Raw genomic sequence first — 215,937 nt, 5'->3', positions numbered from 1 at the left:
GAAAAACAACAGGGAAAAATGAAACCAAAAGTTGGTACTTTGAAAAAACCAGCAAAATTAACAAACCTCTAACCAGATGGACTAAAAGAAGACTCAAATTACTAAAAATCAGAAATGAAAGTGGAGATATGTTTGCTTATTCTATAGAAATAAAACATAAGAGCACTGTGAACATGTTTGCCCAAAAAAAAAAAAAAAAAAAGTTGGGTAGTCTAGATAAAATGATTCAATCACCATGAAATAGAAAATCTGAATAGACTTATAATTAGAGGATTGCATTGGTAATCAAAAATCTCCCAACAAAAATCGTGGCCCAGGTGGCTTCACTAATGAATTCTACCAAACATTTAAAAAAGAATTAATACCAATGCCTCCCAAATGTTTTCAAGAAATCAAAGAGGAGGGAACACTTCCTAACCCATTCCTATCAGGTCAGTATAAACCTGATGCCAAAAACAGATACTATCAGAAAGTAAAACTAGACATTGATACAAAAATGTCCAGCAAGTTGCTAGCAAACAGATTCAGCAGCATATTAAAAGCATTATTCTCCATAACTAGATGGGATTTATTCCTGGAATGCAAGGATGGTTCAACATACAAAAAGGAGTCAATGTAGTGTATCACATCATCAAAATGAAGGGAAAAAACCCCAACGTAGTCATCTCAACTTAGGCAGAAGAAGCATTTCAGAAAATTCAACACCCTTTCATGATAAACACTTAACAAAATAGAAATAGAAGGAAATTATCTCAACGTTGTAAAAGCCACATGTGAAAAATCCATAACAAACATTGTATTCAATGGTGAAAGACTGAAAGCTTTCTAAGATCAGGAAGAAGGTGAGGATGTCCACTTTTTCACTACTTATATTCAACATAGTGCTGGAAGTTCTATTCAGAGCAATTAGGCAAGGAAAAGAAAAAGCATCCAAATTGGAAATGAAGAAGCTAATTTGTTTGCAGGTGGTATGATGTTACATGTAGAAAACTCTAAATAGACTCCACAAAAAGTTGTTGCAACTAATAAAGTAGCAGAATACTAAGTCAACACACCAAAATCAGTTTCATCTCTGTACAATGAACAAACTGAAAAGGAAATTGCAAAAACAATTCCATATACTATTAGCATTGAAAAGAATAAAATCCTTAGTAATTAATGGTGAAAGACTTGTACAATGAAAAATACAAAACATTGCTGAAAGAAATTAAGACATAAATGGGAACATATTCCATGTTTATTGATTGGATTACTTATTACTGGCAAAATGTCCATACTGCTGAAGTTTACAGATAGAATGTAATCATTATCAAAATCCCAATTGATAATGATTGATTGATAAAAAGATTTTTTGCAGAAATTAAAAAATCCATTCTAAAATTTATATGGAATCTCAAGGGAGCATGAATTGTCAAAACGATTTTGAAAAAGAACAAAACTGGAGGACACACTCTGATTTTAAAACTTACTATAAAGCTACATTAGTCAAAACAGTGTGGTGGTTTTGCATAAAGCTATATAGGTCAATGGGATAAAATAAAGAACCCAGAAGAAACATATATGGTCAAAAGATTTTTGACAAGGTTGCCAAGACCATTTGATGAGGAAAGGAAAGTGTTTTCAAAGAACAGTGCTGTGAAAACTGGATATCCACACTTTGAAGAATGAAGTTGGATCCTTATCTAACACTATATACAAAAATAACCTCAAAATGAATCAAGGACCTAAATGTAAGACCCAAAATAATAAAACTCTTGGAAAGAAACATAGGACAAAAGTTTCATTGTACAACATTGTACAATATTTGACATGACTTCTTGGACATAACATCAAAGGCACAGGTAACAAAAAATAGACAAATTAGACTTCATGAAATTTAAAAAATTTATGCATCCTAAGATACTATCCACAGAGTAAAAAGGCAACTCATGAATAGGAGAGAATATTTGCACATCATATATCTGTAAAAGGTTTAACATCAAGAATATATGGAGAACTTTAAAACACTCAATGACAAAAAAACAGCCCAATTCAAAAATGGGCAAGGATTTAAATAGATGTTTCTCCAAAGAAGATAATAACTGGCCAACAAGCACATAAAAAGATACTCAACATCACTGATCATTAGGAACCTGCAAATCAAAACTTTAATGAGGTATACCTCCTCATACCGATAAGGATGGCTACTATCGAAAAACCAGAAAACAAGAAGAGCTGGCAAGGATGTGGAGAAACTGGGTCATTTGTGCACTATTGATGGGAATGTAAAATGATAACAACTGCTGTGGAAACAGTTTGGAAGTTCCTCAAAATATTAAAAATATCATATGATCTGGCAATTGCCCTTCTGAGTATATACCCAAAAGAAATGAAAGCAGGGCCTCAAAAAGTTATATTTACACCCATCATTATTCACAGTAGCTGAAATGTGGAAGCAACTCAAGTGTCCACCAGCAGATGGCTGGATGAGCAAAATGTGGCATACACATGGAATATTATTCAGCCTCAAAAAGGAAGGAAATTCTGAAAGATGATACATCATAGATGAACCTTGAGAACATTATAGTAAATGAAAATAAGCTGGTCACACGAAGGCAAATAGTGTTTGATTCCACTTAAATGACGTACTTAGATGAGTCAAAACCATAAAGACAGAAAGTGTAATGGTTGTTGCCAGCAGCTGAGAGGAGGAAAGAATGGGGTTATCTTCTAATAAGTAGAGTTCCAGCATTAAAAGATGAAAAGAGTTAAGAGGATGGGTGGTGGTGATGGTTGCACACTAAAGTGTACAAATGACCTGTACATGTGAAAATGATCAAAATGGTAGATTTAATTTTATGTGTATTTTACCTCAATAATAAGAAATGCTACTAAACCGTTTTCCACCGTGGATATGACATTTCACACTCTGAACAACAAGGTATGAGAATTCCAGTTGCACCACATTTTGGCCAACATTTAGTGGGGTCACTTTAAATAGTTTTAGCCATTCTGGTGAATGCATATAAAGATATTTTATTGAGGTTCTCATTTGTATTCTCCTGATGACTAATTATATTATTATTATAATTACTAATTATATTAAACTAGTTATATATAATTAATATATATTATATATATTAATTATATATAAACTATATTAAACTAATTATAAAAACTAAAACTAAATTAGTATTATTATAATTACTAATTATATTAAACACCTTTTTCATGTGTTTTTGGCAATTTGTATATCTTCTTTTGTGAAGTGTCTGTTCAAATATTTGCCCATTTTGCTTTATTGTTGACCTTTTTATTATTGAATTGTAGGGTATTTTTATGTTTCTTGGATAATAATTCTTAGTCAGATATATGTTTTGTGAATATTTTCTCCATACCTAATGAGCAAAAGGTTTAAATTTTGATGAGATATAATTTAACTTTTTTTCTTTTATGATTATTGTTTCTTGTGTCCTATGAAATCTTTCTCTTTTCCTGCTTCCTTTCCTCCCTCCCTGCCAGTCCAAATTATACTTTTTTATATATATCCCCTTTGAAAGCTTTATAATTATTGCTTTTATGTTTAGGCTCATGATTCATCTTGGACTATTTTTTTGTGCTCATCTCTGGCTATTTTCAAAATTTTCTTTATCTTTTGTTTTCTGTTTGCTTCTGATGTGCCTCATGTTTTGCTTCATATTTATCATGCTTGGAGATCACTGAGCTGCTTAAATCTCTACATATTTGCCTATTACCAGACTTGGTAAATATTTTGATCATTATTTTTCAGATATTTTTTTCTGTCCTGTTCTCTTTCTTTCTTCTGGAACACTAATTACATGTACTTAAATCTTTGTTATAGTATCATATACCACAGGCACTGTTCATTTTTTATTAATAAATTATCTTTTTATTGAGATAGAATTCACATAAAATTAATCATTTTATTTACTTTTAAAAATTGGCCATTTAAAAATATACTAGTCACTGACATTTTGTACATTAAAGATATTGTACAGCTTTCTTTTCTGTATCATTCCAAATATTTTCAGCATCCCAAAAGAAAACCCCATAGTCTTCAGGTAACCACTTCCCATTCCTCCCTCCCAACACCTGTCAACCACAAGTTAGCCTTCAGTCTTTATGCATTTACCTAGTCTGGATATTTCACATAAATGGAATCATATAATGTGTAACCTTTTTGTCTGGCTTCTCTCACTTGGCATATTCCTTTTGAAGTTCATATTGTAATGTATCAGTACTTCTTTCCTTTTTATTGCATATTTCATTGTATGATATACCACATTTTATTTATCTGTTATTAATTTATTGATATTTAGGTTGTTTTCACCTTTTGGCTATTGTGAATAGTGCTGTCATGAGTGATCATTATGAGTTTTTGTTTAAATACATGTTTTCAGTCCTTTCAGTAAATAAGGTTGGAGTGAAATTTCTGGGTCATATGGTAATGCTATGATTAATTTTCTGAGGAACTGTCAGACTTTTTTTCTACAGCAGCTGCACTAATTTACACTCCTTGAGCAACGCATGGGGGTTCTGATTTCTTTACCTCATTGTTAAAGCTAGTTGTTTTCTGCTGGGAGCCGGCATATTGCATATTGAGTGAGGATCTGGAATAGCTCAACTGGAATTCTATCACTTCCGGGAGCCAGCGTGAGGCACTCCGCCCATGACAAAGGTCATGAGGAAGGAGGCTCGGCATACGCAAAGGCGGGATCGAGCCTCAGGAGTCCCCCTGGAAATTCTCGAGCATCTACCCCCAAAACCAGAGTCTGCCTACTTTCTGCTTTGTGCTTTCACCTACACCTCTGACTTTACGGGGGGCTGTCCCCCACTACCTCTCTCTGAAAAAAGAGTTAGCTCACAGCTCCAGTTAATAATTCCTGGATGTGACAGTGTTTCAACCTACAAACTCCTTTGGAAATCCTCTAGCCTGCCTGAATGGGTTTTTCCGGCCACATGTGATTGTTCAGAGCCTCCCAACTGTGAGAGGCAAGAGATGTTCTAAACTGCCTAAACACAGATTCCTTTGAGTAGTTAAAAGATTGATTAGAAATTGTATTGGTGAAGGGTTTTTCACTTGTTGGGCCAATGTTTGCTGCTAAGTCTCCATACTCCTTACCTACTGTGTCCTTGGCAGTGTATTGATTGATATAATGGGTGTATAGAAATGTAAAATGCCGCTTTGTCCAATGCTTTTTGGAAGGCTGGCGCCTGACTTTGGAATAATCACCTTTAGAGAAAGATAAGTTTCTTAAAATGTTAACAGGCCTCCGGGCCAGAAGATGATGTCAATCACCTGAACTTTTGCATATGATAAGTTTGCAGGAAGAAAGCCTGGCTTGCTGCATGACTCTACCCCTTCCCCCATTATCCTCTATGCATACCTTAAGGTATAAAAACTACTTTGGAAAATAAAGTGCGGGCCTTGTTCACTGAAACTTGGTCTCCCCATGTCACTCTCTCTCCCAAATTCCAGCTGAGCGTCCATCTGGAGCGCGGATGTCCTCTGCGACCATTTATTTGCCTGGGCTTCTAAGACCCACTCGAGAAGGTGTCTAAGGTGGGGCACCTTCCGCTATTCGAGAGGGCGCCTGCGGCCTCCGTGGTCAGAGCTAACCTGGTGTCACGGGTTATATTGATTTTCCGCGTAAACCAAGCCACTCAGCTTCTTTTCTCCACTGAATTTTCCTACTGAGCTATCCTTATTTCAGCCGCTTTTTTCCACTGAATTTCCTCACTGAGCTATCCTTATTCTATTACTCTTTGTATATTTAATTAAAGTGTAATTAAGCAGTTATTCCCTGACCCTCGCCTAGCCGTCTCTCCTTCGAATACCCTGGATCAGCCGGGGCTGGTCCCCGGCAGTTTTCTGTTGTTTTTATCTATAGTAATCCTAGTGGATGTTCTGTTCATTTTTTAAAAAAATCTTTTTTCAGTGCTTTTTAAATTGATAGTATATTGATCTTCCTCGAGTTCTTTTTCCTCTGTCATCTCTATTAACTGTTATGCTCATATAACAAATATTTTTATTTTAGATACTACATTTTTTAGTTTTAGAATTTTCTCATGGTTCATTTTCTTGGGTCTATTCCTTTGTTGAGATGTTTATCTTTTCATTCATTGTATGTCTTTCTTAATATCATTCTGTATAATTATCATAGCTATCATAAGATTCTTTTTCAAATTCTAGTATCTGGGACTTGTCTCTCTTAATGGTCTTTTTTCTTGAGAATTTGTCACATTTTTCTGGTCCTTTGTATATTGAGTAAATTTGAATTTTTTCTTGGATACTTTAAATTTTATGTTATGGGAACTCTGGATTGTGTAATATTTCTCTGAAGAGTATTAATTAGTTGTAACAAAAACTAATTTGGTGGGACTCTACAAAATCCATCTCTTGGTAAGTAGCTCATATCATCGTTCAGTTGTTTTATCCTTCTCTGGAGTTTGTTCCATGCGTGTGAGGGTCGGGTGGTGTCATAGATTTGGGTTAGGTTATGCACACAAAATTTTGGTTTTTCCTCCCTAGTGCTGTCCGTTCTGTGATATTACCCTCAGTTTCCAATGGCTGTGGCTGCCCTGCACTCTGTGGTTCTTTAGGGCAGAAAAACAGTTTTTCTGTTGTGTTCTACTTGTGTTCTCCTGCTTCACCTAGCATTGACCCTCACGCTAAAACTTATAAAAATGGAAGATTTACCCAGTGTCATCCTTTTTCCCCAAGTGTTGACTTTCCTATAGAATATGCCTTTTAGTGCTTTCCAATTGTTTTTCCTTTCTCCTCTGTGTGTATGTCTCTGTGTTTTTGCTACATTTCCCCATTTTTATCTGCATGAAGAGGTCTAGCAGAATTCTGATTGTATATTCTTAAAGCAGATTTTCCCTCAAGAGCTATAATTTGGAGACATGTGATTCTCTCCCTCCTCCTATCCCAACACATTCTACGTATCAGGCACGGTACTAAGCCAGGTAAGTATTTCGCACACATCAGTAATTTATATATCACTGCCATTAATTTTGCCACTTTAATATTACACTTGTAATGTGTTAGCTTATTTTTAAAAGAATCATATTTTCATTCCATTTTATTTATTTGCTTTTAAAACTTTTTATTTTGAGACAAATTTAGACTTATACAAGAGTTGAAAAATATTACCGTGAATTCCTGGATAACCTTCTTCCAGCTTCCTCTTATGTTACCATCTTCTATAAGCAAAGATTTATCCTTGGCACAAGTATCGTTATACTTGTGACAGCAGTTACAATGCTGTCAACTAAAATACAGAATGTATTCAGATTTTACCAGTTTTCCCATTAATGTCCCTTTTCTCGTCTAGCATCGAATTCAGGACTCCACGTTATAAGTAGCTGGCACGTCTCCTTAGTCTCTTCAACTTGGTGACACTTCCCCAGTCTTTCTTGATCTTTCATTCCTGATGCTTTTGAACAGCACTGGTAAGTTATGTTTTAGAATGTCCCTCAGTTTGGCGTTTCAGATGGTTCCTTATGAGGAGATTGAAGTTAGAGGCATTATTTCAGGATATTGATAGGATGCTTCAGAGATGATGCTCCTCCCTCAGTGCATGATATCAGGGAGCACATGGTGTCAGTTTATTATTAGGCTAGAGAGAATATTTACATACTCATATTAATGCAGTCCCTGATTACTGACTTAATTAAAAGAATGATATATTGGGAGGATGGGAGAGGGGAGACACGGGTTGTGCAAAATTAAGCTGAATCTTTGACAATGTTTGTAGAATTTCTAAATCAAGAAATAACGACATAAGCAATTGGACATGTGGAAGCAACTGCTGATAGCGTGCAGACATAATATAGGTAATATTAGCTAAAGGTATTCAAGAGGAGAGAGATCATGAAAAAAAGGCTTAGTTGTCTTTTATCAAAGTCTCAATGTTTGAGAAATAGGTCAAATAAATAGTGTGCGTTCTTTTTTCAAAAACTCAGTGGAGCAGACCTATAACAACCTCCAACGCAAGTTGAGACATGCCTGTTGGTATAAAAGGGGCTTTCTTCAGACCAAAGTGATTACATATTGTATGGATAGAGCACATCCCGGTCAAGAATTAGGATGTAACAGGTTGAGTTGATATCCCTCAAGATGCATAATTCTTTTTCTGAGATTCTGAGAATGGAGGGGGTCAGGAATTGACCTCTGCCACTGATTAGAAAGAAATCTGGCACAGATAACCTTCTAGTTTGCTTGAATGAGGAAATTTGAACATCAGATAGTGTTAATTAGGTGTTTACAGGCTATTTCACTGACACAAAAAGGATATTATTGTTGTTCTCCCTTGCACTTCAGCACCTGGAGTGTCTCAGACAATAGCAAATTCACATAATGAGCAATGTGAAATGGCAAGTGATTATGACTGAACAAATTGAGCTTGTGGAATCTCACAGGCACGCTCATTTCCTCCTTACAACTCTGGAATAGCCCTGTCTCTTTGGAAAGCCTGCTGCTTGTTCCAGGAGCTTCAGCAATCCAGGAAGGACCACCTGGAGAAGCCCAAGAGGGGCCAGTCAGGAGAGAGAGGAGAACTTTCATTATTTCTTCTGCAGACTCTGAAAATCCAAAGGTCAGGAGGCATCCTTGTGGGGGTGGAGTCCTGTACTCTTCTTATGGCTAATTTGATGAGGAATCATCACAGGGAGAAACCTCTGAAGATACATAATACACCGCATGAATGGTTCAGCTAAATTACAGCAGTGGGAGAGGGAAGGGAAGGGAAGTGCTGGGGAAAATCATTTTAAAAGCTCATGAATAAAAAGTATATCAATTTTGCAGGCTTTATTTTCATTATGAAATTATATGTACCCTTTCATTTTTACTGCTTCTTGAGGTATAATATGGGGTTTCCCAGGTGGTGCTAGTTTTAAAGAACCCACCTGCCAATTCAGGAGACATAAGAGGCATGGATTTGATCCTGGGTCAGGAAGATCCCCTGGAGAAGGGCATGGCAACCCACTCCGGTATTCTTGCCTGGAGAATCCCATGGACAGAGGAGACTGGTGGGCTGAAGTCCACTGGGTTGCAAAGAGTCTGACATGACTGAAGCAACTTAACACGTATGCACATCCTTGCAGAAAAGAGTACATATGCTACATGAACAACTCACTGCATTTTTTACTGTTTTCTTTAGAGAGATAAAAACAAGAAACCAAAGTGAGACATAGAAGATTGGGAGAGACTGCTTTCTGCTGTTACCATCTGGGGACAAACGGCTCGATGCTTTGATGTACACCTGATAACCATGTATGGCTGCATCTCCTTGAAATTGTCTCCACGCCGCTAAGGACCAACCAGGATCACCTCAGGCTGACCTCCTTTGAAGATACCCATAGCAATGGAAGTCCTGCCAAATTTGGCGCTGCACCCAGCAACACCTGGGAAGACAGTAAGTCTTCAGGTACAGGCTATAAAAGAAATAGGACTATGAGAGATTAAAGGAATCATTACAAAGTCTCTCCTATGGTTTCTCCATGAGCCTCATGGTTTGTTTCCATCCCATGACACATCACTGATTCAGATAAATGAAAGAAAGCCTGAAGAAAAGGCAGTGGATTGCTCTGAATATCAGATCATGTCAACATTCTTCCAAAAACCCTGTCCGTGATTACTTGATATACTAGGAATAAAGACTAGACTCCCAAGCGTGGTGTACAAGGTGCCAAGTTATCTGGCACCACCCGGCTCTCTGATCTTGCCTGCTATTCTCTTCCCTTACTCGTTGATCCGAGCTCCCTTGGTTGCCATCTTCTTCCTTGGCTCTGCCTCAGGAAGAAGGCAGAGCATTTGCTTGCATTTGCTGTTTCCTCTGCCCTCGGTACTTTGTGTTGTTGGCTGCTTCTCACTTTTTAGTTCTCTGCTTAGATGTCAGTGGATTCCCATGACTGGTCTACCTAAATAAACAAGTCCCTTTTTCTGAGTCACTCCTGTCTCATAGTCCTCTTTATTTACTGAATTTAGCTTCTCATAGCCTGAAACCACCTTTTATTTGTTAACTTTTTTTAACTTATTTTTACCTTCCCTTTCTAGAAGGTCAGTTCAATAGGGGAGACTTTATCTGCCTCACCGATGCCTATAAACTAGCCCTGAGGATAACAGTGCCTGGCAGGTATTTGGTGCTCAGTGAGTCTGTGTTGACTGAATGAGTAAATGAATAGTGAACAATATGCATAATAAACGTATCCATTACGCTAAGGTTTCTGTGAGGAATGAGCCTATGCTCTTCTTCTTTGGAAGGCCCCTGGGGTCTTGCATATATAGATCTGAGCACTGTGCTCTACATGTAGGCTTCTGCAAAGCCCAGGCTAGCTTACTGAGCTCTGTATTAGTTATTGCTGTGTGACAATTTACCATAAACTTAGAAACTTTAGAGACTTAAGTCACATGTATTAGCTCCTAGTTTTTCTGGATGAGGAGTCTGGGCATGGCTTAGCTGGGATTTTGCATCAGGCTGCCATCAGGGTGTAGGCTAGGGTTGTGGTCTGTTTGTTCTCAAGGATTGATGGGGGAAGGAACTGCTTCCAAGCTCACCTGGCTGTTGGCAGAATCCTGTGCTTTGCAATTTTAGGGCTAAAGGCCTCAGTTTCTGGCTGGCTATTGGCAGGGTGCTGTCCTCAGTTTCTAGTTGATTGTTGACCAGAGACTATCCTCAGCTCCTTGTTATGAGGGTCTCCCCAGTCTGCCTGCTCACTACAGTGAAGACAGCAAGGGAGAGAATCTGCTACAAGGTGGATGTTCTGATCTTATGTCATGTGGTCACAGAAGTGACATCTCATTTCTGTTGCCATATTCTAGCCTAAAGCAAGTCACAGGTCCAGGCTGTACTCTAGGGGAGGAGATGATGTGGAACAGGAGTGCCAGGAAGCAGGGCTCCCTGGATCATCTTAGAATCTGCTTGTCACTGTCCATAATATAGCTCCCAATGGTTTACGTCCTCTTGGTGTCTTCCCTGCCCCCCAAAATACATCCACCTCCTTCCAAGAGGAGCCACGAGTCTCATCACATTTCTCATTACAGCCTCTGTTCGGAGTCCAGCATCTTGTTATCCAAATCAGAAAGTGCACTTTGGGTAAAATTCCTCTACATTGATGGATTTTTAAAACTAGAGAGACAACTTATCCACCCCTTGTCCCTGCAACCTACAACTGTGGAATATAGGCAGAGAATGAAGGCTATAGATAGTTCTGTTCAAAAAGGGTGAAATGGGAGGTACAAAGGGGTGTTAGGAATCATTCTCATTGGCCCTGTTCTTTGAACTCTTGGTTTCATACCCTGAATGATCCTTTTTTTTTTTTTTTTTTTTTTTTTTAGTGAAAGATGGTACTCTTTGTAGCTTAATAGTCCTATTAGCCTACTTTTTGTGAGTAGGATTTTGTGAGATCAAATGCCTCTTTTCACTTAGTGGTCGTGATTTAGTCACTAAGTCATGTCCCACTCTTTGTGACCCCATGGACTGTAGCCTGCCAGCCTCCTCTTTCCATGGGGAGTCTCCAGGCAAGAATACTGGTGTGGGTTGCCATTTCCTCCTCCAGGGGATCTTCCCAATCTAGGGATCGAACCCAGGTCTTCTACGCTGCAGGCAGTCTCCTGCATTGCAGGCAGATTCTTTCCCGACTGAGCCACTAGGGATTTATCTCTACTTCCTTCAGTCCAATCTGGCAGGACTTTTGCTAAAATAACTTTTTTGAAAACGTAATGGGTCTTCCTTGGATTCCACTAGGACTGGGGTTCCTTTCATTGAATGAATCCACACTCGCAGATCTTTGTGAGGTAGCCCTTTTCTACCTGTGCCCCTGGTGCGATGGCTGAGATAGGAGGCTCCTAAGATCCCCACTGAGCCTCCTTGGTGGCTCAGCTGATAAGAATCTGCCTGCAATGTGGGAGACCTGGGTTTAATCCCTGGGTTGGATTCTTGGTTTCGTTCAATGACTATTTGGTGTGATTAAGAGAATCTGGGAGACACAGCCTTGGTGTCTTGAGAGTACATTTTGTGTGACTGAATACTATTCTGCAACTCTGATCTGTCTTGAGATTTTAACAAAAGGTGTATAGTCACGTCCTTGGCTTTTTTTTTTTTCCATGCCACATTTTCCTGGCAGTGCAAGCAAGCCATTTCTTAATGTTAGCATCTTTCAACATACAAAAAGTCTAATAATTTAAAAAAGTCATTAAGTCCTGGTTCTTGATTTAACAGTTCCACCCCCCGCCTCCAATTCACTGGTCTCCCAGTGCATTTTACTATTGTACAAATGGCAAGAAGAAGCCAGGTGGTACCTTCTTTATTTTGCTTGGAAATCTCTTTGGCTAAATAACCAAGGTCAATCCTTACATTTTTTTTTTTTTTTTTTTTCCACGTAACTGCAGGAGACAACTTTGCGAAGCTTTCTGCCACTGCAAGCATCTCCCTTTCTCCAGTTTCCGGTAACTTGCTCCTCACTTCCTTCAGAGCCTTAACAGTGTCTTCAAGTCTCTTCTACTAACAGTCTATTGGAGTCAATTTAGGTTTTCTCTCTCATGTGCCTCAAAAGTCTTCCAGGCTCCAAGACCATGCTCATATTTGTTATGGCAGGACCCTACTTCTACATACCCAAATCCATCTTAATAGAGTTTCTGTATGCCTTCCACCAAGCTAAGGGAAGTTAACAGTTGACTCACTTTGATTCCCTAAGTGCTGAGTAAAACCTCTCATACTCCCAACAGTATGTTAGGGGCACAGAAAACTATTTGATGACAGTTACCTTTTAGGACAAGTTTGTTGGTGTTGTTCTGACGCTGTTGTTCCATCATCATGGATAGGTTTCTTTTCTCTTCATATTTATATGCTTGTGGGGTTCTGTCCCTCTGCTGAGCAAATAGAGCAAATTGAAGCCAAGCCACTGGGTGAACATTTGGGCTTGGGGTTTCTGGAAAGTATTAGCAGCAAGGAGGACATAACTTGGTGTGAGTGGCCTAGAGGGGTATTAGGGATGGATCATTTGGTGTTGGGTTTGTGCTTTGTGATTGTCAACCCATTTGAAAACATGTTTTCCCCAGCCTGCTGTTGGGCCACTGCCTGTGTGTTCCCTCCAGCAGTCTGACCTTTGAGAGGATGATGATGATGATGATGGTTGTCCCCTAGGGTGGCAGCCAGGCTGTCCAAGCATCCTGACACATAATAAAGATGCTTCAGGCTAGAAGGCCTTCATGACAACCCTGTTCTGCTGCCAACGCGTCAAGCTGGCCATGGGATTCCATCTGGGGACACACCCTGAAGGTGAGCCTTGGGGTCCCAGGTTGGGGTCCTCCCAAGGCTCAAGAGTGCTGCTTGGCATTCATGTTTGGTCTCTACTAATCTGGAATGTTTCTCTATGGCAAATGCCAGGATGAAAAATCTATAGACATTTGAGTGCCCTAAGGATCATGCCTGTCTAACTTGGTATGTATCTCATGAGCTTAATTCAGTATGATTTTCTGGATGCTACAGGCACGTCCTTATATCTTAGTGTCCTAACATCTCAGTTGACCGAATGACTCATTCTTCTGCTTGGGAAATTGCTATTGCATTTGCAGCATCCATCCTTACACATGTTTCCATTTCATCTAGGTCAATACATTCCTCAGTTTCAGCTAGGCTCCTATTCTCCACTGTCAGGCAAATATATTCTTTGTCTTTTGAAAGATTCACTTTTTACCTTTTTATTAGGAAAGTGCCCTCAATCGTGAGTGGTCTTGCCTTGTAGTTATTCCTAAGAGCCTTTGTCCAAATTTCTGATCAACTTTAGTTAAAATTGTGTTTTAATTTTTTGGGTGGATAGGAGGCAGGGCTTCCAGGGACAAGATTATATGGTTAACAGTAATTTCAGCTGATGTGGGAAAGAGGCAGTCTTAGAGTCTCTTGCTGAGTAGAAATTGCCAATTCTTAAGAAAAAAAAAGACAAAGGTAATTTTTATTTTATTAGCTCCATTGGAGTAGGTTCCTATTCAGGTCAAGTTATATCACATTATTTTTGATCATCAAGCCTTCACTGTCACTAGTCCAGAGGCAAAGGATATATCCAGCCAGAACTTGTGAATGTGACCCTACATGGAATGGATCTTTGCAGAGGGAGTTAAGTTGAGGATCTTGAGTGAGATCACCCTGGATTTAGGTTGGATCCTAAAACGAATGTCAGGTGCCCTTAGAAGAGACAGACAAAGGGAGACAGAGACACAAATTGGTCTCCTTAAAAACTAGGATGAAACATTGGAAGCTAAAGGGATCAAGTTGTTGGCTATGGGATCAGAATACAAGCATGCTTATACTTTCCTCCTGATCAGGAGGTAAAAGTCTAGGTTTAAGAGGCAGCCACTATGAAGAACAGTATTAAGGTTCCTTAAAAAAGTAAAAATAGAGCTTTCATATATCCCACTCCTAGGCATATATCTGGAGAAAACCATAATTTTAAAGGATGTACAGGGAACTCTACTCAATGATCTGTGGTGACCTAATTGGAAAGGAAATCTAAAAAAGAGATGATGTCTGTATATATATAACTGATTCACCTAGCTCTACAGCAGACACTAACACAATATTGTAAAGCAACTATACTCAAATAAAAATTGGTAAAAAAAATCACACACCCAAAAGATGCTATTTTTAAATTCTGTGCACATGAATGTAAATAAGTACTAAAAGCAAAACTTAAATGCTAACTACACAGCTGAAATACAAATGAAATAAACCACACGTGAAACCCTTAAAAAAAGAAACATTCATGTATGTGTTCAGTTATTCATGAAAATGTAGTTTGTGGCAGCAGAAGATTGGAGACATTGAAGCAATAGGGGAATAAAGGATGATACTATGGCATGACATGCAGCTGGTAATAAAGGATGAGGGGGATCTCTATGAAATGATAAGGTGAGATCTCTAGGGCATACTATTGGATGGAAAAAGCAATACTGGAAAGAGTTTATACAGTAGGCTTACTTAAAAAAAAAAACAGGAGAAAATAAGATTTTGGGCGGCATTTCTCAATATTTGCCTAATGAAATACTGTAAGGATAAGTAAGACATTAGTATAAATGGTTCCCTGTAGTGGGTGAGGGCAGAATTGTGTGAGTAGTTCTGGTGGACAGGGTGGGAGTTAGACTTCTAATGTTGATTTGCTTTTAAAATAATGTAAATATGTTATTTTTTCAAGAAAAGGAAAAAATTAATAAGACTGACCCTGCCAGGCTTCTCTGTCCATGGAATCCTCCAAGCAAAAATACTGCAGTGAATAGCCAGTCCCTTCTCCAGGGGATCTTCCTGAACCAGTGATCAAACGCTGCATTACAGACAGATTCATTACCATCTGAGCCACCAGGGAAGTCCAATAAGATTGAGGTTCTCTTTTTTTCAAATATATAAAATCTATGATATATAATAATATAGTGTTGTTGTTGTTCAGTTGCTCAGTCGTGTCCAACTCCTTGCTACCTCACGGACTGCAGCATGCCAGGTTTCCCTGTCCTTCACCATCTCCCAGAGCTTGCTCAAACTTGTCCACTGAGTCAGTGATGCCATCCAACCATCTCATCCTCTGTCATCCCCTTGTCTTCCTGCCTTCAATCTTTCCCAGCATCAGGATCTTTTCTAATGAATTGGCTCTTCATATTAGGTGGCCAAAGTATTGGAGTTTCAGCTGCAGCATTAGTCCTTCCAATCAACATTCAAGGTTGATTTCCTTTAGTATTGACTGGTTTGATCTCCTTGCAGTTCAAGGGACTCTCAAGAGTCTTCTCCAACACCACAGTTCAAAAGCATCAATTCTTTGGTTCTCAGCCTTCTTTATGGTCCAACTCTCATATCCATACATGACTACTGGAAAAATCATAGCTTATACTACATGGATATTTGTTGGCAAAGTAATGTCTCTGCTTTTTAATATGCTGTCTACGTTGGTCATACCTTTTCTTCCTAGGAGCAAGCAAATTTCATGGCTGCAGTCACCATCTGCAGTGATGTTGGAGCCCAAGAAAATAAAGTCTCTCACTGTTTCCATTGTTTCTCCATCTATTTGCCATTAAGTGATTGGATTGGATGCCATGATCTTAGTCTTTTGAATGTTGAGTTTTAAGAATATATATAAAGCTATATATAGTCTATCATTTATGTATCTAGAATTTTAAAATTCAGCCTGACAATCTAGGTTTTTACTTAGAGTAAAACCTTGAGAATATGGATGTCTAGAGAGAAGAGAGAGCAGGGGGTGAGGCTGGTGAGGAAGGTGAGGGAGTTATGGGCTAGATAACACACAGCTTTTCATGTTGCAATAAAGCATTTGGATTTTATCCCCCAAACTATCCAAAGTTACTGAATGAATTTAAGAAGAGGAAGGACTGAATATAATTTCTGTATACCACTTTGGCTGCTCAATTTTCTGGCCATCTCACTGATAGAGTAAACTGAAGTTCTTTGCAACTCCCAATACCGTATCACAAATCATTATGAACTGACCATATTGCAGGGCAAAACATTTTTGAAACTTAAATAAAAGCCAACACCATTCAGTTCAGTTCAGTTCAGTCGCTCAGTCGTGTCTGACTCTGTGACCCTATGAACTGCAGCACTCCAGGACTCCCTGTCCATCACCAACACCATTAACAGATTAATAATCTAATATGTAGGCAATACATTCAATTAAAACAGCTTTGCCTGAAAGCTTTAAGAATTTGATTTTGAGATTCAGGGAGAAATCTTGGTAATTGGTGCCAGTCAATATGTTACTGCGGAGAAGGCAATGGCACCCCACTCCAGTACTCTTGCCTGGAAAATCCCATGGATGGAGGAGCCTGGTAGGCTCCATGGGGTTGCTAAGAGTCAGACACGACTGAACGGCTTCACTTGCACTTTTTCTCTTTCATGCATTGGAGAAGGAAGTGGCAACCCACTCCAGTGTTCTTGCCTGGAGAATCCCAGGGATGGTGGAGCTCGCACAGAGTTGGACACGACTGAAGCGACTTAGCAGCAGCAGCAATATGTTACTGACTTCATAAACATGAATGCAAGTTGGTGCTTACCCCATTAAAAAGATATCGAGATGTGTTTCATTAATAGTTCTACTATTAATAAGTTTAGGTGAAAAATGATAGTGATTTCTAGTAATTAACCAAAAATCAAATTTCTCTCTTTCTTTCTCCCTTATCCCCATCTTTCTAGTCCAGCTTTAGTCTATTGTTTTTGTAGGGCGGTGCTTCTCAAAGACTGTAGGGCAGTGTCTCTTGGACACTGAGACCCTTTTAGGAATCTGCAAAGTAAAAACTATTTTCAGAATAATATTCAGATGTTATTCACTCTTTTTCTCTGTGTTGACATTTCCACTGGTAGTGTAAAATCAATGGAAGATAAAAGTGCTGAATTAAGGCAGTGTACATCAAACCATAATAGTAGTAATTGAAATTTTCACTCAGTTTAAAAAAGAATGCTAGTTTCAATTAAGAATGTCATTCATAAAGCAGTAAAAATGGCAAATTTTACTAAAATTCTCATTCCTTGAACAATTTTAATATTTGTATGATGATATGGAAAGTGTATATACAGCACTTCTGTTACATATTGAAATATGATTATCTTCAGAAGTAGCACTTGTTTGAGTTGGGAGTTGAATTAGCTGATTTTTCATGGGGCATCATTTTTACTTGAAAGAGTGAAAGACCAGTTGTGGTTACTTAGCATTGGGTATTTTGCATATATTTTCTACCAAAAATTTCAAGTGAACCTATCACTTCAAGGAAAATAACTGATAGTGTTGGTTGGCAAAATGAAATTTGAGATTTTAAGGGGAAATTAGAATTTTGGAAAACATCTCCACTACTGTGACCTTGTCAGCTTCTAAGAAATTTAAAGACTTTTCTGATCAGAGTTCTGGTGGAATTAATGAATGTGATTTTATTTTTATGTTGTATGATGAAATTTATGAACACTCAGAACATTTGCAAATTTAGTTAACTGTTTTCTAAATCACCAATGCAGTATGTGACGATATCATGCCTGGGTAAACTAAAGTGCAAGAGAGACAAATGGATTTTAATGTAACTCACTACAAAAAGTTCATTGATGTAGTTTCAGATTCTACGTTACAAACCAACCTTAAAGAAACTACCACTTGCTGAGCTTTGGTTTAGTATCAAAGAATATGCTTTATCATCACAGTAACATTTTCTTTTTTTGGATCTGTCTTCTAGGGTAATGGAAATAAAAACTAAAATCAACAACTGAGACCTAATTAAACTTAGAATCATTAGAGAATACAAATTAAAACTATAGTAATGTATCTCCTCACACCAGTCAGAATGGTATAATTAAAAGGTCTATAAATTATAATTGCTGAGTAGGATGTGGAGAAAAAGGAACCCTCCTACACTGTTGGTGGGAATGTAAATTGATATGGCCACTATAGAGAAGAATATGGAGGCTGTTTTAAAAAACTAAAGATAGAGCTAACGTATGACCCTGCAATCCCACTCCTGGGCATATATCTGGAGAAAACCCTAATTAGAAAAGATAAATGGACCCCAGTGTTCACAGCGCAATATTTATAATAGCCAAGGCATGGAAGCAACCGAAATATCCATCAACAGATGAATGGATAAAAAATGATGCATATATTGTATATGTATGAATATATATATATATGCACATACATAACGGACTATTACTCAGCCATAAAAAGAATGAAATAATGCCATTTGCAGCAAACTGGATGGTCCTAGAGATTATCATTATTAACTGAAGTAAGTCATACTGAGGAAGACAAATATCATATGGTATCACTTATATGGAATCTAAAAAATTAATACAAATGAACTTCTTTACAAAATAGAAATAGACTAACAGACATAGAAAACAAACTTTTAGTTACCTAAGGAGGATAGCAAAGAGGGGTACGGGGGAGGGGAGGGATAAATTAAGAATTTGGGATTAACATACACACACTACCATATATGGAATCGATAAATGATCAAAGACCCTGTGTATAGCACAGGGAATTATATTCGATATCTTGTAATAACATATAATGGAAAAGAATCTGAAAGAGAGTAGCTGTATACACACATGTATAACTGGATCACTTGGGTGTACACCTGAAACTAACACGGCATTATAAATTAACTATAACTTTAAAAATGTTAAAAATAAACATCTGAAGAGTATGAAAATATTTCTCTCATTCCCAACTATGTATCAGTATGAGGCTAGCTTGTCTTCATATATGTCAACATAAACAATGTGTTACAACAGATTGAATATAAAAGTACCTTTAAGAATCCAGACGTTTTTATATGCCAGCTCTTATAGCAACTTGTAAATGAGTGAAACAGAGCAGTTTTTCTTACTATTTTTTTTGAAAATATATTTTTTCCACAAAATGTGTTATTTATGTTAACATGTAATGAGCTTTTTATTGTTATTTTAGAACTGATTAGTAGTTGAACATAAGAGTATATCTATGGATATGTGCCATGAATGAGAATGAAAGGATGAAACGAGGGTGAAAGGTAGAAATGAAAGGATTTAATAGTTAGAACATACATAAACAAAAGCTCTGGGAGTCTTCAATAATTTTTAGAGAATAAAGGGATCCTGAGATGAGAGTTTGAGAATCTGTGGTCTAGAAAAAAGTCTGTGTTCCTCATGTGCATTCCAGTATTACTCTTGTTCTCAATGATTTCATGTGAGAAAGTCTTTAATTTCAAAATTCTCATCTGAAGCAGAGTACAAACTAATATATACGTAGGATAGACAATGATTGAGATATTTAAAATTTTAAGTACTCTTGGTAGTTTATTATTCTCTCTTCCTGTAAAAAGGGGTTAACGTCACCAATTTTATGGGGCTGTTGTTGGGACAGATGATGAATGTAAAATGGATGATATGATTCCACTTGTCTCTCAGTGTTCTTGATTATCATTTTTTCAAGTATATGTGTGTGTGTGTGTGTGTGTGTGTGTGTATTAGTTGCTCATTCATGTCCGACTCTTTGCGACCTCATCAACTGTAGCCTGCCAGGCTCCTCTGTCCATGAAATTCTCCAAGCAAGAATGGTTGAGTGGGTTGCTGTTCCCTTCTCCAAGGGATCTTCCAAACCCAGGGATCGAACCCTGGTCTCCCACATCACAGGCAGATTCTTTACCAGCTAGATGCAATAATTTTTTATGCTTAAATGAGTTTATCTGGGTCTTAAATTCCTCTCTGATGTCTTTGCTGGCACGTTTCTGTGTGGCATCTGTAGTCCTGCAGTTCTTCCTCTCATCATCAAATGAAACTTCCATATAAGGAGTTTCTTGTATATATTTCTTCATGTCCCATAAGGAGAATGAGTCCAAGAGGCCACCTCTAAGCAACAATCATTGCTTTTCTAAACAGACTAAGTGATGAGGACTTCTATAGAATATTCCTCACAGGGAACTGGAAAACTTACTAGGATACCACATTATCCTAAAGCCATCTTGGAACCTTAGTGAATTTGAGTGACGAGTTCTAAGAGGAGAGATTATGCAATTCTATTACTGCCCTGAAAAATCCCTACTTACAACCTTTTCTTTTCCCCTCCACTTGACAAATTGTTCCTAAAAACCATTGCCCATTACTATTATTTTCTGATTTTCCTGACTCATTTACAACCCCTCTCAAAAATCCTTGGCTGTGATGTCTGAGATTTCAGAACAGTCAGGCTTATTATTGTGTAACTAGAAACCAGGTAATGAAATTTCTGTTTGGCTTAACTACCAGGGAAAAGATTGTGGAGAAATAAGCCACATGTAGTCCTAGTATTTTCCTTTGATCAAATGTCATAGTCATGAATAATAGGAATTCTGATTTAGTTGGGAAGTTGACTAGTTAGCACAGAGTTACTATGTTTTCCTAAAGTAAACGAACATGTCTTTTGTTGTCTTTTTACAGATGGGCTTTTAAAAGTTTTATATTTTAATGATATGGATTTCATTACTATTGATGACATCTGATTGGCAGCTTATGAACATGAATTAGAAGAAGATTAATTCTCTAGGGGAAACTTTGGAAATGACTGGAAATTTTTTTTGTTAATAGGTAGGTATCCTTTCTAAGGAAACCTTCTCAGTATCTAGTCATGGAAGAGGTGAGATAGAAACCCACTCAGAGCCTGTTGGACAGAAACTGAATAATGGAGTTGGAAGAAACTTATGTAAAGTGGATTTTTCCGTATTAGCTTATTCTAAGTTCTGAACATGTTGGCTTTGTTTGCCAAAGCACTGACTAACTTATTCTAAGATTGGGTTATTGAAGTCTTTTGCTTTTCTGTCTTCTTTCTCTTGCATTCTGATATTTGTGTATTTCATTACTCATTAACATTTATATCAAAGGATGAGATTATAATAGAGAAGAAATTTATGGCAAGATGGAAGTCTGATGGTCCCTTTCAGCTTGCCTTTCCTCATTTATAAAATGAAAATGATAATATTCCCTACTTCATAGGGTTGTTCTGAGGATCAAAGAGATAATATATGGAGAGTGCTTAACATAGTGGCTGGTACAAGGTAAGATCAACAAATACAAATTTCAAACCATTTTATGCGGGCTTCCCTGGTGGCTCAGACAGTAAAGAGTTTGCCTGCAATGCAGGAGACCCAGGCTCATTCCATGGGTCTGGAAGATCCCCTGGAGAAGGAAATGGCAACCCACTTCAGTATTCTTGCCTAGAGAGTTCCATGGATAGAGGAGCCTGGTGGGCTACAGTCCATGGGGTCCCAAAGAGTCGGACATGACTGAGTGACTAACACTTCCCCTTTTCACTTTACATGAATTAGTTTTATTGATTTCTCAATAAAAAAGAAGCAGGGGTCAGATTATTGGCTGAAATGAGGCTTAGATTTTATCTCTGTTTACATCAGGTCCTCCTAAATTAGCTGGTCAGAAATATTGTCAACAATATACTTACGAACGCACCTAAGTTATTGTGCTTCGGAACTTCCTGACCTAAATACATGACTATTTCAATTTAAGTGAATTCAGTGCTACCTCCTTTTGCAACAACATTGTGTGAGTTACAGCTGGCAGGTGAGGGATCCCACTCTGTTGGTCTCATTGTAACAGGTGGAATAGGGCGGCAACTAACAGAAAATTGGACTAACAATGGCTTAAATACTGAAAATATTTATAAATTCACATAATAAGAAGTCTGCAAGTTGGATGCAATGACTTTGATCTTATCACACCACTGTCCTTAACACGCTGTATTTCCTTCACAAACTTTTCTCCTGCTTACTAGATGGCTGCCTCAGTTCCAGGCGTCATGTCTTCATGTTACTGCATCCAGAAGAAGAAAGAACAATTTCTCTTTATAGGTCTCTTTCCACTAGAGAGGAGATTCTTTTCTAGAAGCCTCCCAGGAGACTTACCTGCTCTTGCTTGGGTTCCCCAGAAAGCAGAGTTTGAGCGTCAAAGTCTTAGATTTTAAAGGGTCAGAGCAAAGGAAGCAAAGAAGTATCCATCTGAGACAACAAGAATTAACAAGGATGAATAATAATGGTGAGATTTGTCTAACGATGATCCTAGTGTTCTAGTGTATAAGCCCCCCACCCCATTCTGTGTGTGTGTGTATGCACATGTGTGTGTGTACATTCATGGTATATATGAGTTCATTCATCCATTTCTTTCATACATCATAAATTCAGTATGTACTGATGAGCATTGAACTATGCTGGAAGCTGGGATTCAGAGACAAATGTGACCTGGCCCTTGCTGCAAGGACTCCATGGCCTGTTAGCTCTCCCTTGTCCGCATTCTCTCATCCAGTTCAGACTCCCGCTTCATTTCCCAACTCACTTTGTCTATAACCTCTCAAGCCCCTTGCCTTAGAGCAGTCCTGAAAGTGAAAAGTGAAAGTCGCTCAGCAGTGTCCGACTCTTTGTGACCCCATGGACTACACCGTCCATGGAATTCTCCAGGCCAGAATACTGGAGTGGGTAGCCTTTCCTTCTCTAGAGGACCTTCCCAACCCAGGGATCAAACCTAAGTCTCCTGCATTGCAGGTGGATTCTTTACCAACTGAGCCACAAGGGAAGCCCAGAGCAGTCTTGGAAACTTCCTAATCTTGCCTCAGTCTGAACTCTCTGCTTTCTACAATTTGGCTGACCTTGGTCCCTGATTTCTGCCGAATAAAATCAAGTAGACCTAGAGATTAGTTTCTCTACTAATGTGTAGTTCCAGTCCTATCGGAACTAGGAAAAGCTGTGATTCTTTTGAACAACTTTAGGTTGGATGTATCTATATATATCCTCATGGGATATATACATATATCTCCTTATGGATGTTTAAATCTTCACTAGGAGTTCGCTTTGGATGAAAGAAAACTTAGAGTGAATTTGTGCCTTGCTGTAGCACATGAGCAGAAGCCCACTATGTGTACAGAAGGGTACACCAGAAAGGGACGAGGCTGCCTGGCTGAGGGGCGAGCCTTCCTGTGGTGGGAGCCCTGTTACAGAGGATGAAGACCTGGGCTGGATTCTCCAGCTCTGTCCCTTGCTGGCTGTGTTCTGGGGCAACTTGTATCAAATTTTCTGGCTAGTAAATTTTCTGGCAATGTTGAATGTCTTCAAATCTTCTCCAATTCCCTCTCATTTATTACAAAATTAGTGGATGTTTTTTCATGAAATAGCTTACAAATGTTGGATAATATTTAGACCCATGTCATGTGAGTAAACAGTAGCCCTTTTGAAGAAGATACCCTTTCAAGATAATTAGAAAGAAGCAAGAAAGTTTTACTCAGAGCCTTACTCTTTTTTGTGTTAGAAACAAAATATGTGCCTTTGCTATGGTTGTTTGTAGCCTCCAGTGCCAAGGCCTGAGAAGGAGGCCAACTTACAATAGTTTGGATGTATCGGATGTTGAGAAAATAGCATTTTCAAGGCATGTGAAATATTCACCCCAAAATGGCTTAATATAGTTAGTGACAACTCAACAGCTAATCAAAAAGAAAATAATTATATGAGATTTAAAGCATCTCACTGTAAAAGGAGCCACTGTAAAAAATGATCAAATATTTTCTAGGGAGGCTACATTAGAAGTTGATTTGTGCTTTTGCAGCAGGTTACATTGGATGTTGTAACATTGTTCAAATGGTAGACAATACTTCAGATGTTTTTCAATGTCTCTTTGGGGCTCTTTTTGCTAAGAAATCACATTAATGTCAGAGTTGTGACCAAAGCAACTTTTAGTGGAACTATTGGTTTACGAGGGTAGGTATCTGCCTGGTGATATAGTTTCAGTAACTTACAGCATGGCTGATTTTGCTGACAAAATATTTTCTCCTGTGTTGAAATGCTGCCTTTCTTCATACTGCGTGAATAGGAAGTAAATGACCTTTAATTACTGTGGAGGAATATGTTATTCTGTAGATGCTTCATGTTTTGATACTGATTTGTGAAAAATGCTCTCTGGTGAAATGTGTTCTGTACTGCTGTTTCTGTCTCCTTCCCTCAAGAAAGGATTATTTGAAAGAAATTTGACTCTCTTTCCCGCAGTGCTCAGTCTTTCCCAGGAGGAAAGGTTTTGAGATAGCTCTCCTGTCTAAGAGTGGTACTTTACTCAAGACATCAGTTCAGTTCAGTTGCTCAGACATGTCTGACTCTTTGCGACCCCATGGACTGCAGCACGCCAGGCTTTCCTGTCCATCATCAACTCCTGAAGCTTACTCAAACTCATGTCCATTGAGTCAGTGATGCCATCCAACTATCTTATCCTCTGTCTTCCCCTTCTCCTCCTGCCTTTAATCTTTCCCAGCATCAGGGTCTTTTCCAATGATTCAGTTCTTCACATCAGGTGGCCAAAGTATTGGAGTTTCAGTTTCAGTATCAGTCCTTCCAATGGATATTCAGGACTGATTTCCTTTAGGATAGATTGGTTGGATCTCCTTACAGCCCAAGGGGCTCTCAAGAGTCTTCTCCAACACCACAGTTCAAAAGCATCAATTCTTCAGTACTCAGCTTTCTTTATGGTCCAACTCTTACATGCATACCTGGCTACTGGAAAAACCATAGCTTTGACTAGATGGACCTTTGTTGGTAAAGTAATGTCTCTGCTTTTTAATATGCTGTCTAGGTTGGTCATAGCTTTACTTCCAAGGAGCAAGCATCTTTTAATTCTTTTAATTTCATGGCTGCAGTCACCATCTGCAGTGATTTTGGAACCCAAGAAAATAAAGTCTATCACTGTTTCCATTGTTTCCCCATCTATTTGCCATAAAATGATGGGACTGGAGGCCATGATTTTCATTTTCTGAATGTTCAGTTTTAAGCCAACTTTTTCACTCTCTTCTTTCACTTTCATCAAGAGAGACTTTTTAGTTCTCCTTTGCTTTCTGCCATGAGGGTGGTGTCATCTGCATATCTGAGGTTATTGATATTTCTCCCAGCAATCTTGATTCCAGCTTGTGCTTCATCCAGCCCAGCATTTCGCATGATGTACTCTGCATAGAAGTTAAATAAGCAGGGTGACAATATACAGCCTTGACGTACTCCTTTTCCCATTTGGAACCAGTCTGTTGTTCCATGTACAGTTCTAACCGTGTTTCAAGATCCCAAGAGGCTGGTTACTGTGTCAGAAAGGGTTTCCTGGGCTTAAGAGTTCTCTGAAGTCAGAGATTATAGTTCATGGTCGGTTGTCTGTTTAGGACAAGGATTCACCTACTTCTTCCTTCTGAAACTCCTCCATTGTGAGACAGTAGAGGCTGACTCTAGCCCTTCTCCAGGGATGGGTCCTCATTCATGTGAGCCAAAATTGGAATTTGATCCTCTTTTTCAGTGGTTGGTCAGGGGTGGGCATGTGAACACAGGGAGTTCAAACAGATGGAAGGGAAGGACTTTAATTTCACAATGGGTGAGGAATAATGGTTAATTTTATGTGTCCACATGAGAGAACTCTGACTGGTATAAAGGGAGAGTCTTGCTCTCTCTCAAATGGACATGAAAGAGAAAGCATGTTGCTCTAGGTGCTCCTGCAGCCATCTTGTGACCATGAGGGCAGCCTCTTTCTAAGGATAAAGCAGGCATGCTAAAGGGGGAAGACATAGAGAATTTCAGAGAAAGAGAAAAAAAGCTTTACTATTTCCTGGACCTAGTCCTACCTTGGGGATTTAGCTTTGTGAGATAACAAGTTCCTTAATTGTTTAAATATGTGTGAGTCATATTTTCCTCTTTATTTCAACAATTCACTTAACCTATTGCCTACTTAGCAGCTACTATGTGCCAGGCATTGTCCTAAACAATGTGGTCAAAGTGCCTATCCTCATGAAACATAATTTCTGTTAACAGAAAAAAACAGTACACACATGAATATATAAAATGATATCAGGTAATCCAGCGGGGTAAGAAGACAGGAAGTGTTGATTGGGGGTCATATATCTGAGAGGCTTGCTGTTTGGTCAGGCAAGTGAATAAAGTGAGGGAGTGGGCCATTAAAACATTTGAGGAAAACTTTCTAGACAGGGGAAACAGCACGTTCAAAGGTCCCAAGGCAGGAATGTGCTTGGTATGTCTTTAGGAAAAACCCAGATTACTGGTACAGGTGAATGAGATGGAGACTGGTGGTAAGAAGGAGGCAATGGTGAGAACATGTGGGTTGATAGACTTGGAATTGCTTATCTGCATAAAGCAAAGCTATTGGAAAATATTGAGAATGGGAATAATTTGCAGCTCAAAGCATTCTAATGAGTATAGAGGTAAAGTAACTTGGATTTAAAGGTATAATCTGCAAAGATCAGGACAGGATTTGCCTTTGAACCTTTGAATAGTCATTGCACTCAGTCTTTAAGAACTCATCAGTTCATCTGTTGCTGCATTCTTATAGTTCTAAATAACCAAAGCTCAATATAGCTACATACATATGTGTAGATATACAGATAATTGAGAAAATACCTATTTTTCCTATTTTACTAAGAATTTAAATATTTTCAATTGGGAATAACTGTTGGATTTATTTTATTACATGCTTTTGCAGCCTATGTTGAGATGACATCATGTGTTTTTCCTCCTTTGATCTATTAATATGGAGAATTATATGAACAGATTATTTCCTGTTACTGAATCATCCTTGTATTTCTAGAGTAAACCCAACTTGGCCATGGTATATTATTTGTTTAGTATGTTGCTGGATTCAATTTGCTCAGTTTATTTATTATTTTTATATCAGTATTCATAATAAAAATGAGATTATGGCTTTCTTTTCTGGTGCTCTCTTGTCCTGGTTTTGTATTAGGGCCTTTGTAAGGGCACTTTATGCTGGCAGAAAGAGCCGCAGTATCGTGCAATGTTGCAGCCACGGCAGTTTCACTGGCTTTGCGGCCACAGTTCCAGCAGCTCTTCGTTGACTCTTCCTGCTTGTTTATGAGGAGAAAGGCATCCTCTGCAGCCTGCCGTTTGACGTCCGCTATTGTCTGCTTCATTCGAGCTCTCTCAGTTGCAGTTACTTCGAAGGCTTTTTGCTCTGCCTCAGCAACAGCTTTCTGTACTTCTGACATGGCCTGAATTTTCACCTTATTGACAGCTTCAGTCTTTTCCCAAAACTCCACAGGTACATATCCTGTTCCAGCCTACTGTTGAATTCCCGCTGAGAATCATTGCTGAGAGAATCTGCGCTCCCAGGACTGTGCTACCTGGAGACCAACTCACTCCTTGTTTTCCTCATTTCTGTGTTTTTGTTGAATCGTCTTTTCCAGTAGTTGAGTTCTTCACGGTCTGCTTCTTGACAGTGCCGCAGGACTGCCATGGAGCGCCTTGTTTTCTCTGCCATTTCCATAGTGCAGTCGAGGGCACGGTCAAGATGTTTCCATTCATCAGCCCATTCCCTTTCTGTCAAACGGTGGTCTACCAACTCATCTTGATAGCCTCCATTTAGACTAAGATTGTGGTGTCTATCACGAACTTCTCGATGTTCTATCATCTTGCTAGGCTCACGATATAGGTGGGAAGTTGTGATATCATCTAAGCTGTAGTGCTGAAGAGGTGGAGGAGTAGGATGGAACTGGCCCCCAGCATTCATGAAGGGTACAGTGAGGGCAAGACTGTGCCGGGGAGCAGGGCTAATGGTACACGCTCTCTTGGCAGGAGGTTCAGGAGCAATTGCATCTCTTTCAAAACTGCTCTCTTCCTGCCTCTCTGGACTGGGCCTTTTTCCATTTCCATGCACTTCCATGAGCAGCTCAGAAGAATCAGCGGGGGACGCAATACTTGTGTTGAGCAGACGGTGTTCGCGTTGAGCCAGGTACTGGGATGGGGTCTGCTTGGCAGCCCGAGCGCAGTGCAGCAGTTTTTGCTGCAACAGAGGCAGGTTGGCCTTGAGGAATGGAATAAAAAAAGGACGAAGAGGAAAGTGTGTAGTCTCCTGGAGCTTGCAAGGAATTCTTCAATTGTTACTGTTGAGTTCACCGGTGCTAGAACAAGAGTCCGCACCTTCTCCCCAATCTCAGGTGAGATGTCATTGCCAAACTGCTGCAGAGTGGCGAGGAAGCGTTTCAACTTGCTGAGTTGCCAAGCACCACAAGTGGCTGGCAACTGTTGGTTAGTGCAGATGATGTGAAAGAGGCAGGACCATTGTTGAATCTTCATGGTGGTGATGGGGTGCCATTAAGGGTAGGAGGAGAATGGTTGATGCCATTGATCAATGCTGTAGGAGTGAATGACACGGGCCTGGGTCCTCCAGGATTTATTGGTGGAAGGGGTGGCATGGTGGGAGGTGAGGAGCTTGACTGTACCTTCACATCCACAGGAGATCCAGGCATCGCTGGCACCCTTTTGTCAGCACCAAGCTGGAAGGCGGCCGCTCCAGGGACGCCCACCATTGCCCAGTGCTGCTGCTGTGCACTTCCGCCTCCACTCGTGGCCTGGGTCCCCTGCAGGCACTTTGTAAGTGCTTTCCCACATGCTACAGTCTTTATAATAATTTTAATTGATAAATACTTTTCCATTGTGTGGCTGAGACTAGGACCCCAGCTCTTGCCTGCATTGTATTGACTGGAGCCAAAGCCCAGTACTCAGATTTGGTCACCTTTTTGTTTTTATTTTTCTTTTTAGGTAACATTGATCGGGCTCTTATCCCAAATACAAACTCTTAGCTGCATCTGTTTATTACCAAGAGGGCCCATGGCTGGGGAATATGAGGACTTCTATGGGCAGATAGGGCAGAAGCCTGCCTCTGATGGCCTCTTTTCAAAGACAGATGCCTTCCAGCTTGATTTTCTCTTCAGTTCAATTTAGTGACTATAAACACGTATCACTATCTTCTGAGCAGGCTGGCTCAGGGAGGGGAGAGAAATCTTGGCGCTTTAACACTGAACTTGTGGTTCTTCCCCAGTTAATCTGTATTAAACAAAACAGCACTTGCCACCTCAGCAGAGAAGACCTCTTATTTTTGTGAAATCAAAGTGCTCTGTAACCATGACAAACTTCCAGTGTCAGTAAACTATCCCCAGAGAGAGGTTCTGATTACAAAAGCCTCATAGAATAACCATGCTGCTGGAATTGCCACACAGGTGCCTGCCCCAGGAGGGGTCTGATCTCCCTCTCCAAGCTGGGGCCTGAGACAAGGATTAACTGAAGAGCAGAAACCAATCAGGACCCTTTCTATGGTATTTAAATTTAGTTGTAAAAGTGAGCGCAACGAGAAGCTACTGCATAGTTCAGGGAACCCTACCCAGTGCTCTTTGGTGACCTAAATGGGAAGGAAATTCACAAAAGAAGGGTTATATGTATATGTTTATATGGGCTTCCCTGGTGGCTCAGCTATGTGTATAGCTATATGTATAGCTGATTCACTTCGCTATACAGTGGAAATGAATACAACATTGTAAAGCAATTATGTGTGTGTGTGTGTGTGTGTGTGTGTGTGTGTGTGTGTGCTCAGTCATGTCTGACTCTTTGCAACCTCGTGCACTGTAGCCCACCAGGCTCTTCTATCCATGGAATTTTCGAGGCAAGAATACTGGAGCGGGTTGCCATTTCCTACTCTAGAGGATCTTCCCCACCCAGGGATTGATCCCACATCTCTTAAACCTCGTGGACTGGCAGGTGGATTCTTTACCACTGTGTCACTTGGGAAGCCTACTCTACTCCAAGAAAAATTAAAAAAAAAATTTTTTTAAAGTAACCACATGCAGTTCAAAGAAAGAATACCCTTGTGTTCATGATGATGGAGAACAACAAGCGGCAGAATCTAGAAACCAAATTTCTGTTCTTAAGTGACTAAAGAGAAAGAGGGGGCACAGGGAAGAGGTGTGTTCCTAGATTAAAATTTATCTTGAGTGACATGCTAAAGCCTTATACCTCCCTGAATTTGAAACACATCAGACTTGCTGTTTTTGTCTCTTCCATGAACTATAAGTTTACAATCAATATTTAATAAACATGTGTTGAACATGTAGAATATTGTAGAATATTCTGAATTGTGTATTTAATCCTACAGACGTGAATAAACTAAGATTTTGTCCTTACCTTCAAGCTCACTGTGTCTCAGGCAGGAAAAAACTGTACACAGACATAGAGATGGATGTTAGGTCAATGCGCTGTGGGAACCCTAAGGAGATAAATACCTTGGTTCAATGAACTAAGTACTAAGCTCTGAGGCTCTTCATATGACTTCTTGCCCCTTCAGTTCAGTCCCTCAGTTGTGTCCGACTCTTTGCGACCCCATGGACTGCAGCACGGCAGACTTCCCTGTCCATCACCAACTCCCAGAGTTTACTCAAATTCACATCCATTGAGTCGATGATGCCATCCACCTATCTCATCCTCTGTCATCCCCTTCTCCTCTCTCCTCCCACCTTCAGTCTTTCCCAACATCAGGGTCTTTTCCAATGAGTCAGTTCTTCACATCAGGTGGCCAAAGTATTGGAGTTTCAGCTTCAGCATCAGTCCTTCCAATGAATATTCTGGACTGACTTCCTTTAGGATTGATTAGTTTGATCTTGCAGTCCAAGGGACTCTCAAGAGTCTTCTCCAAAACCACAGTTCAAAGGCATCAATTCTTTGGCGCTCAGCTTTCTTTATAGGCCACTATCACATCCATACATGACTACTGAAAAAACCATAGCTTTGACTAGATGGACCTTTGTTGGAAAAGTAATGTCTCTGCTTTTTTTTTTTAATTTAAATTTATTTATTTTAATTAGAGGCTAATTACTTTACAATATTGTATTGGTTTTGCCATACATCAACATGAATCCACCAGGGGAGTACACGTGTCCCCAATCCTGAACTCCCCCGCCCACCTCCCTCCCCATACTATCCCTCTGGGTCATCCCAGTGCACCAGCCCCAAGCATTCTGTATCCTGCATCAAACCTGGACTGGCAACTCATTTCTTATATGATATTACACATGTACCTGCTTTGTAATATGCTGTTCAGGTTGTCAAGTATTTAGGACCAAGTAAATGACATTCTAATAGATCTTACAGAACTAACAGCAGAACTATTGCTGGTAAACTTTTAGAAGTATGAAGGGTAGCAAAAGAGCCAAGAAATGGACAAACGTTGCCTACAAAAACTAAAGGTGAATTATTGAAATTAGACAGGTAAGACTGATAGCTGTACCAGCACTTTGGGAGGCAATACTTATGGGTGATCGCCAAGACAGTCATGTCAAACTAGATAAAGAGCACATAGAGCACACTGATTTCAGAAAAATGCCTAAAATGTTTTATTTTTAATTTTTTTGGGGGCAAGATGAAGGAGAGGCAGACATGGGTGGTGGTCACTAGTGAAATTTCAGGGGCTGTGTTCATGGCCCCATCTGTTTTCCCCTCTTCCCTTGAACCTACTCAGGAAGATGGGACCATTCAGTTCAGTTCAGTTCAATTGCTCAGTCGTGTCCGACTCTCTGCGACCCCATGAATCACAGCACGCCAGGCCTCCCTGTCCATCACCAACTCCCGGAGTTCACCCAGACACACGTCCATCGAGTCAGTGATGCCATCCAGCCATCTCATCCTTTGTTGTCCCCTTCTCCTCCTGCCCCCAATCCCTCCCAGCATCAAAGTCTTTTCCAATGAGTCAACTCTTCTCATGAGGTGGCCAAAGTATTGGAGTATCAGTTTTAGCATCAGTCCTTCCAATGAACACCCAGGGCTGATCTCCTTTAGAATGGACTGGTTGGATCTCCTTGCAGTCCAAGGGACTCTCAAGAGTCTTCTCCAACACCACAGTTCAAAAGCATCAATTCTTTGGCGCTCAGCCTTCTTCACAGTCCAACTCTCACATCCATACATGACCACAGGAAAAACAATAGTCTTGACTAGACGGACCTTTGTTAGCAAAGTAATATCTCTGCTTTTTCAATATACTATCTAGGTTGATCGTAACTTTCCTTCCAAGGAGTAAGCATCTTTTAATTTCATGGCTGCGGTCACCATCTGCAGTGATTTTGGAGCCCCCAAAAATGAAGTCTGACACTGTTTCCACTGTTTCCCCATCTATTTCCCATGAAGTGATGGGACCAGATGCCATGATCTTCGTTTTCTGAATGTTGAGCTTTAAGCCAACTTTTTCACTCTCCACTTTCACTTTCATCAAGAGGCTTTTGAGTTCCTCTTCACTTTCTGCCATAAGGGTGATGTCATCTGCATATCTGAGGTTATTGATTTTTCTCCCGGCAATCTTGATTCCAGCTTGTGCTTCTTCCAGACCAGCGTTTCTCATGATGTACTCTGCATAGAAGTTAAATAAGCAGGGTGACAATATACAGCCTTGAAGTACTCCTTTTCCTGTTTGGAACCAGTCTGTTGTTCCATGACCCGTTCTGACTCTTGCTTCCTGACCTGCATATAGGTTTCTCAAGAGGCAGGTCAGGTGGTCTGGTATTCCCATCTCTTTCAGAATTTTCCACAGTTTATTGTGATCCACACAGTCAAAGGCTTTGGCATAGTCAATAAAGCAGAAATAGATATTTTTTGGAAACTCTCTTGCTTTCTCCATGATCCAGCAGATGTTAGCAATTTGATGGGACCATTGGCCAGTGTTTTTTTTTGAAGAATTGAAAGAACTGGATGAAAGTGAAAATACTCTGTTTGGAGTTCAAACAAGATGTCATATTAATAAACATTTACCCTGTCTTGTTCTTCCTTCTTTGACATTTGAGGCCATAATAAGGTCCTTGGGGGGGAGCTTTGGGTAGGATGAAGGAAAAAATTATGAAAACTTCTTTATCTCTTTTTCCTGTTTATTTAAAAAATATGTAAAATTTTAGCCAAGAAATACATTACATGGTTAAATACTCAAATACTCTACCAAGAGCTAGAATGACAAATGGCATCCTCTGACAGTATCCCACCCTATTTCCAAGTTCAGCTCACCCTACTTCCAAGTTCAACTATCCTAGAGCAACACTTTTCAACTCTTTTTAACTGTTCCATTTGTCATTTACTTCTCTGTTTCTAAGTAATATGCCTATATTGAAATTTCTAGATTTATAAATTTGTGATGTTGTTTATTGACTTTTTGTAATGAAGATGAGGGAGCAGGGTGGTATGTCATCCATTTATATACCAGCCCCCTTCCCTTTTCCCCATCTTCAAATGTGGTCCCCTTATACCCTCTGCTCAAGTTTGGGTTTGCTGTTCTCTGGGCCATTTTTTGACTATTCTGGATTCTCTTCAACTCTCTCCTGCCTTGGATTGCTCATTCCTGAATTTGATATTTTCTTCTTCCTTTATTGACTTCCTTGTTTATATTTCTTGGTTGCTTCCTGAGAACAGGCACATTTAAGATATTGCATGCCTGAGCATTTCTTTATCCTACTTTTATGCTTGACTGAAAATGTGTCTAGGTGTAGAATTTGCTAAGATGAAGATACTATTCAATAGAATTTTGAAGGTATTTTTCCATATTACTGTGAAGGAGCTCTGGTGAAAAGAATATTATATGTTCATCAAATTTATTTCATCTTCTTCGTGGGCAAGACTGCCTCATTTCTCAGCCTTGTTTGCAGTTAGGTCAGAGCCATGAGATTGAGTTATGGTGGAGTGTCGGGGGGAGTGATGTGCCTACTTCAGGCTCGCCCTGTCTTCCAGGCTGTCTCTTTCCCATCCATGGTGGTCTTCCAGGCCACACCTCAAGATGATGTTGTCACAAGATGGACCCTCTGTCCCTCAATGATAGGAGAGCCCTGCCCTCAGCTTCTGCTGATGGTGAGTGATTTTATTGTGTTCAGCCATTGAGACCTGGGGACTTTTGTTAGTTAATCTGATTAATATGCAAATCCTGTGTCATTCTGATTCTAGTTCCTTCTTATGTGACTTGTTTTCCATGTGACCTATTTTTCTCTTTGGAAGATGGATGGAAAGAACACAGCAAGGATACAACATCTGAGCACATGCCTAAAGGATTAGTAGGAGTCTGCTGGGCACAGGGAGCTGTATAAGGTGGGGCACAGCAGCGTGGTGATGTAATAGAGTCTGTTTGAAGAACATTGAAAAGTCTGCACAGGAAGTCATTTGTTCATTCATTCATCCATTCTTTAAGTATTTATTGAGTGTCTATTTGCTGTTTCTATTCACACATGAATACTGCATGTGTGTGTGCTCAGTTGCTTTAGTCCAACTCTTTGTGACCCCATGGACTGTAGCCTGCCAGGCTCCTCTGTCTATGGGATTTTCTGGGCAAGAATGCTGGACTGGGTTGCCATGCCCTCCTCCAGGATATTGTCCCAATGCAGGGATTGAACCCTTATCTCCTGCATCGCAGATTCTTTACCACTAACACCACCAGGGAAGCCCCAGATACAGTACTGCTGCTGCTGCTGCTGCTGCTAAGTCGCTTCAGTGGGTAGAAAAACAATGACCCCTATGGATTAGTGGTAGAAGTAGAAATGTAAAGAAAAGTTTAAAAAATATTTAGATACTGTCAGAGAAATATAACATAGTGGTTAAGGGCATGGGCTCTGGACACAGACTGCCTAAATTCAAATCCTAACTCCATTACATTTCTCTATGTGACCTTGGGCAAGTTACTTAACTCCAGTTTTTTCACATGTAAAATGGAGATATTAACATTATAGCCATATTCTTGTTGTGAGGGTTAAAGGAGACAATGACAAGAAAGTGTTTAATATGTATTGAACAGGGAGTAAGACTAAAAACATTAGCTGTTATTATTATGTGTGAATAGAGGCTGATGCTAGGAACTTTTATAAGCTATATCAAGCCTGTCAGGATACAGGGTGTATCCTGTAGACTTAGAGATTATTTCAAAGCAGAGATGAACGAGAGACTCATTTTTAGTGCCTTGTCATTCTTCTTGTCTGACAAAACTCAGTTTCAAGCGAATAACAATTTTCCTAAACTCTTGTCAGCCCATTACATGGCTACAGTGAACAACAGGCTTGGGGCATAGTCACAAGTTCCTATTTTTATTAAACTGACACTGGCATCAAAGTTCATCCTTATTTACTAGTTTTGATTCCTCAAGGCCAGAGTAAGTCAACGTGAGTCAAATTGTTTCCTTTCATAACATTTCTTAGGCTACTTGTGATTTGATTCACTGCTTGGAGACATTTGAATGCATAGTCATAGAACCACAGAACGTCAGGGCTGGAAGGGGCTTCAGGACGCTCATGCAAACCCCTCACTTTGCAGATAAAGAAACTGAGGGTACTGGTTTATTTTCCTACTGTCAACAGTGTTCCTGGCAGTAACTGTTAGTGTTTGAGGGTGATAAGCAATTGTGACTTTCTCCTTGCTCTGAGCTTGGGACTAACAGAAAGATAACACACAGGAATCTGACAGGAGGAGGTACAGATGCTGACTTTCCTACTGAAAGGGGTTAAATTAGAGAGCAGGCCTTGACCTGGCCTTTGCTCTGACTCCAACCAACACATGGGACAGGCACTGATGGTTGTCTACCCAACACCAGTAGGTGCCCTCTCTCTTCAGCAGAGCTGGTCTTCCACTGTAGAGGCTGGAAGTGCCATGCACTCCCATTCCCAGCCTTCCTTACAGTGAGGACATGATCATGTGGCCTGATTCTGGCCAATGTGATTAAAGAGGACCAGCAGGAAGTGTTGGTAAGACCTTTCCTCTCTTAAAAGAGAAATGCTGTGACAAGGTACTTTCTTCTTCTTATTCCTCCCCAGCCTGATTTTTTGTTTTTGGACACTGTTGCCTAAGGACACTAAGTTTGGAGCTGGGGCAGGTCATGAGCGCAGGCAGGTCAGCATGCTGGGGATGGCAGACCAGGCAGATGGGCAGCACCCAGGTCCTTGATGACAATGTTAAGCAGCAACACCAATGCTGGATCACCCTGACTCTGGGCTTCTCGTTACTTAAGCTCAAGTATGCTTATGACACCTTCAGTGGCTTGTTATTTGCAGCCAAAACCATCCAAATTGATAAATCTACCTGAACTCTAAACCTCCAAGATGTTGAGTCACCATATTTATTTTCCAATCTCATCAGTCGATCAGAAAAGAAACACAGGTGGGATGTAGAGTAGAGAGACAGAGGCATGAAGCGGTCTACCCATCCTTTTCCCTCTTGCCCACTGCAGACAAGTGAGAATGGGAGATAAGCATCTCTCCCCACCTTGATCTTAACATTGGAAATTAGAGTCTAAAATACAAGGGTCTTCTAATTTTTGAAGAGTTAGATTCATGATTTTACATGATGAGCAGGGCTGAATTGAGAGTGAGTGTATTCTGATAGCAGTTCTAAAGCTTCACACTTCCGAGTCAGTCTTCTACAGGCCTCACCGGTCTTCGAGGCAGTGCAAAAAACCAGCACCGAGAGCAGTGTTAGGCATGCCTGAAATACGCATCTTGTTTCCAGAGACTTGGAGATGAACAATGCAGAAAGGATGAATCTAACGACCACATCTTTGAGGCACAGTAATTTCATTATGAAGTTTTCTTCTTTACTTTTGCCCCTGAGGGGAGAGGATTATTAAAATTATGTCATTACCCATCAGGCTGTCAGAAAAGCCCAAACTCCTTTGTCCAAAGAGAGCTGCAGAACAGCAGAAGGGATCGGAGCAAAGAGCTGGCTGCCAATCAAATCTGGTTTCCATAGTCTCCACATTTCTTTGATGAGATATTTCAAGCTGCAAAGAAGGAAAATGTTTTTTTCCTTTCCAAGTAATTGAAGTTAGTCATAAAACTCAGCCAAACAGACCACGGTGCCAAGGAGTTCCAAGAAGCAGATATGTGTGCCCTGCCTGACCACTCACATGGAGGACTCTGTTCCAATTGGTGGGGGGTGGAAGCCGTCAGGTTACTGTCCTGTTATGGGAAAGAAGATAATGGGAAGGGCCCTGCTACCAGGGCCTAATCCTTCTAGAACTTCTTGTTGCCTGTGTAAGTTCACAGCCCCTCATGTGGACCCCACTCTGTACTAACTCAAAGCTCATGACATTTCATGACAACATCTGCACTCGTCCACGGAGCTCTCACGTAGAAACTGAAAGGCAGATCTTATTGGATTGACTGCTTGCTTTTCCAGAGATACTTGCCAAACTTTAATGGAAGCTAAGTTTTGAGTTGGGGAAAAGTGGGAATAAGTGATATTTGGTGTTCTCCACAAACATTCAGTTCTCATTCCGTTCAGCAGTTATTGCTTACTCTGTAAGGCACTGGGGTTGGAAGATTGAACAGGAGAGTGATGGGGAGCTACTTGTAGGGGTTGGAGACAAGTGAACTGTTCATGAAAGGAGCTGCAATAGGGGAGGCATGAGGAATGATGAAATCACATGTCTTGGGTGCCCATCTCAGACTTTGAGGATCAGGGAAGGCTTCCTGAAAGAAGCTAGCAGTGAAGCCAAGTCCTAAAGGATGAACAGGGGGTGAGGCAGAGATAGGGGTTGGGGAGAGGAAAGGGCAAGTGTGATGGCCACATGGGAGAGAGGGTGGTCCTTGGCTCATGCAGAGAGACCCGAACTTGAAATGAGAATGGGGAGGGGCTAAGGAGAGAGCTTTGTTAAAGAGCTTGTATTTTGTCTTGGGTGGCATGAGAAGCAGTGATGAGTTTAAACCAGAATGAATAAGTCGTATTTAGACTGACATTTAGAAAAGATCTTCCCAGGTACAGTGAACAGAGAATCAGAGGCATTAGTAAGAAGGGTCTTCAAAGGTTTTGAATTAGGAAACTGAGTCACAAGGTATTTAGGAGATAAAACTAATAGAATTGTGCATGTTGGGAGGTAGGGGTGCAGGGGGTGGGATTGGGAGATACTTAGAATGAATCTTAAAGGTTTCTTTTCAGAGATGGGAAATGACAGACGAAGTGGGTGGGAAAGACCCTAGGGAGAAAGATAAAGAACTTTGTTTGAGACATAATGAAGTTAGGATGTTTCTGTGACATCAAAAGGGCTTCCCAAGTGGCACCAGTGGTAAAGAATCCACCTGCCAATGCAGGAGACATAAGAGATATGGGTTCCATCCCTGGGTTGTGAAGATCCCTTGGAGGAGGTCATGGCAACCCACTCCAGTATTCTTGCCTGGAGAATCCCATGGACAGAGGAACCTGGGGGGCTCTGGTTCATAGGGTCACAAAGAGTTGGACATAGCTAAAGTGACTTAGAACGCACTCATGCATGTGACATCAAATAGAGAGATCATGTAGATAGTAAGGAAATCAACAAATGGTATTAGGTGTTAATATACTGAATAATTTGAGCTTCCCTGATGGCTCAGTCAGTAAAGAATCCACCTGCAATGCAGGAGACCCAAGTGCGATCCCTGGGTCAGGAAGATTCCCTGGACAAGGGAATACACTTAATATTCAGGTTGTTTCAGCTTCATATTTGGGGCATTAGTTTGCTTTATATCCATGGCTTGTTAACTCAGAATCATGGGTTTGAGACTCTTTATTCAGCTCTTAAAAATCTCAAACTGCTTCTCTAATCCTTGGTCAGCATTTTGCAAAGGTGGGTCCCTGGTTCCAAGAGACATCTAGGACCCAGGCCCACAGCTACAGAGAGAATTGGGTCTCAGGTCTGCCTTTGATATACTGCTATTCACTCTACCCATAGCCACCATGGCCTCAAGATCTTATATTGTACTTTCCTTCTCCTCAGGCTTTGCCTGTCCAGCTTATCTTTTAGACTGGTGATTTTGCTTTTTCAAAGCCAATTCTTTATTATTAAATTCTTCTATTCCCTTGATAATTTTAGCTTCCCATCTCTGGACTTGATTGTTCACTAAATGTCAGGGCCATCTCTACTTAGAAAAAATTTCTCCCCATAATTTATTTTGATGTGAGCTCTTCAGCGAGGTTAAGGTAATAAGCAGTGATTCAGTCAGGCACATTAGTACATTTCTAAAGACTGAGACTCTCAAATCAAGTAATTAGGCTCAGCAGATCAGAAATCAGGTTCTAGATAAATAAGCGTTTTGATAAATTCTGAAAAAAAAATCATCTCTTTAATGGACTCCTTGCTGCTTTAAGCTTTGAAATTTCACATGCATCAGCTGCATGGGCTCAGCTGGCAAGGCCTCAGATGTTGCCATAAAATTGATCTAATGATCCCTCACTGTAGGCCCAGGTTTCTCACTGGAACAGCCTAAAAAGGTGGCTAAAGCAGGCGGATATAGGAAAAGGTGGTCAGAGCTGAATTTGAATCCCAGCTCCATCACTGACTAGCTGGAAGGCCACGGTCAATTTAACTTCTTTGGGCCTCAGTTTCCTCATCATAAAGGTACATAATAATACTTCACAGGATTGTTGTTGCTGTTGTGAGAATTAATAGTCATGCCACATGAAAGGAGTTCAGATAATTTTTTCTTGCCACTGGGTATCACCATCTATGCTTTAGACCTGTGCCGTTCATTATGGTGTAAGTAATTCTTCAGCACTTGAAACGTGGCTGCTTTGAATTGAATGTTCTGTCAATTATGCATATCAATACAGATTAGACCAAAGACTTAGCATAAGAAAAGGATGTAAAAGAGTATGGAGTATTTCATGAATAATGTTTTATAGTGTTTGAAGTGAAGTGAAAGTCGCTCAGTCATGTCCGACTCTTTGCGACCCCATGGACTATACAATCCATGGAATTCTTCAGACCAGAATTCTGGAGTGGATAGCCTTTCCCTTCTCCAGAGGATCTTCTCAACCTAGGGATTGAACCCAGGTCTCCCACATTGCAGGCAGATTCTTTACAAGCTGAGCCACCGGAGAAGCTCTTCATGTTGATTATATGATAATATCTGGTTCAATTTTATTTCTAGCACTTAACACACTGGAATTAATTATTATAATTAATTTCACCTTTTCCTTTTGTTTTCTTAATATGGCTACTAGAAATTTAAAATTGCATATGTGGCTTGAATTCTCCTGCTATTGGACACCTCTGTTTTGGACATAGGACTTATCCTTAAAGGACTTCTAACATAGCAAAGCTGGTGTCTCTCTTCCAGTCTATCTCCTCACTATGCCCACAGGATCTTTCTGAAGCACAGATGTTTCTTTCTGAAACTCCTCTTTTATGTTGGAAAAAAGATTGAGCCTTTCAGAGTGCCTGATCTGCTACCATCCTCATTCCTGTCTATCCTCCTGAGCACTCTGCTCAACCATGATGACTCCTTGTAGCTTCTTGAACTCACCACATCCTCTTCCGCATCTTTGTGATTCATTCAATGAATAGTTTTCAATAATTAGCTGTGAGCCAGGTAGTGTTTTAGGCCTTGGATAAATTGCAGTGAACAAGACAGATGAAAAGTCTGCTCTTTTAAAAAGTTTAAAAAGTTGAAATATAGTTGATTTACAATATGTTAATTTCTGATGTACAGCAAAGTGATTCAGTTATACATATACATGAATTCCTTTTGATATTCTTTCCTATTATGATTTTTCACAGGATATTGAATATGGTTCCCTGTGCTATACAGTAGGACCTTGCTGTTTATCATTTCTATGTTCACTACTTTGCATCTTCTGACCCCAAATTCCTACTCCATCTCTTCCCCCACCCCCTCGGGAGTCATACATCTGTTCTCTATATCTGTGAGTCTGTTCTGTTTCACAGATAATTTCATTTGTGTCATATTTTAGGTTCTACAAGTAAGTGATATATGGTATTTGTCTTTCTCTTTCTTTGTATGACAATCTCTAGTTGAATCCATGTTGCTGCAAATTGCAATATTTCATTCTTTTTTATGGCTGAGTAACATTCCACTGTATATACATACTATATTTTCTATTCATTTATCTGTTAATGGACACTTTGGTTGTTTCTGTTTCTTGGCTTTTATGAATACTGCATCTATGAACATAGGGGTCCATGTATCTTTGTGAATTATAGTTTTGTTCCAATATCTGCCCAGGAGTGGGATGCTGGATCATATGGCAACTCTAGTTTTTTGAGGAAGCTGTATGTTGTTTTCCATAGTGGCTGTACCAGCTTACATTCCTACCAATGGTGTAGAGGTTTCCTTTTCTCTATGCCCTCTGTAGTAGTTGTTATTTGTAGACTTAAATGATGGCCATTCTGATCAGTGTAAGGTGATATCTCATGGTAATTTTGATTTGCATTTCTCTAATTATTAGTGACGTTGAGAATCTGTTCATGTGCCCTTGGCTATCTGTATGTGTTCTTTGGAGAAATGTCTATTTAGGTCTTTTGTCCATTTTTTTGATTGGGTTGTTGAGTTGTATGAGCTGTTTTTATATTTTAGAAATTATTATTTTTGAAATTGTTGGTCACATTTGTTTGCAAATATTTTTTCCCATTCTGTAGGTTTTTTCATTTTGTCTATAGTTTCTTTTGCTGTGGAAAAGGTTATAAGTTTGATTAGGTCCCTTTTGTTTATTTTTGCTTTTATTTTGATTGCCTTGGGAGACTGACCTAAGAAAGCATTGATACGATTTATGTTAGAGAATGTTTTGCCTATGTTCTCTTCTAGGAGTTTTATGGTGTTATGTCTTATATATATATATGTCTTTAAGCCATTTTGAGTTTATTTTTGTGTATGGTGTGAGGGAGTATTCTAACTTCATTGATTTATATGTGGCTGTCCAACTTTCCCTACATCACTTGCTGAAGAGACATTTTCCTATTGCATATTCTTGCCTCCTTTGTCAGATTAATTGGCTGAAGGTGTGTGGGTTTATTTCTGGATTCTATTCTGTTTCATTGATCTGTATGTCAGTTTTTATGCCAATACTGTACTGTTTTGATTACTGTAGCTTTGTAGTATTGTCTGAAGTCTGGGAGAGTTATGTCTCCTGCTTTGTTCTGTTTCCTCAGGATTGCTTTGGCAGTCCTGGGTCTTTTTGGTTCTATAAACTATTAGAATTATTTTTTCTAGTTCTGTGAAAAATGCCGTGAGTAATTTGATAGGGATTTCATTAAATCTTTAGATTGCTTTGGGTCGTATGGTCACTTGAACAAAATTAATTCTTTCAATCCAAGAGCATGGGATATCTTTCTGTTTCTTTGACTCATCTTCAGTTTCCCTTATTAATCTTACATAGTTCTCAGCAAACTCTTCAGAGTATTTTACTTTTTTTCTGATGTGTTTTTAAAAGGTACTTAAAAAAAGATTCTCTTTTTGATATTTCATTGTTAGTGTAAAGAAAATGCAATAGATTTCTGTATGTTCATCTTGTATCCTGCCTGCTACCTTGCTGAATTTGATTATCAGTTCTAGAAGTTTTTGTGTGAAATCTCTAGGTTTTTCTCTATATAATTTCATGTCCAAAGAGACTGCTGTTAACTCCAATGGTGGAGTCAATGTGTGATTTCCTCTGCTGAAATGAATTCTCTCTCAACTCACTGGAGTCACCTCAACAGGAAGTCTAAGGTCACACAGGATCCTTTCTCCATTTTTATCACTGCACTTACCCCATTTAATGGTATTTTTTATGCTTCTGGTTCTTTTGATTTCCTAGCAGTAATACTTAAAATTAACTTCTTTATTTTTTCTTGATGCAGAGTACTTTTTCATTAAAAAATGGACATATAATTGACATATGCCTTGTATTTGTTTTAGTGGTATGTAATGATGGCCTGATATATATGTGTATTGTGAAATGATTACCACATTCGGTTAGCATCCATCATTACACATAGTTACAAAATTTTTTTCTTGTGATTAGAACTTCAAACTTCTACTCTCACACCAACTTTCAAATATACAATAGTGTTGTTAACTATAGGTCATCATTATGAGCATTATAGCCACAGGATTCATTTATTCATCTTATAACTGGAAGTTTGTAACTTTTGACTACCTGCATCCATTTGCCTATCCTGTAAATAAAATGTTGATTTATTTTTTAATCAAACTTTTAATTTTTATATATTTGTAGATTCATTTGCAATTGTAAGAAATGATACAGAGATATTCTGTGTCCCATTCATCCAGTTTCCCTCAGTATTTTTTATACTTAAAACTGTAGTACAATAGTATATTGTCAGGGTATTCAGTTCAATTCAGTTCAGTTCAGTCGCTTATTAACATTGATATAATTACCCACCTTGCTTACATTTACCCAGTTTTACTTAGATTTCCCAGGTGGTGGCAGCGGTAAAGAACCCGCCTGCGGATGCAGGAGGTGCAAGAGACAAGGGTTTGATCTCTGGTTGGGAAGATCCTCTGGAGTAGGAAATGACAACCCATTCCAGTATTATTGCCTGGAAAATTCCACAGGCGGAGGAGCCTAGTGGGATACAGTCCATGGTGTTGCCAAAAGCTGGACATGACTGAGCACATGCCTCAACTTATATTTGTGTATATGGGTGTATTGATATTTAGTTCTGTGCAACTTTATTACATGTTTTGTTCATTTATTTACCACCACAGTGAAGAGAGGAGACGGCAATGGCACCCCACTCCAGTACTCTTGCCTGGAAAATCCCATGGACGGAGGAGCCTGGTGGGCTGCAGTCCATGGGGTTGCGAAGAGTCGGACACGACTGAGTGACTTCACTTTCATGCATTGGAGAAGGAAATGGCAACCCACTCCAGTGTTCTTGCCTGGAGAATCCCAGGGACGGGGGAGCCTGGTTGGGCTGCCGTCCGTGGGGTCGCACAGAGTCGGACACGACTGAAGCGACTTAGCAGCAACTTAGCAGCAACAGTGAAGAGAAGAACATTTTCACCATCACAAAACATCCTACATTTGCCCTTCGTAATCACATCCATCTCCTTCCTGTCTCTGAGTCTCCTTAGTAAAAAGTGAAAGTGTTAGTTGCTCAGTAATGTATGACTCTTTGCAACCCCATAGACTGTAGCCTGCCAAACTCCTCTGTCTATGGGATTCTCCAGGCAAGAATACTAGAGAGGGTTTTCATTCCCTTCTCCAGGGGATCGTCCCAATCCAGGAATTGAACCTCGGTCTCCCACATTGCCAGCAGATTCTCTACCATCTGAGTTACCAGGGAAGCCTTGACCACTAGCAACTCAGTCTGTTCTCTGTCTCTAGAATCTTATCATTTCAGGAATGGTATATAAATGGAACCATATGATAAATATCTCTTTAGGATTGGCTTTTTTCACTCAACATGATTCTCCAGAGATTCATGAGTTGTTGTGTGTTTGTTCCCTTTTATTGAGGTATGATTCCCTGACATGGATAGACCATAATTTAACTATTTACCTAGTGAAGGAAACCTGAGCTGTTTCCAGTTTGGGGCTATTATAGATTAAGCTGCCATGAACATGTATGAAAGGTTTTTTTGTGAATATAAATGTCCATGACTCTGGGATAAATGCCCTAAAGTACAACTTATGGATCATATATCTGTTGGTTTATTTATTGCCCTTGCTAGATTTTGACTCTTTGGGGAAGGTTCTTAGCTCTGTTCATATTTGCATCACATTTACTTAGCATGTGTTTGACACATGGTAACAGTCAATAAAATATGGAAGGACAGAAAGAAGGAAAGAAGGGATAAAGTAAAGAAAGGGAAGGAAGAAGGAAATCTACTACTCTCAGCTGTTAGCTATTCCACTTTCCCAACATCGTCTTATTATTTTTAAATGAACCCAGTGACTCCAGGGCTGGACAGTGCCTGGCACATAGTAGTTGCTTGATAAATATGTGTAAAGTTATGTAACGAGAACTCTGGAGAGTAGAGCAGTTCTCCACGTCTTCACTCTCCCATCACCCCGCTCCATCACTCAAGCACGAGCATGGGTGCACACAGACATATGCCCGTACTCTGGGGCTGTGATCCTAGGAACCTTTTTCTGGAACAAAGCCAAATAGCTAACAAATGAGGTGCTGTTGCTTCAAAACTTAACTAACAACAACCTTGGCCCTGTGCGACGGCCTAGGGAATCACAAATGAAGGATTTGGGGACCCAGCCGCTTTGTGGACTCATTCCAATGAGAATACAGGATACACTGGAAATAAAGAATGCTTCTTTGTGACTCATTAAGCTCCTTTCTGTTCCTCTCTATTAGGCATGTGTCTGCCATGCCCTGCAAAGCTATGACATTCAAAAGTGGAAGAGTCAGGTGGAAATAAAAACATTCCGCTTCAGCTCCTAAACCATGTGCCCCTTAATCTGAAATAAATCTGTGACAACTGACAGATACTTCTTTCAGACAGTTGTGGAGAAAGGCTTGACTTGTCCTAGTAAATCACACACAGGCTTCATTATTTTTAGTCTCGTTAAAAAAAATAGTTGCCATGGCAACTGCGCCATCATCTAGGGCAAATGTTATCTCTCTAAATCAATGAAATGAAGAGTCCCACAAATACCCAGTGCTTTGAAAGGAAGAAATGACTTTTCAATAAGACTCATTTCTTCAAGACTTTGCCATTCATCTACATTTGTAATCCAAGATCTTCTTCTCCATCTAAATAAGGGATATTAAAAGCAACATCAAACTTTGAAAAGTCCAAGGCTGACCTTGCTTGTATCGGTTTACAGAAAATTGTGAATTCTATCACTTCCTTGAAACACATAGCTTCATTTGTGGCTTTTTTTTACCCATCCTCAGGAGGCATCATGATAATTAATTTGGCCCTTGGACACAGCACTGTGTATTCTGAGAGGACAATGAGGAGAAACGTATCAGAGCTTGCATGTCTTTTCTCAACTCTTAACAGATCATTGTAATCGATGAAGCAGACAGCTGAGTTCCTGGGGGTTCTCACTGAGTTACCTGTGGGAATGCTGTATGCACTGGTTGGCTTAGTTACTTTGGCTCTATTCTTGGTCAGAACTGAAATTGTTTCAGAGTATTCATGAAGATTTCTTAATACATTAAAACTTGTTACTGTGGTACACATGAAGTATGAGATTTGAATCTTATAAATTAAATCTAATATGTCAGACTTTTTTCCTGATTGCTCACTCAGTCGTGTCCAATTCTTTGCAACCCCATGGACTATAGCCTGCCAGGCTCCTCTGCCCATGGAATTTTCCTGGCAAGAATACTGGAGTGGGGTGCCATTTCCTACTCCAGGGGATCTTCCCAACCCAGGGATTGAACCCACATCTCTTGTATCTCCTGAAATGGCAAGCAGATACTTTACCAGTAGTGCCAACTGGGAAGCCCTTTTCCTACTTAAAAAGCGTTAACTTTAACGTCAGATCACAGCACTATAGGCTGTGGGAAAGCACAGTTGGTACCCATCTGTGTCTCCTGGTTTCAGGATGCTGAGAAGGTCTTCTAACCCCCAAAGACTTTGCTTCCTCTATTTTCAGACATGTATTTTTTCCACATTTAATACCTTTGAAATCAGAATATGCCTAATAATGAACAGACATAATTTTTTATTGGCAGCTTCTTTTTTCTTAGGGGTACACACAATGGGAAAAAAGAATAAAACATTTATTGCCTGCTCATGAGGTATCAAGCACCAAGATAAACAATTTCTAGACATCATTTTGTTGAATGCTAACATACACCCTTTGAAAAAGGCATTTTCAGTTTTGTGGAAAACTTAGATTCAGTGGGCTATGAGACTTTTCCAAGATCACAAGCTGGCAAGTATCACAGTCAGATGAACACAAACCTAGATGTCTTTATTATAATATGAACCTTCAGATTCTCTACCTGACTTGCCCTCAGCTTGTTATATTCATAAATAATTTGCAAATCTTTAAGTTCTGGTGCTAGAAAGTGCCTCATGAGTCATCAGGTCCGACCTATTCATGTTGCAGATGAGGAAGCTGAGGCTGAGAGAAGTGACTTGGCCAAGGCAGTCACAAAAGAAGTTGTGCCACTGAGAATCAGCATGGCCGAACCAGGGAAGAGAGTTACCAGGCTCTTGCAGTGTTTCCATCTCCTGCACAGATTGTACACTGCTGGTCCTTCCTTGTCTGGGACTGCCCACTCTGGACCAGGCCTCAACCCTTCAAGGTGCTGACACTCAGCTCCTCCCTCCTCTGTTGTCATGCTCCCCTAGACCTCAAGATGACTGCTCTCCTACCCCCCTGCTCCCTACTCCTTACCCCCAGGAAACCTACATCTTGTGACTCATCCTCCAAGGTAACAATGAATGCAGTGAAGATAATGTGACAAGATGAGAGAAGATTCTCTTGGACCTGTGCTTGGAGATATTGCCCACATCTTTGCTGTATCAAAAGAATGACTTTAAAGGTGGGAACGTCAATGAAAATGGAAGGGAAGCCTGCAGATACAGATTCTAAGATGTTTTGTGGGTATCAGGGCCTTAAGTAATCCTTGAAATCACACAGCAACCCTCTCACTGCCTCTAGAGAGGCAGGTTGCATGGCACAGTGCATGGATGGCAAAAAAGTGGCAGCCATATGCCATCCCCTTTTCCTACACTCATGATGAAGTTGGTGAGACACAGCCTTCTGTACTAGGAATGGATTCAGAGGCCTTTCTTTTCTTATTCATTTATTTAGTTTATTTTTTGGTGGTGGTGGATCTTCGTTGCTGCAGGTGGGCTTTCTCTGGTTGCAGTGGGTAGCCACATTGCTGTGGCTTCTCTTGTTGTGGAGCACAGCAAGCTTCAGTAATTGCAGCATGTGGGCTCAGAAGTTGCAGCTCATGGGCTCTAGAGTACAAGCTCAGTAGTTGTGGCACATGGGCTTAGTTGCTCAGTGGCATGTGGGATCCTCCCAGGGCAAGGATCAAACTGGTGTCCCTTGCATTGCAAGGCAAATTCTTATCCACTGGACCACCAGGGAAGCCTGAGGCCTTTCTTACCAGAGTGTTCCAGCTGGTACCTTCGATTGACTGCAGTTGATTAGAGGGATGAAACAAACTGATTTGCCATCTCAGTGTTTCTGAAGGCTTTGGAGACCTGGAGATTATAAAATAATGGAGCCTCCATTTCTCCCAATGGAAAAAGAAGACAATATAGTTTGATTTACATAACTGACATAAGATTTAGAGGTAACATATGCAAGAGCACATCAGGTGCCATGGAGTCTGGTACATACCAGGCGCTCAGTGACTATAAGTGGTCATTCTTATAAGGTCACTGCTGATGGGGAGCAAGCAGAATGCCACAGCCCAGCTGGAGAAGAAAGGCACTTCTTGGCCTCTCTTTGTTGTCTTTCCTTGTCTTGTGACATCGCAGACACAGGTATGTATGTTTCAGGTCTCCTCCAAAAGGGTTGAACAGTCTCAGGTCAGGCTGGCAGCTCACCACCGATTGGCTCAGCGAGTTAGGACAATCACGTCAGGTGAGCAGTCTGTCCCTATAGTACCCCAGGTCTGCTTATGCTACTCACAGTCTGAAGGGCTGAAGAAAGTCCTTTTTTCCAAGCCTAGTTCAATTTCTATAAAATATATATGATAATCTGACTCTAGAGATAGGTATATTGATGATATAGTGATGGATTCACTAAGAGTCGTTATATATTTTGAAAAAAAAAAAAAAAATCAAACCCTTAATGAGTAGCAAGTCTATTTAAAGAACACCTTTCTTTGTTGAAAATAGAAATGTTTCAACTTTATTTGGAATCATATTTATTTAATGTGCATCTTAAATGTCTTGAAATATGTCATTATTAGCTATGATATGTAAACTCCTAAAGGCTAAAAAGATGTCTGCTTCATTAATTTTTTTAGCTCACCCACAATAATGCCATGAACAATGAGATTTTTAATCCATTTACACGCTACAATTGCAGATTGGAGTATAAACTGTGTCTCATACTCATAAAGAATACTATTTCATTCTTCGTTTAAACTTTAAGAACCAGAAATCGAATGAAGCAGTTCTATTACAACAGCATTGAATATCCTTACATGCAGCACAAATGGAGAATTATTGGTTTATTTTAATTTTTAAAGTATCAATATTAACCAACTTTCTATGAGAGAAGCCTGCCCAAATGGAAAATGTGAAAGATGCTGAAAACTACATGGAAAAAATAAAAAGTCATTTTAAGTCCCATGATGGAAGATAATTGTGTTGAATACCTTAATATTTGTTTCCTGTGTGATTCATTTTAAGGTGTTATTAATATGCTCTAATACTTAATGCATTTTAAGACATTCGAATGTTTCTTACCATGATTTCCATCCTTTCAGTTAGTGATCCCATGTTCTTCCCAGGAAGAATTATTGTTTTGTTATCTTTCAATGCATTGAAATGTGTTGTGAGCTAAAGGAAAGAGTGCTGTGAGCAGCTGGTGACTGCCTCCTGTTGAGAAGGAAAGTTGTGATTACTGCAAAGGAAAATCTAATCCATCTTGCCCCAGTGCACTTGGTCTTCCAGAGCCAGGTGAACTACCTTTGACTGTTTCCCCAGGATTATGTCACCCACCAAGGTAACTTTCTTTTTCAGTAGGCGATGTTAAGAAACAAAACAACACCCTTTAAGTTAATCACTTTTGGAAAATAGAGAATGGCTTTATATTCCAAGGCTTTGATGTGTTTAGTGGTTCCTGTAAGGCTCTGCCTCCCTTTTCATTTTGATTGACAAGACCTTTCCTATATATTTGAGCAATTAAGCAGCCCAGTCACAGAGGGTAGAGGCATTTACCCAGAGCAAACTTGTACCATTCACTCACTGCGACTTTCCAAAATCTTGAGTACAAGTTTCAGCTTTACAGGCGAGTCAGCTCCAGTAAGATCAGGTAAGTGCTTCTCCATACAGGAACTTCATTCTGCCTGAGGGTAAGTCCAGAGAGCCTTGTTAAGGTGACAGGTCAGAAGTAGGAACTGGGAGATAAGTTTGGGAATAAATAACTCTGCAGTCTAAATCATAATGAATTGAGGGTGTTCTGTAAGTGGAGAGTCCACCCTCATTTCAGCATTCAGGTATGTCTGTCTGGTGGGCCAACCATGAAAGAAGTGATTCTGGCTCCTGAAAAAGCACAAGGAATGATCAAGACCCAGGAAAGACCCTGATGCTGGGAAAGGTTGAGGGCAGGAGGAGAAGGGGGCAACAGAGGATGAGATGGTTGGATGGCATCATCAACTCAGTGGACATGAGTTTGAGCAAACTCAGGTGGATAGTGAAGGACAGGGAAGCCTGGCATACTGCAGTCAATGGGGTCGCCGATTGAGTCACTGAACAACAATAACAAAGAGGATAGACAGTGGATTGGTATTTGAGTGGGGTTGTGTTTTAAATACCCCTGATGCTTTCCATCATTCAGATTTAAATTTAGTCACAACAAGATGCCTATTACAGTGGAGGCTTAGATCAAAGGGAATTTGTAGCAACTAGGACACATTTTTATCAATGGCCACCAAGCCAGATGTGAGGGCTGTTCTGCATATCCAAGTTTTATGGTTTTGTGCTGGGCTGGGTTAGTAACAATACATATGGGGCATGCAATTATTATTTGTCTACCCCTCTCCATTTCTCATCCATGACATTGGAAATATAATTTCGAGTGAAGCATGTAGCATGATACCAAATACCTTGGATCTGAATAAAAATAATTTGTGTGTGTTCATGTATTATGTTAGGATATGCATTACTTTTGGTGTTATTCATATTCTGTATCCATTTCTGAAGAGATTATTGAAACAAACTTCTTTAATGCACAAATCCAGCAGTTGGGATACCATAAGGAAAAGCCTTAGGATACCCTTGGAGGGTTGGGTGTCTAGTGACCTGAAATTCTAAGGGCAATGTCCCTTTTATAGTGACCAACACATTATCCATGGAGGTTGTTATTGTTGTTCAGTTGCCTGGTCGTGTCTGACTATTCGCGACCCCATGGACTGCAGCACACTAGGCCTCCCTGTCTCTCACCATCTCCTGAAGTTTGCCCAAGTTCATGTCCCTTGCATCGATGGAGGTGGCTAGCTCTATTAATAAATTCTCCTTCCTTTCCCTCTCGGAGGAAACAGCATGAGGCTTGTGTACCTTTTCCTTGGCCCCATGGCCCTCCTGCTCCTGGCTGGCTGTGGCTCTGTCATCAGCACCTCCAGTGAGAACCTGCGCACATTTGTGGGCTGTGCAGTGAGGGAGTTTACTTTCCTGGCCAAGAAGCCAGGCTGCAGGGGCCTTCGGATCACCACGGATGCCTGCTGGGGCCGCTGTGAAACCTGGGAGGTGAGTCCCAAAAGAGGCTCTGGTGGCAATGCCTTCATGTCGCTTAGACTGATTCTAAAGTACTCAAAAAAAAATTATTTCTTTATTTTTATTTTTGGTTGTGCTGAGTCTTCATTGCTGTGTGTGGGCTCTCCCTACTTGTGGAGAGAAGGGACCACTCTAGTTGTTGTATGGGGGCTTCATTGCGGGGGCTTCTCTTGTTGAGGACTAGGGGCCCTACGGTGCATGCTTAGTAGCTGTGGCGCTCGGGCTAGTTGCCCTGAAGCATGTGGGATCTTTCCAGACCTGAGATAAAACCTGTGTCCCATGCATTGCAAGGCAGATTCTTAACCACTGCACCACCAGGGAAGCCGAAGTATTAAAGTTCTTAATGAAATGAGATAGAGCTGGGGTATCTATACTTTGTTATGGGTTAAACAAACAAAAAACAACTTCCAAAAATAATCTGAAAGAAATATGATATTGCCCTTCTAATGAAGCATTGATGAAATTAATAATTTGATTGACATGTGTCTGTCTATTTGGGAATCATCTCTGGGAGGCCAAGATGTGCTGTTTTGCTGCCCATTTTACAGATGACATGCAAGAATTCAATTGGTAGCTGACTGCAGAGTCATGCAAGGAGTCACTGGAAAGTTCAGAATAAACTCTTGGTTCACTCTTATAACCCAAACTCTTCCCTGTGTTCCTCCCTCTTTAAAATGCCAGCCAGTTACCAAGTAAGGCCCTAAGCTAAGCAGCAGGTGAGGATGTGTCCTCAGCCCCTCCTTCAGTGCCTTACCTTCAGCCCTGCTCTCTTCTGTTCCCCTAGAGTCATTCCTGGGTCCTTCAGGGATCATCATTGACAGATGTATTAAGGCTCTTCATATACAATTATATCCAGCTTTTTTAGAGACTGTACATTTAAAGTGGGATAAAAATCTCAATCAAAGTTAGAATGCTTTAAGGTTGAGAGGAGGAGATGTTTGAGGGGTGAGGAGATAGAGCGCCTTTCAGTACCCCGTAGGATCACACCATACAGTGACTGCTGCCTCTGCCCACTAGGGCCTGAATTGGCTCCTAATGAAGTACTAGCTCTGATTTTGTCACCGTGGCTCCAAAAACCTTTAATGATCACCCACTGCTGCAAATTCAGTAACTACCTTTTAAGGTCCTCAGCAATATGTCATCTGCCTATTTTCCCAGGCACTGCGCATATTATTAGCTCTGCCTGAGAGACTAGATTTTAAAGGTTTTATTCAGTATTCCTCATGAAATCTTACTTTTGGTCCTTTTCTCCTATTCCTGCTCACATTTATTCCTTGGTGCCTGTCTCCAGAACCAACTCCTCTAAGCCTTTTCTGACTCTTTGGTCAGCCCATGACCATCATCTACCTTTTTTGTCTTATTTCCTTCTCCACCACACATTAGGTTTTAAGTTTTTTGAGTGGAGAGGTTCATTCTTGTGCTTTTCATGGCTCTTGTCAAAAGATGTGTATAAGCAAGGCATTCAATAAATGTTGAATTAAAAGGGATGAATCCCTTCCTGGAGTTATACATCTTCTCATCAAATTGAGCCCATTTAGAAGCCTGGTGGCTCAGATGGAAGAATCTACCTGTAATGCAGGAGACCTGGGTTCGAGCCCTGTGTTGGGAAGATCCCCTGGAGAACAGAATGGCTACCCACTCCAATATTCTTGCCTGGAGAATTCCATGGACAAAGGAGTCTGGTGGGCTACAGTCCATGGGGTCATAAAGAATTAGACACAATTGAGTGAAGAACACTAAACTAGAAGCCCATGAGCACTATGAAAGGACACTGCTATTAGGAAAAATATACTTCTATTCAGGGACTCAGACAGCAACCTGTTATCATTTGGATAAAATTATGGCCCTATGATTGGAATTGAATTATGGTAATGAAACCTGTAACTTAAATGAAACAACTCCACCAAGTTAGCTTCATTTCCCCATCATTAGGGGGCTTGAGACATAATAACAAATGAAAATTCAGTTGTTGCAGATACTGTGGCTGTCACATGACATCAAAGTTATGTGAGAAACTTGCTTGTGTTCAGGGCGTGGCCTGGCAGTGCCCTCCCCTGCTCACAGCCTTGTCGAGGCTATTTGGAGCTCTTTCTGGGCTAAAATCTCAAACTACAGTTTCCCTTTAATTGAACGCATCTTCTTTTCCCTTTATAAATCAACGAATGGCTTTAACTGGGTAGCAGTCACCCATAGGAGGTCAGGGACTGTGCTCTCACTGGAGAAATGAAACTATTAAAGAGCAGGACTCTCCTTAATGTCAATCAGCTTTTATGATGCCTTTATTGTGGTATGAAAATGGAGGCTATGTCTAGAAAGTAAATAAAAGAATGAGGTTTACTTTCCCCACAATCTGAAAGTTTCTGATTGATAAAGCACTTATTTTTGGTAACTTAACTGGGGAGCATGTCTGAAAATAAGGATATTCATGACGACACAGTGGCTGGATTTACTTTGAAGGTGGAACTATTGCTGAAATTAGCCTTTGCTCTGGCCTAGGTTTAGGGTAGCTAGAGTTAGCAAATAACCAAACCAATCTAGCCAGGATGCCAGTTACATTTGAATGTCACATAAACAACCTTTTTTTTTTTTTCAGTTTGGTATAAGTCTATCCCATGCAATATTTGGGATATACTTATACTAAAATTTGCTGTTTATTTGAAATTCAGATTTTACTGGGTATCCTGTATTTTATTTGGCAATGTTGCCTGGGATTCCAGGTTACTGAAGATAAGAGGACATGAAGCAAACTGAGAAAGGATAAAACATTATCTGAGAAATAGTAGGAAGAAGTTGATATTGAATTTAACTCTTCTACATGGTCCTCATTGAAGGCAAAGCCATATTCCCATGACATGCATGTAAGATCTGCATCCTGGACCTCCATTAAACATATTTCATTTGCCTGGGACAAATGAAAGTGCTGTCCTCTGAAGGCTTGCTAGTTATTATGTTTATATTACTTTCTTACTCTTGTAACTGCTCTGATAAGAACAATAGACTACACTTACTGAATGCTTACTTGGTGCTAGTCATCTACCATCTTACCTTATCTCCACAACAATGCTGGGAAGTGGGTATTTTGTTTTACAGATGAGGAAACTGATTTTCCAAGGTCTCCAACAAGTGGCAGATCAGGGATTCAAGCTTAATAGGTTTGACTGCAGGGTTTGAGATGCACATAGGGCACTAAGGAATCTGCCTTGCTCTGTTTTCTTTTATTGATTCAACAGGTGGTTGTTGAATTTGCTTTCTACTGGAAGGGAAACAAGTAAAGAAATTAACAAGTAAAGAAATGAATAACAAGTTAATCTCTTATAGTGATGAGTGGTACCAAGAAAATGAAACAGGATGGTATGTTCTAATGGGTTTTCTGTTTTCTGCCTGTGGGGACAGAAGCCCATTTTGGAACCCCCCTACATCGAAGCCCATCATCGAGTCTGTACCTACAATGAGACCAAACAGGTGACGGTCAAGCTGCCCAACTGTGCCCCTGGAGTCGACCCCTTCTACAGCTACCCCGTGGCGGTCCGCTGTGACTGCGGGGCCTGCTCCACTGCCACCACGGAGTGTGAGACCATCTGAAGCTGGTGTGACCTGCAGACACAGCTGGAGGGCGCCAGGCTCACAGACACACCTTCATGGGCAGCATGAGCAGCTACACCCCCTGAATTCAAGGACTGTTTAATTTTGACCCCACCTATGCAGGAGGCTATACATCTCCCTTCTGCCCAGCTCAGGCACAAGGCTGAGGCAGCATACTTATGCTAAAAATGCAAAACAGCATTTGTGCCTTCTCTGACAAAATTTCTCTAGTTCATCCACTACAAATTAAATTTTCTTTACCTTGAGTCTCAGAACATAACTTGTATATCATAACCCGTCTCCAACATGGATTTATAGTAAGCCAATATTTTAAATGCTTTGGGCATAATTAGGAAATGGGGGTAGAAAAGCCTTTAAATTCTCATGTCTTATTTAATGACTGGTCTCCAACTAGATTTATGATCAAAGTGCCAAGAATTAATAAAAACCAACGCTTTAGTTCTCATGCCCTCCAAGAAAATCCAATTGCAAGCTCCCTTAGAACTTACTTTTCCTTTTAACTGAGGGATTACCAACACAAGATATAGAGACTGCTCAGATTAAAAAAGGGAGGGCAACAGTAGCTCAAATTGAAAGGTGTCTGGATTTAGGGGATTCTTTTCCCAAGAAAAATTCCCGAAGTCCCTTTTAGATCCTTGATAAAGAGACTACTTTGTGATTAAAAACAAACAAACAAACAACTCAGAAAAAATATGTAATCAGAGCTATCACTTGATCTTAAAAATTTATGAAATTAAACTTATGCATTTAGACTCAAATGATACTCCCCCAAAGCTATGTCCCAGATTATCCGAGTCACAAATATTCTTTACCACTGAGCATATTTTAAATTGCAGTTTTTTAAACTCACAAGTGTTCTGTGTTTGGAGGGGTAAAACTGCACTGCTGATGCAGGGGAAAGTCTGTGATTGTCTAGCTCTTGCCCTCTCTAAATCTTACAGCAGCTGCTTCTCTGTGACTTTTTTTTTTAAAAAACACTCTAATGTTATGCAGGTGTCTTTAGTTCTGACGTTTTGGGGGTTGAAATGAACCTCGTTCCTTTTTCACATTGCACCAGGAAAATCTATGTTAATGACAATAAAGCATTTTCTCTGTCTTCTGAATTCACAAAAACTTTCAAAAGTCTCTTTTGTCTTTAATACACTTGGAATTATAACAACAATCACACTTAAAATGAATTGCAAGGTTATTTTTATTTGCACATTTAGGATGTCATATTCGGTAAGGAATACAGACAGATGACAGGATACCATAAGTCCCAAAGGTGGCTCAATCTGTATTCTCATCCCTGGCATTTCATCACTAGGAACCAGGGGTCCTCCTTGAATGAGGAATCAATGAGTCTCCATGAAAACAGGAAAGCAAATGCTAGGATTGATGGTCTAGGATTGGGATGCTGAGGTGGACATCCCAGAACAAAGGGCATGAGCAAAATCCACCCAGCCTTCAGATCTGTTGGTAGATAAGAGGGTCACTCTAAGGTGAAAGGTACGTAAATGCCTGCCGTTGCCACTGGGGTGGAGGAAGGGGATTAGGGATAAGACTGGATGGTTTTCAACCAATCCCTCAGAACTTCCATCAGGAGTTTCTGGGAGAAAGAGTTGCTTCTAAAACAAACTTAGAGGAAAAAAGCGGAAGCAGTCAGGGCTTGCCAGAATTTGAGAAAAAGTGACTGTAGCAGGTGGCATAGTGGTAAAGAATCCATCTGCCAGTGCAGGAGATGCAAGATACTTGGGTTCAATCCCTGGGTTGGGAAGATCCCCTGGAGAAGGAAATGGCAACCCTTTCTTGCCTGGAAAATCCCATGGACAAAGGAGCCTGGTAGACTACAGTCCATGGGGTGGCAGAGAGTTGGACATGACTGAGCATGCAGCATCTGTAAGGGTCCTGGTGGGAAACAAATACTATACTGCAGTGGGATATTGAGGAGAATTAAATGAAGAGGCTGTTTACAAACATGAAGACAGAATTAAGGAAACCAACTAGGGGGTGGTAAGACACTCTCAAACACTTGTGTGAAGCTGTGGGCAGCGTAGGCTGAAGGACCAGGAGAAAGTGATTTTCAGATCTCAAAGAGAACTGTAGGAGAGGAATTCTTTGACAGGGGTTGTGATTTTTCATCGGAGGATGTGGCCGCTACCAATATGAGGCCTGGGAGGGAGGAAGGTGGTTAGCAAATACTCCAACCTCACTCTGCTCCTGTGCCCTGATCTGCAAAAGGGAAGGCAGAGAATTGGGGAGCCCATTGGTTCAGCTCATAAATGGTGGCCACCCAAGAAGCAGGTTGGAGAAAGGTGGGGAGAGAACCTAAGGGGGCCAATGGATAAAATCCCCAGAGGTATCTCTGGGAAACTTAGCCAGAATGCCATAGGTAGTAATGCTGGCCTCCAGAGCTGTAGGAGGTGCTATAGTAACACAGTTACTAAGACTCTGCTGTGTTGAATTGGGATGGGGTGCGTGTGGAAAGGTATGTACGGGTTAATACAACATTGACAACATCTGAGAGATGTGGGAAGCATGGTAATGATCAGGACTGTAGGGATTGATTGGTTGTTAAGTGCAATCAAAGTACTTGGGGCTTGGCATGAAAGACACATTTGAAGAGATTCTCTTCTCCTGAAGATGGAGGGCAGAAGGTGCTGAAAACCAGGCCTCAGGCCTAATTGGATAAGTTGAACTGATGAGTTGAATCATCAGAAAGGTTGAGTTTCTCACCCTGGCAATCTCCTGTCCTTAAGTTCCTCACAGGGAAGTAGTGGGTCACAGAGACTGCAGTGGGGACCACCCCTGGATGAGCTTGAGGTTCCCTCACCAAAAAGGCTGTTCCTTCTTCCTAGAAGAGGCCAACCTCCTGGTGCTCGGAGACCAGGCCGAGGCCTTGTCCGAGGAGGCTGCTTTACACACCACTCACAACTCCTCATTTATTCTACGTGGATAATTAGGGTCAAGACTCAGGGTGACCCAGCTGGGGAAGGACATTCCCTCTGGTGGGAGGAATGAGATTTTCCATTGAAGGAACCTCAGGACTTGACTAAAGCAGACAGGGATCAGGGAAATGTGCTTGGGAATGGATCTTGAGAGTGTCAGATGGGATGAAGGAGAGGGTGGCAGAATATAAGCCTGTATATCCCTGGTGGCTCAGTGGTAAAGAGTGCACCTGCAATGCAGGAGACCTGGGTTCGATCCTTGGGTCAGGAAGATCCCCTGGAGAAGGGAATGACTGCCCACTCCAGTGCTCCTGCTGGGGGAATTCCATGGACAGAAGAGTCTGGTGGGCTAAAGTCCATGGGGTCACAAAGATTTGGACACAACCGAGCAACTAACACTTTCTCACTTCAAGAAGAGCTTCTTGGGCATTCTCCCATGACTCAGGACTAGCATCCTCACTACGGCACCTGGATTTCATTCCAGTGTGTGTTTGGGCTGGCTCCCTAAATCGTGGGGGAAATGGTGGCTCACATGAATGAAGAGAAGACGCCAGACTGTCCTAGCAGAGTATTTGAGGACTAAAGCCTCAGAGAGGGGCCCTGATATGTTCACCTGGAGAGTTCAGAGGATCCTCCCTTCATTAAAGCGATGAGGAAGGCGCTACTGAGGGCTTCTGCAACACAGAAAAGCTCAATAGTGGCTGTCTTTGTAGACCAGGGTTGATGGGCAGGAGAAACTGGGCTTCCTGGTTTCAGCAGAGGTGAGAGGGGTCTGGAACAGCAGAGACCTAGTGGTGACATGTAGCTGCCAGAGGCGAGGTGGACGTGGTTGCTGTAACAGGAGGAGGGTTCTGATCCGCAGGATCTGCAGTGCTGGAGAGGGGTCCACCGTGTTCCTAGTCCGTGGTGTTCCAACAGCTTCTACGGTAAATATTTATTATAATCAGAAATGTTATTAATGAAAAGGAGGAAAATGTCTGTCTGTGGTAAACTTGATTTTTTTTTCAAATCTCCTCTTCCCTTTTCTTGTGTCCCTCTTTGTCATTCTCTTTTTCTCTCTCCTTTGCTTCCACAGTATTTATGAATTCTAATTTCGTGCAAAGCATTATGTTTGGAAGTGCAGATATAAAGATTGCTACCATTTATGGATTTCTTATTATAAACAGGACCCTTTATATATATATATTTAAACTTTTAATTTTTATTGGGGTATAGCTGATAAGGAAACAATGTAATAGTTGCAGATGAACAGTGAAGGAACTTAGCCATGCCTACACATGTATCTATTCTCCTCCAAACTCCTCTTCCATTTAGCCTTCCACATAACATTGAGCAGAGTTCCACACGCTATACAGTAGGGCAGGACCCTTTATATTAATTCTTTGTAATCTTGTGTCAATTGTGGCATTGTTATTGCTGAAGCATTGTTAATGCCATTGCCATTTTACAGATGATGAAACCAAAGCTCAGAGAGGTCAAGTAACCTCCCCAAGATCAGACAGCTGATTGGCAGCACGTGCCAGGTTTCTCTGACCCAGAACCAAATTCTTTCCATTGGAGCACGATGGCTTTTTGGAATGTTCCTTCTGAGTTGTTCTCGCTTGGAGAAGTCTTTGAGTTTATTGATGTCAGACTCTCTCTCACCATCGATTAGCATGTCTGCTGTCTCTCCTGGAGGTAGCTCAGTGCAAGCTTGGGTTGTTTTATGGAGACTGTAGTTCTTCCCTAGTTTCCTTTATTAACCTCAACAAGATAGTGCTTTGCTATAACTCAAACCAAAGTTTATAACAGAAGAGACAGACAGAAAAGGAGCAGAGCCTCAGAGGGAAATTCAAAGAGACTGATGTAGAGATGAAGGTGGTATGCCCTCGGCTCGTCTCCCAGGCAGTGTAAATGCTGGCAGAGATGGTGGTCCATGCCTATTGGTTGGGGAGGGGCTCTAGACAAAACCGACTCCCAGCAACTCCTTACTCTTGGAGACACGTTTATTTTGCAACTAACAAAAGGTAAGGAGAAGGGGAATTTTCTAGATTTCCTCCCCCCCCCCCATAAGAGTGTTTTTCAATGGAAAATGTAAATACACACATTCTACTTCTGGGCTTATTAGTTGTGCTGATTGAATTCACATTTTCCTTCTTCCCCTGATCAGGAAATGAATGAGCCACCACAAAAGCACCAAATTCTGCTGTAGTGACTCAACTCTTCAAATTAATTAGGTTTTTAATATAATAAAAACATTTCTGAGATAGTAAATAAACTGTACATCTAATCAAAAATAATGTGGCATTGATAAAAAATAAATTGCATTTCATCAAGTTTTCCAAGAGAACTGATTATCTTTTTCATTCAGGAGACATTTTCTTAAAAATAATATGTACCTTTTTGGTTTTCTTCAACATGTTAAAGCAACTTATGAAGAAGTAACTTTAAAAGGATTCTTTGGAAAATTCTAAAAATTTTATTTGCTGCTGGAAATTTCTACTAGAGAAACAGTTTGCTTCTTATTGGTGAAATGAATCGTCTGGCATTTTCTTTTATAATGATCTCCCTTTGTTTTAATGAACAGGGTTGTTTGAAATTGTGTACAGGGAGATCTAAAAGGCTCAGTGGCTGGTTGTTGTGGTCCTGGAGTATCTGAAGGGGATGTTAAAGACCTCTGAGGAGGTAGGTGATGTCTAACAACAGAGGAAAGAAATAGAAAAAGGATGAGAGAAAGCAGAGCAGGTGTGCAGCGCTATAACGGGTGGTGTAAGTAGAGACTTGTTCCAATGTTAAGGAGTTTAGAGGGATTATTCCAGTCTCTGTTCCAGGTCCTCATTAGCAGGAGAAAAGTAAACATTTCCTAAGCTCTTTGGCTTTATTTTTGACTCTAAGTTCCTCTGACTGTAGTTCTTTAGCATACTGAATAATAGAGTTAAAAAAAAAAAGGCTTCCTGATACACAAGATCAATTATATGCTTTGACCTTGACTGTGGGCCATCAGGGTTTCTGGAAAGTCATTCAAACCCCCAAAGACACACACACCCTTCTTCAAAAGAGAAAAAAAACATTTTGCTTTAACAAAGAATATCAATGAGGGCTTGATCTCTGGGTATGAAGATCCCCTGGAGGAGGGCATGGCAACCCACTTCAGTATTCTTGCCTGGAGAATCCCAGGGACAGAGGAGCCTTGTGGGCTACAGTTCATAGGGTCACGAAGTGTTGGACACCACTGAAGCGACTTAGTATGCACTCACGCATCAATACATTACCAAGACGATAATTGTCATTTTTTTTGGTGATGCTCAAGGTATGATTATCAGCAAGGAATAACTATAATATCCCTAAGTCATAAATAATGAATGACTTAACTTGAAAGAACATTTATTCACAAACTCTTGTTGTTTAGTTACTAAGTTGTGTCCAACTCTTTTCTAATTCCAAGGACTGTAGCTTGCCAGGCTCCTCTGTCCAAGGGATTTTCCAGGCAAGAATACTGGCATTGGTTGTTATTTCCTCCTTCAGGAGATCTTCCTGACCCAGGGATCAAGTTTGCATCCCCTGCTTGGGGGGTGGATTCTTCACCACAGAGCTTACCTGGGAAGCCTACAATAAACTCCCTATGTATACAATAAAGGATACTGATGAATTATTAATAGTCATTATCTCTATGAAGTACACATACAGAATTATACAATTGAAGTGGAAATTTAATCCTGTGAGGTTCCCAGTTCTTTGCATAGGAAATGCACGAACAGATCACACTTCCTTGACCTCATTTTGTTGCTCATGCAGAGGTTATCAATACATGGAGAGGTGCACCCTTGAAGGAAGGTACTCTAAGCTTCTAGGCTGTTCTGAACCCCCATCTTCCATTACCCTCTTGGCATCTGCATATCAAAACTAACATATTTGGAGGGACCGATTTTACTGAGTGGAATGACGACATCCAGCATTTTCAACTATGTTGGAAATGGCTTTAAAAGGAAGATTTTGCTCAGCTTTTAGCTCCTGTTTGAGCAAGCTGAGGATGCTAATGCTAAAATATCTCCCCACTGAAACATAAACATTAGTTAATGAGAAAGTCCAGCTGAAATCGGTGGCAAATTTCAGCATGAACAAAATCTGAGCCACCTTCGAGACAAACCAAAAGGAACTAATGTACCGTAATTTCACTCAGGCCTCTCTCTACGCTGCAGGCTGCTGGCCAGCGGAGTACAAGCAAGTGGGTTGTGACCAGAGGCTTCTCTCCTTCGGCACTTGATTATTTCAATGTGCTTAATTCAGTAGAGGACTTTCCAATTTCTTGGACTGGGATTTTGTTTTGCAGTTGCAATAAAGGGAGTGAGAATCAGACATTTAAAAATTATGATAAGTAAATGGATTCTTAAAGAGAGATTGATTGTTGTTGCCAGTGTCATTGCCCTATTAGTTTCTTATGAGGAAGAGAAAACAGGCTCTATTTTGTGGCCTGGGGAAGGGAGTGAATGGGTGGGGGTGCGGGGCCCTAGGAGGATACACAACCCCTTTTGTAAGAAGTGGTTTTTGGCAGCTTGCACCAGTGGTTATGAGTAAGAGGCTGCAATAATGAAAATCATCTTTAGTAAGATTCTGTTTTTGGATTTGGCTAAACTCTTCCAAGAAAGCTAGCTGCTTTGGGTAGCCAAGCTGCTTCCAGATGTAAAAACTGTCCCAATTTAAAAGCTGTACCCAATTTAAGGATATCTTGGGACACAGGTGGTTCTTGCAGCCTTGAACGTGAAGGAATAGCTGACTGATAGGACCAGAATCAGAGCCGCAGTGGGCAGAAGATGGTCCTTTCCAGAGGAGATGGTCCCTTAGTGATGGGATCTGCATAATAGCATCAGTTTCTTATTCTGGGATAGAATCACTGATATTATAGCTGGGAAATTAGTAGGCCATTTGTAGGTACAAAAGAAGTGGTGATCCTTGTGCACTTTCTTTGTTTGAAAGTAGGTATGACTTGCCTTCAGGTCTTCTGGAACAACAATGGAATGTGAATAAGATAAGAGGCTTAAGCATGTGTGTGTACAATTTTGAATTTTTAAAGGGCTCTTGTACACGAGGTGGGATATGGGCGGAGTTAACAAAGCATGGTCCCCTGTGACGTTTAGTAAAAATGTGTTGAATAAGTGATGACAATTCTGGTCTGTGCTTAGAGCAATAAACATGTAAATCAGGGGGATGCCCTTCATATAGGTCAAGTTGTAGAATATTATCTTAAACAGTGAAGAATGAAATTTTATGCCTCAGAAACTTGTTTTATCTTCATTTTATAAGTTTATAATGTTACATGATATAAATCTTTCTTATTTCTTGATGGAAAATCATTTTGGAGGTTTTTTTCTCTCCCTTATAAATGCCAGAAAGACTTTCGGAAAAGAAGTTCTTGAGATTTATCAGATCTTTCAAACCAGATGCTGCTTTTCTGCTCTGGATTCCAAAACATGCTGTTTCTTTTACTGCAGCTGGGAAGCACATGAAAAGCAAAAGAAAGGACTTCTGAAAGTCTTTTTTTTCCATCAAGTAAATGTGGACAACTCAAATATTAGCCTAAGAGAGCATCAGAGAGACAGGTGAAGCCGATGGTTTCATCATCTGGCAGCTATATGTTTGGGTGTTAAGACTAATGATAAACTTGGTTGTCTCATAGGCCAGTCTTCTCAAATTTTAAAGTGCACATAAGTCACCTGGGGTCTTATTAAAATACAGCTTCAGATTCAGTAGGTCTGGCCCAGGACTGAGCTTCTATAGTCCTAACTAGCTCACAGGTTGTGCCCATTCTGTTAGTCCCTGGACCACACTTTGAGTACTAAATTTCCCATTCTAACAAAGGCTAGAGAAGGCAGTTTTCTTGAGTGGCTGGCGAGGTCACCCTCAGATAACCCAGAAATGAGAGTAGGAAAAAAGACAGTATAATGAATTAAAGTCAAAATACGGCACAAGATAAACTTCAAGGTTATAGTACAGGAAATGGCATTTTGTTAATTACCAAAAGTGTACACAGAATAGCCATTACAAATAAGCAGATGGTAAGAAAGCCACTCTGCAAGCAGCTCAGCCATGCTTCCCATGTCTATCATTTTCTCTGTTGAGATTACCTGAGGAAGAATGTGGACTGTTTCCATCGGGATAAAATTCTCCTGAGATGTACTTACACAGCAATTACTGTGTACTCAGAGCAAACAAAACAATTTAAGCCAGGTAATGAGAAGAATGCAGAATTCATTAACTGTCTGCCCACAGCCCCTCTGTGAGAAAAAAATTCGATTGCTTACAAAAATTGATTTAAAAAAATAGCAGGTGGTGGCACTTTCGGGTGTGTCCCAAACATACCACCTGCTATGAAAGAGTTTCTGTTTTTTCTTTAAAGAATTAACATGTTGATGTATGGCAAAACCAATACAATATTGTAAAGTAATTAACCTCCAATTAAAATAAATAAATTTATATTAAAAAAATAAAGAAGGCTTCTGGAAAAAAAACATAAAATATTCAGCAGGATATTACTTTTAAATAAACAAATCTTTTAAAAGGTTTTTTTTTAAAAAAGAATTAACATAAAATAAAAAAGACTGATTTGTTCAGGGTCTCTGGGAGGCGAAACAGGCTTCCAGGCGAGACTTGGCTCTGGGTCTTAGGGACCCTATCCTCAAATTACTCCCGACATCACATCCCTAAAACACTGATCAGCCCCTGTTCATCCATGATAACTGCATATACCGAGAGTCTTGGAGGACATGGCTGAAAATACAACAAAATTATACCAGCTACATATCATAAAGTTTTTGAGTCACTGCAGAACTCAGAACAAAATGAAATTTCCATGGTAGAACATGTTTAAAACACGCACAAAATGACTCTAGATTTTAACAGAATATTCCCTAAGGAGGGAAAAAAAAAAACATAGATTGTGACCGAGATTAATCATGCAGCTTTTCCTCTAATTTCTTGTAGTGGAAGTTAAAAGCCAAGAACTTTTACTGAACTTGCATCCCACAAATTCACAGATGAACCAATCCCAAGGAGGAAAAAAAAAAAGCATAGATTGTGACCAAGATTAATCATGCAGCTTTTCCTCTAATTTCTTGTAGTGGAAGTTAAAAGCCAAGAACTGTTACTCAACTCGCATCCCACAAATTCACAGATGAACAAATCCCTCCTTGACTCATTCCTGTCCTAACCCCAAGAGATCTCCCAAGAGCAGCGCTGAGCCTCTAATGCTCAATGAGCTTGTGTATAGAGCTTGATGCTTTAATTTCCTTTTTGCTCTTTGTTGACCATGGAAGCACCATGAATTGTTGCCTTACCTCATATTTTTGTACTCTGTCATTGCTGTTGTGCATTTTATTTTTTAATTTTGGAGTTTAGAAATGTTTTATTTTAGAAAGGTAACACCATTGTCCATTTTAAATGCAATCTTTCTATTTAGAGTTATTCCCACCAAGATAAATAAATATTCTTCATACAAGTAACTGTCTTTCCAGATATCCCACAGTCATCCTTTTCAGGTTTTAAGTCATGTTCATTTTCAATGAAACTTTCAAACTGATTTATTCACTCATATTTCTTGGTAAGTTTCCTTTGCCTGCCCGCTCCATGTTAGAAGGTTTGAGGAGGGTGAATAAGAAGGTTTGAAGGAAGATGACCTCAGAGGAGGTTTGAGAGAGATGACCTGCTTGGCTAGTAAAGACCCAGAGAGCGCTGTCCAGCACTTCATCCATTTTTAATGAATCATGAGGTGGTATTATCTAGGATTATTACACAATTAATTCTGTTGGCTGATTCTGCTTTGAGACCCAGAAACATAGAATGCTCTTGATGAGAATGGCCCTGCTTTCTTCCCCATGGCTCTGGAGACCAGGCAGAAGTTGGTGATTTTCCAGGAGGACTGTCAGATATGTGTTTTTGCCTCATGTTTGGTTTTAGGTTTTCCTCCCTTCTCTAAATGTTTCCTTTTTAAGAGTACCTAACTTTCTTCGCAAGAAGTTTGGTTTCCCTGACCTCTCTCACTCTCTCTTTTTCTGTTTCTAATGGTCCTTGAAATGAAATGTTTTCTTGAGTTTTCCTTTGTACTTGGGCAGCCTACTCAATGACTCTTAAGAGAATAGTTAGTGACCTGTGGTTTTCTCTGCAGAAGAGAATGCACATTTTGTATTCTGGCCTCTAAACATAGGGGTAGATTTAAAAATGAAGACATAAGATCATCTCCAGCACGGTGTCAAACATTCCTTTAAAGCTAAACCTTGATTTTTAATCTTCCATCACTTTGGTCTTATGGATGAATCTGCGTTTATGAAAGCAATCAGTTCAGTCAGTTCAGTTGCTCAGTCGTGTCCAACTCTTTGCGACTCCATGAATCACAGCACGCCAGGCCTCCCTGTCCATCACCAACTCCCGGAATACTGCCTCTTTAAAGGCTGACCTCAAGTTATATTGGAGGAGGAAATGGCAACCCACTCCAGTATTCTTGCCTGGAAAACTCCATGGATGGAAGAGCCTGGCAAGCTACAGTCCATAGGGTCACAAAGAGTTGGACACAACTGAGTGACTTCACTCAAGTTATATATTTCTTCTTGAAGACCCTCTACTTTTTGAGGTTATAGGAACCAGCACTCTTAATGATGATATTTATGTTATTTTCACATTCTGGGTTTTATGAAAGCTGTGTGTATGGCTACATGCACTTCATCTGGTACTTCTCTTCTCTTACAGACCAGAAATCTTCCAAATGGTTCTTTGCATGTCATGATCAGACATATTGAAATCTCAGTACCAAATCTCTCTTCCTGTCATATGTGTGTGACAATTTTTGATTTCCCAGTTTAGTGCTTTCTTGTTGAGAGTGCTGCAGTTACCGCATTCAGCAATTGCTCTTTGGGTATAAATTTTTTTTGGCAGAAAGCAGCCCAGAGTTCTACTGTTAACATGGTTCTGACTTGGGTCTTCTAAATAAGTCCATTAATTCTACCAAACAACCAACCATCTGATTGAAAAAAAAAATCTGTCAAACTAGCTACCTGATCAAGCCATAAAATTGAGATTATATTACACTGTATATGTGTATCTTATTATAGTGGCCCACGTCATATATTTGAAATGTGGTTAGAATCTATAGGATAAACAGATGTAACTCAGGTAATATACCTACAAAACTCCAACTTAAAATGTTGATAATGAGTAGATTCTAGTATGAAAGTGAAGTGTTAGTCGCTTAGTGGTGTCCGACTCTGCAACCCCAGGGACTGTAGCCCGCCAGGCTCATCTGTCCATGGAATTCTCCAGGCAAGAATACTGAAATGGGTGGCCATTCCTTTTCCCTGGGGATCTTCCTGACCCGGGGATCGAACCCAGATCTCCCTCATTGCAGGCAGATTCTTTACCATCTGAGCCACCAGTATAGATTACAGTATGGAGATGAAAGGCATTGGATGGGAAGCAGAACAGCTGAGATCTGTCCAGCTTTATCACAACATATCTCTTTTAACTCATCTGGGCTTGTATTTTCTCATCGGTACAATGAGGAAATTGGATTATAGCTTCTTCTATCTCAGAAAAGTCAAGACTACACCTTCAGTAGAGATTTGTTGCCCCTTCTTGACTTTGAAGATGGTGTAGACCTTTAAAGGGTCCTTGTTGAGATTTCTATGTCTTTCAATCTTTGGTTTCAGAATATAGTTTTATTCAATTTTATGGCAGAAAACTTTTTTTTTTTTTAGAGATATGAACTACCTATTGCCATGAAACAGGGAATACATGATTAATATGGTGGAATGACATGAACTCTTTTAGATTGCTTTGTTCTTCGTTATTTTATTCAACAAGTAGCTCCTAAAACTTCTAAGTGCCTGGGCTCCACACAGACACTGTCTCTCTAGGTTCTGGTCCTAGGCGAGAGAGAGATCTCCCACTATGAACAAGTTAATCTCTGTGACCCATTAGGGAGGTGATGACTTGGGGAACCATTTGCCTGTTGAGTACACACATCTGGAAAATTCTCCTTGGCAGAGCAAACACACTGTTTTCAATTTTTCATCCACATCAGTGAGGAGTGGCTCTTTAGCAAGACGTAAGGAGAAGGCAATGGCACTCCACTCCAGTACTCTTGTCTGGAAAATCCCATGGATGGAGGAGCCTGGTAGGCTGCAGTCCACGGGGTCGCTAAGAGTCAAACACGACTGAGCGACTTCACTTTCACTTTTCACTTTCATGCATTGGAGAAGGAAATGGCAACCCACTCCAGTGTTCTTGCCTGGAGAATCGCAGGGACAGGGGAGCCTGATGGGCTGCTGTCTATGGGGTCGCACAGTGTCGGACATGACTGAAGCAACTTAGCAGCAGCAGCAACCACATAATAATGTAACAAAACCAGGTAACGGCACTTCATTTATTATAGGGCTAAATGCTCATTATTGTTTGTAAAGGATGAACTCAACATCTGCAGAGTTACAGTTTATACATGGTTGATTTCCATTTACAAAGAGAGAATGTCCTTTGTTTTCTCTAAATGTCAAGCTTTGACTTACAAAACTCCCGTTTTCTTTCAGGTGGGGTGTGTGTGTATTCAAGAAAATGTTCAGCAACTAGACGGGGGAGAAGAGAAATAAAACTTGAAATGTAGAAGAGGGGAAAGCACATTTCAAAAATTTCAAACAAACCCAAAAAACTAGGGGGGTGTCATGGAAGGTCTTCACAGAAAAGACCAATACTGTATGCTTCTTTTTAAATGTGCTTCCTATAGGAGCATAAAGAACTAGAAAGACTGGATTTTTCCAACAGGAGTGCGAATCTAGAAATTCTTAAACTAAAATTCGTGTAATTTCATGCTGCAAAGAGGCACTTTGCTTATGCAGTTGAAATAAAAATAAAGTGCCTACCTGGGTCTTTCCAGGATAACTGTAAGCAAATAAGACTAATTAGAAGCCTTCACAGTCTCTAATTAAAAGCTAGGAAATAAATCACTCTGAGATACAAGAATCCCTGGATGTTTGGAAGAGTCTCTTCCCCAGGGCCAAAGTCCCTGTTCCATAGAGCACATCATTTTGGAAGCAGGGCATAAATGGATCCAGAGCTTGGTACTCATGGATACAGACCAAAATACACATTTGGGACAATGAGTACAGGAAATAGGGAGGGGCAATATTTTAGTACCAGTTATACTTGGAAAATATCCTTTAAAGAGAATGAATGAGAACTCCCATGGGACAAGCTGAGAAGCACTTTCAGTTGAAGTGAGAGGGAAAATTGAGGCACTTTGGCTTAACCTTTGGGAACTTTTAAATGCAACTTTTTTACATCCTATGATCAGATCCTTCTTTGGAATCAAGTTATTATTGGGCATGGGAGACAGTGTGAAATCAAGAGAGGAAAGAGGCATACAGTGGGGAAGGGAGGGAGCAGGAAATTTCACTTTAACGAATAATAATTTTTTTAAAAGATAGGTCTGCCATATTCTCTTCCTAATCAGTTTGATTGAAAAGCAGAAATACTACTTTCTTAAAAGCACAGTTCATTTGTAATTTTAAAGAGCCAACTCATTGGAAAAGACCCTGATGCTGGGAAAGATTGAAGGCAAGAGGAGAAGGGGGAGACAGAGGATGCAATGGTTGAATGACATCACTGACTCAATGGACATGAGTTTGAGGAAACTCTGGGAGATAGTGAAGGACAGGGAAGTCTGATGTGCTGCAGTCCAAAGAATTGCAAAGAGTCAGACCTGACTTATCAACTAAACAACAACAATGACAATATAATGTGGAAAAAATAAAGTGACCAATCAACATAAGCATTTCTGGGGGTGAATTTTAGGCAACAAACGTGGACCTGCAACAGTTCAGATGGTGTCTCTTTCAATCAGGTTCAGAAATTATGGCTTCACATATTTCCAAAAGTTTCAACATTTCCTTGTATCTTCTTACAGTCAGGCATTCAGAGGTACATGTTGGTTTTAATAGCTTTGGTAGAAACATGCTGAAAATAGGAATGAACATAAAAACCTTTTTCTTTAAGATAGTTTGGCATGGTTTTATAAGGCCTGAGTAAACTGGTAAATTAGTAATTCTTAAAATAATACAAATTAACATAAGACACATAGGAGAACAGCAGATTCAAGAAAAAAAGGTTAGTATCATATTCCCAAATTTTGTAAAAGACATCACGTAAGGCCACCAATAGAGGAACCAAGTTCTTTTTTTTTTTTTGGTTTTCCTATGATGATTTCCTATCAGCTTCATGTTCTTGGAGGGGATGATGGAAAACTCAAGATAGCCTTGACTTTGTTTCCCACGTGGTCAGCGGTGGCACTGGCTGGGATCTGGACTCAGCATTCTCGTGGAGTGTGAAACGTGGGTGCTTCTGGCTGGTATGGAGGATGTGGCAGTTGGCTGATAGTGTGCTGTGCTTGGGAGGGCTCACAGTGTGGAGGGGCAAGCCTCTGGGTCAGGGACTTCCTCTCTGGTCATGCCCTCCTTTTGGCTTGAGCTGGGTCACAGAGATTGGCTGCCATTCTTACCCTTTGTGGGGTGGAGGTGGGTCTCAAGCCACCTCAGATAATTGAACAGCAGCTGTGACACTGGGAGCAGTGTTTCTTCTTTTTCTTGGGATGGAAAATGGTGAGGATTGCTTCATCAAAAACTGCTTTGAGACCTTTCTGGGTCAGGGCTGAGCATTCCAGGTAGCACTGTGCTCCGATCTAAAACACAAAGAGAGGCGTGAGAGGAGGAGGAGAGAGAAAAGCACAGTGGTGTCTGCCCTCTGCCCAGCCAAGAGCTACTGCTGCTTGTCTCACAAACAGCCCAGGGATGGTTTGGATCAAGTCTTTTCCTTCTGCGTTTCAACTCGCATCTGCTTTTCTTTTTGGTATTTTTACATATTTTGCTTTCTGACATTAACATTAAATGACTGTGGATTGCTTCTGATAAACAACAAATTTATTCGTAAGTTTTAAGAATATAAAACATAAAGATTAAGAGAGGATTCAAAACCAGTGATATGGTTTAAGTATTTTTTGTGAACATCAGGGTATATGATGTTGTTTTTTAGTGCCTTCTCATTTGTATGCAGAACATGTGAATGTGGTACAAGTGAAATGAATTCCCTTCTGTGCATAGTAGGGCAGGGTGTCAACTTGCTTAATAAAGCTCATAGAAAGAGAGTGGTTTTATAGAGAGTGATATGGTTTTATAGGTCATTTTTGCTTAAAATGCACTTCTGACAAGGTATCTCTCAGCAAAGTAATATCTGATTGGTTATATTATTCAGTTTTAAGATACATTAAAAGGCATATTTTAAGCAGTTAAAAAACTCCCAAAACACAGAAAAATAAAGGTCATAAACCCTCTTTGTCAATATACAGTCTACGTGTACTTAAATGACAAAATATCTTGTGCTTGCCTAGGGCTTTATTTCAAAGCTTTTGATGATTTCATATTATGACATATTTGATAATCACAGATCCCTATGAGAAATATAAAAATTCAGGCCAGAGCTACAGATTCTCATTTTTAAAAAATTGCAGGTAGAGCAGACCATGTTTGGCAGTCAACTTCATGAGATAATTCATGTGAGCAAGACCTGGGGTTTTAATTGCTCCCAAGCTCAGTTCAGTTCAGTTCAGTTCAGTCGATCAGTCATGTCTGACTCTTTGTGACCCTATGAATCGCAGCACGCCAGGCCTCCCTGTCCATCACCAACTCCCGGAGTTCACTCAGACTCACGTCCAGTATGAGCTAACAATTTGATGTGGACGTTTTAATATTAAGGACATCTGGAGAAATGCATCTATTATATGCTTCACATTATAAGAATAACTGAAAAATTAAAGTGTATCCAGGAGAGGGTGGATGGATGGAGGGTTCCCAGAAACCAACAGATAAATGACTAAAACAGGGTAGCAAAATCACATGCTGATTAGAGCCAGTAGCTTAGGTAATTATGTAAAGCAGAGCTGGTGCCAGACAACAGGGAGAGGTGGAGACTGCGGCGTCCTGTGGGTGCACACCCCTCTGAGGCTGTCAGTCTATTTGGCTTTGGACAATTGTTGTCATGCAGGAATGTTGGTTCATTGTTGCCATCTTTGTGTTTTTGAAGAGGACATGGGCATTTTGATTTTAATTAATATTTACCAATTAAAAAACATTCTATTGGCCAAGCAAGACACGAATGTGGGGTGTCTTGGGCAGCAACCAGCCAATTTGTATTGCTTAAGGACATCCGACTAGAAAGTGAACAAGCTAGACCTAGAATCTGGGTCACTTGATGAGTGTTCTTTCCCTGGTTTCATGATGGAAATTCTGACCCTCATCACTCAACTCTGGTCAAGTTGACAATGAAATGAAGCTGCCCACTTGTTTGAAAGTCCACAGATAAGAAAACTAAGCATGAGGTAAAATTGTTCTGGTGGGGTCCAGATATGCACTTTTTTCCTATATGGTTATTGGTTACTGTATGAGCCAAAAAAATTCCCAAAGGAAGGATGTTACATATTGAAAATTTATTTTATGGTTTCACTTTGACCATGGTCTGGATTAGAAAATAGCTTTTTATATAATTAAAAACAATTGAATTTAAGAGAGGGATAGTGAAGTGAAGAAAGCTGAGTGTGGAAGAATTGATGCTTTTGAACTGTGGTGTTGGAGAAGACTCTTGAGAGTCCCTTGGACTGCAAGGAGATCCAACCAGTCCATTCTAAAGGAGATCTGCCCTGGGTGTTCTTTGGAAGGAATGATGCTAAAGCTGAAACGTCAGTACTTTGGCCACCTCATGCGAAGAGTTGACTCATTGGAAAAGACTCTGATGCTGGGAGGAATTAGGGGTAGGAGGAGAAGGGGACGACAGAGGATGAGATGGCTGGATGGCATTACCGACTCGATGGATGTGAGTTTGAGTGAACTCCGGGAGTTGGTGATGGACAGGGAGGCCTGGTGTGCTTCGATTCATGGGGTCACAAAGAGTCAGACACGACTGAGCGACTGAACTGAACTGAGTGAAGTGAAAGTCACTCAGTTGTGTCCGACTCTGCGAACCCATGGACTATACAGTCCGTGGAATTCTCCAGGCCAGAATACTGGAGTGGGTAGCCTTTCCCTTCTCCAGGGGATCTTCCCAACCCAGGGATTGAACCCAGGTCTCCCACATTGCAGGTGGATTCTTTACCAGCTGAGCCACAAGGGAAGTGAGGGATAAGGATTATAAGGATAAGGATCAGAAAAATTTTTCCTAATAATATCCTGAAATGTCATCTCTTACAGTTTGGGATTGTATTCAGGACTCAATATTAACACATGTGAAAGGCACACTGATTTTTAATAAATGTGTCTACTGAATGGTTCTTGTCAGTCATCCTGAAAAAAAGACCCAGAACATGCCATGGGCTGTTGTATCTGGAATACCTCCCCACTAAGATCACAAGCCTCGACTGACTCTGGAAATTACAGGACAGCTGGACGGATCTGGGTTCACACGTGGAATTCTGGACCATCTGGTCCTGCAAGATGGGAGACTGCACATTTTCTCCTTCTCTTGTCTCTACCCACCCCCGCCACAGTGCTGCTGACAACTTAGTAGAGTTTGCCTTTTGATGGTGCAAGAGGAGTCCAAACTTGTCGTTCCCAGTTTAGACATTTCTGAAGATAATCAAACAGTAGATCAAGGCATTATTGTGTAACTGGGTTAATATAGCATTATTTCATACTGATAGTTACAGGAAAAGTAGCAAACAGATTTTGGGTGTGATTTGGGAGATATGTGTGAGAACCAGAACCCAGTTGTGAGCTCAGTATTGCTAACCAAGGATCAGTTGCTCTAATGATCAGAGAGAAGAATTCATCCTGATGCAGGTAAGACTTATTCCCTAAAACACAGCCATGTTATAGGGACTGCTGGGAAAAAAAAAAGTGTGCCCTCCAAGATGCAAAATGCAAAACCATCCCAAGGAAATATAGCTTCTTTTACAGCAGCAACTTCATCTGCCTCTTGGAGCAAAGGGACCTACACTGTCAAATATTTAGAATCCATCTGCAAGCGCTCAGGATTCACAGATCTTTGTTTAGATACACATGTTAGCAATCTGGGACATGCTTTACCAAAATGATGTGTTTTCAGGAACAAAATAGAGACTGAGGAATGTAAACTGAGAGAACATTTTCCTGATAACTTGATAATAGCTGTAACATTGTTTCAGAAGCTGGGAAATTTATCAGAGGTATATAGAACATAAAAGAGTCTGACAAGAAGGAAAAACCAGGCAAACAAACTCACAGCGACCGATCAAGTGAAAGAAACCCTAGTGTTTCTTCCAGGTGGTCCTTGTGGAGGTGGACATGTTCTAGAATAAGATAAGGCATAACTGAAGGAATGAAACGGAAGGTCTGCCCAGCTGCAGACGTATCTGAGAGGACACAGTGTCTACAACAATGCTAGCTAGGTGAGCTAGACCCTGCGGTAGGTACACCGGCTCACTTAGTTGAGAGGTAAGTCTCTCACCATTCTCCATCAGCTCAGAAAACTGATGTCCAGAGAGCATATGTCCCCAAAGCCATACAACTAAGAAAATGGCAGAGATTTGAATGTGTCTGTCTCCTGAGCCTGAGTCTTAATCATTCTGTTGAGGTCTCTCGAGCAAATGTAAAGAAATGTGATGAAAGAGCAAAACAAACAGATGGAGATTTTGTTATGACTGAGTGACGATGAGAGAAGAAGGGAAGGAGAAGGAAGCTTGGTACTGTATGTAAATAGGAAGAAGAGATGTTAGTGCAATAAACAGAGTAAGCTGGTAGCTAAAGAAATGGCTAGTAGCGGAGAAGCTCCTTATTCCTTATTTAAAATTTAGGAGTTATGCAGAGATTTTGAAAGTTCAACTTGAGAGCCACATGACAGAAAGAGAACCAAAGGACTTATGAGAGAGATTCCATCTCAATAAATTAGCATGATGACCAAACTGCTGAAAGAGGAAGTGTTTCTAGGCTGGATGCATTGGCTGCTGATTTTTTTTTCAAGAATTGGTAGAAATTGCCAACTCAAGGATGGATAATGTGAGTGCACTGCTTGAGTGTAGGTTATTATGAGGTGGTGGGGATTGTGGCTTACTGAACAGTATATATTGGTTCAGGTTTTTCTGTACCATCTTATGGGAAAACCTGAATGAACTTTCAGGCCAACCCAATACCTTATTTAAAAAACTGTTTATAAGTTTCAATTGATGAGGAAATGCTGGATTGTGCTGCCAGATGTACTGATTTTTTTTTAAAGAAATTAGAAATGTGTATATTTACATGAAGCTTCCAAATTGCTCAATGTTGGCCACTAAATCACATCAAAAATACCCATGTTGGTTGATCAAAACATTTGTGGGTGAAATTTGGGCCATTACTTGCACGTATCAGTCTCCCTATTTGGAATTTGATCTCCCCAGTCTTCTAATTTCGTCCACCTGACAAACTTATTATCCTGGCTCAGTTGTTGGCTGCTCCAAGAACTGGCTCTGAGTCCTTCTCCCCAGACGTGTCCATCACTGTCTCCTCTCTGCTACTCCAGTCCTTTGTGCACGTGTCTCTTCTATTTGTTCAGCTGGTGTGCTTTAGCTTGCCCGTCTCTCTCGTCTTCTGTGCTGTGGGTCTCCTGAGGGCAGGGCTCTCTCACTCTGATCTCTGTAGCCCAGCTCCCATCAGTGAAGTGACTGATTTCCCATGACCACAGGACAAAGTGGAAATGGCCGGCACAAAAAACAAGGAGGGTAATGGTGACCCTCAAAGTCAGCGGGAGGGTATTAAGGACTCCATGAACATTGACGACAGGGTTTTTGCTGCAGTCTTGCTGCTCTAAACCCCACTGGTGCAAGTTAAAAACCCAAGAAACGGGTGCTAAGATAAAGAGTGAGAGTAGCAATAAAAAATGCACAGGGTGAAGAAGATGACAGGTGAGGCCAAAGATTGAAAAAAGGAAAATGGTCCGGTGTTTTATTCAGAAATACCTTAGGAAGACTGAGCTTAGAAAACCATGTTTAGATTATATTCAGTGGACTTGCGAAAGAGAATGCACAAAGAATCATCATCTTAGAGCTAACGTGGCACAGATTAGGTATTAATTATTGCCAAATAAGTCCAGTTGCAGTACAGACATACACAAATGACAAAAGCGGGGGAAGAGTAGGCTGAAAATTAAAAACAATAATGAAAAGAAGAGGAAGGGTAAAGCAAGGGATAACAATGACTATTTATTATAAATTGATATAAAACATTTACATAAATGTAGTGACTCTAGAGTGTAAATAATAGGAAATATGTATGACATGAAAATGTCTCATAAATAAAATGTCCTTTCAGATGAAAAACATTTTGGAAATTGACAAGTACTGAACAAAAGAATATAAAAAATCTGAACTTGCAAAGCATCTAAGTTATGGGGAGAGTATACACATTACAACAGGGGCCTTCAGGGACTTCCCTGGTGGTTCAGCGGTTGAGACGTCACCTTCCTGTGCAGGGGGTGCAGGTTCGATCCCTGACTGGGGAGCTGACATCCAACATGTCTTACGGCCAAAAAACCAAAAGATTAAACAGAAACAATATTGTAACATATTCAATAAAGACTTTAAAAATGGTCCACATCACAAAAAGTCTTTAAAAAAGGTACGGGGCTTCAATCTATAAACAAAGAAGCCCCAAACCTAAGGGTTTCTTTTCAGATTATAGGGGGGAAGTAGAAGAGCATGGTGGTTAAACACAGTTTTCATATCCTGGGCCTGTCACTTTCTAGGGGGGGCGATCTTAGCTTCTCTGAGCCTCAGTTTCCACTAGGAGAGTGGAGGTAATAATCTGTACACCTTGGGGGGTAGCTGGGAGGATTAATTAAGACAAGGTGTGTAAAGCACTTGGCATGAAGCACTACAAACACTCCATAAATGTTAGCTGTTATTATAAACTACTTGACAGGAAAGTCAGGGTGCAGAGAAACCTAAAGCATCTCTATAATTATATGAATTGTGATGAAACAAGTTAAACTCTTGCTTGGTTTTCTTCTAAATTGGATTTTGTAAGCTAAACATGATTTTCGCTGTATCTGAGAGCAGTTGCTAGGAGAAACTGGCAAAAGGCAATGAAGTGGTGAACTCAGCCATTGTTCCTAAAATAAGTATGAAATGAGATGGGAGGCTTTGGAACGACTTCATCTCAGAGGGAAAAAACAACTTCCCAAATGAGAAGTCAGCCTAGGACGTTGACAGGATGGTGGTGGGAGAGACTCCAGAAGCAAGAGACACAGAAAACAAGTTTCTGTACAAAGCTGGTGCTGAGCCTTTGGAGCCTCCTCACTGTGAAAGGTATCTAGCTGGGAATCGCATACAATCATTTGTGGAACTGTATGTTTAAGTACCGGAGAAGGCAATGGCACCCCACTCCAGTACTCTTGCCTGGAAAATCCCATGGATGGAGGAGCCTGGTGGGCTGCAGTCCATGGGGTCGCTAAGAGTCGGACACGACTGAGCGACTTCACTTTCACTTTTCACTTTCATGCATTGGAGAAGGAAATGGCAACCCATTCCAGTGTTCTTGCCTGGAGAATCCCAGGGATGGGGGAGCCTGGTGGGCTGCCTTCTATGGGGTCGCACAGAGTCGGACACGACTGAAGTGACTTAGCATAGCATAGCATGTTTAAGTACTTTAGGGAGAGAATGGAAGCTGGATGTTTGAGGAAAAGGAAGAAGAACCTGTAGAAATGTGCCCATTTCTTAAAAAAATTTTGGCTGTGTCACATGGCATATGAAATCTTACTTCCCAAACAAGAAATTGAACCTGTGTCCTCTGTGTGGAAGTGCAGAGTCTTAATCGTTGGACCACCAGGGAAGTCTGACATGTGCCCATTTTATAGGTGGGAAAAGAAATGGTTTGAGGAGATGGTTTACAAAAGGTCAGGTGCATGGGGGTGGGGAGGTCAGAAAGATCCTCTGGAGTAGGAAATGGCAGCCCACTCCAGTATTCTTGCCCCGAAAATTTCATGGACAGAGGAGCCTGGCAGATTACAGTCCAAAGGGTTGCAAAGAGTCAGACATAACTGAGCAATTGAACACACACACATCCCTATTATCAGCTGTGTGAATCAAACCTGTTCATCTCCCTAAGACTCTGGGTCCTCAACTGTAAGAGAAGACCACTGCTCTCTACCTAAGAGGGGAGCAAGAGGCTGAAATGAGATGGAGCTTGTAAAGTGCTTAGTGAGAACAGGATGGGTGGCTCCCACTGCTGGTTCTAACATTACCATCCTTAGAAGCATAGTGCTAAGTCGTTTCAGTCGCGTCCAACTCTTTGTGACCCCCCTGGACTGTAGCCCGCCAGGTTCCTCGTCCATGGGATTTTCAGGGCAAGAATACTGGAGTGTGTTGCCATTTCCTTCTCCAGAGTATGTTCCCAACCCAGGGATTGAACCTGTGTCTTCCACATTGGTGGGCAGGTTCTTTACCACTAGCGCCACCTGGGAAGCCCCCTAGAGGCATTCAGTTTCTCAAATATTTGTGAGATGTTCTCATGTATTACATCCACAGAAACAGAATCTTATTTAATTCATTTCTATTCAAATGCATCACTTAATTTTGTTGCCTATAAGAAAGGTTTAATAAGAGAAATGCATGCATTTTTATTCACCAAAAATTGGTAATTAATGTGACTCTTGACCTAATTAAAAGCAGGGGACCCCTAACTCTGCCCCAGGGCATGCATTTGCAGAGTTAGTTAAATAAAGTAAAAAAGAAATTTCTGAGACCTTTGGCTTGGCTTGATGGGTTTGGGACTAAACCAACGAGGAGGTTATGGAATATGATTTATAAACCTCCTTTTGCATCTGGTACCTCATCCTCTCATGGACATGTTAGTGTCTGCTTTTGTGCACATCTTGGCAGTAAATGGGAGACAGATTTGGTTTAAATTGTTTCCCCAACAAAATCATTCTTTAGCTCTTAAGAATGAAGAAAGGACCATGGAAAGGATCATGGAAACTGTTCCAGCTGTGAGCAAGTAGTTATTATCTGTGAATAGCCCCTTGGATTCTTTGGCTAGTTACCTTTCAGTCCATGTTACTCTTTTAAGATGCTGTTGGTGACATAATCCAGCTCCTCTAAGTGGCTACTCATTATAGGGTGAGAAAGACTAAACAAAACAACCCTGCCAGATGCAAATCTAAGTTTCTCTCAGGAAAATCACAAAATGCCTTTTATGGAGTCATTTAAATGAGTTACATGGATAATAAGCAGTGAGGTTTACAAATATCTATCTAATGATTCCCTTTATTCATACTCAATATGGCAAATGGATATTCTAGAGGTTGCTAAATCAAATGATAAGTGCTTCAGCTGTTTAAATTCATCAAATTTCTTTCTTAATGAAAACCAGACAGTGCTGGCTGACAAGAATGCTAACCACATGGTCCCTTCCAGCCTGACTTGAACAGAGGAAATGTATAAAGCAGAGAGATGATTTTGAACACATTGCATTTTAAAGCAAAAGCCTATGTAGCTCTTCCATTCTAAAGCATACAGCAAACTTGTCTCTCAGAAACCATTGAAAATGAAATTCAAAATCGGTACCGCTTTTGCAAGCTTCACACCATGCTCGTAAGTGAGAGGTTTCTCCTTCATATACAGCAAACGGGCCAAGGTTTTGGGGTCATCTCGGAGATCAATCTGGCAAAAAACACACATGTGATACATTTATTCATTTTTTCAGGCCTTACCAGATATTTCAAACTGTGACATAATAGAGATGTTTTCCCACTTGACACCCGTGAAATTGCTGAATTTTCTTTAAGGAAGCACATACACACGGCCATATTATGTCTAGAATTAAAGTGAGTTCTTTGTATATGTATACCCCAGGCTTTCCTTATAGTTTAGCCTTCAAAACTATTATCCTGGGAAAGTGAAAGTGAAAGTTGTTCAGTCCTGTCCAACTCTTTGCAACCCCATGGACTATCAGTCCATGGAATTCTCTAGGCCAGAATACTGGAGTGGGTAGCCTTTCCTTCTCCAGTGGATCTTCCCAACCCAGAGATGGAACCCAGGTCCTCCACATTGCAGGTGGATTCTTTACCAGCTGAGCCACAAAGGAAGCCCAAGAATACTGGAGTGGGTAGCCTATCCCTTCTCCAGCAGATCTTCCTGACCCAGGAATCGAACTAGGGTCTCCTGCATTGCAGGAGGATTTTTTACCAACTGAGCTATCAAGGAAATTTCACTACTACCCTGAGAGCTGAGGACTTATTCAAATGATTCTGTGGCTGTTTCAAATGCTTTTGAAGTTTCCTGTTTATTTCTAGACACTACTTATAGGATATACAAAATAATCAGTCTTATTACTGTGCAGTGACGCCTCATTTGGTCTCTAGTTATATTACCAATTCTCTAATAGTTTATTTCCTGGCTCTGATTATATGTATATTATATACGTAGACTTTTCCAAACCAAATCTTCATACTCAAAGGGATGAAGATTTGTCACTTGTGAGGATATTCTAAAGAATGTGCTGTAGGCTCTGAAGGCAAGTTCTAAAGAGGAATTTCCAAGGGGCTTGCTCAAGGAATAAACATTAATCTTTTCAAACATAGAACTACTTCAAAAACAGCGTCCATGTGTGGATGAGGGTTGACAATTTAAATATTTAAGTTGCTTTAATCTCTCAGTGTGTGTGTGAACCCATGCATACATGCATGCGTGTCAATATGGGCACATCAAAGCTTGTGTTTTAAAGAAAAAATGACTTTAGGGCTCCCTTTCAAAGCCCATTTCTCAGCTTTACTACTTTGTGGGTGGGTTTTATTTTTTTGCCTTAATTTTTTAACTTAGTGCCCATGGGTTAGAAAAAGGATTTGGATCATACAAAGATGTTGGTATGTCCCATCATATATTTCCTTACCAAATCGTCAAACGTTATCATCTAGAGTTAAGGCGAAAGATTTTATTTAAACAAACAAATAACTATCTTTCAGAGCAGAAGTGTTAATTATATTTATGGATCTGTTAGTTCTCTGTCCACATATTCTCTTGGAAATATTTTCCTTTCTCTTACTTAAAAATTTCTCTTGGTCAAGCAGAATGTAAAATGAGAACTTGAAAGCAGCTGCATATGAAACAGACAACAATAAAGCTCTTCAATATCATTACATTTCTATGTCTTTGGGATAGTAATTTGGGTTTTAACATAGCAAAGAACAATCTATTTAAAACTATAAAGAGCTAGAACAATCTCTAATGTGTTTGGGAACTGGCTTACTGTTGGAAATTCAAACTATGGAACTTTATTAGCTTTCAAAACACTTTAAAGTCTTTTACAATTGCAGCTTTGTCTGATATGTATCTGTTTTAATATCATTTCTAAGATCTGAAAGACCAGGGGCCTTCAAGGGAATAGGGAACAGTGACTTTCTGTCTTCCTTTTCAAGGGCTGTTATTGAGGAGTTTCTGTCATAATGAGCCTATTCTGATTGCTGCGGTCATTTTGACATTCACACCTATTTTGTGACTTTCAAACAATCATGGATTTTAGATATTAAAAAAATTAGGTAATAAGTGTAATTGACATCTACACCTCATTCCTCTGACTCAGAACTGGAGAAAGGTGTCTGTTTAAAAAAAGACTATGTTTTTTAAAGACAAAAAGTGGAGAGAAGAATTTTTAAGGGCCCCACGGAAACTTCCTGTTACATATGCAATAGCCCTATTGTCTTTTCAACCCTGGGCTGAATAACCACGTGGTTCATGATAAAGGCTGTTCATAGGACTGTTGTACCTGAGACCCTCTATTCACCAGTGTTTGGTAGAATAGGATGTCCAGGAGATGCCCACAGGGTCTTTCCATTTTGGTAAGCCCCCCACTGCCGCCCTCCCCGGCCACGCGGCCTTCTAACCTGGGTCCCTATGAGGACGTAAGGCACGTGAGGCATGCAGCCCTTCAGCTCCGGGACCCACTCCTCCTGGACGTTGTGATACGAGGCAGGGTTTACAACAGAGAAGCAGATCAAAAACACATCCGTGTTGGGGTAGGAGAGTGGCCTCAGCTGGTTGTAATCCTCCTGTGGGAAGAGCAAAGAGTCTGTGTGTTTGTATTGAGGCAACAGGGTGAGGTGTGGCCTGGGTGGTTCCAGGAGTGACGTAGACTGTAGGTTCCACCGCAGCGCCCTCTGACGCGGTTCCTTCCCCGACCCTGGAATCTGGTGGTTCCCTGTATGACCAGAAGGAAAGGAGCCATTGGCCAGGAAAACTCTTTGTTGTGTACAGAGCAATTATGAATTGCCCTCTTTTAAGATGAACTAAAAAAACAAGACAAAATGAAACAAAACCCTTAAAAACATTTAAAAATAGCTTTAGTGCGATAATTTACATACTATAAGGTTCATCCTTTTAATGACTATAACTCAAGAAGAATTATTGCTATTCTTGTGTCTATGGGAATTGTGTTGTATTGAATATGGATTTAAACTAGTAGGCCATTGGCCAAAGCACAGAAATTCTCTCCTTATGTAATTTAAAAAAATTTGCATTGAAATTCAATTTAGAATAAGCTAACTAAAATGCAAAGCAACGAGTTGTTGCCAAAGCAGACACCACAATATTTGAAGAAATATATTGTGTGAGGGGTTAGAGCTAAGAATTTGGGATTTATTTCTAAATCTACCTAAAAGCCATATTGTGACCTAATAAATAAGATACGAGATTAATGATTTTTCCCCAAAGACTTTTCAGACCAGAATATGCTTTGGTTGAAGAGCTTGTGGTTGCATAAGATGTTTATGTATACGCTATTTTAGTGGCAGATGATAGAGACAAAGAAAAACGTTGAATCATCTCAACTTTGGGAAAAGTCAGCAAGTACCTTTTATTGTATGTAAAATATTTTAGGAGGTTCCAAGGTAAAATCTGCTGTTTTATTAGGTTTTATCTATTTTCATAGAATTTGGTAACAAGTGCACAGTAACTTTATGTGTGTGTGTATATTTTATTTGTATATACTATATACACATATTAATAATACATGTTCTCACATACCACAATATAACACAAGTGTTCATACACACTACAGTATACTTCATATACATATACATATATATACTACATACAAGCACACATTATGTATACATAGGTGCAACCAAATCTGTATGTTCACACTTACACATATATACATAGAAATGGACAATGTATCAGTTCATTTATTAGGGTCTGTCCTTACCATTCTTTCTAACATTAAAAAAATTATGAAACATATATGCTCATTGTAAATATTCAAACATTATGTAAGGACATAGAATTAGAAGTAAAAGTTTGTTTCTATCCAGTGCTTTATCTCTAATAGTTTTTCCTCTTTTCCCAGATGGAGCCATTATGTAACAGTATCCTTCTAAACTTTTAACATTTATTTACATATATAACATATACATGTTTATTTAAAAATTAATTGATTATATAGCTTAAATTGTATGATTCTTGCTTTTTTTTTAAAAAAAATATTTATTTGGCTGTATCAGGTTTTAGGGAGGCATGCAGGATCTTTATTGCATCATGTGAAAACTTTCATTGCAGTGTGTGGACTCTCTAGTTGCGGCCTAGTTACTTGCTCCACAGCATGTGGGATCTTAGTTCCCTGACCAGGGATTGAATCCACATCCCCTGCATTACAGGATAGATTCTTAACCACTGGAATTCCAGGGAAGTCCTGATACTTGCTATTTTAAACTTAATATGTACGGATATTTAAAAATATCAACCTCACTTTCTATTGACTCTAATAACATCTTTATTAAAAGGGGGTGCACATGGCCATGCACACATGTGTCTGGGAGGAAACCCTTTGGAATGTCAGGCATGGTCATCTCTGGTTGGTCAGCACGCATGTATCTGTCATTTAGTGCCCAACACACGGGCTCAGTACACTATTACTGCTTCTAATTCTATCACAGCCTAAGCAAAATGCAATGCAGGCTGGCAAGGATGCTGAATAATCCTAAAATCCTAAGAGTCAACTAGAAACACAAAAAGTCAGTTATTGTGGCTCATTTACCACATTTCTATTAAAGCAATTAATTGGGAGTTGAATATGTTGCTTAAAAACTGATTGGGGCCAGGCCTATGACCGCATTTCAGTCAAGTTGCGCCCATGTCTGTATGTGTATGTCTGCATGCTGAGGCTGGTAGTGGTGGGAGGGGACATCTTTTATCAGTACCGCCTCCTCTGTACACAACTAGCCCTAAAAGCCAAAGCTCTCCCAGGGTCTCTCTCCCCTCTCCCTTCTCTCTCACAGTAGCTGTGAAGTCCACAAGCTAAGAACTCTCCTTCCCAGCCCATAATCTATAGCTGTTCATGACACCACCTGCTCCCTGTCACTTCATCCTCTCATCTGCATTGTCATAAATGGAGTAGGGGCTGTGTTGTTTTTTTCTCGTGCCCCCCTTATATTCCGTCCATGGCAAATATTCTATAAGTGCTATAGACTGACTGGATGACACGGGGTCTGCTGTGACCTGCAAATGAATACATGGCTTTTATATGGATCATTTATTGTAATTTTCATACGGATCACCTGGGGAGATTTAAAAACCTCCTGATGCCCTGCTAGCCAACTACCTACCTCTTCCTTCGCTACCCTGGGATCAGTGAAATCAGAATCTCTTGAGAGTGGGTTTGGGTATCTGGGTATTCTAATTTCACTGGCCTGAGGTTGGCATGGAGTTGAGAACAACTGAGTTACATCTCCTTGACTACCAACCGAAGACATATCAAGGGCTTATTACTAAGGGCCAGGCACTGTTTCAAGCTTTCATGCATGATCTAGTTAAATCCTCTCACTAGCCCTGAAAACATGGTACATCAACATCTGAATTTCATAGAAGAGGAAAATGAAGGGGTAGAGAAATTCAGCACTGGACCAAAATTACAGAGCTTAACCACCAGGATAGTGCATGTGGCCTGAATCCAGCTCTAGCTCTTAATTGTGAACATGTAATTTGTTTCAGCCCAGAATTTTAAGTGACAGATTAAGCATTTTCTTGAAAATTCACTTCTCTAGGAATCTTAATATGGATTGATGCTTTACCCAAGGATCTAGGAAAAGAAATGTTAGACCATGGTGTGGGTGTAGTATCTATAGATCTAAAGAAAGGCCTATCTCTAGGGCTGCATCTACCAGAAAGTACCACCAGATGGCAGCAGACACTGTATATTTAAAACCTCAAAGCCGAAAAAAACAACACAATGGGAGAAATGTCACAACTGGACAAATCGGGTCACAACTAGATAAGCAAATAACTGGTAGTCTGAAGGGATCATGTTTACTTGATTCTTTACCCAGAAACTCTCAAAGGAATTCTATTTACATTATGGGAAAGTTAGGAAGACCCTGGGTTGCTGATAGGTGGGAAGGTGACAGGAGTTTGGTTTTTTGATAATTTTCTCTCCTAGTAGGTCCAACTGGGTGACTTCTGACTGTGTCCTTCATTGGGCTTTATCCTGCTCTGTATTCTGGATCTCTCTTCTGTGGAAATTTTAGTGCTGCTGTATGTACTGTGCTGTGCTTAGTTGCTTGGTGGTGCCCGACTCTTTGCGACCCCATGTACTATAGCCCACCAGGCTCCTCTGTCTATGAGGATTCTCCAGGCAAGTTACTGGCGTGGGTTGCCATGCCCTCCTCCAGGGGATCTTCCCCACCCAGGCATTGAATCCAGGTGTCCCGCATTGCAGGCGAACTCTTTACCACCTGAGCCACCAGGGAAGCTCAGTCCTGCTGTATAATTCCAATTAAAAAGATTAATTAATTTCCTACTGAATGCCTAGCATATAGCATTAAGGATGCTATAAAAACTATATAAGGTAAATAAGAACTGGAAATCTGGTGGGGGAAAAAATGAAAATATGGGAAACAATTCAATTTATGTGAAAGTGAGAGGTGAAATTTCTCTTGTCTTGTGTTAGTTTCTCAGTCATGTCCAACTCTTGTGACCCCATGGACTGTAGCCCACCAGGCTCCTCTGTCCATGGGATCCTCCAGGCAAGAATGCTGGAGTGGGGAGCTATTCCCTTCTCCAGGGGATCTTCCCAACCCAGGGATCAAAGCCAGGTCTCCTGCATGGCAGGTAGATTCTTTACCACTGAGCCACCAGGGAAGCCTTGCTTTTAGTTAACTCTCTGATAATAGAATACTATAGAATAGTTTTTGACTGAATTGGGAAAATACAATTCCAAGACTGGAAGAGGGGTTAGAGATCATTAGTGCAGTGGCTCCCAAAGGAGCATGGGCATCACCTGGGAGCTCTTGAGGGATGCACATTTCCAGGTGCTGGCCAGCCTTCTGACGCTGAGGTTCTGGGAGCAGGGCTGCCCGCTCTGTGACCTAACGGGTCCTCTAGGTGACTCCATTGTAGACACTGAATGATTGAATCGGGGCCACAGAACAAGCGTACCATTAAAGAAGGCTCACACCTGGACTGGCCTGACTCATTTCAGCTCCTCTTCCCCACAGACTGCAGCTATGAAACACAGCAGGGGATTCAGGCTTAATATAAGTAAGTGTTCCCTCAGACTGAGGGCTGGGGACTGGGAGGTTGGGGGACTTGAATTTGTACCAGCTGACAATTTGACTCTTTTTTTTTTTTTTTGCAATGGAGCACGTTTTGAGTGGGAATCCTTGGTGGCTCAGCAGTAAAGAATCTGCCTACCGGTGCAGGAGATGCAGGTTCAATCCCTGAGTCAGGAAGATTCCCTGGAGAAGAGAATGGCAGCCCATTCCAGTATTCTTGCCTGAAGAATCCCATGGACATAGGAACCTGGCGGGCTATAGTCCCTGGGGTCACAGAGTCAGACACGATTGAGCGACTAAACCACCACGACCACGTTTTGAGTCTTGGTTGGATGCACACATGTTGAGATGATGTAACAGGTCAGTGGTATCTGGTATTTGAGTCCCCTTCCAATGTTGAAACTGAGAATGGAAGACTGCAACAGTGACTTGAATGGGGCTTCAAGGGCTAAAGTAGACAAAGAGGCTGGGGTTGGGGTAGAGAGAAGGGTGGGATGTTGTAAAGGTAGGTTTTTGAGTGCTTTTTACCCAACTTCATTCTGAGGGCAGGAGAGTGTTTGCTTTGAAGGCGAATCTCGTGTTCTGGGGGTAACTATGGGTGATTATCAAACAAGAAAAGCTCAGGGACAGCCTCAGCCTCAGACAGACAGACTAAACACTTGTGTTTGAAATATGTCTGCATCAGCCACACCGTGATGGCACAGATGGTGAGTAAGTGAAACCATTAGGCCAGCTCTCCTCAGACTTTGCATGTGTTTAAATTACCTGGGGATCTTGTCAGGATGCAGATTCTTATTCAGCAGCAGGTCTGGGATGAAGTCTGAAAAGTTGCACTTCTAATGGGTTTCCTGGTGGTGCTGGTCCTGGGACCACACTTTGAGTAGGGAGGAGAGGAGAGTTGCACTGAGCAGTCCCTTCACCCCTCCTCACCCCCATACCCACGTCAAATTGGAAATAGAAATTTGCTTCCAAGTCCTCTTGGTTTAATGACATCTACCCCAGATTTTCAGCATGGTCTCTCTTTTACATTCTCCCATAAGTACATTTGGATCTGTCAGGCTTGATTTGGAAAATGTGGGCGGCACACAGAGGGCAGGAGTGCAGTTTAGTGCTTAAGAATGCAGGCTAGACAGACCTATTCACAGGGTTCAAATTCCAGCCCTGCCTGTGGCTACTGTGGGACCTTGGGTAAGTTCTCTCTGCCTCAGTTTTCTTATCTGTAAAATAGGTTGATAATAGTATTGGCCTCAGAGGGTTGCTCTGAGAATAGAATGTGTCAGTGTTTGTAGACCGCAGACCTGCGCCTTAAACACAGCAGATTCTTTAGTGGTTGGGAGTTCATCCTCCCTGCTGCTGCTGCTGCTAAGTCGCTTCAGTCGTGTCTGACTCTGTGCGACCCCACAGACGGCAGCCCACCAGGCTTCCCCGTCCCGGGGATTCTCCAGGCAAGAACACTGGAGTGGGTTGCCATTTCCTTCAATGCATGAAAGTGAAAAGTGAAAGTGAAGTCGCTCAGTCGTGTCCGACTCTAGTGACCCCATGGACTGCAGCCTACCAAGCTCCTCTGTCCATGGGATTTTCTAGGCAAAAGTACTGGAGTGGGGTGCCATTGCCTTCTCCATCATCCTCCCTACAGCTCCATTTTTCATGATGAGAAAAATATGATTGTGTCCTGGGATTATTCTTAAGCAATAACTTGTCACATGGGTCAACTTCCTCACCCCCTACCCCCGAGTTTGAACACTTCTAAAACCACATTAAGAGGCACATGAGCAAGAAAGTTTGAGTCGCTCATTGAGGAAGAACATTTGTTCTGAGGTTTTAGGCAGACTTTTCATAGAGAGTTGAAGTTGGATTCTGGGCTCCAGAGGGCCCTTGGGTCAGCTAATAACAAACGGGAAGGCTCCTGTCCTTTCAAGTGGGCCCTGGGTTGCCGCCGTTAATGAACCCCTGGTGTACTTGCCTCCCTACCTGGTCATATGTCTCCCTTTAAAGCCCCTGTGGAGGTGTGGGCGGTGTGGGGATTCAGGGAGAGGGGAGGAGAAGGGTTTCAGGATTTAGGGCATTGAAGATGTGCCCTGACTGAGTGAGCGGTACGACTGATGGCTTTCCTACTCTCATACAGTAATGGTCACTGGGGACAGCTGAGCTGCTGTGGTTTCTCCGTGACAGACACCAATCTGTACTTGCTCACAAGTGGTACTCATGTGCCGAGAACTCTGGGGTTTGTCCTGCTGAGAGGCCAGGCTCCTGACACCAGGAGAGTCTCATTTCTCCCTGCAGCACAGCTAACTGCCACTTTTGCAAATGCTGTCTTTGAGATACGTCTGTCCTGGAGTTTGCCCTAAGAGGCTGCAATTGCAGCAGGGTTTTACTCACGTTGCTCCTGCAGGCCAGGGCCCATGAGAGGCAGACATGAGGTGACTTAGTACCCGGACTGGTCCCACTCTAGGGGGCCGGGTGGGGGTGGGGTGGGGGTTGCCTGGTTCTGGGCCGTGACCTGGGAGAGACCCCTCTCCCATTTCGGCCTTTCTCAGCCAGCAAATGTCCAGGCTTGCGGCAGCGTCCCCCCCTCCCCCCCCCCCCGCCCCTGCTTCCTCTCTCCTCTTGTCTCTCATGCAGTTGTTTAGTCACCAAGTCGTGTTGGACTTTTTTGTGACCCTCTGGACTGTAGCCTGCCAGGCTCCTCCATCCATGGGATTTCCCAGGCAAGAATACTGGAGAAGGTTGCCATTCCCTTCTCCAGGGGATCTTCCTGATCCAGGGGTTGAACCCACATCTCCTGCATTGCAGGTGGATTCTTTACCACTGAGCTACTGGGGAAGCCCAAGTCTCTCATGAACATGCTTTAAAATTGGCCTGTAAGCATGTTGTGAAAAAGTCAGCTCCAGACTCTGTAGTCAAGCCAAAGACCTGGGCTCTAGAAATCCCTCTCAGAAAGCCTCTCAGCCACACGCTACTGGGGCATGTGTTGTGCAGGCTGGGTGAAAGTGAAAGTGAAGTTGCTCTGTTGTGTCTGACTCTTTGCGACCCTGTGGACTGTCGTCTACCAGGCTTCTCTGTCCATGGGATTCTCCGTCTGTGGGATTCTCCAGGCAAGAATACAGTAGTGGGTTACCATTTCCTTCTCCAGGGGACCGTCCCGACCAAGGGATTGAACCCGGGTCTCCCGTATTGGAGGCAGACGCTTTAACCTCTGAGCCACCAGGGAAGCCCTGGTGGGTAGGCAGGGTAGATTCGGCTTACAGACTTGGGCCTTATTGGCCTCCCTGGTGTGAGCTGGGGCGTAACATGCAGAGTGACCCTGTGAAAAAGCCCCTCACTTCATTGCCTAACTGAATGTTTGGAATTCTGTCGAACAGATGAACCAGAGTTCTGAAGACTCTTTGTCTTCAAAGAGTTCCACTCATAGCTCAAGTATCCATTTGTTTCAGGGGTTTGGGAAGAGAGCTAATGTTTGCCAGCAGCTGCCTCACGCTGGCAGTGTATGCATGTGACTTCGTTACAAACTGTCTTGAGCAGATGCTGGGCCGGCTGTGCAGTGCCGGAAGGTGTCTCAGGCAAGTCTAGTGGGACTGCGGTGGTGCCCGAGGTGATGAGGTGTGGCAAAGTGGAGGCAACCAGGTCAGATGGTTTTGTCCAGGGCTGACTTTGAGGGTAGAGGTAATATTTTCTTGCACTTTATCTTTCTGAACACGTGTGCTTCTTGAGGTTGTTTTTAACTGTGAGCCCTGGTTAACTCAAGACAAAGATGAGGGGGCCCTGTTCCTAAGTTTGTTCGTGTATGAACATCTAATTATTCACAGCCAGATGGAACCCTATAGCCAGGTTTGGAGGCTTGTTTCTTTTTTTGTGGCTCAGGGAACAATCAATTGGTTCTGAGATTACCTTTCTTTCTTGTTAGTAACTCTGATCAAATGAGTAATTTTGAATTAGTTCTAGATCTTCCTTAGTCATGTGACCTCAGCAACATTTGTGAGAATATAACTGAGGAGGTTATCTTCCCTGAAGCTGGGAATGGAAATTTTGGGACAATGCTTCTAAATTAAATTCGTCACAAAGCCTTACTGGCAGAGTTATGGAGCCATGGGAATCAACTTGGGTAATGGTTATTTTCCACTGCATCCTCCTAACATTAGGAACAATGTTTCAACCAACAAAGACTCCAGTTTTAATGTGTGTATGAATCACCAGGAGATCTTCTTAAAATGCATTTTCAGATTCAGTAGGTGGGGGATGGGGCCTGAGATTCTGCCTTTCTAATAAGGTCCCTGGTGATGCTGCTGGTTGGTTGTCCAGACTCTGAGTCCCAAGGTTCTAGAACAGTGGTTCTCAAAGTTATCTGTCAGAAATTTAAGTGTGTGGGCACCATCCCAGAACCGTAGAGTCAGCAGCTCTGAGAGGGGGCGCCCAGGGACTGGGTTTTAACCAGCCCTTTATGTGATTCTCATTTCTCTGCTCAAGTCAGAGAACCACTGTTCCCACGTAATGAATTAAGTGAATCCTTCAGTGGAATGCATTCCGACACTTCACAGCCCTTTACTGCTCAAAGGTCTCCCTTAGGTCTAGCCTGCAATTGTTTTGCTTAATTACTCTGGTTTTTTAAAGCACTATTTAAATCATTTTCAAAGGTCCTAATCTTGGAATTTCAGTTCTATAACCGACTTTAAGATATGTTCTGATTTCTTTTCCCCACATTTTATGTTCCCCCACCTTGTCTACCTCTAGGCTTTCAAAGCACCTGGTGGAAAGCATTAAAGTGAAAGTTAAGTTGAAGAATTATCTGTAACCCATTTGTTGTTATATTCTATCAGCAATTATCACTTTCTCCTGTGTCAGAATTTTGGGTCAATTTGGAGTCTAAACATGTTTTTTCCACTGCCTTAGAGTCTCTACTCCCATATTAGTATTATTTTAAAATTTTTCTAAAAAGATGGAGCAGTGGGAAAGAATAACTAAACTGCTTTTATGCAGTTTTGTTGGATTTGAAATTAAATAGAAGCCAGGGAGAGGCTGTTCTGAGGACAGTTAATGCACAGAAGCTAACAATTGTAGTGGATTGCTATAGAATTAGGGAGAACTGGCTGGGTACAGGGCAGGGGGCATAGGGAGCTTTTTTAGAAGGCAAGGGAAACAGGTTTCAGAGTCAGGCAATAATCCTTGCTGTGTTGAACTCTTCAAACTGGATTATATTCATAAGATATAATTATGTATGAGAAGGATGTACACTTTCTTTTTCAGGCTGTGAGTCCTGATGAATGGGGGTACCCCAGTGACTGTGTGATTGAATGAGAAGAGGCAACTCCAGCCCAAAGAGCAGCCTCCTTCCATTGCTGGAATGCTTTCTGGTGGAGGGGAGTCAAGCGGGAGCTGCACAGAAGCCTGGTACCTTAGCACAGAGGAGCCACTCACTATTCCAATCTGTGTGTCTGTGGGCATCCTTTCCTAGTCATGTGTCTTGGTATTGATGTGAGAGGTCTCCTCCACTTTCTGGTTCCTGAGGGTGGCTGGCTAAAGCACCCATCTGCCAGTGAGGGGAAACTAGATGCTTTTAGAAGCTTTGAGTCTGCTGCTAGATTTTTCAAGTTCTCCACTGCCTGGTTCTGCCTGTCTGTGGAACACCTGCTTTTGATGTTCCATAGACATTTATATTGTCTGAGCCACCATCATCTGATGTGAACAGCCAACTCATTGGAAAAGTCCCTGATGCTGGGAAAGATTGAGGGCAGAAGGAGAAGAGGGCATCAGAGGATGAGATGGCTAGATGGCATCACCGATGCAATGGACATGAACTTGGGCAAACTTTGGGAGATGGTGAGGGGCAGAGAGGCCTGGCATGCTGCAGTCCATGGGGTTGCAAAGAGTCGGACATGACTGGGCGACTGAACAACAACAGCAAGACATTTATACAGTGGTTCTTGCCAATGCATACAGAAATCCCAAGGAGAATTTTATCTATTATGACTTTTTGTTTTGTTTTGTTTTCAAGTTGAGCAAAAAGACGTATCTCTGGATAATTGTGAAAAAAATCTAGACAAATGCATAACTGCATATAACAATTACCAGGAGACTCACAGGGGGAATAAGCAGGGTCAAATGTTTACTCCAAAGGACTTAAGATGTATGAATTGGGACAGACTGAACAACCCACTGTTTTTGACTTAAATAAATGAACCAGGATGTATGGTAACAAAAGCTCTGTCAAAGAAATTGGGTCATAGCCATCAATTACTTAACCACTGCCCCTCTAGCCCATGAACTTATAACTAGAAACTTTTTGTAATGACATGTGAGATACAAGGGAAAAAAAGATAAGGTGACATTTTCACCCTAGCAGAGAATGTGTTAATTGGTTTAAGAATTGAGGGTTCTATTGCTTTACATATTGGTTGGCCAAGATCTCTGACTTGAAGAAATATTTCTGACAGAATGAGCATATTTCAAGAATAGAGAATTTAGATTCAACTCCAGTTGTTCAGGAGTTGACCCTCACTTTGGGAAACCATCCAGGATCCTGATTTTTTCTCCTTCTGATACTAAATCCATCTTTTTTCTATTCCCTGATCCCCATTCCCTATCTCTTTTTGTACCTTTCCACAGCTCATTAGGCTTTTTAAATAAAGAGTGGGTAAAGAATACAGCATGGAAAAAAGATAGTGGATGAAACTAAAATTTATGAAATTGACTCAGTAACCCTGGATTGGAATTGGCATGGGTTAGAAGAAATTGGAACTCTTCACGAAATATGTGATTTTGGTTAGGGATAGTCATCAATCAATAAATGAATGGGTATTTGCTTATCAATACCTTGAATCTCATAATGATTTAGTTTTCTGTTATTACAGATATTTTTAAGATATTAAAAATATTTTGGTTGTCATTTAGGTATATGATAAATTCGCCCCAGGTCATCAGAGGAGGTAATGTCTATACCATCAGTCCCCATAAACTTAGTCAAATGGATCATTCTCTGCCCTCCCAAACCCTTCATGAATCAAGATAAGAAAAACGTACCTGTCCTGCGGTGTCATACAGTCCGAGCAAGTGTTGCTTGCCTCCCACTGTCACAGTAACTAGGGGAGAAGAGAAAAGGAGAGTCTGTAAATGTGAGCTTCAATCAGGATCCTTCACATTTCTCTATGCCAGCATCTCCCTGGGCAGCAAGGCCAAGCATATGCCTCACCCATGTATATTCTAAACCAAGTTGACAGCATGATCAGCAAATGAAAGCCAACCTTGGGCTGCAGTGAGAGCAGATGGGCTGAGTCAAGTCCAAATTTCTCAACCAAGGCAAATACTGTTGGTGCCACTAGGGCACTCTGCAGGCTGTTCATTAATCCTGATTAGGCCCTATAATATCAAGCCCCTGAAGGAAAAGGATGCTGGACTCGTTCTCAGGTTATTTTCTTCTTTCATTTGGTTTGAGCCACCTTTCAGGATATAGACTCATGTAACCAGAAATCTCGGCTTTTATTTGGTGTCAAAATGCTAAGAAGCCCTGAAAACAAAGGATGTTAACTCACCTGCCTATTTCATAATTTATAGCAAAGCTGGGGCTTCCCAGGTGGCGCGGTGGTAAAGAATCCACCTGCCAGTGCAGGAGATATAAGAGTCACAGTTTCGATCCAGGGGTTGGGAAGAGCCCCTGGAATAGGAAATGGCAACCCACTTCAGTATTCTTGCCTGAAAAATTCCATGGACAGAGGAGCCTGGTGGGCTACCATCCATGGGAATCGCAGAGTCGGACATGACTAATCACAGCAGGATCAGCAGGAAACCAAAGCTAATAGTGAAATGAGAAGGGCTTAACATTTATTGCAAAAAGTGTTTTCATTCAATATCTCTCTGCTTTAGCTCAACTGATTTATGACAGTTTGAAACTTAGTTGCAGAAGGAAGTGTTGTATATGGGTTTCTTCTAACATAACTGAAGCATATGTATAGAGTGAAAAGTAGAGAGTTTGATTTACCCAGTAGGCTTACTGCCTCACCAAGCAATTATGTCCAAAAGTAAGAGGTAATAGAGGAATACCAGCCACTCTTTACATGGCTGGAAATGAAATAAAGTCTCAACTTGAAACTAAACTGAGATAGAACAGATTGAAAACAAGAGTAATACCATTTTCTTGGTAAATGGAAGGAACAAATTTAAATTTCCACAAAAACTTAATTCCTTTTTGGAAAAAGAAAGTAAAATATGAAGGAGAATGTGATTTTTTCCCCTAGTTGATTAGGAAGAATGTACAAATGCTAAAATGCAGGGATTTATATTCAATATACTGTAATAATCTATAGTGGAATATAATCAGAAAAAAATAAATGAATTGCTATATGGTACACCTAAAACTAACACATACTGTAAATCAACTATATTTTAATAAAAAATGTGCAGGTCCAACATAAAAATGATTTTTGATTCCCCCTGTCATTAACTGTTCAGGAAATGAAAAATAAATGCAATAGCAACCTTTTATAACTGCATCTCTAAAATATGCCAGCCAGATTCTCTAGTCTACTGATCAGAGTGACTGATTTGGTACTGATGTGAGTTTTATTTGTTTTCAGGTTCAGGGGCTACATGTGTGCAAAGTGCTTCTTAATGGCTTATTCTTTGAAAAGCACTTGTTTAAAAGCACTGCCTCCCCAGACACTGGGAACAATTTTTCTAATCTCAGATCAACATGTGTTCAGCTTGATAACATGGCGGCAGCCACTCAGATGAGCTTTTAAATGTGTGTTTTTAAGTGGTGAACTCAGCTCCATCCAGTGCTAGTGACAACACAGAAGACAGGCGTTTAAACATTTTCCCTTCAAAAGCCAGGCTAGCGATGGAAATGAAGGCGAGATGGCGCAGCCCCCAGCTCTTTGTCCTGTTATATTTTCCTCTTCCTGCAGACTTGGAGCCTAGTCAGATGTTCCTAAAATCTGGCTAAATGATTTCTTTAATGGCCCATCCGCCACCTAGTCATGGATCAGGAATGAAAGGAAGAAAGCCAGCCATTACAACATGGAATTTCCTGCCTCTAGTGAGCCCAGTACACACAGGTTAGGGCAGCTGCTCGGAGAACCCCTGGGATAGCCCCCCGACCTACAGACCCAGGGCCATCTGTGGAGTGAGCACTGGAAGTTGCCTCATTCTCCTGGTCCCACTGGGCACTGCATATGCAAAGTGATGGCTCCGACCTTCCTCACTGGAGCCCTGAAGATCATGCTTGAGTTTTCTCAGGGAACAAACATTCCTTCCAGCCTGCTTTTCCTCAGACCTCACCCTCTTCTCCCTTGGCAGCTCTGACCGCAGGGAACTGTACCAGGCCTGAGGCGAGGGCCAGCCTGGGAAGGAAGCCTTTGGGCTGAGAGTCTGAGCCCAGTCTTTCCTTTTCTCTGTCCTTCCCTTCCTCTAGGGTTTATTGGGTTCCAGGACTGTGCTCAAGAGTTGGGAGTGTTTATGCTCCTGCGAGATACATCTCCTGCTGTCACAGAGCATGGAGAGGAGGGTCCAAGGCAGTGTGGTGGACACTCTGTGGGGGCAGTGACGATGAGTGTGGAAGCAGGCAGAAGGAGCACTACCACATGTGCACACACACACACAGCTGAAGTGTGGTTCAAGAAAGCTTTCTGGTCTGAGCTAGGTCCCAAGATTGTCGAGAGTTACCCATGGTGCCCTGGGAGTGCGTCAGGAGCTACCCAGCATGCACTGGAGGAGATGGGGCTGAGGAGGTGAGCATGCAGGCTCAGGCCCTCCTAAGTCACTAATACAGGCTTTATGCTGAAGGCATTGTTAAGCTGTGAAAGTCCTGACTTCTTCTCTTCCCCAAAGCCAGTGAAAGAGAAGGAATTAAAATAGTTTTCTTGGGTTTAGGCAAAACGGCAAGAGGAGGGAAGATGAGGTTTTTGGGTGGAAGCCAGGTTGGTTCTGAGCTTGCTGTGCAGTGGCTGGCTGCTCTGTTGGGTCAGCTCTGCTGGAGGGGACAGGGCGGTGCTTGTGCCCCCATCTCTGGAAACCACGTTTATCTCTCTTCTCTGCCCTTTGATTCTTCCATTTTATCAGAAGGGAGATGAGGGGATCACAGGGTTGATGATGGCAGACATCACGGGACAGCCAGCCAGAGAGAGAGCCAAGCAGTACTCAGACATTGTGGGATATGCAGATGGCTTTGTGAGTCCTTATCTTGGATTAGCAATGGATGCCTTATCGCTTGTCAACCTGGCTCTGTGAGGCTCCTCAACTTGGAAATCAATTAGATCAGCACAGAAGAAAGGTGTGCTCTAAAATGATCAGAGGAAATGCAGAGAGGTTGAGACAGCAGGATCTTGTAAGTCAGATGGTTCTGCTTTCGAATCCTATCTTTCTATTCACCCTCTACGTGACTCTGGGAAAGTGACCTAACATCTCTGAGCCCCTCTTTCCCTATTTGTTAAAAGAGAGCATCACCTACCGAAGAGAATACTTGTGAGGAGGAAGTTAAAGGAGAAGATGCCTGGCACATAGCCTGGCCCATAGTAGGTGCTGAACAACTGTTGCTCTCTCTCCTTGAACAATGGAGAAGGGAGTGACAACCCACTCCAGTATTCTTGCCTGGGAAATCCCATGGACAGAGGACGCTGGTGAGTTATAGTTCATGGGTTACAAAGAGTCAGACATGACTGAATGACTAACATTCCTTCAACAAATGCTTATTGAATCTCTTCTAAGTCCAGGGCCAGTCTGACTTCCCCTCCCTGTGTATGTGTACTCAATGCACATATATACTCAATGCACATGACATGGCACAACAACTTTATAATATGTATGAACTGCCAGTCACTTTCTACCCTAAATGGTTGCTATTTAGATCAGTGTCTTGTGTTTCTGATTGGACAGGAAGACCCTTGAGGAGACAGTCTCCATAACCCATGCCCTGCACAGTACAGAGCACAGTTCCTGACATTTGTAGTAGATGCTGAATCCACAGAATGGAAGTGAAGCCTCAGGGGCAACTCAGGCAGAAGGAGGCCCCTCAAAACCAGCAGAGCTGCAGCTTTGCAGCCTCAAGCTCCCTGGCAAGACACTAACTGCTGGGAATTGCCTGCAGCCAGTAGACCTGCCTGGCAGACATTGGTCAGGCTAAAATCCCAGACCACCTTCTATTCTCAGAGCTTTTAGAATTGCCTTTTTTTTTTTTAGAGCTTGGAGAGGTTTTAAAGAGAGTGGGTCAAGTGACCTGCTAATGGCTCAGATGATTCTCTCAATAAAGTGTGAAACGTTGTCAGTGACCTGTTAAGTATGTAAAATGAAGGCCTTCCTCTCCAAATCCATTAAGTTCTTTGCTTCCTTGTGTTTGCTCTTGGTGCAGCTTGGATGGTTAAATTTATGAGCTGAAGTGAGTGAGGTGCTAATGAAGTTGAAGTCACGTTCGCTCTCCTGAGGCTTAGTTGGTTTCACCCAGAGAGTAAATGTCCTGGCAGGATGTAAGCCCACCCCTGCCCCTCAACCGTTTCTGTCACCTCATGAAACGGCCTGTCATTTGCAAACTTGGATGAGGAAGGGTTGGTCATTCCCTGTAAGCCAGCTCTGAGCATCAGTCCAGCTCATCAGCAGTGCTAGGAACCTGGTTCATAGCCCCTGCCCTGTTGGGTGGTGGACTGGTCATCTCATCTGCCAGAGAAATCTTTCGGGGTCAATGTGATGAATATATGATGCATCTGAGAACTGGCACAATGGAAATGCCAGATCAGTCATGAGAAAATCTCCCAGTGCCCTTCCATTCCCATCACAAGGCCAGCTGTCTGCATCAATCAGGTCGAATGTACTCTATTTGGTGGGTAAGATAAGGCAGACCTGACTAGGTGTGTGGACATAATTCCATAGAGGTCCTAGGACTTCCTTGGTATTTCAGATGGTAAATAATCCACTTGCAATTCAGGAGATCCAGGTTTGATCCTTGGGTCAGGAAGATCCCCTGGAGGAGAGCATGGCAACCCACCCCATTATTCCTGCCTGGAGAATCCTATGGACAGAGGAGCCTGGTGGGCTACAGTTCACAGGGTTCCAGTGTTGAAAACGACTGAAGTGACTAACATTTTCCCTTTCATTTTCACTATTTTGGAGGAAGAAACCCTCAATTTATAAACATAGCAGTAAACAGAATTTTAAAAAAGCTTGAAATATGCCGTCATGCAAATATAGACTGATACTGCATCAAAGATTTATTAACTCTTTATGAGAGAATTAGATAAGAAATCTTACTTGAGCATTTTGAAGAACTGGGCATTTATAGGTACTAAAAAGCAAAACGTAATAATAAAATGGCTAGGTTCAATGGAAAACTGGTTGTTATCCTATGGAAAGATAACCTTTGGTGTTCTGCTCCCTTACTAAATGAATTATTTGCATCTTGACCCAACAAGATTTACAAGGTAACGTGCAACTTTAGAAAATCTAAACTTTTAGTTAGTAGCAGCATCGGACAAAGGTGAATTCCCCTAGACTGCCAAGCCTTGAGGGAAGGGTGTTGAACAGTGCCCCAGCATGATGTTGAGAGGAGAGGTGTAGGCTCTTGGCTTTATGTCCAAGTTTCTGATAATTTTTCTTTATGTCTGAATTCAAGTCCATACTTAGCCTTCCACTCATTTGGTGAGATGTCAGGCAAGTAGGTTTCTCCCTCACCTGGAAAATAAACACATTGCCTTTACCCTAAAAGGGTCTGTGTGTGCTAAGTCACTTAGGTCATGTCTGACTCTATTGTCTGCAGCCTGCCAGGCTCCTCTGTCCATGGCATTCTCCAGGCAAGAATACTGGAGTGGGTTGCTGTGCTCTCCTCCAGGGGATCTTCCTGACTCAGGGATGGAACCTGCATCTCTTATGTCTACCTACATTGGCAGGCAGGTTCTTTACCGCTAGTGTCGCCTGGGAAGCTAACGGGGTGTAGAAATTCTTTATAAGCTGTTCCAAAGTCAGGGGTAATCATCACTACAATTTCTCTACCTCTGGCGGCTGCAAAAAACAGAGTTTAAATGAAAAATCTCAATTCTGACCCTTGTCATGCTTGCTGACAGGATATTTTCACTGAGGTTTTCCCTCTCTGACCTGACTGTTGCCTCTTGTGCTTCCTCCTTTCTAGAAGATCCCATCTGGGACTGTGACTCACCTAACCCCAGGGTCTGCTCTGAGGAGTTGCTTGTCTGTATGTGTTACGTGGTGTCCGCCTCACAAATGAACATGTTCATTCTTTAAGGAAGAAACTCAGAGGCATCTGGGATGAAATTCCCCTCAAATTAAAATAAGTTAGAAAATAGAATGAAACTAGAAACAGACACTATGATTTTATGAATATGAATGGTGGTGAATTTCTCCCTAGTGGGATTTTATCCTTCCAACTTATGTGTTCCTCTTAAGGTGGCTTGAAAACCTTCTCATCCGCCTGCCAGCAGAGAATGCCTCTTGTTTCCCTTCTTTGCAGAGAATGCCTCTTGTTTCCTGAGGAGCAGCCTGTGTGTGAGCGCGCATGTATGTGTGTGTATGTGTATATGTGAGAAATGAAAGTTGTTCAGGCAAGTCTCTTATTTGCTGTGTTGGCATGAGTTCCTGTTTCTGAAGAAGACTGAGGAGAAAACCAAACAGGTTCCCTGAGAATCCAGTAGGATTCTGAGCTGAGGATTTTCTTTGGTTAGGTCCTTATATTTGTCCTACAGTAATGAAAGTTCCATTTGTAAAGGGTAAAATACATCTGCTGTGCATCTTCTATCCCTAGTCATGTTTCCTTTTTTCCCTTAGACATACCTATGTGACAGGGGATTTGGTTTGTAGTCATTTGGGATGGTAATCACCCCAGAGTTTAAGGGAGAAGAACGGGTTGGAGACCTGAACTCACTGTGAACAAACTGGGACCCTGAGCAAGTTTCCACTTCCATAAGTCTCAATTTTCTTGCTGGAAGTTTGAGGAGAAAAGGAGATCGTGAGCATAAACACGGTGTACAAGAAAGCTACTACAAATACAAAGTGACGTCACTAAGCAGATGGCTTCTTAACAATACTTTGGGGAACAGAACTTGCTGGAATGAAGTTGGGTGTGGGCTGGGTGTTCAGGAAAGGTCTGCCCTTCTCAGTCCTTGTTTGATGATGGATGAGGAGGCAGATGAAAGGCAAGAGGAAGGGGAGGAGCTTGTGCAGTTCCAAGGCTCTTGGAACTGACTGGGGATGAGGCCAAACCAAAGACAGAGCTATGATTCCATGACATCCACATCCTGGGATTTTAGAGTCTTAGTACTTGGCCTCACCCTTCCTCAGTGTTCATTTGGTGTCTCCATCCTGCCAGTTCTCCCTGCTAAGTATCTCTAGACTCAACTCTTCTTTACCATCCATATATGTGTCCCCACGCAGCCCCTTACCCCCAACCTTGTCAGTTGCAAAAGGCTCCTAATCTACATTCATTTCTTCAGGCTCCATCTCCTGTTCTCCTTTTCCTCACTGCCACCAGAGTAAATGCTGGCTCCCAGTCATTTCAGATAAAATTCAAATACTTTCCTTGAGTGTGCAACCTCCTTGTAATCTGGCTTGTGGTTTACCTTTCCAGATCTTTTATTTTTTATCCTCCTACAACCCAAACATTCTGCAATCAGTTATACTCACAATGTCTTTGCTTAAGTTGTTTCCCCTGGAGATCTGGAAAAGAAATTTTGGAATGCTTTCTCCACACCCATCAACCTGGAAAGCTTCCATAACCTGGAAAACTCACTTCCATGACTCCTCCTTGATGCCCCTCCTCCCCACAAGTACCTTAAGCATCTTTCCATGTTTACTTGCCCATTGGCTTTAAAGTGCTCTGTGCTATTTATCCTCATGCACCAACATCTAGCATGGGCCTGGCATGTGATGCCGTAAATATTGGTTGAGTAACCGTGAGTTAAACTCCAACCAAAATGGGCATTATCTCTGAGGCATTTATTTTCTCTAGATGAGTCCTTGGCCTTTCCCCAAGCGTCATCATAAGCTTTTCTAGACATGAAGTGGCAGGATGGGGTCAACAGCAGAGGTGTTCTATCCTAGAGTTGGCCTACCTGTTAGGAGGGGATGCCATGGAAATGTGGTTCCACTGGGTGGGATCACTGCTGGGGGCTCTCTGTCACTTTCCCAGGCAACTTTCACCATCTACAGGGCTGCTGGGCTCCACCTGTGGGGCAGGACCACTGCCAACATAACACTGTGGCCATATAAACCACCGTAGCCAGTCTCCCTGGCATCAGCAACAGAGTAGAGGGGCGCTGTCTTTTGAGTAAGGCTTTGGTGAGAAGTGACTGAATTATAAATGAAGCTTGCATATGGAGATGTGTGGTCTGCAAATCAGGCTGTGCTTTATGCAGGACCCCTGTTTAAAGAGATACTTAAAAAAAGAAAGCCAGCTCTTTCAGTCACATTCATACATCACTGTTGCTGTTACTACTGCTAAGTCGCTTCAGTCATGTCCGACCCTGTGCGACCCCATAGATGGCAGCCTACCAGGCTCCCCCATCCCTGGTATTCTCTAGGCAAGAATACTGGAGTGGGTTGCCATTTCCTTCTCCAATGCATGAAAGTGAAAAGTCAAAGTGAAGTCGCTCAGTCGTGTCCGACTCTTAGCGACCCCATGGACTGCAGCCTACCAGGCTCCTCCGTCCATGGGATTTTCCAGGCAAGAGTACTGGAGTGGGGTTCCATTGCCCTCTCCAGACTACATCACTAGAAATTTATAATAATTAAGCTGACATCGAGGTATGGTAGAATAAATACCTAACTTAGAGGCAGAACCTTTCAGCCTTCGTCTTGACTTGGTTGAAATCAATGTTTCATGGCAGCCACCAAGGGAAGCTGGTTTAAAAACACAAATTCTCTGGTTTCACACCCCATACCTAAGATTCCAGGAAGTAGGGTTGGGATGGGGCCCAGAAGTCTGCATTTTTATCAAACTCTCTGAGTGACTAAAGTCTGAACCTCAGTTTTCTCATCTTTAAGATGAGAATAATAATAAGTGTTACCCTAGAGCATCTGGTCCACTTTAGACAGTTTTGTGAATATCAGATGAGGTATGGAAAGGAAACAAGTTACAGTTTATAAAATGCTACACAGCTATTCTCTTTTTTGATCCTATCTGAGACACAATACAGGCGCAAGGTGGTATGTTTGTAGCAGTCCTCTCCCCTCCTTGTCTAGAAGTAGGCAGTAAGGAAATTCAAACACCTAGGTGATGATGAAATAGAATAATGTGTTCCTGTGAGGAGTGTTCAAAGAATTATTAGGTTCATAAAAATTCTATCAGGTGCCAGCTATAACTACTTAGAAAATATGATGGAAAATATGCTTCTCACAATAACAACAAAAACTATAAAATGTCTCGTAATGGGAAGACCTTCATGAAAAAAAGCATAAAAAGCACTTTGCTGAGATACGTAAAAGAATAAAAATGGGGGAACAGCTCATGGTCTCGGGTGGAAAGCACTGTAGTGTAAAGATGTTAGATCTCATTTAATATGTTTATAGTAATTCCAATAGAATTTTTGAATTGGGCACATGGCAGAGTAATTATAGCAGTTATATTCAAAATTTAGTTGGGGAGAATACCTAATAACTTAAAAAGAATGACAGGTTAATTGTGCTAATATGTTAACCTGTAATATGAAGTTATTAAAGCAGAATAGTATCAGCGTAAGAATCAATGAACCAGAACCAGAATCTCAGCCACTGAACCTATGCTACGTGTGTGAGGATTTCATATGTGATAAGTGGCAATGGGGAAAGACGAAGTAGTCAATATATGGCATTTAGATAATTGGTTACTATTAGGAAATAAAAAATGGACTCTGAAAATATAAAAACAAATGAAGAAAACCATAAGGAAAATGACTGATATGTTGACCTAAAAAAAGTCACATATGATATAGCACTGGGAGCTCTACTTAATGCTCTGTGGGGGCCCGGTGGGAAGGAAGTCCAAAAGGGAGGGGATCTGTGTGTATGTGTGGCTGATTCATTGTTGCACAGTAGAAATGAACACAACATTGTAAAGCAACTAAATATTAATTTAAAAAGTCACATATGTTCACATGTATTGTGAAAAATGGTCACAGTGTATGAGGGTCAAGAAGTTTATTATCTTTGGTGCATAAGGGTGCTCTCTGATTAATAAGAATAATAATCCAAAAGAAAATGTATAAAGAATATAGAAAATTTACAAATAAATAAAGGGCCAATGAATATTGGAGTAAAAAAGAAAATCAAACCAGGTGCAACCTTTGGCTTGTCAAATTGGCAAAGATGAGGAGAATGACACCCAGGACTGGTGAGCATGTGGCACCTACAGGCTATTGGGGTGTGAAATGTAAATTGGTTCATGTTTTCTGTCAAGTCATTTGGCAACATAGATCTAAAAAAAGTCTAACCAGGGGTCTACCTTTGACTCCTATTTCTGCAATGTACCCCCAGGAATAATCATTCAAGTGCACAAGAATATATATGTATAAGACTATCACCAAAAGGTTTATAATAGTAAGAGTTGGACACAACATACACATTCAATAATTGGGGGTTGGCTCTCAACAGTTAATGAGCAACCGTACAATGGAAACTTTGAAGAACAGGTAAAATAACTAGGATATAAAGTCTAGGGTGGAGAGGGCAATAGCACCCCACTCCAGTACTCTTGCCTGGAAAATCCCAGGGAATGGGGAGCCTGGTGGGCTGCCGTCTATGGGGTCGCACAGGGTTGGACATGACTGAAGCGACTTAGCAGCAGCAGCAAAGTCTAGGGAGTAAGAGATAAAATTCTATATTGAACACGCAAAAATACTTATAGAAAACACTTTTTATTTTTGCATACTTGGTTACCATGAACATGTAACTCAGAAAAAAAGATATTTGGGTGCTCAACAGTTTTAGTTACTTTGTTGTTGTTATTGCTGTTATATGTGGATTGGATTCAATGGTAACTAAGTTGTCTCCCATCACGTAAGTTCTACCATTTCTTCTTGGTTCCCTCTGTAATTCTGTTTTAGGCTTACCCAGATTTATTTTAGGCTGTAGGACCAAGTTTATATTTTTACAAGGAGGACCATGTGATGAATCGGTTTACCGCAGTGAAGGTTTATGAACTGTGTATTGCAGAGCAACTCATCTTTTTCAGAGAATTATGAGGAACCACTAATGCTCGACCTATATGTGCATTTCAAAGGTTCCAAGAAAATATTGTGCATTTGAGGATGGTGGAATCTGCTAAATGTATTAGTTGTAAACCAAAAGGAGTATATGAACAGTAAGGACAACAGCAGTAAATTTGTTTTAAATATAGAACAATGTCTAGGCAGAGTGAAATAAATTAGCCAAGTAAATATTTACAGTGTGCATTTCTGCTCTCAATAATTTCTTTTCCTAAGTGTTACAAGATAATTTGGGGAAAATTAAGTGATTTTTCTGTTGTCTGCTTTTGTGCATGGTTGTTGTTCTGCATTATATTTACTCATCTGCCTCTTTGTTATTCAGGGTCTTTGTTATGTATTTGTAGTTTTCTCCCTTTATTTATTTCATTTACTTTAGTCTAATATGGGGTTCTCTTCAGGTAGCAACTTTATTTTCTAGTTCTTAAGAACTGTCAAGAAATAGTAATAGTTGCTGGTTAATTTATGATCAAAGGAGAATGTGTGACAATTTGAGATAAAACAGTCCTTGGATCTTTTCTGCAATGAATATCTAAGAGACTGTCTTGTATAACTTTATTGAGTACTTTCTCAGAATTTCCGTAAGGTAACATCTACCATTTCTACGTCCTTAGTCACCTATTTTTCCCCAGTTGTTTTTCTTCAAACCATCCAAAAAGAAAGGTATAATTTTGGGGATGCTTATCATCAATGTAAAGTTCATTGCTGCCAGTCCTACTAAGGAGAGGCTCATAGCCAGTAAAGGAAGGCCCTGAATGACAGCTAGTCTCACAGCCTGTGGTATGCATCCATTGTCACCCAAAGCTGGAGGAAGGCTTCATGAAACGCTTGGCATCTGAGTTCAACTGGGTCAGAGGATTAACAATATGAGGCTTTGAATTCTTGCTCTTGGTTTTGCTGATACTCTTCTGTCAGGTTTTAGATGAGATACCATTAATTTCGTAGAGTTTCTGTACATTGTCAAGTATTTAAAAAATGTAGCAAAAGTGGAGAACCATGTGGTATGGTGTCAGTGTGGTTTCACATTCAAGGACACACGACACTAACCCCCCAAAGTCCTCACAAACCATTCTGACCTTAAGTAAAAGATAAAGGGACCAAAGGGGGATTCGAACCATCAATCACAGCATGCGTGCATACTCAGTCATGTCCAACTCTTTTGCAACCCCATGGACTGTAGCACGCCAGGCTCCTCTGTCCGTGGAGTTTTCCAGGTAAGGATACTGGAGTAGGTTGCCATTTCCTCCTCCAGGGGATCTTTGCCACCCAGGGATCCAACTTGTGTTTCCTGTATTGGAAGGCTGATCCTTTACCACTGAGCCCTCTGGGAAGCCCATAAACCACAGCACTGCCTCTTAAAAATTATTGTTTTCTCAGTATTTTTCCTAGTCTACCACAGCCGTGAAGTTTTGCCCCTCCCCTTCATTCATCACCAGCATACCTTCCTAAATATATGGCTCCTTTCTGCCAACGCAGAAAAGCCAAGGTTTGACTGGTGCTCTCCTTTGGGCTTTGGAGGAGAGGAGGCACTTTCCCTCCTCAGGAGAAGTGGGGAGGGAGTGAGGACTAGGGGACAGGGAAGGATAATAAACATTTATAATTTAACTTTTGCATCCCGATGCATTTATAATGCAGGTATTTGTTTTATAAGTTAAGGGGTTGTTTGCCAAACTCTTAGGATAATAACACCATGTCTTTCTACTGGAACCCACAATCAGCAGTTTAAACAACCACATGGTCATAAACACCATAGGAAGATGGACCTGCAGACTCTGCTAGACAAGAAGGTGAAAGGCTGAAGGGTAAGAAGGGGATACAGATTAGATGATGGTCCTCTTGAATCATCACTGATTTGTTGGAAGCAAGGCAACCGGTTGTGCCAGGGGCAGCCGCATGGACATGGGGTCAGGGCTGTATGTGTGAAGGGGTGTGAATACTGTAGTTCTGTGTCCTAGAGACTCTGAAGTTAGGCATTCAGGACCTGGTAGAACAGTGGAGCCGGGGAGGCTTTGCCATTAAACACAAAGAAATAATATCAAAGAAGGAAAAAGGAAGTCATATTTGCTGGGGACACAAATTGGAGGTGGGAGTGAGAGATAAGATGGAGAGGGTAGAAAGAAGACTTGGGAAAGGGGTGAAAGTGGAGCTTTTAGTTGCTCAGTCATGTCTGACTCTTTACAACCCCATGGACGATAGCCCACCAGACTTCTGTGTCCATGGGATTTTTTCCAGGCAAGAATATTGGAGTGGTTAGCCCTTCCCTTCTCTAGGGGATCTTCCTGACCCCGGGATCAAACTTGGGCCTCCTGAATTGCAGGCAGATTCTTTACTGTCTGAGCCAGCAGGGAAGCCCAATATATGAAGTATTTGAAGACCGGACATTTAGTTTGGCATTAGTATCTCATGTTCATGTGACAAAAGGATCAGAAATAGTGGCTGAAACCCGGGATTGAACCAGGGCCCTTTAGCTCTTCAGTCTACACTCTCTGAACTATTTCAGCCACCCATAGGGAAGGGGGTGGATTATTCTAGTTGGCATCAATCTTCAGAAGTCCAGTGTGGGCACCATCCCACCCACCCCAGGGCGGTTCAGTATCTCGACTGAACTGGTTCAGTCGAGATACTTAGGCAGAAGTTCACATCCTCCAGAGTTGCTCTAAACTGATCTGGTCACCCAGGGAGCTCTCTGACTTGTGGCTTCTGTCCTGCCGATGGTCTTGACCTGTGACTCTCCCACTGGGAAAACCCAAACCTATTCTGAAGGATTAGCAAACTCCTGATTTAAGCTGGCTGTGTCAGGAGGGGCATATGGACTTGGGCTCAGTTCTTGAGTGGCTAGCTGTCAGCATGCCTATGACTGGGGGGAGAGAGGGCAGGAAAGAAACCCCTGTGACTTCTGTCTGGCCTGTACTCTTCTGGATGGAATCATACCCTACTGAGTCCTGACTACACGAGGGCACTGATAAATGGACAAAGGCAGATGAAGGATGTTGTAGAAGACTAGAGTGTTGGTGTGGTCAGGAAAGCCATACCCACTCATGTCATGACCCTTGCTGCAGTTTTGCTGTCCCAACTTGTGATGCTTGAGCTTCTCCCTCTCCTCTCATTATGAATTCCTAATAAGGGCTGCGATGATTAATTTTATGTGTCAAATTGGCTGGGGCTTTCCCAGATGGCTCAGTGGTAAAGAATCTGCAGGCTGATGCAGGAGACACAGGAAACACAGATTCAATCCCTGGGTTGGGAAGATCCCCTGGAGAAGGAAGTGGCAACCCACTCTAGTATTCTTGCCTGGAAAACCCCATGGACAGAGGAGCTTGGTGGGTTGTAGTCCATGGGGTTGCAGAGTTCAAAGAGTTGGACATGATTGAACGACTGAGCATGCATACAACTTGGCTGGGCCGTTTGTCTAGATAGTTGGTCAAATATTATTTTGTGTGTTTCTGTGGGGATATTTTTGAATAAGTTTAATGTTTTAATCAGTAAAGCAAGTTGTCCTCCACAATGTGGGTGGGCCTCATCTAATCACTTGAAAGCCTGAATAGAAAAGACCAACCTTCCTTGAGTCATAATGACTTCTCCTAGACTGTCTTTGGACTCCATCTGTACCACTGGCTCTCCTGGGTCTTAAACCTGCTTGTCCACACTGTAGATATTCTCCCAGCTCCTATAATCACCTGAGCCAATCCCTAATAATACATCTCTTTGTCTATATATCCACATCTTATTGTTTCTGTTTCTCTGGAGAACTCTGACTAATACAAGGGCTCTTGTAGGACTGCACAGTCTGATCTACAAGCTCTCAGCTAGAGGACAAGTATATAGTATAATGTTTGGACTAACACAGAGATTCAACAAGTGGATTATAAATAAAAGGATATTTTTCATGACAGAGTTGGTTAGGTGAGGACTGATACCAGTGCCAGTTGGCGTATAGTAGGGCAAGTAAGGGACCCAGGGCATGAGGTTGGTAAATAAAGGTGCTGACTTGCAAATGGCTTGGTCACCAGTGACCCAGAGCAACCTTGTCTGAATGGTGCAGGAGGCATCCTCAGTAAAGTCAAGGCGAGAGCTCCTTCTTTAGGCTCCAAGAAATGTGGCTCCAAAATGGAGATACAAAAGGCAGTGGATGTAGGAGGTGGCCCTCATCGGAATGTGAGATGGGGAGAGACCAAAGTGGGAGCTGTCTTTATCCCCTGCTATTATCAAGAGGCACACCTGAATGATGAGGATGTTGAGGGAAGGATGGGGAGGCAGGGTTGCGTGCTAATGGTTGTTATTAATGTGCAGATTCTGAATCAGTTGGTCTGGGTGAGGCTTGAGAATTTACATTTCTAATAAGCTTCTGGCTGGCACCGTTGCTACTGCTCTGCAGGCCACACTTCAAGTGAAAATGTTCTTATTCTTCCCTTAAATATGGCATATATGCATTGTAGGCGGATTCTTTACCCACTGAACCACCAGGGAAGCCTATATATATCTAAAAATATATACGTAGACACACCACAAAGGCACATAGAAAGGAAACTGGATCTGGTCTGCAACGGGCGTACACACTCTTACCTACTCCCTCACTGGGCTTCAGAAATTAAAAAGGTGTCGCATGGTCACCTTGGTGGTTTAGTTGCTAAGTCGTGTCCGATTCTTGTGACCCCATGGACCATAGCCTGCCAGGGTCCTCTGTCCACGGGATTCTCCAGGCAAGAATACTGGAGTGGGTTGCCATTTCCTTCTCCAGGGGATCTTTCTGACCCAGGAATTAAACCCAGGTCTCCTGCATTACGGGCAGATTCTTTACAAACTGAGCTACCAGGAAAGCCCCAAAGTGAAGGTCTCTCAGTCATGTCTGACTCTGTGCGACCCCATGGACTGTCACCTTATCGCTCCTACAAAAAGCCAAAGTGCCTACCATGAGGGAAGCCTCCTGATGGGGCTGCCAGTTTCTGTGGTGGGGATCTGAGGCATGGAAGGGACTGCAGCCAAAATAGAGGACTGTGAAAAATGGAATTATAAACAAGTAATATTGAGGCTTTGAAAATTTTGTCTCATTCCCCTGGGTCATTACTGAGGGGAAATTGACCTCAAAATGTGAGAGGCAAGCGATTTGGGCAAATTGAGACCATGAAAAGGCCCGATTTTCTCAGTCATTTATTTCAATATTTCAGTAGATTATACCCAGAAGCTTGGAGTATAATAAAAACCAAATGTGCTTGCTTCTATGTGGGGGATTTCTGAATGTCTTTTTGAAGTTCTGTGACCTAATTTACAAAAGTGTGTTTCTGGACCTGTTTGTGGAAGTACCTACTATTGCTATCTGTCTACTCTAAGGGTCTTTGTGGACAAGGCTAAAGCCGCATTTGGGGGCAGTTGGTGAAGTCAGACAACTTATCTTCTCTGGTGAGCTCCCTTCACCCCACTTCCTCTTCCCTGGCCTAGTAATTGGTATCTTTCTTTCCTCTTCTTATCAAAATCTATCCTATTTTCTCCCCTCCCCCCAACACACTGAGGTTCTACAAATGATTAATAACTGAATAGACTGTGAACTCCTTACATAGTGTCTTGAAAGTAATGGGTGTTAAATAAATGCATTTGTTGAATAAATGGATAACTTCGCATCTGCCCCCTCCCCAACAAGAGAGTATACGTTTTAGAGGGGATCACGTCAAACTGATACATCTCTAATAGGGATGTCAGGAGCATCTGGTGTGGAGGGCAGGGGAGTTTGTATGAGACTTGTAGCTTTCCTAGCACTCAAGAAATCACAACAGGAGGTCCTAGGAATACTTTCTGGTGTGGGTGACAGAGACACAGTTGTTGAATTGAAACTGATCAATTCTAGGAAACAAGGAACCTATTGAACCCATGGCTTGGGCACACTCCAAGATAGACAGTGATCAAGTATTTGGCTAGCTCCCAGCACTGACCGTTGAAACAACCCCGATCCAGGCTTGTGTGACATAAGGCAGCCTTTGAGGTTGTCAATTTCATAGTCTTGGGGGAGCAGCCCAAACCCTTGACCCTGATTTCTGCTGGGACTGGTTCTACTATCACTCCAAGCACCATGCTTCCCAGGGGCACTGTGGGGGATGGTGCTAGAGTGGCAAACTCTGCTCCCAAATCTGACTTCCAGTTAGGAGGTGGAGAGAAAAATGGCCAAGCACACCTGCTAAATACGTTACAGATTTTTTAAAAATACAGAATTAATGACAGTAAATGAACATTAACTTTCATTAATTATACCTCCTGGGATAAATTCAAATGGTTAAAAAAAATCATCACAATGGCTGATCCTTCAACTTTCTGCAAAATATTTTCTCTTTTAGACTTTGTCTAAGGATCAGTTCTTCTGGCTCTCTGTGAGGTATAGCATTTGTAACTAATTGTTTTTATAACAATCTCAAGAAGGTTGAGAAGGGAACAGCCTTACCAATCAATAAATGCTGACTTGCCTAAAACTAGAAATGCCTGGAGGAAAACAAAGATGGGCAAGAGGGTAGCAGTAGCTTAGCCCTGTGAAAGAAAATGATTAAAAGTATTATTGGAAACCTACATACTTTTGAAGGAATTAGGAATTGGCACTCATAGGCCTCTATTAACAAATATGTATGTGTTGAATGTCCCTTAGCGTGGCACTACCTTGGCTTCTAAAGGGATTTCACCTTGAGAATTACAGATCTATTGATCTTTTGGGGCTTATAAGTAAGTGTAAGTGTAAGAGAGTAAGGAAAGGCGAGAAAAATAAAAATATGTATGTATGTATGTATATAACCTAGACTTAGCAGTCGGGCTAGAAAAATTGTATAAACATATAGGCAAATTCTTCTTGAACAATTATGGAGAATTTCCTTATTTCTCTGTTAAATATCATTTCATCTTCACATTACTGTTCTTAAGAGATGCTTCTCTTCCCATCTTTTTGACACTGTTGCATTTCTGGGAGTGAAAGAGGTTGGGTGATTCTAGGGGGTGGAGGGGGCAGGGAGGGTTTCGGAATGGTGAATTCCAGGAAGGAGGACTAACAGAATAGCTTCTTTCATCACAGTTGCATACTAGAGAGCTATTAATTGGGAAGGAGTGATGCTTTTCTTAGAGTTAAAAATAGTTTAGGAATATCCTTGAACTACTTTTCCATAGTGAAAAAACGTTTTATGAACTGTTGGACTACATGAACTGATTTGAATGGATGATACCAGATATTGGAGACAGTCCATTGATATGGTTTTAAGCAAACTCCAGATTCATACCTTGGGGCACCCATAGGTTTCTAACTATTTAGTATAGCAATTGTAGGCAGAATAATGGTCCCCCAAAGATGCCTACCTCCATATTCCCAAAATCTGTGAATATGTTACCTTATGATGAATGCAAAAGGGATTTTGCCGATGTGATTAAGTTCAGGATTTTGAGTTGGGGAGATTATCCTGGATTACCTGGTGGATTCCATGTAATCGCAAGGATCCTTAGGAGGGAGGGAAAGAGAGAGGGAGGGAGAGAGAGAGAGAAAAAGAGCGAGCAAGCCAGCAGGAGAGTCAGTCTGAGATGAGAGGATGGAAGCAGTAGTTGGAACCCTGAGTCAAGAAATGAGGGCGACCTCTCGAGGCCGGAAAAGGTAAGGAACGGATTGTTCCATGTAGCCTGCAGAAATGCAGTTCTGCTGAGACCTTGATAGTAGCTTGTGTGTGCGTGCTATGTTGCTTCGGTAGTGTTTGACTCTTTGCAACCCTGTGGACTGTAGCCCTCCAGGCTCCTCTGTCCATGGGATTCTCCAGGCAAGAATACTGGAGTGGGTTGCCATGTCCTCCTCTAGGGGATGGAACCCACGTCTATTATGTCTCCTGCATTGGCAGGTGGGTTCTTTACCACTAGCGCCCCCTGGGAAGCCCCAATTGCAACGTATTTCCGGAGGTCAGAAAGAAGATAATAAGATGATGAGCATTTAATAATTTATTACAGCAGCAATAGGAATCTAATACAGTAACTTTATGTTATAAAATATCTACTAGCCGAAATAAATGTTATAAAGTCAATAATGTTTGTGGAAAGGGAGCACCCTTTCCATTGGCTTAATGCTTTCACGTGAAGGCATCACTCAGTATTAACATTTTTGGCTTGACTGCGCCCATGACAGTGGAGACAATGGTTTGGCTGGCAAATCTGAGAACAGTATCTGGGCATGTGCCACTCAGCCCTTCTTTCTCAGATCTGTCTTCCACAGGCGTAAAAGCTCTGTTTCTTTTCTCTCTCTCTCTTCCTCCCCCCACCCTTCCCTTCATAAGCCTTTATTTTCCAATACTGTTTGTGATGGTTATGTGCTTAAAGCCATTCTGTTCTTTTTCTGTTTGACTCTTTTTCTCTCTCTCTAAAGCAGGGGAAAGAGGTGTTATTTATCTGAATCCCTGAAACACAACTCATCACATAACTATTTTTCTTTTTTCATTGAATAAGTTATTCTTTGTTATTTAATTTATTTACTATTTCTTGCTTAGTTCCAGCGGAGAAGGCAATGACACCCCACTCCAGTACTCTTGCCTGGAAAATCCCATGGATGGAGAAGCCTGGTGGGCTGCAGTCCATGGGGTCGCTAAGAGTCGGACACGACTGAGCGACTTCACTTTCACTTTTCACTTTCATGCATTGGAGAAAGAAATGGCAACCCACTCCAGTGTTCTTGCCTGGAGAATCCCAGGGATGGGGGAGCCTGGTGGGCTGCCTTCTATGGGGTCGCACAGAGTTGGACACGACTGAAGTGACTTAGCAGCAGCAGCCTGACTAATCACCTTTAGAGAAAAATAAGTTTTCTGAAAAAAGGGTCTTAAAATGTTAACAGGCCTCTGGGCCAGAAGATGATGTAAATCACCTAAACTTTTGCATATGATAAGTTTGCAGGAAGAAAGCCTGGCTTCCTGCATGACTCTACCCCTTCCCCCATTATCCTCTATGCATAACTTAAGGTATAAAAACTACTTTGGAAAATAAAGTGCAGGCCTTGTTCACCGAAACTTGGTCTCCCCATGTCGTTCTTTCTCTCACCTTCAGCCTGAATTATTCAGCCTCTTTTCTCCACTGAATTTCCTCACTGAGCTATCCTTATTTAACCACTCTTTATATCCTTAATTAACATTTAATTAAGCAATTGTTTCCTGACGACGCTGTGCCCTCTTCGAATTCCCTGGATCCACCGGGGCTGGACCCCGGCATAAAACATTTCTTTCTTTTACATTGAATATTTATTGGGCATCTACTCAATGAGTTGGGGTGATGCTTAGTACTGGGACATGCATGGGAGAGCAAAACAGAACCACCCTTGTTCAGGCAGCTTACAGTCTAGAAGAAGAGCCAGATATTATACAAGTAACCCCATTCTAGGAAGATAGAAAATCGGGAACTAAGAGAATATAAAACAGAGGAGTCACTTTATATTAGGGATCAGGGACAACCTCTTTGAGGAAGTGACACATAAGCTGAGACTTTAACTATAAGTGAGTAAAACAAAGAATGTGGGTGTAGTGGGAAGAGATCAGGTATGTGTGTGTGTGTGTGTGTGTGTGTGTGTGTAGAGCATTCTAGGCAGAACAATAAAACAGAGGCCCCAAGATGGAAAAGATAAGGAAGAAATGGAAGGTTAATGTGGCCATTGTATAATGAATGAGGGGGGTGAGCAGACAATGGTCTGGAGAACTTGTGTATTTTTTAGCTTAAGCAGTGGGAATCCTTTGAAGGTTTTTGAGGAAGGAAGTGACATGTTCTAGTTTATATTTTAAGAAGCTCACTCTGGCTGACATGTGACAGCAGGCAAGAAAGAATGGGGAGCCTCCTGCAGTGGCCCCGGGATATGCTGGTGGCTGAGACCAGGGGTGGCAGTATAGAGGTGGAGATCTATCTATGGTGATGGGGGCAAAAGTAGGTGTAGATAAGGGCTTTGCTCTTGATCAAGGGAACACTTCTCCCTATTTCTGATTTGATTTAATCCTAAATCAACTTCAACTCTTTGTTAACTGATTGGCTCTAGCATCTAAATTAGTTGCATATGCAAATTGGGCAGATTTCCTAGGAGACATATTATCATCCCTAACAAGATTCTACTTAGAGCCATGGTTCTTAACCTTGGCCACACCCTGGACCAATGATCAAAGAATTTCTGGGGCTGAGACTTAGGCACAGACATATTCTAAAGTCCTCCAACTGCTTCCATTGTGTGGCTAAGATTAAGAACCACTATTATAGAACATAAGATTAATGATGAGATGTAATGTGAGATTAGAATTAAGTCCAATACTTAAGGTTGTAAACAAGGTAGAGAAGGAATTTTTTTTGCTAATATGAGATTTGAATGGAGCCAACTATGTGGTTTTCTTTAACCAGCACTACATGTAGAAAATTAAATCATGATGAACTGAGGAAAAAAATCCTCATAAATAGTTTAAATTATAGCACCTCTTGTCAAATTCATCTGAAACCTTGAACTTTATAAATAAAGATAAATTCTTAGGCACTGCAGGAACCAAAGTATAGGCTAATTGGACATGAAACATTTCACCTCTAAATCAGTGTCAGAGGCCAGCAGTTCTGAGCATATGGTGGCTGCTTTGTGGGGGTTTTTAACAGAACAACAGCCTGCATCCTGTTGCTATGGGAAAATTCCCAGGCTACATACTTGTTAGTCCTCAGGTATGAGAAATGATTCATGCACACACTGAGTTGGTGAGTTCATCCTGCTGCTTCTGCAGAGGCCATCAGCTCTGTAAGGACCGAGAATGCAGTGAATGTATCTAGTTCCTTCCAGCATTCATTCCATACCTTCCTCTGTCTTCTGAAAGTGCTCTGAGCTTCGCAGCATCACACAATGAGCTCTGACTGGTTCTAAGAGTGAGCTGTGATTACCATAAGCATGTCATAGATCCCGTATAACAGATCACTTTGTTTGGTTGGGAGTTGGCACATGACCCAGGTCAGACCAATTGGGACCAATGAGATTCACTTCCAGGTTCTTTATTTGAGGTATAAGGGAATGGACCCTCTTTCTGATTGAAAGTGAAAGGATAAGGAGGTAGCTGCTGTAGCCCATTTTGGAACTGTGGAAAGAAATCTCTTTGAGAATCGAGCCAATTCTGAGAAAGCAGGGCTGACAGATGTTGTGTAAGTCATGGATAAAGCTTCATCCGAAGCCAGGATGACCCCCTGTAACTTGCAATGATATAAGGACTGTGCCTGCCTTGTTCATTGTGGCTCTAGCATGACAGTAAACATTTGTCGAATGAATGAATGGTAAAAAGAGGAAAGACAGCAGTGTTAGGAAATAGAAATCAATATTGAGTTTATGTAATTACAGAAGAAAAGACCATTATCCGGGAGGCCAAACTCCCATCATTTTTCTGATTCTGACATCAACTTGAAATAGCAAAATATGGAATTTCCTTTCTGATCACCTTACAACGACAGAGGAAGCTTAAATGGAAAAAAGTAGTAATAAAAAATAAATTGAGCTGGATGGGAGGGAGAAAATTCTTTTTCCATAACACTGGTATCAGGGGAAATCTGACTCAGATTTAAGGCATGTATGTCAATGATTTCCCAAACTCAAGTATTTTATTTATTATTTCTTTAGCTTTACAAATGGTTCACTTAATTTAATCACACTTACCTTGACATAGATTATTAAAATTTTGCCCATATTTGAATTTTTAGAATTACTGTATCATGAAAGAACACACATTCACATGTTTCAATATATCAAGCAAAAGAGAAACATATCTAGTCAATGATCTAAATCATAATTTTTATGTGATACTTTCCTGGGGCTACATACATATTTTATATAGTCGTGGTCCCCAACCTTTTTTGCACCAAGAACCAGTTTCAGGGATACAGGGCGAATGGTTTGGGGATGATTCAAGAACAATACACTTACTGTGCACTTTATTTCTATTATTATTTATTATTACTACATCAGTTCCACTTTAGATCATCAGGCATTAGATCCTGGAGTTTGCAGACCCTTGTTATATAGGAAATCTATCTTATTTCAGATATAACACATAGGTGAGAAGAGGCAAAAGAAAGATTTTGCAGTGACCTCTGTGATGATTTTACTCAAGGACATATTCAAATATGAAGAGACAATTCACTTTTGTAAATGAAAAAAAGATAGTTTGCATGTATTATAGAAGTTTATATAGTTTCCTCCCAGACAAAAAGCAATGGAATTTTCAATCATTTCTTTCCTTCTTGATTTTTTTCTCCATTTCTTTCTTTCTTCTTCTTTTTTTTTTTAACCAACTTACTAGAATATACTAGATTCTAGCCCTATAGGCAAGAGGGAAGTAGAAGAGTGATGAAAAGAGGGTAGAGTCAGCATAGAGGAAAGATTTTCATATCAAATTTCATGTTTTGGAAAATTCAGATACAGTTGGTGAGCAAGTAACAGCCATTGGAGATGCTGCTCTAGAACTGTGTACTAGCTATAGGATGTACCCTTTCAAGTCCACTGCTCGAGGCCTGTTAAGGGTCTGCAGAGCCAATACATACGGAGTGTGTCCACTGAGAAAGCCTCAGTGTATTATTTCAATACAATACAGACTAAGTTTGCTTAGTCTCTTTGCTTAGTCTTTGATTTGGTTACTCCATTCTTCACTACATCTAACAATAACAAGATCCTTAGGCCTCTGAGGAGCCTCCCTGATGAGTACTTCTGATTCCAGCCTTGTTCTGCATCCCTTTCCAATTTTATCTCCAGACTTGTGACATGGAGCTGGATAGGAACCCAGGGAATAGTTAAAAGGAATTAATGAGTTCATTTTCACCAAGGGCTGACTGTAAGGTCTTCTCTTATAACCTGCAAACAGATTGTGATCTGAAGTTTGTCAAGTTAAATTCACAATCTACTGTCTCTCCCTCAGTTCAGTTCAGTCGCTCAGTCGAGTTTGACTCTTTGCAACCCCATGGACTGCAGCATACCAGGCTTTCCTGTCCATCACCTACTCCCAGAGCTTACTCAAACTCAAGTCCATTGAGTTGGTGATGCCATCTGACCATCTCATCCTCTGTCATCCCCTTCTCCTCCCGCCTTCAATCTTTCCCAGCATCAGGGTCTTTTCCAATGAGTCAGTTCTTCACATCAGGTGGCCAAAGTATTGGAGTTTCAGCTTCAACATCAGTCCTTCCAATGAATATTTAGGACTGATTTCCTTCAGGATGGATTGGTTGGATCTCCTTGCAGTCCAAGGGACTCTCAAGAGTCTTCTCCAACACCACAGTTCAAAAGCATCAATTCTTCAGCGCTCAGCTTTCTTTATAGTCCAACTCGTACATCCATACATGACTACTGGAAAATCCATAGGTTTGACTAGACAGACCTTTGTTGGCAAAGTAATGTCTTTGCTTTTCAATATGCTATCTAGGTTGGTCATAACTTTTCTTCCAAGCAGCAAGCATCTTTTAATTTCATGGCTGCAGTGATTTTGGAGCCCCCCAAAATAAAGTCTGTCACTGTTTCCACTGTTTCCCCATCTATTTGCCATGAAGTGATGGGACTGGATGCCATGATCCTAGTTTTCTGACTGTTGAGTTTTAAGCCAACTTTTCATTTTCCTCTTTCATCAAGAGGATCTTTAGTTCTCTCTTTCCCTAACTCCCCTGAATGTTTAGGTTTCTAGGCTAGCCCATGATAGCATATAATAAAGCTGAATTCTTATAAATATATATATGTATATATATAACAGCAGAAAATTTTATTATTCTATACACCATTACAGAAAAAAATTGTTAAAATTTTATCTTTAATCCTAGTCATCAAAGAAAAGCTTAGTTCAAGAAATAGCTGGAGGGTGATAACAGGATTAATAATAGTTAAGATTCCCGGCATACTTGCCATGTAGACACTGTGCTAAGTGCTTTATGTGAATTATCTTATTTAACTTTTCTTTAACAGTTAAGGCATAAGGAGTCTCAGGTTATACTATTTTTCCAAGAGCAACTGAGTAGTAAGACTCAGAGTTGGGAGTAGAATGTAAATTTGTCTGATTTCAAAGCCCAGGCTTTACCCACTATGTGGTTTCTGTAGAGATCCTGAAGACAACTTCTGGAAACTTACAAGGCTCTTGATGTCACCAGCTTATCCTTAAGCCCAATTTTCTTAAGCACTCAAGACTTCCTTTAATTTTTCATTTCATGTTGTGCTTTTAGCTTACATGTGAAATTGGAAAGGAGACACTGAAAGAGAAATATTTTGAAGACAGAGACAAAAGGCAGGGACTAGAGATGAGTGGTAAGCAGTAAGAACAAGAGGAGAAGGGAGGAGGGGCAAGTGAGTACTTGAGAAGGTGATGGGAAACAGACTTGGGGTTGGGCTTTGCCTGGATTCTGGCCCAGTCCCCTGGGTGGTTGCCAGGAGAGAGCTAGGGGTGGGGGAAGGAAGCGTGAGACACTCCTAAACCGGCTCTTCGAAATGGCAGGAATCCCTTCACTATGCAATCTCCTTTGGATTTGTAAAAAGGTCATACACCATCTCACAGTAGCATTAGCTACACAGGTAACAGGTGGCAAAACCAGGATTAGAATCCTGTCTCTTGGAATGCAAAGCCAGGGCTCTAGCCGCCCCATTCTTTTGTTTCTGAGGATTTGAATTGCTGTGTGTGATTGTGAATGTCTCCTATGAGGTCCTTGCCATTGGTAGGTATGGATTTTAGAAGTTTTCTAGACCCTTCAGTTTGTAAGCGTTTGCCTACAAAGAGATCATAGTCCTAGATTTTGGTTTACACTTAGGTCAGGTTTGTATAGTTTAAAAAATACATAGTTTTCTAAATAATATACACTGTGTACTAGTGTAGCCAGTTGTGTCTTTTGCCTTTGTTCTCAATGAGCAAGATAACCTTGAACATGTTTGCACCGTTGGGTTTGCACTGTGATGACTCGGAGGTAAGGCAAAGTCACGGTCAGAAGCACCCGCACTGTGAGAGTTTAGTTTCGTTTAGTTCCCTGATGCACAGAGCATTCTATGGAACTGGATGGGAACACTTCAGGTTTACTATTTCCATACAAGAGACTGAGGTGATAAGGAAATGTTTGATTGTTTAGTTATTCAGTAACTTGATGTTACATTGTACTGGATCCATTATTTATCAATAATTGGTAAAGTATTTGATTTTGTTCTTTATGTGTCAATTTTATGCTTTTACTGAAAGGGTTTAAAGGTTTGCAAAAACATGTAAGATTTTTGTAAGGTGAAGCAATCAGGGTGAAAAGAAAATTAATGAAGGAAAAATTAAGTGAAGGCAAAGATGTTATTATACAAAACGCACAGCTTAGGCTCCTGTATACTGACCCGTGAGAAAGAAAACCCAAATTTGGTCCTGCGGTTTCTGCAGCCACTGTGAAGAGGGCTGAAGGATGAGTCACAGTGTCCATGAAGCAGAAACCTCCATTTTACCGTTAAGAATACTGATGGACAGAAAAGGTCACACAACTAGTAAACCCTGGACACTGTATTTAAATTCACAACTATCTGACTCTAAGGCTCACACCATTCTCAATGAACTCAATGAACTCTGTTGCCCAGGTGTGAGTGAAGTCAATCAGAGACAAGAGTAAGGACATCAAAGTGAAGGCTTTGCTTACCTGAACACTTCTTTATTTGTTGAAAATTAATTTTTGCACAGTTTTGTGATCTTGGGCAAATTTTCTTATTGTTGTGGAGGATGCAGAACAGCTAGTAGTCTAGGCTGATAATTGGCAGAGTCACTACGGCCACATTTTATCTGCTGAAGCAAGTCACAAGGCTGGACCAGATTCATGGGTGAGGATTCTACCTCTTGAGAGCAGTTACTGCAAAATCACATTGTGCAGGGTGTGGACACGGGGGCACATGAGCAATTGTGATTTTTGTACCTCATCTACTATAACTTCAGTCTGTGAAATAGAGATAGTAATACCACTTTCTACTCTATAGGTAGCTTGTGAAAATTATATGAGATAATATGGATGTTACCTGGCACTTAAGGAATGTTAGAAGTGATAATTATTATATCACTTATCCTCACAACCAGCCATATGGAGATTTTGTAATCCTCTTTTCACAAATGAAGAAACTCAGAGTTGAAGTAAACTTGTTGCTGATCACATTGTCCGTCAATTGTGGAGCCAGGATTCAAACCAAGGTTTGTTTGATTTCAAAGCTTGTAGCGGAGACTTCCTAACTGTTCACCAAATCTGTTTTTATTTTTTTCTGGACACGTAAGTAGACTACATTTACCAGCTTCCTTTGCTGTAGGACTGACTGAGTGATCTAGTCCATAAAAGATGAGCAGTGCTGCTCAGAAGGGAAAGAATCTGGATCTCTGAATCTCCACGTGAAAGAGAAATGCCTGCAGATTAGAAACACTGATTTTGGATTTTAGTGAGCTAGAAATAAGCTTTTGTGAATAGCCAATAAAGTGTTGCAGTTTCTTACGGTAATTACAAGCAACTACTGAAGTTTTTCTTTTTCTTTTTTTGGCTGCTCCACACAGCCAGTGGGGTATTAGTTCCTCAACCAGAGATCAAACCTGTGCCACTGGCGGTGGAAGCTTGGAGTCTTAACCAAATGGGCCACCAGTGAGGTCCCTGAGAACTATTGCAGCTAATTGTCAAATAGTTAGCTCTACAAATTGACTTATACGAGCTGTAACAAACTAATACTAACAATAACATATTAGCTAATGATATTATTACTATACTAGCTGTAAAATCGAATGTATTTGAGTTTCCTTGCTTTTGAAATTGGAATCTTTGTGGTATTGTTGTAAGGATTAAAGATAATGTGTATCTACCTATCTCACTAATACATTACTTGAGATTTGACAACTCTTCCAAAAAAGAAGCCATTATCAATTTTCAAAGCTGCTCATTTTCAATCAGGCATACCTTGGTTTGATAACATCCCTAATGGTTTCAGAAGCAACAATAATAACAGCAATCATAGCTTAGATTTATTGCCTTCTTGCCATGTATGAACTGCCGAGTACTTTTTATGAGCCTGTCTATCTCACATATTCCTCCCTCAGAGCCTGTGAAGTCAGAGTTCTACCATCTCTATCTTAGGGATGATGACACTGAGGATGAGAAATTCACAGATGCATCTGTTTTGGGAAAAGGATGTTGTACATGTTCTGAGTAGGAATAGGTGCTGTTACTCAATTGATATTAGTCAGTTGTAGGAGTTTGTCTGTAAAATGTGCTGGTTGTGATACTACTCTTTCAGCATCACATCAGAAATGGTGCCCTTTGCACAGCTGTGGAAATGACTACAATTTGTCTTGGGGAAGAATTTCTGGCTCTCATAGCCCAATGTAAAAGAAGATCAGCTTTCCGGAGTGCTTACTGTTGTATTCCCCATGTCACGTTTAAAGGAACCATGAGTTAAGCCTTCCTTAAATTGCTGGGGGCGCTGTATCATGGCAATACTCTTCAGGCTATCTTTACCTTTTAGGCAAAATATAATGTGGGTCATTGGGTCAAATCCTTTGCTGGTGCTTCAGAAATGCCAAGTTTCATGCTAGTGTGTCACTGCACAGGGCAGGGGAATAGGAGGAGCTAGCCTTTGCGCTTATGGGTGGATCAGTCCCATTGCGAGACCAGTTAGTTAAACCATGTGGGTAACCTTGAGACATACAGGGTACAAGTACTTTTCTTTCTTTGCTTTTAGGGAGGCTTGTTCAGATTGGAAACTGAGAGAGCCTGAAGGTGTATTTTATCACTTTTTTCCCTTAAGAGTTTTTCTTTGTTTTTTGTTTACATATATAATGAAAAAAGAAGGAGGTGCAAGTACTATAGTTATCCATTTGGCCACCCTTCCATTTTGAATGTATCAATGTCCACAATATACATCCCCTGGAATCTGGTGTGTTCCTTGTATTTGGTGATGAGGTCAATACAACTTATACCCACTATGATTTGAACTGTAATACTCAATAGAAAAGTGAGTATTTTATTTATTTAGTTTTGAATTGTCTGTTAGAGTGTTATATAAAAATACTGCATGTAGTAAATAATTGTGGTCATTTCATTTTATATCTCTGAGTTATCTCCTTTGTATAACTGTATGACATAACCACTTATATGGGTCTGTTGATAGCTGTGTTTAGTTTGGATAGGAGCTTATGGATTTTTCCCAGAAAATAGGAGTGAGGACTGGCTTATTTAAAGAGAATGATGTCTTCTGCATTGGTAGGTGGGTTCTTTACCACTAATGCCACCTGGGATGCCCCGAATTATGGCAAAAACCTCATGGTGATTGCTAATGTGTGCCTTTCCATCAGAACCAGGCTTCTCAAACTGGATTTGGGTAACAAAACACAGAGGGGAAAAAGGAAGCTTTTTCCTGCAACATCAACTGCCCACAATCAAATAACACTTCATTTTCATATTAAAACAAAGAAGGATATATTATAAATGCCAAATTCATAATGAGATTAAAGATAAAACATAGAACTTTAAAGAAAATTTCCACTTGCCTTTGTTGAGTATATTCCCCTATCTCCCCCTCCCCCAATGTTTCCAGCCTGTGCTTTGCTTCTTCTGCTCTCAACAGCATAACTAACTGCTCTGCAAAGTTAACTGGATATTGATGTTCCTGTCATCTACAAAGCTGCAGAAAGCACATAAAGGTAGTTAATGTGAGTGTCTTTGGCTTGTACTTGCTTTCCGTCATGTCAATAAATCCTAAATCCTCCCTTGAAGTCACCAAAGTCTACTGGCAAGTCATTCTGAATGTGTGCCCAGAGACAGGAGGGACAAGCATTTGTTTAAAATATAAAACTAACCAGGCATGTGCAGCCAAGCTGGCAGGGCTCTCTTTTCATCTTGTTCCCCATCTAGGGATGTGGTTTCACTCTAGGAAGGGCAGGCCACCAGCGCTTCTCATCCCCAGCCCCCAGTTCCGTATTGCACAAGCACTGTTCCAGACAGACATGGCCAAGAGAACCTGTCTCCTCTTCTGACACATCTCCCAGTCAGAAAAGCAGCTTTCATCCAGGCACAATAGGATGAGCATACTGAGTCTTAAATATTTCTGCCCAAGCTCACCTATAGGGCAAAGGTTCCATGCCAGGAGGAGCAAATCAAGAGGATGAGGGTCCACTGTTCCCACTCAGAGACCAGGGTTATCTGGGAGCAGTGGGCCATGGTCTTGGCTGCAATTTCAGTGTAGAAGCACAGAAGCTTTGCTTGGAAGGAGGGAAATATTGAACAGCACTGCTCTGTGTAAGGTGATTGACTTGATTTGGGAATAGAGTATGGGGATATTCATGCCTAAGGGTGTGGAGGAAAACAGGATCTTGGCAGTGAGTAATTCAGAGAAGGCAGTAGCTCCATGAGGGAAACAAGCTATATAGTAGATGACTGAGAAGTTTAACAGGGAGACCAGAAAAAGAGACAGTTGAGAACTAGAGGACTGAAACAAACCTCAGAGTCTCCCCAAAGACAGTCCCTGAAAAGAGGATCATGACATTTATTGGATCAGGTTGTTGAGAAATTTGGTTACTAAGGTGTTGTCAAAAACAATCTAGAAAAAATGGTACTGATGAACCTATTTGCAGGGCAGGAACAGAGACACAGACATAGAGAGTGGACCTGGATTAGGGAGGGTGGCCTGGGACAAGCTGTGAGACTAGGATAGACATATATACATTACCATACCACATGTGAAATAGATGGCTGGTGGGAACATGCTGTACAGCAAAAGAAGCTCTGTGATGACCTACAGGAGTGGGATGGGGGTGGGTGCTGGAGGGTGGTTCAAGAGGGAGGGGATATATGTGTATTTATAGCTGATTCATTTTGTTGTACAGTAGAAACTAATACAACACTGTAAAGTAATTATACTCCAGTAAAACAACAACAAAAAACCCCAATAATACAACCAGTCATCGGTGAGTGGAGGCTAGCAGCAACTTGTGGTATCAACAGGAGCAGTAAGGTAACAGAAATCAGGATAAGAAAGCCCTTCAAAATCCATTCTCATCCAAGGATGATCATACCAGGCCAATGCCTTGCCCTCGGCAGAGTGACAGCAGAGGCCGCTCACAGAAGGGGAAATAAACTTCACTAAAATAATCCACCAAGTTACAAAATAGACAACAAAAATATCAAGCCCTGAAGTGGGGGAGGGGAATCAGTACTTACAGTTACTGTATCATCTAAAATGTTCATTTTTTTTTTTCAAGGGGGAAGGAGGGGAAGGCGTGGACTTGGAGTTTGGGCTTGGTAGATGCAAACTAGTAGATTTAGAATGAATAAACAACAAAGTCCACATGCATAGCACAGGAAACTATATTCAGTATCCTGTGATTAACCATATGGAAAAGAATATAAAATGTCCATTTTTCTTTTCTTTTCTTTCTTCTTCTTCTTTTTTTTTTTTTTTACTGATATGAGCTTTTTATTGAAGTATAGTTAGTGTACAATCATATATAAGGTGTACAATATAGTGATTTGCAATTTTTAAAGGCTATACTCCATTTATAGTTATTATTAAATATTGGGTATATTCCCTGACTTGAGTTTTAATTTTCGTTAAACTAGTGATATATTTTTTTAATTTAAATTTATTTATTTTAATTAGAGGCTAATTATAATATTGTATTGGTTTTGCCATACATCAACATGAATCCGCCATTTTCAACCAGATATTATGAGACATGCAAAGAAACACACAACTGTGACACATGCACAGAGTAAGGGGAGGCAAGAAAAAAAGGAAAAAGGAAAGAAAGCTGGTAAGTCATTGATGGGATTAGAAATCTCTTCTTTCGCCTTTTCGCTTGTGTATTTACAGCTGTATCAAAGACCAGGGAGGATGCAAAATTTTTGGTCCTTGCTTTCCCAGAAAGCTCAGAAGATAGATGATTAGTACTACGAGGACGCATTTTTGACTCAGTGCTTCCAATTCATATTTAAAAATGTAGATCTCCAATGACCGTGGAACAAACACATTTATGGTGTTCCACACCCCACCCCCGACTCTCAGCTCCTGTGCTCAACCTGTCCCTGAGTAGACTTCTGTGAGATACTCTAGACCTGATAATAGTTTCAAAGGAACTTTCTTGGGCAATGTCTTTGGTATCTGGAATTTACATCAGTCATGATTTCTCCTGAGGGCTCTGGGAAGAAAGCAAGTGAAATACTGGGAAAGGACTGGCTGTGGATTTGACCTTGAAATCACTGAATCTGAAATCAAAAGTTTGAGATGCTTAGTCTGCTGTTGAACACATTCTTAACAAAATATACTTTTCATCTCATGGAACCAGTATCACAGATGAGAAAATGAAAAAGTGGATTCTGGTTATAAATGTCTTAGTTACATTAAATGAGTTGAATAATTTTCCTTGACAAATTTATTACAAGGTGGAAAATCCTGACATAACTTGATTTCATTATGTTTTTATTTGTTCTGCAAAGCCAGGAGGTATTTGTGGAGTATCCACTGTGAAACGTTATAACAAGATGATTATAAGGTGGTCCTATAGTTTGTGGGCTTGATTGTTTTTTTTGACAGCTTGTGCTGAGCATGGATCATCTCTTTTCTCTCTCACTGCTTCTGCTACATACTCAGTGTAAATATTCCAGTATCTTTCTATTTACTCACTATTTCTCTTCTGCTGCCTGGAGCCCTCTGCATTTTCATGCCTATCATTTTTTTTTTCTCTCTGAGATCAATCAACCAGCAAGGACTTTTTTCTATATTGTTGTAACAGGCTTTGCAGGAATTCAGCTATAATTCCTAAAGGCTAGGGGAAGATTTCTGTCCAAATTGCTCCACATAGCCACCAATGTAGTAATGCTGCTAAGTCGCTTCAGTCGTGTCCAACTCTGTGTGACCCCATAGATGGCAGCCCACTAGGCTCCCCCATCCCTGGGATTCTCTAGGCAAGAACACTGGAGTGGGTTGCCATTTCCTTCTCCAGTGCATGAAAGTGAAAAGTGAAAGTGAAGTCGCTCAGTCGTGTCTGACTCTTAGCAACCTCATGGACTGCAGCCTACCAGGCTCCTCCGTCCATGGGATTTTCCAGGCCAGAGTACTGGAGTGGGGTGCCATTGCTTTCTCCATAATATTTCATGCCAAAAAAGTACTTAATGGTTTGGATGACGATAATAAATATATACCTTGGAAAATAATGGGATCTTTAGTTTCTTTCTTCTAAACACAACTCTGCTTAGACTTTTCCAGAAAGAGTGTTCATGTACTCTTCCTTTTTTGAAAAAAGGGACTCTATTGGTTTTTATTTATTTAAATATTTATGCATAATTGACATTCAACATTAGATTGGTTTCAAGTCTGCAACATGATTAGATATTTATATATATGCTGAAGTGATCATCACAATAAATCTAGACAACATCTGTCACCATACATAGCTACAAAAAACTTTCTTTCTTATGATGAGGTCTTTTAAGATCTAGTCTCTTGGCAACTTTAAAATATGCAAAACATTATTATTAACTATACTCATCATGCTGTACACAGCATCCCCAGGACTTTTTGTACCTTTTGACCCCCTCTCTTCTCCCTCCCCTCCAGCAACCACCAATCTGTTTTCTGTGTCCATGATTTTGGTTATTTTTATTTTATTTTATTATTTTTTTTGATTTTGGTTATTTTTAGATTCCACATATAAGTGATCTTATATGATATTTGTCTTTCTCTGTATGATTTCTTTCACTTAGCATAATGCCTTCAAGGTCTAACCACGTTGTCACAATTGACAAGATTTCATTCACATGCTTTTATTATTAAAATTTTCATTTTTGTCTAACCATGAATTCCCTCCCAGCCTTTCTTTGCTTCTTTCTATTAAGCAAACCCAACTCCTTTAGGGTTTCCTCAAAGGCTCTATTTTCAACATCATAAATTATTCATTTTTGTCATTCTGCCATATTTACAGAGTATTTACCATACATAAAATTCTGTGACACTTTATAAAGGAAATACAAGTCAGAACCATTGCCCCCAAAGATTAGAAATAGGGAGATTAAGATAGCCACAAAGGTATCTATCTTAGTTCTTTAGAATTTCATCTCTGGTCTTTTGGCATAGAGTTGACTCAACTTGATAACCTCCTCTTATGACTGGCCTTAATTCCAGAAAGTATCACACACACATTGTTAAAGAATCTTCTCTTTCTCTTCCTCTACTCATCTTGAGAGAGGTCTGTATTGCTATCTTGCAAGTAGACAGCAGTGACCATCACAAAATTACAGCCAAGGCACTCTAACCTTTATCTCTTAACCCTGAAATAGAGGAGAAGCACTGTCTGACAACCGCAGTAGGTTAGTCAGGTCAGATTCTGACAACTAAATTTGTAGTTCTGTTCAAAGCAACTTTCAGAAACAACTTGAAGCCATTTAAATTTCCCCAAAGAGTCAGTGAAAGTACTTGGACTTGCTGACTTCTAATGTTCTTGGGATGACATGGGAACCCTGGAAAGTCTACAAGGCTCGCCCCCAATTTTTCTGGTAACAGAGTCAACTTTGTTGAAAAAGTTGTCGTTTTTATTTCCACTTTAAATGATTTGTTATTCATTTGAAAAAATTATGCTCAGCAGTAGATAAAGACCCAGAAAGATCATGGACTGAATTTATGTCCCTGATTTCCCCAGTACCCAACATAGGGTGTAACCAGGTGCTGTAGATTTATGGTTATGAGTATGGGAAGCAATATCAAGTCTGTTGCTTATGTGTGATATGACTATGGGCATATTTCTTAATTGTGTTACACTGTCCTCATCTCCAGAAATGGAGAAATCACAGTTACCTCACAAGATCACCATGAAAATGTACTGATATATATATCAGTTCATATACAACTGACATATATATATATATATATATATATACATACACATAGAGACATTTATACACACTGAAAATGCAGTGATATATGCTGCTGTGCTATGCTTAGTTGCTCAGTAATATGTGATTCTTTATGACCCCATGAACTGTAGCCTGTTAGGCTCCTCTGTCCATGGGGATTCTACTGGAGTGGGTGGCCATGCCCTTCTCCAGGAGATCTTCCCAACTCAGGGATCAAACCCAGGTCTCCTGCATTGCAGGCGGATTCTTAACCATCTGAGCCACCAGGCTCAGGTGATAGCTAGCATCTACCACCAGTAGTGATAGATATATCAGCACACACACACACACACACACACACACACACACACACATCACATGTAGGAAAGTCCTCACCACATTTCCTGAAGCATGAGCAGTGTTCCATGAACTCTATGCTGACTGTAATATTATGCTAAGCATAACGAAAAGTACACAGCTTAAGACTTTCCCTGACTCTGGTTTTTGAAAAGTTAGTTTTATACTATGCTGTGGATGACTTTTGCTTTAACAATTTCCACAGCTTCCTAAAAGTGTTCTGGTCTGAACTATATTATTTTTGCTATGCCTGAGGGAAACAATGAAATAAGCAAGCAAGCAACAAATTGGAGTTACCTTTAACTCCAATAACACTTCTAAGATAGATTTGACTTAGCTTTCTAAATATACTAGAAATCTACAGTTCCTCCCTCCATCGTTCACTTGTGAGTTATCAAGGAAAATTTTTTCTCTACAAGAAAAATTTGCCATGTTAGGCCATGATCCACTGGTGGTAGAAACCAAGGCCAAGAGGTGAACGCATTAGAGTAAATCTTAAGTGTGTTGAATGTGGTCTGAAGCTTGCTGATTCCCGGCAGCTGCAGGACCAGTAGGACAGAGCAGGGTGGGAGAACAGCCAGGCTGAAGTGGCAAGGAAAATTCCTTTCACACCTAAGTTGTACTTGCTAAAGAATGAGAAGCATGTGAAAAATCCCTTGATTTCCCTGAGCTGTGATAACAAGGACAGGTGTGATGGAGATGGTCTGATGATACACATCAATTAATTCAGTCTAACTTTCAAACACGGTAGAAGTTTGCAATAAAACTGAACTTACAAAATGTAACATGTTCATCAGCATTTCTCAGTTATATTTCTTGGTTCTACCATATTTACATACTCTTTGGAAAATGGAACAAGGAATTACCCCTTGAAGCCATAATTAAACTGCAACTTAACAAGTGTGTAATTGGAGTTTTTGATGACTAGCTAACAGAATACCACATTACATACCACTCTCCTGCTATTGGCTTAAGAGAGAAACGAGGAGGATTTGAGAAACAACAGTGACTCTCAAGAGAAGATGTGTTTTAATGCTTAAAATTAAAATTTTCCAGAGACTGATACTGATCTGACATTCAAACTGTTTCAATGGGAAACAAAAGAAAATTATTCTTTTGAAGTTTTAAAATTTTTTTCTCATGAGATTAAACTGAGCTGGTCAATGTTTTGTCAGATCATGCTTTCTAGGTTATGTCATCTTGTTTCCTGCTAGGGCCAAGCTATTTAATAATAGGGAAGCTGATTTTTTTTTTCTCCTGCTCATATTTTCTTATTGTTATCGGCAAAGTATATCTCACAAAACATCTTCTTTTGTCTCCTCAAAGTCTGTTGAAACAGTTTCTCACTGTGTGCGTGTGTGCATGTGTGTGTTTGTGTGTGTGTGTGTGAGTGTGCATGTATGGCTTTCTGGAATCAGAGTAAGAAGAAAGGATGCAGAAAGGGAGATTTGATCCATAGATTTGTAGAAAAATGCCAAAGCAATTTAAACTCCTTGTGAGTGCTGTGTTTAGCTTTTAGAACACTGAAGAAATGAATTTATGAAGAAGAATTTCTTCCATGTGTTCCATATACACATTTTTCTCTTGGGGAAATATTTCTCCAAGTGAAAAAGTAATTATTAAAGAAAGTCATCTATTTGCATTTTGATATTTCCTCTCTGGAAGAAAATAATTCTAACCTCGAGTTTTTTGGTAGGTTCTAAAGTAGGATTAGAGAATTTAACCTTCTTATTTAAATACAATTCAGAAGTTAATAATCAGAAAAAGCACTGCCATCTCTGTAGCATCAAGTCCAATAAAAGACGATGCTGCTGCTAAGTCGCTTCAGTCGTGTCTGTCTCTGTGCGACCTCATAGACAGCAGCCTACCAGGCTCCTCCATCCCTGGGATTCTCCAGGCAAGAACACTGGAGTGGGTTGCCATTTCCTTCTCCAGTGCATGAAAGTGAAAAGTCAAAGTGAAGTTGCTCAGTCGTGTCCAACTCTTAGCGACCTCATGGACTGCAGCCTACCAGGGTCCTCCGTCCATGGGATTTTCCAGACAAGAGTGTTGGAGTGGGGTGCCATTGCCTCTCTGAACAAAAGACTTACTTATCTCTAAAACCAAATGACCATCTCAGTTTGAAAAAGTGTATGTTATAGCACGGGGCACAATTATCATTAAAGATTTTTTTTTCTATAAAGAGAATTTTATTTCAATTTTTATTTCGAAAGAATTTAAAACATACTGAAAAGTTGAAAGAACAACGTGAATACCGTCTATCCTCTACCTAGATTTAACAGTGTTAACATTTTGCCACTGTGGTTTCTCTCTCTCTCTACACATATATTTTTTTCCCCTGAACCATTTGAAAATGAATTACAGACATGATAGTTTATCTATAATTACTTTAGCAGCATTTCTTAAGGACATTTTGTTACAGAGCCACAATACTGTTATTATACCCAAGAATATTGACATTAATTTCCTAATGTAATCTAAATTTCATATTAAAATTTCCTTAATTGTCCACAAATGTCTTCAATAGCTTTTCTTTCTCTGAAATCATGATCCAATTTGCATGTAGTCTAGAATGGTCTGTTCATCCTTCCCCTACCCCCAGCCCCTTGCTATTGTTATTGATGCTTTTAAAAGTCCAGGCCAGTTTTCTTATGGAATAGATTACATTCTGGAATAGTTTTGATATGCTTTTTGATAATTTATAATCACAAAAGAAGCAGCCTAAGAACTTAGTTTAGTATATTAGTAAAGAGATAGTTACCAAAGTGGTGAATACTTTCATATTAATATAGGAATCCCAAGAGATTTAGATCAGACAGAATGAATTTGGCAGGAAACATAATAGTATTTTGGGAGCAGAGTGTGTCTGAGTTTACTGGTTTTTATATTTTCTAAAATTAAAAGAAAGGGAATGGATTTCTTTAACATGTCATCATTCTACCATGGATATGTTTAGCAAATGGCTGGGGATACTGGTTTGGGGCTTATAAGAGAAAGTATGGTTAAAGAAAGACAAACTATCTTTTCCAAAAAATATAAGAGGAGAGAACTCTTCCAAACTCATTTGATTTTAGTACCATTATTCTGATACCAAAACCGGACAAGGACAACATAAGAAAAGAAAATTACAGGCCAATATCCCTGAAGAACATAGATGAAAAAAAATCCTCACCAAAATATTAACAAACTGAATTGAACAATACATAAAAAGGATTATACACCATAATCAGGCGGAATTTATCCCAGGGATGCAAGGATGGTTCAATATCTACAGATCAATCAACTTGATATACGACATTAACAAAATAAAGTATAAAAATCATAAGATTATCTCAATAGATGCAGAAAAAGCATTTGACAAAATTCAACATTCATTTATGATAAAAGCTCTCAACAAAGTGGGTATAGAGGGAGTGTTGTTGCTTAGTCGCCAAGTTGTGTCTGACTCTTTTGTGACCCCATGTAGGGGTAGCCCACCAGGTTCCTCTGTCCCTGGGATTTCCCAGGTAAGAGTACTAGAGTGGGTTGCCATTTCCTTCTCCAGGGGAACTTCCCGACCCAGGGATGGAACCTGCATCTCTTACATTGGCAGGTGGATTCTTTACCACTGAGCCACCAGGGAAACCCATAGAGGGAATGTAACTCAATATGATAAAGGTCATAAATGACAAGCCCATGTCTAACATAATACTCAGTGGTGAAGAGCTGGAAGCTTTTCCTCTAAGATCAGGAAAAAGACACTCTCAGAAGAGTTATTCAACATAGTATTGGTAGTCCTAGCCAGAACAATGAAGCAAGAAAAAGAAATCCTTCGAGAATATCTTCCTCCCCAGTCTATAGAGTTCTAAAGAATGAAAAATTGCTTAAATCTGTATAAGAGGTCAGATAGATAAGTACTTTTTCAGTAATGATGCTACTTTTAAATTATCACAGCAATATGTAATAATATTTTCAGGCATTGAACACTTGTTAGATGCTTTAAGTACTTCAGTTTATTCCTTACAATATATCCATGAGGTAGGTGCTTAACTCCTTTACAAGTTAGAACATTAAGGATTAGGCAAGAAGTTACTTATTTCATATTTCACATTTCACTTTGTACAAGCTCAAAAGTCATGCTCTTAACTACTGTTTGAGAATACAAAGCACTATAGTCTTTAAAAATTCCCAGTAACTTTCCCATTTCTCTTTTACATACCACTTTTTATGACCTTCACATTTTCCTCAACTTTTAATAGCTTACCTGTTCTTTGGTTACTGGCTTCATCTTTTGAAATATTAAGAAAATTCATGAAAATATGTATTTATTAGAGATGGAAGGTCCAAGAATTTCATTGGTTCCCCATTCTTCAGCTGAGGTTGGGAGTAAACTTTGTAGAGAAAATGGGTCAAGATGGTAACTGTTTTATTACTTAAGCAAACGGTAAAGACTCACTCATTGAAACATATAGGTATTTATATAATTGCTTATTTATAGGAGTCATGTTTGTTTATTATTTCTTCTCTGTGTTGTATGAGAAACATGATGATCTGACTTAATGTTAATCCAACTATGGTTTAGTGTGTTTGAATACAGACTGCACGGTGAAGAGCTTCCCGCAGGGGGCCAACTCTGCACTAGCTATAGCCGCCGTATTCCGGCAAGCTTCCTTAAGTGAAGTGCCTCTCAGAAATAGGCTGTGTTTGTTTTCCTACTGCCTACTTCCCAGGCACCCTAACGTACCTTTCTCCTTAGTGCTGTTGTCCAAACCCTATTTGAGATTATTGTATCAGCGAAGTATAGTTTTGGGGAAGGAAGATGGCTTTTCTGACCCTCAATTTAAATTCAACAGGACCTGTGAAAATTAATCTCTTCAAGTGTCAGAAAGGAAGAAAGTATGCCTGACTACCTAAGAATGAAGTTATGATTCTCTAGTTGAAAATTATCTGATGAAACCCACAGTGGAGAGAGGCTTTACTAAGAAAAATAAACCTAGAAGTAAACCTAGAAGGGACCCCAGAAAGTCATTTCACAACTGTCTCTGGTATATTCGTGTCTTAACCACATCAGTACCATGACTGTCTGCTCTCTGTATGAAGAGGTCTTCATATATGTACACTCCATAACTCACTTGCTCATTTCAATATTTTAGGAACCAAACCAACTAACATTATGCCTTGTTGGATTGGTCTATGGGCTTTTGTGTTTACTCATTCGTGGATGTTGGAAACTGACAGTGGACAGGGAAAACAGTCTCTGACTGAGGTCAGACGTGATGTGAGGACAAAGAAGTTGGATTAGATAGCTCTCTCACATGAACAGAAACAATAGAAAAGTCACTAACATTTTCTCAATGCTGATACATATATTGATGCATTGGCTCACTTAATCCTCAAATGTCCTAGATGAAATGTCTTATTATATTCTCATTTTACAAATGAAGAAACTGGCTTAGGGAGTTTAAGTGACTCGATCAAGATCAAACTACTACTGAGTGACATGACACAGTTGAGAGTCTAATGTGGGGCTACTTGATCCAAAGTACATCTTCTTGACTACTCTACATGTGTATGTCTATTCCTAACATGACTGTGTGACATAATTATAGGATGGAATTTTGCAAAAGCATCACTAGTTCTTTGCCCACATAACCAGGAAAAATAATAGTTCAAGCACAGCTGCTACAAATTTTGATTTACTTGACTAGCTGTTATATGACCCAGCAAGATAGTTAAGTTCCCTAAATTATGTTGTTGTTCTTTATTCGCTAAGTCATGTCTGACTCTTTTGTGACCCTATGGACTGTAGCCCACTATGTCCATGGGGTTTTCCAGGCAAGAATATTGGAGTGGGTTGTCATTTGCCTCTTCAGGGGATCTTCCCAACCCCAGGACTGAACCTGCATCTCTGCATTGGCAGGTGGATTCTTTGTTGCTGAGCCATCAGGGAAAATTTAGAACTGGTTAATTTTTCTCTGCTTATGTATAAATATGATCTAGTATCCTCTATAATGGACTCATAAGATCAGAGGGAAAAAGTAAAGATGGATACAAATACTTTTTGGAATTAGGGAAGAATCAACATATAAAAAAGACTAGAGGGACTTCCCTAGTGGTCCAGTGGTTTAAGATTCTTTGCTTCTGCTGCAGGAGGCGCAGGTTCCCCTAGCTGGGGAATGAAGATCCTATCTGCCTCACAGCGAAGCCAAAAACAAACAAACAAAAATCCCCAAAACAACAAAAAAGCCCTACAAAGTGAAGACATTGTATTCATGTAAACTTACATTTGTTCACTCAAAAGATATTTATTGAGTGCTAGGCATACTTCTAAATATCAGAGATATGGCCTATCACCTTAATAGCGAGATGATAAAGAAATGTAGTGTATGGGTACATGTATATATGCATGCAGTGTATTAGGTGGTAATAAGTTCTACAGAAAAATAAAGCAGGATAAGTGGTGAGTAGTTCATTACTATATAGTGTGACTGGGAAAGACCTTGCTGATAAAGAACACTTGAGTGGACCCCTGAGGAGAGTGAGCAAGCCAGTAGTGACTTTTGGGAGCATAAGTGCTAGGAGTGGGAACAGCAAAAGCAAAATCTCTAAAGGGGAACCTTGCTTTCAAGGAAGAGCATAGAGAGTAGAATGAATGGAGGGGAGAGAGTAAATTATGAAAAAATACCCCCAACACTTTTCTCTTATCCAAGTGCATCATCTTGTACTTTCTATGAAATATTAGATAATAATGTTAGTAAGGGAACTTTTGCCTTAGTCCTGACTTTGTTGGAACTATTTCTTGTCTTTCCTCATCATTCATTATCCTGGCTTTTGGATTCAGATAGATGTATAAACAAAATACCCATGTGTTAAATTGTCTATTGCTATATAAGCAGCTATAAAAAATTCAGTGACTTAAAACATTAATTATTTTATTATCTCATGTTTCTGTTGACTGGACTTGATTCGGCATTTTTCTGCTCAATAATATGTCTTTTGGGGCTACAGCTGTCTTGGGGCTTGACTAGGTTGGAGCTTCCAAGATGACTCACCCATACGTGTGCTGTTTGGTGTCGATTTGTCTGGGAGCTCAGTTAGGGTTGTAGACCAGAATATCTTAGCTCTCATTTTGGTCTTTCTGTATAGTTTGAGCTTCATAGCATCGACAGAGAGGTTCTAAGAGGAAGAAAATCCGGGGCTCTGATGTACCAGAAAACCATCACTTTACTCTCTTGGTCAAGACAGTCATAGGACCAGTTCAGATTCAAGGGTTGAGGAATAACTCTACCTCTGGATGGTAGAGTGACGTATTTATACAGGAAGGGAGGGATTGACCATGGCCATTTTTGGAAGCTATTGTATCATCAATTCCCTATTTTATTGTTTTTATTATTTAAATAAAATTTTAATTATGAAATTTTATAATGTTTTTCAATCTCCATGAAGGTGATCATATTGTTTTCCTCCTTAGACATATTAATGTGATAAATTTTATTAATGTATTTTCTAATCTTGAACTATTCTTAAATACTTGGAATAAACCTCTCTGTACATGGCTTTATCTGTATGACTCTTTGTGAGGTCCTTAGCTTCTGTGATCTGAATCAGATGTATGGAGTCTTCTAAAGCCTTCAGATTATTCTTTTCTGCACTGTTGTATATTTATGGGATAAAGTTCTTTTCCTTTTTAGATGTATCCTTCATCTTCAAAAATTATATTTTTGTTGGCAGTTTTTGAGACCCGTCATAACTGGGCTCTGTCTTCTCAGCTTCTAAATATTTCCTTCCTTTGTTTCTTCTGTGAATTCTGCTCTTTTTTGGCATCCTTTTCAAAATATTTTGAAATCTATGCTCTTGTTTTACTGAAAATACAGTTTGTATTTTTGTTTTCCATTTTTTTCTTTTGGATGGTTTTCAGAAAGAGAATAAAATTGAATTTATGCAATAACAATCATATCAGAAGTCCCAATGAAATACTTTTATTTTTACAGAGCTAAATATCAAGATACTAAATTGATTTTCACAGACTCAATAGGCATTTTAGAGTTGAAATTGCTTGAGAAGTAAAAGATTTCAATATTTTGGGGGACAGGGATAAGATTATTACAAGTTAATTATTTATCTTTTTTGGTAGCAAATACAAACCTATCCTGGAAAGCTAGAGGTAATTTATATTGTTCCAAGGGAAAACTTTCCTCCAACTATAGTTTAAAAAATCAACCTCCAACTATAGTTTAAAAAATACCAATGATAGTTGTACAAGTGAAAGAGGTTAAGTGATAACTGGATGCAATTGGTAAAAAATGCTTTTCCTTGGAGATTGATCCCAATCACTTTCAAAACTGTGATGGGGTTGAGGGGCTGAAGAACAAGCCTGGGAGTTAGTGAGAGGTCCCAGGGTGGGGGTATGGGATAAGGGTGAGCTAACTTCAGAAGTCAGAGAATGCTAGGGAAATCAGGAGGAATACAAACAAAATCTTCTAAACAGCAAACTTCTGGATCTATCCCAGTAGGGACTAACTGTGCTTATTAACTGTTCTGTGAATTTGGTATGGAGCAGGCCCTGAATTTTCACTAGGCAGCAAATTGTTTGAGGTATATTATCAACAGTAAACAGTACAATTACAATTATGTCTTTAGAATAGAGTGTTTTAATATCCAAATGTTTTTGTGGTGAGTCTTTTTAAGGTCATAAAAATGGATTTACATGCTTGGTTAAAAACAATTCTTCTGGTGCTGCAGCTGGGTGATCTGGACTCTGGAGACCACCCCCTGCTCCCCACACCTGCTGCTGAAATAGCGCCAACAGTTCTGAGGCATTTCCACCCGTAAAAGGAACGAGCAGGCCGGTGCACAGGCTGCAGGACACAGAGCAGAGACCTCTGCTCATGCATATGTGAAGGAACAAATTAGGATTAACCGCCTTCTTAGGGATGCGGTCCGGGGGAAGGGGACGTGTCAGTTTCGTGTGCTGTTGTTGTGCTGTGTGTCTCATTACATTTTACGTCATTCTGCACTTACGGAGCATTTAATGAATCAAGTGATTTATACTAATAAGAAACAATAACTTTTGATAGTGCTTTCCAGCACACAAAATGCTTTCATGTACATTATATAATTTATAATTTCTTAAGGATGTTTGGCTAATATAGATTAGTTGCCTGGGGATCTCTATAATATTAATGCTATCAAGAAGACAAATTACTTCCTAGATACCTGGTTTCAAGGTAAAATTACATGTTGGAGAGAGTTGTGGTGGTCATAATTTGCTTAACAAGTATTTTTAGAGACTCTCAGGGTAGAGTAAAATTGGACTATGAAATGAGACTATAGAAACACTTAAAAGGCTTTATGGATAAGACTATCTTTTCTTAAAAATAAATAAAACATGTTGAAGTCATCTTGTAGGAATGAGACTGAATATTAATCTGGAAAAGCAGAGTTGTGTAAGAGCAATACCTGAGGAGTATGTCAATACAGATCCTTCCTTTTTTTTTCTCCTATAGTAGAGTTGGGGTTTTTCTGTTTCTGTGTCTCTCTAACTCTTTTTACACACACACACACATACACACAGACACACACACACCCCAGTCAAGATCAATAATGAACTGGATTGCACTTATTTTAGTCTTTCAGAGGTGTCCATGAAATTAAAGATTGGAATGTTCATATTGTAAACACTGCTTCCAGCACTGAGCTGATAAAATAGGTACAGAGGTTAGCTTCTGTGAATATTTCACAACTTTGCTACGAAACTCGGCAGACAATAACCTCCTTGTGAGGAAAACACTGATCTGGGGGTGATAGTATGGGGCTTTGGGGCAATAAGCAACTCACTGAATGTGCCCCACCCTCCGCTCCCTTTTCTATGCACTTCTGTGGATCACCTAGGATGATGGCAGAACAGGGCAAGTGTTAAAACTTATGCGTAAATGCAGAACTTGGATGGAGATGATCTGTAACACTGAGGAAGAATATCTATCAATGCTGGGAGTTCTATGCAGGCAAGATGCAGTGGGACCTTAGAGACAGCAGGACCATAGGATCTCTTTCTTAAACTAATAGGTCCTGCCTCTAGCAATAGTCTAGATGACTGACCAAAATTTCCTATTTTTCACTATACCCAACAGCACTGACAAGATTTGGAGGAAGTACCTCCAAGATGGAACATCTTCACAAATGCCCTTTTAGCTGTGAAGAGCTTCCCTGGTGGCTCAAATGGTAAAGAATCCACCTGCAGTATAGGAGACCCAGCTTTGATCCCTAGGTTGGGAAGATCCCCTGGAGAAGGGAATGGCAAGCCACTCCAGCATTCTGTCCTGGAGAATCCCATGGACAGAGGAGCTGGGTAGGCTACAGTCCATGGGGTTGCAAAGAGTCAGACACAACTGAGTGACTAATACACTTTCTCCTTGAGAATCAGAACTAACCTCTACTCATCTACCCACAAGCCTTAAATTCTTTTCTTCAATCTTTTCACTTGTCATGCAACAATGATAGATGAGCTCAAAGCAGGAGGAGCTAGTCTATGCCCTTTCTTCTCCTTTTCTTACCTCCTTTGTGTTCTCCAGATACACAGAGGTGAAGTGAGCAAGAAATAACAGGACGCCTTGTAAAGAAGTTGCATTCCTTTGTCTTTGTTCTCTTGATCTTCAGACCTAACACAACTGCAGGCTGCTCCCCTTATGAAGTGGGTTCATTCATAATGAAATAATCTCAGATTCTTTGAAGGGGAAGATGCCAAAATTGCTCTGGAAGTTGTACAGCAATGTCATATTCAAACCAGTCTAGTCTAAACCCCTCATTTTGTAGTTTAAGATGATCTATTTAGGCATGTCCACCAGGCATGTATAATGCAATTTTTATCCGTGAGACATCCATTTGTGTTCTTGACACTGGAAAAGGTGCTACATCCTTTATCACCATTCTGTGGTGTTGGAAATATAATCAGCACTTATAATGTAGTGCTTACTATAAGCCCAGTTGTGATGGGGGATAGAGCCTTGCCTCACTAGGAGGAGTAGTCTGGCAGAAGGGGATAAAAGCAGTTTTTTAAAAAATTAAACTTAATTGAAGTACAGTTGATTTACAATGTTGTGTTAATTTCCTGTATAGCAAAATGATTCAGTTCCTTTCAGATTCCTTTCCCTTATAGATTATTGCAAGATATGGAGTACAGTTCCCTGTGCTATACAGTAGATTCTTATTTATTTTATATATAGTAGTGTGTATATGTTAATTCCAATTTCCTAATTTATCCCTGCTTCACTTCTTTCTTTTTTGGTAACTATACATTTGTTTTCTATATCTGTGAGTCTAATTCTGCTTTGTAAGTAAATTCATTTGTATCATTTTTTTTTTTAGATTCCACATATAAGTGATATTATACGATATTTTTCTTTCTCTTTCTGTCTTAGTATGACGATCTCTAGTTTCATCCATGTTGTTTCACAAGGCATTATTTCATTCTTTTTTATGGCTGAATAACATTCCACTGTATATATATACCACATCTTCTTTATCCATTCATCTACCAGTGGACATTTAGGTTGCTTCCACATCTTGGCTATCAGAAACAGTGAGAAGTAGCTGTTTTATAGGAGGCATTCACACAGTTGAGAGACAACAGATGAGGAGGAACAGGAAAGCTTTAGGGATCTTATTGTCTCAAGACAACAAGTGTAACAGTATAGTCATTTAGAGATAGGACATAATGCCAAATTCTTTAGTAAAAATATTTAGTTCTGTTGTTTGAATTTCTATAGTTTCAGCCATTGAGTATGTGTATAAAGAAGGAAGGCATTTGGGAAGTCAAATTAAAACCGCAGTCTTTTATAATTCAGGAACATTTGGATTTTTGCTAAGATCTTCTCTCTCTTTTGTGCTACATGCCTGCTCTGATCTAATGGACCAGGCCAGACTCCAGGCAGGTTCTGTTTTCAAACAGGACCTCTCTTGAGGAGTGAGAACGAGTTACCTAGTCAGAGGTTGGAGAGAAGAGGAATTTCCTGTGCTAATCTTCATCCCTAGAACTAAGAATCTTCTTGTCTCTGTTGCTCCTGCTGCTACTGCAGCTAAGTCGCTTCAGTCGTGTCTGACTATGTGCGACCCCATAGATGGCAGCTCACCAGGGTCCCCCGTCTCTGGGATTCTTCAGGCAAGAACACTGGAGTGGGTTGCCATTTCCTTCTCTATCTTGTCTCTGTTACTTGATGTAACAATGAGAAAAAAAGGAGAAATTTAGAAATTAATAGAAGAGGATCACTCTATGTACCCAAGAAAGGATTCTAATGGATCCTAGCGGAAAAATTACCAAGGATTTGGGACTAGAAGAACCTTGTCCTTGAAGAATCACAGAGAAAAATCTCACTTAATTTTCCTTTCCCATAGATTTGAAAGACATTGTTCAGGGGTAGACATGCATTATTTCTCCTGAATCACTGATTAATTCACCAAGGGGGAAATATGCAGCTCTTCCTTGTTCCTTTTGCATTATGGTGTAATTTCCATAACTGAATTTCTATGATTCTCACATATACCATTTAAATATCGCTAAAGTCTTTTTTCCTTAATAAAATATGAAATTTAAATAATATTAGCAACAAGTTTTGCTTATCAAATTAAAGCTGCTTGTCAAATTAATATGTCACTGCCAGTCTCTTAGAAGATATGCATTCCCTTTCCTGCAGAATTCACCAGATAGAGGTACTTTGGGGGTTGGGGGAAACTCTTGGCACATGTCAAAGAAAGTGTAGAGTCCTTTAAAAAAAAAGTAGGAGAATATGGAAAGACTAAGCAAGAACAAAACAATCTCTATGAGGCTCTTTCTTGAGTATGTCATATATTTTTTCAATAGCTGATTATCGAGTTTAAGAATCATGAAAATAAAAATGTGCATTAAATCCTCTGAAGTCACCATTTTCAGTTAGTTTATTTAGAGGTGGTTGGTGACCATTTACACAGTGCTAACAATTTTTAATGGACAAATGGATCATTCTGTGGGTTGATTCTTGTCTTTTGCAAAATGCTTTACCTGGTGCTCTTTTTCTGTGGGCTTTGAGTGATTTTCAGGGTCTGTGGGAGTAACCAGATGTTGGCTGTAAAAGTAGAGCTAAGTGTCTCTGTCAGTGGAATAGAAATTCTCTTCCTCATTTCATGGGAACAGGCCTCTAAAATGTTGGTGACATGGCAAAAGATAGGGAAGCTGAAGTAGTGATTTTAGATATCAAAACAATGTAGGTTTACAGCTCCTTGTGATACCCAATGCAAATAAAATGTATTTTTCCAAATGTGTGCAAAAGTTAGTTTTTTGGGTTAGTTGCTCTGTTGTGTCCAACTCTTTGTGACCCCATGGATTGTAGCCCACCCGGTTCCTCTGTCCATGGAATTCTTCAAGAATGAATACTGGAGTGGGTTGCCATTCCCTAGTCCAGGGAATCTTCCCAACTCAGGGATCAAACCTGGGTCTCCCACATTTCAGGCAGATTCTTTACCATCTAAGCCACCAGGGAAGCCCCCAAATGTTGTGTGTTTTGAAAGCTATGCATCTATTAATCTATATTCCTAACCCCCTTTCACTCCTTCCCTACCACCACAACCTCCCACACTTGCACATCAGTTGAAATTTTGGAACTCTCTGGAGGACCCACATATATAAATAAACACAAAGTGAAGTAATTTCTTTTACTGTGTAAATTATGAGACTTAAGGTTAATTGATGATGTGGTAGGGTCCACAGTAACCCATGATCTCTTGAAGATACACTTCAGGCTTTGTTCAAAGCTTGGAGCTTAAAATTTCTTGCTGTGTCCAGAAAAATCTAGATTACTCTGGGACAGAATGTCTTTTGTGAAACTGGATTTCAGTCTGTGCTAATTGGTGAGGTCATTACATAGGATGTTGGTCTGATGTACACTCTTCTAGAGAAGCTTTTAATGTACTCACTGGTAGGAAGCGAGTGCAGCCTAAAAAATGCTTCAGGATGATTTGTAATCTACTACATTCTAAATCCTAGTAAGACTAGCGTATCTGTTACAATGATAGAGTGTTCAGTGCTATAAAATACAGTGATCTATGGTAACCACTGGGACCAATATATCTCCTGTAATACCAAAGAATGTGTCAATCTAAGGACACATTAATTTCCCTAGTAACAAAGAAAAAAACCTCAAAGACAGAGGTGATCAAAAACATTATTTAGTCTAGATTTCTACATCTTGTTAGGGTTGACTGCACCTAAACATGTTGATGAGATACCCTTTACTACTAAAAAAATGACAAAAGCTACTTACTGGGTGCTGGCTAAAGATTTGAAATGAAAGTTGTTTGTGATTTCCTTGAAGTGAACTCATGAGAAGTGGCCTATTAAAAATGGGGAAAGAATAGTCAAATGTCTGTGAAAGGAGTTGAAAAGATATGGGAATGTTGTCTGAGGACAAAAGGGATGAAAATTTCCTTGGTTTTCAAATATGTTAAAAGCCATTATTCTGAGGATGAAAATGAAGGTTGATCCATCTTTTATAACTTGAGAGGAAATGGCTTTCATCTACAGCCTAAAAGATTCCGTTTATCTAAGGGGAGGACTTGGTAGGGAGAGTTATTAGGAGGGTAAGTGAACGAAATGAAGGGAACAACCTCTACGGCAAAGTTTATGCCTGATATTGACACTTAAGATTTAACATTCACTCTGTCTCTTGTGGGCTTCCCTAAGTGGCTGAGTGGTAAAGATTCTGCCTGCCAATGCAGGAGATGTGGGTTTGATCCCTGGGTCAGGAAGATCCCCTGGAAAAGGAAATGAAAACCTACTCCAGTATTCTTGCCTGGAAAATCCATGGACAGATGAGCCTGGTGGGCTATAGTCCATGGGGTCTCAAAAGAGGTGGATGTGGTTCAGCAACTAGACAACAACATCAACTCTGTTTCTTGTGAAAAGTTTGGTTAAAAACACGTTTACTATTGAAAATTCTTAATGCTAGTATTTACTAGCTTGAACTATTATAAATTTCATATGAAATTCATTTTAATTGAAGAAAAAAGCATGTAAGCCTCAGAGTGCAAATTTATCCAATAAGAGCAGAGAGAAGACTTGAGAAAGAGCATAACTATTTTTTTCCAAATAACTTTTCTTATAACAAGTATAATGTGCCCCATTATTGATATGTATGTTCATGACTTTTCTTATCAGTCGAAAATTAGTATACTTTCTACTGAATGGTGACATTTTATAAACATCATTCACAATTTTTAGGAAGTTTACACCTGGTATGCATTAAGGAGATTATTGACTTATTGCTTTTCTCTTTATTAATCTAATTACTTGAAAAAAGTTTTACAGTACATATTTTAGGGAATTAAATTTTTCTTTTTGCCTCTAGGATATAGCATCCAAAAAAACAAGAGACAGAACAGAAATCCTTAATATAATTAGGAAAAACAATTTTTTGCCTAGTGAAATCACTCAACTCACAAGTTTGAAATTTGGCTTAAAGCAAAAGCTTTTGGATTTTTTCCCCTAGAAGAATAAAATTGTTTTGGAAAGTTTTAAGCGAACCCAATACATTACCTTTTTTTTTTTGGCCATGCCATGCAGCATGTGGGATCTTAAGATATCGAACCCGTGCCACCAGCATTTGAAGCAGAATCTCAACCACTGGACCACAGGAGGAGTCCCCCCAAGACACTATTTTTGAATGAATGATCATGATGTTTAGGATATATAGGATGAGGGAGGACCAAATTTTAACATAGAAAATTATCCTGACAGTTCACATGGGGTGCTGACTTCAGTATAATGCAGTGGTTAAATCTGTGGGATTTTTGGATGTCCTTCATTCATTCAATCAGCCATTCAGTAGGCATTTCTGGTGTCCATTGTATTGTAGGCTAATTCCAGGCACTGGGGACATAAGAATAAATGAGGCAGAAAGAACCTTGCCTTCATGAAATATACATTCTACAGTGAGACAATGGATAAATGAATGATAAGCAATGGATAAATGAATAAACAAGTAAGATAATTACTATAGAGAAAATAAATAGGTGTTGAAATGGTGTCAATTAAATCAGGGTGCTTTGGTTTGGCCTCTTGAGGAGTTAATATTTGAGCTGACAGATTTTAACCCCAATTCTGCCACTTCCTGGTCCTGTGACATTGGACTGATTACTTCTCTGACTTCCAATTTTCTTTATGAAATGAAGATATTACTACCAGAGAAAATATGAGGCTTAAAGAAGACAGCAAAGTAAAGGGCTTGGTGCATATTAAATAATAGCTAACTAACATTAATTAATTACTGTTTTGGGCTTCCCAGGTGGCACAGTGGTAAAAATCTGCCTGCTGATGCAAGAGACACAAGAGAGGTGGGTTCAATCCCTGGGTTGGGAAGATCTCCTGGAGGAGGAAATGGCAACCCACTCCAGTATCCTTGCCTGGAAAACTCCATGAACAGAGAAGCCTGGTGGGCTACAGTCCATGGGGTCTCAAAGAGTCAGACAAAACTGAGCAACTGAACACACACAGACACAATTACTATTTTATTAATAAACCATAAATATTATTCCAAGAGGATTATGAAGCAATTTTTTTTTTCATTGTGCTACATTCTGCTCAGGCCACACAGAGAATTGTTTCTCTCTTGTTGGCAGGTTGAATTGCATTCTGAAGCCTGGCTGACTGATTTATATATATTAAAACAGTGAGAGAGAGACTTGAAAGAGGTCCCCGTGGGCAGGACTGCTGGTCATTGTCCAGATAAGGGTGCCTAAGTCCCAGTTACCAAATTTCTGTCTCTCCCTGACTTTACATCCTATCTTTTGCAGAAACCAGATTCTAGCCCAAGTAAAAGCTTTTTTAGACTCCGAGAAATTGAATTTTAGGCAACTTTCCATTTTTGTTTTTTTTTTTTTTCCCCTCGTTTTCTCCAAATATTAGGTCAAAGCACGAAGAAGAACAGGAAGATCTGCAGAGGGGAAACAGATGTTTATGTTCGTTTCACAATCCCAGGGCTGGATAGATATGGAAGAGTAAGAACTGCGTCCAGGACAGAGCTGTACCCAAACCTCCCCAAGGATCCCGGGCTCTTTCCTGTGTTTTAAAACTCCTTTGCTTCTTCCCATGACAGTAGGTGTTCTCTAAGCTGTCCTCAGCACCCACTCCGAAGGTCTCACGGTCCTGCTGACTGTTGTTTTGCATACAGCAGGCTCAGTGAACGGCGATTCATGCTTCGCAGCTTTGCCAGTCATGCCTGAGGCTTTGCTCTCAGCAGCTGGCGCTTGGTGCACCCAAATTTCCCTAATGAGTCTTCTTTCCGCTCCGTTTTACAACTCCCACTCTTCTCTGTTGTGAGTCTCTGAGGCTTTTCCCTTTCCTCGCAGGCACCTCCCTCCTACCCTCCCTCGCTTTCTGATTTTCGTCCTTGTGAATTCTTTCTTCCAAGGTCTCTCTATGTACCAGCCATGGGCACAGATCTTTTTTATAAAGGACTCTGTTTCCTCATTTAGGAATTTGCTAGCTGTTTCTGAAAGGCTCTAAAGACCTCTTCTGTCTTACTCAATTTCTCCTGTTAGAAACTAAGTCAAGAAATGATATATACATGTACTTATTCTCAACTAGCTTTTTACTGATTGAAAGTGTGAAAGTGAAAGTGCTAGTTTCTCTGTCTTGTCTGACTCTTTGCAACCCCATGGCCTGTAAGCCCACCAGGCTTCTCTGTCCATGGAATTCTCCAGGCAGGAATACTGGAGTGGGTTGCCATGCCCTTCTCCAGGAGATCTTCCTGACCCAGGGATCAAAACCTGGTCTCCTGCATTGCAGGCAAATTACTTACTGTCTGAGCCACCAGGGAAGCCCTTTTAATGATTGATGGTTGGTTATAGAATTTTTCTCATAACTTGATTTTTAGGCATCTTTATGGCATAAAGAAGGATTTTCTGAATGTTCTAAATTATATTAGATTGAACTATATGAACTTAAGATACCCAAATGGTTTTGAACTACAAAACGATCATTTCATATGTTCACCTAATAAGAAATTCTTAGGATGCTTGTTGAAATTTATATTTACAGCTCTTTCTCTGGTATAGAAGTTCTGGCATGGACCAAAGAAATCTGCATGCTTTTCCTTTTTAAATTGAAGTATAGTTTTCCTTTTTAAAAATGGAAATATAATAGAAAATAATCTGTATATATGTATCACAAGATCTTGAATATTATTCCCTGTGTTATAGAGGTAATTCTTGTTGCTTTTCTATTTTATATATAGTAGTATATATCCATTAATCCTATACTTCTAATTTATCCCTCCCCCCCACTGCCTTTCCCCTTTGGTAACCATAAGTTTGTTTTTTATGTCTGTGAGTATGCTTCTGTTTTGTATACAGATTCATTTGTATTATTTTTTAGATTCCCTGTATAAGTGATGTCATATAATGTTTGTCTTTGTCTGTGTGACTTACATCACTTAGTATGTTATTCTCCAGATCCACCCACATTTGCTGCAAATGGCAATATTTCATTCTTTTTTAATGACTGAGTAATATTCCACTGTGTGTGTGTGTGTGTGTGTATACATACATACTATAATTACATAGTACATCTTCTTAAACCGATCATCTGTAGATGGGCATTTGGGTTTACATGTTTTGGCTATTGTAAATAGTGCTGCTATAAACATTGAGGAGCATGTATCTTTTTGAATTGGACTTCATCTTTTCTGGATATATGCCAATGAGTGGGATTGTTGGATCACATGGTAGCTCTTTTTGTCCTTTTATTAAAAAAAATAAAAAACAAAAAGAGCTACCATATGATCCAGCTACCATATGAAGACCACTGATCTTCCCAGTGGTCACGTACGGTTGTGAGAGCTGGACCGTAAAGAAGATGGAGCACGAAGGAGTTGATGCCTTTGAACTGTGGTGCTGGAGAAGACCCCTGAGAGTCCCCTTGAATGGCAAGGGGATCAAACCAGTCAATCTTAAGGGAAGTTAACCCTGAATACTCATTGGCAGGACTGATGCTGAAGCTGAGACTCCAGTATTTTGGTCATCTGATGCAAACAGCTGACTCATTAGAAAAGTCCCTGATGCTGGGAAAGATTGAGGGCAGAAGAAGAAGAGGGTGTCAGAGGATGAGATGGCTGGATGGCCATGCAATGGACATGAACTCGGGCAAACTTCGGGAGATGGTGAGGGATAGAGAGGCCTGGTGTGCTGCAGTCCTTGGGGTCGCAAAGAGATGGACAAACTGGGCAACTGAACAACAGCAACATGGTAGCTCTATATTTAGTTTTTTAAGGAACCTCCCTATTGTTTTCCATAGTGGCTGCACTAATTTGCAAAACCTGCATTTTTGACAAGCAGGTACTGGGAAAATTTGGGAAATACAGGTATTTCATTTGTAGTTGAATGAACATTTGATATGATCCTTAGGGAAATTTATATTGTTTATGAGTTTATTGTATTTGATGTAAGAAATTTCAGCTTAGCAAGTGTGATGATTACTAAGTGTTCATTGAAATCACTCTTTCTTTGGGCATATAGCTAACTTCTCTAAGTGTGGCCTAGGGTTTAACTTCTCTCCAAATAAATATCAAGAGATGTCATGCCTGCTACTTGCAGACCTGGCCCAGATCACCACTCCTTGCCCTCCATATCCTCTCATATTCTGTCTAGATATAGAGCAACACGAAGTCCTACCTAACAGCAGAATCACATGAAGTCACATGAAGTCACATGAAGTCATATGAAGTCACATAAAGTCTTTTGCTTCATATGTGCTCTACATAGCTATTGTTAATTTGAGAGCAACAGGCATTGGCTAGATGAAGCAGACAAAGTATTTTTAAGAAGTATGTTTAGGAAAGACTCACTTCGGTCTTGGATGTGGTTACTGAGAACTAACCAGAAACCTAATAAGTTCTTGCTGCTGCTGCTAAGTCGCTTCAGTCGTGTCTGACTCTGTGTGACCCCATAGACGGCAGCCTACCAGGCTCCACCGTCCCTGGGATTCTCCAGGCAAGAACACTGAAGTGGGTTGCCATTTTCTTCTCCAATGCATGACAGTGAAAAGTGAAAATGAAGTCGCTCAATCGTGTCCAACTCTTAGCGACCCCATGGACTGCAGCCTGCCAGGCTCCTCCGCCCATGAGATTTTCCAGGCAAGAGTACTGGAGTGGGTTGCCATTGCCTTCTCCGAATAAGTTCTTGAGAGAACTGCATTTCCAAAGAAACTCCAAACTTGGACTAAATGCTCTTATGACTATAAAAATAATACTTGAGCCATGAAATTGTACAAGCAAGAGGCAGGCTGTGAAAGTTGTGTGACTTTTAAGAAAGACAGAGTCCTTGAGGTCCAATTCAGATGTGTGTCATGAAGGATAATGAAAGAGGAAGAAGAACTCCCCAGAGACCCAAGCTAGGGGAAGTTCAGAATAATGGACAAAGAAATTCCTCCTGGAGAACAACATAAGGGTCAGTTCAAGAAATGTCTCCCACTGCTAGGTCAGGGAATCTTCCCAACATTTGCTAACTGGATTCTGTTATTGCTATGTCTCTCCTATTCTTTTCTTTTCTGAAAGGGGGTTTGGGTATTTTGGTTATCTCATCTCTTCTATCATTGGCTAAGAGGTGACCGTATATATGGGGGAGATAATGAGTCTTCTACTGACCACAGGAACCGTGTCTCCATCAAATGGAAAGGACCAGGCATCACTTGCAGATGCTAGATTTCAACCTGCTTCACTGAAATATTGGACTCTGTGATCCCTCTTGAGAAAAAATTTTGCTTTACATGTAGGAAAAAATGAGCAGGAATATTTGATGGCTAGAGAGTTTGATGCAAACAGAGATGGCTAGATTCCATTAAAATTCATTCTTCCCCTTTCTGGGCACATAGGTGGGTTTGTTTTTATTTCCCAGCTTCCCTTAGACATAGGTGTGGCCTCATGACTAAGTTATCTGCTTTGGAGTTTGACTGGAAATGATATCTGTCACTTCCAGTCCTGGCACATAAAACTTTCCATGCAAGCCTCTCCACCTTCTCCACCTTGCTCTTTCTCAGTAGTCTGGTTGGATGGGAGATCTTAAGGGATGGTGGGATCACAAGATGCAAAGAACCTGGGTCCCTAAATGACTGAATGAAGGAAAGTAGCCCAACTGACATGAATACCTATTCAGGACTATAAATTAGCAAGGTGTTAATCCCTTACATGTTTGGGTCTATTTGTCAGAAAAAGTTAGCATATCCTAACTAACAGTGAGTTTTTGATTAACATGATTAGCTCTAAACCTACACACTGCTTACATTGTTTATTTACTGCTTCATGGCCTCCACTTACTTCATTACAAGTTATTTAACCTTAGCAAATTGGTTAATAACTTTGAGACTTGGTTTCCTCATCAGTCAAATTTAGGAAAATTAATACCTCATAGGATCATTATAAGGATACAATGAATTGATGTATGAAAACATCTCAAAATATGCTCATAGCAAGGACTTTGTAAGTGGGTAGCTATTGTTGTTGTTGTTAGTACATATTCTAGTAGCGTTTGGGTTTTGTAATTAAATAGTACCACACTGCTTGTAGGATTACACGTGGCCGTAATGAAATTCAAACTGAGACTGCAAATGAGGAACATCATAAATAAAAGCTGTATTGTGAACCAATACAAAATGCTGAATGAATACACATGAATAGGTCCTTTTGTCTGGTGAGAATTAGGCGCATCCAGAAAGTTGGTGGACTTCAGAGTATTCAGGAATGATGCCAGGCCACTCAGTGATTCACAGTGGGTCCCTATTGAGTTCTCGGTGGAATTTATCTTGACTGAGCTATACCCGGAAAATTAACTGTTTGGATTCTGCTAACTAACCAAGGGATGGCATTGATTTTTGTTTGTGGGAAAGTAAATTTTCAGCCTTATTAGAACCTGTGTCTAAACACAGAGGGTAGGACCTCTGTAGATCCTTGTGATCTTGTGCTCAGAATTGGTGAGTGAGATGATTTCTGTTGAGTTTTCATACCTGTCCTTTCCTCAGAGGCCTCACGTGAGTTGCCCACCTTTCTGTTGCCTTTGTGGAATAGGCCAACTACATTCCAAAACAAAGATATTCAGTGTACTGGGCCATTCTGAGCCAAGTTTTCTCTTTGCCCCACAACAAGAGGGAGTGATGGCAGACTCTGAAAATGCCATCCTGGAAATGAAGTACTGATTACCTGAAGCCCAACTTTGTTGGACAATCAGTAGTAAACTTTATGAAGGGTTTCCTAGCTTGGGCAGTGAAAGGAGCCAGGCTGTGTGGAACTAGGAGTCTTGGTCTCAGGGAGTCTGTGCACTGAAGCCTGAATTGGTCACAGGCCTTGGTTTGTTGCCAGCTAAATCTGGAATGCAGGAGGGTTATGAACTGCAGATGGAGTTTCTAATCCCAGGAGCATGACTTTTCTTGGGTCGCTATGGTCACAGATACTTAATTCTCTATTCCCCTCTTCTATTCTTTCTTAGTCCTAAGAGATGAAACTCACAGTTTACTCCTCTGCAGTATGCTTTGGCTTTCCGAGTGTAATTTCCACCCCTGAGCCTCTGAATGTGCTCGTGCTCATAGGCATCACAGTGTAGACTGTGGAAGGAACTATCTGTACAATTCCTGTTACTGTACTTTTGATGTGGCCTCCAAGAGTCCAGAAAAACATTGGACACTCATTGCACTATCACACTGCCTCACACAGAGATATTGGAGAGTGGAATACCTATAAGATATTGGGCTTTTGAGCATCATGTTGGATTTTTGAACAGAGAGATTTGACTGACCCATTCTTGTCTCCTCTTTCACACACTTCTTTTATATTTTTGCCTAAGGTTAAAAGCCTGGTGATTTATTTCATAGTCCCATGAGAGGTGTTTTAGGTTTTCTTTTGGCTTACAAAAAATGAATCTCATCCATTCTCCAGAGACTCGCAGGTATCTTTGGAAAGAACAAAAGAGAAACTCCTGAGTAAATATTCCTGAAGGGGCAGAACTGTGTCATAACACTGTGTAGGCCTGGGGCTTTGTTTTATTTACTCTTTATTATTTTTTTCCTTCTGGATTGGACATAGTTTCCTCCCAATGCTCTGGCCATTAGGGTTATGATGGAGTCTACCTTGGACCAATCATCATTTAATTAGGTGGAAAAAAGTTTAGAATTGACTTTCAGCTCTCTGTGAAAACAACATCCTTTCACATCTCACTCAGCTGATAGAGCAACGAACTGTTTTTCCCTTTTCCACAAATTGTGTTAATTTCCTGCATAGGCAGCCTGGGTTTGCAAATAGTGATGACATAAATTTTTTAAACACAGGTGGTTTTCCTAGAGAGATGGGTGATAGATGAAAGAGCCACAGACATGACTGATTCTCATACAGAGGATAAATGAAATGGTGAATGAGGTACGTCAGGCAGAGGCTTTAACTTGAATGGGATTCTTTTATGCAGCCACACAGATCAACAGACAAACCACAAGCATGATCCAACTCAACATACAATCTAACTAAACTAGAAACGGAAGTGTTATCCTTATGACATATGTGGTGTGAAACATTAATTGATACTACTTTATCAGTGAGATATCTGCCACAAAACTCAAAGCTGTAAATAAGATGAAGCCAGGATGGGGGAAGAAATATGGTTATTCTGTGGTAAGCTGTGAAATTTCTAAAGGTTGTTAGGACACCTCGAGTCATCATCGGGAGTAGGAAACAGTGCCCAGAGATGTTTCTTAGGCACATCTGTGGACTTTTTAATCTTCCTTTAACTGCCCCCAGTTTTTAGACCTAGTTCTTAGTTGAACTTGGAGTTATTCTGGAACATGCTCTTTTATAAAGAACTATAAATGAGTGGGCCACCCAAAATTTATGTAAACTTTTAAATATAATATAAGTGGAGGAATTTGAGTACATTCTGTCTGTTTCCAAATGAAATTTATACATTGAATACATTGGGCTTCCCTGGCGGCTCAGTTGGTAAAGAATCTACCTGCAATATAGTAGACCCAGTTTTGATCTTTAGGTTGGGGAGACCCCCTGGAGAAGGAAATGAAAACCCACTCCAATATTCTTTCCTGGAGAATTCCATGGATAGGGAAGCCTGGCAGGCTACAGTTCATGCAGTTGCAAAGAGTCTGACACGACTGAGCAAATAGACATGACATTGGCCCATTATATCAAGAAAATTCAATGCTGTATTATAATTCCAGTAGAGATAAAATGATTATTTAAAATGTGAAAAAAATAGTTCAAAAATATAATATATTTAATAAATATTTTATATGTTTCCTTCCTAAAGAGACATCTATTGGATTGATAATTTGTTCATTTATTCATCAAAGTTTTAATGGACCAGGAATTTATCTAAGCACAGGAGGAATGAGATGATTAAGACATTCTAATTCATTGATTCAGTAACTGTCTATTGAGAGCACACTAGATTTTGAGTTCTATTTTATTTTATTTTTTTTTAGGGAGAAGATTAAAGATTCTTCCTGGATTTTGGGTGCTTTGCTGATTTCCATGAGTTCTATTTTAGAAGATGGAGATAGAGCAGAGAACAAGACAAAGCCCTTGCCCTCATGGCGTTTACATTTCAATGTAGGATAAAAATAGTAAGCAAACAAATATAAGAATAATGTCAAGTAGTGTTAAATCTTATGAAGAAAGATGAAGCAGGATAAAAAGTTAAAGAGTGACTCTGTAGGCATGCGTGTTTGTGTTTGTGTGTGTGAACGCATTAAACAATGTGATCAGTTGAGACTGAGGGGGTTCTGGAGGGAATAAGGTCAGGTTGGGGGAAGAGCAAGGGCATAACCTTCAAGGAAAGATGGAGTTTGGTGTGGCTGAAGAACATCAAGAAGGCTGGTGCGGCTCGAGCAAAAATACTGCAGAGCAGAGTGTTAGAACTGGACATTGGAGAGATAACAGGGCCCAAGTCACGGAGTGCCTTGGAGACTGTGATAAATGATGGAGTCTTAGGGTGAAGGGAGGTGATTGGTGGATTTGGGGCTATGGGTAGTCCCTCTGTGAAAAACTGGCTGGAGGGAGCCAGACTGGAAGCAGGGAACTGGGAAGTGATGATAGCAGTTTGGATGAGAAATGATGGTGGCGTGGACAAGAATGAAAGCAGAGGAGTGGTGAGAAGTGATCAGGCTTGAGATGTATTTTGAATATTGACCTGATTTGTAGTAGGAAGTGGTAATAACTAGTGGTTTGGATAGAGCGATGTGGAGGGTACTGTCAAAGGGAGAAAGGAGTTAAGGATAATACCAAAGTTTTTGTTCTGAGCAACTGGTTGGGAAATAGTAGTCATATACTTCTATTGGGAACACTAGGGGAGGAGTAGATTGGGAGAATTAAAAAAATTCTGCTTTGGACAGGTTAAGTTTGAGATGTCTATTAAATATCCAAATTAACAGTTGGATATATGAATCTGAGTCAAGTTTTTTTTTTTTTTTTTTTTTTTTTTTTTTGTGGTAGAGATATACATTTTGGAGTTATCAGTGTATAAACAGCATTTAAGTCCATGAGACTAGATACAATCAACTTGGGCACAGATAGAGAAGACAAGGGAGAGACTGAATATTAAAGTATGCTGATGGATAGTGGTAGGGAAGAGATGGAGAAGGCAGCAGAGGAGATAGAGAATTGCCATTGAGGGGAATAAAAACTAGGAGAATGTTGTATCTCAGGAACCAAGGAAGTGTTTCAAGAAGGAGAGTATAAGCCATAAGAAGAGCCCCCAAGAGACCAAGTAAGATGAAGACTGAGAGTTTTTTTTTTCCTTTTTGGCCACACTACAGCTTTTGGGATCTTAGTTCCCTGACCAGGGTTTGAACCTGGGTCCTTTGCAGTGAGCACTTGGAGTCATAATTCCTGGACCATCAAGAAAGTCCCAATAACATAGAATAGAACACTGGTTTTGACAAGACATGACCCTTTCTTTCAGGAGTTTATAGTATAGTGGCAGTGGGGAAGTAAGGAAACAAGCAAATTGCTCTCAATTGTGGAAGTTGTGTTCTAGCAATGTTGACACATTTCTGGACATGGGTTGAGGAAGGAGCAAGGAATTTTCCTTGGGGAGTCAAGGAAAGCTATGTTGAGCAGATGTACATTTTTTTGTTGGCAGATGTACTTTTGGATTCTGGTAGGTAGGACGGAGGGAAAAAAACCAAGATTCATAAAACTTAAAAATATTTCTTTTCTAGTTGGTTGTTGATTTTTTTACAATCACTCGGGCAAAACTAATATTTCCTCTCAAGTGAATATCCAACTACAATTACTCCACGTAGACATATTTATCAATTATCAGTAGACATGATGACTATATTATAAGGACAATATACACATTCAATCATACCCTGTTCCATTTGGAGGATACTCTTGTAATGATATTCTTCCTAGTTGTAGCCTTTATCTTTTAATTATACTTTAATTCCTTTTCATAGCTGTGTTTAAGTGTAGAGACCCTATTCTTTTTTCTTATTGAAGTATAGTTGATTTAAAACATTGTGTTAATTTCTGCTATACAGCAAAGTGATTTAGTTATACATGTATATATAATTTTTATATTCTTTTCCATTATGGTTTTTCACAGGATATTGAATGTAATTCCCTGTGCCATGCAGTAAGACCTTGTTTATTCATTGTGTATATAAGATTTTGTTGTTTAGTTGCTAAGTTGTGTCCGACTCTTTGTGACCCCATGGATTGACCCCATGTACACCAGGCTTCCCCATCCTTCACTATCTCCCGGAGTTTGCTCAAATTCATGTCCATTGAATTGGTGATGCTATCTAACCATCTCATCCCTATGTTTAATCATAGTAGCTGCTATGTACCTAATACGTACCAATTAAGACACTGTTCTAAGAGCTACATGTATTAATTTATTTTGTTCTCATGACCTTAATATCTATACTGTCCCTTTAAAAGATTCATGACAACTGAGGCACAGAGAAGTTGAATGACTTACTTAAGGCCACACAGTAACTGCAGAGTCAATATTAGAATTGGGCTGTTTGGCTTCAGAGCTCACTACTTTGAGAAGTATGCTGATGTGACCATACTATTATATCTTTACCTTTCTAAGATAGGTAGTTATTAGGGAAAAATCTGTGTAGCTCATGAAATTCTCCAGGCCAGAATACTGGAGTGGGTAGCCTTTCCCTTCTCCAGGGGATCTTCCCAACCCAGGGATTGAACACAGTCTCCCACATTGCAGGTGGATTCTTTACCAGCAGAACCAGAAGGGAAGCCCTTTCACTTCTTTAAGGGATAGGCTCTCTTTGACTTGAATTTTTCTGAATTCCTTGACTTCAGTTTTCCAAAGACTCAGTAAACTAGTTGCAGGTTGTCACTGCAGAATGAGCGAGTAGGACCCAGGGACTAGATATTGAATATTTCTCCACATGGAAAAGAGATCATGAGTTCTTCTACAGTTGACTGTGGATTTTCATGTGACTGTGTCCGGGTTTACATTCAATCAGTTCGTACATGAAGACGATGGTGGTAAAGAGAATTAGATAGGGTCTTTGTGGTGGAGAAGATCCCTCTACTGATGAAAATGTTCACTTCACTGGGCTTCTAGATGTATATGGCTCACATCTTTATTTCCTTTAAAGATGTGAGATACTGTGGATTTTAAAAAGGTACAAAATGTAAGCTTGTGAGATACTGTGGACTTAAAAAATGTACAAAGTGTAAAAGCAACATTGTTTGGGAGTGCCTATTATGAGCAAAAGAACTGTACAGAACTGTACAAAAAAGATCTCCACGACCCAGATAATCACGATGGTGTGATCACTCACCTAGAGCCAGACATCCTGGAATGTGAAGTCAAGTGGGCCTTAGGAAGCATCACTATGAACAAAGCTAGTAGAGGTGATGGAATTCCAAATCCTAAAAGATAATGCTGTGAAAGTGCTGCAATCAAAACGCCAGTAAATTTGGAAAACTCAGCAGTGGCCATGGGACTGGAAAAGGTCAGTTTTCATTCCAATCCCAAAGAAAGGCAATGCCAAAGAATGCTCAAACTACCACACAATTGCACTCATCTCACACGCTAGTAAAGTAATGCTCAATATTCTCCAAACCAGCCTTCAGCAATACGTGAACCATGAACGTCCAGATGTTCAAGCTGGTTTTAGAAAAGGCAGAGGAAACAGAGATCAAATTGCCAACATCTGCTGGATCATGGAAAAAGCAAGAGAGTTCCAGAGAAACATCTATTTCTGCTTTATTGACTATGCCAAAGCCTTTGACTGTGTGGATCACAATAAACTGTGGAAAATTCTGAAAGAGATGGGAATACCAGACCACTTGACCTGCCTCTTGAGAAACCTGTATGCAGGTCAGGAAGCAACAGTTAGAACTGGACATGGAGCAACAGGCTGGTTCCAAACAGGAAAAGGAGTACGTCAAGGCTGTATATTGTCACTCTGCTTATTTAACTTATATGCAGAGTACATCATGAGAAACACTGGGCTAGAAGAAGCACAAGCTGGAATCAAGATTTCCGGGAGAAATATCAATAACCTCAGATATGCAGAGGACACCACCCTTATGGCAGAAAGTGAAGAAGAACTAAACAGCCTCTTGATGAAAGTGAAAGAGGAGGGTGAAAAAGTTGGCTTAAAGCTCAACATTCAGAAATCTAAGATCATGGCATCCAGTCCCATCACTTCCTGGCAGATAGATGGGGCAACAGTGGAAACAGTGTCAGACTTTATTTTTTTGGGCTCCAAAATCACTGCAGATGGTGACTGCAGCCATGAAATTAAAAGACACTTACTCCTTCGAAGGATAGTTATGACCAACCTAGACAGCATATTCAAAAGCAGAGACATTACTTTGTCAACAAAGGTCCCTCTAGTCAAGGCTATGGTTTTTCCTGTGGTCATGTATGGATGTGAGAGTTGGACTATAAAGAAAGCTGAGCGCTGAAGAATTTATGCTTTTGAACTGTGCTGTTGGAAAAGATTCTTGAGAGTCCCTTGGACTGCAAGGAGATCTAACCAGTCCATCCTAAAGGAGATCTGTCCTGGGTGTTCATTGGAAGGATTGATGTTGAAGCTGAAACTCCAATACTTTGGCCACCTGATGTGAAGAGCCCACTCATTTGAAAAGACCCTGATGCTGGGAAACATTGAGGGCAGGAGGAGAAGGGGACAACAGAGGATGAGATGGTTGGATGGCATCACCGATTCAGTGGACATGAGTTTGGATAAACTCCGGGAGTTGGTGATGGACAGGGAGGCCTGGAGTGCTGCGGTTCATGGGGTCACAAAGAGTCGGACACGACTGAGCAACTCAACTGAACTGAACTATGAGCAAAGTATTGCTTTGGTAATAGTGGCTGTGATATCTTGAGAGCTAAAGCAAGGAATAGCCAAAATTTAGATGCTTTAATGTTCAAATAACAACAAGTATGTATACAACTGAAACAAAATAATTTGTTTCTGGTGAAATCTAGAGGTGGTCCAGCCTTTGTTTCCACTCTGATGTTTTTTATAGGCTGATCTTACCTCTAAAGACAGTTTTATCCTTTTTATTTCTGACACTGTGCTGTAATTGGTTCACCCAAAAGTTGGAGATGGGATATGTAATTTAAAATTATTTATTTACTTATTTTAAATTTGGCTGCATTGGTTCTTAGTTGCAGCAAGTTGGATCTTTCAGTGCAGCTTGCGGGCCCTCTGGTTGTGGCATATGGGCTTAGTTGGCCACGGTATGCGGGATCTTAGCTTTAATGAGTCCCATTCATTGCAAGGCAGATTCTTAACCACTGGACCACTAGGGAAGTCCCATGAATATGCAATTTTTAAAAGCACTCAAAACCTTGTGGGTTGTATTTTTTTTTGTTAGCAGTTTTTGAAACTAGGTAGTCCTTTGGACTGTAAGGAAATCAAATCAGTCAATCCTAAAAGAAAGAACCCTGACTATTCATTGGAAGAACTGATGCTGAAGGTGAAACTTTGATACTCTGACCACCTGATGCCAAGAACCAACTCAATGTAAAAGACCTTGGTGTTGGGAAAGATTGAGGGCAGGAGGAGAAGGGGATGACAGAGGATGAGATGGTTGGATGGCATCACTGACTCAATGGACATGAATCTGAGCAAACTCCGGGAAATAGTGAAGGACAGGGAAGCCTGGCATGCTGCAGTCCAAGAGGTCACAAAGAGCTGGACAAGACCTAGTGACTGAATGACAACAACAATCTGCCAGTTCCCTAGCCTGGGAGAAAGCAAATGTAGAATAAATAACCTTTGCTAAGATGTTTAAGGTCAAGATCCTAATAATTTTCTTAAGTTGAAGACCTAATCTTACAATTAGATTTTTTTTTTTCTCCTCCAGGTGAAAGTCTATCTGCACTTCTCTTCTTTCTGTTCTCATTCAAAGGTTCTTCTCTGGGCATGTATGTGTGTGTGCTTTGTTGCTCAGTCATGTCTGACTCTTTGTGACCCTATGGACTGTAGCCCACCAGGCTTGTCTGTCCATGGGATTTCCCAAGCAAGAATAGTGGAGTGGGTTGCCATTCCCTTCTCCAGGGGATTTTCCCAATCCAGGGATCAAATTCAGGTCTCCCACATGCAAGCAGATTCTTTACCGTCTGAGCCACCAGGGAAACCCTTCTTTGGGCACAGCCACTATAATTTCAGTAAAGCTTAAGGGAATTAGCATTCAAATTTGCTCCTAATTTCTACAAATATAGAAAAACCTGCTAGAGAGTGGATACTATTTTCACTGTGGTTTTCTCCCTGTCTGCTATGTAATAGTGTCATAAATCAGGTACATCTAGCAGGAGGAGGTGTAGGTGATTGTTTAGTTCTGGAAAAGAAGCTACTTCCTACAGAAAGGATTTCAAATAGCCCCACAGCAAAGCCAGCACTCAAACAGGTTTCCTGTGGGCTATTTCCCCTCCGCTGCTCCGGACCCAAAGCCACAGTGAAGAAGAGAAACTTCCCTATCACAAAATCTCAAATCTCTGGTAACTCAAGCTGATCTTATAGTGATCAAGCAGTTTATCATATCCCCAAAAGTTGTAAAATCTAGGCTATTGTAAATTGAAGCATTTTATGAATTTGCTTTTAAAAAGTTTAATCGGATTTACTTTAGAGATTAAGAGAAAAATAAGAGTCAAAGTGGAAAAAATTAGATAAGCGATCACATGAGAAACTTTGGAACACTCAATATAACCAATATACCTGTGGCAGATTCATTTTGATATTTGGTAAAACTAATACAATTTTGTAAAGTTAAAAAAAAAAAAAAGAATTAAGTTGTAACCACACTATCTTAACTGTCAGACCTTAAAATATTTTATGCCATATTTTGTGCTTTCAGGACATACGTTGAAATAATTAAGAAATTTTATATTAATCTTTATTTTTTACTTTTAAAACATATTGATTAAAAACCTCTTTTAATTCAAAATACAGATTGCCTAACATATTTCAAATCTTTGAATACTTTTTCTTCAATCTACTTCCACAGGAAAATGAAAGTACATCAGGATAGCACCAATTGTTATGGAAAAATGAATGTTCTAATGCTACTAATTTCAGCATTTCATTTATAAATGGCATGGGGTGAATATATGAGAAGTGGCAAGAACACTTCTTTCACCAGTTGTGCGACTAGTGGGTTTCTTTTTTTTTTGTAAGAGAGAATTGTGACGCACCACATTGTTAATCAGCTATACCCCAATACAAAATACAAAGGTAAAAAGAACTGTGATGCAATTACACTACATTTTATAATGTTCACAGTAAAGAAAATTGATGAATCTTCAGGCAAATATTAAGTAACACCTGTAGCCCCAAAGTCTAGACGGCAATTCAGCGTATTTCCCCAGCATTATTCATTTGGTTTGAGCAGAGAAAAGGGTTACAATAAAAGTGATATACAGGTTGTTCTAACAACAGCAAAGACCTTGGTTGCTGTGACGCCCAGCTACCTGGCTTCCACCAGGCCTGCACCCAGTACTGACAATGGAGATAAGCCAGGCCCCTCTGAAGCAGGGATGTTACCTCCCACACCTTGTGACCCGTTCGCAGGGGTGGGATTCCCACTTTTCTTACCTGCGTAGTGATCGAACACAGTGGGCACATATTCCTCGGGGAAGGCGTCGTTGGCGTAGCTCATCAGCAGGCAGGTCTTGCCCACGGCGCCGTCCCCCACCACCACACACTTGAGCATCTTTTTCTCCTCGTGGCCACCGCAGCCGCAGCTGCTGTCATTTCCCTCCTGGCAGTTCATGCTCGCGGCTCCAGCTGCTGTGACTGTGCTGTGGTTGTTGCTTCTCCCACTTCTTCCAAAGCCCATGAAGCCCGCGGCACGCTTGAGATCACTCTGCCTTACTCGGGGTAACTGGGATCCTGCAGACTCGTCCGAGGTGGCTGGCACATACCCTCTCACTTACCATACTGATCGGGACAGGTAACGCACTGGGGAGAGTGATTAAAAGCATCTGTCCCTTTCCCCCATCAGTTCAAGTTAAGAAATCCTCATCTTCACCGAATTCTAGGGCATTCCTGGGAGTCTAGAAATTTCAACAGCTCGAGGGTTTCACTCTGGTCCCCTGTTCTCCAAGCCTGAGGGAAGACACTGGAATTTTGCTAAATCTTCCCCATTTTCCACTTCACATCTAACATGGAGGAAAGCTGGGCTTTTTTAATGGAGTTTTTCCTTGCTTCCTCCAGCTTGCCGAGTGTCAGGAAATCATGGGTTTCCTGCTGCATTCCATATTAGGATCAGTGGGCTGGAGAAGGCTGCAACAATGGGAGCTCTGTGTGTGTGTGTTTGTACTTCTGGGGAACGCTGCCAGGACATGGAGTGGGAAAACACTAGGGGTCCCACTGCAGACTCAAGCTGTCAGACTTCCTGTTTCATCCAGGGCTGGAGAGCCTGTTTGCCTGTGGCTGGCTGGGAAGAGGCTGACGAAAGGATGAAAACCCCGGAGTACTGTCTGCCACAGAAACACAGGGAACCACACCAGCCGTTGTAGGATAATATATGACATCATTCCTCACTGAGTCACCAGTTAAAAGCTCTGCAAATTACAACTGGACAGTTCTTCACATACTTAAATGAGAAACCGTAAGAAATTTGTCCTGGCAATAAAGAAGAAAACCTTCCAGAGTTTCACTGTTTCAAAGGGAAATGTTCTTGTAGATTGTAGGTTTAAGATGTGTGATCAGGTTTATAAGCTGCCACATTTGAGCTCAACACTCATACGTGTATTCCAGACACAAACATTTTTATGGTTGTAGCACATAAGAAATCAATCAGATGTGGGATGTTTGCATCTTCTTATTAGCGAATAAACACACATGTCTTGGCTCACCCTTACTTTTGGAAATGAGAGCATGTGGGACAGCTTTATTGGTTTGTTTCAGGTCTCCAAACACTGCTTTTTCTTGAACAGTTCCATTTTTTGATTTAGTCTTCTCCCCTTGGTCAGCCTGGTCCTCTTCAATTACAAAGGAGCCATTGGCACCTAATTTATTTGTCTGTTGGGTCACTCAAAACGAAGTCCCTTTGAAACACTGAGTGTGATTAATGTACTCAATCTTAGAAAAGCAGTGGAACTCTGCAAGTGTTTCTGACAAATGGGTCAAGTACGTTTTTGATGCGGGAACTGTGTGTTTCTTTGAGATTTTTGAGAATAGATTTTAAGAATTCAGATTATCCAATTATTATCCAGTTGATTTGAGGAGGTTTTTTTTTTTTTTTTCAGGGTTAGGGTGAGAAGTCTGTTTTAACAAATGGCTATAAAGAATTCTCCTGCCACTGCAGAAGATGCAAGAGATGTGGTTTGATTCTTGGGTCAGGAAGATCCCCTGGAGTAGGAAATGGCAAACCACTCCAGTATTCTTGCCTGGAAAATTCCTTGGACAGGGGAGCCTGGAGTACTATAGCCCATGGGGTTGCAAAGGGTCAAACACAACTGAGCATATGTGCACTCACTCATGCATCAATAATATATATATCCACATACATATGCTTCTGTAGAATCAATATATTCTCATATTTCTGTGTTGGATTGTAGTAACATTTCCCATAGTGTTTCGTGTCCCAATATTTCTTTTCTATAAGGAGATGATGTTTTGGTTAGGTTGTTGTGTTTCTACCAAATTATGGTGCTATAGCAACTCCCAATGCTCAATAATTTAAAATAACATGCATTTCAATGAGGTATCACTTCACACCTGTTAGAATGGCTATCATAAAAAGTTTACAAGCAACAAGTGTTAGTAAGGGAGTGGAGAAAAAGGAACCTTTGTACAATGTTGGTGCTGCCACTACGAAAAACAGTATAGAGTTTCCTCAAAAATGTAAAAGTAGAATTACCATCAGAGAAGGCGATGGCACCCCACTCCAGTACTCTTGCCTGGAAAATCCCATGGGTGGAGGAGCCTGGTAGGCTGCAGTCCATGGGGTTGTGAAGAGTTGGACATGACTGAGCAACTTCACTTTCACTCCTCACTTTCATGCATTGGAGAAGGAAATGGCAACCCACTCCAGTGTTCTTGCCTGGAGAATCCCAGGGCCTGGGGAGCCTGGTGGGCTGCTGTCTATGGGGTCGTACAGAGTCGGAAATGACTGAAGCGACTTAGCAGCAGCAGCAGCTGCAGCAGCAGAGTTACCATGGAGGTGGTGGTTTAGTTGCTAAGTCATGTCCGACTCTTGCGACCCCATAGATTGTAGCCCACCAGGCTCCTGTGTCTATAGGATTTTCTAGGCAAGCATACTGGAGTGGGTTGCCATTTCCTTTTCCAGGGGATCTTCCTGACCTAGGGATTGAACCTGGGTCTCCTGTACTATAGCAGTTTCTTTACTGACTGAGCTACCAGGGAAGCCCAAAAAAGGCCAAAGAAATATGTACATACCTTATTTAAAAAGTAATGCTGTTGTAAAAATGGCATCAATAGACTTGTTCAACACAGAGTTACCATGGGATCTATCAATTCTATTCTTTGGTATATATCTGGAAAAAAAACTAAAGCACTAATTGGAAAAGATACAAGTACCCCATTGTTCATAATAGCATTGTTTATAATAGTCAACATGTGGAAGCAAACCAAGTGTCCATGACCAGGTGATTGGATTAAGAAGATGTGTATATATATATATATATATATATATATATATATATAATGGAATATTATTCAACCACAAAAAATGAAATTCAGCCATTTGCAGCAATGTGGATAGACCTAGAGAATATTATGCTTAGTGAAATAAGTCAAAGAAAGACAAATATTGTGTGTTCACAAATAGGAGGAATCTTCAAAAAATCAAATGAATGCATGTGTAGAACAGAAACCTTATTTGTTTTCTGTTTTGTATCTTTGTTTCCAATTCCACATATAAGCAATATCATATGATATTTGTGTGGCTTACTTCACCTAGTATGATAATCTCTAGGTCCACCCCCGTTACTACAAATAGTATTATCTTGTTCTTTTTATGGCTGAATAATAGTCTATTATACATTGACTCTTTGGCATAGTCAATAAAGCAGAAAATAGATGTTTTTCTGGAACTCTCTTGCTTTTTCCATGATCCAGCGGATGTTGGCAATTTGATCTCTAGTTCCTTTGCCTTTTCTAAAACTAGCTTGAACATCAGGAAGTTCACAGTTCACATATTGCTGTGTGGATCACAATAAACTGTGGAAAATTCTGAAAGAGATGGGAATACCAGACCACCTGATCTGCCTCCCGAGAAATTTGTATGCAGGTCAGGAAGCAATAGTTAGAACTGGACACGGAACAACAGACTGGTTCCAAATAGGAAAAGGAGTACGTCAAGGCTGTATATTGTCACCCTGCTTATTTAACTTATATGCAGAGTACATCATGAGAAACGCTGGACTGGAAGAAACACAAGCTGGAATCAAGATTGCTGGGAGAAATATAAATAACCTCAAATATGCAGACGACACCACCCTTATGGCAGAAAGTGAAGAGGAACTAAAAAGCCTCTTGATGAAGGTGAAAGTGGAGAGTGAAAAAGTTGGCTTAAAGCTCACCATTCAGAAAATGAAGATCATGGCATCCGGCCGGTCCCATCACTTCATGGGAAATAGATGGGGAAACAGTGGAAACAGTGTCAGACTATTTTTCTGGGCTCCACAATCACTGCAAATGGTGACTGCAGCCATGAAATTAAAAGACGCTTACTCCTTGGAAGGAAAGTTATGACCAACCTAGATAGCATATTCAAAAGCAGAGACATTACTTTGCCAACAAAGGTTCATCTAGTCAAGGCTATGGTTTTTCCTGTGGTCATGTATGGATGTGAGAGTTGGAGTGTGAAGAAGGCTGAGCACCGAAGAATTGATGCTTTTGAACTGTGGCATTGGAGAAGACTCTTGAGAGTCCCTTGGACTGCAAGGAGATCCAACCAGTCCATTCTAAAGGAGATCAGCCCTGGGATTTCTTTGGAAGGGATGATGCTGAAGCTGAAACTCCAGTACTTTGGCCACCTCATGCGAAGAGTTGACTCATTGGCCAGGACTCTGATGCTGGGAGGGATTGGGGGCAGGAGGAGAAGGGGACGACAGAGGATGAGATGGCTGGATGGCATCACTGACTCAATGGACGTGAGTCTGAGTGAACTCCGGGAGTTGGTGATGGACAGGGAGGCCTGGGGTGCTGCGATTCATGGGGTTGCAAAGAGTCGGACACAACTGAGCGACTGATCTGATCTGATCTGATCTGATACATTGACTCTTAAAGCTTCACTCTGGAAGTGACACTTCTGCTCATTCATTGGTCAAAGCAAGTCACATTCCCATGCTACCCAACATGAGGGTTAGAAGTATGATCCTACCATGTGCCAAGAAGGCGAGAACTAAATATTGATGAACAGCCTGAAGAGTTGAGATAGTTTAAACAACCAGAGATAGGTTAGTTGAGGTTAAGTAAGAAGTGTGAAAGTTGAATTGTTTCATGTTTAGTGCCAATCTGAAACATTTGAAGGCACCTACAACTGCATGTGATTTATAATTTTTCATTAGTTTATGTGAAACATCTGGAATATGTAATAACATAAATTACAATTGTAATAATACATTTACAAAATAATACATTACAAAATACAATTGTAATAATAAAATTACAATTGGCTCAAGTGTGAAGGCAGCAGCCAAACAAAATCTGTGCGGGTAAAGGAGTGATTGATAGTGTCAACAACTCCATCCTGAAGATGAGTAAGGTCACTTTGAGCACCATGTGATGATATGTCTGGCAGAACTTTGAGGAGGTTCTGCCTTTGACCTTGAACCTGAGATCAGCAGTAAATGTGGCATGGAGTAAATACTCAGTTCAGATATGGAGTTCTCAAACGTGGCTGCCCAGTCTGTGTTCCTCCATTATAAATAAACCCTGGGGAAAGAATGGGAAATTAAACTGGATGAAATTTTGCTATATCTGTGTATAAACCTAAACAGGGTGCCAGCAGACACAGATATTTAAGTCCAAGCTGATTTCCACATGGACTGCAGTTTAACAGACATTTAAGAGAGCTGAAGCAACCAATTATGGGTCTTTTACCTTTAACTCAAAATCCAACCTGACGGATTGGATTACATGCAAAGATGGATCATGCCAATGCTGTATTTCTCAAGTTAAACTTGTTTCATTGCTATTTACTTTTCCTTGACCACATCCCCTCCCTGGCCAAAGTGAATATTTATAGGGGAGAATGTTTATGAAATCCTAGTAAAAATGGTCAAAAAAGTTAGAATTTTATTAACCTGCTGATTATATGGATCATGTTGTCCACATGAGAATAAATCTTTTCAAACATAAAAAACTTACCTGAATCAGAATATTCAGTTCAGTTCAGTTCAGTCACTCAGTCGTGTCCGACTCTTTGTGACCCCATGAATTGTAGCACGCCAGGCCTCCCTGTCAATCACCAACTCCTGGAGTTCACTCAAACTCACGTCCATTGAGTCGGTGATGCCATCCAGCTATCTCATCCTCTGTCGTCCCCTTCTCCTCCTGCCCCCAATCCCTCCCAGCATCAGAATCAGAATATTAGAATCTTAAAAAAATAATTTTTAAGTAAATAAAAAAGTAATAAAAGTAAATAAAAAAAGTAAATTCAGTGTTGTTCTTACAGGTCCAGTAGTCAATACCATTGTGACTACTTGTCTTGATAGAGTGGTTAAGAATATACTTTAATTTCAAAAGTTTATAGGTATGAGTTTAGAAGAAGTTTGAAGACCATTTGCTAAAATATTCTTTACCAGATGCCTGTACTTTAGGATCTTGGGCCATGTCAACAACTGAGTGGTGGTTTTGTAGCCATTAATTATCTGGTTTACCTCAAGCACCAAGTTACACAAACTTAACAGTACATGCTGAAATCTTGCTGGGCAATGATATTTCCTGCTTTTTCCAAGAGACCTTAATTCCCTGACTTCCTCTTGTCCTGTGAGCTTTGGCTTCAGATGAGTTTTCCCAAATGCCGACAGAGTATTTTTGCATAAAATTCTGATTTCTCTGATTGATTCCAGTTTTAGTCTGACTTTAATAAAAGAGCCCAGACTTTCTCCCTTGCCTTTTTTTTTTTTTCCTTTTTGTGCTTGAAACTAGAAATTATACAGGGAAATAATGCAATTGGGTCAGATACTCTGGTTCTGGACTAGCCTCTACATAGGAGACTGTTAAGACTCCAGGCCTAGGAAAGTGGGATATGTGTGGTTCCCATGAGTCTGGCAAGCCCAGCCCAGCTACGAGTCACTCCCATTCCAGAGAAAGCCTGTATGTGCCTGAGTGCTATGTCCCTTTAGTCACGTCCACCTCTTTGTGACCCCATGGATTGTAGTGACCCTGTGAACTGTAGTTTGTCAGGCTCCTCTGTCCATGGGGATTCTCCAGGCAAGAATACTATAGTAGGTTGCCATATCCTTCTTCAGGGGATCTTCCCCATCAAGGAATCGAACCCACATCTCTTATGTCTCCTGTGTTGGCAGGAGGATTCCTTACCACTAGCATCACCTGGGAAGCCCCAGAGAAAGCCCTCTGCGGGGCTAATATAGAAGTCAGGCCTCCAGAGGTTGAGGGATGGTGTGAGGTAGGAAGGCTGCATAGTTTTAGGGGATCTGACCCAAATCCCCGACTGGGACCAAACCTCAAGATGAACTGGAGAACTACGAAGAGTTAACAGGCTGTCCTGGGATAAGTATGGACTGGAACGGCTCCCGCCAAGTCCAGAGCCACCAGGGACCTTTCTGGACTTGTTTTTCAATCTTTCAGGCTACCTGTACTTGGCCTCTGGCCAGTGTCTGTGTCATATCATATCATAATCATATATCAGCCACGTCTTCTTGGATATGATCTTTTTATAGTTCCAGAAATGGCTTTCATTTTTCTTGCTTGAAGGAATTTTCTTTCTTTCCCAAATCTCTTAATTCTGATAGAAATAGATTACTTGCAGATCTAAGACAGATGGAAACTTTTTTCTGTCTTAGGAAAGAAGAGGCCAATTTGACCACTAATGGTTGAGGTGTGTGTGTGTGTGTGTGTGTGTGTGTATATCTTCTGTGTTTCACTATTCAGTTCAGTTCAGTTGCTCAGTCGTGTCCGACTCTTTGCAACCCCATGAATCGCAGCATGCCAGGCCTCCCTGTCCATCACCAATTCCCGGAGTTCACTCAGACTCACGTCCATTGAGTCAGTGATGCCATCCAGCCATCTCATCCTCTGTTGTCCCCTTCTCCTCCTACCCCCAATCCCTCCTAGCATCAGAGTCTTTTCCAATGAGTCAACTCTTCGTATGAGGTGGCCAAAGTACTGGAGTTTCAGCTTCAGCATCATTCCTTCTGAAGAAATCCCAGGGCTGATCTCCTTCAGAATGGACTGGTGGTATCTTCTTGCAGTCCAAGGGACTCTCAAGAGTCTTCTCCAACACCACAGTTCAAAAGCATCAATTCTTCAGTGCTCAGCCTTCTTCACACTCCAACTCTCACATCCATACATGACCACAGGAAAAACCATAGCCTTGACTAGATGAACCTTTGTTGGCAAAGTAATGTCTCTGCTTTTGAATATGCTATCTAGGTTGGTCATAACTTTCCTTCGAAGGAGCAAGCGTCTTTTAATTTCATGGCTGCAGTCACCATCTGCAGTGATTTTGGAGCCCCAAAAAATAAAGTCTGACACTGTTTCCACTGTTTCCCCATCTATTTGCCATGAAATGATGGGGCCGGATGCCATGATCTTCGTTTTCTGAGTGTTGAGCTTTAAGCCAACTTTTTCACTCTCCACTTTCACTTTCAGCAAGAGGCTTTTTAGTTCCTCTTCACTTTCTGCCATAAGGGTGGTGTCCTCTGCATATCTGAGGTTATTGATATTTCTCCTGGAAATCTTGATTCCAGCCTGTGCTTCTTCTAGCCCAGCATTTCTCATGATGTACTCTGCATAGAAGTTAAATAAGCAGGGTGATAATATACAGCCTTGACGAACTCCTTTTCCTATTTGGAACCAGTCTGTTGTTCCATGTCCAGTTCTAACTGTTGCTTCCTGACCTGCATATAGGTTTCTCAAGAGGCAGTTCAGGTGGTCTGGTATTCCCATCTCTTTCAGAATTTTCCACAGTTTATTGTGATCCACACAGTCAAAGGCTTTGGCATAGTCAATAAAGCAGAAATCGATGTTTTTCTGGAACTCTCTTGCTTTTTCCATGATCCAGCGGATGTTGGCAATTTGGTCTCTGGTTCCTCTGCCTTTTCTAAAACCAGCTTGAACATCAGGAAGTTCACAGTTCACGTATTGCTGAAGCCTGGCTTGGAGAATTTTGAGCATTACTTTACTAGCATGTGAGATGAGTGCAATTGTGCGGTAGTTTGAGCATTCTTTGGCATTGCCTTTCTTTGGGATTGGAATAAAAACTGACCTTTTCCAGTCCTGTGGCCACTGCTGAGTTTTCCAAATTTGCTGGCATATTGAGTGCAGCACTTTCACAGCATCATCTTTCAGGATTTGAAATAGCTCAACTGGAATTCCATCACCTCCACTAGCTTTGTTCGTAGAGATGCTTTCTAAGGCCCACTTGACTTCACATTCCAGGATGTCTGGCTCTAGGTCAGTGATCACACCATCGTGATTATCTGGGTCATGAAGATCTTTTTTGCACAGTTCTTCCGTGTATTCTTGCCACCTCTTCTTAATATCTTCTGCTTCTGTTAGGTCCATACCATTTCTGTCCTTTTTCGAGCCCATCTTTGCATGAAATGTTCCCTTGGTATCTCTAATTTTCTTGAAGAGATCTCTAGTCTTTCCCATTCTGTTGTTTTCCTCTATTTCTTTGCATTGATCACTGAGGAAGGCTTTCTTATCTCTTCTTGCTATTCTTTGGAACTCTGCATTCAGATGCTTATATCTTTCCTTTTTCCTTTGCTTTTTGCTTCTCTTCTTTTCACAGCTATTTGTAAGGCCTCCCCAGACAGCCATTTTGCTTTTTTGCATTTCTTTTCCATGGGGATGGTCTTGATCCCTGTCTCCTGTACAATGTCACGAACCTCATTCCATAGTTCATTAGGCACTCTATCTATCAGATCTAGGCCCTTAAATCTATTTCTCACTTCTACTGTATAATCATAAGGGATTTGATTTAGGTCATACCTGAATGGTCTAGTGGTTTTCCCTACTTTCTTCAGTTTAAGTCTGAATTTGGTAATAAGGAGTTCATGATCTGAGCCACAGTCAGCTCCTGGTCTTGTTTTTGTTGACTGTATAGAGCTTCTCCATCTTTGGCTGCAAAGAATATAATCAGTCTGATTTCGGTGTTGACCATCTGGTGATGTGCATGTGTAGAGTCTTCTCTTGTGTTTTTGGAAGAGGGTGTTTGCTATGACCAGTGCATTTTCTTGGCAAAACTCTATTAGTCTTTGCTTTGCTTCATTCCATATTCCAAGGCCAAATTTGCCCGTTACTCCAGGTGTTTCTTGACTTCCTACTTTTGCATTCCAGTCCCCTATAATGAAAAGGATATCTTTTTGGGGTGTTAGTTCTAAAAGGTCTTGTAGAACCTTGTGTTTCACTCTTGCATACCTTGATTCTGAAAACAACGCCTTGTTCCAGAAAGAGTCCAGTAGATGATCTAATGTTTTGATCTCCCTCCATAGAAACTAAGAGGTTAGGGAACTTTGAAATTCCCCCTATCCAGAGAATCTGGAGAAAGAGAACAGTTTAGAAAGAAATTTTACATTTATTCCTGATCTTACAGACTGGAAAGATATATTTTGGAGGGTGGAGAAATTTGAGATTGAAGTGGCATTAGGTTGTTTATCCATCAAGGTCATGGAGCAGGAAATAGTTGCTGGAAATAGCCATCTTAGAGTCCAACAAAGATCCTCGATGATTATTCCAACAGATTAGTGACATGGGCCCAAGAAGCCTAAGGTCATTGGATTGGTCACTGTTTGAGTGAGCTAGCATCCGTGTCACTGCCATAGATTTAACTTCTGTGGGCTCTGGGCCTTGTCCTTTCTGTTGCCTGTTTTGCATGTGGGGTCTGTTGGGAGAATGAGAAAGATTGGTGTACATTTTTTGTCTCTGTTAGAAAACTTGAAATTTGACCTCTGCTTAGGATGCATTATTGTTATATAAAAAATTAATGTATATGGACTGAGGACTTGAAGTTCCTGTCAACAATAACAGGTGATACGGGATATATACAGACATAATATATACAAGATATATTATGTACAAGGGGGCATTTTGGTTGTGGCTGGATTCAACACAAAAATGCGTCCTCCTGAGAGCCTGCAGGTTACCAGCCAACCCCTTGTGGTGAAACACTAAATGCAGAGGAAACGCAATTCTACTCTGTAGACTTAAGGTATCTGTTTGTCTTTCTTTGAACACCCATGTACTAATTGATTTATGTCAATTAGTGTGTCAGAAAAAAAGAGACAAAAAGACTATTAAGCATGAGATGTGATCACAGCTTAAGTCTCAGATTCAGAGCTTGTGTGTGACAGGGACTGAGAGGCAAGATCTGAAAACCAGCTCCCAGTGGGATAAGTGGAAAGAGAGTTAGGGGAAAGAAAACACCTTCAAACAAGTCTATAAAAATTCCCAGGAGAGAGGAAAGAAGAGAAAGTCTTCTATGATTATAATGCTAGCAACTCTGGGCACAGTATGGATGGAGTCATTATGTAGATGGACACATGGTTTTCAGGTTGAGTGCCCTATAAAACCAGTCCCTTGACAGTAAGAGTTGTTAAGATGGAGGATTCTTGTGAAGTGAGAATTCCAGACAATTTTATGCAATTTTCTTTTTTTGTTGTTCTTCTATTCACTCTTCATTGTGCTGATTTATTAAAAGCACTGTGGGTATTTTTTTGAAATGTTAAATAGTGGTTTCTAGTGTACCTCTATTGTTTTTGACTATATTATACTTGGTAATTATTTTGTACTTTACCTCACTTTTTGGAAAACTAAAAGAATTATAATTAATTTTGTGAGATTCATATCTCCTTTGTCTGCTCTGGAAGGCTAAAAGAAACTTTTGTATGATAAAATCATATTATTTTTACTGATGATAATGGGAAAATTGACAATATATTCAATACTTAAAGTAGTTTTGTTTTTGTAAATTTCAGGTGTACTTTTTAATCTATCTTTATTTCACTTTTCCATATCAAAGAAAGATAATCCTTTAAAAATGCCCACACTGATGACACGTTCTTGTCTGATTCCAACACATAGCAAACTCCAAGTACTAAAATATTTATTTCTGTTGGACTTTCATTTTTATTGTGTTTCAAAATCTTTCCAAATCTCAATCTCATTGAATCTGGAAGGAACTTTTTGTATTTATTAAATCCAACTCTCTAAACAATAAAGGGATTTTCTTTACAACACGGCCCACAGGCTGAATCCTTTTTGTGACTGTTACTGTTCACTCTATAAAACAGCTACAGCTATTATTTACTACTTTTATAATTAAGGTATGGTTGGCTCGGTAGTAGACATTTGTTGTTTTTTCCTATCTAAGATATCTTTCTTCATTTGATGATAGCAATTTTCCTTCTGCTGTTTTTTATCCTCAGTCCAAGTTGCTCATGTGGGGCTAACCCCATGTTCTACTGCAGGAGTGGGCATATGATCCAAGAATGGTGGATGAGAATTATCTTTAGAGCTTCAGCTGATTCTCTCTGGAAAGAGGTGCTCTTTTCCCTAAAACTTCTCTAAAGATCAGATAAACTTGTTGTTGGGGCCATTATTTGCCACCGATGTAAAGATCCTGCCTGATGCTGATAATAATAAGGGCGATAAAGTAGTTTTTATTTTATAACTGTTTAATTCTTCCCTAAAACTTATGAGGTGAACATTATTATTATCTCCATTTCTATGATTAAAGAACTGAGGCTAAGTGAAATCAGGTGATTTGTTAGTTTCAGACAGCTAAGAAGTAGTGGATCCAGGATTCTAAGTCTGGCAGCTTTCTTCTAGAGCTAAGACTTTAAACCATTATATTGATACTACAGAGAAACACAGCTGAAATATATAGAGAAAAACAGATTCAAGGTCACACAATTTGAGCCCTTGGATCCAGCTATTCTGAACACAGCTCTGGATTTCCCTTTTGAATACGCCAATGCATTCCCATCTTGATTGAAAATAACTTGGGATGTATTTCTAATATTTGCACATGAAGGAGCCCTGGTTAGTGCCTGAAAGATGGTTGGGGAAGTCTTAGGTAAACTATGCTTTGCCATGTGGTATTTAAGACAATGCATAAAGAGAGGACTTGCTTAATAAGTCTATGCCTGCTTAACAAAGGTATGAAATGTTGGAGGAGCATTCCAGACATGTGATTATAACGAGTTGATTTTCTGTTCAAACTTATGCTTTTGTTTTTACATGGTACTATAGGCTGGAAGAAGCACAAGCTGGAATCAAGATTGCCGGGAGAAATATCAATAACCTCAGATATGCAGATGATACCACTCTTATGGCAGAAAGTGAAGAGGAACTAAAAAGCCTCTTGCTGAAAGTGAAAGTGGAGAGTGAAAAAGTTGGCTTAAAGCTCAACATTCAGAAAAGGAAGATCATGGCATCTGGTCCCATCACTTCATGGGAAATAGATGGGGCAACAGTGGAAATAGTGTCAGACTTTATTTTTTTGGGCTTCAAAGTCACTGCAGATGGTGACTGCAGCCATGAAATTTAAAGACGCTTACTCCTTGGATGGAAAGTTATGACCAACCTAGATAGCATATTGAAAAGCAGAGATATTACTTTGCTAGCAAAGGTCCGTCTAGTCAAGGCTATGATTTTTCCAGTGGTCATGTATGGGTGTGAGAGTTGGATTGTGAAGAAAGCTGAATGCCGAAGAATTGATGCTTTTGAACTGTGGTGTTGGAGGAGACTCTTGAGAGTCCCTTGGACTGCAAGGAAATTCAATGAGTCCATTCTAAAGGAGATCAGCCCTGGGTGTTCTTTGGAAGGAATGATGCTAAAGCTGAAACTCCAGTACTTTGGCCACCTCATACGAAGAGTTGACTCATTGGAAAAGACTCTGATGCTGGAAGGGATTGGGGGCAGGAGGAGAAGGGGATGACAGATGACGAGATGGCTGGATGGCATCACCGACTCGATGGATGTGAGTCTGAGTGAACTCCGGGAATTGGTGATGGACAGGGAGGCCTGGCATGCTGCGATTCATGGGGTCACAAAGAGTCGGACATGACTGAGCGGCTGAACTGATAGACTGAATGTTTGTGTCCCCTCAAGATTTATATGTGGAAATCTTATTCCCAATGTGATGGGGTTTGAAAGTAGGGTCTTGCAAGGTGGTTAGATCATGAGAATGAAGCCCTCATGAATGGGGTTAGTGCCCTTATTAGTACTCTTTTATAAGAGGGCTCCCTTGCCTCTCCTACCACGTGAGGACATAGCAAGGAGACAGCTGTCTATGGACCAGTAAGTGGGCTTCCACTAAACACCAAATCTATTGGAACCTTGATCTTGGACTGCCTAGCCTTCAGAACTATGAGAAATAAATTTCTGTTGTTTACAACAGTCTACTATTATGTTATAGCAGCCCAAACAGACTAAGACATATGGTTAAGAACTAGATATAAGTCACTTAAGCCCCTATTTGGGTAGACTATAAAAAAAATCCTCAATACTGTGGTGGATTCATTTTGATATTTGGCAAAACTAATACAATTATGTAAAGTTTAGAAATAAAATAAAATTAAAAAAAATCCTCAATAAATAATTAATTTTTGCCTTTTAAATAAAAATAAACTAATGACATCTCTAGAACATAGTATAAATATACAAAAAGATCTAGGGAACGTAGTTGGACTCCAACTAACTTAAGCTAAAAGCCATTTAGTTATGTAACTGAGATTTACGTGGAGAAGGCAATGACACCCCACTCTAGTACTCTTGCCTGGAAAATCCCATGGATGGAGGAGCCTGGTAGGCTGCAGTCCATGGGGTCACTAAGAGTCGGACATGACTGAGCGACTTCACTTTCACTTTTCACTTTCATGCATTGGAGAAGGAAATGGCAACCCACTCTAGTGTTCTTGCCTGGAGAATCCCATGGATGGGGGAGCCTGGTGGGCTGCCATCTATGGGATTGCACAGTCGGACACGACTGAAGTGACTTAGCAACAGCAGCAGCAGCAACTGAGATTTACTATTACTGGGTTTGACTAATCCAGGATTAATGTTATCAGTAGGATCCATTCTTGGCCTCCTACTTCTGGGTTAGTTCCATCCTCAAGCTGTTGATGAACATGAAAGAGGAGAGTGAAAAATCTGACTTAAAACTCAACACTCAAAAAAAGAAGATCATGGCATCTGGGCCCATCACTTCATGGCAAATAGATGGGGGAAACAATGGAAACAGTGAGAGACTTTAGTTTCTTGGGCTCCAAAATCACTGCAGATGATGACTGCAGCCACAAAATTAAAAGACACTTGCTCCTTGGAAGCAAAGCTATGACAAACCTAGACAGCATATTCAAAAGCAGAGACATTACTTTGCCAACAAAGGTCTGTCTAGTCAAAGCTATGGTTTTTCCAAGTAGTCATGTACAGATGTGAGAGCTGGACTATAAAGAAAGCTGAGTGCTGAAGAATTGATGCTTTTGAACTGCAGTGTTAGAGAAGACTCTTGAGAGTCCCTTGGACTGCAAGGAGATCCAACCAGTCAATCCTAAAGGAAATCAACCCTGAATATTCACTGGAAGGACTGATGCTGAAACTCCACTACTTTGGCTACCTGATGTGAAGAGCTGACTCATTAGAAAAGACTGATGCTGGGAAAGATTGAAGGCAGGAGGAGAAGGGGATGACAGAGGATGAGATGCCTGGATGGCATCACTGACTCAATGGACATGAGTTTGAGCAAGGTCCAGGAGATGGTGAAGGACAGGCAAGCCTGGCGTGCTGTAGTCCATGGGGACTCAAAGAGTCAGACATGACTGAGTGACTGAACAACAACAACAGGCTCTACACAATGGCCCCTGGCATCTCTCTGCCACTCCACAGACATGATGGAGGTAAGTTCACTTCCTCGGTCACCCAGCCTGTTAGGGAACAGACTGTATATCTTCATATTTCCTCACAAGTTCCTCTCTGACTTGGGTTAAGTGAGATATGCTGATGTATTTAAGCCAATCAAGCTGCATAACCTGTGCCTATGGAAATCACAGGTCTGAAAATGGAAAAGGAGAATGAGGGAGGAAACTCTAAATATTGATGTTAGGAAAATAAGTGGAAAAAAAAAGTAATAATAATAATGAGTACAACTGGTGGTAGTAGTAATAATGATGATGATAATAATATGATTGTGTGTGTTAGCATATATTAACATATCTAATCCTTACCAGAGCTCTATGCTAAGGGTACCAAAATTTCTCACCTTATAGATCATATTGCTAACACACAGAGATTAAGTTCACATTCCTAGGAAGTAGCAGAGCCAGGATTCCCACAAGCGCTTTGGCTACAGGATGCTCTTGCCTGTGTTAAGAATGAATGATTGAGTCATAGTGAGTGTCCGACATTCAATTCTACCCACCAATTATAATCTTTGGCCTTTTAAGAGCCCATAACATGCAGTAACATTTAGTGCTGTGCCCTACAATCCGTGCCTCATTTGCTGTGTTTGCAGGGATTATATAAACCACATGGGATAACCTATCAGTTACTTCAGATAATTTTCTATATATTTATTTTTATTCTTACTGAAGGTGTTGATAAAGCACTATATTTCTTAGTATATGATCTCTGCAGCTGATTCCAAGGATGAATATTAAATATTCTTCTCTCTGGTTTGTTTTCATGGCTATCTATTGGACAATCAAAAGAGGATTGGAATGGTAATCTGCAACATTATTGCTTAGATGTGTGACTATAGCCACAGTTTCTTGATTTGATATAGAACAGAAGTCATTGAATCTTTTGTTTGGCTTAATTTTTTTTTTTCCAGTAGGTAAATTGGGCACATAATAGGGAGTGTCTATTTCCTCCTGCTTTGGGTACAAAAACGTATTGTCAGGTGTATTGACTACCTTTGATACCACTTAAAAAAAATAAATAAAAACGAAATACAATTTTTCCCACTCTGTTCCTTTCTTCAAAATATATTTTGGATACAATATATGTTCAGAAAATTAAGCCATCAGATTCTCTATGCCATGAAAACATGAGAGATACTGTTATCAGACCAAATCAATTGGATGAATAACAACATTGCAGGAGAATAACTATATCCATTTCTAAAGTTCTTTTTTCTTCAGTTAACATCTGTCTCATATAGTTATTCCTAGTATTTCTTAAATCACTGGAATCAGTACAATGCTTAAATCTTAAATTATTCTGGACTGAAGATCTTTTAAAAAAAATGTTGAAATTCCCTTTATGTCATTAGGGAAAGCTCCCTTAGAGTAAATGTGAGCTTTCAAAATCTGGTTGAGGGGATGGGATTTGTGAAGCCTGATTAGGTAAACTTCCTGTGATTTTAGATGCAGGCCTGAGTATACTGAAAGAAGCAGATTCCATAAAATGAAGTGACAGTTTAATTGGTTTGATATAACTTTACAAAAATTTAGACTTCCCACTGTCTTTCCTTAAGCCTTTTCTTAACCTCAGACATAATTCTACAATTGACACTGGTATGACATAGCTTCTCTCACAGTTATGCTGGAAAAATAAAATGAGGAATTGGAGAAGAAGAGGGCTATTCTATGGGGCACTTGTTCTTGTTCAGTTGCACAGTTGTGTCCGACTCTTTGCGACATCATGGACTGGAGCATGCCAGGCTTTCCCGTCCTTTACCACCTCCCGGAGTTTGCTCAAATTCATGTCCATCAGAGAAGGCAGTGGCAAACCACTCCAGTACTCTTGCCTGGAAAATCCCATGGGCAGAGGAGCCTGGTAGGCTGCAGTCCATGGGGTCGTTAAGAGTCAGACACAACTGAGTGACTTCACTTTCACGCATTGGAGAAGGAAATGGCAACCCACTCCAGTGTTCTTGCCTGGAGAATCCCAGGGACGGGGGAGCCTGATGGGCTTCCGTCTATGGGGTTGCACAGTTGGACATGACTGAAGCGACTTAGCAGCAGCAGCATGTCCATTGAGTCAGTGATGCCATCCAACCATCTCATCCTCTGTCATCCCCTTCTCCTCCTGCCTTCAATCTTACCCAGCATCAGAGTCTTTTCCAGTGAGTTAGCTCTTTACGTCAGGTGGCCAAAGTATTGGAGTTTCAGCTTCAGCATCAGTCCTTCCAATAAATATTTAGGGCTGATATCCTTTAGGATTGACTCGTTGGATCTCCTTGCTGTCCAAGGGATGTTCCAGAGTCTTCTCCAGCACTACAATTCGAAAACATCAATTCTTCAGGGCTCAGCCTTCTTTATGGTCCAACTCTCACAGCTATACATGACTACTGGAAAAACCATAACTTTGACTATATGGACTGTTGTCAGCAAAGTAATGTCTCTGCTTTTTCATATGCTGTCTAGGTTGGTCATAGCTTTGCTTCCAAGGAGCAAGCATCTTTTAATTTCATGTCTGCAGTCAATATCCATAGTGATTTTGGAGTCCAGGACTATAAACTCTATCACTGTTTCCATTGTTTCCCATCTTTTTGCCATGAAGTGATGGGACCAGATGCCCTGATCTTTGTTTTTTGAATGTTGAGTTTTAAGTCAGCTTTCTCACTCTCCTCTTTCACCTTCATCATGAGGCTCTTTAGTTCCTCTTTGCTTTCTGCCATATAGGGGGTGTCATCTGCATATCTGAGGTTATTGATATTTCTCCCAGCGATTGTGATTCTAGCTTGTGCTTCATCCAGCCTGGCCTTTCATATGATGTACGCTACATATAACTTAAATAAGCAACGAGACAATATACAGCCTTGATGTACTCCTTTCCCAATTTTGTACCAGTCCATTGTTCCATGTATGGTTCTAACTGTTGCTTCCTGACCTGCATACAGGTTTCTCAGGAAGCAGGTAAGATGGTCTGGAATTCCCATCTCTTTCAGAATTTCCCACAGTTTGTTGTGATCCACACCATCAAAGGCTTTAGCATAGTCAATGAAGCAGGTGTTTTTCTGGAATTTTCTTGCTTTTTCTGTGACCCAATGGATGTTGGCATTTGGTTTCTGGTTCCTCTGCCTTTTCTAAATCCAGCTTGTATACCTGGAAGTTCTGTGTTCATGTACTCTTGAAGCCTAGCTTGAAGGATTTTGAGCATTACCTTGCTAGCATGTGAAATGAGTGCAATTGTGCGGTAGTTTGAACATTCTTTGGCATTACCCTTCTTTGGGATTGGAATGAAAACTGACTGTTTCCAGTCCTGTGGTCACTGCTGAGTTTTCCAAATTTGCTGGCATATTTGCTATAGTACTTTCACAGTACTTCTTTTAAGATTTGAAATAGCTCAGCTGAAATTCCATCACCTCTGCTAGTTTTGTTTGTAGTGATATTTCCTAAGGCACACTTAACTTCACACTCCAGAATCTGGAGTGAGTGATCACACCATTGTAAGTTATCTGGGTCATTAAGATCTTTTATGTTTTTCTGTGTATTCTTGCCAGCTCTTCTTAATCTCTTCTGCTTCTGTTAAGTCCTTACAGTTTCTGTCCTTTATTGTGCCCATGTTTGCATGTAATGTTCTCTTGGTATCTCCAATTTTCTTGAAGAAATGTCTAGTCTTTCCCACTCTACTGTTTCCCTCTATTTCTTTATTATTTTTTTAATTTATTTTATTTTATTTTTAAACTTTACATAATTCTATTAGTTTTGCCAAATATCAAAATGAATCCACCACATGTATACATATGTTCCCCTGTTTTCCTCTATTTCTTTGCATTGTTCACTTAAGAAGTCTTTCTTATCTCTCCTTGCTATTCTCTGGAACACTACATTTTTTCTTATACCTTTCTGTGGCTTCTAACTGGGCATATTTTAAAAGGATCACCCTAGCTTCTGTGAGGAACATAGACTGGAAGTTACTGGAGGATGAAAGCAAGGAGATCAATAGCAATAATCCGGTTGAAATATGTTGGTGGCTTGGGCCAGAGAGAAAATGAGAGAAGAGGTTGTGTTCTGGGTACAGTAGTGATCTGAAGGATGGCATGCAGGCTGTGAGAGAACAAAATGATTCAAAGATGAACCCTGATGGTTCTGGCCTGAGAAACCAGAAAGATAACACTTCCATTAACCGGGACTGCGAGTGGAGATTTAAGAGTCTCATGTATGGATGTGAGAGTTGGACTGTGAAGAAAGCTGAGCACCGAAGAATTGATGCTTTTGAACTGTGGTGTTGGAGAAGACTCTTGAGAGTCCCTTGGACTGCAAGGAGATCCAGCCAGCCCATCCTATAGGAGATCAGTCCTGGGTGTTCATTGGAAGGAATGATGCTAAAGCTGAAACATCAGTACTTTGGCCACCTCATGCGAAGAGTCGACTCATTGGAAAAGACTCTGATGCTGGGAGGGATTGCGGGCAGGAGGAGAAGGGGCCGACAGAGGATGAGATAGCTGGATGGCATCACTGACTCGATGGATATGAGTCTGAGTGAAGTCCAGGATTTGGTGAGGGACAGGGAGGCCTGGTGTGCTGCGATTCATGGGGTCGCAAAGAGTCAGACACGACTGAGCGACTGAACTGAACTGAAGGTCAAGATTTCAGTTTTGGAAATGGTATATCTATTGGACACAGACATATATGGTCCTGGATTTTAAGGGAGAACTGAGGCTTAGGGTGTAGATTTGCCTCCCTGGAGAAAGGAAAACCCTCTTGAGGTTAGAAGCACAAAGGAGATTGAGGGGAGCAAGGAGAGCCCCTCAAGGAGGAACCTAAGAACACATGATGTCCAGGAGACCAAGTGAGGAAGGTGTTTCCTGAGGATGTAGTAATCAACAGTGCCAAATGCTGCTAACATTCAAAAGGAGGACTGACAACTGACTGTGGGATTTTGCAATGTCAGCATCCCTGGTAATCTTGGTGACGTTTATAGGAACGTAAAACTGACTGGAGAGGTTTAAAATATAGATCAGAGAAATTAAAGTTTCTTATTCTTTTTTAAAAAGATATTTTATGTTTTTATTTGGCCACTCTGTGAAGCATGCCAGATCCAAGTTTCCATAACCAGGGATTGAACCAGTGTCCCCTGTGGGGGAAATATGGAGTCTTAACCACTGAACTACTTGGGAGGTCCCAGTTCTTACTCTTTTAAATAAAGGAATAACAGCATAGTTTTTTATGCCAATGATAATGACCTAATAAATAGGAAAATAAAGATTCAGAAGACAGAGGGAGAATTATTGGTGAGAGGAAAGGTGTTCACAAGCTTTTGCAATGAGGAAAGAGATAAAAGTATTTCTTCTTGATGATCTGATAATGACAGCTTTATCATTGAAATCTATTTTCAAGTGGTGTATCTCAGTGATATCAGAATCTCAAACAGCCTGATCCATTATTTGAAAGCCAACATTTCAAGATTTTAAATGTAAAATGGCAGGATTCATTACAAAGATTGACCTATAGTGACCTATAGTCTCCACTGCTGAGAATCTGTCCCCCGCCCAGTACATGATGATGTTCTTTGCTGGGCCCAGATAAAAATGATTATGTATTATTTGCAAACCGTATCTAAATGCTATACTAGAACATGAATAGATGCTGTTAGAATTGGATGCTGTCAGATTTGAAATTGGTTCAAATTGCTAACCTTTCTGCTCTCGTGTCTGATGTACTCCTTCACTTAGCATCTGATAGAGTTTTGAAAGTGATCTACAGCAAAAAATTATCATATAATTTTTGGATTCTCTGCTTAATTCAGTTTTAAGTGCTCTGTCAGGTCCATCCTTGATTGCCATTCCTGATATCTACAATTGTGATTCAATTGTGATTTAGGATTGCACAGCTTATTAGAGATAAAGTAGAAGAAAATAAGTCACCTATATGTGGATGGAAACTGATGAAAGTTGGCATGGAGCTGGATGACTTGGTAAAAAACTGCAAACAGTATTCTACTTCTCATACATGTAATTGTTATTTTAAAATTATATTTTTATTATTTAATATTGGGACAAGTTTTATGTTTTTTTTTTAACCTTAAATTTGTAGCACTGTGTCAACTGACTGCCCATCATGTGGTCTTCAGCTGTCAAAATTTGGAGAATCACTAGGCTTGGTCATGCAGGGACATGTAGCCTTTGGAAATGTGTTCAGATTACATTCAAGGGCAGTGGAAAGCCACTGAAACACGTTAAGCAGGGAAATAACATATTTTTTATCAGTGTTTCAAATAAAGATCCTCTAGTGGTATTGATCAGAGAGGTACAACTGTGGAATTAGAGAGATAATAAGAGGCTGACAGGTGATGATTATTTGGATCAGAGTGATGGCAAAGGAGACGGTAGTATTCACCATTTAATGAGTAGTTACTATAATAATCCTATTAAATAGGGCTGCCCTGTGGTTTAGTGGCTAAGAATCTGCCTGCCAATGCAGGGAACAAAGATTCGACCCCTGGTCTGGGAAGATTCCACATGCCATGGAGCAGCTAAGCCTGTGCACCACAGCTACTGAGCCCACACTTTATTGCCTGTGAGCCGCACCTACTGAACCCTGCATACCCTAGAGGCTTTGCAACAAGAGAAGCCATTGCAATGAGAAGCCTACACACAGCAACTAGGGAGTAGACCCTGCTTGCTGCAACTAGTGGAGAAGGCAATGGCACCCCACTTCAGTACTCTTGCCTGGAAAATCCCATGGATGGAGGAGCCTGGTAGGCTGCAGTCCATGGGGTCGCTAAGAATCAGACATGACTGAGTGACTTCACTTTCACTTTTCATTTTCATGCACTGGAGAAGGAAATGGCAACCCACTCCAGTGTTCTTGCCTGGAGAATCCCAGGGACAAGGGAACCTGGTGGGCTGCCATCTATGGGGCCACACAGAGTCAGACACGACTGAAGTGACTTAGCAGCAGCAGCAGCAGCAGCTGCAACTAGAGAAAGTCTGTGCAGCAACAAGGGCTCAGTGCAGTCAAGAATAAAATAAAAAAAAATAGATACTATTGCTGATCCCAGTTTTACAGATAAAGAAACTGAGGCACAATGAAGCAAAGTAACATGTCTAGAGACACACAGTTGAGAGATTGGAGCTTGGATTTCAATCCAAGTAATCTGATTCCATACTTCATGATCTTAATCACTAAATTATTTGTCTTTCTTAGATGGAGATGAACAAAGTAGGTGAAGATATATTTAGAGATAGGATTAAGAGGATTTGGTAATGGTTAGGCTGTCGTGGTGATACAATGGAAGATGGTGGAGGTGACTCCAATGTTTCTCCCTGAATCAACTAGAAGGATTCCATATTTATTGAAAGAGAGAAAGACTGGAGGATACACAGATTTAGAGTGCATTTTGGCAGGTGCAGGCTAAGATGTCTGTCAGGCATCCAGTGAAGAGGTAGAGTAGGCTGTGGCCCATGTGGAGTTGCAGCTCAGGAGAGAGGTCTGGGCTGGAAGTGATCTACTTATGAACTGACAGCTTATTGGAAACTATGGTTGTGTTGTGAATCAGCCCACAAACAATGTGGCACCTGACATGCAATGGGGGCCCAATGATGCTGAATGACTTTGTAGAGGAGCCATGGATCTTTGGATTTGGAGTGCATCATGCATAGTATGCTGTCTAGGTTTGTCATGGCTTTTCTTATAAGGATCAAGCTTTTAATTTCATGGCTGCAGTCTCCATCTGCAGTGATTTTGGAGCCCAAGAACATAAAGTCTGTCACTGTTTCCACCTTTTCCCCTTCTATTTTCCATGAAATAATGGAACCGGATACCATGATCTTAGTTTTTTTAATGTTGAGTTTTAAGCCAGCTTTTTCACTCTTCTCCATGACAAACTTAGTTAAAAAGCAAAGACATCACTTTGCCAACAAAGGTATAGTCAAAGGTATGGTTTTCTAGTAGTCATGTACAGATGTGAAGATTGAGTGCCAAAGAATTGATGCTTTCAAATTGTGGTGCTAGAGAAGACTTTGGAGAGTCCCTCAGACTGCAAGAAGATCAAACCAGTCAATCCTAAGGGAAATAAACTCTGAATATTCATTGGAAGGACTGATGCTGAAACTAAAACTCCAATACTTTGGCCACCTGAAGTGAATAGCCGACTTACTGGAAAAGACCCTGATGCTGGGAAAGATTGAGAGCAGGAGAAGGGGGACAGGATGAGGTGGTTAGATAGCATCACCAACTCAATGTACATGAGTTGGAACAAACTCTGGGAAGTAGTGAAGGACAGGGAAGTCTAGCGTGTGCAGTCCATGGGGGTCACAAAGAGTCAGACATGACTTAGTGACTGAACAACATGTATGGTACAGACTCCTGCTTTTTGAAGTTTATCTTTCTGGATGTTAGGTGGTTAACAATATCCACTTGAAACAATCTCAATCCTCAGACATTTCCAATGAAACTACCATGAAAGAACAACACTCTGGGGACTTCTCTGGTGGCCCAGTCATTAAGACTCTGCCCTTCCACTGCCAGGTACTTGGTTTCAATCCTTGGTGAGGGAATTAAGATCCCACATGCCATGTGACATTGCCATGAAAAATAAAAACAAATGGAAAAACACTCTGGAAAAGTGTCTATTTTGAACACGTCCATGAACACTTAAAACTGCATGTTTAATGAGTAGCTCTAATGATCTGAATACACAGAACTGTACAAAAAAGATCTTCATGACCCAGATAATCACAATGGTGTGATCACTCATCTAGAGCCAGACATCCTGGAATGTGAAGTCAAGTGGGCCTTAGAAAGCATCACTATGAGCAAAGCTAGTGGAGGTGATGGAATTCCAGTTGAACTATTTAAAATCCTGAAAGATGATGCTGTGAAAGTGCTGCACTCAATATGCCAGCAAATTTGGAAAACTCAGCAGTGGCCACAGGACTGGAAAAGGTCCGTTTTCATTCCAATCCCAAAGAAAGGCAATGCCAAAGAATGCTCAAACTACCGCACAATTGCACTCATCTCACACGCTAGTAAAGTAATGCTCAAAATTCTCCAAGCCAGGCTTAAGCAATAAGTGAACCGTGAACTTCCTGATGTTCAAGCTGGTTTTAGAAAAGGCAGAGGAACCAGAGACCAAATTGCCAACATCCTCTGGATCATGGAAAAAGCAAGAGAGTTCCAGGAAAACATCTATTTCTGCTTTATTGACTATGTCAAAGCCTTTGACTGTGTGGATCACAATCAACTGTGGAAAATTCTTCAAGAGATGGGAATACCAGACCACCTGACCTGCCTCTTGAGAAACCTATATGCAGGTCAGGAAGCAACAGTTAGAACTGGACATGGAACAACAGACTGGTTCCAAACAGGAAAAGGAATACGTCAAGGCTATATTTTGTCACCCTGCTTATTTAACTTATATGCAGAGTACATCATGAGAAATGCTGGGCTGGAAGAAGCACAAGCTGGAATCAACATTTCCGGGAGAAATATCAATAACCTCAGATATGCAGATGACACCACCCTTATGGCAGAAAGTGAAGAGGAACTAAAAAGCCTCCTAATGAAAGCAAAAGAGGAGAGTGACAAAGTTGGCTTAAAACTCAACATTCAGAAAAGATCATGGCATCCGGTCCCATCACTTCATGGGAAATAGATGGGGAATCAGTGGAAACAGTGTCAGACTTTATTTTTTTGGGGCTCCAAAGTCACTGCAGATGGTGACTGCAGCCATGAAATTAAAAGACGCTTACTCCTTTGAAGGAAAGTTATGACCAACCTAGAAAGCATATTCAAAAGCAGAGACATTACTTTGCCAACAAGGGTCCATCTAGTCAAGGCTATAGTTTTTCCAGTGGTCATGTGTGGATGTGAGAGTTGGACTGTGAAGAAAGCTGAGTGCCAGAGAATTGATGCTTTTGAACTGTGGTTTTGGACAAGACTCTTGAGAGTCCCTTGGACTGCAGGGAGATCCAAGCAGTCCATTTTGAAGGAGATCAGCCCTGGGAGTTCTTTGGACACGACTGAGCGACTGAACTGAACTGAACTGAACTGAAGAGATAAACATCTTTTTTTTGTTCTCAGTCAGTTCAGTTCTCAGTCGTGTCTGACTCTTTGCGACCCCTTGTAGTGTTAGGACTCCCTAATATTATTTACCCAGATCAGATCAGATCAGATCAGTTGCTCAGTCATATCCAACTCTTTGCGACCCCATGAATAGCAGTACACCAGGCCTCCCTGTCCATCACCAACTCCCAGAGTTCACTGAGACTCACGTCCATCGAGTCAGTGATGCCACCCAGCCATCTCATCCTCTGTCGTCCCCTTCTCCTCCTGCCCCAATCCCTCCCAGCATCAGAGTCTTTTCCAGTAAGTCAACTCTTCACATGAGGTGGCAGAAGTACTGGAGTTTCAGCTTTAGCATCATTCCTTCCAAAGAAATCCCAGGGCTGATCTCCTTCAGAATGGACTGGTTGGATCTCCCTGCAGTCCAAGGGACTCTCAAGAGTCTTCTCCAATACCACAGTTTAAAAGCATCAATTCTTTGGTGCTGAGCCTTCTTCACAGTCCAACTCTCACATCCATACGTGACCACAGGAAAAACCATAGCCTTGACTAGACGAACCTTTGTTGGCAAAGTAATATCTCTGCTTTTGAATATGCTATGTAGGTTGGTCATAACTTTCCTTCAAAGGAGTAAGCGTCTTTTAATTTCATGGCTGCAGTCACCATCTGTAGTGATTTTGGAGCCCAGAAAAATAAAGTCTGACACTGTTTCCACTGTTTCCCCATCTATTTTCCATGAAGTGGTGGGACCGGATGCCTTGATCTTCGTTTTCTGAATGTTGAGCTTTAAGCCAACTTTTTCACTCTCCACTTTCACTTTCATCAAGAGGCTTTTGGAGGAGGAGCTAAGATGGTGGAGGAGTAGGACGGGGAGAACACTTTCTCCCCCACAAATTCATCAAAAGAACATTTAAACGCCGAGTAAATTCCACAAAACAACTTCTGAATGCTGGCAGAGGACATCAGGCACCCAGAAAAACAACCCAAGTCTTCAAAAGGAGGTAGGAAAAAAATATAAAAGACATAAAAAGAGACAAAAGAGGGAGGAATGGAGTTCCGTCCTGGGAAGGGAGTCTTTAAAAGAGAGAAGTTTCCAAACACCAGGACACCTTCTCACTGCCGAATCTGTGCCGAGCCTTGGAAGCCCAGAGGGCTACGTAACAGGGAGGAAAAATAAATAAACATTTAAAACCCTCAGATTGCGAGCCCTACAGTAACTCCCCCAGCGGAGAAGCAGCGCAGATGCCTGCACACGCCACTAGCAAGCGGGGGCTGGGCCGGGAGGCGCAGTGCAGGCTGCATCGCTTAGAATAAGGCTCTGGCCTGAATACCCTGAGTGCTATCTGAGCGAAATAATTTGGGCTAGCAAACCAGACTGTGGGATATCTACCACGCGAAAAGCCAGCCCTAATCTAAGACACTGCCAGGCCTGCGCACAGAACAAAGGACTGAACAGAGATAGCCAGCTGCAGACCATCCCCCTCTGGTGACAGGCAGCCAGAGCCAGAAGGGGGCAATCGCAGCCCCGGAGAGACATTATCTATAAAACTGTAAGCAGGCTTCTTTGCTAACTAAAACTTCTTGGGGGTCTGGACGGTCAACATCCGCCTGAGAAGGTGTGCCGGTTGTACACCTAGATAACCAAGCAGCGGGGAGCCGATAAGTCGCAGCAATTGCGCTTGCCAAACACCTCATCACCTGAGCTGCTTGGACCTGGGAAGGGCACAAAACGCAGGCCCAACCGAGTCTGCGCCTCTGAGGACTACCCGAGTGCCTGAACCTGAGTGGCTTGGACCCGGGAGGTGCAAGCAGCCCAGGGCCGGCCATGGATGGTTCCCGGCAGAGCAACCTAGAGCCTGAGAAGTGTGGGCAGGGAGGCTACACGCGCCGTGAGCGGGGGCAGACCCAGTTTGGCTGAAGCACTGCGAGCACACGCCAGTGTTATTTGCAGCATCCCTCCCTCCCTTCCCAACAGTGTGACTGAACAAGTGAGCCTAAAAAACAAAACAAAAAAAGTATCCTCCACCATCCCCTTTGTGTCAGGGCAGAAACCAGACACTGAAGAGACCAGCAAACAGTAGAAGCTATAACAGAGGGAACCGCCTTGGAAGCTACAGGCAATAGATTAAAACCCTGTGGTTAGTACCGACTACATAGGAAGGGGCCTATAGATCTTGAGAAATATAAGTCGGACCAAGGAACTAGCCAAAAATGAACTGAACCCACAATACTCACAACAAAACCAGAGAAAGTCCTAGATATATTTTTACTATTTTTACAATCATTCTTTCTTTTTTTTTTTAAGTAAAAAAAATTTTAAGTCCTCTATTATTCCTTTAATTTTCACTTCTATAACCTATTACTTTGCAAAAAAAAAAAGACCCTGTTTTTTTTAAAGCAAACTTCATATATATATATTTTATAATTTTTTTGACCTTTTTTTTTCTTCTTTTCTTTAACATTGTATTTTTGAAATTCCAAACTCTACTCTAGATTTTTAATTTTAGCTTTTTGGTACTTGTTATCAATTTTGTACCTATTTTTTATAATTTCTGTGACTTTTTTTTCTCTGTTTCTTTCTCTTCTTCTTTTATATAACATTGTATATCTGAAATTCCAAACTCTACTCTAGATTTTTAATTTATGCTTTTTAGTATTAGTTATCAATTTTGCACCTATATTTTCTTTATAATTTTTGCGACCTTGTTTGTTTTTGTTTGTTCATTTTTTCTCTCTTTCTTTTCCTTCTTCTTTTCTTTAACATCATATTTTTGAAATTCCAAACTCTACTCTAGATTTTTAATTTTTGCTTTTATGTATTTGTTACCAATTTTGTACCTTTAAGAACCCAATCTTCAGTACCCATTTTTCACTAGGGAGTGAGATTACTGGCTTGACTGCTCTCTCTCCCTTTGGACTCTCCTTTTCTCCACTGGGTCACCTATGTCTCCTCCCCAACCCCTCTCTACTCTACCCAACTCTGTGAATTTCTGTGTGTTCCAGACGGTGGAGAACACTTAGGGAACAGATTACTGGCTGGATCTGTCTCCCTCCTTTTCATTCCCCCCTTTTATCCTCCTGGCCACTTCTGTCTCCTTCCTCCTTTTTCTCTTCTCTGTATAACTCTGTGAACATCTCTGAGCGGTCCAGTTGTGGAGTGCACAAAAGGAAGTGATTACTGGCTAGCCCACTCTCTCCTCTATTGATTCCACCTCATCTCATTTGGGTCACCTCTAACTTCCTCCTCCCTCTTCTCTTCTCCATGTAACACTGTGAACCTCTCTGGGTGACCCTCATGGTAGAGAAACTTTTCATCTTTAACGTAGATGTTTTATCAATGGTGCTGTATAGAAGGAGAAGTTTTGAAACTACTGTAAAAATAAGACTGATAACTGGAAGCAGGAGGCTTAAGCCCAAACCCTGACTCCAGGGAACTCCTGACTCCAGGGAACATTAATTGACAGGACCTCATCAAAAGCCTCCATACCTACACTGAAACCAAGCACCACATAAGGGCCAACAAGTTCCAGGGCAAGACATACCAAGCAAATTCTCCAGCAACAAAGGAACACAGCTCTGAGCTCCAAGATGCAGGCCGCCCAAAGTCACCCCAAAACCATAGACATCTCATAACTCATTACTGGACACTTCATTGCACTCCAGAGAGAAGAAATACAGCTCCACCCACCAGAACACCGACACAAGCTTCCCTCACCAAGCAACCTTGACAAGCCACCTGTACAAACCCACACATAGTGAGGAAATGCCACAATTAAGAGAACTCCACACACTGCCAGAATACAGAAAGGACACCCCAAAATCAACAATTTAAACAAGATGAAGAGACAGAGGAATACCCAGCAGATAAAGGAACAGGATAAATGCCCACCAAACCAAACAAAAGAGGAAGAGATAGGGAATCTACCTGATAAAGAATTCTGAATAAGGATAGTGAAATTGATCCAAAATCTTGAAATCAAAATGGAATCACAGATAAATAGCCTGCAGACAAGGATTGAGAAGATGCAAGAAAGGTTTAACAAGGACCTAGAAGAAATAAAAAAGAGTCAATATATAATGAATAATGCAATAAATGAAATTAAAAACACTCTGGAGGCAACAAATAGTAGAATAACAGAGGCAGAAGATAGGATTAGTGAATTAGAAGATAGAATGGTAGAAATAAATGAATCAGAGAGGATAAAAGAAAAATGAATTAAAAGAAATGAGGACAATCTCAGAGACCTCCAGGACAATATTAAATGCTACAACATTCGAATCATAGGGGTCCCAGAAGAAGAAGACAAAAAGAAAGACCATGAGAAAATACTTGAGGAGATAATAGCTGAAAACTTCCCTAAAATGGGGAAGGAAATAATCACCCAAGTCCAAGAAACCCAGAGAGTCCCAAACAGGATAAACCCAAGACAAAACACCTCAAGACACATATTAATCAAATTAACAAAGATCAAACACAAAGAACAAATATTAAAAGCAGCAAGGGAAAAACAACAAATAACACACAAGGGAATTCCCATAAGGATAACAGCTGATCTTTCAATAGAAACTCTTCAAGCCAGGAGGGAATGGCAAAACATACTTAAAATGATGAAAGAAAATAACCTACAGCCCAGATTATTGTACCCAGCAAGGATCTCATTCAAATATGAAGGAGAAATCAAAAGCTTTTCAGACAAGCAAAAGCTGAGAGAATTCTGCACCACCAAACCAGCTCTCCAACAAATACTAAAGGATATTCTCTAGACAGGAAACACAAAAACGGTGTATAAAATCGAACCCAAAACAATAAAGTAAATGGCAACGGGACCATACTTATCAGTAATTCCCTTAAACGTAAATGGGTTGAATGCCCCAACCAAAAGACAAAGACTGGCTGAATGGATACAAAAACAAGACCCCTACATATGTTGTCTACAAGAGACCCACCTCAAAACAGGGGACACACAGACTGAAAGTGAAGGGCTGGAAAAAGATTTTCCATGCAAATAGGGACCAAAAAAAAAGCAGGAGTAGCAATACTCATATCAGATAAAATAGACTTTAAAACAGAGGCTGTGAAAAGAGACAAAGATGGTCACTACATAATGATCAAAGGATCAATCCAAGAAGAAGATATAACAATTATATATGCACCCAACACGGGAGCACCGCAATATGTAAGACAAATGCTAACGAGTATGAAAGGAGAAATTAACAATAACACAATAATAGTGGGATACTTTAATACCCCACTCACACCTATGGATAGATCAACTAAACAGAAAATTAACAAGGAAACACAAACTTTAAATGATACAATAGACCAGTTAGACCTAATTGATATCTATAGGACATTTCATCCCAAAACAATGAATTTCACCTTTTTCTCAAGCGCACATGGAACCTTCTCCAGGATAGATCACATCCTGGGCCATAAATCTAGCCTTGGTTAATTCAAAAAAATTGAAATTATTCCAAGCATCTTTTCTGACCACAATGCAATAAGATTAGATCTCAATTGCAGAAGAAAAACTGTTAAAAATTTCGACATATGGAGGCTGAACAAAACGCTGCTGAATAACCAACAAATCACAGAAAAAATCAAAAAAGAAATCAAAATTTGCATAGAAACGAATGAAAATGAAAACACAACAACCCAAAACCTGTGGGACACTGTAAAAGCAGTCCTAAGGGGAAAGTTCATAGGAATACAGGCATACCTCAAGAAACAAGAAAAAAGTCAAATAAATAACCTAATTCTACACCTAAAGCAACTAGAAAAGGAAGAAATGAAGAACCCCAGGGTTAGTAGAAGGAAAGAAATCTTAAAACTTAGGGCAGAAATAAATGCAAAAGAAACAAAAGAGACCATAGCAAAAATCAACAAAGCCAAAAGCTGGTTCTTTGAAAGGATAAATAAAATTGACAAACCATTAGCCAGACTCATCAAGAAACAAAGGGAGAAAAATCAAATCAATAAAATTAGAAATGAAAATGGAGAGATCACAACAGACAACACAGAAATACAAAGGATCATAAGAGACTACTATCAACAATTATATGGCAATAAAATGGACAACATGGAAGAAATGGACAAATTCTTAGAAAAGTACAACTTTCCAAAACTGGACCAGGAAGAAATAGAAAATCTTAACAGACCCATCAGAAGCACGGAAATGGAAACTGTAATCAAAAACCTTCCAGCAAACAAAAGCCCAGGTCCAGACGGCTTCACAGCTGAATTCTACCAAAAATTTAGAGAAGAGCTAACACCTATCCTACTCAAAATCTTCCAGAAAATTGCAGAGGAAGGTAAACTTCCAAACTCATTCTATGAGGCCGCCATCACCCTAATACCAAAACCTGACAAAGATGCCACAAAAAAAGAAAACTACAGGCCAATATCACTGATGAACATAGATGCAAAAATCCTTAACAAAATTCTAGCAATCAGAATCCAACAACACATTAAAATGATCATACACCATGACCAAGTGGGCTTTATCCCAGAGATGCAAGGATTCTTCAATATCCACAAATCAATCAATGTAATACACCACATTAACAAATTGAAAAATAAAAACCATATGATTATCTCAATAGATGCAGAGAAAGCCTCTGACAAAATTCAACATCCATTTATGATCAAAACTCTCCAGAAAGCAGGAATAGAAGGAACATACCTCAACATAATAAAAGCTATATATGACAAACCCACAGCAAACATTATCCTCAATGGTGAAAAATTGAAAGCATTTCCTCTAAAGTCAGGAACAAGACAAGGGTGCTCACTTTCACCATTACTATTCAACATAGTTTTGAAAGTTTTGGCCACAGCAATCAGAGCAGAAAAAGAAATAAAGGGAATCCAAATGGGAAAAGAAGAAGTAAAACTCTCACTATTTGCAGATGACATGATCCTCTACATAGAAAACCCTAAAGACTCCACCAGAAAATTACTAGAACTAATCAATGATTATAGTAAAGTTGCAGGATATAAAATCAGCACACAGAAATCCCTTGCATTCCTATACACTAATAATGAGAAAACAGAAAGAGAAATTAAGGAAACAATTCCATTCACCATTGCAACGGAAAGAATAAAATACTTAGGAATATATCTACCTAAAGAAACTGAAGACCTATATATAGAAAACTATAAAACAGTGGTGAAAGAAATCAAAGAGGACACTAATAGATGGAGAAATATACCGTGTTCATGGATTGGAAGAATCAATATAGTGAAAATGAGTATACTACCCAAAGCAATCTATAGATTCAATGCAATCCCTATCAAGCTACCAACAGTATTCTTCACCGAGCTAGAACAAATAATTTCACAATTTGTATGGAAATACAAAAAACCTCGAATAGCCAAAGCGATCTTGAGAAAGAAGAATGGAACTGGAGGAATCAACCTGCCTGACTTCAGGCTGTACTACAAAGCCACAGTTATCAAGACAGTATGGTACTGGCACAAAGACAGAAATATAGATCAATGGAACAAAATAGAAAGCCCAGAGATAAATCCATGCACGTATGGACACCTTATCTTTGACAAAGGAGGCAAGAATATACAATGGAGAAAGGACAATCTCTTTAACAAGTGGTGCTGGGAAATCTGGCCAACCACTTGTAAAAGAATGAAACTAGAACACTTTCTAACACCATACACAAAAATAAACTCAAAATGGATTAAAGACCTAAACGTAAGACCTGAAACTATAAAACTCCTAGAGTAGAACATAGGCAAAACACTCTCCGACATACATCACAGCAGGATCCTCTATGACCCACCTCCCAGAATATTGGAAATAAAAGCAAAAATAAACAAATGGGACCTAATTAAGCTTAAAAGCTTCTGCACATCAAAGGAAACTATTAGCAAGGTGAAAAGACAGCCTTCAGAATGGGAGAAAATAATAGCAAATGAAGCAACTGACAAACAACTAATCTCAAAAATATGCAAGCAACTGCTACAGCTCAACTCCAGAAAAATAAATGACCCAATCAAAAAATGGGCCAAAGAACTAAACAGACATTTCTCCAAAGAAGACATACAGATGGCTAACAAACTCATGAAAAAATGCTCAACATCACTCATTATCAGAGAAATGCAAATCAAAACCACAATGAGGTACTATTTCATGCCAGTCAGAATGGCTGCGATCCAAAAGTCTACAAGTAATAAATGCTGGAGAGGGTGTGGAGAAAAGGGAACCATCTTACACTGTTAGTGGGAATGCAAACTAGTACAGCCACTATGGAGAACAGTGTGGAGATTCCTTAAAAAACTGGAAATAGAACTGCCTTATGATCCAGCAATCCCACTGCTGGGCATACACACTAAGGAAGCCAGAAGGGAAAGAGACATGTGTACCCCAATGTTCATTGCAGCACTGTTTATAATAGCTAGGACATGGAAGCAACGTAGATGTCCATCAGCAGATGAATGGATAAGAAAGCTGTGGTACATATACACAATGGAGTACTACTCAGCCATTAAAAAGAATACATTTGAATCAGTTCTAATGAGGTGGATGAAACTGGGGCCTATTATACAGAGTGAAGTAAGCCAGAAAGAAAAACACCAATACAGTATACTAATGCATATATATGGAATTTAGAAAGATGGTAACAATAACCCTGTGTACGAGACAGCAAAAGAGACACTGATGTATAGAACAGTCTTATGGACTCTGTGGGAGAGGGAGAGGATGGGAAGATTTGGGAGAATGGCATTGAAACTTGTATAATATCATGTATGAAACGAGTTGCCAGTCCAGGTTCGATGCACGATACTGGATGCTTGGGGCTGGTGCACTGGGACGACCCAGAGGGATGGTATGGGGAGGGAGGAGGGAGGAGGGTTCAGGATGGGGAACACATGTATACCTGTGGCGGATTCATTTCGATATTTGGCAAAACCAGTACAATATTGTAAAGTTAAAAAAAAAAAAAAAAAGAGGCTTTTGAGTTCCTCTTCACTTTCTGCCATAAGGGTGGTGTCATCTGCATGTCTGAGGTTATTGATATTTCTCCCGGCAATCTTGATTCCAGTTTGTGTTTCTTCCAGCCCAGCGTTTCTCATGATGTACTCTGCATATAAGTTAAATAAACAGGGTGACAATATACAGCCTTAACGAACTCCTTTTCCTATTTGGAACCAGTCTGTTGTTCCATGTCCAGTTCTTACTGTTGCTTCCTGACCTGCATACAAATTTCTCAAGAGGCAGATCAGGTGGTCTGGTATTCCCATCTCTTTCAGAATTTTCCACAGTTTATTGTGATCCACACAGTCAAAGGCTTTGACATAGTCAATAAAGCAGAAATAGATGTTTTTCTGGAATTCTCTTGCTTTTTCGATGATCCAGCGGATGTTGGCAATTTGGTCTCTGGTTCCTCTGCCTTTTCTAAAACCAGCTTGAACATCAGGAAGTTCACAGTTCACGTACTGCTGAAGCCTGGCTTGGAGAATTTTGAGCATTACTTTACTAGCGTGTGAGATGAGTGCAATTGTGCGGTAGTTTGAGTATTCTCTGGCATTGCCTTTCTTTGGGATTGGAATGAAAACGGACTTTTTCCAGTCGTGTGGCCACTGCTGAGTTTTCCAAATTTGCTGGCATATTGAGTGCAGCACTTTTACAGCATCATCTTTCAGGATTTGGAATAGCTCAACTGGAATTCCATCACCTCCACTAGCTTTGTTCGTAGTGATGCTTACTAAGGCCCACTTGACTTCACATTCCAGGATGTCTGGCTCTAGATGAGTGATCACACCATCGTGATTATCTGGGTCGTGAAGATCTTTTTTGTACAGTTTTTCTGTGTATTCTTGCCATCTCTTCTTAATATCTTCTCTTTCTGTTAGGTACATACCATTTCTGTCCTTTATCGAGCTCATCTTTGCATGAAATGTTCCTTTGGTATCTCTGATTTTCTTGAAGAGATCCCTAGTCTTTCCCATTCTGTTGTTTTCCTCTATGTCTTTGCATTGATTGCTGAAGAAGGCTTTCTTATCTCTTCTTGCTATTCTTTGGAACTCTTCATTCAGATGTTTATATCTTTCCTTTTCTCCTTTGCTTTTCGCTTCTCTTCTTTTCACAGCTGTTTGTAAGGCCTCCCCAGACAGCCATTTTGCTTTTTTGCATTTCTTTTCTATGGGAATGGTCTTGATCCCTGTCTCCTGTACAGTGTCACAAACCTCATTCCATAGTTCATCAGGCACTCTATCTATCAGATCTAGGCCCTTAAATCTATTTCTCACTTCCACTGTATAATCATAAGGGATTTGATTTACCCAGATAGTGGGCATTAAAAACAATAACTTTTCATGTCTTTCATGTCTTAATAACTTTGTGTTTTAAAAATAGGGTTAGACATTTTACAATTTAGAATAACTTTAAAGAAAAATTGAAAGAATTTTAGAAAGAACTCCCATGCATTGCTAATTCAGATTTACCAATTATTAACATTTTGCAGCATTTGCTTTTTTGTGCCTTCTCCCTCTTATGTTTATATGATATTTCTTGCACCTTTTGAGAATATGTTGCAGATGTTATATTCCTTTACTCCTAAATACTTAAATATTGTATTTCCTAATAATAAGCTTGTTTTCATGCATGGCCATAATACAATGGTTACATTCAGAAAATAACAGCATCTTTATAATACCATTTCATAATTTGCAGCCTATATTCAAGTTTCTTCATAGCAATCCTTCCCCTCCCCACAACCCTTCAGTAGAGAATTCAATCTAAGATCATGCATTTCATTTAGTTACCATATCTCTTTAAATTTTCTACTTTGGACAGTCTCTTATTCTTTATTTGTATTTTAAGATGTAATTTTTGAAGAATATAGTTTGGTATTTATAAAATGCTCCTCACTTCAGGTTCAGCTGATGTTTTCTCAGAATCAGACTCAGGTTATGCTTTTTTGGTAGGAATACTGTATAAGTTAGGGTTTGCATTTAAAAACATTTTTGTGGAGTATAGTTGATTTACAATGTTGTGTTAATTTCAGGGGTACAGGGTACAGCAAAGTGAATCAGTTTTATATATAAATATATCAACTCTTTTAAAAATCCTTTTGCTATATAGGCCATTACAGAGTACTGAGTAGAGTCCCTTGCCCTATATATTAGGTCCTTTTAGTTATTCATTTGGTATAAGTAGTGTGTATATATTAATCCCAATCTTCCAATTTATCCCCCCTCCTTACTCCCTGATAATTATAAGTTTGTTTTCTACTCCTATAACTCTATTTCTGTTTTATGGATAAGTTCATTAACGCAGTTAGAACTGTATTATTCCCAGTGTACCATGTCAGGAGGCAAATGATCCAGTTGACTTGATTATTGGTGATGTTAACTTTGGTCACTTCATTAAACTACACTTGCTGGACTCTGCAGAATAAAGTTACACTTTGTCCCTTTATAATATGAAGTAATTGTAAAGAGTTAAAGTAAATCTGACAGAGTTAAATTTTAAGGTAAAGCTTTTCCCTTAAAAGCTACAACTCAAAGCCTGATTTTTTAATTGCCAGATTCTTAGGAGGAAGATGAACTAGGAATCTAGAAGCAAGTTAACTGAACCTGGCATGGAACCCATATTAATTTGTTCAGCCTCTAAGATGCATTTGTCTAAATCTCTCAGTCTCACTATGGGGTTAAGCTGGAAGAGTGGTGGCACCAGATCAAATTCCTGATGTGGTTCCAGCCCATCCTGGAAGATAGAAGATAACATCTGGTCTCTGTACCACCCCTGCTTTCCCTAATAACCAAATAGAGGCTGTCCAAAGAAAGGCTGTCTGAGTATTATTCAATATACATTCACACTATTTTATATAAATTATCATTGCCTTATTTTCCCCCTTCATAAGGATTTTAACATTCCTAACTTCCCTGTTGGCTCAGCTGGTGAAGAATCTGCCTGCAATGCAGGAGACCTGAGTTCAATCCCTAGTTGGGAAGATCCCCTGGAGAAGGGAAAGGCTACCCACTCCAGTGTTCTGGCCTGGGGGATTCCATCGACTGTATAGTCCATGGGGCCGCAAACAGTCAGAGATGACTGAGCGACTTTCACTTTCATGAATATCCTGGAATTGGTTATTGGCTTTTATACCTCGTGTCACATTTCCAACACTTATCAATCTTAGAATGCCAAACAGACCTTGAAACATTAAGAATCTATTCATATATCTATGAATAAATGTACAACAATGCTTGTTTTCATTTTATTCTTGCATTAAAGGGTTATTCTCTTAGACCTATTATCATCAGTTTTAATACAAATTCTGTAACAGCCACAAAACATGAAAAATAACATACTTATATAAGGCTTTTGTGTATTTTTATTTTATAAACTTCTAATGTGTCATCCAGTACAAATTTTGGCAGACTCACATAAAGTAGTACAGTTCTGTGATTTTTTTTCAGACTCTGATAAACATTGGGCCACATTTTGTCTTGTTCTATACCTGCTCAAAGCTTATAACAAGTTTACCAAAATTTCTGCTGTATAAGGACTGCTCTAAATGACAGAGATTTCAGAGAGAATTCCTTTTAAGCATGAATATTCAAATAAGGTACTAGTGTTTAATCCCCTCCCATAAAAATTGGCCTCCTTGTCCTGATTTCTATCTGCTTAACTCTCAAATGAGTTCCACCGGGTTAAAAATAATTATAGAAAATGAATTCCATTCAGTCATATTGTCTTCATGATTGACTCACAATCATGGGTCACCCCACAAGGCAATGAAATGGATTACAAGATAGAAAAATATATCTTATGCTCTTTAGTAATGTATCACATCTGGTAATCAACTGGCTTATATACTACTAATAAATTAGAAAATGTTTCATCCATCACCTCACCTCATCTGGTCAAGTACTGAGATTGGACATTTCAAAAATATACATTGCTGACAATAGCAACTAATCCTCACCCAATAATAGATTGACTACGTTGAGTGCTCTTAGGATATCTTTCAACTATAAACTACAGAAAAAGATTTTGTGGCCGTGAATACATTGCACTTTATAATAAATTGTAAGATGTTTTCTTGCACAACATGGTCTTAGACTCTCTTCTAGTGTTCAGTTACAGCAAGACACTTTTCCTGTGGGGGAATACTGAAATACACTAATAATTTTTATAATGTTCCTATTATTTTCCTTTCATGGAAGGAATGCCAAGCAATTTCAAATTGCCCTCAAGCATTATTTAAAGCTAAGGCACAGAGATTACATTAGGTAAAGACTAAGATACTGTAACAAGGAAACTGAATATTACTTCAGTTTAAAGAGTCATTGTTGTTCAGTTGCTCAGTCAGGTCCAACTCTTTGTGACCCTATGGACTACAGCATGCCAGGCTTCCCTGTCCTTCACCATCTCCCGGAGTTTGCTTAAACTCATGTCCATTGAGTCGACAATGCCATCCAACCATCTCATCCTCTGTTGTCCCCTTCTCTTCCTGCCCTCAATCTTTCCCAGCATCAGGGTCTTTTCCAATGAGTCGGCTTTTTGTATCAGGTGGCCAAAGTATTGGAGCTTCAGTTTCAGCATCAGTCCTTCCAATGAGTATTCAAAGTCGATTTCCTTTGGAATTGACTGGTTTCATCTCCTTGCAGTCCAATGACTCTCAAGAGTCTTCTCCAACACCACAGTTTGAAAGCATCAGTTCTTCAGTGTTCAGCCTTCTTTATGGTCCAACTCTTACAAGGCAAAACCATACATTTGACTATACAGACCTTTGTCAGCAAAGTAATGTCTCTGATTTTCAACACACTGTCTAGGTTTGTCATAGCTTTTTCTTCCAAGGAACAAGCATCTCTTAATTTCATGGCTGCAGTCACTGTCTGCAGTGATTTTGGAGCCCAAGAAAATAAAGTCTCTCACTGTTTCCATTTTTTCCCCATTTATTTGCCATGAAGTGATGGGACTGGATGTCATGATCTTCGTTTAAAGAGTTTAGAAGCCTATTTCCCTTGTGCTATAGTCTAGGTGGATATTTCTGTTCCATGTAGCCATTCAGGGAATCAGTTTCCTTTCACCTTGTTTCTGCACTGTCTTCTAGGAGGTTGTCTTTGTCATTGCATGGCTGAAGCCAGGTTATGGGCACATCCATTGTCTAGTCCTGCAGAAAGGGAAGAGAGTATGAAGAAGTGTGTGTCCAATGTCTTAAGGTCCAGGCCAAGAAATGGTAAATGTGTATTCTGCTCACATTGCTTAACTACATAGTGCTTGAAAATGAGGTCTAGCTGAGTTGTTGTGTACTGAGTGAAAATTATATTACTATGAAAAAAGAGGTTGACATTTAATTCCATAGAGAGGTTGGATAACTTGCCTAAAGCTATAAAGCTAATAAGTGAAAGAGTAAGTGGGAAACAAACCCAGACACTGTTGTTCCTTAAATAATGCCTTAAATATTATTTCAGTTTTCATTGCTGTGTAACAACCATCCCAAAATGTACCTATTTTTTATGATTCTGTGGATTGGCTGGGCAGTTCTTCTGTTGTCTAGAGTCACTCATATGGCTACCTTCAGATGTCAGATTGGCTCAAGTCTGGGTTCAGTTGAAGTTGCAATTGGGACACTATAATTCTTTATCTTGTGGCTTCACCATGTGATTAGCTTAGGCTTCCTTAAGGCATGTAAGACAGGATTCCAATAGGGAGTGTTCCAGTATCATAGAATTAGAAGGTACAAGGTCTCTGAAATCCTGGTATTAGAAGGCATACATCTTCACTTCTACTGCAAACTTTAGGTAAAATCAAGTCAGAGGGCCAGTGCAGATCTCACGGGAGGCTCCACAGCTTCATGAGAGTAGTAGAAAACTCTAATCGCAAAAGGTGTACGAGATGGGACATGTGTTTAAGTAGATTCTGGGAGTTGGTGATGGACAGGTGTGCTGCAGTCCATAGGGTCGCAAAGAGTCAGACACGACTGAGTGACTGAACTGAACTGGACTGAACTGATGAGATGGGAGTTACTGTTGTGTCCATCTCTCTGAACAGTTTACCACAAATACTAGGCATTTCTATTTCTCAAAATCTAGGATTGGAAAGCACCTAGGGAAATTAAAGTCTGAGACATCCTCTGATCCAGGTCTGAAATTCACATAGGCACTACATGGGATCTGTGGTCTTCTTATTTTTATTCTACCCTAAGGGAAGATCAGGACAGGGAGTGTGTAGGATTAGACTAAAAGACTAAGGAATAATGTCTGGTTCTGAGTGAGTGATACATACCATTAGCTTCCTGTGGTATAATATGTTACATTTTGGGGTGTGTTCAATGAACTAGGAGGCTTAATGAGTGAGCATATGTTAGTTGTATTTACTTAAGGGCACTTGAGGTTGGGAATGACTTCCTCTGGAGTATAACCAAAAGGATATGTTCCCTGAATAAAAAGATCTGGATCTTGGGGTTAGGATGCCTCTGAATTCAGAGGGAGAGTCTGTGAGAAGCAGTGAGCTCAAGCTTTCCAGCACAAGGTTGAGAGGCCAGTATTGATTCAAATCGGAGTCAGGGGTGTGGAAGGCAGTCAGCAGTGGGAAGTAAACTTCACTGGGGATGACAGGCAATGGGATCGATTGGGATTGGAAGCATGGAAGGGAAGGGGACTGAGAAAAGCTGAAATTTCAGGTGGTAACTTGAGATAAGATCGTCCTGAAATCTTCAAGGGCAGTGAGTGCATCCCATTTACTCTCACATCCTTAGCGTTGCATTCATGTTAGATATGCAGTAGACGCTCGTAGATGTTTATTTACATAAAGTACTTGAAGTGAGAAAATTCCTAACCAATAAAGTTGAGTAGTAGTGGGTGCTATTATAACTAAAAAGCCAGGAGGTTAGTTGGTAGTGGATGATCTGTCTCTTCCAGTTTTGTGGGAAGGGGTGCTTACAAAAGACATGGCTTGCTCTGCTATGGTCTCTGATCTGATGGGAAATAAAGTTTCTATTTACTTACCCATGGGTACTTGTAGGACGAATTCAACTCTCAGTAAAGACCAAACTCATAAAACAGTGGGGGCATTTTAAGGAGGTTTTATTACAGTATACAGCTAAATTTTCAAACTTTGAAGGTGGATGATCCCTGTTGTGCTAAATTATTGATTTTCAACAACTTCAGTTCAACATTTTTATGTCTTTTTCAATATGATGATATAAAAAGAAAGACCTTTTCTTAACATCATTTTTATAGTTGCTTTCTGTCCTTAGTTTTAAGCATGCAATCAAGTCTAACTCTTAAATTTCTCATTTTTTTTGGTCACTGAGGATTATCATTCTAAGCAAAGTAAAATCCCTGTGAGTTTTAGTGAGCAGCACTGCTAGCAGCTGTTAGTTCAGTTCAGTTCAGTCACTCAGTTGTGTCTGACTCTTTGTGACCTCATGGACTGCAGCACCCCAGGCTTGCCTGTCCATCACCAACTCCTGGAGCTTGCTCAAACTCATGTCCATAGAGGTGGTGATGCCATCCAACCATCTCATCCTTTGTTGTCCCCTTCTCCTCCTGCCTCCAATCTTTCCCAGCATCAGCAGCTGTCAGTTGTCACTTAACTACACTAGTCTAGTGGTTAAAGTTTGTTGATTACATCTAAAAGTTGTTGTTGAGCTGAATTTAAACATATATGTGCTGTGCTATGCTTAGTTGCTCAGTTGTGTCCAACTCTTTAGACCCCATGGACTGTAGCTTGCCAGGCTCCTCTGTCCATGGGGATTCTCCAGGCAAGAATACTAGAGTGAGTTACCATGTCCTTCTCCAGGGGATCTTCCCAACTCAGGGTTCGAACTCAGGTCTCCCACATTGCAGGTGGATTCTTTACCATCTGAGCCACCAGGGAAGCCCAAGAAAATGAGTGGGTAACCTATCCCTTCTCCAAGGGATCTTCCCAACCCAGGAATCAAACTGGATTCTCCTGCATAGCAGGTGGATTCTTTACTAGCTGAACTACCAGGGAAGCCCTTAAACACACATATCCAAGAACAATGACATAGCTCCTAAGTTTTTGTATAAAATACTTTAGGAGTTCTTATACATTACATTGCAAAGGTATATATCAGAATCAGGGTTGAAACTTCTGGTTGTGATATAGAAGAATAGAAAAGATATTTACTCCCTCATATGGTACAACAATGGTTCCATCACTTCAAGGCAGATAGATGGGGAAAGAGTAGAAATAGTGAGAGACTTTATTTTTTGGGGCTTCAAAATCACTGCAGATGGTGACTGCAGCCATGAAATTAAAAGACACTTGCTCTTTGCAGGAAAATCTATGACAAACCTAGACATCATATTAAAAAGCAAAGTCATTACTTTACCAACAAAGGTCCATATAGTCAAAACTATGGTTTTTCCAGTAATTATGTATGGATATGAGAGTTGGACCATAAAGAAAACTGAGTGCTGAAGAATTGATGCTTTGATCTGTGGTGTTGGAGAAGACTCTTGAGAGTCTCTTGAACTGCAAGGAGATCAAACCTTGGATCTAAACCTAAGGAAATTAGTCTTGAATATTCTTTGCAAAGACTGATGCTGGAGCTGAAGCTCCAATATTTTGGATACCTGATGCGAAGAACTGACTCATTGGAAAAGACCCTGAAACGGGGAAAGATTGAGGGCAGGAGGAGAAGGGGACAACAGAGGATGAGATGGTAGGATGGCATCACCAACTCGATGGACATGAGTTTGAGCAAGTTCTTGGAATTTGACAGGGAGGCCTGGCGTGCTGCAGTTCAGCTACAGTTCATGGGGCCACAGAGTTGGACACGACTGAGTAACTGAACTGAATTGATGGTACAACAACTAAAAAGTCAGATAAAATAAAAATTAATTTTTTATATGGGGCTAGTGGAGAAGGGTGAATGCAGGAACCTGTGAAGAACTTAAATCTTAGTTGAAAGAGAGAAAGAAATAAAGAAAAACAGAAAAAGAGAGGAAGGAGTTCTTTATTGATGAACAGATACATATGGCAGCTTTTATACCTTGGATCAAGTTGTCAGTCTCTGTTTGGGCAGATGGTGTTGCAAACCTGCCATAGATTGAGAAATCTTGTAGGGATGAGAAGAAATCACTCAAGCCTTAGATGATTACATGGGCAGGTGGAATGAACTGGAATCTGGAAGAGGATTAGAGACCAAAGCAAATTGCTTGATCCCCAGTGTCCTTGAAGATTGTTGCGTAAGCTGCAATGGATGAAGAGCTAAAAAACAGAGAGGAATATTGCTTTACATATTCTTGTGGGAGTGAATTCCAGGGTTCTACCACAGTTAAATATAAAGATGAATAAAATAATATCTTGAATTGCAGTCTCCAAACACTTTTTAGCTTAAATACTGGTTATCAAAGATTGTGAGGGTCTGAGATTTTACTGTCGTTGTTTTGTTCAGTTGCTAAGTCATGTCTGACTCTTTTTGACCTCATGGACAGCAGCATGCCTGACTTCCCTGTCCTTAACCATCTCCTAGAGTTTGCTCAGATTCATGCCCATGTACTTGCAAGCTAAGAAGTGAGCCTGCTCCAATTTCATGGATGTTGGTAGAAGTCGCAGAACTCATGGGTCAGAGATGAAGGGTAGTTTCTTACTTGTAACTAGAGCAAGGTAATTTCTGAACTAAAACAAAACAGTGTGTGGGTTCAAACTAGACAGGACATTGATTGTTGATCAGTACACTTAAAACCATTCCAATAAAAATTACCCAAATGAAAGTGAAGAGATTAGAAAACGTTTCAGAAGAGTAATCTGTAGAATAATTTCAAGCAGTCCACAATCATGACACATCTGGAATACAAGAGGAGAAGAGAGAGAAAATGGGGCAAAGAATTTTTCAAATATGATGAAAGTCATTAACTCATAGATCCATGAGGCTTGACAAACTTTAAAGAAAACCATCCTTATGAGAGAGTCAGTTCCTAGGCAGGTTGATAGGGAGTCTAGGGGTCCCCAAGGAGAGAGGGGTCTGGAATTCTCAAGGAGGAAGAAAGGACAAACTTTTTTCTTTCTCCACATTTCTTAGGATTATGTATCCCAAGGATACATAATCCTAACAATAATGTATCCTGCCTAAGGACAGTCTTTGGATTCAACCTTCTGTTATCTTAAATGTTAATTATGGGAGTAGACCTGGTCTTTACAAGGATGTATCTTGCCTGAGGACAGTGTTATCTTAAAATGTAAATTATGGGAGTAGGTCTGATGAGGTCTTTACAAACTCCAGATATTCTTTGGATTATATAACTTCATTGTTAACACTAGCAAGCGGGTACTCTTTCTTCCCCCTTCTGATGCCTATGTCAGAAGCTTTCTCTATCTCCTTTATACTTTAATAAAACTTTATTACACAAAAGCTCTGAGCGATCAAGCCTTGTCTCTGGCCCGGATTGAATTCTTCTCCTCTGGGGGCCAAGAATCCCAGTGTATTTGCATGATTCAACAACAACCTTTCATCTTGGGGGCTCGTCCGGGATCCTTCAGGACAAGGTAAGGATGCTTGGAGCTTTAGTTCTTTGTTCTCTTAGCAAACACGTTTTCTGCTGTGCCTTACTAACTCTACAGTGTGCTTGTGTGAATAAATGGCAGGCCCTGCGTGAAGAAACAAAGGAGCCCTGCTCTGCGGTTCCACGGTGATCTCATACGGCTTATGGCAGAAACCTGTCAGGGCATTATACCGACCTGCCAATGCCAAGAGGCACCCAATGTCTCCTTTGGGAACCGACCAGAAATGGGCAAAGCATGTGGACCGAACTCTCCTTTCTCGGTCAAACTTTTCGGTCTCTTTGACCATTTCATAACTCCTTGGGAATTAGAAGTACTAACCTAATCTATTGGATCATAGACTTTCAAGGGACTTGTGATCTATACTGTTATTGTGTACTGTGGCTTAGGTCCCAAACTTGGATTGGTAGCCAATAAAGCGCCTAGCCTCGCTAGGAATCAAAAGTTTGGAAGCTAGATGGAGCTCTAGCTCCCAGAACATCTCTGAGGTTACAGGTTACTCAGATTGGGACTGCAATGGGTTTTTTTCTTTGGTAACGCCGGCTCTTAGTAGATCAGAGGAGGCTGTTATACTGGTGTGGTGATGCTTGGAAAGAACATCTCAGTTTTATGTTCGTGTCGGTCTTATTGTAGACAGGAAATACTCAGGGTCGTGCACAGGCACTCAGGTGATGAATGTTTCCCACAGCGGTCTTAGCTTGGGAGGCATTCCAGAAGGTTACTCTGATTCACCCCTGGTGACATCAGAGTCAAGCAAGGTTAAAGGTGAAGAGCTGGACGTCAAGTAGGGATGCTATCAAGTCTACCCCTGGTACATCCCCACCCCATCTCGGTGGTAGAACCGGGAGGGACGAGTACAGTGCCTGTGTCGGTAAGAGACAGACTAAGTCCGACCAGGAAGGAAAAGCTTTTGGTGTAACATCTGTCTACACCCCCATCTAGAGCAGGGAGGGGCGCCTCCGCTAGAAAAATGGCGCTGGTCGCTTTATTTCTCTCTTACAGATGGGAGCTAACAATTCCAGCCTCACTCTTTTGAACTGTATCCTGAAAAACTGGGATAGATTTGATCCCCAGGGCTTAAAGAAGACACACCTGGTCTTCCTATGTGATACTGCATGGCCATGGTATCCATTGGAGGACGGCAAATGGTGGCCAGTTGGACGGTCTCTTAAGTATAATACTGTTCTACAATTAGACCGGTTCTGTAAGGAACAAGGGAAATGGGTAGAAGTAGCATATGTGTTGCCCTTTTTCTCTCTGCGAAATATGCCAGACTTATGTCCTAAGGGTATAGATTTGGGCGTGAAACCTTCAGCTCCCTCCTGTCCTCTTACTTTGCCCCCATACCGGGGACTCCAAACTGGGATTCAAACTGCCCACATGGAGGTCCAAACAACTCCTGTCTCAGTACGACCTCAGACTACTCTGATTTCAGTAGAAACTCAGACCATCGAAGTAAGAGATGAGATGGAGGACAGGAGACAAAGAGAAGAGGAAAAACAGGTTTCTCCAATCTATCCCTGGGATCATATGTGCAGAGCAGTCAGAGAGACTGAGGAACAGCCACACAAGCTGTTGCCTCTTTATGAAACACCCACTGGGAGAAATAATCAGTCTGTGAGAGTTAATAAGCCTTTATCTTATCAAGAAATACAAAGAATCAAGGAGGATCTGGGAGACTATTTGGAGGACCCAGAAAAATATATTAGAGCTTTTAAAGGTGTTACTCTGCTTTATGACCTCACTTGGAAGGATGTGATATATATCTTGGGACAAATGCTGACTCCTGAGTCAAAGACTCGAGATTTGGGAAAAGCGGTTGCTTATGGAGATGAATGGCTTGGTAATGAATCAGTAGGGAAGAGGGAGAACGAGATAGGGCCCTCCCCACTGGGAATCAGGCGGTCCCAACTATAGAACCAGACTGGGACTACAACACAGCTAAAGGAAGATGGGATCAGAGTCATTTTGTTAGATATATTCTTGAAGGACTTAGGCAGGTGCGTTCTAAGCCTTTAAACTATGGCAAATTGGCAGACATAGAACAGGAGGAGAAAGAAGCTCCTGGTAAATTCCTAGATAGACTGAGCGAAGGCCTTCGCAGATTCACTGAGATTGATCCCGAAAGTGAAGAGGGAAAAGTGATCTTAAAGGATAGATTTCTCACTCAGTTGGCTCCAGATATCCGCTGTAAGCTATTAAAATGGGCGTATGGACCAAATCAGTCTTTAGATACTCTGTTACAACTGGCTCAGACAGTCTATTATGGTAGGGAATATGAGGAAAAGAAAGAAAGGCAAAAAAAAAAAAAAGACAAAGGAAAAGGCGGAAGCCTTCGCCATGACTATGAAAAATGTTCTTAAACAGCCTGAGAAAAATGCCCAGAGGGGCCCAGGTGAAAAGGGATGGGGTTGCTATTACTGTGGAAAGGAGGGGCACCTCAAGCGGGATTGCCCTCAGGCATCTAAGCCGCCCCCCAGCTCCATGTCTGGTCTGCAAAGGACCACACTGGAAGAGAGACTGCCCCCAGAGGCGTAGGTCTCCGGGGTTGGACTCTCAAGACAATCAGGACTGAAGGTGCCCGGGGGTCCCCACACAAGCTCCCGTCCTAATTACACCTGAGGAACCCCGGGTATTAATAATTGTGGGGAGCCAATCCGTCGATTTCCTTTTAGATACTGGGACAACTTATTCTGTGCTTACTGAAGTCCCTGGCCCACTTTCTTCCCGATCCGCTTCCGTAATGGGACTGTCTGGACGAGCCAAAAGGTATTATTTCAATTATTCTTTATCTTGCAACTGGGATTCTGTGCTGTTTTCACACGAGTTTCTGATCGTGCCAGAATCTCCCTCACCCCTTTTGGGAAGGGATATACTGAGCAAGGTCCATGCCTCTGTTTTCATGAATATGGAGCCCTCCCTTTCTTTCCCTTTAGTTGAACAAAATGTAAATCCTAGAGTATGGGCTGATGGAAAATCTGTGGGTCGAGCACAAAATGCTATTCCTGTAGTTGTTAAGCTCAAAGACCCACACGTATTTCCACATAAGAAGCAGTATCCACTGAAACGTAGTTAAGGAAGGGTTAAAACCCATCATCGAAAATTTAAAGGAGCAGGGACTATTAATTCCCTGTAACAGTCCTTGCAACACTCCTATTTTGGGTATAAAGAAATCAAATGGTAAATGGAGACTAGTTCAAGATTTACGAATTATAAATGAGGCTCTAGTTCCTTTACACCCCGTGGTGCCTAATCCTTATACTCTATAGTCTGAAATTCCTGAATGGGCCAAATATTTCTCAGTAATTGATTTAAAAGATGCCTTCTATTCAGTGCCTTTGGAGGAAGAAAGTCAATTCCTACTTGCCTTTGAAGACCCTATGCAGCCAGCTTCTCAGTTAACCTGGACAGTTTTGCCCCAGGGATTTCGTGACAGTCCTCACTTATTCAGACAAAGTTTGTCACGGGATCTACAAAACTTTAATAGCTCTGAAGCGGTGGTGTTACAATATGTAGATGATATGTGGCTCTGTGCTGAGACAGAGGAAGCTTGTTCGCGAGCCTCAGAAGATTTCTTAAATTTTCTGGCAGACTGTGGTTACAAGACATCAAGAGAAAAGGCTCAGCTTTGCCTAATCATATCAGAAGGGACTAGGGCCATAGGCCCTGAGAGAATTAAACCTATACTAAATCATCCCCTACCTATGACTTTAAGACAATTGAGAGGATTTTTGGGAATCACAGGTTACTGTCGCATTTGGATTCCGGGTTACAGGGAACTTGCCCGGGCTTTATATAAACTTATAGCTGAAACTCAGCAGGCCCAAACCGACAAACTGGTTTGGTCTCCAGAAACTCAAAAGGCTTTTAAGGTTCTTCAGACTGCTCTCCTGCAAGCTCCAGCTCTGAGCTTGCCCACAGGGTCAGAATTTAATTTGTTTGTCACTGAAAGAAAAGGTGGGGCATTGGGAATTTTGACACAACCCCAAAGGCCTCACTACTGATCATGATTGTTCTCAATTCCTAACTTTAAACTATGCAGCTTGGGAGGATCTAAAGGATACCCCATTAGACAATCCTGACATGGAAATATTTACAGATGGCAGTTCTTTTGTTCGGGATGGAAAGCGTAAAGCAGGTTACGCCGTGGTGACTGCTGAACAGGTTTTGGAAGCAAAATCTCTCCCCCAGGGAACCAGTGCTCAGTTAGCGGAGCTTGTGGCCCTGACCCGAGCTCTACAGTTAAGCAAAGGGCAGCGGATGGGCCTGATAATCTATGTGAGTCTACTTCTGCTGACTCCAAAAATCCTGAGTCTGCCTTTGGATCCTCAAGACAATGTCTTCCTGTCCTGGGCTCACTCCTATGCTGCATTCCACAATCGGTCTAACTGCTGGGTCTGCGGAGCGCTCCCCTCTTCGTCAGTGGAAAGCTTCCCGTGGGTGGACATCCCCACTTCAAGGAAAAGACTTTCTCCAAGTCTGTGAATACCTTCGACAACAATCACATGCGATGCCTCTTCTTCATCTGATGACATCTACCAACCCTAAAATGGACTGGTGCAACACTTTGCACTTTAACTATGGACATGATGTGACTTTTAATTTTGATTCTGAATGTTGTGTTTTTGCTGTTTGCTCCCTGCATCTGTAATTGTATAACTGGATTTGTTTCTGGCCGTATGAAAGCTTTTAAGTTACAAATGGTTGCTCAAACTCCTGCTACTGCTGTAGCTTCCTCCAGCTACTATTTGGGGCCCCTGGATCAGATATCCTCAATATGAGGATTAGGAGAATATGTTGCCTCACCAATTTAGGGACAACACCCCTTGTCAGCTCGGAAGCAGTTATGGAACGAGAACGACACCCCTTTTCCCTAGGCAACAATTCTTTTAAAAGAAAAGGGGGGAATGAGAGAGTCAGTTCCTAGGCAGGTTGATAGGGAGTCTAGGGGTCCCCAAGGAGAGAGGGGTCTGGAATTCTCAAGGAGGAAGAAAGGACAAACTTTTTTCTTTCTCCACATTCTTTAGGATTATATAACAATAATGTATCCTGCCTAAGGACAGTCTTTGGATTCAACCTTCTGTTATCTAAAATGTTAATTATGGGAGTAGACCTGGTCTTTACAAGGATGTATCTTGCCTGAGGACAGTGTTATCTTAAAATGTAAATTATGGGAGTAGGTCTGATGAGGTCTTTACAACCTCCAGATATTCTTTGGATTATATAACTTCATTGTTAACACTAGCAAGCGGGTACTCTTTCTTCCTCCTTCTGATGCCTATGTCAGAAGCTTTCTCTATCTCCTTTATACTTTAATAAAACTTTATTACACAAAAGCTCTGCGCGATCAAGCCTTGTCTCTGGCCCTGGATTGAATTCTTCTCCTCCGGGGGCCAAGAATCCTGGTGTATTTGCATGATTCAACAACAACCTTTCACTTAGACAGTCCAAGTCAAATTGCTAAAAATCAGTTAAAACAAGAGAAAATCTTTAAAGTAACCGACACAACAGCCAAATAGAGAAAAGCAACAAAGCACAAACTGAATCTTAAAGGATTAATAAGATTGATGTACTCCTAGCAAAACTGATGATGATGGAAAAAAACCTTACAAATTATTATTAGCAGGAGTAAAAGTTAAGACATAACTATAAATCTCAGACACTGAAAGCATAGAAGAATATTATGAATAACTCTGTCAAGACATTCTATAACTTAATTGAAAGATACAACTTATAACACTTGTATAAGAAATAGAAATTACTAATAGTCCTTAAAAAAGGACAAAATTGGAGAAATTACATTACCTGATTCCAAGATTAGCTATGAAGATACAGCAATCAAGCTAGCATGATATTAAATTAAGGATAAAAAAATAGATCTATGGCATACAGTAGTTTGGAAATAGATCCACTCTTTTTTTATAGTCAATTAATTTTCAACAAAGACACCATAGCAATTCAATAGGTAAAATGATGGTTTTTCAGCAGATGGTACTGAAAGAACAAGGTAAGTGTATGAGAAAGATGAGTACCAATTCCTGCTATATACCATACATAATATCGATTCGAAAAGGGAGAGTATTTTTCTGACTATGGGGCATACAAAGATTTCTTAGCAGGATACAAAAAGTATTAGCTATAGAATAAAAAGATAAACTGGACTTCAGTTGAAAGCCTCAGTTTATCTATAGGCATCATTAAGGAAATGAACAGGTAAGTTACAGACTGGGAGATAGTAGCTGTAATCTATGCATCTGGCAAAGAACTCATAACCAGAATATAACAAACACCAGCTATAGTGAAGAAATGAAAACCCACACCATCCACATGAGAAAACGGACAAAATAGCTGAACAGGCAGGCATTTTATTCAGAAGATATAAAAATGAACAACAAATGCATGAAAGGTGCTCAACATCATTTGTCATGAGGAGAGTGCAATTTAGAACCACATGGGTATGTCATGTCATGCTTGCCAGAATGTTCCAAGTTAAAAAGACTGACAACACCAACTGTCAGTGAGAATGTGAAACAACAGAGCTTCCATGCTTTGCTAGTGTTAATGTAAAACAGCACAGCTATTTTGGAGAAACAGTTTGACGGTTTTTTGTATAAACTATATAATTACTGTATAGCCCAGTAATCCTATTCCTGGTTATTTCGCCAAGAAAAATGAAAATGGATATTAACGAAAATACTTATACAAGGATGTTTCTACCAGCTTTATTTATAATATCCCAAACTGGGACTAAGTCACATGTCTGCAAATAAAAGAATAGAAAAATATTCATACAATGTAATACTGCACAGTATTGAGAATGAATAAATTATTGCTAAATGCAACAATATGGGCAAATCTTAGAAGTATAATAAATGAAAGCATGTAGCCAAACAAAGAGCATAGTACTATATTATTTCTTTTATATGAAGCTCCAGAACAGGGAGTTCCAATCTATAGTGATAGAAATCAGAATAATTATTGCCTCTGTGGAGACTCCTAGAAGGGTTTGCAAAGTAAACCTGCTAGAGTGATTTAAAAGCTATATATATTGGTTGGGGCTCAGTTCAGTTCAGTTCAGCTGCTCAGTCGTGTCCGATTCTTTGTAACCCCACGAATTGCAGCACACCAGACCTCCCTGTCCATCACCAACTCCCGGACTTCACTCAGACTCACAGCCATCGAGTCAGTGATGCCATCCAGCCATCTCATCCTCTGTCGTCCCCTTCTCCTCCTGCCCCCAATCCCTCCCAACATCAGAGTCTTTTCCAATGAGTCAACTCTTTGCATGAGGTGGCCAAAGTACTGGAGTTTCAGCTTCAGCATCAGTCCCTCCAAAGAAATCCCAGGGCTGATCTCCTTCAGAATGGACTGGTTGGATCTCCTTGCAGTCCAGGGGACTCTCAAGTTGGGGTTAAGTGAGCTTATATAATTGTCAAAATTCATCAAATTGTACACTTAAGATCTGTGTATTTCAGTCTATGTACATGATGATTCTATTTAAAAAAAAAAAAAAGAGTAAAGAACCTTCCAGAATCATGGTAAGGAATTGAATGCTGCACAGAAAAATAAAACTCTCCTGTTGCCCATGTTCTATAAGGCAATAGATACAGTTTTCTGGCAATTTTTTTTATTTAACAAAAAATGTATTGAGGACCTCCTGTGTATGAGGCATGTTCTAGGAATTAGTAAACAGAGCAAAAAATAGCCTTGTTTTCATGTGCTTTGCATTTTAGGGAAAGAAAAGGATGGGAGTGGGGAGAAGACGCAGACTGTAAACAAACGCCTTAAAGGGGAAAATAATTTCAGATAGGTGCCATGAAAAAAACTGTCTGGGAGAAGGGCTGGGGGCAAAATTTTAATTGAGGTAGTGAGGAAAGACTTCTTTGAGGAGGAGGAGGTGATATTTGAGTTGATTCTTAAATGATAAGAAAGAGCCAGCCACGTGAAGATCTGTGGGAAGAGTATTTCAAGCAGAGGGGACAGTCAGTGTACAGGTCCTATGGTGACAATAAGTGGCACATTTGAAAGAACGGTGGAAGTTCTGTGTGACAAGAGCATAGGGATCATGGGGAGAGGACTAGATGGTAAAACTGACCTTGTGTCTGCTATTTATGGCTATGTGGATTCTCAGTGATTGTTTAGGATATAAATATTCCTGGCTAGTGTCCAAATCATTTAATGGGTATAAAATTTGCATAAGAATATGCTTTGCAAAATGAAAATAACTAAATGCACTCTGGTTATTATTGCTATTATTTTAATGAGTAAATATCTGTATGTTTTCATCAGTGAACCCTACTTGAAAAGCTCTGCTTTTTTATTGCTTAGTAATCTAAGTTATAGTGGAACAGTTAGAAAATCACAAATAAAGCCAAAAGAACTAAAAAAAAGAATGCTGTGGTTATCTTAGTTATATAATTCTTAACATAATCATGTATATTAATTAACCATGCTGCATGGTTCTGAAAATTGATATCACTACTCTGTTTCCATGTCACTTAATATGTATCACAATATTATTTAAAAGACTACAGAGTGAACCACTGCACAAACATACAATAATTCAATCCTGTAATCTTTTTTTTCAATCCTGTAACCTTAAATAATTAGGTTGTTTTCACCTCTTCATTTTTAAATGATTGTACATCGTTGTGCTTCATCTCTGATTGTTTTGGGGATAGATTTTTGGAGTCAAAGTTCCTTTTGATCCATTTTAATCAACCTTCGCAATGTCTCTACTAATATAATGAACTGTTTCAGTGTAACTTTTTCCTTTATAAAAGTTACCTGGAAAAAATGATAGTCTTTCTGTTGTTTTGTAGGCACATTCTGAATCAGGAAATGTGCTGTTTTGGCTTTTTTTAGAAAATCAAGTCCAAGACAAAAGCTTTGTTTGAAAAAAAAAAGGAGAAAGGCTATGCTCCAGTGGAAAAGTGTGGTTCAGAGGTTGCCCCATTACGCTTCCTTCTTCCTGTTTAGCTGGTGTGTTACTGGAATCATTACGTGGTTGTACTATGAGGGGAAAGAATGAGAAGGAGACAGCGATGATAGGATGAAGTTGCGGGGTGCAGACACAGCCTAGGAACAGGGTGCGGGACACTGCGTGAGCCTGCTGTTGCAGGAGGATAACGGCCCCTGAACACATCCATCTCCCAATCTCCTGAACCTCTGTTATTACACATGGCAAAGGGAACTTTGCAGATGGAATTAAGTGATGAATCTTGAGTTAGGGAGATTATCCTGAATTATCCAGATGGGCTCAATGGAAGGGGTTCCCATAAGTGAAAGAGGGGGTAGAAGAATCATAGAGAAGGAGATGTGACAACAGAAGTAGAGGTCAGGGTTATACAGTTGCTGGCTAGAAGGGGAGAGCCTCTAAAAACCAGGAAAGGCCAGGAAGTCAATCCCCTCGAGAGCCTCTAAAAGGAACCAGGCCCTGCCACACCTTGATTTTAGCAGGTTAGCCACCAGGGAGATCCATTTTGGACTACTTACCTCCAGAACTTTAATGAATTTGTTTTAAGCCACTTAGTTTGTGGTAATTAGTTATAACAGCTGTAGCAAAGTAATTCAGGTACTGAATTTAATGGGGATGTTAGAAAGTTTTCTGATTTGAAAAAAATGTGACTATTTGTAAAAGGAGTTTGATGTTTAGGTGGAGAGACAATGATGAAGGAAGGTAATGTGTGTGTGAAATTGCAGGGAGTGGGTAGGCCTAAGGTTGACTCCAAGATGCAGCCACCAGCCCATGCTGGTTTTTCTCAGCACTTGTAATTTTCCTTCATAGCACTACTTGAAGTTAAACATATTCATATAAATAATATATAATATATTATAAATATATTTACATTTCATATAATTATTTATTTAATCTTTATCTTTCTTTTTGCACTGCAAAATCTAGGAGGGCAGAGACTGTCTTCTGACATAGTCTTCTGAGCAG

General features: G+C 40.5%; 3 protein-coding genes, 3 long non-coding RNA genes and 1 pseudogene across 11 annotated transcripts; 4 read left to right on the top strand and 3 right to left on the bottom strand.

Annotated features, from left to right (window-relative positions):
* Positions 1–6,875: 6,875 nt before the first annotated feature.
* LOC129620638 (uncharacterized) lies at positions 6,876–9,950 on the top strand. The gene is made up of 4 exons (XR_008698625.1): positions 6,876–6,969; positions 7,338–7,455; positions 8,459–8,600; positions 9,165–9,950. It is a non-coding gene; the product is annotated as an uncharacterized LOC129620638 (long non-coding RNA).
* A 17,312-nt stretch (positions 9,951–27,262) lies between these two features.
* On the bottom strand, positions 27,263–28,852 carry LOC129622121 (protein CBFA2T2-like; annotated as a pseudogene).
* Positions 28,853–49,891: 21,039 nt separating this feature from the next.
* GPHB5 (glycoprotein hormone subunit beta 5) lies at positions 49,892–56,183 on the top strand. Of its 2 annotated transcripts, none has more exons than XM_055536425.1 (3): positions 49,892–50,007; positions 51,236–51,440; positions 54,861–56,183. In XM_055536425.1, exons 2-3 carry the CDS (start codon positions 51,237–51,239, stop codon positions 55,047–55,049), a joined length of 393 nt encoding a protein of 130 aa, XP_055392400.1. In that variant the 5' UTR covers positions 49,892–50,007; position 51,236; the 3' UTR covers positions 55,050–56,183. The 2 variants fall into 2 exon arrangements, with proteins under 2 accessions (XP_055392400.1, XP_055392399.1); XM_055536424.1 differs by having other exon boundaries at positions 49,899–50,007; positions 51,229–51,440.
* A 2,335-nt stretch (positions 56,184–58,518) lies between these two features.
* Positions 58,519–59,998, bottom strand: LOC129621644 (uncharacterized). Its single transcript, XR_008699580.1, has 2 exons — positions 59,642–59,998; positions 58,519–58,918 (listed from the first exon to the last, which is right to left on the bottom strand). It is a non-coding gene; the product is annotated as an uncharacterized LOC129621644 (long non-coding RNA).
* Positions 58,787–92,435, top strand: LOC129621643 (uncharacterized). 2 transcript variants are annotated; one of them, XR_008699578.1, is made up of 5 exons: positions 58,787–58,923; positions 60,564–60,661; positions 86,486–86,528; positions 86,631–86,902; positions 91,784–92,435. It is a non-coding gene; the product is annotated as an uncharacterized LOC129621643 (long non-coding RNA). The 2 variants fall into 2 exon arrangements; XR_008699579.1 differs by lacking the exons at positions 86,486–86,528; positions 86,631–86,902.
* RHOJ (ras homolog family member J) lies at positions 68,344–161,640 on the bottom strand. Its single transcript, XM_055538288.1, has 5 exons — positions 160,967–161,640; positions 93,557–93,615; positions 81,884–82,048; positions 79,569–79,664; positions 68,344–70,688 (listed from the first exon to the last, which is right to left on the bottom strand). The coding sequence occupies exons 1-5, from the start codon at positions 161,208–161,210 to the stop codon at positions 70,542–70,544; spliced, it is 711 nt and encodes a 236-aa protein (XP_055394263.1). The 5' UTR covers positions 161,211–161,640; the 3' UTR covers positions 68,344–70,541.
* Positions 161,641–205,549: 43,909 nt separating this feature from the next.
* On the top strand, positions 205,550–210,253 carry LOC129620636 (uncharacterized). 4 transcript variants are annotated; one of them, XR_008698623.1, is made up of 3 exons: positions 205,550–205,979; positions 208,670–208,763; positions 210,094–210,253. XR_008698623.1 is itself a non-coding variant. In XM_055536423.1 (2 exons), exon 2 carries the CDS (start codon positions 206,997–206,999, stop codon positions 207,909–207,911), a length of 915 nt encoding a protein of 304 aa, XP_055392398.1. In that variant the 5' UTR covers positions 205,550–205,979; the 3' UTR covers positions 207,912–208,300. The 4 variants fall into 4 exon arrangements, 1 of the variants encoding a protein (XP_055392398.1); XR_008698621.1 differs by having other exon boundaries at positions 210,037–210,253; XR_008698622.1 differs by lacking the exon at positions 208,670–208,763 and having other exon boundaries at positions 210,037–210,253.
* Positions 210,254–215,937: the final 5,684 nt, after the last annotated feature.

Source organism: Bubalus kerabau, chromosome 10 (assembly GCF_029407905.1).
Source record: "Bubalus kerabau isolate K-KA32 ecotype Philippines breed swamp buffalo chromosome 10, PCC_UOA_SB_1v2, whole genome shotgun sequence".
Lineage (NCBI taxonomy): Eukaryota > Metazoa > Chordata > Mammalia > Artiodactyla > Bovidae > Bubalus > Bubalus kerabau.
This window is presented reverse-complemented; position numbering and strand designations above follow the sequence as displayed.

Excerpts from the sequence above, each read along its gene's own strand:
- GPHB5 (XM_055536425.1), top strand. The coding sequence starts at position 51,237 with ATGAGGCTTGTGTACCTTTTCCTTGGCCCCATGGCCCTCCTGCTCCTG. Across the intron at positions 51,441-54,860 it reads GCCGCTGTGAAACCTGGGAG|AAGCCCATTTTGGAACCCCC; the intron begins GTGAGTCCCAAA and ends CTGTGGGGACAG.
- RHOJ (XM_055538288.1), bottom strand. The coding sequence starts at position 161,210 with ATGGGCTTTGGAAGAAGTGGGAGAAGCAACAACCACAGCACAGTCACA. Across the intron at positions 79,665-81,883 it reads ACGTCCTCATAGGGACCCAG|ATTGATCTCCGAGATGACCC; the intron begins GTTAGAAGGCCG and ends GTTTTTTGCCAG. Across the intron at positions 70,689-79,568 it reads GTGTGAAGCTTGCAAAAGCG|ATCGGAGCACAGTGCTACCT; the intron begins GTACCGATTTTG and ends TTTGTGTTTTAG.
- LOC129620636 (XM_055536423.1), top strand. The coding sequence starts at position 206,997 with ATGGGAGCTAACAATTCCAGCCTCACTCTTTTGAACTGTATCCTGAAA.